This window comes from Manis javanica, chromosome 13 (genome assembly GCF_040802235.1).
Source record: "Manis javanica isolate MJ-LG chromosome 13, MJ_LKY, whole genome shotgun sequence".
Classification (NCBI taxonomy): Eukaryota; Metazoa; Chordata; class Mammalia; order Pholidota; family Manidae; genus Manis; species Manis javanica.
The window spans coordinates 89232476-89469454 of record NC_133168.1 but is presented as its reverse complement, the minus strand read 5'-3'; the positions used below and the strand labels follow the sequence as shown (position 1 = coordinate 89469454).

The following is a 236979-nucleotide window of genomic DNA, read 5'->3' as shown; positions in this document are numbered from 1 at the left end:
GTATAAAACCAAATACGTTTTATGTCTGATTTGGTTCAACATACATTTCTCAAGGGGCCTACTCTGTGCCTCCCGTTGTTTGGTGTTCCGGGAAAACCAGAAACATAAGAGTGAAGTTTCCTGTACTAAGGCTCCAGTTTCTCTGACACTTTTGTGCCCCCAGGTGGCAGCCCAGTCACCCAGTGCTTACAAGCAGGAACGCACCGGCCCAGACCTTGTGCACGGGGCCTGACTTCCTGTGCCGCTCCCGCCTGTACATACTGGGGTTTACTGTGCCGCACTTGGGTGGTGCTGTGAATGTTTGATTTGCCAGGTCAGGGAACAGGTGCCCAAGGAAGTGATGTGACGCGTGAGCTGGAACCTGAGCAATAGTTACAAATTAGCCATGCAGAAGAGGGGAGCCCATCGGCAGAGGGAACAGCCTTGTGAAAGGCATGGCAAAAGGGGTAGCAGGCACCTTCCAGGAGCTAAGCATTCCGTGTGGTTGGAGCATGAAGGTGGAGCAGTGACGATGGAAAGGTGGTCTGGGGCCAGAGCACAGGGCGCTGTTAAGCCAGTGGGAAAAGAGACGGGCATTCATTACTGGTTAAAAGCTGTCTCCTAAAGTTCACTCTGGTTGCTGGGCGGGAGTGGGTCAGTGAGGGGCAGAGAGCAGGGTGAGGAGCAGGAGGATGGGGCAGTGGTGGCTGCTGAGGCGACCCGTCTGAGGGGTGCTGGCCGCCGACCCTACCGGAAAGCGATTCTGCCATAGTGTTGAGCAGGGCTTGGTGATAAACTGTGTTCCTGACTAAGAAGAGTCAGGACTGGGGTTTCTAGTGAGGTAAGTGAGAGTGGTGATATCTTTCACGTGGGAGGGAGTCCGAGAGGAGCGGCGGCTGAGGAGCCAGATCTGGGGCATGGAGGGTGTGAATTGTCTGAGAGACACGGAAGCGTGTGTCCAGCCGACAGTAGTCTGTGAGTCTGAAGTTCACAGGAGGGACCTGAGCTGGACATGCAGGTGGAGGACAGGTGGCCTTGCGGGTGTGGGTAGGCTCGCCTGGGCTGTACAGCAAGAAGAGGCCCATAGCACAGAAGGTGGAGTAGGGTGGCAGGGCAGCAGTGGGCAGAGGAGTCAGTGAAGAGAAGTAGCAGGAAGGGGAGCCCTGGAGGAGCAGAGTGTCCCGGAAGCCAGGAGGAGAGAGGGGGAGGAAAGGGCGGGCAGCAGATGGCCATGGTGCCCAGGTGCTGGGCATAGGAGGATTGCTTATCCTCCCATTGCTTCCTGAGCCTCTGTTGGTGCAGGTGCTCTGGTACCGCCTCCGTTAGCAGAATTGGGCAGCTCCCCAGGTTGCTGTTGCGCATCCTCAAGGGACTGTACGTAGCCACTGCCAACCTGGCCACCTTTGTGCTGTGTCCTCCCCTCTGCTCGTGGCCTGCTGGACAGAGGCGAGCCGCCCCACAGTGTGGAGGATGTTCCCCTTCGTGCAGGTGGCCTCCCGCATTGTCAATGCCAACTGCTGCCTGGACACTGTCAGCCACCGAGCCGTAGCCACAGGGTTCCAGGAAGAGGTGGGGACCATCCTTACCAGGTCTGGCCTTTCCCGGATGGACACAGACATGGTGCACTCCTGAGCGGGACCACCATCCAGCAAAGGCATCCGAGGATGCAGGGGTGGCCGGCTGTCGCAGGGCCCCAGGACATGGTCCCAGCGGAGCCCCTGTGCAACTCCCTCCCCTCATCCCTGAGAAATAGCCTCCCCAGGCTCAGTGTGCTCTGGGTGTTGCCTCTGAGGTTTATGGTTCCTGAGGGTTGGGGTCATCCCTGTGCAGAATGTAATAAATGCTGAATGGATTGCCACCACACTGCTCTTTCTTCTCAAAGCTCTGCCCCTCCTGCGGACATCGTGTGCCCCAGCCCACCCCACCCCAGCCCTCAAACTCTCTGATGCAGGGGGGCCCTGACCTACGCCAGGTTCTCCTCCATCCTCTGTCCTCCCCCCACAAGGTGCTCAGGAAGAGCGGGGCGCTCTAAGCCCCAGGGTGGCACACCTCGGCAACACTGGGGAGGGCTGCTCAAACAGAAACTGGACCTTCCTTCCTGACGCTTATAGATTATGATCAGACACCAAAATCTATTTATTAGAATCCCTGGGGTGTCTCTTCAGGTCTTGAACACCACTGCACATGTAACCCAAGTAGGTCCCAGAGCTGCAGGGCGCCAGTCTAGCACTGTCCGATTTAATGACACACAGCTGCCCCACACATTCCAGGAAATTCCTTTTAAAAAATGTACTTGGTTGGTCTCTTAACGCACATCCAAGAGGTGCACGCCTTCCCTTGGGGGGCTTTCTCTGAGCCCAATTTCTCCACGCTTCACACCTCAGAGCACCCCCCAAAGCTCCCGGGTTCCCAGTCCTCCCCCCATGGTCCCCCTCAGCCTCCCATCCCCAGGCCAGGCTGGTGTGAGGCCCCTGGTGTCCCGCTCCTGGGTCCTGGCTGAGCGGCCTGACATCTGCGACAAAAGGCTGGGGAGGCTGAGCGGAGGCACTTGGCTCTGATTCTCCCCACACGCTCCCCCAGGACTCTCAGGATGTGTCCACCCTCCCAGGAAGGCAGGCCTGGCCTGGAGGGGAGCTGCAGGATCAGCACAAACACCCCCTTGGGGGAGCTCCAGGATGGAGAGAGTCTCCAGGCCTTATGCTGCAGGTGGAGCCCCAGACTGGGACTGGGGAAGCGGACAGCCTAGTCCAGATTAAATTCTGGCTCTGGAGCTCTGGTGGGAGGCAATAAGAGGCCAGGAAAGAGGGAGTCTGTGATGGATCCTGTCTCTGAAGACTGATGTAGCCTGTAACTGCTTATGCACTGAGTGTTGCTTTAAGTCGCTGTAGTCTCTGTCTTCCAGATCTCTGGATGCACATGCTCCCTGTTCTCCCAGGGCCCCCCATTCTTTCTCCCTCTTACAGAACAACAAAAGCATAGTATTCCCTCGACCCTCATGGAAGGTCTGTGCGTCTCCTGATCCTGAGGCTACCCCCAGTTGCCCCATAGGGAAAGGAAGCCTCTGAAGCTTTCTTGTGAGTCATAGCCCCTTCCAGGCCTCAGTTTCCCCTCTATGCTCTGATCCTAGTACTTGAGTAAACTGGTTGGAGAGTGGTGTCTGTGGCCCCCCTGAAGTGTCTTAGAAATGTGGGATGCTGAAAGTTTCTCTGGGGTTAAGTCAACCGTATTACCCAAAGATAGTTTATGATGTGGGAAACCGGTGCAGACCAGTCCTGTTGCCTGCTCAAGGCCTCGCTGCTGGGATCAGGACCTTTGTCCGTGTTGTCCTCTGGTGGCGGGAGGCACAAAGGGGAGGCTGGGCGGATCTGGGTGTCTCCCTGGTCCTGCCATTGTTCCCTGGGACTCCTTGCTTGGTGGGGTTCAAGCTGTCTCTACTCTAGTGGAGTAGACAGGCCTCTCTGTGTCCAAGTGTCAGGTTTGAGTCCTGCCTGCGGAAGCCTCAGCATCTCTCCCACCACGCCCGCTCCCCCTCCCCGTGTGCCTGAAGAATTATACATGACACATGTCTTCGAGCAGCCTCTGGCTTAAAGAACCCCTGGCTTCATTCCTAAATAATGTCATTGATATTTCCATTCCACTGATAATTCATCAGCATCACAATGATCAGATTTCACAGAAGGAGAATGACTGGTTGTCTGGATCATGAACTGGGTGCATTTCCTTTCAGGCTTTTAAAAGACAGAGATTTAAGGGATTTTTATAATTTTTTCCTCCCTCCCCCCCCCTTTACTTCCAAGTAATACATGTTCACTTAGAGAATTTGGAAACAATGGAAATGTAAAGAAGAAAATAAAATTCTGCTGTAACCTCACCCATGGATCATCTACCTCCAGCATTTCACCTTATTTCCCTCCTTTTTTTTCCCCACTTGTAGCTAAGAACATATGTCCCTTATCATTTGGGAAACAGGCATCCCTGTCCCTCTCCCTTGATGTCTGTACTCCACCCACTCTGGCTTTCCACACCCCAAACACGGCCTCACCTCAGGGCCTTTGCATATGCTGTGTCACCTAAAATGCTTCTCCTCCGCATCACCCTGCCCTGTAAAGGGGTCCATGACTTCCCACTCAGGGAGGCACTGGGGGAAGCTCTCAGGGATTCTTTGATTCATGTCCACCAATCCTCTCCACAATGTGATCCCCAGAGACTGGGGTCAGGTCCACTGGTCTATCCTCAATGTCCCCCAGAGATGAACATTGACAACTTCAAGTCCCTTAACCTCTATGAGCCCTTGTCATTTCATGGGAAAAGAGTTCTTTTTGAGGATCTCATAATTGCAACAGATAACTTTTGAGCAGAGCTTGTCTTGAGCCAGGTCCTGAGTGTTCAAAGTACAAATCAACTGTTTCCTACTTATCCCATTTCACAGATAAAGAAACAGAGGCCCACCGAGGCGGTGAGTGAAGTCACATGTTCCAGGTTCCCCATTTTCTCCTGCTTGTGGTCCTTCCCAAGGGGCACACTTCTTAACTTTGTGGCCCACCCTAGACCCAAAGAGGAGTGAGAGGAGGTCTTCAGGGCCTCTTGGAACTTTCATGAATTCCTTGTGATTCTCAGGGCCTCAGTTCGCCCTCTGTAAAGGAGAAAAAGTTGCCTGACCCATAGCTGGAGAGGGGCTGTCTCTTAAGCTTGTTTAGTGAGTTCTAACTAAGGGTCTTTGCATTTGCTGTTTCCTCTGTTTAGAACAGTGTTTCTTTACCTCCCCTTGTGGCCAGCTCCTTCTCCTCTTCCTTCAGCTTCCTACTCAAATGTCGCTTCTTTAGAGAGGTCTTCCCTAATTTCCCTGGCCAAAGTCCTCCCCCCACCCCCTCATTCATTCATTCATGTCACACCATCACAGAGCACCCACTGTGTCCACAGGTCTAGATGCTGGGGACACAAATTCCTGCCTGTCAGAGCTCACAGATGGCTAATGTATAAATAAGTCAACATGATTATTTCTGATGGGGCTGTGAAGAAGAAATATGGTGATAGGAAGTGACATGGCAAAATCAGAACCTCTGGGAAGAGGTGGGTTTTGATCAGAGGGTGGAAGAGGATGAGAGAACCGGAAACAGGGAGAGAGGTGTGGAGGGGATGACACTGTTCCAAGTACAGGGAACAGCAGGTGCAAAGGCCGCGAGGTAGGATTGCCCCTGGGACCAGAGGAGGGAGTGTCTGAACTGAGCAGAAGGAGATGTCAGGGAGCTCTGATGGCCTGTGCTGTGGGGAGCAGCCTGAACTGGGTGGAACTTGGGAGAGTTTGTCTCCACTGCCACGCAGAAGACCTCACAACCAATCCACAGCTCCCCCTACCCATTTGACCATCACTAATTCCAGAGCCAAATGCTGATTCGTAACACTAAAGACGTTGCATTATTTTCACTTTAAAATACAAATTCCTCTATGCAAAAAATCTGGTGCACATTGTGGGGATGTGCTTTCTTTCCCTTGGAGAAAAAACAGGAATCAAAAAAGAGATATTTCTGAGCGTCACCCACATACAAAGCCCAAAACATACATTTGGAAGCCAGCGGCCACATATCCACCTCCACTGGAGCCTGGACCAGCAGTGCCTGGGACCCCACCCAGAACCGGGACTTGACTGCAGGTCTCCCAGTGGGGAGAGACTGTGCATGGATTTTTTTTGTATTTACGTTTTCCTGAATTTTTCCAATTCCACACACTGGGTTCGTGATTTTTTTTTAGCCCGAGTCTGGGAGAGGGACAAAAACATTACTCTTAGAAAAGTAGATTTCTCCAATGCAAGCCGAGAGGGAGGGACATCCTGCGCCTTCAGGGCGCTGGGGGTGGGGAGCGGCTGGAGGCGCGAAGTTATTCTGGTTCCTTCGCGCCTTTGCAGCTGGCGAGCTTTCTATAATCAGGACGGGCCCGGCTCTTCCCCACCTCCTGGGGAGCAATCGGGCTATCAGGAGTCTCCTGGGGCCACACGCTCCTTTGTCGGGTCTGGGGACCCGAGTGGAGGGGCACGGACCAGACTGAGGGCCGGCATCTCGTTCTCCAGCTCCGCTCAAGATTTGGGAGAATAACCGATGGGGCATATCAACCTCCGAGAGTCTCCAGTCTCTTTGACTCTTTTTTCCCAAAGATGGAAGTGTGTGTGTAGGGTCTCTGTCCGTGTCTTCTGACTAGGAACCAGGGAAGGTAAAGTACCTCCCAGTCCTGCGTTTTTATTATATGGTCTTTGTCCCCAGCTCGGGCCTCCCTTTCCCCAGGTCTTTTACCGCAGGTTTTGGGGGTTTAGGGTACAGGCCCTTTCTCTGTCCTACGTCTGCCTTTTCTTCGAATTTTTCTCTGGAAAAGGGGGCGCAGGGAGGGGAATGATTCCCAGAGTATACGTCAGCCCCTCCTTTCCTTTCTAGAGTTGATGGGCAGGGGTGACTTTTTTTATTCCTATTTCTTTTTTTTCATCTCAGGAACAGGTGGAACAGCTACCAGCCCGGACTTTCTTAGAAGTCTTAAACCTGAGAAATTGGACGGTGTCTTCCTTGACCCCTATTTCCACTTTTACTTCATTTATACTTATTTTGAACTCCATAAATAGGGGGCATGGAGCATCCCTAAAACTACTGTTCCCCTTTTTCTGAAATTGGCAGCAAGTGGTAGTCAACGAGAGGTCACAGTAGCCAAGACTTAACTGAGGGGTATGCCAGATCTCTGGCCAGGTGGGCGGAGCCGGGAAGGGAACGCCCCCTGAAGACCCGGGCTAAGCCAAGGCCTCAACCTCAGCCTTTCAACCTCGGCAGCCACCATTGGATAGGAGGAAGTGATGATCTCTGATTGGCTACTAATCCCGTCACTCGCGTTCTTAAGCCAGTGAGAGGGCGCCACTAGTCCCACCTCCCGAACACAGACGAGGTAGAACCAGCGAGCAATCTCGCACCGCCCCCACCGGCTATTGGGTGCTCAGTTATCCCCGCCCCAATTGCGCGTCAATCTGGGAATGAGCCCCGCCCCTCCTGGTTTGGCATGCGTCAGCGAACTGCATCTCCATGCGCGGCTCCGCCCAGGATGGCTCCGCGGCCTCATCTGCATGTGAGGCCCCGCCCCACTCTTTGCAGGACGTCACAGCGGACTGCAGGGTCCTGAGCAGCCGCCGCTGTAGCTGCCGCGCAGCCCCACATCAGCTCACGGGGCCCGTCGCTGCCCCTGCCAAAAAAAGTCACCGCCGCTAGGATCTCTATTGCATCCGTGCAGGGCAAGGTGAGCTCCCGGGCGGCCTGGTTCGCTCCCGCTCGGAGCACCTCCATAACCTTGATTTGACTGATGGTCTGGCGGTCGTGGGGGACGAGGTTGGCGGGGCTAAAAAGCGGAGAAGGATGTGGCGGTTGCGATCCTGCGGGGGGGCAGGGCCCCGGCTCCCCTACCTGCCCGATCCTCACTCCCACCCGCCACCCTCACCCCTGGCTCTGCGGCGGAGGGGGAAGGGAGGCGAGTGCCTTGCGGGAAGCAGTGCGCGCAGGAGGCTCCGTGCGTGCGCGTGCGCTTGGTGTGCACACGTGTGTGCGCGCCCTTCTGTGAGGGAGGGTGTGTGTACCCCTGCTTGGGTACCAGGATATGCTCCTGTGACCCCGTGAGGGTCCCAACCCAAAAATGTGCATGCTGCATGCATGTGAAGGGAGACGCGTGGACTGTGAGTGTACATCTGTGTGCATAAGTGCACGAGGATTCGTGCCCGTATGGGTGTCATGTACACGCCTGCTTGGGTGGAGCGCGCTGTGCACACGGGTGGGTTTCCGCATTTGTGTATGCATGCCTGTGTGCAGGCAGGCGTCTGCGTCTCTGCCCTGTGCACTGTGTTCTACCCTCATGTGCACACTCGTGTACAAGTATGTGCCCTGCTATGTGTACGCCCTTCCCCGTCACGTGATGGAGCTGGCTCAGCCTGAGCTCGCGTCCCTGCTGGACTGTACAAGCGTGTGCACGTGCCTTGTACCAGTGCGGCTCCGTTCTAAGGAACATAAATGATTGATGGGGAGCGGGGCCGGTCATAGTCACCCCCGTGCGGCCATAGGGTTTAGGGTTACAGCCCCACCTCGGTCTCAGGCCATCTGGAGGGGGCTGTAGAGGTGTCCCCACCGTGGTTGCTGTGTGCTCCTCTGAAACCTAGGGCCTTTCAAGGTCACGTTCCAGCCTCTGCCGTGGACCCTCCCATTAGTACTGGGGATCCTGATGGGATAAGGGTAATCTCTGATCACTAGTCCCTCTGCGGAGATCTGCAGTCCTCCCATCCTGTTCCCGAGGCTCGGGCTGTTGCGGATGGAGGGAAGACCCCTCACGTTCCCTATGCCCTGCACCCCCAGATGGCATCTGCCACAGACTCGCGCTATGGACAGAAAGAATCCTCTGACCAGAACTTCGACTACATGTTCAAAATCCTCATCATTGGCAACAGCAGCGTGGGCAAGACGTCTTTTCTCTTCCGCTATGCAGACGACTCCTTCACACCGGCCTTTGTCAGCACTGTGGGCATCGACTTCAAGGTCAAGACCATCTACCGCAATGACAAGAGGATCAAGCTGCAGATCTGGGTGGGTCAAGCTGGGCTCCCAGTTCTATCACTCTCCCTCCCCAGAAAAGCACCCCAGCTTTGCCTGTCTTTCCTGTCTGGATTCACTCATTCACATACTGGGCATTTATTGGGTGCCTACTGTGTACTGGGGGCTACAGGTACAGAACAGGGTGTCCCTGTCTTTCCATGGGCGCCTGATCAGTGCTCTCGAAGGGTGAGGAAAGAACAAATGCTGGGTCCTCTCCTGTGCCTGCTATCCTCAGCACTTGGTTTGGTGCCTCAGTTTCCCCATCTTCAAGTTCTTCTATGTGAGCCTGTATGAAGTTTCAGTTGCATCTTGGCCTGCAACCTCACAACCTGGGACAGGAGCAGCCATCTTCCCTTGAGTCTACTGGCCGTCTCCCTCGATCCCATGGAGGCCTGAGGCACCTGTTAAATGCCAAGTCAGAGATGTACTCTAGCCTAGGAGACCTGGCCGGGCCCATCCCTGCTGATACCTCTGCCCTGGTCTGTCTCCCTCCATCTCCGCCTCAGCCTCCTCGCTGTTCCTCAGTGAGGCACCAGGCACAGTTCCACTTCATGGCCTTTGTTCGGGCAGTGCCCTCTCTCCAGATTGTCCTTCTGCTGGTCCCCATGTGGCTCCCTCCCTCACTTCCCTCAGCTTTATAAGCACACCCCAGCCCACACTGTCCATCCTTGTCCAGCTTAATTTTTCTCCTCAGTCCTTATCACCCTATGACATAAGATACATTTTCTTCCTTTTTATGTCTTCATTATCTGTTTCTTTCACTGGGCTGTCAGCTTCACAAGGGCAGTGATTTTTGTCCATTTTGTTAACTGCTGTATCCCCACTGCCCAGCCAGGGTGTGGGGACGATTTGTCAGGTATCAGACTCCAAAGGATGATTGGGCACCATGTTCTCCATGTAGGTCATCAGCTCTCTCTTCCTGACCCTCAGTGCTTCTGGGCCTCAAGGGGGCTGGACTGGACCATCTCAGAGCTCATTTCCACTCTGAGGAGCTTATGTGTGGGGCCTCTCTGATCCCTGGTCTCTTCTTCCTCAGGACACAGCAGGACAAGAGCGGTACCGGACCATTACCACAGCCTACTACCGGGGAGCCATGGGCTTCATCCTCATGTATGACATCACCAATGAGGAGTCCTTCAACGCCGTGCAGGACTGGTGAGCATACCCCTAACCCCTTTCAGACTGTCCACAGAGCCAGGCTTGAGGTGCAGGTGATGACAAAAGAGCCCTGGTCTCCCCAGCAGAAACATACATAACAATATTGGGTCCCAGGCCTGCTGCTAACCTATAGTCATTAATCTGTAATCACAGTGGCACTGTTTCAAAATAATGGGAAAAAGGGATTTCAGGTGGAAAATGAAACTGTAAATATAGAAAAAAAAGTCTTGAGGGATAAAAAAATATGACAATTTGCAAAGGTGAAAGGTTACAAAATTTACATTTGCTGCCCAGGAGTAAGAAAATTTCTGAATTGTTGAGGAGGGAGAAATTTTTTCTCTGGGGGTGGGAATCTGTGAAGGGTGGGAGGAGCTGCTTGAAAGAGGGATTTCCAAGATCAGGGAACTAACTGATGGAGCAGACACCCACAGAGGAGAGTGTGTTACTGGCAGGACAAAGGCCAGGAGGGACCAAGCCTGCCTGTTTCAAGGAATAACGGGGGAACGGAATGGGATAAGTGAAAGGGAGATGAGGGATCCTTCAACCCCTGTTGCCACCTCCTCCTCCAGGTCGACCCAGATCAAGACCTACTCGTGGGACAATGCCCAGGTGCTCCTGGTGGGGAACAAGTGTGACATGGAAGATGAGCGGGTTGTGTCATCGGAACGTGGTCGGCAGCTGGCCGACCACCTTGGTGAGTGCCCATCAGGGCTGTACACCTACAGGCTGGGAAAGAGACACTGAGGTCCTAAAGGGAGTGGACATACCCAAAGTCTCACAGCAAAGCCAGGGTGGAGCCTGGATTCAAATCCAGGCAATTCAGTTTCTACAAACTCGCCTTGATTTGGGAGCCATTTGAGGTGGATCTTGATGGATGCATAGAAGTTCACTATATAGGAATTTACTGATGCATTCTCACGCTCTAACTGCCCAGCCTTGTGCTGGGTACTGGTTCCCAAGAGGCCTTCAGTTTGAGGGGATAGGAGGGACATGGGCTGAGGAAGAGCACAGGGACAGCCTGGTGCAGGTAATCCTCGAAGTCTTTGGATATGGTGCTTGAAGAAAGGATGGTCTTTTGGGCAGAGGAAACAGCTTAGGCAAAAGAGAGAGGCAAGAGAGATCTACTGTGTTTTGGCAAATAATTTTACATGGCTCGAATGGGAGGGTCACTTGGAGAAATGTGGCCAATTGTGCAGGGCCAGCCTGAACCATATGCCAAGGAGTCAGGACTCTTCCTAGGGCAGAAATATAGGAATGACCCAAGCCACTGTGGCTTCCCCGCAGGACTTGTCAGTGCCTTTAAAGTGTGGTTGGCTGTTGGGAATCTCCTGGTGGTGCCTGCCTCAGAGAAGGATCTCTAGGAGCAGGGTGGGGATAGGGTGTACCAAGGTCCTCACCCTCCCTCCCCCAACCACAGGGTTTGAGTTCTTTGAGGCAAGCGCCAAGGACAATATTAATGTCAAGCAAACCTTTGAGCGCCTGGTGGATGTCATCTGCGAGAAGATGTCCGAGTCTTTGGACACAGCCGACCCCGCAGTCACGGGCGCCAAGCAGGGCCCACAGCTGACTGACCAGCAGGCACCCCCACACCAGGACTGTGCTTGCTGAGAGCTGCCGCCCATCCTGGCCCCACCCCCCTGCCCATCCCCTGGGCCTAACCCAGTCCCCACCCACGGTGGGCACAAGACTCCTGCCCCCACTTAGCCAGTCATCCTTATTTATTATCGTAGCTATTTTATTTATTTATTGGAGATGTCCCCCAGGGGCTTGGGCGCCCCCCACCACCCCATGCCCTGCCCTGCCCTATACATACAACTCTGTCCCTGCTCTGCTGTGGCGTGTGTTGTGGCCCTGTGAACTCACAGCTCACCTTCCTCTTGAGACCCCACCTTTTTTAAGATTCAGCAAGTTATCAGTTTTGAAGAGGGGGCCAGATGATACCCCAGGGCATGCTGATCAGCTGATAGGAGGTAGCCAGGCCTGCTATACACCATGGCTGTGGCATGGCAGGCAGAGGCTACTGAGGGGGTCTTAGCATGGACCAAGGGGTGGGTCAGAACCGGGCGACAGCCTGCCTGGCTCCTCACCCCCAACATTTTACTTTTTGGAGGTGGTGGGGGGCTATTGTAGGTATCACCCTGGGACACCCCCCTACACCAGACCTGAGTGTCAAACGTGCCCCCTGTCCCCCAGGAGATGTCATGACAACACTACACACACCCAATAAAGTGAATGGACAAGGCCATGTCCCTCTGAGCGCCTGCTGACCAGCATTGACTTCAGTGGTCCACAAGATTTTCAGCAACAGAATTTACTAGAATTTCCACCTAAGATGAGACCTGAGACCCTGTCTAAAGTGACAGATTCTGGGGAACTGACTCCAGGCTGGGCCTTGCTCTGAGGGGACAGGCAATGTTTCCCCACCCCTCCTTGGGCCCAGAGCCCAGTCCACAATAGCATCGAGGGGTTGGGATGTGTGGTTGGGGCCAGTTGCAGAGGATATGCCATCTCCCTCACCAGTCAATGAAGCCGCCAGTGAGAAGGGATGGGAGATGACTGTCCATCTTCATGGTTGTGTTGCAGATGGGGAAACTGAGGCCCAGTAGTGGGCTAAGAAGAGGCAGTCTACGCCCAGGTATCAGGACTAGGCAGGACTCTTCTCAGGAGCTGCAGGAGCTTGTTTCCCTTCCTGCCTAAGCTGGTGGTCAGCCGGTGGTCAGTCTTGTCCTGTCTGTCATCTGGTCGGCAGGTGGCACAGCTCAGTCTGCAGGTTGCCCAGGGTGCAGCTTGGGAGGGGTCAGGGAGCCTGGGATCTGTCCACACAAGAGGGCCTGGTCACATGCCGTTTATCTCTCTGGGTTCCTGTTCAGGGAGCACTCTTCTACTTACCTTTGGGCTGGGGTCAGACTCATTAGACTGATGCAGCAGGGACCTGGCCAAGGTCGCAGCAGGCAGCAGACAGAGGTGGACTTGGTGATCAGGTCCCTGCCCGCCCACCCTGGGGTTCAGGCTGTCATGGTCACAAGAGGCCCCAACCTGGAGGGCTGCTGTAGTGCCATTTGGGGCTCACACATGTGGCCCCTGAGGAGTCCCCTAGGTGCCCGGTCCGCCCACCATGCTCACCTGGTACTTCAGGTAGGAGAGGTACGTATCCCACCCGAGCGTCAGGCCGTTGATGTAGGTGACTCGGAACTGGGGAGGAACGAAGAGGAAGTTCACCAGCTGCGCAGCTGGCCACACGCACCAGTCGGCCTGCAGGGAGGGGCGGAAAGTGGTGAGGGGCGGGCATCGAGGGGGAGTGGCCTGAGGTGGAGCGGTAAAGACAAGGGGCAGGGAATAGCGGGTGGGCGGGCACGCCTACCTTGTAGAGTTCCCAGAACTTGTTCCTCAGCTCCTGGCAGCTCTCGCCCATGGTCTGGCCCTCCAGGCAGCCAAGACCTGGGAAGAAAACCGAGAAATGGGCGCGTCAGAGGCTGGGGAGTAGGGATGATGCAGTGGGTAGGGTGGGTTCCCTAAGGGACTGTTCCAGGCAGAGGAACCAGGACATGTAAAAGCCCTACTGTATGCCACAGTTGGATGGCTGGCGTGGTGTAACAATGAAGAACAAGTGAGAGTCCCAGGAGGGGGAGAGGTTATAAATAAACACGTGCCCTGAAGGATGTAGTCATACCCTTCCCAAGGGTGTGATTTATTTCCTTCACAGATGAAGATATTGAGCCTGGGGAGTAGGGAATGGGTGACCATTCACAGAGTCAAAGGCTGGGGTGACTGCACCCCATGAACCCTATCTTCATCAACTTTTCCTTCAGCCTCAGGACCTTTGCACGGGTGGTTCCTCCTGCCTGCTGGCTCCTCTTCAAGTCTCAGCTGAATGCCCTCTCCTTTGGGAATCCTCCCAACCACTGCCCCAGGCGTACCCAATCAGACACTATCCTCGTCCCTACTTAGAACTATTCATGTACCTGCCCCCACTGGGTCTGTCCTGTCACCACCGGGGCCCGGTCCCCAGTCCCAGTGGCACACATCAGAAATGTGCCTCGGCATCCTTCTTAACACAAAAGTGGCTCTGCCCCTCCCGACCTATGAGAGGCAAAACCCAAATTCAAGGGGCTCCTTACCTAAGAAGTACCAGACCCCCAGCATGGGAGAGGCGACCAGCTGGTCGATGAGGACCTTCCTGAGAACGTTTGGGAGACTACGGAGGCCAGATGTGGGGAGCAGGTGGTCCAGCCAGAGGTACCAGTAGTGCAGGAAGGGGCCCATGCTGCAGCCCACCGCAAACATGCTAGCTGAAGGCAGTCGGAGAGTCAGGAGGGCCACCTCAGGTCAGCAAGCAGCAAGCCCCCATCCACCCGCTTCCTGGTAAACCTGACAACCTCCCAGAGTCCACTCGTGCATTCTTCCATTACATCCTCCACCGTCAGGCGCCATTCCAGTGACTCCTTTCCTATTTTTTCGCCTCATCCTCCCACCACCCTGCTAGGGTATTCTACCATTACCCCACTTTCCAGAGGAAGAAACAGGCATAGTGAGTTGGAATGTGGGGCCAGGGCACAGTCCCGGGCGGGGACGAGACACCGTGGGTGGGCATGGCCAGAACCCCCTGGTATGTAAGGGGCTGTAGACCCAGAGTGAAGGGGACAGAGACCCAGGGGTAGGAGGGGGGCGGAGACCAGGGGTTATGGGGGTGGTAGGGGATAGACCCGGGGGTGGGCTGTCAGGGTCTAGAGTGCACGCCGAAGTCAAGAGAATTAAGGCCACGGGTCAGGGGTCTCCAAAATCGGAGGTCGGAGTCAAAGATCCCCGGGGTCAGGACCAGCAGCGCCGGCTTCCTCACCTGAGCGCCGCAGGTTGAACTTCTGGCCGGGCCGGGCGCGGATCTCCCAAGACTGGCGCGCGCCGTCTCCGGCCGCCATGAGAGCGCCGCAGCTCAGCGTGTTGGTGACAAGCAGCGCACGACCTTGGAACAGCGGTTGCCCGGCGGCCCATAGGCCGCGTAGCCGGCGCCAACAGCCGGAAGTCATCGCCCGCCCGGTTCCAGGAACCGGCGCCCGGGACGCCAGCCCCTCGCAGTCCTCGCCGATCGCATACTGTATTCACGAGCGACGGCAATCTTACTGGCCAATCACTGACCGCTCGACGCTCCACTTTCCCCGCCCCGAGAGTTATTAGCCAATAAAAGACCGTTATTTCATTCCAGGTCCAATTGCTGAACGAAGACACACTTTCTTCCGTGCCTTATGGACCAATCACAAATAAGTGTCGCGCCACTCCGCGCTTGCCAATTACTCACTTTCCTTGTTTCCCTGCCCCTTTCTGTGCCGGCCTATGGGTAACCGTCGCCATACTACAGGCCCAATATTGTATTGGCCAATTGCAGTCCAGCATTACGCTAGCAAATCACTGCCTGTCATCCCGCCTCTCATGTTGAGATGGCCAATCACAGACAGTTACTGCCTCTCCCGTCTAGCAGTCCTCCAAATTTCCAGGTTCTCCCAGAATTCCTAAGAAGGGATCTGACCTGCGGCCAGGAGCGCTACCGGGGGGGAAGTCTAATCCCGCAACGACTGTGTGGCGTGGGATATAGTTCTGTTGCGCGCGCAGCCCATTTTTTGAAGTCAGGTCCAGACATTGACCTTAGTCCTGACTTCAGCTGGGCATATGACCTCAATTCCAGGATAACAACAGTTAAAACGTTAGGCATTGTTCCGGACACATCACCTGCAACTTCGGCCGCCGAGTTGCTGCATAACTATATCCCCATTTAACCTCCTGTGTTCCTGTAGGGAAAAGGTGAGTTTCCATGGAAACCTATGCAAGCGGAAACCCACAGGAGCAAGGAGTCGCAAACTACTGCACGCGGGCCAAATTCTGTTACTGCCTGTTTTTGTGAGGCCCACAAGCTAAGAATGTGTCATATATTTTTTTAAATGATTAGGAAAAAAACAAAATAATATTCTGTGATGTAAAAATTATATGAAATTCAAATTTCTGAACCCATAAATCTATATTGGAACAGAGAGCTGCCCATCTGTTTCTGTATTGCCTGCTCTCTTAACTTAGATGAGTAGTTGGAAAAACGACTAAACTATTTACTATTATGGCCCTTTCCAAAAAATATTTTTGCTGTTTGTTAGAGGACAACCTTTAGGATATTCCGATTTTGAATCTATGGGTGATATTTTATAAACTGTAGTTATAACTGATAACAGCAAAAAATAATTCTTGCCTACAAGACATGCAGATGAACTCTTGTCAAGTGGAGAGACTCCTAATTTTTGGCCCCAGTTTTTATATTCATTGTCTTAATTTTCTGTTGTTTGAATTTCCTTTGAAATGGTTTTAACACCTGACCAGTTCTCCTCATTAATAATGAGTTAAAAGTGATTTTTCACATGTGCTCATTTTTATATCTGTACGAGTGTCATGATTTTACCTTTTGGAAAAATTATCCTTCAGCACTTCCTATTGCTGTCAGTACCACAGCTGGTATTCCAGACACCAGATTTTACTTAATCTTGGTGGGAAACCTCCAAAATGGCTAAAAGTCAAATTAGTCATGTTAGGCAGAAAAATAGGAGCGGGGTGGAGAGAGAATAAGGTCAGTAAAGTCCACTTAAAAGGACTCAAAACTAACCAGATAAAACTAGGGAGCCAGAAAGGGCTCACAGAGTTAATGAGTTAATCAGCTGAAGTTCCCAAGGCCAGGAGTAACTTGAAATGAATGTCTGCATACTCCCCAGATAAAGAAAAGTATCCGATGGCAGCCCATGTCTTCATTGTATCAATTAAATCATGCCAGTTGTAAAATCTATTTAGCCTGCAAAAAGACCCAGCTTATTCTTTAATTTAACCTATATGCTGTTTTTTCCTCTTCCTCCAGCCCCTAATCTAGTAACTTTGTAACCATGGCAGGAGACAGACCTCAGAAGTTTAAATAATCTATGTGGAGAAAAAATGCTGAAGTCCCCAACGAACATAATCACCCTATTCTTAAGAGAAAACTTCAACGGAATTATGAATAACCTGTATACATCATGCCTATGCTGACCCTCATCCAAAAAGGCCCTATAAAACCCCAGACCCCAAAACCCTTAAGCGTGCCTCCTTTCTGAGCTTGCCTGTTGATAAAGTGAAGGTTCCTTCACTGGCCCTAATCAGCTAGTTCACTACCCACGTGTGGGCAATGTGTTGTTATTGACTCTATATAAAGAGCTCCGCCCAGTGCTCTGGGCGACACCGTGGCACGGCTACAAGGCTGCAGGAGAGCAGAGGCTGGAGTGGTGGCAGGGCTGAGGACAGAGACTGAGACGGCTGCATAGGTAGACAGGCCCAGAGGCAGAGACCGGCTTGCTTCATGCGCTCTGAGTGGATGGGATTCTAGTGACTGACCTGCCACCGTGGAAATAAAGTTGGATATAAACCTTTCCCCTCAGGAACATTCTACTGTCATTTCTTCGGTCACACTGAATCCATAGCGAACTTGCCCGGGGCTGCAACCCTTTGGCAAGACATTGCCCATACCTGCGGGCGGGAGGTGGGTGGCTGGGGGGCGGTTGAAACGGAGCCGGCGAGGAGCTCCCCAGAACTTGTGGGAGGTCGGGGCTCGCGCAGAGGGCAGGAGCGGAGCGGCGGCGGCGGCGGGCCCCGAGGACCGCTCTGCGCGGCGGGACCAGCCCGAGAGCGCCGGGCGCAGGTGCCCGGCCCCGCGCCGCTGCCCTCAGGCGGCTGGAGACGCCGCCGCCCGCAGCGCGGCCGTTCGCTGTCCGCCTCGAGGGACAAACATCCCACACCCGCCTCCAGCCTCGACCCAGACCGGTCGCGCGTCGCCTTCGTCGGGAGCCGTCCGCGTACAGCGAGCGCCTGTCGGGCGAGAGGACCGAGCGAAAAACAGAGGCAAGGAGAAGGGCAGGAAGGGCCGGGGCTCCCGCTAGAGGCCCGCGCTCCCGGCGGGCGGCGAGAGCCCAGGCGAGGGCGCGGCGCGGCCGGGGCCCCGCCATTCTCCTCCGCGGCCGTCGCCTCTCCCTCGCCCGCTGCGCCCTGCGCTCCCGGAGCCGGCCCTGAGCCCCGGCTTCTGCCCTCCGAGGCGCCGGCCTCACCTGCGCGCCGAACTTCACGCGGGCGCCCGCAGCCTGCACGCAGGGGGAGCGGCCCCAGCCCGCGCCCTCTGGGGGTCCCGGTCGCGCGCCGCTCGCTGGCGCGGCCTTTTCCTAGCGCCTCGCCGCCGAGCCCAACCCGGGAGCCAGACCCGAGCGCGGGAGCGGCGGCCGGGCACGCGGCGGCCGGGCGCCTGGAGGGCTTTGCACGGGCCCCGTCTGCCCTCTAGCGAGGGAAGCGGGAAGCGGTCTCCCCTCCGCGCGCCCGGCGTGCAGAGCGGGTGGTCGAGCAGGAGGCCCCGCGAGCAGTTTGGTGCAGCGGTGTTTGGGGGCCGAGGGGACGCGGTGTGGGGTCGCGGTGTGCGCTTACGTTCACCCAGCTTCAGCCCTGCGACAGGGCAACTCACATCAGCCGAGAGGGATTCCAGGGGGTCAGCGAAGCGGACGAAAACTAGCCCAGTGCCAGGAATCAGGTCTGCTCCAAATAAGAGTTCTCAAACTTCCCGCTTAGCAGTTCTGTTTTTCAGAACCTCTTTGATAAATATGGTTAATTTAAGTTCCCTAGAGATGCCAGAAAGCAAAAAGTTTATCTGAATTTTTGAACCCACAGGCTTACTGGTTAATGCAATAGAATGATATGGCAATTGAGGGCTTTCTACAGAGAAATCTTGTCTTTGATTATCAGAACATGGGCATGAATGAAAATTTCACCTTAGATTTCCCTAAGAAGGGCTGTTGCTTTAGACATTGTCCTGGATAGAGGATGCAACCCAAATAAACAGTTGTTTGTGAGGAAGTTAGATGTCTTTTAAAAATAAAGGAAGGATGAGAGAAGATAGAAGAGCTTTTTTTTCCTGCCTCTGCAATTCCCAGTTAACATTGATCCAGATGCTCTGAGTCACTTAGAGCCTCCCCCCAACACATTCTATATGGCACTCCTGAGGAATGAATTCAATAGCACTTGGTAATAGTGTGGCCGAAGAAGATAAGCAGAAGCATTTGCCTGTTCCTCGCAAGAAGCAAACAAGATTTGCCTAGTTCTCTTATTGGCATCACTGATAGCATTTCAGAACCTGGCTTACTGGTAGACCTTAATCAGGTTTTGAGCAAAACAGAAATTGAACAGAGAGTAATTGTTTGGTCACTGACCATAGCTCAGCATGCTTTTCAAAGAAGATGTAACTGTAGCTGATTAGATTCACCTTAATTACTTTTCACTAGCCCTCATGAGGGTGTACAGCAGTTTTCCTTACTTTAGCCCTATGTTGTGGAGCTACCATACAACATTTTATTCAACAAGGTATGGAATGGGCAGCTGGGTTGGCAGCCTTCCTAGGTGACTTTCTCTACTGTCCTTTCCAAGGTCATCATGGCAAATTGAAAGGACCTTGGCCCTAACCCAAACTGTAAAGTTGTAGAGCTATTTGTGGGGTCCTTCAGGTGTTCTCCTGTACTGCCCAGCAAGGCTGTGCCTTCAGGAGTTTCTATGGTTCCCTATAGGTGCTCTGATGAATTTAGGAGCGGGCATTGGCTGGAAATTGCATCCCTTTTAGGTAACAGGTTTGCATTTTGTCAAGGGTTCGAAAGAGCAGTGCCTTAACACAGACATTTCAGATAAACTGGTAGCTGCGTGGGGGAAAATTTAAGAGCAAACAGGCATTTCTCTGTCTTGCAGATCTTACCTACTAGTTAGGCAGCTGTGTTGTGACTTTCTGATGTTTCCTCTTCGAGTTGGAGAGCTTCCTCCGTGGCCCTCAGCCTGCCTTCCAGTCCCATGGCTTTGTGATTCCCACTGTGTAAGACAGATTGGCATCTTTCAGTGATATTCTCTCTACCGTCCTCCCAGAAGAATGGGGAGACCTTGACCATAGGTTGGTTTTTAGCATATTTGTCTCTCTTTTCCATCAGGCCGTTGCCATCTTCAGGGAGGAACTTTTTACCCCCCTCCAGAGCATTTTGCACTTACTAAACTGTGTAAACCACGTAAGAATATCCTTCTTTTGATTCAAAAAGAAAGGCCAACTTGAAACAGGCTTTATAGAAAAGTGCAGGGCATTAAGGAGTACTGATTCGAAAGCAGGGATTCTCTCCTTGTCACTTTCCTTGTAATGGTAAGTGGGAGTGTGCAGTGAGCTTTTCCTTATCTTCAAGGGTAAATAACTGATGGCCTTAATGGCTTGTGGGAGAAGTGCAGAGCACTGTTTCAACCTTTTTCTTGGTCTTTAGTTCTCAGGCCTCCTCTGAGGAACCCTCTCTGGGTGCTGTAACTATAATGTTGCCATGCCAGCCCAAATTAGGATTTAGGGGTGCACCCATCTCTTAAATACCTCCCACATTAGTGCCCTTTCATCCAGGTTTCATGCCTTTCTTAAAACAGCCACTGAAACTGTACGTCCTAAATGATGCACATGCAAAAAAGCCCAGCCTCTCTATGGTTGTACAACATTACTTCATGACAGTCTGGGAAGATATAATCCTCAGATGACTCGGCCTCTCAGCCCCATTGTGTGCTGTATCATATGCAGAGGCATAAACACATCCGTTGGAGGGAAAACAGCTTCTTTAACTTTGGTGTGGCATGTGTGGCCGACATGTGATACATACGTGGCTATGTTTCATAGCATCTGCATTTTTATGCAATTAACTAACTGTTGAATAGCACACTGTTGGTGTTACAGATGTCCAACAGAATTGTCTCTTCTATAATGATGGCTCTAATAGGTCCCAAGCTCTTGGAATCATTGGTGCCTCTTCTTTGCTCAAAATAAGCAACCTCAGCATAATGCTGGGCTTTGTGACATGGATCCATGTACCAAGGGCCCTGTGACATCCCGGGCCTCCTAGATGCTGGTCCTCCCATATCCAGGCTCTTCACATTGATCCAGCTCACCAAACATTTTCTGTTGAATCCTCAGTTACAAAACCAGACCTTCTCTTTCTCTTGCAATGTAGTATTTGGCTCCAAGTTTCTTTCATGAATCTCTGTTTACTGATGTGTTTTTTCTTTTATTAAAACACTGCAAAGGATTCTTTCTTTCTTTTCCTTTGAAATAACCTGGAGCAAATTCATTATCAAGCTTAACCCAGTTCTAGAACTATTGGATCTCCCTTCACTCCTGGCTGAAGAGACATTTGTGAGTACAAGTGGTGGAAAATCCGAGAAACTTAGTATCCCGAATGTGTAGAAGTGGTCCCTCTGCTTCCCGGATGGCATCACCCACCTGTCCCATGAACTAAGTGGCTCCGCAGGCTGCAGTGCATGTAAACATTCTTGGATACGTAGTGCCCTGTCACTAACAGGGCGGCATGTGTTTACAGAACAGGAGGAACGTCCAGTGATCTGTTTCAACCTGGTTACTTGTGACCCCTTATCTTATGTAATTTTTAAAGATGTTAAATATTATTTATAGGATGAGATAAGATTTATTTTGAATAATTATTCTGAAGCAGAAAGAACAGAAGAAACTTGGGTTACTAACTCTCACATCTGCAATGATTCATTAATACTGTTGGAAGAATGAGAAGAGAAAATATATATAATGAGAAAATACTGAACCAGTAATGAAAACAGTGAATTCCTTGCTACATGCCAGGCACGATGCTAGACACTTATATTTACTAATAAGGGAGCTAATATTTTTATCAAGTATCTTACCATGTCTCAGGCACTCTAACAAATGCTTTGCTTGTTCTATCATTTGTCCTTTAGGGAGTATGAAAATGTTTCACCATTAAGCAGCTAGCAGCAAGGTGCCTCATTCTTAGTTCCACAGCCAGATTGCCTGGGTTTAAATCTTAGTTCTACTGCTCTTTAATTGTATAGTCATGGGAAAGTTGCTAATCTCTCTATGCCTAGATGTCTTTATTTATAAAACTGGGATAATAATAATGTTATTATAATCATGAAGTTGTTACGAGGCTTAAACGAGATCATTAATGGATGCATTCTGAGCATTGCTGTACATGTTAGCTGCCCAGTAAATGTTAGCTGTGTTTATAAAACTACGTAAGAAGCAAATTGTCTGTTTCCTTGCAAAGATTATCTGATGTAATTTTCAGAATTTACTTTTTATGGTAAAAAATAATCCAAAGCTGGCCTTAGAGTGAGTACAAATATTAATATCTACTACCTGTAAATGTAGAAAAAAATGGATATGTATGTCAAATACCATAACAATACATATATATTATGAAAACCGTCCTGAATTCAGTCTAAATATTGAAAGTAAAGGGAAGTGTCACATACTTTTTATCTCTGGCAGAAAAATGTTGAGGTTTCTAACTATGAGAAGATTTTGAAACATGACTCCTTTCTGACAACACTTAAAAGTTGATGCTCAAACTTCACTATTATATAAACTGCATAATTTTCTCTCTGGGGACTTGTACAAATTGCCACAATTGAAAAGGAAGTGTGTATTAACATGTTCTGTTATCTTTTTATCAAGCATAGCAGCATATTTCCAGTGAGGTCCACAGAACTGAGTGCAGGTGTTTCTAAATGTAAACAAAATAATGAACATATTTAATAATCCATATTTCTATTTTCTTTCCTCCCTCCTGGCTAAAATGGCTATATGCAGTGTTTAGAGTTCTAGCAGTGTGATTCTTACTAAATCAGTGGTTTCTTTAGCATTCTCAAAGTAGCAAGTTATTTTGACTTCAAAGTACTGATACTTTCTTTGGTCTGTTATGACAGAAAAAAGCACATCAAGTGTCCAGATTTTGGGTGAATGACTTTATTTGCTCAAAGAAGCAAATAAATGGACTTACATATTTCAGCTAACCTTAGAGAAACCTCTTGAGAAACAGAAAACACACACACAAAAATTTAGGTCAGATAGTATTAGCTTAAAAACTGATTTATTTTAACCAGAAGGAAAATAGTATCTGTTAAGTATACTATTAAGTACATAAAATGAACTTTTCCCAAAGGAACAAGTGGTGTTTGGGGTTCATTCTGGTCCAACACATGTCTGCATGTGTGTATGTGTGTGTCCTTTGCAGGAGTTTAAGAGATTAAAGAAAATGCCAGCCACCAAAATGCCAATAGCTGTCAGTGTTTGTTGCTTTGGAAAACATGAGGTGTTAGAAAATAAAAGAGATGGCTTAATTTATTATCAGTTTTAATAAACATAAAGCTGGATACTGTGAACAATTTGATAATAGTCCCCCGTATACCCTTGCTTACTTACATTTGTGAACAAAAATATCAATTTCCACATCCTTCTCTTCTAAACACTAAATGAGGCCTCTGCAATAAATTCCCCAAAGAATTCAGGATGGAGGCTGAAAATACACTAATCAGTGCATTTCTTTCTTTTTTTAATTAAGAAGCACTTATTTGAGAATGTTATTGCACCTTGCATTTATTTTTCATTTTCAAACTATACATTAATTATGCATGTTTCTTAGGTCACCTTGATTAAGGTTGAACAAGTACATTTTTGAGTCCAGCTGAAGTGATAACCTGCAGAGTTCAGCCTCTAGAAGGAAAGAGATTGATCAGAATTATCTGCTATGTCTTACCAGTGTCACCTTTCTCTGGCCTCCGGAGGGTGCTCCTGTCAATAGTGCTATTCCCTAAAGAATGCCTTCTTTTTTTCTCACCTTACCTCAGTATTGGGGCAATGTATGGGGAAGAATAGGGTTCTGATTTCATCACAGTTAGCTGCTTCACCTTACTATGCTGATGGACAGTGATTGCAGTGGGGCTGGATAATATGGGTGAATGTTGAAACCTCAATGTTGCTCATGTGAAGCCTTCATAAGATTGCATATTTAAAAAAATAAAAATAAAAAGGTGAAAAAAAAAAGTTCACTGCCTCAACAGGAGTTTGTTTTCCCGTGAGATCAAGCGCCCGAATTCACTAGTTCTGAGTTAGAGCATTCTGATGATGACGCAGCTGTCACCTTGTAAGGGGCTGTCTGTGAAATTAATTTTAACCAGGAGAGTTTACCCAAAGAACCTAGCATCTTATAAGCACCTTTCACTGGCCCCCAGCAGCAGTTCCTTTTGACTAAGTTCAGTACCCACCAAGAGATTTGGTCATATTTAAAGTTTCACTGCGACATTGGAAAATAATACGCAAAAGTATCAACATTGAACAAAAGCTCTTTCCTAACACATTTGCTTTCATTTCTTCACAGTTTCCTCAAATCCTGGCTAAAATGTTTAAAAACCCTACTTTGATTGAGTTACATTGTTTTGAAAATAGGTTTGAATGACTAGTTCTTTTGGATCATGGGCTGATATTGTGATACTGTCATGTCGTCCCTGTTATTTCCTTGTGTTTTATTCCCCCTGCCCTTGTCATCTCCATCCTGAGGTACTCCCATTATAGTCGTCCTTTCTTCTTAAAGTGCAATATTGTTCACATTGTCTCTTAGACAAGAAAGGTATTATTGTGGGAAATAGCTTTTGTCTCAACACAGGGTTGCAAACCTTTCATTCCATAGCTCCCTGTCAGGCAGGCAGCTGGCTCCCCTAGGCAGCTGTTGTTTTAGTTTCAATGATGTGAGAGTCCGGGAATGTTCTAGTAGGTGGAGCCATGTGAAATCGTCAATTTGGTAGGTCATACACGACTGACTGTTGTCAGTGTCATACAGTTTAGTGTAATATTTGAACTCTCTTTGGTAGTTTGACTTTATGTTTTCATGTTATTTTAAATAATGTAGCAATAGCAACTGAAAAAGTTCTGATAGATTGTGGTCATTAATGAGGTTGAAGTAACTTATAAAAGGAATCTGGGCCAGGATATCATTGAACAGTGGCATTTTCTCTAATAAATAGATCGGGTCATGTGATACCCATATAAAATGAACTCAGCATAAGGTGAGAATGCCAGGGCAACTAGAAATTTTCCCGTGGAGAATTAAGGAGTACATTTCTACCACAACATAGAACTTGAATTTTTACTTAACCAGTTGGCAACTGTTCTCATGTTTATCTTAGCCATCATATTCTACAGAGAATACAGAGTTGTGAGTAGGAAATATTGGTGAATGGTGAATAACTGTTTTTATTTTATGAAATGATATGAAAAAATATAAACTCAATTTCATAGCACTCTATCAACTCAATTTTTCTAGTAGTTTAAACAAGTGTTCTCTTTTATTGTGAAGTGCAAGTGTATCTTATTAGGAGTGGCGTGTATTACTTTACGATGAGGTTAAGTTTGGATAAGGCCAGTGTTTTTTATTTTATTTATTTTTTATTTTGGTATCATTAATCTATAATTATATGAACAACATTATAGTTACTAGACTCCCCCCATCATCAAGTCCCCACCACATACCCCATTACAGTCGCTGTCCATCAGCGTAGTAAGATGGTGTAGAATCACTACTTGTCTTCTCTGGTTGTACAGCCCTTCCCGTGCCCCCCCTACATTATGTGTGCTAATTGTAATGCCCCCTTTTTCCCCTTGTCCTTCCCTTCCCACCCACCTTGCCCAGTCCCTGTCCCTTTGGTAACTGTTAGTCTAATCTTGGGTTCTGTGAGTCTCCTGCTGTTTCAGTCCTTCAGTTTTTTTCTTTGTTCTTATATTCCACAGACGAGTGAAATTATTTGATATGTGTCTCTTTCTGCCTGGCTTATTTCACTGAGCATAATACCCTCTAGCCCCATCCATTTTGTTGCAAATGGTAGGATTTGTTTTCTTCTTATGGCTGAATAATATTCCATTGTGTATATTCTCCATTGTGTACACTGTTTTCCGAAATGGTTGAAGTAGTTTACATTCCCACCAGCAGTGTAGGAGGGGTCCCCTTTCACCACAACCTCGGCAACATTTGTTGTTGTGTGTGTTTTGGATGTTGGCCATCCTAACTGGTGTGAAGTGATATGTCTCTGTGGTTCTAATTTGCATTTCTCTGATGATTAGCCATGTGGAGCATGTTTTCATGTGCCTGTTGGCCATCTGAATTTATTCTTGAAGAAGTGTCTGTTCAGCTCCTCTGCCCATTTTTTAATTGGATGATTTGCTTTTTGTTTGTTAAGGTGAATGAGCTCTTTATATAATTTGGATGTCAACCCCTTATCGGATGTGTCATTTATGAATATATTCTCCCATACTGTAGCATGTCCTTTTGTTCTACTGATGGTGTCTTTTGCTATACACAAGCCTTTTCGCTTGGTGTAGCCCCATTTGTTCATTTTTGCTTTTGTTTCCCTTGCCCAAGGAGATGGGTTCATGATAAAGTTTCTCATACTTATATTCAAGAGATTTTTGCCTATATTTTCTTCTTAAAGTTTTATGGTTTCATGACATACATTCACATCTTTGATCCATTTTGAGTTTACTTTCGTGTGTGGGACTACACAGTAATCCAGTTTCATTCTCCTGTATGTAGCTCTCCAGTTTTGCCAACACCAGTTGTTGAAGAGAGTGTCTTTTCCCCACGGTATATCCATGGCCCCTTTATCGTATATTAATTGTCCATATATTCTTGGGTTTATATCTTGGCTCTCCAGTCTGTTCCATCCATCTGTGGGTCTGTTCTTGTGCCAGTACTGAATTGTCTTGATTACTGTGGCTTTGTAGTAGAGCTTGAAGTTGGGGAGCATAATCCCCCCAGCTTTACTTCTCAGGATTGCTTTGCCTATTCAGGGTCTTTTGTGGTTCCAAATGAGTTTTAGAACTATTTGCTCTTGTTTGTTGAAGAATGCTGTTGGTATTTGGATAGGGATTGCATTGAATCTGTAGTTTGCTTTAGACAGGATGGCCATTTTGACAATATTAATTCTTCCTATCCATAAGCACGGGATGTGTTACCATTTGTTGGTGGCCTTAGTTTCTCTAATGAGTGTCTTGTAGTTTCATGGTATGGGTCTTTCACTTCCTTGGTTAGGTTTATTCCTAGGTATTTTATTCTTTTGATGCAATTGTGAATGGAATTGATTTCCTGATTTCTTTCTCCTAGTTCATCATTAGTGTATATGAATGCAACAGATTTCTGTGTATTAATTTTGTATCCTGCGAGTTTGCTGAATTCAGATATTAGATCTAGTAGTTGTGGAGTGGGTCCTTTATGTTTTTTTATGTACAATATCATGTTATCTGCAAACAGTGTCCGTTTAACTTCTTCCTTACCAATCTGGATGCCTTTTATTTGTTTGTGTTGTTTGAGTGCTGTGGCTAGGAAGTCCAGAACTGTGTTGAATAAAAGTGGGGAGAGTGGGCATCCTTGTCTTATTCCCGATCTTAAAGGAAAAGCCTTCAGCTTCTCTCTGTTAAGTATGATGTTGGCTGTGGGTTTGTCATATATGGCCTTCATATGTTGAGGTACTTGCCCTCTATACCCAATTTGTTGAGAGTTTTTATCATAAATGGATGTTGAATTTTGTTTAATATTTTTTCAACATCTATGGTAATGATCATGTGGTTTTTGTACTTTTTCTTGATGTGGTGGATGATGCTGATGGATTTTCAAATGTTGTACCATCCTTGCAATTCTGGAATAAACCTATTTGATCATGATGGATGATCTTTCTGATGTATTTTGAATTTTGTTTGGAGTATTTTGTTGAGTATTTTTGCATTTGTGTTCATCAGGGATATTGGCTTGTAATTTTATTTTTTTGTGATGTTTTTGCCTGCTTTTGACATTGGAGTGATGCTGACCTCACAGAATGAGCATAAGTCCCTCCTCTTCTACTTTTTGGAAAACTTTAAGCAGGATGGGTGTTAGGTCTTCACTACATGTTTGATAAAATTCAGTGGTGAAGCCATGTAATCCAGGGGTTTTTTTCTTAGGTAGTTTGTTGATCACGAATTCAGTTTCGTTACTGGTAATTGGACTGTTCAGATTTTCTGTTTCTCCCTGGGTCAGCCTTGCTAGGTTGTATTTTTCAAGAAAGTTGTCCATTTCTTCTAGGATATGCAGTTTGTTAGCATATAATTTTTCATAGTATTCTCTAATAATTATTTTTTCTGTGGCATCTGTAGTGTTTTTCCACTTCTCATTTCTGATTTTGTTTATATGTGTAGACTCTCTTTTTTGTTGATAAGTCTGGCTAGGAGTTTATTTTATTTTCTTGAAGAACCAGCTCCTGCTTTCATTGATTTCTTTCTACTGTTTTATTTTTCTCAATTACATTTTTTTCTGCTCGAATCTTTATTATGTCCATCCTTCTGACTTTGGGCCTCAGTTTTTCTTCTTTTTTAGTTTCATTAATTGTGAGTTTGGACTGTTCATATGGCATTGTTCTTCTTTCCTGAGGTAGGCCTTTATTGTAATATACTTGCCTTCGCTGCATCCAACACAGCTTTTTGTGGTGTTAAATTATTGTTGTCATTTGTCTCCATATATTACTTGTTCTCTGTTTTTATTTGGTCATGGATCCATTGGTTGTTTAGGAGCATGTTTTTGAGCCTGCTTGTGTTTGTGGGCTTTTTCATTTTCTTTGCATGATTTACTTCTTCTGTCACACCTTTGTGGTCTGAGTAGCTGTTTGGTACAATTTCAGTCTTCTTGAATTTACTGAGGCTCTTTTTGTTGCCTAGGATATGATGTATTCTTGAAAATGTTCCATGTGCACTTGAGAAGAATGTGTATCCTGCAGTTTTGGGTGTAGAGTTCTGTAGATGTCTGTTAGATCCATCTGTTCTAGGGTGTCATTCAGTGTCTCTGTGTCCTACTTATTTTCTGTCTGGTTGATCTGTCCTTTGAGTGGTATGTTGACGTCTCCTAAAATGAATGCATTGCATTCTATTTCCCCCTTTAATTCTGTTAGTGTTTGTTTCACATATGTAGGTACTCTTGTGTTGGGTGCATAGGTATTTAAAATGGTTGTATCCTCTTGTTGGACTGACTCCTTTATCATTATAAAATGTCCTTCTTTGTCTCTTGTTGCTTTCTTTGTTTTGAAGTCTAGTTTGTGTGATACAGGTATTGCATCTCCTGCTTTTTTCTCCCTATTGTTTGCATGAAACATGTTTTTCCATCCCTTCACTTTTGGTCTTTGTATGTCTTTGGGTTTGAGGTAGTCTCTTGTAGGCAGCATATAGATGGGTATTGCTTTTTTATCCACTGTGTAACTCTGTCTCTTTTGGTTGGTCATTCAGTCCATCTACATTTAGGGTGATTATTGATATGTACCTACTGCCATTACAGGTTTGGATTTGTGGTTACCAAAGGGTCAAGGGCCGCAGTACCTCCCGGGCCTGCTGCACGTCCGTAGGGGGCGAGGCGGTGCAGGAAACCGCCTGGGCTGGCTGGTCGGTCCGAAATTGCTAGTGGGCGGGTCAGCGGCTTAGGAAACAGGCGAGGGGGTGGGGGCGGGGCGCGGGGCCGCGGGCCTCCTCCCCTCGGCCAATCAGCAGCTTCGGCAGCCCGTGGGAGGGCGCACTTTCTTCCCTGCACCCGGCGGGGAGGACGACGGCAGCGGCGTCCGCTCAACTGCAGGCGGACTCCTCAGGAGCCGCGGCGCGGCCCTGGCGCTGGCTGCGGGGCCGCCGAAGGCGTTCTGCCGGAAATTTCCCTGCTTACAACCTCGCCGCCGCCGCCGCCGCCGCGCTCCTGGAGGCCCGCCGCTGCCTGATAACGGGCCGCTCTGCTGCACCGTGGCGCCCGAGAGCCCGTCAAAGTTGAGCGCAGGCCGGCGGCGCGGGTGGTGGCCGCTCCGGACGCTCCAGCTGCACCTGCTCCAGGCGCTGGTTCAAGGTAGGACGGGGCGCTGGCGCGGGGTCCCCTGAGGAGCGGGCCAGTGGTGCGCGTGGCCCCCTGAGGAGGGGACCGGTGGGGGTCGGGGGGGGGTCTGTTGGGATGTGGCCGCCAGGCATGGGTGTTCTGTGGAGTCTGCTGCTGTTTTGTTCCTTCATTTTTTCTTTGTTGTTATACTTCACAAATGAGGGAAATCATTTGGTACTTGTCTGTGTCCGCCTGGCTTATTTCACTGAGCATAACACCCTCTAGCTCCATCCATGTTGTTGCAAATGATAGGATTTGTTTCTTTCTTACGGCTGAGTAGTATTCAATTCTGTGTATTTACCACCTCTTCTTTTATCCATTCATCTACTGATGAATACTTGTAAGTAGTGGTGCAGTAAACATAGAGGTGGCACATGTGTTTTTGAATCTGAGAAGTTGTTTTCTTTGGGCAAATTCCTAGCAGTGGAATTCCTGGGTCAAACGGTATTTCTATTTGTAGTTTTTTGAGGAGCCTCCATATTGCTTTCCACAATGGTTGAACTAGTTTACATTCCCACCAGCAGTGTAGCAGGGTTCCCTTTTCTCCAAATCCTCGCCAGCATTTGTTGTTCCTAGTCTTTTGGACACTGACCATCCTAAGTGGTGTGAGGTGGTACCTCATTGTGGTTTCAATTTGAATTTACCTTATAATTACCAAGGTGGAGCATCTTTACATGTGCCTGTTGACCATCTTAATTTATTCCTGAAGAAGTGTCTGTTCAGATACTCTAACCAATTTTTAATTGGATTATTTGCTTTTTGTTTGTTGAGGTGCATGAGCTCTTTATATATTTTGGATGTCAACCCCTTATCGGATATGTCATTTATGAATATATTCTCCCATACTGTAGCATGTCTTTTTGCTCTACTGATGGTGTCCTTTGCTGTACAGAAGCTTCCTAGTTTGATGTAGTGCCACTTGTTTATTTTTGCTTTTGTTTCCCTTGCCAGGGGAGATAATGTTCATGAAGAAATTCCTCATGTTTATGTCTAAGAGATTTTTGCCTGTGTTTTTTCCTAACAGTGCTATGGTTTCATGACTTAGATTCAGGTCTTTCTTTAATACATTTTGAGTTTACTTTTATATATGGGGTTAGACAATAATCCAGTTTCATTCTCTTACATGTAGCTGTCCAGTTTTGCCAACACCAAGCTGTCCAGTTTTGACAACACCAGGCTGTCATTTCTCCCACTGTATATCCATGGTTCCTTTATTGTATATTAATTGACCATATGTACTTGTGTTAATATCCGGACTCTTTATTCTGTACCTGTGGTCTATGGGTCTGTTCTTGTGTCAGCAACAAATTGTCTTGATTACTGTGGGTTTGTAGTAGAGCTTGAAGTTGGGAAGCACAATTCCCCCTGCTTTATTCTTACTTCTGAGGATTGCTTTGGCTAGTCTGGGTCTTTTGTGGTTCCATATGAATTTTTGAACTATTTGTTCCAGCTCGTTGAACAATGCTGTTGGTATTTTGATAGGGAATGCATTGAATCTGTAGATTGCTTTAGGCAGGATGGCTATTTTGACAATATTAATTCTTCCTACCCAAGAACATGGGATGAGTTTTTCCATTTATTAGTGTCCTCTTTAATTTCTGTTTAGAGTGTCTTGTAGTTTTCAGGGTACAGCCTTTCACTTCATATGTTAGGTTTATTCCTAGGTATTTTATTCTTTTTGATGCAATTGTGAATGGAATTGTTTTCCTGATTACTCTTTCTGCTAGTTCATTGTTAGTGTACAGGAATGCAACAGATTTCTGTGTATTAACTTTGTATCCTGCAACTTTGCTGAATTCAGAGATTAGTTCTAGTAGTTTTGGAGTGGATTCTTTATGGCTTTTTATGTACAATATCATGTGTTCTGCAAACAGGGACAGTTTGACTTCTTCTTTACCAATCTGGATGCCTTGTATTTCTCTGTTTTGTCTGATTGCTGTGGCGAGGACCTTCAGTAGTATGTTGAATAAAAGCAGATAGAGTGGGCATCCTTGTCTTGTTCCCGATCTTAGAGGAAATGCTTTCAGCTTCTCACTGTTAAGTATGATGTTGGCTGTGGAATTGTCATAAATGGCTTTTATTATGTTGAGGTACTTGCCCTCTGTACCCATTTTGTTGAGAGTTTTTATCACGAATGGATGTTGAATTTTGTTGAATGTGCTTTCAGCATCTGTGGAGATGATCATGTGGTTTTTGTCCTCCTTTTTGCTGATGTGGTGGATGATGTTGATGGATTTTCTAATACTGTACCACCCTTACATGCCTGGAATAAATCCTGCTTGATCATGATGGATGATCTTTCTGATGTATTTTTGAAGTCAGTTTATTAATATTTTGTTGAGTATTTTTGCATCTATGTTCGTCAGGGATATTGGTCTGTAATTTTCTTTTTTATTGTCTCCATATATTGCTTCATCTCTCTTTTTATTTGGTCATTTATCCATTGGTTATTTAAGAGCATGTTGTTAAGCCTCCATGTGATGGTGTGCTTTTTCGTTTTATTTGCGTCATTTATTTCTAGTTTCATACCCTTGTGGTGTGAGAAACTGCATTATTTTTGGGGGCTTGTCCGGGATAACATCGCAGGTGAATTATCAGCATCCAAGCCTGCCTTTTCTTTCACTGTCCTTATAGACGGAAGCTGTCTGTGGCACACAACATCGGGCGCTCATCAGCCACTTAAATGGGACTAGCCCGGCTGCCGATCTCAAAGTCTCGAGTGACAGGTTCCCCTGTGTCTCCCTCAGTGGATCGCCCGTCTTCCTTGGGAGCCGGGAAAGTCACCTGAGTGGAGGGCAGGATTCCCCTTCAGAGGCATCTCCCTGGATGCGAGGGACTGAGGAAGGCCGTGGGCACCTGCGAGAGTCTAGGCTGAGGCTGCGCTTCAACGGCTTCTCAAAGGCCTGCGTGTCTGGAATCAGACCCCGACAGCCCGACTGGGTATCCACGAGGAGTGTCCCTCTTTCTGTCTCTCTCTGACTTACAGCCTGCTTCTCCAGGCCGCCCTGGCCTCTGGGTGAGGCAAGGGGCATTCCTAACTCTCTTCTAACTTCATCAGCGTCATGGACCCTGATGCCAACCACCACAAGGTAGGAGATCTACACTTCACTTTTATTCCTGTCTAAATGGTATTCTTTTATTTTTATTTTTATTTTTTTTTGAGAGGGCATCTCTCATATTTATTGATCAAATGGTTGTTAACAACAATAAAATTCAGTATAGGGGGGTCAACGCTCAATGTACAATCATTAATCCATCTCAAGCCTAATTCTCGTCAGTCTCCAATTTTCTGAAGCATAACGAACAAGTTCTTACATGGTGAACGAATTCTTACATAGTGAATAAATTCTTACATGGTGAACAGTACAAGGGCAGTCATCACAGAAACTTTCGGTTTTGATCATGCAATATGACCTATAAACAATCAGGTCAAATATGAATATTCGTTTGATTTTTATACTTGATTTATATGTTGATCCCACATTTCTCCTATTATTATTATTATTTTTATTTTCAATAAAATGCTGAAGTGGTAGGTAGATGCTAGATAAAGGTAGAAAACATAGTTTAGTGCTGTAAGAGGGCAAATGTAGATGATCAGATGATCAGGTGTGTGCCTATGGACTAAGTATTAATCCAGGCTAGAGAAGGGCAGCAAGACATCCACGGATGCAGAAGATTTCTCTCAAAGCAGGGGGGGTGAGGTTCTGAGCCTCACCTCTGTTGATCCCCAATTTCTCACCTGATGGCCCCCCTGCCACTGTGCCTGTCTTGGGTTGTTCCTCCCTTGAGGAATCTTACCCGTCTCTGGCTAACCAGTCATCTTCCGGGGCCATACAGGGAAATGTAAAGTTGGTAAGTGAGAGAGAAGCCATATTGTTTGAAAAGGTTAGCTTTTTACTTCTTTGCAGATTTTTGCCCTGTGGCTTCTATGCCCAGCACTTGTCTCGAGGTATCTTTACCACCTGGAGGAATTATGATGCTCGGTAAATTTGATATGAGGCACGAATTCCATTTAAGGGTTGTAATTAGGAAGGAAGAAGAAAAGCTATAGAGGTAGCATATGGAAGAAAACATGTGAGGATTGATTATTTCTTTCACATATCTTCTTGTAGAGTACCATAAGCATGTATAGGTTTTAAACTACTAACTAATTTGTACACACATATTAATATAATAGGAATACGGTGACATAAACATAGCAAATCTATAATTACCATCCATCTCCAGTGAAGCCAAGAAAACCATTTAGGCACCCTAGGCATTTGTGAAAATTTGTCTGTGATATGATGGATATTGTCCAGCTGTACTTGAACAGTCTGAGAAAAATCAGACAGATTAAAGCAGCCCATTTCTGGGATCTGTTCACATCCCATATGTTCTTTTAACCGTAGATAGTCTATAGTCATAAGATTTTGGAGTGCTACAACTTGCACCCCTCCCAACTCCTGGTTGAGTTCCAACAGTACAGATCCGGTCAAATTCGTTGTCTCACTGTATGCACATGCCAGCCTAGACATCTCCCTCCTCATTCCAATGGCAAGTCCAGGAAACGGTGGGGTGGACGCAGCCACAACCGCAGCATCACCCAGATCCCTGTGGAGGCTTTTTGATGCTCATCCCCCTGCACGAGTCCTCCAGAGAGTGCTGATGCCGGAAGCTCCTCCTCATATCGTATCTTAGTTCATTTTCTGGGTATCCAAGCTAGGCCTTGATCTTCTGCATGGAAACAAACAGACCGTTTGCCCACACTCTGACATGCCCTCTATACCACTGTGCAGAACTCATTGGAGGTCAGCACACAGGGACTGCTTTTTTTTTTTCTTTTATTAAGAGAAAGGAATATTATCAGAAAAGAGTACCTCCATAGCTGATCATCTGACACCCTTTAGGTGATCAACATTAAGGATATTTAAAGCATGCGTTGATCTTTGATTTACCAATAGTTTTATCCTATCAAGGAGTAATCCCTCTTTTCTTTCTTTCTTTCTTTTTTTTTTTTAATCTTTAATCTATACTTACATGAAGAGTACTATGTTTACTATGCTCTCCCCTATATCAGGTCCCCCCTAACAACCACATTACGGTTACTGTCCATCAGCTTAGCAAAATGTTGTAGAATCCCTACTTGTCCTCTCTGTGTTGTGCAGCCCACCCTCCCCTTTCTCCCTCCCCCCCATGCATGCTAATCTTAATACCCCCCTTCTTATTCCCCCCCCCATATCCCTCCCTGCCCACCCATCCTCCCCAGTTCCTTTCCCTTTGGTACCTGTTAGTCCATTTTTGGGTTCTGTAATTCCGCTGCTGTTTTGTTCCTTCAGTTTTTCCTTTGTTCTTATACTCCTCAGATGAGTGAAATCATTTGGTATTTCTCTTTCTCCGCTTGGCTTATTTCACTGAGCATAATACTCTCCAGCTCCATCCATGTTGCTGCAAATGGTTGGATTTTTCCACTTCTTATGGCTGAGTAGTATTCCATTGTGTATATGTACCACATCTTCTTTATCCGTTCATCTACCGATGGACATTTAGGTTGCTTCCAATTCTTGGCTATTGTAAATAGCGCTGCGATAAACATAGGGGTGCATCTGTCTTTCTCAAACTTGATTGCTGCGTTCTTAGGGTAAATTCCTAGGAGTGGAATTCCTGGGTCAAATGGTAGGTCTGTTTTGAGCATTTTGATGAACCTCCAAACTGCTTTCCACAATGGTTGACCTAATTTACATTCCCACCAGCAGTGTAGGAGGGTTCCCCTTTCTCCACAGCCTCGGCAACATTTGTTGTTGTTTGTCTTTTGGATGGCAGCTATCCTTACTGGTGTGAGGTGATACCTCATTGTAGTTTTAATTTGCATTTCTCTGATAATTAGCGATGTGGAGCATCTTTTCATGTGTCTCTTGGCCATCTGTATTTCTTTTTTAGAGAACTGTCTGTTCAGTTCCTCTGCCCATTTTTTAATTGGGTTATTTGTTTTTTGTTTGTTGAGGCGTGTGAGCTCTTTATATATTCTGGACGTCAAGCCTTTATCGGATCTGTCATTTTCAAATATATTCTCCCATACTGTAGGGTTCCTTTTTGTTCTATTGATGGTGTCTTTTGCTGTACAGAAGCTTTTCAGCTTAATGTAGTCCCACTTGCTCATTTTTGCTGTTGTTTTCCTTGCCCGGGGAGATATGTTCAAGAAGAGGTCACTCATGTTTATGTCTAAGAGATTTTTGCCTATGTTTTTTTCCAAGAGTTTAATGGTTTCATGACTTACATTCAGGTCTTTGATCCATTTTTAAAATTGCGTTCTTTAAGGCACCCGTTTTTAAACTGCTAAATGTGTTTTTCTGAGTTCTGTGACCACTCTAGCAAATTAATCAAATCTAAGTGGGAGGACATCGGAACCTGCAATCTGTAGCCAGTTCTGTAGAAGCACAGGTCACTGACTGGGGCCTGCGACAGGCATCTGGAGGGGCAGGTGGGGAGTCTTGTAGGATGGAGCCCTTCACCTGGGGAATCTGGTGCCGTCTCCAGGCAGATGCCATTAGAACTGAGTTGAGTTCTCAGACACCCTGCCAGTGTTTAAGAATCACCTGGTGTCTGTGAGATCTCACATACACATACACACATGCACGCACGCGCGCATGCAGTGTTGGAATCATGTCCGCAAACTCAAAAGGAGTTGTACTATGATGTGTATGAGAAAACACATTTGGTGTCAGGGTGCTGGGATTTGCTAGAATTGCCCACGTGCTCTGAAATATGTGGTTTCTGAAGAGAAAGAATGGGAGGGCAGGGAATGAGGAACCTTTGATGCCTGGACGGCTGCCCACTCACCCTTGGTATGAAGGAGCAGCTGCCCTAAAATTGGTTACTAAAGGGAAAAGTTAGCAGTGGAATTTAGAAATAGCAGTGGACCCACCTCCTAAGGAGTTGGCTTGGTGGCTATGTAAGGAAGTGCAGATGAGTAAGAAGCAGGCTAAATAATCCTTTCCCTGGTTGTTGTTATCTGTAATAGTCAAAATGAAAATGAAAGTGCTGGGTCAGGGCTTGATGCGGAACCAAGCTGGGATTTGGGTCAACCTGAGCCTTGGCCGTGAGCCTCAAAGCTGCCTAGAAAGGGAAAATGGTGTCAAGCGACACAAAGTACCTCTAAGACCTCTAGTTGCCAAGAAAATAATGTAGGAGGAGACAAAAGCCAGGAAATGTGTGAAACCAGCGAACATAGTGTAAGGGAACTGGCTCCCTGTGCGGACCGGTGTCCCCAGCTCCCTGAAGAACCTTTCGTGAAGGGCATCGTGAGGGCACCAGCCTGGGGGCTGTGTCTGGTTTTGAATGCCTCCGAGTGACAGGGCATGTTTGGGCTGATGCGGGACCTGCTGTCCCTCTTGGGCAATCACAGGGGGCTGGGAGTGATCCAGACACACAGAAGGTTATTCCTGAGGAAACAGCCTGCCTGGCGGACTGTGTAAAAGCCACTGTGAGGTCTGTATGTCCTGAGAAGGGGGACTGCCCAACCGCCCCTCTGAATGCAGATGGAACACCCCAGATGATAGAGCTGCTAATGCTTCCTATGTGGGACTGGCTTTGCAGTGACCGAGGTAGGTGCCCACTGAATGTTCCTGGTACACAGGTCATGGTGAGCGCTGAGGTTTAGGGCCCCAGTACACGGGCAGCTCGTGTAACCTGACGGCTACAAAATCGAGCAGTTTGAGGAGGCTTCTCAGGTTTCTTAACTCAGCTTCCCCTCGGGGGTTTTACCATACCAAGAACATGAGCATAACTAGGAAGATGGGGAGGGACAAAGGAGAGAGTCAAGGGACTCGGCCCGAGTGAGTGGGAGTTTTCAGATGGTTACTGAAAAATTGTGTGAAAGAAGGAGACACTGCTGGGGTTGAAAAAAGGTATTAATGCAGCACTACCAGAAATTGGGTGAGCCGGTGGGAACCCCCGTGGTTGCTGCAACATTACAGCAGCTCAAAAACTCCACTCTGTGTACCCCAGTTCGGAGGAATTTAAAAAGCCTGCAGGCCATGATTACAATGAGAAACCTGACCCGAAATCCCCCGGAGTGGTGGTCAGGCAGGTTAATCAATTTAAAGATAGACAAAAGTGCCAGTCTCTTCTGGCCGTACCCCAGCCTGGGACCTGAGACCGTTCACATGTATGTGAGAAAAATGGCCAGGGGGAGGAGGAAAATGGCCCTGGGGCTCCTTGGTACCAGAGCCCAATGCACTATGATACCAAAACCTGTTGGTGAAGTCTTAGCAGGAGCTAAGGTTAGGTTGGGAGGATATGGAGATGCAGTGGCTGATGGTATTGAGGTGGAAGTTTGGATGAAAATTGAGTGTTTGAGCAGGTTTTGCTTGAGGTGGTTGCATCCCCTTTACCTGAAAGGATTATTGGGATGGATACTGTGTCTGACTGGGGTTGGCTTCCCCTGCCTAATACAGTAACACAGAAGGCATGTAAGCCCACCCTCAGGCCTGTTTAATCAGACATGCTAAATTGGGAATACCTGGAACTTGACAAACGTATCACCATTCTTAGGAGTGACATGCTGGAAGCTGGAGCACTGGTGTCCCCAGATTTGCTGTGCAGTAGTCCTGTGTGGCCTGTGCAGAGGTGGATGGCACATAGAGACTATTCAAGCTTAGATGAAGTGGGTACTGCCCATAGTCCCAGCAGTTCCAGGCACGGTGTCAGCCGTACGGAAAGTACAGCAGGTTGGAGGAGGCTGGTACCCCTGGATGGACCTTGCAAATGCTTTCTTCTCCATCTCAGTTCCTGAGAAAAGCCGAGCCCGGTTTGCCTTCCGGTGGGAAGGATCCCAGTTTTTCTCTGCTGTGCTAGGCGGGCATCTGAGTCCCCCGGCTTATTGTCACCACGTGGTCAGGAGGGAATTGGACTTGGCGCTACACTTGAGTGTAATAATACACGATGTTGGTGACATTATGGTAATACCAGAAACGGAGAGGTTGGCTAGGACTCCTTTGAATGCATCAAGGACATACGTGACCAACCAGGGCTGGTTAATAAATCCAGCGAAGGTCCAAGGTCCTGCTCAGTGAAATTCGTAGGAAGAACGCGGGCAGGAGCCACCCAGGATATTCCAGAAGTGTGACTATCAATAAACTGCTGTCACTCCCCCACCAGGTCCAAACAAGAAGCCCAGCACTTGTTTGGATTATTTAGATTTTGGAGGACTCGTATTCCACACCGGGAACTGTTTCTAGCTCCAGTGTGTAAGACTCCGTGAAAGAAAGCTGCATCTGAGTGGGGTCCTGGACAGAAGCAGGCCACGTCAGAACTACACGTGGCAGCTGTGTGCTTGACACCATCGGGCCCTTGTGACCCCCACTCAGACAGGATTTTGGAAATGTCTGCCCCCCACACCCATGCAAACTGCAGCTTGTGGCAAAAAAAAAGAAAATGAGCACCTCCCAGCTGTGACCCTTGGGATTTTGGACCAGAAAATTCCCACATGCTGCTGCCTGGTACACACCACTTGAGAGACAATTATTAACATGCTGTTGGGAATTAATCAAGACTGCTTAAGTGACCGAAGTACATAAAACAATTTTGAGACCTGAGGTACTCATACGTGTTGGGTGATGTCAGAGAAACACCCTAATCGGGAAGCAGAGCCCAGAGGAGTCCCATAATCAAACGGATATGGTTCCTGCAGGGGCAGGCTGCCGGGGGGGTGCAGGGAGACCCCTATGGACCCATGGGCAGGCAGCATCATCTCCTCTCGGACCGACACTGGAGCCCCTGGGGAGCTGCATGGACGGTGCCCTAGGAAAAGCTCTCAGCTGAACGACCGAGCTGCTTGGTTACAGATGGCAGTTCCAGGGGGCATGGACAGTATCCTGGTTGGAGAGCTGCTGCAGTATGGCCAGGGGATGGCAAGACTGGCTGGGAGGAAGGAGAACAAAATGATCTCAGTGGGCTGAATTTCATGCCCTTTTCTGGGCAGGGACGGGAGAATGGAGCAGTGAGGAAAGCCCCTCGTGCTGGGGTTCCTATGACCTGGGGCTGGGGCCACTGGCCTGGCTGTGTGGCCATGTAGACGGGAAACTGGACTATGAAAGGAATGCCCGTGTGGGCGACGGCCATATGGATATTGCCCTGGGAATTTGAGGGGCACGTTAAAGCGGGCCATGTTGGTTTGCATCAGAAAAGCCTTTCTAGGAGTGGGAGGTGACTGTATCCACCAGGTGGGCCTGGTGGTGCTGCCCTTGGAGGTGGCTGCCTGGGTCCATACAAAGAGTGGCCGTGGGGAGCTGCAGCAGTGCGCGCAGAGGCTGAGTCTACGCGTATTCCTCTTGCACCCTGTGAGGCACGGAATGCCGGCAAGACCTGTTCCGGCTGTCAGCTAAAGAGGCAGAGGCTGCATTTGGCTAAGGGGAAAGTTCTCCAGTGGGCACGCCCTGCACATAGCTGGCCAGTGGGTGACATTGGATCAACGCTGGTACCTCTCGGAGGCTGTAAGTGGGTCGTTAGCAGAGTAGACACTCATTCGGGACTACGCTTTGCATACCCAGTGGTAGGTGAAATGCTGAAGATACCGTTTAAGGTTTGGAACTGAAGATTCTATACCAGTTTGGACAGCCGAGTTACATCTCCGACCAGGGGACACGCTTTACCGACCATGGTGTTCCACGGTGGGCCGAGAAACATCCCATCAGACGATGTACAGTGTTGCATGTCACTCTCAGAGCAGTGGTTTAATAGAAAATTGGAATAGGCTGTGGGAACATTGGCTGTCTAAAATGGGAGATAAAGGCACGAGGGGCTCACTTACATGCCTTCAAGAGTGGGTGCTCACACTCAACGTGAGGCGGGTAAGGGAGGGTAGGTTCCTCTGCTTCTCCAGGGGTCTGGGGAAGGGGGTCTGGGGGAGGTTGCTGTGCACTGTTCTGTTCTTCCCCACACTACCACAACTTTTTTTCCTCACCCATTCAATGGTCCCAGGAACGCAGCTGCCTCTGAGGCGCCAGAGCAGTGAACTTTACTAATTAAGCAAGAAGATGTAGCCACACCCTTAAATCTTTCTGCCGTAATTCCTGAGCGCCTGCTGAGGTGAATGGTGCCTTGACCCCATATAGCCAGGTCAGAACTCATAGCAGAGGTGTGCTTCCTAGTGACCGGGAAAGCCCCCCAGCTCTGCTCCTGGGTAACCCTACCCAGGGTGGGAGGGGGCTGAGGGGAGGCACTTGTGAGACTGGTATTGCTGCCAGCCATCTGGACCAGCACAGTAGCCAGACCTAATGTCCACTCAACAGGCAGAAAAATCTGGGTAAAGATAAATGGCAAAGGAAGAGAGGAGGAAATTACAGCTTAGGGTACAGGGATGGATAAGTGGGTTATGCCTGGACAGAAATCCAGCATTTTATTCATACCTCAATAGATAGAGCCTCAGACCAAGAAAATAGTACCTGTCAGCCAAAGCACACCAGACGCAACGAAGGGTGAAGCTCTGTGTTTGCCAAGACCGCCACTGCGTTTGCAGCCTGGCAAGGTTGAATGGCAGCCTGCAAAACGGAGGTACATCACTCTGGGAGAAACTCTGGTCATAAGATAACGTTGACAAACTGAACCAATATAAAATGCTTGTAATGAGTTTATAGGTCAAGTGAGTTATCAGTGTAAATCTGCCCCCACCCCACACTGGCGTCTCCAAATGTCAGGCTTGTTTGCACTGGTACTATTGTTCTATCTGTTGTATGAATGCTATGCCACATGTAAGGGCTGCGACAGGCATGACGCTTTGCTGTGAGGAATCCGTGTTTGAGACCGAGGAGCGCGCTGCATGACAATGCACTCCTGTTGCTCTGCTCTCTTCCTCACATACTGCCTTCTGCCCTGAATTCTTGCTCCCTGGGACCCTCCTCACCACTGCAACACCAGTGCAGACTGTGTTTAGCTCCATCCTTCACCTGAGCTGAAAGGCAGGCGAGGAACTGGCACTGCTGTGGGGCTGGGTAGCTGAGGACTGGTCCAGGGAGGGGCTGGCTCATCCTCTGGGGCCTGAAGGTGGGTCGGATTGAAATGGAACGGCAGGGGCAGGGCCAGAGCCTGGAGGAGTCCCGTGTGACTGCTGCGGAGGGGGCTCGGGGAGTGACCAGCTTCCCCTGCACCTGCGGCTGCCAGCACACCTCTGGGCCCCGTCATGTGGCCTCTCTGACAAGATGTTTTCAGGGGCTTTAAAAGAAAGAGAGAAAATGCTATTGTAATTCTCTTCCTGCTTTACTAAATAACCTCCATGTAAACCATAGAGCGTAACAAAGCAAACCCACTTCTCCCTCTCCCTGAATTGGGTGGGGACTTGGCCCACCCCCACTGCTGTGTAGTCACTGCTTGCCTTATGGCTCCCCCCATGCTCGGTGGGATAGATGGACTTCAGTCTAGGCTGTTCTCTCTCTCCTGCTGGCTTCTTGGGGGCCTGTGTGGCTGCCCTTCTGATCACAGCTGGGATGGGCTGTGGCTCCTGGATACAGGGACAGGGATGTCTGTCCCCAGCCCTGGCCAGGACCCAGGCACGGCACTTTTAACCTCACCTTCCAGGACTGCACAGCCCTGAGGTGACCCAGCTTCCAGTTTCACTGACCAGCTTGAGGTTTCCATATCCCGTCTACTTGCCTGCCGGAAACACTCCACTTAAAACTTAAGGGTATCTGCAAATACAACATTTAATACATCCAGGTTATGGCAAAGGATCACTGGTATTTAATGATTGTGTGTGTGTGAGAGAGAGAGGGGTGGGGAGAGGAGAGAGGGCGAGGAGAGAGCATAAGCTAGCAGGAGAGCTCTTTAACGGGTTTATCCAGTTTTCCCAGCATAATTTGTCAAAGATTCCATCCTTTCCCCATTCATGTTTACACTTGGTTCCTTAATAGTTGATTGTACGTGTTTATTTCTGGGCTCTCTCTTCTATTCTGTTGAGTTACGTGTGCGTCATTATGCCAGGACCATACTGATTTAATTACTGTAACTTGTAATATAGTTTGCAGTCCGGAAGTGTGTTCCTCCCATTTTCTTCTTTCTCAAGATTGTTTAGCTCTACTGGGTCTTTTGTGGTTCCATCTGAATCTTAGTTTTTAAAAAAATATTTTTGAAAAAGAATCATTGTGATATTTATGGGGACAGTATTGAATCTGCTGATCACTTTAGGTCTGATGCTCCAAAGCACAAGTAACAAACAAAAACAAATGAGGGGCTACATAAAACTAAAAGGCTCTGTACTGCAAAAGAAATAATCAAATGGAAAAGCAACCTACAGATTGGGGAAAATACATGAAAATCGTGTATCTGGTAAGGGGTGAAAATCCAAAAATATGTAAGTAATTTGTATAACTCAGGAGGGAAAAGAATTGGAACATGAGCCAAGACCTTGTATAGATACTTCTTTAAAAACAGAGAAATGGGATTCACATGAAGAGACGTTCAACACTACTAATAATCAGAGAACTGTAAATCCAGACCAAAATATAATCATTCCTCATGTAGAATGGCTATTAGAAAAAGAAGTGTTGGCAGGGATGTAGAAAAATCGGAATCCTTGTGCATCCTTGGGCTGTGTCTGCATCTGTCTGTGTCTCCACAATTGATGTGGGAGATTCTTCCTCTGTCAGTAATTATTTGTAAATTCTGATTGCTGTGTGGGGTCCCAGGGGCTGCAGAGAGCGCTGTGTATATCCATTCCCTATTCATGAGCATTTGGTTAGTTTTTAGAACAGTGATTTTGAGTCTGGTTTTTGGGACCAAACAGGGCGCAATATTGCGGATGTTTGTGTGCAGGGACCACTGTAGGCGTGTACACAGCCTTAGTAGATGCCGGCTGTTTTCCAAAGAGGTTCTACCAATTTAAATTCTCACTAGTCCTACACGAATGATCTGATTGTTCCAGAACCTGGGGACCATGTGGTATTCCTGGTATTTTTTCATTCATCTAACCTGATTTCTGTCTTAAAACAGCTCATTGCAACTTTTAGTAGCATTTCCCTGAAATTAAAGAGTGTAGAAAGCTTTTTAAAAACACTTCCGTTATTTGCTTATCCTCTTTTATCTAATGTCTATTCTAGCTTTGGCCATATTTTTCTAGTGGGCTTTCAGTACTTTGTTTTATGGGATGGTATTATTTACCTAATTTGGCTTGATGTCCTTTACCAGATGCAGGTGATTTGAGTCTCTCCCACTCAGGCTTTCCACTGTTCTGTCTCACTGGTGAAGTTGGAGAAAAACCAGCTTATAATATATCTTATTGTGATCCAGGTTGTCATTTTCTCCTCTCTGTGTTTCTCTGTATGAGGAAGGAAATTTTTTTCTCCTCATTGTGAAAGAGCTCTGCTGTGTTCCAAATGAAGGCTGTATTTTGTGTTTATGTTAGAACTTAAATTAAGAAGTTAATTTAAGAAGTGATTGATCCCAGCATAGGCTGGATTCCTGAATGGCAAGACAGTTGAAGAACCAATATCTCAACAAAAGCGCTGTGTGAACAATACTGGAGATGTCAGGACAGAGTGGAAGGAGAAGTGGGATGTGACTGAAGGAGGAGCAGAGGGAATGCGGGGTAAGGAATTGATACCCCAGGGGGAAATACCCAGCATGCTCCCCGCTGATGAAGGACAGCAGTCCACACATGCAGTTAACATGCCCTAAGCACAATAGCTACACTGTAAACCATAAGGCGTTACAGTATGATAGAAAAACCAGAATTAACGTAACAGACTTCAGGGAAATCAGAGGCCAAATACGCAAGAAGAAGGCTGACAGGTGATGTCTAAACATATATGCATACAGTAGATATACCAGCAGAGCACTATTTTTAATATGCTCAATAAAATTTTCGTGTCAGACCAGAATTCTACACCCATCAGCAGTATTAACCACAAAAATGTTTTAAGAAAAAGTTGAAGTGAGACACGTCATAGTTGGCAGCCTTGAATTAGAAGAACTACTAGAGTGAGTTCTAAAGTCCAAAGGAAAGTAACTCCAAGTTGAAAACCGGCAATGCAGGGAGGAACGAAGAGGAAAGGAGAAGGCACTTTATGAAAAGAGATGAGTGTTAGTCCGTGAGTTCTAGAGTGAGCTCTCACGGAGATTAGACTGTGTAGAATTACAGTGCATGAGAACAGTAATAAATGTCAGAAGGGTAGGAGAATTGAAAGTGTTCTGAGGTATTAATCAGGATTTGGGAAAGTGGAAAGAGTAATTATTTTATTAGAATGTCGTTACTTTTTTTAAGTTTATATATTTTTTTATTTTGGTATAGTTAATGTACAATTACTTGAACAACATTGGGCTTACTAGACCCCCTTTTATCAAGTCCCCCCACATACCCCATTACAGTCATTGTCCATCAGCATATAAGATGCCATAGAATCATTACTTGTCTTCTCTGTGTTATACTGCCTTTCCCTTGTCCCCCCACCCCCCACTACATTGTGTGTGCTAATCATAATGCCCCCTTTTCCCCCTTATCCCTCCCTTTCCCCCCACCCTCCCCAGTCCCTTTCCCTTTGGTAACTGTTAGTTCATTCTTGGGTTCTGTGAGTCTGCTGCTGTTTTGGTCCTTCAGTTTTTGCTTTGTTCTTACTACTCCGCACATGAGTGAAATCATTTGATACTTGTCTTTCTCTGCCTGGCTTATTTCACTGAGCATAATACCATCGAGCTCCATCCATGTTGTTGCAAATGGTAGGATTTGTTTTCTTCTTATGGCTGCATAATATTCCATTGTGTATATGTCCCACCTCTTCTTTATCCATTCATCTACTGATGGACACTTAGGTTGCTTCCATTTCTTGGCTATTGTAAATGGTGCTGCGATAAACATAGAGGTGCATATCTTTTTCAAACTGGGCTGGTGCATTCTTATGGTAAATTCCTAGGAGTGCAGTTCCTGGGTCAAATGGTATTTCTATTTTTAGTTTTTTGAGGAACCTCCATATTGCTTTCCACAGTGGTTGAACTAATTTACATTTCCACCAGCAGTGTAGGAGGGTTCCCCTTTCTCCACATCCTCACCAACATTTGTTGTTGTTTATCTTTTGCGTGTTGGCCATCCTAACTGGTGTGAAGTGATACCTCATTGTGGTTTTAATTGACAAAATTACACTTCAAATTTCTTAGGAAAAAGAGACCTGCGTGCATCTTAATAAACCTCGCAGGGTTTCCTTACGTAACCGCGGTAGAGCACTGTTCCCTCAGTTACGTACCTGAGGAAGCAGCTGGTTTGATCATCTTTAAACACCAAAATCACCCTCAGCTGGAGCCGCACAAAGCATGAAAAAATGAGACTAATAACATAACCGCAGAATCACATTTCCCATCTCATGGATGCTCACTGCAGAACATATACTTGTCAGGAAACAATGCTTCATGAATATTCTTACATTTCTGTATGGTCAGGACTTTCTGAGCAAACAGCTTTGGTATCTGGGTTAAATATGACTGCATAAGGATCCAAAAGACAGAGCCCACCAGACAGAAAGTTTCTTCTCTCCCCAGAGCCTTATGTTTACACTCCAGGCTATTTAAGCAATAGAGGAGACCTTTCCTTCTCTTCCAGAGTGAGGATCTGTTTACATTCCAGAGCAAACATCTCTGTTTCCATCTCCAGAAATGCAAATGGACCAAAGTGCCAGCTATCAGTGTAAGCTCCAAGTTTCATGATTTCAGAATTCCTTCCTTGTGGTGCGAACCCCAGTGTGCACATAGGGTATTTTTGCCTCTCGCTGCATCACCCTGTGGAGAACTGAGGCGTAGGGAACCAACACCACTCACTCTCTGAGTAAATAAAAGGTATGATTTCAGATCCAAAACAAAAAGAAAGAAAGAAAAGCTAGGACAGCCGCTGTGGCCATTCAGGGAGGTCTCCCCCTTACCCCGCTATACTTTCTGGGAACGAAATGTGCTTGTCCTAGAGACAGACCACCAGGGGTTCAAATCCAAGCTCCTTCACCAGTTGCTGGAGCCCACACAGCACATCTGCTGGGCCTCACCTCTCCTCATCATCCAGGGGCTCCACCGCCTGGAAAAACGACATGAAGCACTCCTCAGGTTCCAGGTCACACAGCGCAGCCAAGTGCATTTGCATCCGGGTCTAGTGTAGGATGGAAGCCACAATCATGCACTGTCATCTCCAAGATTCATCTGTTTTCTCAGTGGGCCAAACGAGTGACTTGAATAAGGGTATGTGGAAATCACAACCCCTACATCTTTCAAATCCTTGGTGGCGACATCAGTCTGTAGTCTCTCCTGGAATATATACTTTAGAGGGAGTTCTAGAGGCTTGTACTTGACCTGCCACACAGCATGAGTTCCGTGCTTCCCTATTCCCAGTCTGGGGCCCCACCTGCAGCATAAGACCTGGAGACTTGTCTCCAGCCTGGAGCCCCCCCAAGGGGTGTTTGTGCTGATCCTGGAACTCCCCTCCAGGCCAGGCCTCCCCTCCTGGGAGGGTGAACACATCCCGAGAGCCCTGGGGGACTGTCATGGGGAGACTAGAGCCAAGTGCCTCTGCTCAGCCTCCGGAGCCTTTTGTCACAGACGTCAGGCTGCTCAGCAGCCTGGCCTGGGGACGGATGGCTGAGGGGCACCATGGGGGAGGACTTGGGACCTGGGAGCTTTGGGGGGTGCTCTGAGGTGTGAAGCGTGGAGAAATTGGGCTCACAGAAAGCCCCCCAATGGAAGGAGTGCACCTCTTGGAGGTGCTTTGAGAGACCAAGTTCAGCTATTTTTGAAAAGGAATTTTCTGGAATGTGTGGAGCAGCTGTGTCTCATTAAATGGGACAGTGCTAGACTGGTGCCCTGCAGCCGTGGGATCTACTTGGGTACGTCTGCAGTGGTGTTCAAGACGTGAGGAGACACCCTGGGGCTTCTAATCTACAAGTTTCTGTGTCTGATCATAATCAATAGGTGACAGGAAATAGGAAATAAGGTTCAGTTTCTGTTTGAACAGCCCTCCCCAGTGTTGCCGAGGTGTGCCAGCCTGGGGCTTAGAGTGCCCCGCTCTTCTTCAGCACCTTATGGGGGGAGGACAGAGGATGGAGGACAACCTGGCGGAGGTCAGGGACCCCTGCGTCATAGAGTTTGAGGGCTGGGGGTGGGGTGGGCTGGGGCACACGATGTCTGCAGGAGGGGCTGAGTTTTGAGAAGAAAGAGCAGTGTGGTGGCAATCCGTTCAGCATTTATTACATTCTGCACAGGGATGACCTGAACCCCCAGGAACCATAAACCTCAGACACAACACCCAGAGGACACTGCGCCTGGGGAGGCTATTTCTCAGGGATGAGGGGAGGGAGTTGCACAGGGGCTCCACTGGGAGCATGTCCCGGGACCCTGCGTCGGCCGGCCACCCCTGCAGCCTCGGATGCCTCCACTGGGCACCCAGGGGGCAGTGGTCCCATGCAGCACTGTGCCGTCTCTGTGTCCATCCTGGGAAAGGCTGGCCTTGGTGAGGATGGGCCCCAGCTCTTCCTGGACCATTGTGGCTACGAATGGGTGGCTGACAGCGCCCAGGCAGCACTTGGCGTCACAGCGGGAGACCACCTACTCGAAGGGGAAAACCCTCCACACGGTGGGGTGGCTCGCCTTTGTCCAGCGGGCCGAGCAGAGGGTAGGACACAGCACAAAGGCGGCCAGGTTGGCAGTGGCTACGTATAGGCCCTTGAGGATGCAGCGGCAGCCTGGGGAGATGCGGAAGTCGGCCGATGGAGGAGGTGCCAGAGCACCTGCCCCAGCAGAGGCTCAGGATGAGCAGCGGGAGGTGGAGGAGCAGCAAGCAGACTGGGGTCCTGGGGCGCCAGGTGCCGCCTGCCCGAAGGGGAAGAAGCTCTCCTCCACATGCAGCCAGGACAGCAGCAGGGCCGAGGGCCCGATGACAGCAGCTACAGGGCCACGTGGGTGAGCAGAAGAGGCAGGTTATCCCGGGTTCCCCCCATTATCCTGCTTCCACCCCGTCCCCACTGCCCTCTGGGCTCCGGGCCCTGTGCGGAGGGTCCTGTCAATCACCAGCACCTGGGGGGTCCCTGTCACAGGAAGGCTCCTGAGTGTCACCTACTTACAGAGGAGGAGGCTGGGTCCCAGAGGGGGAGGGGAACCACCCTTCAGTCTGACAGGACTGGTCAGCCGTGGAGCTGGGACCCCAGCCCCACCGGTCTTTAGGACGCCCCCACTCCCAGCATGGCCCGAAGCTTCCCTGAGGCTGAGGAGCAGCCCACTACCCCCTGCCGATCGCCCCAGCCCAGAAACTCACCTGGCCCTGGCCGGCTGGTAAATTTACATCTTGTGGGGCCTGAAGAACAGTCACTTTCTGCCGGCCCCCTGGCCTGGGGGCTCCAGCTGGCAGGACAGGCTGTAGCTGCAGGACAGAGGGACACCTGTGAGCCCCTGGAGCCACATGTCAGGGGGCCCTTCCCCCAGAGCCTGCCGGCAGCTGCAGCCCACGCCGACTCCGGCCGGCCTCACCTCTGCTCCTCGTCCAGGAGCTCCACGGCCTGGGCAAAGCACCGGAAGCGCTCATCGGGCTCCAGGTCATACACCTTGGCCAGCTTCCTCTGCATGGTGATCTCACTTTGGATGACACGGAACTGGGGCAGAGAAAGAACAGGGTACAGAGAAGGAGGTGTGTGAGGAGTGGGGCACTATGATGGTCCTGGATCTTTGCTCATGGGAACCCGCCTTCTCTCCAATGCCATCCAGCCCTGCCTGTTCTGACACTTGGGTCTCCAGCTCCTCCTCCAGGAAGGCGGCCTTGATGCCACACCCCATCCCCCACCTGACAAAGCCTTGAGTGTCCTGAGATCTGGGTGTCTTAACTTTCTCAAGACACATTAGGCCCAGGGGATGGGCTGGACAGGGTCCTGCTCAGGGGGTCTTGACGGCAGGAAGGAAACCAAAGTGCATCAGAAACAGCCCCCTGAGCCCAGAACAAGGCCGGAACGTCCCCACCCTTTCTCAAGTTGGAGGCCCGCCAGGGCCTCTAAGGCTGTCCTGCCCAGAAACAGCACCCGGACCTGGCCCGGGCTCGGGGCTACTGAGAAGTGGGGACTGCACCGGGGAGCTGAGGCCTCCGGTGGGAAGGCACTGCCAGCCCTCTGATGTGCTTCCTGCCCTGAAGGAGCAGCATCCCTACCCCTGGGCAGGGCCTGAGGGGGAGGCCAGTCCTGCCCAGATGCTGCCCCCTGGAGCCCTCAGCCCCACCTGCCCTGGGGCCAGGACCGGGGCTTAGGTGGGCCCTTCTGGCATTCCTCTCCAACAAGTCCAGGTCCTGGGGTGGAGGGGGGACTCAGGAGGGGGGGAGGCCTGGTGCTGAGAGGTCTGGGCTCACTGGGGGCTCTCTCCTCCCTAAAGCTCACCATCCCGCCCCCCTGTGCCCCTCTGGGCTCACTCACGTCCTCATATTCCAGGTGTTTGTCTACGGAATCGTCCAGGATCATTCCGAGGTAGGGAACCATGTCCTGTGCAACCCGGGTGGGGAGGTGATGAGTCCCCGCCTGCCTCAGGGGCACCCACAGAGCCTCCCCTGAACCCCCCACCCGCAGCCCCCAGCTCCCTTGGACCACCCTGTGCTGCCTCCCCCACTCCCTTCGCCCAGCCAATCCCAGGACCTGTGGTCCCTGCACCTTTCCTCCAACTTCCCCCTGTACCCAGCTGCTCTCGCCCTCCTCCTGGTCACCCCAGTGCTGGCAGCTCAGGGCTGGTGGCACCAGGGGCAGGTGCAGGGTTGCCCCCACAGTCCCGAACCTGGCCACGCCTCTCTCACCTTTGTCCTCCTCTCCTCCAGTCCCATGCGGCCCCGCTGCCTTGCCCTCAATATGGACTCCAGCTCCTGCAAGGTCCAGGACACTCAGGTGCTCAAGCTCCCCTCCCACGTGCCTCCCGCAACCAGACCGTGGTGGATGGGTGCCAGGCCCCCAATCAAGTGGAGCCAGGGAGGGAGACAGATGAGGCCCTCGGGGCCTTGGGGAACCCTACTTGCATCAGCTCCCCCCCTCCCCCCGCACACCTGGAGTCCTTCCCAAAGCTGTGCCACAGCGCGGCAGGGGACTTGCCCCGAGGACCCCTCCCTTCCAGACCTCCAGCCCCCATTTACCTTGAACAGCCGCTTCCTGTGCACCCAGTTGTCCTGCGTTTTCAGGTCTTCGTATACCATCAGGCAGACGCTAAGGGGAGAGGAGAGGAGGAGGTAGATACATGGCCAGCAGGTGGAGAGCCTCGGGGCAAACCCCATTTCCTGGAGATACTAGAAGGTCCACTAGCCTGCAGGAGGCTTTCCACCATGGCCCTGAGCCCTGGGGAATCCGTGGCCTGGGGAGGGGGCTGCGTGTTTCCACCCGGGGCCTCCATTCCCAGTTCTCCCCGGGGCGAATCTGCTTTGGGCCAGGTCGCTGTCCTTGGGGCAGAGACCTCCTGCTGCAGAGCACAAGCTCCAGATCTCCAATGGGCTTCAACCCACACCTGACATTGGAGGAAACTGATTCCTGCAGGGGTACCCCTGGCCTAACCCACAGAGGACCCCAAGAGCCTGCCATCCCTGTCCTTATGCTCCACCACCTCCCAGGAAGTCCCAGCCAACTGAGGGGACACTGCCAGATGTCGGTGTGCCCCTGTCCACTCGGGTGCCCTGGTTCCAGGGACAGGAGTACCCACCAGGAGACATGTCCCCAGGTGCTTTCCAGACGATGAATAGCAGGGCTCTGCAGGGCCGAGACAATGGCATGAAGGGCAGCATAGTTCCTGAGGTTCAGACTCCCCTGGGACGGAAGACAGAGCTGAGAGCGTGGCCTGCTTCTCTACTCTGTCCCCCCATGAACTCCTGTCCTTAAGGAGGCAGACACCCAGGGAGCCCAGCACACCTGATACCTGCTGAGCAGCCCTCCTGGGTGGAGGACTATAGCACAACCCAAGGAAGGGGCCAGGGATGGCTGTCCCCCCCTTGGGACCTGTGAGTGCAGGTCCACACACCCCTGGTAGGAGGGGCCCAGGGACTGTGCAGGGCAGACCACAGGCACCCATCCTGAGAGCTGGCCAAGGAGGGGACCCCGGGGGCATCCCATGACATACCATGGCCACCCAGATCCAGAACCTAACCACTTTGGCCCTGTCTGAGGCCATCATGCTCAGCGTCCCGAGGCAGGTGGTGGTGACCAACTTAACCAAGGCATCACATTCCCAGAGGACCCTATACATGGTGAGAGCCAGGCGCTCAATGTCTCCTATCTGTGGCTGGTTCTGTAAGTAACTGTTACATTCCACAAACTCCATCCTGTCGTACAGCCCCTGGGGATCACAAGGGAGGGTCATCCAGCTGTGCCCCTGGTGCCCCTGTTCCCAGGCAGGGTCACTGGTCAGAGCTGGAGCCCAGGCAGCTGAGGACGTGCTGTGAGCCTCGTGGCCGTCCAGGCTTCAGACCCTGTCCACTGAGGCACCCAGTGGTGGGGAACAGAGGGGCTTTGCTCACAGGCACCCTCACCCACCTCCTCCCTGCAACAAAAGGCAGCTCACGCCTGCCCAAACTGGGGCATCTGCCTCCCATTCTGCCACCCCATGGACCCCACTACCCACTCAGGTGCAGTTTCCCCCGAAACAACTCCACCCAGAGCCTTTGTTGGTGTCTGTGTCTCCCACACAGTCAGTCCATGGCAGGGGCCTCTGAAGTGCAGAGGCTGCGGAGGCCTGCTAGGCCAATGGCCCGAGGACCTAAGGCCCTGGCAGCACCTCCCTGAGCACCCCTCCCCTGCCCTGCCCCTCCCAGCCTGGCCAGGCCCTGCCCACCTTCCCTCCGCTCCTCCTCATTGGTCTGCAAGGATCCCTAAGGGCCGGCCCTACTGTCCCCGGGTGGTTAGGGAGGGCTTGGGGGTGAGGAGAGTCTCTCAGGGCACATGGTGAGTCCGTGGGGAAGCTGGGACATGGGCCCATATCACAGTAGTCCACACCAGGGGATAGCAGGTCTGGGGCAGCCCGTGACACAGGGCAGGCCCACCCCAGACCCCGAGAGCCCGCTCCGCTCACCGCACAGATCAGGGTCAGCTGCTCGGCCACCAGGCTATGGGGAAATGCCAGAATGGTCCACTCCTCCTTCCTCCACACGTCCCGGGTGATCGCGACACAGGTGCTGGTGGGCTCCGGGTCCGCCTCTGGCTCTGACAGGCCCAGTGCCATTCCTGCAGGTGCCACCGGACCCGGGCCCAAGGGCTCATGGGGCTCCAGCTCGGGGCCTGGCACCGGGGCTGTGACCACTCCTGGGATGTCCCAGGGGCTCATGGGGTCTGGACATGGCTCTGGCTCTGTAAGGCCTGGTACCATTATGGCAGTTGCTCTGCGCCCCAGGCCTGAGTGCTCCTGGGGCTCCAGCTTGGGGCCTTGCCTCGGAGCTGAGGCCTCTGCTTGGATGTCCTCCAGCTCTGCAGGGGCTGAAGCAGGTGAAACTGGCCGTAGCTCCTGCACAGGGGTCTGAAAGAGCTCCTGGACTCGCTGTAGCCACGAAGCCAGCCTTCCCTTTGTCTCTGGAGCCAGCTGCCTGTGCCGTGGGTCTGGAGCAGGACACAGAGAAAGGGTCACCCTGGAGCTGATTCCCCACGCCTTACAATGACAGAAGAGCCCACACTGCCTTGAAGGGAACCCCAGTCCGGGAAGCCCACCCTAGACGGTCCCCTGGCCGCAGCCCCTCACCTTCCAGCTCTGAAACCGTGGGCCCCAGGTGCTCGTCCTGCCAGGTAACGTGCCTAGCCCGTCCCTTCCTGCGGCTGGGGTAAGGCCTGGGGGTGGCAGAGTGAGAAGCCCGGTCTTACCCACCACACTGCCCTCCGGGTCCATCTTGTGTGGGCCTGGCCGCTGTGCACTCCCCTGCCTGTGCAGGCACCTGCCCCTCCCCGTTCCTGACCCTGCGTGTCTGTCCTGGGACCCCATCCTCCCCAAGAGGAAGTTCCCAGTCGTCAGCCCGCCCATGGGAATCCGAAGATGAGTGACCTGCTGGGCTCTGCTGGGCTCCCCCCGCCCCAAGCCCCAAACTCCTCCTCCCCCCATTCTGTGAGACGGGCAGCGCCCCCTCTGGACCCAGTGAATGCTCACATTTTCAGTTCCTCCTCTGGCCCCTCGTCATGCCCCCTGTTGCTTGAAGAGGCTGTGAGGGCATCACTTGTGACACTCCCTAACCGTGACCTGCAGATGATGCCTGAAGTGACTGCCCGAGTCCACCCGGGATGGGGTCCCAGTATTGTGTCTGCTTCCTTCACTCAGTTATGCTAAGTGACTCCAAAGGGTCTGCACAAAGTGGGTGCTGCGTACCTATTGTGGCTGAAGGAAGTCCTACCCGAACCTTCCCAGGTACCCCTGTGCTGCCCCCAGAGGTCCCTCATGTGGCCACAGTGAGGTTAAGGACCAGGCCCAGTCACAGGGAATCGCAAGTCTCGGTTCCAAAGGCTGCTTTCCATGTGCTTTTCCAAATGAGCCAGGCTCCAGGCCACTGACAGGTGAGGCCAAAGGCTTTCATCGGGTACAGAGAAGTAAGCCCCGAAGTGGCCCAGCTTGGCCGGCAGTCCTTTACAGTGCCGGGCGCCAGGGGAGCCCCTCTAAGGCTCCTCCTGTGTTCCCCATGGACACCCTAACAGGCTGATCGCCAGCCACCCTGCCTGTCAGTGGAGCACACTGCAGCTCAGACACGTGGGGACACACAAGACATACAGCAGGCTGTGGGCAGAGGCCTGACTGGCCAAGGAGTGGGTGGATGCTCACCGGGGGAGCCGCTGGCCCGTGGTCAGCTGGTCAGCGTCCTCGGAAGGGAGGGTGGCCTTGAGAGCGCTCCGCCTGGTGTTTGGAGCTGGTTCCACTCGTGCCGTGCGCTTTCTCCACTTCCTCCTCACACCTTTCCAGGGAGCCCTGCGCTTGGGGACCTCAGTCCCATGGACAGATGGCTCAGGTTCAGGCTGAGGGGATAAGCAGGGATATAGTCAGTGGGAAACCCAGGAACCACCAGGATGAGGGAGGTTTGTGGCTCACCTGAGAGCCCCCAGCCACCTGGGGTGCGAGCAAGGAGAGGCACGGGGTGCCCCCGGGATCAAGGTTCCAGGCCCTCTGGAGTGGTCCTCTCAGTCACTCTCGTAGGGCAGCCCTGGGAGGGCCCTGGCAGTTTGCCAGGTTTGGAAGGGATCCTGGGTGTAGACAGCCTGCCCCAGGTCCAGGGAGATGGAGTAGGTGAATCCATCCACCAGCTCCTCCACGATCCCCAGGATGGAGCTCTGCAAAGCCAGCACCTGGTAGCTGGGGAGGAGGCACCCGGGGATGCCTGGACCTCCCCGCAGGGGGCAATGTGGGCCCCAATCTTGACGGAGATCAGGCCCACAGGGACATCTGCGTAGACATCCAGTCCCTCAGGGAAGAAGAGGACACCCCTGGGCTCAGGACTAACATGTGGGTGGAAGTACTTGGTCCCAACACTCACCTCCATGTCCTGAATGATGAGACCAGAGCTGTGACACTGACTGCCCCCCTCCTCCCCAGCCTTCAGTCCCACCCATGCCCCATGCCCACCGCACACACACAAGGGGCCTGGGGAAAGGTCAGGCAGTATGGGTCACACTCGTGGCCTGGCCCTGGAGTGGCCCACTCTGGGCTGCCCTGTGTTACCTCGGGGCTCCTCGGGACACACGGATAGAGGCGTTGGAGGTGTTCTCTCAGCCAACGCCCACAGCGAGCAGGAAGACTCTCCCTCTCGGCTTCCCTGACTCCCACGCCTTCAGAAGGCTCCACACAACAAGACCGCATGTTGCTCTGTCGAGCGCCTCCGGTCAAGTGAGCAGGACCTGGTTCTGCGACCAGGAGCTGGGTTCCGTCCATCCGGGTCACAATTGAGGTTCTACTTGGCATGTCATCAGTGACATCACTTCTTCAAGGGCCCCTCCCTGCATTCAGACACACCCACATGCCCCTCTGGGCTGCTGACTGCCCACCCTCCTGGCCCTTGCCATGCCTGAGTACACACATCTCCACCAGAGCCCTCCCTACACTCTCTGACAATGTCAGCGGGGTCCAAGCTCTGAGGAGACAAGAGCTGAGCTCAGGCCGCTTTTTCTCACTAGTTCCCTGTCCTGCTGAGGCCACAGCACCTCCCAGGACCTGCCCAACATCCCGACCTGCACGGGGAGGGTCATGCCAGACATTCCTCCCTAGAGACATCCCCAGGGATATGTGGATAACACCTCCAGCTCCTGGGGGCTGGCGTCACGTGTGTCTGACACACAGACTCAGAGATGGAAGAATGCCAACCAGGCTTGGCATGGAGCATGGAACACCATGCAGGTCAGGCCAGGGTCTGGCCCTTGTGATCTTGGGCAAGTCCATCTCACACTAGGCCGTTTTCAGGTGTGCACCTGTAAGGGGTGGCAATGAGAGGAGATCCAGTTGTTGCTAGCTACTGCCTTCCACCTTCCAAAGGTCCAGGCTGCTCTCAAACTAGGTGCTTTTCGAACCAATCAGTGAATGGGGCAGAGTAGCCCACTGGAAATGAGGTTTATGCTGCCTCTGAAATCCGAAGTGGTCCACCAGGCTGCTGTGCTCGTGTGTGTGTGTGTGTGTGTGTGTGTGTGTGTGTGTGTGTGTATGTGTGTGTGTGTGTGTTGGGGTAGGGGGTACAGATACAGCATCTTATTCTTTACCTTAGAAGGGATAGCTTGGCATGCCCACGAGATAGATTTCTAGTAACTTCTCTAAGATGAAAGGTCCCGGAATTTTTGTTGGATTTATTTCCCACCTTCTGACACGTGACTGCGCTATCAATATGCCTAGACGAGCTGTACTTCCTGATCAGTGGGTCCAATCAGCCTAGTACCATCAATGGGATGGGCCAGTGTGACGGCTTCTGGAAGAAAAGGGAGATGAAGCTTCCTTCTGTCTAAATGACAACCCAAGTCTGGAGGTCTGATATGCCTCTGAGATAGTTTTCTCTCCTTGCCGGCTGAAAGCTAACTGCCCTGCTGGTCTTTACTCACAGGAAGAGAACAAAGAGCATTTTCCTGACCAATAGTTACACACTGGGTGCTTGCGGATCAAGTGATGAAGCCCCATGTGCAGCAGGAACTGCAGTTTGAGACACTCTGATTACACTGGCAATAATGCACTGTCATCTCCAAGATTCGTCCATTTTCTAAGTAGGCTAAATGAGTGACTTCAATAAGGGTATGAGGAAATCACCACCCCTACTTCTTTCAAATCCTTGGTGTCACCAGGCATTACTGCTTTCAATGTATACTTTAGAGGGAGTTCTAGAGGCTTATACTTGACCCGCCACACAGCACGAACTCCTGGCCGGCACAGTCCCCTGTGGCTAGCAAGGAGGAAGCCGGGAGCTCTGCGTCCCTGACAACTCAGCCCGGTGGCCTCTGACACTGAAGAAGCGGCACTGTGGGCACTTGGTCGGGGTGAGGGGGTGCTGCTCCTGATACCAAGACCCGGTCCTCGTCCCTGAGGTCAAACCACAAAACACAATGACAAGGGTTTGAAGAAAGGAAAGAATCGTTTATTGACTTGCTAGCAAACGAGGGAGTGGCAGGCTCCTGCCTTAGAGAACCACCGTCCTCCTGACACAAGTGGTCAGGGCTTTTCAAGGGGAAATGGTAGGAGAGGTACTGGGGTGCAGACACATGAAGTAGCAGCTTGCAAGGGTCCAGGCAGACATTCCTACACCGATTCACTAGCTTTGTGTTTTTCTTTTCTGCTTCTCCTCAGTCCCCAGGGACTGGAATCTCGGGGTTGAACAAAATCAGCTTTCAGCTTTAACTCTGACCCTCAGACTAAGAAAATCTGGAGAACAAGAAGAAATTGCCACCCCATCCACCTCTGCCCATTAGTGGACAAAGTTACTGGGGCAGTTTGAGTTCACTTTCCAGTAAATGTTAGTGTTTAGTTTTGAACAAAGATTTGATTCCCCTTTCCTTCTATTACAAATTCATTTCTTACTGTTACATTCCCTTAACAGCAGTCCCAAAACAGATCATGAAATGCCTTGAGGGAAAGTTTCTGACTATTACCTGAAGATAGGCACAAGTTGAAAAACACAACTCTAAGCATTTCTTGGAATATCAGTGCTGGCTGACAAGACAGGAACTGCCATCTGCAGTTCAGATTTCCAGTGGACTTGGCTTATGTGTTCAAATTCTGCAAATGTTGCTGTTAAGAATCAGCAAGGGAATGTCTCCTTGCAACTGCCTGGAGCTGACAGCCTTGCATTGAATACTCGCATGCAGAATTTTCTCAAGAGCCCCTCCCCCACTTCTAGCACATGAACAAGTTGGGGAAATGAGAAGAGGGGACCCACAGATGCCTTTATGTCCAGACCTGCTGCCCCACTCCCTCCACAGAGGCCTCAGGAGCCAAGGGGGCAGTGCTTGCAACCCTAGGGCCTCTGCTTTGCCTTCCAGGCTGCTCCCCCTGCTGCTGCTGCTGCTGCTGCTGTTGCTAAGCTTGTTAGCACTTTCAGAAACTTAGGAGAGAAACACAAGCACAACTTGGGCCTCACTGAGGTTTCGGTTCAGTGAACAGGTGAGCCTACAGCTCCCAGGAGTCAGCCTGTCCTGGCCCTGCCCCTGCCAGTCCTTCTTCATTCTGTGCTGTGAGTACCAGCGCTGGCCCTTCCTGCTGGGAACCTGTTAGCCGATGCTGTTGCCGAGTGCCTACTGCCTTGTGCAGCGGGCCGGGTACGCAGCTGGCTGTGTATGGATCCCACCATGCTGCCCCCTCTCCACGCAATACCCTGGGACTCTGATACTATGTTCATGTCTTCTCTCATTCAGGTTTTTAATTTTAGTCATTCTCATGTGCATTGTCTGTGTTTTCCACCTACATTTCACTTCCATGTCCCTCATGAGTCATGTTAAGAAAAAAAAAGTCAAGCCACACATGGACTTGGAGCAAATTCTTGCAAGTCATACCTCAACAAAGGACATGTATTTATAGTATATAAAGACCTGCTACAGCCCAATGGCAAGAAGACAAGTAACCGTTCCTTGTTCCCCAGGAAACAGGAGAAAAGGCAAGTGAGGTGTCCCAGGAGTCCCACCAGTTAGGTAAGGGAGATGGCCCCCATCACCAGCCATTGTCAAACTTGACCTCCATTGCTGCCCAGCCCTGGCCATCCTTCCCTGGACTCCCAAAGTGTCCCCAGCCCTGACCCCACATCCTGTCCCCAGCCTGCAGCACAAAAGGGTGGTGTCCGACTCGGATGTAAACCTTTGTGTGGCCTTACCACTCTCAGACTAAGGGCCAAAGCTGCCTCCCTCTGGGAACCGTGTGGTCCAACCCAGCCACTCTCTTGGCTGCAACAGAGGAGACTCCAGGAGCTCAGCCCCCTTAGGTTCTGGGTGGGCCTTCTTCACCGGTGTCCCGGTGCCCAGGGCAGTGTCTACAATGTGGTGGGTTTTGATAAACTTGATATGTCAAAACCATTAGCTCTCCTGCCTAAACCAGGATGGGGCACTGGGGGAAGTTCAAGAGACTCTGCCAAGTTCCACATAATGGACGGCTACCCCTCAGCTTGGCAACCTGCTATATAGCCCTATACCGTCCCTTAGCTGGAAGGGCCTGGGTCTCTGACACCAGTTCCCCGAAGGGATTACTTAGGAAAGTGACTCCAGGAGGCTGTTGCCTGGGGAAGATGCTCAAGGTGGCGCTGTGACGGGGTGAGGACCAGGGCAGGTGAGCCCACTGCCTCCATGTGTTGACTGACAGCCTGAGCCCAAAGGCCCCATCCTTCCTGGGCCTCTACATGAGAAGATTCCTGGCGAACAGCCACACACAACTTCCTAGAGCTGAACCTGGCCAGCTGAGCCTAGAGGGCGGTCACTTTTCACCAGTGCTGAGCACACATGGACAGGTGGAGAGAGAGCGTCTGGCCATCCACGTCCCTGTACCCTCTGGATTCTCTTCCCAGGCCCAGCATCCTCCTGGCGACCCAGGTGTGCCTGCTTCGGGGAGTGCCTTCCTTATGCACTGGAGGGCGGGACCAGGCCAGGTAGGGTGGGGCTCCATTCCCCACAGTTTCTGTGTTGGGAAGGGGACAGAGGTCGGGCCAGGGCCTCCTGTCCTCCTGTGGCCAGTGGGTGGGGACCCGCTTTCCGATGCACAGCTGTTCCGATCCGTGTATGGCTTGTTGGAGGTAAAACTTATTTTTTCTAGGTATTGGAAGAGCCTTTTGCCATATATATTATATACATACATCCTCCGTCGGAGCAGGAGATGGGGCTGAGGGAAGCGGGCAGTTAATGGGATTTTTTTTTTTCCTGTCAGAAAACATGTGACAGGACATACTTAAATATAGCTTTACCTGGAGACAAAATATCATCCTTCCCTCCGGATTTTACCTTTTTCGGTGAATGGATGTCAGCCAGAGGGGAGGAAGGGTCTCTGGTTTCGGGTTCCTGCCCAGCACCTGCAGGCATCCTCCCCTCCACGCACAGCCTCAAGGGCCCCCTGGGCTCCCGGACATTAAAGCGGCCCCGTCCCGTGGGGGCATCAGGCTTAGACCCTCTGTGCCTGCTGCTTTCAGGTCAAGGCGGAAGACTGGGGTGTGGAGTTCACGTGGCCACTTGGAGTTCGGCTACTCGGAAAACGCGTGTCTCTGCAGCCCAGGATCACCCCCGACAAAAGCTGATTGTGCCAAGGCCTTCCTCAAATGAAAAGGGAAATTAATGATTCCTTCTGTTAGAATCCCTTTCCATCCTAAAAACGGCATTTTTGCATATTTATTCCTACATTTCCTTAATAGCCCTCGCATAGAGATGTGTACGGGTGCGAGGAGAGCAGTGATTGTCCAACCCCTTCAAGAGCCCACCAGTGGCTCCTGCACTCAGACGCTTAGTTATCACTCCTCGCTGGTGCTGGGGTGACTGTGACAGTGGTGACGGTGTTGACACGAATAGCATGTTCAACAGCATGGGTCCTCTGAGACCTCTGGCAATTTTATGTTCACCTCACTTTGCCACCCGCCACATCTTGCCTTGTGTTGTAGTTATTTCATTATGAGCTTTGTTTTCCTAAACAGAAATGCTTGAGGAGGAGGATTGTGTTTTACTTATTTCCATCCACTCTGTGAGGGAGAGCACTAGGTTCATGTATATTCATTAGTAAGTGCTTTAGGGCATGTATGTAATTGAAAATTAATGTGTACACCTGAAAGTCATGTATCAACTATATCTCGGTTTTAAAACACGAAAGAAATTGGTGGTAATGGTTGTTCAGTAACTGCTTTTCCTAGAACCATATAGAAGTGCTAGAAGTGCTTGGCCGTGGCCAAGAATGCTTGACCACCTTGGTGCAAACTGCCCAGCTTATTGCAGTAATTTCCTAACTGGTTCCACTGAGTCTTTTCTTGCCACTCTTCAACAGAATTTCTTAAAGAACCAATATATTTTATTTGCCACTATTTTTTTCATCACTTTATTGAAAAATAATCCAAATGTCACATAATTCACCCATTTAAACTGTACAATTCAATGATTTGTAGTATATTCACAGAATTGTACAGCCATCACCATATTCAATTTTGGAAGATTTTCACCACCAAAAGAAGAAAACTCATATCCTGTACTTATACCCCTTAGTTATACCCCAGGCTCCCCCATTCTATCCCTCCCCAGCATTAGGCAACCACTAATCTACCTGTCTCTACAGATTTGCCTGTTCTGGACATGTAATATAAATGGATTCATGCGATATGTGCTCTTTTATGACTGCCTTCTTTCACTCAGCATGAATTTTCCTAGTAAAGAGTTGTGACAATACGTGTGAAATGTTGTTTGTGAGGGAATCTCATTGGAGCCTCAAGGCCCAGGGTTTTTATTGGGGGCTGGTCATGCAGACACCCTCTTCCTTGCACATACCAAAACCCAAACTCCCAGTAGAAAAGCTGAATACCACAAATCATATTGTATGCACAGTGAAGGCACAGTGAGCTACTCTTATCAGTTAGGGTGGTGGGAGCCCTCCCCCACTTCCCAGATCCTAGTCAAAGCCCCAACTTGCCAGCAGCATCTCAAAGAATAGCACTCTCAGGCCTGTTATGTTAACTCATTTCTACACAGATTTTGATAGGGATTGCATTGATTCCGTAGATCCATTTGTGGAGGATTGCCATCAACCATATTAAGTATTATATTCAGTGAACACGGGGATGTCTTTATAGTTATTTAGGTGTTTAATCTCTCTTGATGTCTTGTGGTTTTCAGCATAGAAGTCTTATACTTCTGCTAAATTTATTTCTAAGTATTTTACTTTGATGCCTTTGTAAGTGGAATTTTCTTAATTATTTTTCAGATTGTTCTTTGCACATGTATAGAAATACAGTTGAGTTTTGTATGTTGATCTTGTATCCTACAACCTTGAACTCATTCACTAGCTCTAATAGTGTTCTTATTTTTGTGGATTCTGTAGCCTGTTAATATGGTGAATTACGTGGATTGATTTTTTTCAACCAGTCTTGCATCCCCAGAATAAACTCCATTTGGTCATGGTGTATAGTACTTTTTATATATTGCTGCATTCTGTTTGCTAATATCTTGCTAAAGATTTTGCAGCTATTTTTATGAGAACTGTAGTGCTCTTTTTTTCTTACTGTCTTTGTATGGTTTTGGTATCTTCTTGAAAGCTTTCTCATATAACTTGGGAAGTTTTCCCTCCTCTTCTGTTTTCTGGGAGAGATGGTCTAGAATGGGTTTTAATTATTTTTTAAACACTTGATTTAATTATCCAGTGAAGTTATCTGAGCCTGGAGAGATTTTTTTTAATTGCAAATTGAATTTCCTTAAAAGTTTTGAGCTATGCAAATGATTTAGTGCAAACTGGGTGTATTGTGGTTGTTTGTGATTTCCAAGGAATTTGTCCGTTTCAATTAAGTTGTCAAATTTATGTGTGTATAGTTCCTAGTATTCCTTTATTACCCTTTTGATGTCAGTAGGGTCTGCAATGATATCCTTTGTTTCATTCTGATATTGCTAATTTGTGTCTTTCTTCTTTGTCGATCTTGTTAGAGGTTTGTCAGTTTTATTGATCTTATCAAAGAACCAGCTTTTTGTTTTATTGATTTTCACTATTGGTTTTTCTGTTTCTTTTTTTTTAAATCATAGGAGCTATTTCACTTGCATGGTAGGATCAGTTTTTATTGAAGTAGTTGACACAATATTATATTAGTTTTGGGTGTACAACAGTGATTCAACAGTAATATACATTACAAATGCTCACCACAATCAATGTAGTTACCATCTGTCACCACACAAAGTTATTACAGTATTATTTATTTATAACAATATATCAATAATATAATATGATCATTGACTATGTTCCCTATACTGTACTTTCCATCCCTGTGGCTTACTTGTTTTGTCATGGGAAGTTTGTACGTCTTTATCCCCTTCACCCGTTCTGTCCATCCCTCCATTCTTCCCTCCCTATGGCAACCACCAGCCTGTTCTCTGTGTTTATGAGTCTATTTCTGTTTCGTTTGTTTTTAGTTTCCATATATCATATTCCACAAATTTCAATACATTGTAGTTTCATTTTCATTCAGTTCAGTGTATTTTTTGATTTGCCCTAAGACTTGCTCTTTGATGGATGAGGTATGTTGTTTAGTTTCCAAGTGTTTGGGGATTTTCCTGTTATTTTTGTTATTGATTCCATTGTGGTCAGACAAACACACGCAGTTCTGATTTCAATTATCTGGTATTTGCTGAGGTTTGTTTCATGATGGCGGGTATGGTCTATTTGGTAAGTGTTCCACGGGAGCTTGGAAAGAGTGGGTATTCTGCGGTTATTGTATGGGGTGCTCTATAAACAAACGTCAGTTAGATTCTGTTGGTGGTGGTCTTGAGTTCTTCTATATCCTTGCTGATCTCTCCTTTCAGTTCTATCCGGTTTTGCTTCATATATTCTGCAGGCCTGTTGGTTGATGCAGGCACATTCAGGAATGCTGTGTCTTCTTGGTGGATTGGCCCTTTTATCATTATACAGTATTAGCCTCTGTCCCTGGTAATTTACTCTGCTCTGAAGTTTACATCTGGTATTAATATTGCTGCTACTGCTTTTTTTCTTTTTTAAAATTAATGTTTGTATGGGATATCTTTTTCCACTTTTCTGTTTTCAAACTACTCATATCATTATATTTGAAGGGGGTTTCTTGCTGACAACATACTGCTGGATCATGTTTTTTTGAAAATCCACGTTGCCAGTCCTCTTTTCATTCCTTAAAATGATTTACGTTTAATGTGATTATTGATCTTGTAGGGCTAGATTTCACCATTTTATTTTTTCTTTTCTGACTATTCCTTCTGTTTCTCATTTGTGTGTTTTCTTTGTCCCGACTTCCAGTCCATTACCAAGACGTTTAAGCTTTATTTTATTATTTTTTGTATATAACTCCTTCACGCACATGGCTTCAAGTGCTGTGTGTGATGCCACCTAAGGATCCAATGTAATTGTTTTCAACATGGACTCTCACCTCCCAGGTCCTTTTGTGGAATAGCTTCCCCTTCCCCGCTGCTGGGACACAGACCCTCTCCATCTTGGAGCCAATTCCTGACCTGCATAGGGTGTCTGTGGGCAGTTAATTCCCATTAGTTGGTCAACATGCCTCTCCCTGTGCCAATATTTCTGACTTAATTACAGGCTTTGTAATGGGCCCCAGGATCTGGTAGGACAGGTAACAAACACTGCCCTGTTCTACTGTAGAAGTGTCCTGGCTATTTCCAATCTTCTGACCTTCCAGATAAATTTTAGAGCTGTCATTTATTCCTCTTCCCACTATGAGGCTTTTTTTTGGATGAACCCACTTTCACACACACGGCTGGCGTCTTCCCCTTCCTGTTTGGGGATGAACGTCAAGTTCATTTTAAGCTCCTGGTTATCTGTCTGCCCTTCTGTTCCCACTCTGGGTAGAGGCCATGGTTCAGAGATGTTTTTTCCTGGTTGAATGCTGGGTCTCTCCAGAGCTGCTCATTTGGGTGGTAGCCCCGTTGCTCAGGGATATCAGTGATAAGGCCAGCCCCAGTGCTCGGGTCTTGGGGTCTCGGGCCAGCCCCAGTGCTCGGGTCTCCTCAAAACCCCCTCCCTTCCTGTGTCTGGGCTTCCCTGAGCATCACCGGGAAGTCAGCCCTGGGGAGGCAGATTGCTCTGTGCACTGCACAGGCCCACCCAGGAGTGAGGAGGGGGGCCACCAGCGGGGTACTCCAGCTTCGGGGGGCAGGTGTGGCGCGCGCCCGTGGTTCCGCCATGGCAGGAGGATGCTCAGAGCAGAATCTCCGGCTCCCGCCTTGAGGCAGCCTGCTGCCTCTGTGTCAGGCCTCGGGCATCCTTGGGTTTCCCCCAGCACCTCTGGCCTCGTCTCCAGGAGCTGCTGAGATGTCCCTGGATCCTGGACATCAGTCCTGAGATCAGCCCTCAGGAGCCCAGAGGTCATTTTTAAAACACTTTGTGTCAGGGAAAATCTCAAGAATGCGGTGACCCACGGGCTGTCCCCAGATTCACAGTAACCCAGGCGGTGCTGACCCCATTTCCACCCCCGCCTTCCCCCTCTATCTTACTAGGTCCCTGTGAATCCCAGGGTCACATTCCCCATCCAGGATGTGGGATTCTTCCTACAGAACAAGCCTGGCTCCAAAACCCACGGGGCAGCACAGGCCCTTCTGTTCCTCCTCCGCAGCCTTTGGGGCCCTCCCTGCACTCCATCCTCAGGGCCCACATGCAGGTTGGCTGCTCGGGGCCTCAGTTTCCCTATATGTATGTAGGACGGGCATCCACCGGGTTGGGGCCTGGGGAGGGGTCCAGGCTGGACCTGGGAGATGGGATTAAAGGCCCAGGAGCTCTCCCTGTGTGTCTCTCTCCCTCGTCTCTCTCTCCCCATCTCTCCACTATCTCTCTTTTTCCTTGTCTTTGTGTCTCTGTCCCTGCCTGTCTCTCTCTTCTCTCCATGTCTTTCTCTACCTGTACCTTGATCCAGGGCTTCCCAGCCTGCGGACCTGTGATAAATAAAATGTTTGTTGTTTAGGCCACTCATGCCGTGGGATTTTTGTCTTAACTGCCCAACTAAGACCCCTTAGTCCTGGAGTCGACCTCGAGCCCTCAGCTAGCGGCTTCACCTCGGGACTCTGTTTCCCTGTCTGTGAAGTAGGGATACTGTGGGACCATCCTGGGGACTATTAAATGATGCCTCTCCTGGCACTTGTAGCCCCTAGGCTATTATTATTACTGTGGTTGCTATTGTTGCCATCCCAGCCTTGGTTCTGTCCTGAGAGTTCCCAGCTGGCTGTCCCAAAGCTCTTCTGTCTGTCCTGACTCCACCCGACCCAGCATCCTGGGACCCTGTCCCAGTCCTCCTGTCCCACAGCCCATGACGCAGTTACAACAATGAGGGAGAGAAGGGTCCACCCACTAGGCAGGTGGCTTAGGAAATCCCAGGGCAGAGCAGTACTGGGCACTGTTCATCTGGCACCCACCTGCACCCAGGATGTGCTGGGTGGGCTTTTGTCTTTGCCCTTGTGAGCGGTTGAAGGAGCACATCCTGCACTTGCCAGGCAGCCCTGGCCATCCTAAGCTCAGCTGTGTCAACTGTCTGCTGGAACCTGCAGATTGTCCAGGCGGTTGGAGGTGACACAAAGACAGCTCCTCATATGGTGCTCACTCCCACTCCAGGCCCTTTGCACATGCTGTGCCCTCTGCCTAGGACCCTCTAACGCGTTTGTACCTACAAATCTCTTCTTCCTGGTCTCTGTCAGGTGTCACCTGCTCCAGGAACCCTTCCGAGAACCCGTGCAGGAGGGCCTACCCTGGTGTCTCCCTTTGGCAGATCTTGTCCAGGTTGTAATTTTGCATTCATGGTGATATTTGGATTAGTATTCATCTCCCTTGTTGATGAGGAGCCCTGGGCAGGCAGGGAGTGGGGTATCTGGCACACAGTAAATATTTAATAAAGAATGGTTGACTCAGTCTTCGAGTTTAGTAACTATTTATTAAGTCCCATCTTTCGTTCATGCAACAACTTTTACTGATCCCTGCAGCGCATCAGGCCGGGCCCTGGGTGCTGGGGACATGCTGTGAATGAAGAACCCTGGCACTCTTCCTGCAGGTCCCCTGCAGACTGGAGCTTCTTGCTGACATTCAGGTGCAACTCATTCTTGTCACCCAGGGCCTGTTTCCTAGAGACAGACAATGCACTTATGAGCCAGCTGTCAGACCTTACTTGGACCCATCCCCATGAGCTCCTGGCAGAGGCAAGGATAGTGTCACAACACAGTGGTCATGCTGTGTCCCAATAAAACTTTATTGATGGACACTGAAATTGGAATTTCATGTAGTTCATACAGTTTCACCGGTCAGGGAAGGTTCATCATCGGGGGACCAGCTTTAGAAAATAAACGTCTAGGCACGAAATTAATTATGAGTTTCAGGTAACAGCCAATACATTTTTTAGTGTTATTATATCCCAAGTATTGCATGCAATATACTTACACTAAAAAAAGAAAACCAAACACTGTTCATTGTTTATCTGCTGGCCTAGGCTAACTAGGTATCCTGTATTTTGTCTGGCACCCGTGATCCATCTCATGCCCATTTTGCAGATAAGGAAGTAGAGGCCCAGAGAGGGTTAGTGATGTGCTCAAGGTGGTACAGCCAGGGATGAGCAGAGGCCGAATACAAGCCAGACTACGGGACCCAATGCCTTCAGTGCTCATTTCCTGCCTCCCAGGAGCCCAGCCTGAGTATGGGGTCCTGAACGAGCAAAAGCCCCCCTTTGCCTGGGTTAGGAGCACTTTTCTCATTTTGAGGAGGGTGTCCCCAGGCCCAGGGCCCTCTGCTGGCATCCGCAGAGAAGACTGTCCCACCGGCCATCTGGACTCCAGCATCTGGAAATAGGGCAGCTGGTCCCCTGTAAACAGCCGGTGTCTAGAGGTGTTGTCAGAGGACCCAAATCTTGGTGTGATGGTGCTGTGACTTGATACCCTGCCACTGGTCCCTGTCACTCGATACTTGGTAGACAGTTTTCTGAGCAAGAGCAGCAGCGCCCCACCTGGTCAGTGTGGTGTGGGGAGCGGGGGGCTGGGTCTAACCGAAACCCAGCTCCTGACACCCCATTAGCCACCATGCCTGCTCTACCCTGATCCTTTGTCAACATCAAGCCCTAATACCTGTTATTTGTCAAGGATCAGACACTGTTAATCATCAACCCACCCTAGTATTTCTTAGCTGGAGACCTGGAAGCACTATAAACAGAGCTCGGATACTTTGTAAACAATGAATCCTGACATTTTGTTTCCCATCAGGAGCCTCATCCGGGGGCTGGCAAAGCACAGCCCTGGCCACCACGTAGAAATGGCTTTTACACTATTCAATGTTTGGAAACATACCAAAGGAAGGTTTGTGACACATGAAGACCAGATGAAATTCAAATTTCCGTGTCCACAAATAAGGTTTTCTTGGGACACAGCCATGCCCCCTCACTTATGTATTGTTTATGGCTGAGTTGAGCAGTTGGGACAGAGATTGTATGGCCTCTAGAGCCTCAACTATTTATTATCTGACTTTTTCTGGGAAAAGTTTGTCAATTCCTGATCTAAGCTCTTAGGAGGTCCCTGTTCCCGGTACTGCACCTCGTATTCTGTCAGTAGTCAGTGGCTCCTGGTGTTCACCTGCTCCGCGGCGAATGAGCACAGTGATCCATGATGTTCCCATACGAGGCATGTGAGTCCCCTCACTCTGTCAGAGTCACTTGCAGCCTCATGTGCTAACCTGCTCCGTGTGGCAAACATTTGGTCTCTGACAGCAGTTACTGTGTCCTGGGACTGTATCAGCAGTCAATACTGGGAAATGCAACCAAGACAAGACCCAAGAGTGACTGAGAATCAGGCGAAGATTGAAAAGAAAGGATCTTGCCACACGCGGGCAGGGCCTTGAATGCTGAGCCAGAGCTGGGCTTTCTCCTGCCGCGGTGCTGTGGAGCGGTGGCTGGTGTGTGAGCAGAGGAGGGGCATGCTGAGCCTGGCCGCATGAGCAGGACCTCTCCTGCCCTTGGATTCCCCATCTGTGCTGTGAGCTGGGGTGGCCAGAATGAGGAGCTTCCTAAGCTTAGAGTCTGGAAGGAGAGGGTGCTCAGGATCATGAGGGGAGAGTTTCCTGGGAGAGGCCAGTGCACAAAAAAACTGAGCAGGGCCTTCTGCACCCCCAGACACCATGCAGGGTCTGTGGGTGGAAGTCAGCAGGAAGCTGGAGGCCAGAGGCAAGGATAGGAGACTATCCCTTAAGGGGGCGCACCCTGGGTTCCTGCACTTGCAGGCTGCAGCCCTACCTTCACGGAGCTCCCATTACAGAAAGGAGGCGGAGGACGGCTATGGACTCACCGGTGTGTCATAATTCTGAATTATCAGAAGCACAGGGGAGGGGCTGAGAGCGAGAACTAGGCAGCTTCGGTTGGGGCAGGCCAAGGGCCATCTGTGGAGGGGACATTTGAACTTAGACCTGAAAGAGGAGCTTGTTTGGAGTGAGGGAAAGGCTATATGAGCAGAAGGAACAGCAAGAGCAAAGACCCTGAGGTGGGATTGAGCCTCATGACAGGGGCTATGGGGGCCAGGCCAAAAGGGGCTCTGTAGGTTTCAGGAGTGTGTGAGGGGCTGCGGCATTGAGACACGGGCAGGAAGCCCCCAGCACAGTACCTGGGCCTCGGAATGTCTCTGGTCCATTTCACAGATGAACCAGCCTGACACGAGCCAAGGCCACAGGGGCCACGGACCTGGGCAGGGCAGTTACCACAACACATGGCCTCAGGGGCAAGTGGGAATATCTTGCCTGCCCTTTGAAATCACAGAGTTCGGCAGGTCCTGAGGGTGAATGGCAACAAGGGGCACCTCCTGGGGGTCAGGCACGGCAAGGGCAGAGGACCAGCTCCAGAAACTCAGCATGTGGGCGCCATGGCCCCGTGGTCCTGGCTGGCTGATGCTAGGCTCCTGAAAGGCCTCAGCCCTGGCCTGACGGGACGGTACAGACACGGCCAGGCACAAATGCTCTCAGCCCATGGGGTCAGGAGTGAGTTGGAAAAAGCGGGTATTAGGGATTGGAGAAGTTTGCCAGCAAGAGGCAGGCGTCCCAGGAATGTGACATACCGGAGGCCCCAGTTTGGCCCCACCCGGCTCCTGTGACTGAGTGACCCCACACTATACTGTCCCTGACCCTTGGTGTTTCCCCCACTTGATATGAGCAAGGACAAAGCTTGAGATCAGGCCGGCCCAGGTTTGAATGCAGGCTTTTCTGCTCCCTGGGTGACTCTGGGCAAATGAGGCCACACCACGATTGGCCCCAGTTTACAGGAGAATAACCTGAGGCTTATAGAGGGAGCCACTCACCCTAGGACGCAGAGGAAAGTAGTAAAAGCTGGGGACTGGGGTCAGAACTGGGAGGAGGGCAAGAAGCAGGAAGGAGGAGGTGATTGCCCAAAGGCTGATGCCTGAGAGACGGAGAGGAGGGGAGGGAAGAGCAGCCTGGCCAGTGGGCATAACAGGTGCAAGGGCACTGAGGTAGGAATATATTTGGCAGCCTCCCAGAACAGCAGGGAGGCAGGTGGAAGGAAAGGTGGGCATGGTAGTCACAGGGTCCATGCAGGGCCTTGGGGACCAGGAAGAGCCATGGTGGGTTTGGAGCAGCAAAGAGAAAGAATCTGAGTGACCACTGGCAGCTGAATCGGGGCCAGCCTGGGGATTCGGAGGCCTTGGAGCTGTCACACGGGTTCCTATTAGCCAGCACACGTCAGCACGCACCAGTCCTTAATCAGCACTAGCCTGCACAGACTGGTATGCTCCCACACAAGCCAGCTCTTGGCAGCACACAGCAGTGCTCACTGCCGACACACTCCCATGCCCAACATTGAGACCCGACTTGCAAATGCACCAAGCAGCCCACATCTGCTCCCATGTTGCCTGAGATGTGGAAACCCTCAGTCAAGTAGATGCAGCACACATGCACATGCCTCTGGGCACCTCCACAGACAAGGCTGACTTGCAAACACAAGCAAACACTGCGGCTCCACCTATGTCCATACGTACACACCCACCAGCATGCGTCAAGAGGAGGCTCAGGAAGCACTGCTGGGGCTCCCGTGAGAACTGGTTTCCTGTTTTCAGAGAGATCAGGAACTGTTGATGGAATATTCTTTATGAGCCCGCCCCCTCTCCCACTGCCTCAGCACCCTGCCATCCAGTTCCATAGATCTTGCCCTTCTTCTGTGCCCAGAACTGACCCTGTCCTCAGCAAGGTCAAGTTCCAGCCAAGGAAACTGAAGCTCAGAGAGGTGTTGCAACTAGACCAGGGTCACACAGGAAGGAAGATGTGGTGTTGGGGGTCTAGATCCTGAGATCTAACTTGCCTCCCTCTGGAGTGCCAGGCGCAGGGCAGTGGTTCACCCACGCAAAGACACCAGGAGCAAATGAACAGATACATCTGCACCCACTGCTGCTAGGCTCCAGCCCACAGGGCCGCTGGGATGGCTGAGGACATGTGTGGCTCTCTCTTGCCAGCTGAGGCTGCATAGGATGTTTCCTTTGCCTGGAATGCCCTTCTCTAGCTCCCTGGTGAACTCCTCTTCATCCTTCAAAGCTCCAACTCTGTTGTCCTCTCCTCCCAGAAGCCCTCTCAGAATCCTCCAGCCCCCAACGTTCCCTCTAGCTCCACAGATGCCCCCTATCATCACCTCCACTATCATCCCTTCTGGAAAGACCTCAGACTCCCAGGGTGATTCGCCCAGTCAAGAGTCACCTCCCTATCCCTGAACTGTACTGGAGTTGGTGGACACAAGACGCTCTAACTGGCCAGAGCTGGTCATATGTCCACTTCTGGAGCCATGAGTTGGACCCGGCTTCTTTTGCCCACCAAAAGGCAGGCAGGGACTGTCAATGCGCCCAAGACCCTTTTACGAAGGACTTAGGACTTAGAGGTCCTCTGTCTGTACCATCCTGGCTGGGAGGCCCTGGGGAAGTCACCTATTCTCAGTACCTCAGTTTCCCCGCCTGTGAATAAGGCTCCACAGGGCTGACATGTTGGAGCACAGTGGGCCCACTGAGGCGTGCCCCTCCCTTTGGTTTGCTGTGTGGGCCATTTACTCTGCACCCCCGTACCTCTTATTGTTGCTCTCTATGAATCCTGCGTTGGGGCCGCTCAGCTTGGCAGGCGCTGATGGCTGCCAGCTGAGTCACTGCTCCCTCCTGGGCCTCTTGTCTGGCCTGATGCTTTCTGGGGACTTTCCTGGCCTTTCCTGAGCATCAAAAAAAGGATGGGGTATAAGTCCTAGGTGGGGGAAAAGAGGGCAGAGGCGCATGTAGACAAGGCTGTGCACACCCTGGCATGGGTTCAAACCCTATGTCCTGTCTCCACCTGTAACATGGAAGGCATGACCGTTTCCTTGAGGTGGGGGACTCCACACGTGAACACCCCACCAGCTCTCAGCTGGGCCGATGGGCACCAGGAACTGGTCATTACTATCGTTTTTGTTCTAATAGGGGTTAACATGCTTTATGCGCATATGTAGACACACATGCGCCTGGTCTGCGTTAGCTGAGGTCTCAGCCATGTGTGCCAGAGTCTGCTGGCCTGTTTCTGTGTCTGCACGCATGCTCATGTATTTCTGCTCATGTGTGTGTACATCATGGTTGTCCCTGTGTGTGGAGCCCAGTGGGCCTGAAAAGTAGTGAGGCCCAGCTCCTCGCAGAAAAGGTGTACCTGGAGGCAGGAACTCACTGGGCAAAGGGGGAAGGGCTGGGAGATTGCTGCTGTGTCAGGGTGCAAGGAACATCAGGGGGTGCAGGGAACAATGAGGGCAGCAGAGTCAGGAGGTAGGGCTGGGGTAGGTCAGGCAGGCTGAGAGGATGAGGAGCTGTGGGTGTGAGCCTGGGCGGCTCAAGCAGAGCTGAGCTTTGGGAGGAAATGATGTCAATCCTAACATATTCCCTGAGCACCTATTGTGTGTGCCCAGGGCTAAGGCTACAGTGGGGCCCTGGGATAACAGACACCATATCAACAAACAAGTAAATATATAATTCTGGGGAGATGGTGGAAAGATCAGGAAGGAAAATGCATCAGGGCAGAAGTTGGGGAATCAAGGGAGCATTCTGGCCTAAGGACAAGGAGTACATCTTGAGGTGGGTGTGATCTACGCCTGCAGAGAACTCCAGGTGGACAGCACAGCAGGTGCAAAGGCCCTGAGGTGAGGATGAGCTAACACAGAGGCCCCATTGAGGAAGACCTAAGCCCAAACCAGGGAGGGGAGGTGTGAGGGGGCAGTGCTGGTGGGAAGCAAGGCCACCAGGACAAGCTGTCCCGTAACTGGAGCCCAGCAGGAATGCCCTCACCGCCCTGTCCTCCGCCCGCCCCCAGTGCTTCCTGCTCAGGACAGAATGTGCTGGGAGGAGAGGCCGGTGGCTTCTGTGTCTGGTGACTGGAGCAGGGTGGCCGGAGAATTCCTGAACAGCAGCCCAGCTGGGCCCCTTGCCAGTGAGGGCAGGAAAACAAGTGGCAGGAGCCCTGCCTGCCTGTCACCCCACATCCCATCCCAGGCCCGGCCTGGCCAGGGTAGGAGACAGAGACTGAGAGAGACGGAGAAATAGTGATCAAGAAACAGACATGCAGAGACAGTGAGCCAGAGACAGGGGGAGACAAAGACAATGAGAGACAGACGGAGAAACAATAAGAGACAGCGAGAACACAACGCGGAGAAGCAGAGATGGGGGAGACAAAGAGGATGAGAGAGGGTAGTAAGAGAGAGAGAGAGAAGGCTGGTGTTTGACTCTCTGTATGGGTGACAGGTCTTATTCAGGGGGTTCCTGGGAACAAGTGTAAGACAGCAACACTCCCACCCTCATCAACATCTTCACCCCCTCTAGTCACTTAGTCAACAACCACCCTCATGCCAGCTATGTGCTGGGGCAAGAAACACAGCCCTGACCCAGCACTGCTCTGGGAAGTTCAGAGCAGTACCTTTCTCTGCCTGGCTTTTTTCCCTGAGCATAACACCCTCTAGCTCCATCCATGTTGATGTAAATGGTAGGATTTATTTTCTTCTTATGAATACTACTCCATTGTGTATATGTATCACCTCTTCGTTATCCTTTCATCTACTTATGGACACTTAGGTTGCTTCTATGTCTCATCTCTTGTAGATACTGCTGCAGTAAACATAGGGGTGCACATGTCTTTTTGAATCTGAGAATTTGTTTTCTTTGGGCAAATCCCTAGGAGCAACCTCCACACTACTTTCCACAATGGTTGAATGAACTAGTTAACATTCCCACCAGCAGTGTAGCAGGGTTCCCTTTTCTCCACATCCTCACCAGCATTTGTTGTTCCTAGTCTTTTGGATGTTGACCATCCTAACTGGTTGAAGTGATACCCCATTGTGGTTTTAATTTGCATTTCCCTGATAATTAGCGATGTGGAGCATCTTTTCATGTGCCAGTTGACCATCTGAATTTCTTTCTTTGGAGAAGTGTCTGTTCATATCCTCTGACCATTTCTAATATGTTATTTCTTTTTGGGTGTCGAGGCACCTGAGTTCTTTGTATATTTTTGATGTTAACCCCTTATCGGATGTGTCATTTAGAAATATATTCTCCTATAGTGTAGGATAACTTTTGTTCTGCTGATGGTGTCCTTTGCTGTACAGAAGCCTTTTCCCTCGATGTAGTCCCATTTGTTCATTTTTGCTTTTGTTTCCCTTGCCCAAGGAGATTTGTTCAGGATAAAGTTTCTCACATTTATATTCAAGAGATTTTTGCTATGTTTTCTTCTAATAAGAGTTTTATGGTTTCATGACATACATTCAGGTCTTTGATCCATTTTGAGTTTACTTTTGTATATGGGGTTAGACAATGATCTAGTTTCATTCTCTTACAGGTAGCTGTCCAGTTTTGCCAACACCAAGCTGTCCAGTTTTGACAACACCAGGCTGTCATTTCCCCACTGTATATCCATGGTTCCTTTATCGTATATTAATTGACCATATGTACTTGGCTTAATATCCGTACTCTTTATTCTGTACCCGTGGTATGTGGGTCTGTTCTTGTGTCAGCAACAAATTGTCTTGATTACTGTGGGTTTGTAGTAGAGCTTGAAGTTGGGAAGCGCGATTCCCCCTGCTTTATTCTTCCTTCTGAGGATTGCTTTGGCTAGTCTGGGTCTTTTGTGGTTCCATATGAATTTTTGAACTATTTGTTCCAGTTTGTAGAAGAATGCTGTTGGCATTTTGAAAGCAATTGCATTGAATCTATAAATTGCTTTAGGCAGGATGGCTATTTTGACAATATTAATTCTTCCTACACAAGAGCATGGGATGAATTTCCATTTATTAGTGTTCTTTTTAATTTCTCTTAAGAGTGTCTTGTAGTTTTCAGGGTATCAGTCTTTCACTTCCTAGATTAGGTTTATTCCTAGGTATTTTTTTCTTTTTGATGCAGGTGTGAATGGAAATGTTTTCCTGAATACTCTTTCTGCTGGTTCATCATTAGTGTACAGGAATGCAACAGATTTCTGTATATTCATTTTGTATCCGGCAACTTTGCTGAATTCAGATATTAGTTCTAGAAGTTTTGGAGTGGATTCTTCATGGTTTTTTATATATGACATCATGTCATCTGCAAAAAGTGACAGTTTGACTTCTTCCTTACCAATCTGGATGCCTTGTACTTCTTTGTGTTATCTGATTGCTGTGGCTAGGACCTTCAATCCTATGTTGAATAAAAGTGGGGAGAGTGGGCATCCTTGGCTTGTTCCCAACCTTAGGGTAAAAGCTTTCAGATTCTCGCTGTTAAGTATAATGTTGGCTGTGGGTTTGTCATATATGGCCTTTATTATGTTGAGGTACTTGCCCTCTATACCCATTCTGTTGAGAGTTTTTATCATGATGGCTGCTGAACTTTGTCGAATGCTTTTTCAGCATCTATGGAGATGATCACATGGTGTTTATCCTTCTTTTTGTTTATGTGGTGGATGGTGATGATGGATTTTCGAATGTTGTACCATCTTTGCATCCCTGAAATGAATCCCACTTGGTCATGGTGTATGATTCTTTTGATGTATTTTTGAATTTGGTTTGCAACTATTTTATTGAGTATTTTTGCATCTATGTTCATCAGGGATATTGGTCTGTAGTTTTCTCTTTTTGTAGCTTCTTTGCTTGATTTTAGTACTTGAGTGATGCTGGCTTCATAGAATGAGTTTGGGAGTGTTCCCTCCTTTTCTGTTTTTTGGAGAACTTTAAGGAGAAATGGGTATTATGTCCTCTCTAACTGTCTCACAGAATTCAGAAGTCAATTCATCTGGTCCAGGTGGATTTTGTATTTGGATAGTTTTTTGATTACTAATTCAATTTTGTTGCTGTTGATCGGTCTGTTTCGATTTTATGTTTCTTCCTTGGTCAGTCTTGGAAGATTGTATTTTTCTCAAAGTTGTCCATGTCTTCTCATTTACCCAGTTTCTTAGCATATTGATTTTCATAGTATTCTCTAATAAACCTTGTATTTCTGTTGTGTCCATAGTGATTTTTTTCCTTTCTCATTTCTGATTGTGTTGATGTGTATAGATTCTCTTTTCCTCTTAGTAAGTCTGGCTAGGGGTTTATCTATTTTGTCTGTTTTCTCAAAGAACCAGCTCTTGGTTTCATTAATTTTTTTTAAATTTTTTTCTATTTTATTCTTTCCAATTTTATTTATTTATTCTCTTATCTTTATTATTTCCCTCCTTCCGCTGACTTTGGGCCTCATTTGTTCTTCCTTTTCCAGTTTCAATGATTGTGAAATTAGACTATTCATTTGGGATTGTTCTTCCTTCTTTAAATAGGCCTGGAGTGCTATGTACTTTCCTCTTAGAACTGCTTCGCTGTGTCCCATAGAAGTTAGGTCGTTCTGCTGTTTTCATTTGTCTGCATATATTGCTTGATCTCTGTTTCAATTTGGTCATTGATCCACTGATTATTTAGGAGCATGTTGTTAAGCCTCCATGTGTTTGTGTGCCTTTTTGTTTTCTTTGTACAATTTATTTCTAGTTTTATACCTTTGTGTTCTGAGAAGTTGGTTGATAGAATTTCAATCTTTTTGAATTTACTGAGTTTCTTTTTGTGGCCTACTATGTGGTCTCTTCTGGAAAATGTTCCATGTGCACTTGAGAAAAATGTGTATCCTGCAGCTTTTGGGTGTAGAGTTCTGTAGATGTCTGTTAGATCCATCAGTTCTAGGATGTTGTTCAGTGCCCCTGTGTCCTTACTTATTTTCTGCCTGGTTGATCTGTCCTTTGGAGTGAGTGGTGTGTTGAAGTCTCCTAAAATGAATGCATTGCATTCTATTTCCCCGTTGTATTTGTTTCATGTATGTAGGTGCTCCTGTGTTGGGTGCATAGATAATTATAATGGTTATATCCTCTTGTTGGACTGACCCCTTTATCATTATGGAATGTCATTCTTTTCTCTCTTGTTATAACTTTCTTTGTTTTGAAGTCTATTTTGTCTGATACAAGTACTGCAACTCCTTTTTTTTCCTCCCTATTGTTTGCATGAAATATGTTTATCCATCCCTTCACTTTTAGTCTGTGTATGTATTTGGGTTTGAAGTGAGTCTCTTGTAATCAGCATATAGCTGGGGCTTGCTTTTTTATCCACTCTGTAACTCTGTGTCTTTTGGTTGGTGCATTCAGTCAGTTTACATTTAGAGTGATTATCCGTAGTTACGTACTTAACTGCCTTTGCAGGCTTTGGATTCGTGGTTACCAAAGGGTCAAGGGCAGCAGTGCCTGCATGGCGTGCCGCACGTCACTAGGGGGCGAAGCGGCGCAGAAAGCCGCCCCGGGCTCGCGGGCACTGCGCGAAATTCCAAGCGGGCGGCCTGGCGCGTTAGAAAACAGGCGAGGCGGTGGGGGCGGGGCGCTGGGCCGCGAGCCTCCTCCCCCCGGCCCATCAGCGGCTGCGGCGGGCGCCTGTGTGCAGCGCGCGCTCTGTGCGGGACACTTTCTCCTGTGCGCCGGGCGGAGAGGACGGCAGGAGCGGCGTCTCCTCTGCTCCAATCGGACTCCTCGGGAGGCGCGGCGCGGCCCGGGCGCCGTGGCTGCGGGGCTGCTGAAGGCGGTCTGACGGAATTTCCCTGCTGACAACTTCGCCGCCGCCTCCGCCTTGTCCATCGAGGCCTGCCGCCCGATATCGGGCCGCCCCGCGAGCGCGTGAGGGCCCGGGGCCGGAGTGAGGTCGCGGCCGCCCCTCAGTATGGCCCGCAGGGGTCCCTGCCTGGCCCCGAGCGGCGGCGGCGCGGCGGGCGGCCGACTCCAAAGTTGAGCGCAGGCCGGCGGCGCGGGTGGTGGCCGCTCATGACGCTCCAGCTGCACTTGCTCCAGGCGCTGGTTCAAGGTAGGACGGGGCGCTGGCGCGGGGACCCCTTTGGAGCGGGGCGGTTGGGGCGGTGGGTTTCTTGGGATGCGGCCGCCAGGCAGGGGTTTCTGTGAGTCCGCTGGTGTTTTTTTCTTCAGTTTTTCTTTGTTGTTATCCTCTACAAATGAGGGAAATCACTTGGTACTTGTCTTTCTCCGCCTGGCTTATTTCACTGAGCATAATACCCTCTAGCTCCATCCATGTTGTTGCAAGTGTTAGGATTTGTTCTCTTCTTATCACTGAATAATATTCCATTCTGCATAGGTACCACATCTTCTTTATCCATTCATCTAGTGATGGACACTTAGATTGCTTCCATTTGTTGGCTATTGTAAATAGTGCTGTGATAAACATAGGGGTGCATATGTCTTTTTGAGACTGGAAACTGCATTCTTAAGTAAATTCCTGCAGTGGAATTCCCGGGTGAAATGGTATTTCTATTTTGAGTTTTTTGAGGAACCTCCATACTGCTTTCCACAATGGTTGAACTAGTTTACATTCCCACCAGCAGTGTAGGAGGGGTCCCCTTTCTCCACAACCTTGCCAGCATTTGTTGTTGTGTGTGTTTTGGATGTTGGCCATCCTAACTGGTGTGAGGTGATATGTCTTTGTGGTCCGAATTTGCATTTCTCTGATGATTAGCGATGCGGAGCATGTTTTCATGTGCCTGTTGGCCATCTGAATTTCTTGTTTGGAGAAGTGTCTGTTCATGTCCTCGGCCCATTTTTTAATTGAATGATTTGCTTTTTGTTTGTTAAGGTGCATGAGCTCTTTATATAATCTGCATGTCAACCCCTTATCGGATATGTCATTTATGAATATATTCTCCCATACTGTAGCATGTCTTTTTGTTGTACTGATGTTGTCTTTTGCTTTACACAAGCCTGTTCGCTTGATGTAGTCCCATGTGTTCATGTTTGCTTTTCTTTCCCTTGCCCAAGGAGATGGGTTCATGATAAAGTCTGTCATATTTATATTCAAGAGATTTTTGCCTATGTTTTCTTCTTAAAGTTTTATGGTTTAATGGCATATATTCACGTCTTTGATCCATTTTGAGTTTACTTTTGTGTGTGGGACTACACAGTAATCCAGTTTCATTCTCCTGTATGTAGCTCTCCAGTTTTGCCAACACCAGTTGTTGAAGAGAGTGTCTTTTCCCCACGGTATATCCATGGCCCCTTTATCGTATATTAATTGTCCATATATTCTTGGATTTACATCCTGGCTCTCTAGTCTGTTCCATCCGTCTGTGAGTCTGTTCTTGTGCCAGTACTGAATTGTCTTGATTACTGTGGCTTTGTAGTAGAGCTTGAAGTTGGGGAGCATAATCCCCCCTGCTTTCCTTTTCCTTCTCAGGATGGCTTTGCCTATTCAGGGTCTGTTGTGGTTCCAAATGAGTTTTAGAACTATTTGCTCTTGTTTGTTGAAGAATACTGTTGGTATTTGGATAGGGATTACATTGAATCTGTAGATTGCTTTAGATAGGATGGCCATTTTGACAATATTAATTCTTCCTATCCATAAGCACGGGATGCGTTACCATTTATTGATGTCCTTAGTTTCTCTAATGAGTGTCTTGTAGTTTCATGGTATGGGTCTTTCACTTCCTTGGTTAGGTTTATTCCTAGGTATTTTATTCTTTTGATGCAATTGTGAATGGAATTGATTTCCTGATTTCTTTCTCCTAGTTCATCATTAGTGTATAAGAATGCAACAGATTTCTGTGTATTAATTTTGTATCCTGCAAGTTTGCTGAATTCAGATATTAGATCTAGTAGTTGTGGAGTGGGTCCTTTATGTTTTTTTATGTACAATATCATGTCATCTGCAAACAGTGTCCGTTTAACTTCTTCCTTACCAATCTGGATGCCTTTTATTTGTTTGTGTTGTTTGAGTGCTGTGGCTAGGAAGTCCAGAACTGTGTTGAATAAAAGTGGGGAGAGTGGGCATCCTTGTCTTATTCCCGATCTTAAAGGAAAAGCCTTCAGCTTCTCTCTGTTAAGTATGATGTTGGCTGTGGGTTTGTCATATATGGCCTTCATATGTTGAGGTACTTGCCCTCTATACCCAATTTGTTGAGAATTTTTATCATAAATAAATGTTGAATTTTGTTGAATATTTTTTCAACTTCTATGGTGATGATCATGTGGTTTTTGTACGTTTTGTTGATGTGATGGATAATGTTGATGGATTTTCTAATGTTGTACCATCCTTGTAATTCTGGAATAAACCTATTTGATCATGATGGATGATCTTTCTGATGTATTTTGAATTTTGTTTGGAGTATTTTGTTGAGTATTTTTGTATCTACGTTCATCAGGGATATTGGCTTGCAATTTTCTGTATTTGTAATGTCTTTGCCTGCTTTTGGCATTGGAGTGATGCTGGCCTCATAGAATGAGCATAAGTCCCTCCTCTTCTACTTTTTGGAAAACTTTAAGCAGGATGGGTGTTAGGTCTTCACTACATGTTTAATGAAATTCAGTGGTGAAGCAATGTAATCCAGGGGTTTTTTTCTTAGGTAGTTTGTTGATCACAAATTCAGTTTCATTACTGGTAATTGGACTGTTCAGATTTTCTGTTTCTCCCTGGGTCAACCGTGCTAGGTTGTATTTTTCTAGAAAGTTGTCCATTTCTTCTAGGATATGCAGTTTTTTTGCATATAATTTTTCATAGTATTCTCTAATGCTTTTTTTTTCTGTGGCATCTGTAGTGATTTTCCATTTCTCATTTCTGATTTTGTTTATGTGTGTAGACTCTTTTTTGTTGATATGTCTGGCTAGGAGTTTTTTTATTTTATTTTCTCGAGAAACCAGCTCCTACTTTCATTGATTTCTTTCTGTTGTTTTATTTTTCTCAATTAAATCTTTTTCTGCTCGAAGCTTTATTATGTCCCTCCTTCTAACTTTGGGCCTCAATTTTTCTTCTTTTTTAGTTTCATTCATTGTGAGTTTAAACTGTTCATATGGGATTGTTCTTCTTTCCTGAGGTAGGCCTTTATTTCAATATACTTCCCTCTTAGCATGGCCTTTGCTGCATCCCACAGATTTTGTGGTGTCAAATTATTGTTGTCATTTGTCTCCATATATTGCTTGTTCTCTGTCTTTATTTGGTCATGGATCCATTGGTTGTTTAGGAGCATGTTGTTAAGCCTCCATGTGTTTGTGGGCTTTTTCGTTTTCTTTGCATGATTTACTTCTTCTTTCATACCTTTGTGGTCTGAGTTGGTGTTTGGTACAATTCCAGTCTTTTTGAATTTATGGAGGCTCATTTTGTTCCCTAGGATATGATGTATTCTTGAAAATGTTTCATGTGCACTTTGAGTGGTGTGTTGACGTCTCCTGAAATGAATGCATTGCATTCTATTTCCCCCTTTAATTCTGTTAGTGTTTGTTTCACATATGTAGGTGGTCCTGTGTTGGGTGCATAGATATTTAAAATGGTTGTATCCTCTTGTTGGACTGACCCCTTTATCATTATGGAATGTCTCTTGTTGCTTTCTTTGTTTTGAAGTCTAGTTTGTGTGATACAGGCATTGCATCTCCTTCTTTTTTCTCCCTATTGTTTGCATGAAACATGTTTTTCCATCCCGTCACTTTTGGTCTTTGTATGTCTTTGGGTTTGAAGTAGTCTCTTGTAGGCAGCATATAGATGGGTATTGCTTTTTTATCCACTGTGTGACTCTGTGTCTTTTGGTTGGTCATTCAGTCCATTTACATTTAGGGTGATTATTGATATGTACCTACTGCCATTACAGGTTTGGATTTGTGGTTACCAAAGGGTCAAGGGCCGCAGTACCTCCCGGGCCTGCTGCACGTCCGTAGGGGGCGAGGCGGTGCAGGAAACCGCCTGGGCTGGCTGGTCGGTCCGAAATTGCTAGTGGGCGGGTCAGCGGGTTAGGAAACAGGCGAGGGGGTGGGGGCGGGGCGCGGGGCCGCGGGCCTCCTCCCCTCGGCCAATCAGCAGCTTCGGCAGCCCGTGGGAGGGCGCACTTTCTTCCCTGCACCCGGCGGGGAGGACGACGGCAGCGGCGTCCGCTCAACTGCCGGCTGACTCCCCAGGAGCCGCGGCGCGGCCCTGGCGCTGGCTGCGGGGCCGCCGAAGGCGTTCTGCCGGAAATTTCCCTGCTTACAACCTCGCCGCCGCCGCCGCCGCCGCGCTCCTGGAGGCCCGCCGCTGCCTGATAACGGGCCGCTCTGCTGCACCGTGGCGCCCGAGAGCCCGTCAAAGTTGAGCGCAGGCCGGCGGCGCGGGTGGTGGCCGCTCCGGACGCTCCAGCTGCACTTGCTCCAGGCGCTGGTTCAAGGTAGGACGGGACGCTGGCGCGGGGTCCCCTGAGGAGCGGGCCAGTGGTGCGCGTGGCCCCCTGAGGAGGGGACCGGTGGGGGTCGGGGGGGGTCTGTTGGGATGTGGCCGCCAGGCATGGGTGTTCTGTGGAGTCTGCTGCTGTTTTGTTCCTTCATTTTTTCTTTGTTGTTACACTTCACAAATGAGGGAAATCATTTGGTACTTGTCTGTGTCCGCCTGGCTTATTTCACTGAGCATAACACCCTCTAGCTCCATCCATGTTGTTGCAAATGATAGGATTTGTTTCTTTCTTACGGCTGAGTAGTATTCAATTCTGTGTATTTACCACCTCTTCTTTTATCCATTCATCTCCTGATGGACACTTAGGTTGCTTCCATATCTCGGCTCTTGTAAATAGTGCTGCAGTAAACATAGGGGTGGCACATGTCTTTTTGAATCTGAGAAGTTGTTTTCTTTGGGCAAATTCCTAGCCTTGGAATTCCTGGGTCAACTGGTATTTTTGTTTTTAGTTTTTTGAGGAACCTCCATATTGCTTTCCACAATGGTTGAACTAGTTTACATTCCCACCAGCAGTGTAGCAGGGTTCCCTTTTCTCCACATCCTCGCCAGCATTTGTTGTTCCTCCTCTTATGGATGGTGACCATCCTAACTGGTGTAAGGTGATACCTCATTGTGGCTTCAATTTGAATTTCCCTTATAATTAGCAAGGGAAATTCTTTTCCCTTGTGCATCTTTTCATGTGCGTGTTGACCATCTGAATTTATTCCTGAAGAAGTGTCTGTTCAGATACTCTGCCCAATTTTTAATTGGATTATTTGCTTTTTGTTTGTTGAGGTGCGTGAGCTCTTTATATATTTTGGATGTGAACCCCTTATCGGATATGTCATTTATGAATATATTCTCCCATACTGTAGCATGTCTTTTTGCTCTACTGATGGTGTCCTTTGCTGTACAGAAGCTTCCTAGTTTGATATAGTGCCACTTGTTTATTTTTGCTTTTGTTTCCCTTGCCCGGGGAGATATGTTCATGAAGAAATTCCTCATGTTTATGTCTAAGAGATTTTTGCCTGTGTTTTTTCCTAACAGTGCTATGGTTTCATGACTTAGATTCAGGTCTTTCTTTAATACATTTTGAGTTTACTTTTATATATGGGGTTAGACAATAATCCAGTTTCATTCTCTTACATGTAGCTGTCCAGTTTTGCCAACACCAAGCTGTCCAGTTTTGACAACACCAGGCTGTCATTTCTCCCACTGTATATCCATGGTTCCTTTATTGTATATTAATTGACCATATGTACTTGTGTTAATATCCGGGCTCTTTATTCTGTACCCCTGGTCTATGGGTCTTTTCATGTGTCAGCAACAAATTGTCTTGATTACTGTGGGTTTGTAGTAGAGCTTGAAGTTGGGAAGCGCAATTCCCCCTGCTTTATTCTTACTTCTGAGGATTGCTTTGGCTAGTCTGGGTCTTTTGTGGTTCCATATGAATTTTTGAACTATTTGTTCCAGCTCGTTGAACAATGCTGTTGGTATTTTGATAGGGAATGCATTGAATCTGTAGATTGCTTTAGGCAGGATGGCTATTTTGACAATATTAATTCTTCCTACCCAAGAAAATGGGATGAATTTTTCCATTTATTAGTGTCCTCTTTAATTTCTGTTTAGAGTGTCTTGTAGTTTTCAGGGTACAGCCTTTCACTTCATTTGTTAGGTTTATTCCTAGGTATTTTATTCTTTTTGATGCAATTGTGAATGGAATTGTTTTCCTGATTTCTCTTTCTGCTAGTTCACCATTAGTGTATAGGAAAGCCACAGATTTCTGTGTATTAATTTTGTATCCTGCAGCTCTGCTGAATTCAGATATTAGTTCTAATGGTATTGGAGTGGAGCCTTTAGGGTTTTTTTATGTACAATATCATGTCATCTGCAATAGTAAGAGTTTGATTTCTTCTTTACTAACCTGGGTGCCTTGTATTTCTTTGTTTTGTCTCATTGCGGTGGCTAGGACCTCCAGTACTATGTTGAATAACAGTGGGGAGAGTGGGCATCCCTGTCTTGTTTCCGATCTTAGAGCTTCTCGCTGTTAAGTATGATGTTAGCTGTGGGCTTGTCATATATGTCCTTCATTATGTTGAGGTACTTGCGTTCTATACCCATTTTTTTGAGAGTTTTTATCATGAATGGATGTTGAATTTTGTCGAATGCTTTTTCAGCGTGTATGGAGATGCTCCTATGGTTTTTGTCCTCCTTTTTGTTGATGTGGTGGATGATATTGATGGATTTTCGAATGTTGTACCATCCTTGCATCCCTGAGACGAATCCCACTTGATCATGTTGTGTGATCCTCTTGATGTATTTTTGAATTTGGTGTGCTAATATTTTGTTGAGTATTTTTGCATCTATGTTCATCAGGGATATTGGTCTGTAATTTTTTTTTTTGTGGGGCCTTTGCCTGGTTTTGGTATTAGGGTGATGCTGGCTTCATAAAATGAGTTTGGAACTATTTTGTCCTCTTGTATTTTTTGGAAAACTTTAAGGAGAATGGGTATTATGTCTTCTCTATATGTCTGATAGAATTCAGCGGTCAGTCCATCTGGCCCAGGAGTTTTGTTCGTGGGTAGGTTTTTGATTACCGATTCAGTTTCGTTTGCTGGTAATTGGTCTGCTTAGGTTTTCTATTTCTTCCTGGGTCAGTCTTGGAGATTCTATTTTTCTAGGAAGTTCTCCACTTTTCTTTGGTTATCCAGTTTGTTAGCATATAGATTTGCAGAGTGTTCTCTAATAATTCTTTGTATTTCTGTGGGGTCTATCATGATTTTTCTTTTCTCATTTCTGATTCTGTTTATGTGTGTAGATTCTCATTTTCTCTTAATAAGTCTGGCTAGGGGTTTACCTATTTTGTTTATTTTCTCAAAGAACCAGCTCTTGGTTTCATTGATTTTTTTTCTATTGTTTTATTCTTCTCAATTTTATTTATTTCTTCTCTGATCTTTATTATGTCCCTCCTTGTGCTGACTTTGGGCCTCATTTGTTGTTCTTTTTCCAGTTTCAATAATTGTGACATTAGACTATTCATTTGGGATTGTTCTTCCTTCTTTAAATAGGCCTGGATTGCTGTATACTTTCCCCTTGAACTGCTTTCGCCGCGTCCCACAGAAGTTGGGGCTTTGTGCTGTTGTTGTCTTTTGTTGGTCTCCATATGTTGCTTAATCTCTGTTTTAATTTGGTCATTGATCCATTGATTATTTAGCAGCATGTTGTTAAGTCTTCATGTATTTGTGAGCCTTTTTGTTTTCTTTGTAGAATTTATTTCTAGTTTTATAGCTTTGTGATCTGAGAAGTTGGTTGGTAGAATTTCCATGTTTTTGAATTTACTGAGGCTCCTTTTGTGGCCTAGTAATGTGGTCTATGCTGGAAAATGTTCCATGTGCACTTGAGAAGAATGTGTATCTTGTTGCTTTTGGGTGTAGAGTTCTATAGATGTCTGTTAGGTCCATCTGTTCTAGTGTGTTGTTCAGTGCCTCTGTGTCCTTACTTATTTTCTGTCTGGTGGATCTGTCCTTTGGAGTGAGTGGTGTGTTGAAGTCTCCTAGAATGAATGCATTGCATTCTATTTCCTCCTCTAATTCTGTTGGTATTTGTTTTGCATATGTTGGTGCTCCTGTATTGGGTGCATATATATTTATAATGATTATATCCTCTTGTTGGATTGACCCATTTGTCATTATGTAATGTCCTTCTTTATCTCTTGTGACTTTCTTTGTTTTGAAGTCTATTTTGTCTGATACTAGTACTGCAACACCTGCTTTTTTCTCCCTGTTGTTTGCATGAAATATCTTTTTCCATCCCTTCACTTTTAGTCTGTGTATGTCTTTGGGTTTGAGGTGAGTCTCTTGTAAGCAGCATGTAGATGGGTCTTGCTGTTTTATCCATTCTGTTACTTTGTGTCTTCTGGTTGATGCATTCAGTCCATTTACATTTAGGGTGATTATCAAAAGATACGTGCTTATTGCCGTTGTAGGCTTTGGATTCGTGGTTACCAAAGGTTCAAGGGTAGCTTCTTTACTATCTGACTGTCTAACTGAGCTCTTGTATTAGGTTATTATAAACACAGTCTGATGATTCTTTATTTCTCTCCCTTCTTATTCTTCCTCCATTCTTTATATATTAGGTGTTCTATTCTGTACTCCTTTGTGTTTCCTTTGACTGCTTTTATGGATAGTTGATTTTATTTTTTGCCTTTAGTTAGTATTTGGTTTGTCTGCTTTCTTTGCTGTGATTTTATTTTTTCTGGTGACATCTATTTGGCCTTAGGAGTGCTTCCATCAGTCCCTTTAAAATATCCTGTAGAGGTGGTTTGTGGGAGGGAAATTTCCTCACCTTTTGCTTGTCTGGGAATTGTTCAATCCCTCCTTCAAATTTAAATGATAGTCGTGCTGGATACAGTATTCTTAGGTCAAGGCCCTTCTTTCTGTTACATTACATTAAATATATCATGCCATTCTCTTCTGGCCTGTAAGGTTTCTGCTGAGAAGTCTAATGATAGCCTGATGGGTTTTCCCTTGTGTTTGCAGATATGTGCACCTCCATGGCCTGAGAGACTCTCTCCTTCCCCATATTGGTCAAGTGTGCAGCAATTACTTCCTCAAAGACACTTTCTATCCCTTTCTCTCTCCTACTTCTTCTTCTTACACGCCTGTAATACGAATATTGTTCCGTTTGGATTGGTCACACATTTCTCTCAGTATTCTTTCATTCCTAGAGATCCCTTTTCTCTCTCCCTGCCTCAGCTTCTTTGTGTTCCTCTTCCCTAGTTTCTATTTTCATTTATCGTCTCCTCCACTGAATCTAATCGGCTTTTAATGCCCTCCATTGTGCTCTTCAATGATTGAATCTCTGTCCTAAATTCTTTCCTAAGTTCTTGCATATTTTTCTTTACTGCCATTAGCATGTTTATGATTTGTATTTTGAAATCTCTTTCAGGAAGATTTATTAATTCAGTCTCAGTCCTTTCTCTGGTGGTGAGATTTTGCTTTGAACCAGGTTCCTTTGACGTTTCATATTTGTATGTGACGCCCTCTAGTGCCCAGAAGCTCTCCTCTCTGGAGCTGCTCAGGCCCTGGAGCCATGTCCAGGGTGGCAGGGGAGTGCTGCTGGTGCCCTGTATGAGGTCCGCTCTTTTCTCCAGGTGTATGCAGTCTGGTGCAGCCTTCTTCCCTTGTTCTCTTTCAGGACTAGTTGTGTTAATTATATTTCATATTATATGTGGTTTCGGAGGCAGTCTCTGTCTCACCTCTCAGGCCGCTGTCTTCAATCCAGTCTCAGTTGTTTTGATGCTCCGCCCACATTTGGAGTTCTGACTTGTCAAATCTGTATGGCTCTTTTGGTTGCACTTAATTTGCTGTCAGGAGAGGAGATACTGTGATATCTGGGATTTACCTTTCCGCTTCAGAGTGAAGAAGAAGTAAGATTCTTAACTTCTGCTTTAGCAGACAGACAATAACTCAGCCCACCTTGCAGACTGGGCGGGCAGCCTTGTCTGATATGCTCCCCGACGAAGATTCCGGTATCCCAGGGAGAAACCAGAGCAGTAAATTTCGTGTGTTAAGTTAATTTTAAATATTCAGGGACCACTTAACAAGTCCACACCGTTAAGCCTTTATCTGGTTCCCAAAAATCCTCAACTGCCTATAAAACCCCTAGACAATGCACAACTATGGGCTCTCTTGTCCCCTCCTGGCATGGGGAGCCAGAAGGTCTGTCCTCTCATTGTATATCTCACTAAAAGCCTCTCCTACCTTGGCTTGGGTACTTGCTAAGGTAATTCTTCACCTCCGCAGACAAGAAGAACCCCAGCATCATTTTGGGAGGCTCGTCCGGGATAACATTGCAGGTGAGTTATCAGCATCCAACATGCCTTTTCTTTCACTGTCCTTATAGAAGGAAGCCATCTATGGCCCACAACATCGGGCGCTCGTCAGCCACTTAAATGGGACTAGCCCGGCTGCCGATCTCAAAGTCTCGAGTGACAGGTTCCCCTGCGTCTCCCTCAGTGGATCCCCCGTCTCCCTTGGGAGCCGGGAAAGTCAGCTGAGTGGAGGCCAGGATTCCCCTTCAGAGGCATCTCCGTGGATGCGAGGGACTGAGGAAGGCCGTGGGCACCTGCGAGAGTCTCGGCTGAGGCTGCGCTTCAGCGGCTTCTCAAAGGCCCACGTGTCTGGAATCAGACCCCGACAGCCCGACTGGGTATCCACAAGGAGTGTCCCTCTTTCTGTCTCTCTCTGACATCCAGCCTGCTTCTCCAGGCCACCCTGGCCTCTGAGTGAGGCAGGGGGCGTTCCTAACTCTCTTCTAACTTCATCAGCATCACGGACCCCGATGCCAACCACCACAAGGTAGGAGATCTATGCTTCACTTTTATTCCTCTCTAGATGGTTTTCTTTTTATCTAATAAAAATGTGTCTGTGCATCCGTTAGCCACCTAAAAGACAATTATCGTCGGCTACCAGTCTTAAGTCTTGTTGAAAGTTTCCTGGTGTATGCCGTCCATGATCCCCTCCTCTCGATAGATGAGAATGTTGGAGAGTGGCTGCGCGGAGCTCCTGCTTTCCCCTTGTAAGCTGCGGGCTGGGACGGCAGACCGGACTAGTAGAAAGTGGTCCTTCGATCTCGGCTCCAGCTGTTGGATCCGATGGCGCTAAGTGAACCTCCGGCTAGGCTGCTGCCTATGGGAGAGTCACAGATGACCCCTGACCTCTTGTCTCACCGGTCAGATTTCTTACAGTGGGTGACTAGCACGGTGATTCCCAGGCAGTGGCAGAAACTGGTGTAAGTGCACAGGCCCTCCGTCATAAATGTCCGTGCCAGCCTCTGAATTTTATCTCTGGCTTTGGAAAAAGTTCCCTTGCTCCTCATTCAAAGCCGTCCTGTTAGGGCTGTGCCCCTTTCTCCTGTATAATGTAAATGAAGTCTTTGCAGTAGTCAGGCTGAAAGCTGAGTCCAACATGTAAATGGTTCTATGCTATTGACCTCCCTTCCTTAGAGGCAGCCATCCCGGGGCTGTGGCATTTCCCTACCTGTAGCTCCAGGGAAGGGAAACAGGCTTGGGAGTCTGACCAAAGCTCTGACAGGGAGATGTCAGACAGTCCCTGCACTTATCGGACAGGCAGGGGGCTCTCAAGGAATGATCCCAAGTGTACTATGCTAAAGCTTGTGCAGAGAAAACTAGGATCTAGATTACAACTCCCCAAAGGCGTAAAGTGGGAGCACACTGGTAAGGTCGCACTAAAATCCAGAGCTCTGAGGCGACTCTTGCTTAGTGGGAAGGCAAGAGGGAGATCAAGGCAAGGTGCAGGCCACGGTGGTAAGCAGTGGTGAAAGCCAGTAGGCCTGGCAGAGGAGGTGATTGACCACTGTCACCCAGGCTCCAAGGCGAGGGATGCCCTCACGGAGAGAGAGGCTGACCAGGTGCTGGGTGTGAGGCCCCACACAAGGAGCACCCTGGCTGGCCTGCAGGGGCCAAGGCAGGTGCAGACCCCGTAGGTCTTTGTGCCTGTGTGCTGATGTCACCCCCGTGGTCCTGCCTGGTGGCCCTTCTCCAGAGAGCATGGGTAGTCACAGGTAAAGGAGCCTCCTTTTGGGGACACCCACGGCTGGTGTTGGTTAGTGGCCCTTTGGTTGCTGAGGTGGCAGGCCAGCTAGATTGCTGGGAAACTGCTCCTCTCTCTGCTGTCAAGATGTGGACATGGCGTTTCACTGCATTTAGGCACTTAGATGTGAGTGAGGTCTATTTGGAATGGTATTGTAGGTTTTAGAGCTATGTTTCTTTCTGTTCGTATGAAAAAGGTGCTGAGCCTAAGGAGTTTGGTGAAAGTGGCAGGAATTCTAAGAATATTTATGTCCTTGCATTTCTGTTAAGGGAAGTGATTCTGAAGTAATTTTTTACTCATGTATGAAAGTGATGAGTAAAGTCACATTAAACATGTCGAGATGAAGTGATAATGTAGTAGAAACAAAGTCCCTACACCTTGGCCTGATACATAGGAGACACACCATTGGCGCTCTTTGCTCTCCTGTCCTGGTTCATTACCTTAACTAAAACTTCATGGTTCAGAGTGGTCCCATCCACATTTCAAGCAAAGTCTTCCTGAAACTGCATAGAAACACTTGGCAGGATATCCCCAGAGGCTAGTGGAAAAATTACTCTTTCTGATCACTGTTTGCTTGCTAGTTGTTCTCTCTGTCCCACATTCCTTTCCTATTTCTGCATTTCCTGTGATTGCAGACCGAGAGGGGCAGTGGTGCCCGTCTCTGCTAGACGAGCCTTTGGGGCTGTTCAGGGGCCGTGCCTCTGCGGTGTTGGCAGTGCTCTTACCTTAAACATAGCTTGTCCTGTGAAGTATTCACGCGGGGTTACTTCTCTTATGCAATCAAAATTGTAGAAAAACCATTAGCTTTTTCTGATCTCAGTTGTATGTCAGATCTAACCCTATATCTTAGGCACATTATATGTTCCTTTTGAATTGTAAGCATAAAGCAACAGATCACTTTTTATGTTCACCTACGTCATTAGCTATAAAGAATTAGATCAACGTGTAAGTTTTATCAAATTGTGGAGCATACCAGTGTTCTAGCTTTGAATAATTCTGTGTGATCGCTTAAGAATCATCTACGTCTTAGCACACAGTTTACCAGCACCTACCATCATTTGCAGGAAAGTCTGCCAGTTCTACTTTGATTTGCTCACTTTTGCTCACTTTTACCTGGGAACTGATGTTTAAATATGTTTTAAACATTTTCTGATTAGAATATATCGAGATGAAACATAGAACATAGAATCTCTTCATGGTCACACATTCTGTTCTCATTATTGTAATCTGAGTATTTGAGTTATACTTGATTTTGTTTCATTACTACTTAAATATAGAGATATTCTTGGAGTTTGTGAACTAGTCACACTGGACCATTTTATTTGATGTTCTTATAAGCAGTCTTTTGAATATGTTCAGCCATGAAGTGAAATACACACCCATAGTATCTGAATCTCTACATATAGTTATGACGACATTTTTTCAGAGGGACCCCCGGACACAGCCATACCAGTGAAACAATGACTTAAAAAATAACCTGCCAGATAAGATTATGAATAATAAGTAAATAACACACATGGTTTCTCCATTAAATGTGGAAACTGTAACACAGTTTGGGAATTATGTATCTTCTGGAGTTAATTATTTCTCTGTGACATAAATAGTATCTTTAAAAAACAAAACAGAATTATTTGACAATCAAAATTAATAGTAGTTTCTAGCAGATAGTTTAAAGATAGTAAGTTAAACTATCAAAAGTGTTTTAGGGTGTTTTTATTTTTAATTTAAGATAGTTTCAGATTTACAGAAAATTTGCAAAGATAGGGCAGGGTTTCGCAATTTGCTCAGATCACTTCCCCTCTTACTACCATTGTTACAGTTCGTTATTACAGTTACAGACAGTGATGCTACACTGTCACCATCCGCCATCGATTCTTTCCCTCAGATTTCCATAGTTGGACCCTTTCTCGCAGATCCAGTTCAGGACACCTCAGTACATCCAGTGACCTCGTCTCCTTCGGACACTCTTTGTTGTTGGCGTTTCTGAGACATTCTTTGTTTTGGATGATCTTTTCCATTTTCAAGATTCTTTGCCATTAATATTGTAGAATTTTTCCCCAGTCGCACTTAAAGTGACATTTCTCTTGTGATTACTTGGAGTTGTGTTTTATGGGGAAGAAAGTCACAGAGGGCAAGTACAGTTCACAGTACGTCATGTCAAGGTCAAGTGCTCTGAAGGAGACTTACATTGTCGATGTCCCAAAGGGCAGGGTTTTTTTTTCTTTAAGCTGAGTAACATGACGCTGTGTGTGCGTGTGTGTGTTTCACATGTTCATTGATGTACCAACGGACATTTAGGCTGCTTCCTTATCTTGTCTATTGTAAATATTGCTGCAGTGGACATAGAGATGCATATGTCTTCTTAAATTAGTATTTTCATTTGAGGTAAATACATAAAGCAAAATTGCTGGTATACATGGGAGTTTTATTTTGAATTGTTTGAGGAGCTTCCATACTGTTCTTCACATTGGATACACCAATTCCCATTCCCAAAAATCAACGGTTCCTTTTTCTCCACATTCTTGTATAGTTACTTTTTGTCTCCAATTCGAACTTCCATTCTAAAAGATTTGAATTGAGATCTCATTGTAGTTTTAATTTGCGTTTCCCTGACAGTTAGTGATACTGAGACTTTCCATGTGTCAGTTGGCCATCTACATGTCTTCCTTGGAAAAATGCCTATCTAGGTCCTCTGCGCATTTTTTTAATTGGATTACGGTTTCAGTAGTAGTTGTAGGAGTACTTTGTATGTTTTATATGTAATCACCAGGTTGAATATGTCATGTGCGAACATCTTCTACCATTGAGTACATTATTCTTCTGTATGGTTGATGATGTCCTTTGCAGTACAGAGCGTTTTAGTTGGATGTAGTCCCATTTGTTTATTTTAGCTTTTATTGTCGTCGACTCAGGAGAGAGATAAAAAAAAAACGTTGCTAAGACCAGAGTCGAAGTGCTTGCTGCCCATATTTTCTTCCAGGAATTTTGTGGTATCAGGTCTTACATTTAAGTCTTTAATTCATTTTGAGTTTCCTTTTGGATATGTTTTAGGAAAGTGGTCCTCCTTTTATGTAGCTGTCCAATGTAACTCATACCATTTATTGAAGAGTTTTTTTCCCATTATATATTCTTACCTCCTTTGTCATAAACTAACTGACCATGTAAGTGTGGATTTAATTCTGGCTCTTTAGTTTGTTCCATTGATATAAGGATCTGTTTTTGTGCCAAAACCGTAATGTTTTGATTACTACAGCTTTGTAGTATAGTTAGAAACTGGGGAGCATAATACTTCCAGCTTTGTTGTTTCTCAGTATTGGTTTGGCTGTTTGGGGTCTTTTGTGGTTCCACAGACATTTTGCGATTATTCTAGCTCTGTGAAGAATATGATAGGTATTTTTTTTCAGGATTCTAACCTTCTTTATATTCTCTTTTTATTGGTGAAGGGCATAACTTGGTCATTCTTCAAATTATAAAATAATTTAGTCACAGGAAGGGAAATATAGTGTAGGTAATGTAGCCCCTAGCATTGTAATATCTTCTTGTGCTATGAGTACTTTGACAGAGATTGCATTGAATCTGTAGTTTGCTTTCCATGGTGTGGACATTATCACAATACTAATTCTTCCAATCCATGAGTGGGGTTTATCTTTCCACTTATTTGTGTAGTTCAGCTTATTTCATCAGTATTTTGTGGTTTTGAGCATATAGTTATTTTACTTCTGTGGTTAAATTGATTCCTAGGTATTACTCTTTCTGCTGCATTTGTAAGTAGGATTGAGTTTATAATATCTTTTAGTTTGCAATCATCCTTAGTGTATAGAAACACAACACTTTTGAATATTTATTTTGTATCCTGCACCTTTTTTGAATTCATTTACTACTTCTAATACATTTTTGGTGAATGCTTTTGAGTTTTCTACATATAGCATGAAGCTATCTGCAGATAGTGACAGTTTTAGTACTTCCTTTCCAATTTGAACATCTTTGACTTTTCTTGGCTAATTGCTATGGCTAGGACTTTGAATATAATATTGAACAAAAATGGTAAGAGACGATATCCTTGACTTGTTCCTGTTCTCAGAGAAAAGCTCTCAACTTTGCACTGTCTAGTATGATGGCTGTGGGTTTGTCATATATGTCTGTTTTTATGTTTAGTTGTGTTCTCTTTATACCCACTTTGTTTCAAATTTTTATCATAAATGTATATTGAATTTTGTCAAAAGTTTTTCTGCATGTGTTGAGATGATCATATTTTTATCCTTCATTTTGTTGCTGTGATGTGTCAAATTGATTAATTGTGGGTATTAAACTATCCTTGCATCCCCAGAGTAAATCCCACTTGATCATGGTGTGTGACCCTTTTATTGTGTTGTTGAAATTCCCCTTTCCGTTCTCAGCCTATATGTGACCTCCTGGAAATGACTTCCTTTAGCCTGGTCCTCCTCCTTCCCGTCATGAACTGCTATCTCAGTGCCCTGTTTAGTGACTTAATGTAACTGGTTACAACTGGATCTTGTCTTGTTTATCTTTTTTCTCACTTTGTTGACTTTGGTCTTCCTTCCATGCAGAAGACTGGTCTTGCATGATTGTACTCCCCTGGCCTGGCACAGCAGTGAGCATAACACAAGTAATGAACATTATTTTGAATATTGTGATATAATCAGTTATACAACATACATACTTGGTCATTCAGTAACCCAAATATATAATTGCCAGGTATATTTCTTCTTCTTCCACACTTCCTGAAAACACTGCAGAGCCTTAAAGGTGAAGTCAGTGTCTTGTCATGTTAATGAGAGACTTTGAGACCCCACCTGCTGGTGGGGGCTGGAGGTTGAATCAGCCAGTGATAGAGTCAGTCATGACTATACAGTGAAGCCCTCAGCAACATCGATGAGATGGGCATCTCTCTTTCAGTATCCTGGTTCTCTGTCGGAGAGAGCTTCCACGCTTGGGGAACCAAAAGGATTCCATGTGTAACAGAGCTAGTCCCCAGGCCCCAAACTCCACAAGGATAGAACCTCCTTTATTTGGGAGCTTGTCCTATGTGTGTCTTCATTTGGCTGTTAAATTGCATTCTTTAGGGCACCCATTCTTAAAGTGCTAAATGTGTTTTTCTGAGTTCTGTGACCACTCTAGCAAATTAATCAAATCTAAGTGGGAGGACATTGGAACCTGCCATCTATAGCCAGTTCTGTAGAAGCACAGGGCACTGACTGGGGCCTGTGACAGGCATCTGGAGGGGCAGGTGGGGAATCTTGTACCATGGAGCCCTTCACCTGGGGAATCTGGTGCCGTCTCCAGGCAGATGCCATTAGAACTGAGTTGAGTTCTCAGACACCCTGCCAGTGTTTAAGAATCACCTGGTGTCTGTGAGATCTCACATACACACACACACACACACACACACACACACACACACACGTGCACACACGCGCACGCGCAATGTTGGAATCATGTCCGCAGACTCAAAGGAGTTGTACGATGATGTGTATGAGAAAACACATTTGGTGTCAGGGTGCTGGGATTTGCTAGAATTGCCCACGTGCTCTGAAATATGTGGTTTCTGAAGAGAAAGAATGGAAGGGCAGGGAATGAGGAACCTTTGATGCCTGGACAGCTGCCCACTCACCCTTGGTATGAAGGAGCAGCTGCCCTAAAATTGGTTACTAAAGGAAAAGTTAGCAGTAGAATTTAGAAATAGCAGTGGACCCACGTCCTAAGGAGTTGGCTTGGTGGCTATGTAAGGGAAGTGCAGATGAGTAAGAAGCAGGCTAAATAATCCTTTCCCTGGTTGTTGTTATCTGTAATAGTCAAAATGAAAATGAAAGAAAGTGCTGGGTCAGGGCTTGATGCGGAACCAAGCTGGGATTTGGGTCAACCTGAGCCTCGGCCATGAGCCTCAAAGCCACCTAGAAATGGAAAATGGTGTCAAGCAACACAAAGTACCTCTAAGACCTCTAGTCGCCAAGAAAATAATGTAGGTGGAGGCAAAAGCCGGGAAATGTGTGAAACCAGGGAACATAGTGTGAGGGAACTGGCTCCCTGTGCGGACCGGTGTCCCCAGCTTCCTGAAGAACCTTTCGTAAAGGGCATTGTGAGGGCACCAGCCTGGGGGCTGTGTCTGGTTTTGAATGCCTCCGAGTGGCAGGGCGTGTTTGGGCTGATGCGAGATGATTTTGGAAGTGTCTGCCCCCAACACCCATGCAGACTGCAGCTTGAGGCAATAAAAAGAAAATGAGCACCTCCCAACTGTGACCCTTGGGATTTTGAACCAGGAAATTCCCACATGCTGCTGCCTGGTACACACCACTTGAGAGACAATTATTAACATGTTGTTGGGAATTAATCAAGACTGCTTAAGTGTCCGAAGTAAATAAAATAATTTTGAAACCTGAGATACCCATACATGTTGGGTGATGTCAGAGAAACACCCTATTAGGGAAGGCAGAGCCGAGAAGAGTCCCATAATCAAACTGATATGGTTCCTGCAGGGGCAGGCTACCGGGGGGGATGCAGGGAGGACCCCACAGATCCAGGAGCAGGCAGCCTCATCTCCTCTGGGACCGACGCTGGAGCCCCCGGGGAACTGCATGGACGGTGCCCTAGGAACAGCTCCAGCTGAACAACAGAGCTGCTTGGTTACAGGTGGCAGTTCCAGAAGGCATGGACAGTATCCTGGTTGGAGAGCTGCTGCAGTAAGACCAGAGGATGGCAAGACTGGCTGGGAGGAAGAACAAAATGAACTCAGTGGGCTGAATTCCATGCCCTTCTCTGGGCAGTGATGGGAGAATGATGCAGTGAGGAAAGCCCCTCGTGCTGGGGTTCCTATGACCTGGGGCTGTGGCCACTGGCCTGGCTGTGTGGCAGGTAGACGGGAAACTGGACTATGAAAGGAATGCCCGTGTAGGCAATGGCCATATGGATATTGCCCTGGGAATTTGAGGGGCACGTTAAAGCGGGCCATGTTGATTTGTATCAGAAGAAGCCTTTCTAGGAGTGGGAGGTGATTGGAGCCACCAGGTGGGCCTGCTGGTGCTGCCCTTGGAGGCGGCTGCCTGCGTCCATACAAAGAGTGGCCGTGGGGAGCTGCAGCAGTGCGCGCAGAGGCTGAGTCTACGCGTATTCCTCTTGCACCCTGTGAGGCACGGAATGCCGGCAAGACCTGTTCCTACTGTCAGCTAAAGAGGCAGAGGCTGCATTTGGCTATGGGGAAAGTTCTCCAGTGGGCACGCCCTGCACATAGGTGGCCAGTGGGTGACATTGGATTAACGCTGGTACCTCTCGGAGACTGTAAGTGGGTCGTTAGCAGAGTAGACACTTATTTGGGACTACGCTTTGCATACCCAGTGGTAGGTGAAATGCTGAAGATACCGTTTAACGTTTGGAACTGAAGATTCTGTACCAGTTTGGACAGCCAAGTTACATCTCCAACCAGGGGACACGCTTTACCGACCATGCTGTTCCACGATGGGCCGAAAAACATCCCATCAGACGGATGTACAGTGTTGCATGTCACTCTCAGAGCAGTGGTTTAATAGAAAATTGGAAGGGGCGGTGGGAGCATTGGCTGTCTAAAATGGGAGATAAAGGCACGAGGGGCTGGCTTACCTGCCTTCAAGAGCGGGTGCTCACACTCAACGTGAGGCGGGTAAGGGAGGGTAGGTTCCTCTGCTTCTCCAGGGGTCTGGGGAAGGGGGTCTGGGAGAAGTTGCTAGTGCACTGTTCTGTTCTTCCCCACACCACCACAACTTTGTTTTTTCCTCACCCATTCAGTGGTCCCAGGAACGCAGCTGCTTCCGAGGCGCAAGAGCAGTGAACTTTACTAATTAAGCAAGAAGATGTAGCCACACCCTTAAATCTTTCTGCCGTAATTCCTGAGCGCCTGCTGAGGTGAATGGTGCCTTGACCCCAGGTAGCCAGGTCAGAACTCATAGCAGAGCTGTGCTTCCTAGTGGCCGGGAAAGCACCCTGGCTCTGCTCCTGGGTAACCCTACCCAGGGTGGAAGGGGGCTGAGGGGAGGCACTTGTGAGACTGGTATTGCTGCCAGCCATCTGGACCAGCACAGTAGCCAGACCTGATGTCCACTCCACAGGCAGAAAAATCTGGGTAAAGATAAATGGCAAAGGAAGAGAGGAGGAAATTACAGCTTGGGGTACAGGGATGGATAAGTGGGTTATGCCTGGACAGAAATCCAGCATTTTATTAATACCTCAATAGATAGAGCCTCAGACCAAGAAAATAGTACCTGTCAGCCAAAGCACACCAGACACAACGAAGGGTGAAGCTCTGTGTTTGCCAAGACCGCCACTGCGTTTGCAGCCTGGCAAGGTTGAATGGCAGCCTGCAAAATGGAGGTACATCACTCTGGGAGAAACTCTGGTCATAAGATAACGTTGACAAACTGAACCAATATAAAATGCTTGTAATGAGTTTATAGGTCAAGTGAGTTATCAGTGTAAATCTGCCCCCACCCCACACTGGCGTCTCCAAATGTCAGGCTTGTTTGCACTGGTACTATTGTTCTATCGGTTGTATGAGTGCTATGCCACATGTAAGGGCTGCGACAGGCATGATCGCTTTGCTGTGAGGAATCCGTGTTTGAGACCGAGGAGCGCGCTGCATGACAATGCACTCCTGTTGCTCTGCTCTCTTCCTCACATACTGCCTTCTGCCCTGAATTCTTGCTCCCTGGGACCCTCCTCACCACTGCAACACCAGTGCAGACTGTGTTTAGCTCCATCCTTCACCTGAGCTGAGAGGCAGGCAAGGAGGCCGAGGAACTGGCACTGCTGTGGGGCTGGGTAGCTGAGGACTGGTTCAGGGAGGGGCTGGCTTGTCCTCTGGGGCCTGAAGGTGGGTCGGATTGAAAAGGAACGGCAGGGGCAGGGCCAGAGCCTGGAGGAGTCCCATGTGACTGCTGTGGAGGGGGCTCGGGCAGTGACCAGCTTCACCTGCACCTGCGGCTGCCAGCACCCCTCTGGGCCCCATCATGTGGCCTCTCTGACAAGATATTTTCAGGGGCTTTAAAAGAAAGAAAGAAAATACTATTGTAATTCTCTTCCTGGTTTACTAAATAACCTGCATGTAAACCATAGAGCGGAACAAAGCAAACCCACTTCTCCCTCTCCCTGAATTGGGTGGGGACTTGGCCCACCCCCACTGCTGTGTAGTCACTGCTTGCCTTACGGCTCCCCCATGCTTGGCGGGATAGATGGACTTCAGTCTAGGCTGTTCTCTCTCTCCTGCTGGCTTCTTGGGGGCCTGTGTGGCTGCCCTTCTGATCACAGCTGGTTTGGGCTGGGGCTCCTGGATACAGGGACAGGGATGTCTGTCCCCAGCCCTGGCCAGGACCCAGGCACGGCTCTCTTAAGCTCACCTGCCAGGACTGCACAGCCCTGAGGTGACCCAGCTTCCACTTTCACTGACCAGCTTGAGGTTTCCATATCCCATCTTCTTTGGCCCTCTACTTGCCTGCTGGAAACACACCACTTAAAACTTCAGGGTATCTGCAAATACAGGATTTAATACATCCAGGTTATGGCAAAGGATCACTGGTATTTAATGAGTATGTGTGTGTGTGTGTTGGAGAGAGAGGAGAGAGAGAGAGAGAGACGGGGGCGGGGGTGGAGGGGAGAGGGCATAAGCCAGCAGGGGAGCTCTTCACAGTATTTATCCAGTTTTCCCAGCATAATTTGTCAAAGATTCTATCCTTTCCCCTGTCCTATTTACATTTGGTTCCTTACTGATTAATTGTATATGTTTATTTCTGGGCTCTTTCTCTTCTGTTCATTGAGTTACATGTGCATCATTCATTATGCCAGAACCATACTGATTTAGTTACTATTACTTGTAATATAGTTTGCAGTTAGGAAGTGTGATTCCTCCCATTTTCTTCTTTCTCAAGATTGTTTAGCTCTTCTGAGTCTTTTGTGGTTCCATCTGAATCTTAATTTTTTAAAAAATATTTTTGTAAAATAATCGTTGTGGTATTTATGGGAACAATATTGAATCTGCTGGTCACTTAAGGTCAGATGCTCCAAAGCAGAAGTAACAAACAAAACAATCAAGAGGGGCTGAATAATACTAAAAAGCTCTGTACTGCAAAAGAAATAATCAAATGGAAGGGCAACCTATAGATTGGGGAAAATACTTGAAAATCGTGTATCTGATAAGGGGTAATATCCAAAATATGTAAGTAATTTCTACATCTCAGGAGGGAAAAGAATTGGAAAATGAACCAAGAGTTTGGATACTTCTTTTAAGACAGAGAAATGGGAAAGATTCACATGAAGAGGCATTCAACATTACTAATAATCAGAGAACTGTAAATCCAGACCAAAATATAATCATTCCTCATGTAGAATGGCTATTATAAAAAGAAGTGTTGGCAGGGATGTAGAAAAATCGGAATCCTTGTGCATCCTTGGACTGTGTCTGCATCTGTCTGTGTCTCCACAATTGATGTGGGAGATTCTTCCTCTGTCAGTAATTGTAAATTCTGGTTGCTGTGTAGGGTTCCATGGGGTGCAGAGAGCGCTGTGTATATCCATTCCCTGTTTGTGAGCATTTGGTTAGTTTCTAGAACAGTGATTTTGACTCTGGTTGTTGGGACCAAACAGGTGCACAATATTGGGGATGTTTGTGTGCAGGGACCACAAAGACGTGTACACAGCCTTAGTAGATCCCGGCTGTTTTCCAAAGAGGTTCTACCAATTTAAATTCTTACTAGCCCTACATGAATGATCTGATTGTTCCAGAACCTGGGAGCATGTGGTATTCCTGGTATTTTTTCATTCATCTAACCTGATTTCTGTCTTAAAACAGCTCATTGCAACTTTTATTAGCATTTCCCTGAAATTAAACAGGGTAAAGCTTTTTAAAAACACTTCAGTTATTTGCTTATCCTCTTTTATCTAATGTCTATTCTATTTTTGGCCATATTTTTCTAGTGGTCTTTCAGTACTTTGTTTTATGGGATGAAATTATTTACCTAATTTGGCTTGATGTCCTTTACCAGATGCAGGTGATTTGAGTCTCTCCCACCCAGGCTTTCCACTGCTCTGTCTCACTGGTGAACTTGGATAAAAACCAGCTCATAATATATCTTAGTGTGATCCAGGTTGTCCTTTTCTCCTCATTGTGAAAGAGCTCTGCTGTGTTCCAAATGAAGGCTGTATTTTGTGTTTATGTTAGAACTTAAATGAAGAAGTTAATTTAAGAAGTGATTGATCCCAGCATAGGCTGGATTCCTGAATGGCAAGACAGTTGAAGAACCAATATCTCAACAAAAGCGCTGTGTGAACAATACTGGAGATGTCAGGACAGAGTGGAAGGAGAAGTGGGATGTGACTGAAGGAGGAGCAGAGGGAATGCGGGGTAAGGAATTGATACCCCAGGGGGAAATACCCAGCATGCTCCCCGCTGATGAAGGACAGCAGTCCACACATGCAGTTAACATGCCCTAAGCACAATAGCTACACTGTATAAGCCATAAGGGGTTACAGTATGATAGAAAACCAGAATTAACGTAACAGACTTCAGGGAAATCAGAGGCCAAATACGCAAGAAGAAGGCTGACAGGTGATGTCTAAACATATATGCATAAGGTAGATACATCAAAAGAGCACCATTTTTAAAATGCTCAAAGAAATTTTCATGTCAAACCAGAATTCTACACCCTTCAGGAGTATTAACCACAAAGATGTTTTAAGAAAAAGTTAAAGTGAGACACTTCATAGTTGGCAGCCTTGAATTAGAAGAACTACTAGAGTGAGTTCTAAAGTCCAAAGGAAAGTAACCCCAAGTTGAAAACCGGCAATGCAGGGAGGAACGAAGAGGAAAGGAGAAGGCAATTTATGAAAAGAGGTGAATGTTAGTCTGTGAGTTCTAGAGTGAGCTCTCACGGAGATTAGACTATGTAGAGTTAAAGTGCATGATAACAGTAATAAAAGTCAGGAAGGGTAGGAGAATTGAAAATGTTCTAAGGTATTAATTAGCATTTAGAAAGTGGTAAAAGAAATCTTATTAGACTACCTTACATGAAGAATTCATGATCTCATCATTACTGTCACTGCAGAAATATTTGTTTGTGATAGCAAGTACACAAGTTCATAGAGGAAATAATGGAATAGCAAATGAGGAAAACCAATGTCAGAAAGTAAAGTGAGATGAACTAGGTATGTCAAAGGGTAGGGACAGTGTAAGAAGATTGAAATAATGTCAAATGTACTAAGATTAGGTGAAATGTTAATGTATAAATCACGGGTTTATTTTAATGAACATATGATATGTTGTATAGTATTGTTAAATAATTTGGACACTCATATTCTCTAATGTTTCCTATTAGGACGTAAGTTGTTTGGAAGTCTCTGTACATAGAAATTTCCACTCCTGTTGAATATATCCAAAGGGAGGAAGAAACATGCACATGTTGAAGGGAAGGCACCACCTCCCCTTACACAGATGTATTACATTTATTTTCACCTACAGCACCACGTGAGAGTATCAGTAACCCCTATATTGCTGTGTTTCTGCACGAAGATTTAGAGGAGCTTTTCAAGTGTCATTGAAAGAAAACGTATGTCTTCTCTGGATTATCCAGTGTACCGGATGATCCATTCCTTTCCTCTGTAAAAGGGGAAGCAGATGGGGATGTCACTGTCACTGCATTTTCCAGTAAATCACAGACTTCTGCACCTCAGGAGTGGGGGTGTTAGGGCAGCCCTTGTAACATGGAGAATCCACTTGAACCCCTTCTGGTGAGTGGGGCCTGTTCTGGTGAGCAGGGAATCCAGATCGACAGCAAGTATCCACTTGTATACTTTTCCCTCTGTGAGACCTCTCCAAGTTGGCAGATAGTAGCTCTTCAAAGCACAAGATACCTCACTGAAAGTTATTTCCCAGGTATTAATGTTGGTTAATGTTCAAGGCATTGTACTGTTTTATATATGAAGTTCCTTGGGATAAAACAGAGAAGATGGAGGACAGGCAACGATGAGTACCCCACAGAGGCTCCATCTGGCCCTCAGCACGCCCTCCCACATGCCCTGGGAAGTCTCACCCAGGAGGGCAGAGCCCTTCCTGGTGTCATGCTGTTGGTTATTCATGGGCTGGGAACCGGAGGTCCTTTAGTTTTCAGAGTGTAGGTCTTTCACCTCCTTGGTTAGGTTTATTCTTAGGTATTTTCTTCTTTCTGATGCAATTGTAAATGGAGTTGCTTTCCTGATTTCTCTTTCTGCTAGTTCATTGTTAGTGTATAAGAATGCGACAGGTTTCTGTGTATTAATTTTCTGTCCTGCAACTTTGCTAAATTGAGTTAGTTCTAGTAGTTTTTTGGTGGATTCCTTAGGGTTTTCTATGGCTATCATGTCATCTGCAAGTAGTGAGTTTCACTTCTTCCTTACCAATTTGGATGCCTTTTATCTCTTTGTGTTGTCTGGACCTCCAGTACTATGTTGAATAAAGTAGTGAGAGTGGGCATCCCTGTCTTGTTCCCGATCTTAGAGGAAAGACCTTCAGCCTTTCAGTGTTAAGTATGATGTTGGTGGTAGGTTCGTCATATATGGCTTTTGTCATGTTGAGGTACATACCCTCTATACCCATTTTGTTGAGAGTGTTTATCATGAATGTATATTGAATTGTGGAAAATGCTTTTTCAGCATCTATTGAGATGATCATGTGGTTTTTATCCTTTCTTTTTTTAATGGGATGTATCACATTGTCTCATTTATAAACTCACATCCCTGAGATATATCCCACTTGGTCATGATGAATGATGCTTTTGATGTATTTTTTAATTCAGTTTGCTGATATTCTATTGAGGATTTTTATATCTATGTTCATCAGGGGTAGTGGTCTGTAATTTTCTATTTTTGTGTTTGTCTGGTTTTGTATTAGAGTGAAGCTGGCCTCATGGAATGAGTGTGGAAGTATTCCCTCCTCTTCTACTTTTTGGAATACATTAAGAAGGATGGGTATTAGCTCTTCTTTAAATGTGTAGTAGAATTCATCTGTGAAGCCATCTGAACCTGGAATTTTATTTGGGGGGACTTTTTTCCAATTTTATTGCATTGCTGGTAATCGGTCTGTTCAGATTTTCTGTTTCTTCCTGGGTCAATCTTGGAAGGTTGTATTTTTGTAGGAATTTTTTTATTCTAGGTTGTGCTATTTATTGACATAATTTTTCATAGTACCATAAGTCCAGGGAGGAGAAATCCTGGGGCAAAATACCTCTAAAAACCGAAATCAGTAAAAGGGAGAAATAAAGTTTAAAACCCGTTTATTGCTTACAAACTGCAGTCCAGGGCTGTCTCCTCCTCTGCTCTGGAAGAAGCCCGCCAAGGAAGCCAACCCCTCCCCTTAAGCTCTCAGGTTCAGACATGCCCTCTGTTGCCCAGGTAATTACCCACTAACCTGGAGATGAACTTCTCTCCACCCCTGAGGATATGCAAATGCCCTAAAGCGGGGGAGATACTCTGGAATTGTTACAATTTTACCCAGAGGCCACCCCTCCAGAAATCTCGCCTTACAATCTACTTGTTCCCCTTCTTCTACAATGGTCCCTGGGCAAGAAAACTGGAGCATAGTGACCAAACTAAATGACATACAGTAGCAACAGCAATAAAATCATGATAATCCTCAAGCCAGAGGATTCTGCCTATGCAGCACGAAATACATTTCTACACTTGTTGACTCATTCCTAACAACCATGTTGCCAAACATTAGACAAAGTCAAGCCTCTCTTTAAGCACTTTTTTCTTGACAACAGCAACACAATCATGATAATTCTCAAGCCAGAGGATTCAGCTGGGCTCAAAGTTCCATGCAGATTAAGTCCATAGTCCATCCATTCCATAGGCAGCAGTAGCTGAGGGTTCAGAGCAATCATCACACAGCAACCGCAGCCGGGGGGCACATTCAGGCTACAAGGACTAGAAGAAAATAACCTCACGGGTGATAAGATAGATGTTTTAATGATACCAGCATAGGTAAATCTTGTCCATCAGGTAGGATACATGCAAGAGGGTGGTCTTGTAACGAAACAGTGGCAGGAATGAGATCTCATCCTGGTCCAGTATATGAGACTTTCACACCCCTCCCTGTGGGAGTTACAGGGCTATGAGAGGTACATGCGCTGGCCATAAAGATAAAACAAAACTTCCTCACAAGATACTCTTATCTCCTGGATGCTTTGGGGCATACTACCATGACCTTTGGGGGCCATTCAGCTGTTACTCCAGGAACACACAGGAGGCCAGCTTCCAGGCCTTTCCCCCAAGGTGCCAGAAGGGCCAGCCATCGCTGGTCCATGTGTCAAAATGTCCAGGGCCAGGTCCATTCAACAGTGTCTCCAGGGCTTAATGCAGTAGGGGCTGGCAGCAGAATATTTCTCTGCTGGCAATATCCTGGTTTCAATAACTCTAATTTGGTTTGGACATACAATTGTATCGGAGAGGCAGCAAGGCGTATGAGCACATCCACAGGGCTCAAGGCTCCTTTATATGGCTACTCATTCAAATGCCGCAGACTGTCCACAGGCGAACTGACCAGCCCCATAGACTATTGGTGTCTGACTTCAGGCCAGATTTCAACAAACGACTGTACCTCTCTATCATGCCTGCCCTGGTAGGATTATATGATATGTGACATTTCCACTTTATTCCTAATTGCTGCACCCATTCTTGTAACGCATGTCCAGTAAAGTGGGTGCCTTCATTGCTCTCAATCACCTGCAGCTGGCCATAGGCTGCAAAGAGATGCTCCAGGCCCCTCTTGGTGGTTTGCTGATCTGCACGATATGAAGGAAAAGCAACCAATAGTCCAGTAACCGTGTCCACACAAGTTATGGCATACCCATGTCCTTCTGATATGGGCAGAGGCCCAATATAGTTTATTTGCCACCTGACAAGGGGTATTGGCCCCCTTACTATTGTCCCATGTTGCTGTGGGACTCGGAGTACCAAGTGCCTCTTAGAGAACACAAGGCACTCCTTCTGGGCTCTGCTGGCAAGATACTCTGGAAATGTTACAATTTTACCCACAGGCCACCCCTCCAGAAATCTCGCCTTACAATCTACTTGTTCCCCTTCTTCCACAACGGTCCCTGGGCGAGAAAACTGGAGCATAGTGACCATACTAATGACATACAGTAGCAACAGCAATAAAATCATGATAATCCTCAAGCCAGAGGATTCTGCCTATGCAGCACGAAATACATTTCTACACTTGTTGACTCATTCCTAACAGCTCACATTGTCTTTTGCCCCACGTGCAACAAACGCTGGTGTAGCCATTGGGCCGCATCAGAGGCAGGCTTTCCTTCTAGCCAGCGCACCTGGGCCAGTGTGTCTGCTTCATCGTTCTCTGGGGATGCCAAAGGCAAATGGCCAGTCACATGATATACAGTAACAGTCTTAGTCTGACCAGAGGCCCATAGGTCTTGCCACAACTCGTCCCCAAAGTGGCCAATGACCAACCAACCATCCAGTTGGCATGATACCATGTCAGTAGCCACAGGATCAAGCCCCAATAGACTGCCCAGCTGTCAGTGCAGACAACTATGGGGGAAGGCTCCTGGGTGATCATGAGCCATGCTGCCCACAGTTCAGCCCACTGGCTGCTCTTCCCCTCTCCATCCTCCATCCATATTGTCTCAGTCTTAGGATGGAAAGCTACAGCCCTCCACTTTGGGTCTGCCCATGACTGGAGCTGTCTGTGTACCAACCATCTTCAGGTATAGGGGCTTTTCTATTCTGATAAGGAGTCTCGGCTACCAAGGGCTGAAAAGCAAGTTCTTCCTGTTTTCCACTGGTATAGGTCACTGGCCCCAATAAGCGTTGGAGTTCTCCACTTAACGAGTAGTAGAGAGGGTGCTGTGCTGCTTTAAATATGCGACCCATTTGGCCAGTGTAGATGTCTGTGCCACACCACTCCACGGCCTTTGGGTCCAGTCTCACACCCACCCCATGATGAGATAGGTTGTTATTACCTTGGTTGGAGCTGTTCTAGCAATGGGCTCCGTAGCCAGCAAGGTAAGGTACACAGCAGCCAGTTGCTTCTCTATCAAAATGTACAAGACCTCTGCTCCTTTCCATAGCTGTGACCAGAATCCAATAGGTTGGCGTGTCCATTCAAGCCACTGCCAAAGACCCCATCCATAACCATCTTCAGTTACGTGAACATCTAGTTCACATGGCCTTGATGGTTCCATTATATTCAAGGCCTATACGGCCTTGACTGCCTGCTTGGCAGCAGTAAAAGCAGTAAAAACAGCTGTCTCATTCCAGTCCCACCTGATGCCCTTTTGTACCAACCGGTATAACGGCTTCAGAATTTGTGCCAAGTGTGGGATAAACACTCTCCAGTAGCCCCAAAGACCCCAAAACACTTGTAATACTGCCACAGTGGTAGGGGTGGGGAAAGCCTGGACCTTGTCTATAACTGCTTCAGAAACAGCTTTAGTTTTACCTGACCAGACAACCCCCCAAAATTTCATACACCAACAGGTCCCTGAACCTTGGTGCTGTTCACAGCCCATCCTTTCTCCTGCACATCTTGCAGCAGTCTAGGAACTGCCCCTTCTAAATCTGGAAGAGAATCAGGTGTGAGCATAATGTCATCAATATAATGATCCAGATGCACCATTGGCAGTTTCTCCCATGCTGCCACGTCCTGGGCTACAAGTCCGTGACACAGGGTGGGACTGTGGAGGTGTCCCTGTAGATGGACAGTCAACATCCTCTGCTGGCCTTCCCACGGGAAGGCAAAGTGTTTCTGACTTCCTGTGTTATGTCAATAGAGAAGAAAACATCAGCAAGGCCCTCAACATAATAGTATGTCACACTGGGGAATTTAAAGGACTTTGAGAGTGCTTTATGATGCCCACCTCGTCCAGCTCCTGTAGAGTTTCTCCAATTTCTTTGTGCTCCCCTGGCAATGTATACTGCTTAGTATTTGTTACCTGCTGAAGTACAGGCAGAGCTACAGGAGGGTGCTTAGCATGTCCCCTCTGAGCTGCCTTTACCACACGTCCTCAGTCTGAACTCACCTACAGTGGTCTGTAACCACAGGCCCTGCAGGATATCCACCCCCAAAATATATTCAGGGATTGGAGAAATATACACAGTGTACTGCTTTGGGGTAAATGCCCCATTCACCAGGGGATTTGGGATTTCTTCACTTTTAACTGCCTTACCCCCATAGCCACCTATCACAGTAGGGGAGTCTCAGGAAAACCCGCAGGGTTACCATAAATCAGAGAACATTCAGCTCCCGACTGCACTAGTGCCAGTACATGTTGTACATTCACTGGGGACCAGTTAATCGCTAATTGTACATGTGGCCTCCAGTCCTCACCATGTCCCCAAGGTGGGGGCCTTAACCCCTCCCCCCTCCTCAGTCAAACCACAATGCCCAATCACCCTCCTGTGGGAGCAAGGACCCAGGCAGGGTGTGGGTACTGTCCCCCAGGACGTCCTGCAGGAACATGGGCCAGACGTGGGGCTTCCGTGTATTGTACCTCAGCAGCTTGAACTGCTGCCTTGGCTTTAGTCAGTGCCACAGTTCTAGGAAGATTCTATTGGGCTCTCCTTGCGGTATTTCTTTCACTGCCCCTGCCTTTATCAAATCAACTCATAATCTGGTCTTTGAGGCCTCGACAGGGCCCTTTAAACCTCTTCTTTCAGTCACAGACCACATTTCCTTGTGTGCTCTTACTATTTCAGCCATCCCTAGATATGCTGCAGTAGGTTATCACTTACGGGTTTTCCTATGTGGAGGAGCAAGAATAGTCCCTAGGGAGCCAAAGAAGGACAGAGGAGCCTATGGCACAGTTTGTATAATACAGCGGGAATGGGGCTCTCCATCTGGAAGACTCCCAGCCCACCTTCCCCTCACTGGGTCAGCGAAGGACAAGTTTATTTTCCCTTTTTGCCTCTAGAATAATTTACAAACCAACTTTACAGTATGTACAAAGAAAAAACAAAACAAAAAATCAAGGCCCACTCCGGTGGCCGGCTGGGACAGGAACTACGTCTGCTACGAAAATGAACCCTGTACAGCGTCACGGGGGTGGGAGCAGGTGGGGCTCCCCCTGGAACGGACAGACAGATGGGAGGCTCAGGGGAGCAGGGAGCTACAGTACCGTGTGCTTGGGGAGGGAGTGGGAGAGAGAGGCCCTGCTCTGCCCGGCTGCAGACCCGGGCCACGGGGCATAGCAGAGGGGGAAGTGGGGATGTCTCCTTCCAAACAGTCCCCCATGGCTTGTCTGTCGTATTGCTCAGGGACTGGCTAGGCGCGGAGGGTGAGGCTTGGCCAGGTTGGGGCAAAGGAGCAATGACTTGGTACCAGGGTGGGGATGGGCTGCCCACAAAAGGGGGGTGTGGGGGTACACCATTATTGCTTCATCCTAGAGCAAAGTGTCAGGGAGGTGGGCAGGAGGATGCCGGGGGTGCCCAGGATGGGGGCTCTGGGCCTGGCCCCACCCTACCCAAGGTGCAGGTGGGAGCCACTGCAACCCCACTCCTGTGGCCTTGGAAAGCCTAAGGCAGAAACAAGAGGAGAAGCAGCTAGAAGGAGAGGGGCTGGGAGCCGTCCCCTGCAGACCAAGAAAACCCAAAGTAGAAGGAGAAGGGGGTGGCAAGCAGAGAGGGTATCGGTTCCCTCTTCAAACCTCAGACCCCGGGCTGGTGGTGTGAGTGTGCCCCCAACAGCCCCTCGCTGCCTCCTGCGGCACACAGGCCCCCGTGCCCATCCCCCTAGTATTGCCAGGTTTGTGCAAAATGAGTCGGAAGACTGGGGAGGCTGCGGCAAGCCAGGCTGGGGCTGGAGCTGGGGCCTCCCACAGTGGCACCCCCACCCCGCACCCCTGGTGCAGTCCAGAATGGCTGTTCCTGGCTGAGTTCCAGAGATGCTCCAAAATCCAGAAGAAAACCCTGGAGGGAGACGCTGTGCCTGCTGGGGCCCAGGTGAAGGGCCCCGGGAGGCCGGAAGACTGAGCCTCGAGCCCGGGCTGGAGACAGACGGGGGCAGCCAGGAACAGGAGCGTCTACAGTTGCTGTGTTTCATCCTGATGGTTTTTTTTTTTTTTTTCTTTTTCTAAAAATGTAACAATTAAAATTCAAAAAATAAAATCCCTTCCAGGACCTCTGCCCCTTGTTCCCCAGCCCCCACCTCCAAAAAGAGGCCCTGTGGGTGGGGATGGAGGGAAAGGGGCAAAAAAGAAAAGAGAAAAAACCCCACTTTTCTGTTTTCTTTTTTCTCAGGAGGCCCAAGAGTCTTTGAGGCAGTGGAGGAGGTGGCTGGGGGGTGAGGGTGATCAAGGAAGGCAGGGAGGGCAGCAGGGAGTAGGGGCTGGGGCTCAGGTGGGGCCTCTAGCCGACCCCCATCCACCAGGAGCTGGGAGCGTGGGTGGGTCCTTGCCGCATGTCCCTGGGCAGGCACAGCACACCCTTTGGCAGCCCGGTGCTCTTTTTGGGCCCCCGCCTCGGCCGCCATGGAGGGGAGGCCCAGGAGGCCTGGGGTCTCCTCTAGAGGGGCAGGGTCCTCAAGGCAGGCAGAGGGGGGTTCTCAGGAGACAGGGCCGGGGGGCTGCCGCAGCCTGCGGCACCAACAGGTGCATCTGGGGACATGGCCTTGTCCTGGCCCGTGGTCGTACGGTCTGCCGCGTCTGCTTGCTGCGTCAAACCCATTTCCTCTACCTCCACCCCCGTGGATGCATCCTGGGCTGTGGACAGTTCCTGCGCTCCCGATGCACCTGGGGTGGTAGACACCTCCTCCTCCTCTTCTTCCTCCAGGGTCAGCTTAAACTGGAACTTATCCGGTGGTGGGGGGTGGCCTGGGCCCCCAGGCTCTCCCTCAGGCGGTGGTGAAGGGCTCTGCCGAATGGCACTGTAGTACCAGTCCCGGTTCTCCTTCAGTGTGTCTAGGATCTCCTGGGCATCTGGGTGGACCAGGTCAGCCCACGTCTCCCACAGCGGGTGCACGATATAGTCGATGAAGCCCACCTGGGAGAGGGGAGGAAGGTACAAACTGGTGGCCTCATGGTGCTGATGGCACCGCCATGCTACGGAATCTAATACAATGTAGAAGATGCTGATAGCATTGGACCCAGCAATCTTACTTCTCCAGACCCAGCCTGGAAAAACTCTTGCATGCATAAGAAAAAAAAAAATCACACATGAGATGTAAATAAAAACTGGAAATACTTCCACTTATCCATCAACTGGGGATTCATTTTTAAAAATTATAGTACATCACAGCTATGTATTACGGCATTTTTTGCAGCAGAGAGAAACTAGAAATAACTTCATGGCAGACTACTGGTTAACACCTTGATATGTCTGCCTTCCTTCTTCCAGACAGAATCTGATTTTTCTTGGGCAATGCTTCTCATGAGGCAATGCTGCCCCCCATGTAGCTGAAAACTACATTGCCCACTTCTTTTGCAAATAGAGAACGGCCATGTGACTACCAGTAGCTAGAAGGTATCAGTGGCTGCCTTAGCCTGCAGAGGCCTTTCCTCCCTAGAATACAGCCCGCATGGCTGGAGCTACCATAGTATCTCTTACCATGAGAGGATAGAAACCCACTTTAGATGATAGAAGTGAAACACTGAAATTTCCTAGGTGCCTGACAACTTCCTGGAGCCAAAGGGAGCCGATTCTTTCTCCAGACTTTTCTTACATCAGAGAAAAACAAGAATAATTTATCATGTTTGAGTCATTGTGAATTCCTAACTCCTGAACACTTCAGTGTCCATCAGCAGGAGAAGAACTACACAAACCGTTTTCTTAGCTGCATCTGTGGGAATACTATACAGTAGTGAAAAACAATGTACTCATCTATGTGTAATAATTTGGACAGAGCTCCAAGTCATTGTTCAGAAGCACATACAGGCTGTATAAAAACAGGTATACACTGACAGATCATATTTTAAGAAACACTAACCACACGAACTATAGTTCATTATTTATTTGCCTATGAACCTAACTATAAAATAAAATGCAGGAAACTGTTTTTCCCAGGCTTTGCATGCCCAGGGGACATTTGGAAGTATCTGGAGACATTTTTGGTTGTTGCCACTGGAATGGGAGGGTGCTCTTGGCATTTAGTGGGTGGGGGTCAGGGACACTGCTCAACCCCCAGCAACGCATAGGGCAGCCCCTACCGTGGAGGAGGATCTGGCCCCAAATGTCAGCAGCACCAAGGCTGGGTAACCTGGGTCTGCAAGGGCATATACTCCAAACTGGGGAAACTAGGTCTCCCCAGGGTGGAGACTGGAAGGTGGGAGGGTGAAAAACTCTCATGTTGACACGTCAGTGTCTTTTGCCAGATTGTGTTTCTGTCCCTTTTGTTAAATTAGGTGGGGACTTGATGAAGACGGTTCATTTCACATCATTTCAAAATCCAATGAAAACCAAGGACAGTATCAGTGAGCAGATTACAGGGCAACTGAGAGGCTGAATCGAGATGAGGTCTGTAATTAAGAGCTGAGTAAATAGTATTACGGATACTGTACAGTTGCTACAAATGAGTTAGAGTTGTGAGCTCAGGTCTACAACTTGCAAGCCCAGAGGCTCAGGTGGCTTGCCCTTTGGAGGGGAAATGTCGCATATTGCGCATCAAGACAGAAAAGGAACAAAATGAACAAAGAGAAATTTGACTTTGTGGAGAGGCGGGTCAGGGCCTCCTGAGTCTCGGGGCTCCAGGCCAGAACAGGATGGAATGGGGAGGTCGGCCCTGCTCTCTTTCCTCTGTCTCCTGAAACTGTACCTGAGACTTCTCCACTGAGGCCGTGTGCTTGTCACACATGGGGCTGATCTCCATGCCCCGCTCCCGTTCCCTGTCGCCCTGCTGGAAGAACTCAGCCATGATGCGGTCCGTCCACTGGCGATAGAGCTCCAGAGGCTTGGTGGGGTTGCTGAGGTCTGCACAGTGCACCATGTTCCGCAGGACCTGCGTGGGAGTGGGGATCTTCAGAGGCCATGGCCCTGTCCCAGTTTGGGGGCTCAGGCTTCCTTCCCTCCTGCCTTGAGGGGAGAGTGGGGACTGGGGTAGGGGAAAGCTGGAGACAGGTGGGCATTGTGGGAGGGAGGGGAGTGAGGGACAGGGAAGGAAGGAGATTGTGGGACGGAGAGAAAAAGGCAGGAAGATAGGCAATGTGAGGGCTGACGGCCCAGGAACAGGAGCAGCCCAGACCTAACGGGGGGGAGGGACAGGGACCCCAGTCTCTATGAGGTGCATGAGGCAGGCACCTGGATGCGGTCAGAGTAGTTGTCCAGCAGGAGGACCCCCGAGCTGGTCACTTTTTTGGTCTCCACCATGGTCTTCAGGTCTGCCAGGAGGGTCATGTGCTTGGACATGTCCGTGGCCAGCACCTGCGGGCAAGGAGGCATCACAGGGGCCGCGGAAAACCTGCCATCCACAGTCCAACTCGACCTGGGCCACTTAAATTTTTCCAGAAGCACCCCCAGACACCTTTTCCCAGAGGGGCCTCCCTGTCAGACTCAGACCCGGCCCCTCCCCACACCCCCACCTCAAAGACAACCTTTCCCACTCTTCCCTGTCCCCGACCCCCCCGCCCACCATGTCGATGACCATCTTGCGCAGGCTCTGCCACTGGCGCTTGCTGAGGTTCTGGAAGATGTCACAGTTGTCCTCCTGCAGCAGCTTGAAGCCCACAGCCAGATGGTGGTTCTCCAGCACCGACTCGTCATTGTACATGAGTGCCAGCTCTGAATCTGCGGCCCAGGCCGTTGCAGTGGTCAGAGGATGTGAGGGGAGGGGCCACCTGGCAGCCCCACTTCCAGCCCAGCATTCCCGTCCCCGTGGAGGGCCACTCACTGGTGTTGATGAGAAATTGGTTGGAGACCCCGGGGTGGTCCACGTCATGGATGGCAGCCGCAAAGAGAGCAGCAAGAATCTCCAGGTCCGTGAACACCGCCTGGGGGCAGAGAGAGAGGGTCAGAAAGATGAGGATCAGACAAAGGAACCAGGTCCCAGAGAGATGGGGCTGGGGAGTTCGGGGGCCAGGTGGTGCTCACGTCCAGGGCAGGTGTGGCCAGCAGCACGTGGGTGGACTGGAGCACGTCAGCCGCGTGCAGGCTGTTGTGGTAGGCCACATCGGGGTGGTAGTGGTCCTCTAGGGTCTGCATATACCTCATGATTGTGTCCACCGGAATGTGGAACTTCTTCAGCAGGTCCCGCTCCTGAGGGCAGGTATGGGGGGGGGCGGTGACCCCTGCTGGCGCTCAGCTCCCTGCCCTGCCCCGCTCAGGCCACCCTACCTGGAAGATGGTGTACATGATGCAGCTGAGGGACCGATCTCCAGCGTAATCCGACACGCAGAAGATGTTCAGGCCCCACTTGTTCAAATTTTCCAGTTCCTGGGGGACATAGAGGCCAGAGGTCAGGAGCCCACAAGGCCCAGGTCCCTCTAGATTCTTCCCTAGGAGTTCAGAGCTCTGGTGTGAAAGTGGTACTGGGTGGTGTGCTCAGCAGCACCCAATTTACTGTCCATGCCTGCCGGGCTGCAAAGTAACAGCAACCATAGTAATTGTCTCATAAATGCTTACTCTCCCCTGAGCAGTGAGATAAGGGGCTTGATCTCATTCATGAGGGAATCAAAGCTCAGAGTAGTGACTTGACTTACCCTAGACCTTGCATCTCACAAACGGCAAAGCTGGGACGTGAACCGCGCTTGGCTGATCTGAAAGCACTGCTCAGCCTCAGAGCTAAACTGCTCATGAGCACCGGGATGAAAGGAACACTAATTTTCTACATCCCCCCAGCCTGTAGAACAATGCAGGCATACAGGAGGTACACAGAAATACTAGGTGGCCAAATGTAGCACCAGCTCCCTGAGGGTTACAGTAAGTGGCAGCTGAGTGAACACCATGCGTGCATCCCATCTGGTGCACAAATCAGAGTGGGAGCTGGACCCAGGTCTGGCCTGTAGTGGATGCTGTTGGGGTCCTGCCCAGAACCCCTTCCTTCGCTTGCCATTGCTCCCATCCTCCAGCTGCTGGGACTGTTGCTTACAAAGTCTCAGGGCTGTCCCATTCTCCAGAAAACTGCCACAGGAGATAAATGGAGGGGATGACACCCTCCACCTTGGGAGCTGCCTCTAGCCAATGACTGACGGGGTACAAAAGGCCAGCACGCATGTGACAAGATGGGCTCAACCTTATGGTGCTGTTCGCACTCTAGAGCAGCCTGTGGGGTCAGGCTGAGGCCAGAGTCCAGCTGAGACCTCCTTGTTGCTGAGCTCCTTCCTGTTCTGTTTGCTTCTCTCCCTTTCCACAGCCTCATAAAGCACCCCCAATCTGAATCCTCATCTCAGGCTGACCCAAGGCCCAGCCCTTCTTTAGGCCCCAGGAGATCCCCGTCCCTCTCCAGCCCAGCCCTCCGATGCCCCACCCACGTGGGCCAGGAGCTCCTCTTGGTCGGTCTTCACCTTGAAGTGGGGGATACTGGAATCGTTAGGGCTGCTCCTATGCATTAGCTTCTTCACCCCCGTGATCTGAGACATGGGCTGAAATTGTGGCCCAGGAGGTTGGGGCAGCTGGGAGGGTCTCTGCCGTGCTGCTTCCAGTTTTTCTCGATCCTTTACCGTGGGTGATGGGATCTCCACTTCATTCTGCTTGTCTGCAGAAGATGGAGGACAGGCAATGATGAGTACCCCACGGAGGCTCCGTCTGGCCCTCAGCACACCCTCCCACATGCCCTGGGAAGTCTCACCCAGGAGGGCAGAGCCCTTTGGGGTGTCATGCTGTTGGTTATTCATGGGCTGGGAACCGGAGGGGATGCAGGAATTTTTCTGGGCGGTGGTGGACTGGAGTGGGGACCTCAGGGCCAGCCCAGAACTGTGGGGTGGCTCTAGTCCGATTGCCAGGTTTGGCAAAAGGGTGTCATGAGAAGTCAGGAAGTGGGGTGGGAATGCTAAAGAGAGCCTCTGCCTGCCCCAGATGGGCAGGGAAGCTTCTTGGGCAGGGAGCACAACCCCATGGTGCCCGAGAGTGTTGGTGGGGGTGAACAGCACTTGGAGGGAGGGAAGGGTGATCTCTGGCTCCGTGGGCCAACCCCTCCACCCCCCTGACACCAACCTGCCTAGGGGCTAGCACCAGGAACCCTTTTCCTGAGCCTTCAAGAACTTCCAAAGCCCAGCCCTGGACACTCATTAAGACATGGGGTACATCAGTCAATGACAGGGCCTAATAGGGGTTATTTGCGTGCCTTGTTCCCAGCGGCAGGATCTCAGAACTCGGCTTGCCACAGCCGTACTGGCTGAAGCATTTGAAACTGAAGCTTCTCTATAACTTGTTGGGGGTGGTGCTGTGAAATTTAGGGACCTTCTGCTGATTAATTGAGTATGAAATTGTCCTGAGTTTGTGGGGTATGCTTCACCAGTCCTTGGGCTCTTGGCTTCAGAGGTTAGGATTCATTGGCAGTCCCCCAGTGAATGAGCTTGAGGGTTCCAATTAATTTGGGGCTCTATTGAGTTAGGAAATTCTCCTAAGTTTGGAAAATCTCTTATAGGTTCTTAAGCTTGAGAATTCTATTGTGTTTGGGTATTTAAAGTTAGGGGGATCTACTGAATTTGAGGGGGGTCAAACCAAGTTTGGCGGTTCTATTGAATTTGGGAAACTTTTCAGCTTGGAGTTTTTTTTAACATTTGGTGGTCTTTTATGGACTTTTAATGCCAGAGGCTCCCTTAAGTTTGAGAACCCCAGTGAGTTTTCAAATCTGGGGGAAATCCAGGTTTAGAGATTCTATTGAATTTTGGGAGGCTTTTCAGCCTTGAAGCATTTTAAAGTTCAGGGATTTTATTTGAGTTCAGGGGTTTCTTGCAGTCTTGAGTTAAAGAGTTCCATTGAGGTTCTACTGAGTTTGAAGGGGTCTCTCTGCATGTAGAGATTTTCAAATGTGGGGGGTTTCATAGAAGGTGCGATCCCACTGAGTTTGCGGGAGTCATGAGTATGGGAACTCCTGATCATGGTTGACTTGGACTTTCGGGGAGTTAAAAGACAGAGTTAGGGTTAGGGCTCCCTTGGGTTAATGTGGGCGATGGGATCTGGGGTGTGGCACGGCCCCCTCCAGTCCAGGTGTGCACCCCCTGACACATAAGTGCCGTACTTCACTCACCCAGGAATGTAGTGGAGATGTACTCAGAGACCTGGTTTCCTGACCTGCTCATCTCTGACAGGTGTGTGAGTTCCCGGTTTAACATCCTCTTGAACTAAGGAGCAGGAGGCAGGAAGGAAGGAATGATGGGGTCATGGCAGGGAAGGGGGAAGTCAGCCCCTCCCAAGAAACTTCCAGAGACCCCATGAGTCTCTCCTTTGCTCAGTCACCAGAACTCTCAGCAGGCTGCTAGAGGGGAGGGGTCAGCCCTTCCTTTCCTCTCAGATTTGGATGGGGGTCCCCAGCTCGGGGGCAGTCAGGACTCAGCATGCCCCTCCCTGCCTGAGGAAGAGGGGCTCCACCCAAAGGAGGAGCCAGAGGGGCACCTGTGGAAGGGAGGAGCACCTGCTTAACAGGGAACCAATAGGGTGTCAGGAGACTCTCATTGCCATGGCGATGGCAGTCTCCTTAGCAACTCTCCCTCCAACCAGCTGCTGAGCTGGGGAAAGGGGGCCAGGCCGCAGGCCTCTTAACCCTTGCCTTCCCAGAGCTACCCCGGCCCAGGTCTTCCCAGACACGGAGCCCCACACCCTTGGGGCTCTTGGCCCCCAGCTCTCAGCCCCGAGTCCGGTTTGGAAGGAAGGAATACAGACCTCAAGTTCTGGGTGAAGAGAAGGTTTGGCTGGGGTGGGGAAGATGAGTGAGCTGAGGAAACCCTAGTTTGGTCACCCAGGGAGGGGGATTTCCCATCACAGGCCCCTCTCCCCCAACCTCAGAGGGGTGGACAGATGCACAGATGACTGGACTATACCCAGAACTGGGCTTGGGGGCCCTTCCTGGTCCCCCCATGCCATTCACACAAGCATCTGTTGTGACATTGTGCATGGAGGAGGAAGGGCATCGACTCCCCGCCCCCAAGCTCTTTCAAAACACCCCCAAAACAGGAGCAGACTCAGTCCACAGAGACAGGAAGGGTGAGCCCACATGGCCCACACTAGGACAGGGTGCTCACTCCTCCCAGTGTGTGTGTGTCCCCAGGCACACGAAAGGACACACATACACACACAAGATGGACCCACAAAGTCACACAGATGCACAGACTCCCAGGTGACACAGTTCTACACAGCCCCGAGCACACAAATCAAGGGGTATACACAATAAGGCAGTAGTTGACACCCAGGAGCACATGCCCCAGAAAAAGCACACAACTCTGGGCTCACAAACATGGCCCAAGACACACCACCACAATCAGAGCCACATGATCTCAGAGAGGGCCACGCCATGGCCAGGCACACAAGCATATGGTCAGGCAGCCCCACACCACTGCAGACACACACACGTGTGCACTGATAGTCATATCCAGCAAGAGACCCATACCCCCAGCCACCCGCCATCCACACCCAGCCCTGGACACCACACACAGAGGCACAGTTACAAAGCATATCCAGGCCACACACGTGCACAGCTGCACACACAGGCCCAGACCGGGTGCTGGAGGGTCTGAGGTAGGTGGGCCAGGGCCAGGTCTCCTGCCCATCCTCCACCCTGATTTCCCTACCTGGTCCCACCAGCCCACCAGCCACGGCTTGGAACAGGTCTCACAGAAGAAATCCACCAAGGGCATCTTGGAGTCTTAGCCCCGCTCGGGGCTGCCGCACACAGAGGCTGGGCTTGGGGAATCCCGGGGTTAACAGCCACTGTTGTGGGGGTGGGGTGCTGGGCAGGTGGGCAGCGGAAGGGGGAGCCGCGGAGGGGCCTGGGCCGGCCCAGCAGGGCTGGGGGCTCCCTTCCCCTCCGCGCTCCCAGCAGCAGCCCTGGTTACATGGTCCGCTGGCCCCCGGCCTCCCCCACGGTGGAGGCTGGAGGCAGCTGGGGACCCCTGCCCATGGGAGGCAGGGCGAGGGTCCCAGGAGGAGGCTTCGGAGGCTCTGGGCTCCGTGTGTGCGTGTGCGTGCTCACTGCAGCACTGGCAGGCTGCATGCGACATCAGGTGGTGCTGGGGGTGGGGGGGGCGTTAAAGGGGCATCAGAGCCCACAGGCCTCAGCCGGGACCCAGGTGGGGCTGCTGGGGACAGGCAGGGAGACACACACACCCTTGAGAGGACATGCCACCTCTGTGGACACACCCAGAGACAAAGACATACACCCAGACACTCTACATACTCAGACACACAAACACTCTGAGACACAGCTTCCACACCAATACACACACAGTCACGACTCTGATGTCCAACACATTCATAGGTATGCTGTTGAGCTCACAGAGATAAAATACCGTCAGACACACCCCCTCCAAGAACACAGACCCACACCCAGGCAAGCGGACACACACCTAGGGACAAACACCCAGAGAGCGGACTCACCAACGCACACTCAACTTACCCACAGACGTACTTTCAAACAAACACAAAACCCATGTGGCCTTAGACACAAACATATCCTGACCAACCCTTAAGAGAGTGCTCACACTCACACCCACAGATATACACACACACAGACCATTGCAGAAACCCACCCGCAAATCTACAGGCAGAGACAGTCACATTCTCGTATGCTCATCACACCTTCAGAGACACAACTGCCCTCATACCCGCACGTTCTCCAACACCCACCCATAGGGGTATGCGCCCCCCTTCCCCTGTGCACAGACACGCCCACCTGCACACTCGCTTCTGGATAGACGTTCTCCCACAGGGGCTGCCACCATGCTGCACAACTCCAGGAAGCACCATTCACATTGCCTGCTCTCTGAACGGTGCCCCCTGGAGCTGGGCAGGACACAGTCTGCACAGCTGTACATGGAAGCCTTGCATCTGCCCCTGCGGTCCTGCAAGTGGGAATGCACAGTCGCAAACGCAGGACTACACATACTCAGATTCACACCTGGGCTAACTCTTACCTGTGGGTGCACACACTTATCCCACACAGCCCCGCATAAATCAGCTGTGCATACCCATACACCCTCCACAGAGTCACCTCTGCACGCCGGTCCCCATGGATCCTCTGGAGATGCACCCCACCCTGCGCTGCAAATGGGTAGCTGGCAAATTGACAGCCACACAGACCCACAGCCACATTTACATATCCATAGATCATGCAAGTATACGACGCCCCCTAATAGATGGTCACCTATAGACAGTACACACACACAGGGAAAAGCTGGAATCTATAGAAGCTACATCCTGAAGCTGCCTTCCACAGGTTGGCCCCGCCCCCACAATTAGCCCCGCCCTAAGACCTGCCACGCCCACATGTTCCGTCCAATTGGTCCTGGGCTTGCACACCTTGTGGGACGCCATCTCGCTGACCGAGCGGTAGGTCTGCATGGTCTCCAGCTGCTCCAGACACCAGTCCAATTCCTCCAACGTCTCCCGGGCCAACTGCTGACACGTCTCCTCTGGAGAACGGGGAGCGGGGTGGTGACTGACAGAGTCCACAGGGAGACCCCCAAAGGCCCCAGCCGATGGTGATTCGGGCCTGGCAGGTGAGTGGCATGCTGGGAAAAGGGGTGAGGGGCCCCTATTGGGCAGCAGAAGGGGCCCTTTTGCACCACCATGGGTTTAGTTACCTGACAGTGTGGCCTTGCAGACAGGGGTTGGACCGCCCAGGGGGGACCGCCTGCAAAGAAACGGAGCTCCAACATCGTCCTGTGCCCCTACCGCCACCTCTCTGTGCATAGTGCTGGTTTCCCTTTTTCTGAGGGCTCACTGTGTCCCAGGCCTCTCAGCAGCCCCACAATAACCCATTTCACAGATGAGGAAATTGAGGCTCAGGAAGTGAACTGGCTTCCTCAATACTACATGGCAGTCAGTCCTATGCCTCTAAACGCTTCCTTGACTATCCCTTCCCTCCACTCCAAGAGGGACCAGCAATCCTCAGCCACAGCCCTAACCCCAAATAATAACTACTCTTATTTAGTGAGCACTTATTATGTGCTGGGCAATGTTCTAGCACTTTTTATATATCATCTTCTGTAGTCCTCATGGCAGCCATCTAATGCAGGCACTACGGAATTCCCATTTTCTGTGGGGTGGGAAGGGGAAGAGCAGAGGCACCATAGGATGCTATTTGCCCAGGAAGTTGGCATCAGGGCCAGGAGTGGCCCCAGACTTGGGTGGTTGACTGCCCCACAACCTTGCCACCGTGCCTCTCGACCCCTCAGTCTCTATTGGTAAAAGTTTCCACTGCTTAGTCATTTGAATCACAATGGTTTACTGGCTCAGAGGGTGCTGTTGCCTGAATAGAGGCTCAGAGAGTTCACGTGCCTGCCTGAGGTCACACAGCAGAGCTGAGATGTGTTCATGTTATGATCATGGGCATTGGGGCCTAGCCTCACTTACTTGTTGCTGGGAATGGGCACATTGGTCAGGAGTGAAAAGTTGCTGCGCACACTCCGGAGACTGGCCAGCACCTGGAAGGGGGAGCATCAGTGAGACCTGAGGTGCCCCCAGAGGACCAACCTGTCCCCGAGGGTAGGGAAGGGCTGGAGTCCCTTTCCTCCTCAGGGGAAGAATCTTACCTGGGCAAACGGTGTCACAATGAGGTCCTCAGCATGCCTGCAGTCAAGGACAGGGGCTTGTCAGGGGTCCTCACAGTGGGATCCCCAAGGGCCTGGGTGGAGAGGGGCTGGGTGCCAGAGAAGTAACTCTCTAGGGGGGACCTTCTAGGGGGGACTGGTGGAGGAGGCCAGTGGGTAGGGAGGGGACTCTGTGGGGTCAGGGGAGAGGCATTTTATACCTCACAAGGGTGCACATGCTGCAGGGGCTGGTCCTAGAAGAAATGGGTCAGGGAGAGGAGCTTAGTGGGTGAGTAGGGAGGGAGCACACAAAGGGGAGGCTGTGACCACACTGCAGGGGCTGGGCTCAGTGACAGCAGTGGGTGGGAAGAGCGAGGGGAGGGGGCTACAGGTGGTCATGATAAGAGGGAGGGCTGGCTTAGGGAAGCCTGGAGGAGGGAACAAACAGGGGACTCAACCAAGGTGGGGGGAAGCAGTGGTAGGAAGAGGCTCAAGTGGATTTCTCCCTCCTGCTGGAGGGACAGGCTGAGGTCTTGGCAGCCAGTGGGTAGCAGCAGGCTTGGGCTGGGTCTGAGGGAGGGGCTCAGAGTGGGTGGGTGGGGGTTGGAGACAGGGTAGGTGCCTGTATCTCACTGGGTGGACATGCTCTTGATGGGGCACAGGGATCTTTTCCTTTTCACTGAGGACAGGTCCCAGTGGTGGGCTTGGCCAGTGCCCCTTTCCCTGTCTGGGAAGGGCAGCATTGCTGGGGCCAGGCCTGGGAATTGCCAGCTGGTGGGGGATAGGGTTACTCACGCCTCACTGGTGACCGAAGAGTTCCGTGACATGGTCTTGGGGGACATGTCATAGTCGCTGTCTGAGCGGTAGAGGAAGGACTCACGGCGCTGGCTGGTGGCCACCCCGGCGTGTAGCACGAGGCCCGGGCTCGCCTGCGAGTCCAGGGGGCTGCGGCCAGGAGATGATGTTGGTCCATTTTCTGCCTCGAAGCTGCAAGGTGATGGGCGGGACGAGGGGTCAGGGGGGCTGAGATGTCACTGGGGAGGTCAAGAGGAATAAAGAGACCAAGGAAATTCCTGGCAGAGGTGGGAAGGGGCAGATAGAGGACACTAAAGAGAGACCGACACACCAAAAGAGATGAAAGATGGGGAATTACAGAGATCAGTTACTGAGCCCTTTGTGTGCCAGGCTCTGTGTCAGGTGCTGGGTACACAGCAGTCACCAAGATGCACCATGATCCGGCCCTTACAGAGATGACATGGGCGGTGTGGACCATGAAGAAGCTAGCCTAGCAGCAGTGCACACCCCAAAAGCTGTGAGGTCCTCCTTAGCTTTGTTCCTCCTGACCACCCAAACCTATTCAGAATCTACCTGGTCCTCAGCCCATGCTAGGTCAGCCCCTATCATTGCTTGCCCAGACTAGAGCATTCGTCACTGCCCTGGTCCCCAGCTCCTGGCTTTGCTTCTCCGTGCAGTCCCCCAATGGTGACCAGAGGGCACCTGAGTCAGGTCACAGCCCTCCTCTGCTCAGAACCTTCGCTCCCTCAAAGCAAAAGCCACAGTCCTCACTATAGCCTGCAAGGTCCTGCCCTATGACTTCCCATTCCACCCCCTCACTTACTCTGCTCCAACCACAGTAGCCTCTTTGCTATTCCCTAAACATTCTGATACATTCCTGCCTCAGGGCCTTTGCACAGGCTGTTTCCCTGTGCCCAGATCTCCAATGGCTGTTCCCTCACCTCCTTCAGGTCACCAGCTAAATGTCACCTCCTCAGGGAGGCCTTCCCTGACCAACCCATTTCAAATTTCAACCCCTGCCCTAATATTTTGTATTTCCTTTCCTTAAAAAAAAAAAATTCTACTTACCTGACCCAATCTGTTTCACTTCTTTACTGTCTACCTTCCCTTCTAAAACTAAATTCTGCAACAGAGCAGAGAATTTTGTCTGCTTTGTTTGCTGCTGTGTCCCTTGGGCCAAGAACATGGCCTGGCACCCAGCAGATGCCCAATGAATGTTTATCAAATGAATCATAAAATGTACAAATGAATGAATGACTATACGGACTGGATTGTGCTGTGCCGAGAATTAAAACTAGGTGGATGTCTGCAAGTTATTGGAGGAGAGACTTTAGCTGCTGTGGTTGAGGCAGGCCTCTCTGAGGAGGTGACACCTGAGCAGGGCCTGAAAGATGAGAAGGAGCAGGCCACCAGTCAGAAGGTAGGAGAATGCCCACCAGGTGGAGGGAACACCAAGTGCAAAGCCTGGTAGCAGGATTCGGGTTTTGTCTGAAGCCCAGAAAAGAAGCTGGTGTGGCTGGAGTGGACATACAGTCTATGACAGAGACAGCTTCAGAGAGAGGGGAGACAGTGGCACCCCAGACCGGGGGCAATGGCAGAATGGAGACCATCAGGATGAGGATGGGAGACACTGACTGCCCCTTCCCAGCTGTGTGACTTGGGGAAAATGACTGTATTTCAATTCCCTCATCCAAAATATGGGGACAGCCACAACATCCCTTCAGTCATCTGGGTGATCAGAGTTAACACAGGTAAAATGTTTAGACTGGTGCCTGGCACAGAGGTCAAAAAACACTAGCAATTGTTAAGGCTCTGGGCCCCATATATTCCACTTGAGGAGTGGACACAGCAAGGCAGTGAATAGAACTGAGGACAAGAGTGGGAGCTGTGTGGCTTTTGGAAGTCCACTGCCCTCTCTGGTCCATTACTCCATTGTTAAAATGAGCAGATTAGACTTCAGCTATGGTCTGATGGGTGCAAGGGGGTGGAGGAGCAAACACAACCCTCCCCTTTCTGGTTCTACCTATTGAGAGCTAGCGTACAATTTTATTTGAATGGTCCCTCTGCTAAGAAATAAGTTTGAAATCTTCCAGACCAAGACAGCAATACCAGTTTCCATATATTCAGCCATTTCATATTTTCTGAGCCAGTCCTGTGGTGAGGTAACAGGGAGGAATTTCATTGACTCCATTTTACAGATGAAGAAACAGGTTCAGGGAGGCAAATGATTAGCTCTGGGTCAGAGAGCAAAGTCATGATGTTAGAATTCAAACCCAAGTCATGGGAGTCCTCAGACCAAAATGTTAACTGCTGCCCTCTGCCTACTCAACCCCCATTTGAGCACATTATTCCCAATAGAGCAAATGTTCCCAGGGGCCAGGCAGATGCCACCCAAAGCAGAATGGAGTGGGAGCTCTAAGAACCAGATCTCCCAATTTTAGGAAAGAAACTAGAAATTTTAAATAGCCAAAAATTCAAACTTCTTTTAAAAACAAACTTCCAAGAACACTGTGAAAACTTCTGCTCAGCAGAAGACACCCACAAAAGAACAAAAAGACAATCCGCAGGCTGGGAGGCAATATATGACAATGGACTTGTATCCAAAACATATAATGAAGTCTCAAAACTCAATAATAAGATGACAAACATCTCAATTAAATAATGAGCAAAAGTTTTTGGACAGGTCACCAAAGAGGATATGCAGATGGCCAATAAGCACAGGTGACATCCGTCTTCCTTTAGGAAATGCAAATTAAAGCCGGCAAGTATCACTTCACATCTACTAGCGTGGCAGAAACAAACAAGAAACAAACAAAAACTGACAGTACTATCAAGTGATGGAAAGGATGGGAGCAACTGGAATGCTCACTCATCGCCAAGTGGTATTGCCGCTCTGGAAGGCAGCCAGTCAGTTTCTGATGAAATTAAACTCACACTTAGCGTATAAGCCAACAAACCCACTCCTATGTATTTACCCAAGATAAATAAAACTACATGTCCACTCAAAAACCTGCAGACAATGGTGGGAATGTAAACTGGTTCAACCGTTGTGGAAAGCAGTATGGAGCTTCCTCAAAAAACTCAAAATAGAAATACCATTTGACCCAGGAACTGCACTCCTAGGAATTTACCGTAAGAATGCAGCAGCCCAGTTTGAAAAAGATATGCACCTCTATGTTTATTGCAGCACTATTTACAATAGCCAAGAAATGGAAGCAACCTAAGTGTCCATCAGTAGATGAATGGATAAAGAAGAGGTGGGACATATACACAATGGAATATTATTCAGCCATAAGAAGAAAACAAATCCTACCATTTGCAACAACATGGATGGAGCTAGAGGGTGTTATGCTCAGTGAAATAAGCCAGGTGGAGAAAGACAAGTACCAAATGATTTCACTTATATGTGGAGTATAAGAACAAAGAAAAAACTGAAGGAACAAAACAGCAGCAGAATCACAGAACCCAACAATGGACTAACAGTTGCCAAAGGGAAAGGGCCTGGGGCAGGAAGTGGGGGTGTGTGTGGAAAGGGAGGGATAAGGGGGGAAAAGGGGCATTATGATTAGCACATATAATGTCAGGTCGGGGGGGCGACACGGGGAAGGCAGTATAACACAGAGGAGACAAGTAGGGACTCTACAGCATCTTACTATGCTGATGGACAGTGATTGTAATGGGGTATGTTGGGGGGACTTGATAATGGGGGGAATCTAAAAACCACAATGTTGCTCATGTAATTGTATATTAATGATACCAAAAAAAAAAACCTGCAGACAAATGTTTACAGAAGTTCTGTTCATAATCACCAAATCCTAGAAACAGCCAAGCCAAATGTGCATCACGTAGTGAGTGGATTAAACTGTGGCAGATCCATACCCTGGGGTACTATTCAGCAATTTAAAGAAAAAGAACTACTGTGAAATAATAAGAAATGTGTGGTATATTTGGTCTCTGCCCTGGCTTCCTGGTACACAGTTCCTGAAACCCTGGTGATCTCCACGGTGAAAAGTGTCTCTCTGTGTATTAAGGAGATGCCAGCCTTCTGGGGACTCCCTGTGAGCCCCTGAATGGGGGCTCATTGCCAAGGAAGCCAATGGTGTGGTAGGTGGGATGGAACTTTCAGCTCCACTTCCACATCTCTGGGGAGGGATGATGGAATGGCGGTGGAGTTCATTACCAATGCAATGGCCAATGATTAATCAGTCATGCCTTCACAACCAATCATCCATCAAAATCCCAGAGAGCTTCCTGGTGGCTGCACATGTCAAGGTGCTGGGAGGGTTGTGCACCCGGAGGGGCCAGAAAGGCTCCATGTTCCTGCCCCCATACTTTGTTCTATGCCCTTTGCTCTTGCTTTTCCAAACATCTGGCTGTTCCTGAGTTATTTCTTTTATAAGAAATTGGTGATCCAGCAGTGACTGTAATGGGGTATGTGGTAGGGACTTGATAATAGGGGGGAATGTGGTGACCACCATACTGCTCATGTGAAACCTTCATAAGATTGTATATCAATGATACCTTAAAAAAAAAAAAGACAGCTCCCACCAAAAAAGAAAAAAGAAAGAAATTGGTGATCCAGTAAGTAAACTGTTTTCCTGAGTTCTGTGAACCGCTCTAGCAAATTAACTGAACCTGAGGAGAGGGTCATGGGAATCTGATTCATAGCCAGATGGTCAGAAGTACAGGTGACGACCTGGGCTTGCAGCTAGCATGGGAGAGAGAGTCTTGTGGACTGAGCCCTTAACCTGTGGGTTCCGCACTAACTCCAGGAAGTTAGTATCAGAACTGAATTAGACTGTAGTCCAGCCAGTTGGCTCCACGGAGAATTGGAGAATTGGTTGGTGTGGGAAAAACCCACACACATTTGGTGTTCTGCAAGAGTAGAAAAGAAACAGCGTTTTCCTTTTTAACTACTGATCCACAAAACAACTTGGATGAGTCTCAGATGAATTTTACTGAGAGAAGGAAGCCAGTGGTGGGGATTACATGTGTCAAAATTCATTAGAACTAATAAATGAAGTTAGTGAAGTTGCACAATACAAAATCAGCACACAAAAATCAGTCACTTTTCTATACACTAACAATGTACAATCTGAAAAGGATATCATGGAAACGATTCCACTTATATTAGCATCAAAATGAAAAAGATACTTAGGAATCCACTTAACCAGGGAGGCAAGAGTCTTGTACACTGAAGATGACAAAATGTTCCTGAAAGAAATTAAAGAAGACACAAATAAATGAAAAGATATCCTGTATTCATGGACTGGAATAATAAATTAAGACTTAATAATGCTAAAATGTCAATACTACTCAAAATGATCTACAGGTTCAGTGCCATCTCTATTGAAATCTCTGTAAGAATATAGTAATTTATCCTCCATTTGCCCCATGGTCCCAAGCACATAAGCTTGCCTGGGGCTTGCTGGGTTTATCCCGCCTTATCTCTAAACATCCTGACCCTCCCCCAAAGCAACAGGCCGAGCAGATACGCCACAATAAAAGGCACCACGCTGCTGCCCCCCACCCTCTCTCGGTCTGTGTCTGTCTCTCTTTGTCTCTGTCTCTCTGTCCCCCTGCTCTCCCTCCCCCTCTCTCTCTCTCCCCACCCCCCCTCTGGGGCAGCCACTCTCTCTTTCAGATAATAAAGTCTCTTGCTGTGGGCCCGTGTCTCCTGAGTCATTTTGGGTAAGGAGGGTCGCAGTGAGATACCCTTTCATTGGTGCCGTGACTTCAGATGAGGCTCTACCATTGACTCTGCTCTTCCTCTGGGAACCCGAGCTGCTCTGGGAACCCCCACTGCCCGATCCTCCTCCACGGGCTCACCGTCCATTTCCCTGGTCGCTTGTCTTCTCGCCCAACACCGGCCTTCGATTTGGTGAGTCTCCCCTTCATGGTCGACTTAAATGTCCCTTTGGAACCTGGGAAGTGACCATTGAGTATCCGGCACCCCCAGGGGCTCCTCTGGGACAGGGGCACCCCCAACCACGACTTTCAGAGTCATGGTTGATCCCCATAGTCGACCCTTCTCTGCCTCCCCATGGTGAGAATCCTCATCCACTGAGGCCCGGTCTCCCTTTATCTACGTTTCTACTCTACTCATAAACTCCTGGTACCAGGTACTGAGCCTCCTTGGCGTTTTTGCCTCGACCCCACAGTTAGAGGTGGTGACGACCCCCTAACTGTGCGTGGTCTTCTCCGCAACCTTCTCAATCGCTCAGGGACGCCTCAGCGACTTCTGAAAGGTCTCGTACTCACCATGGGATCTGGCCCCTCCATTCCCTCAGATTTACCACTAGGGTGCTTACTCAATAATCTAAAGCCCCTCCACCTCACTGGAGACCTCAAACCTGCTGGCTACTGTAATGAGATCTGGCCACAATATCCCTTGGACAATCAGTCTAAAAGGCCCCCAAATGGCTCTTTAGATCCTAAAATTCTCCACGACTTATACAACTTCTGTGAGTGTATGGGCAAATGGAAAGAGATCCCATATATCCAGGCTTTCTCCTACCCCCAAACCAAGCTCTCTCTCTGTCTCCCCTGCAATCCTAAACACCTACTACTTGCCTTGAAGTCCACACCCGTAAGCTTTTTTCATGTTCCCAAATATCCTCAACTGCCTATAAAACCCCTAGACAATGCACCACCACCGGCTCTCTTGTCCCCTCCTGGCTCATGCCAGGAGCTCTGTCCTCTCACTGTATCATTACATCTCAATCTGTATGTTTGTGTCTAAGTGTGTAAATGAAAAATATTTTTCTACCTCCGGATGGTATTAATAAAAATTGATTTAAAGACAAGCGCTTGTAAAAATTGGGCATTCTAAAACTTAGAAAATTCTAATAGAAGATATTAAACATTAATGCTAATTTAAGTTGAACTGAATAGACATGTCCTTATGGTTATCAGCTGCCTAAGTTTACCTAAAGTCATTTAAGTTGATGGTATCTGTTAAATCTTTCAAAGAAAAATGCTTAAGTGAAGTATAGCTTTGTCTAATGTGAGTAACTATTTAAGCAAGTGCCTTAAAAGTTTTAGCAGCTTCCCAAAATCAAATTCAAAAAAGTGCTTTTTACCTCTAGTTCACTCTGATATTTTCCAGAGAGCCCCTGGAACATGTCAGAGGAATTTTTTCTCATTGGGAAAATATTTGGCTAATTTGGCTTATTTACCTGTTTAATTACCTAGAAGGCACTGTCACAGGGAATGATGCTCAACTTTGTTACTGAATGTTTTGTGTTACAGAAATATCCAAATTTCCTTATGACAACTGTCTTACAGTAAGCTCTCATCAGATCTTTAACCATTGTCATTTGTAAGTCTTTTGTCATCTATACTCATTGTTTTATTACTCCTAAACTAGTAAAAAACTAGATTTCAGCAGAACAGGTATTAGTTACATAAGATTAAGTAAACAAGGAAGATGATTTGGTAGCTTTTTGTTTCAAATGTTGTTGATAAAGTATTTTAAGCTTTTTCTCTTAAGCTGACAACAGTTTAGTAAATGACTGCCTTTATAAGCAGAATTGAAACTTTATCTTTCTCTCTACCTGATCCCTCCAGAATTTAAAAACTCTCATGACTACTTTTATATTTCATGGCAGTATGTTTATTTGCACAAGTTCAATAAGAATCTGCTTTCCTTGTAAGAGGACCAATTAAAAACACTGGTTATATTACCAAGGCTTTGACTGGAACGTCATACCTGAGAGACACGTGTGTAAACTCAGATATGAACAGACAGCTTTAAGGAACTAAGATTGACTTTATAAAGCCAACAAAGCCCCTTGGAAGAACTGGCCTGGTACCTTGCTTACAGAGTTCCCAGCAGCCTTACCAGGTGAGTAAGGAAGGTCACTTCCTGGCAGGTGCAGGAACCTCAGGAATGTCTTGGGAACCGCAAGAAGAGAGAAATTCACCCAAATCTACAGGTACTGCAGGCACAACCTGATGGCAAGTCTGGCTTGGCTGTCTGGCCTCGAGAGGCCTTTAAAAGTTCAATCTAAAATTCCTTACAAAAAGTTCCAGCAGAGCACATTTAAAAGATCCCATGTAATCAATTACTCTTCTTGCTGCACTTATGCAAATAATCAAGCCAACTGTTAATTATTTTCTAATAAAAATTAGGGTGATTTTAAAGAAAAGTATTGTTTCAATAATGCAGTCTTATCTATACTGAATCCTAATACCAGTCATTGAGATGTAAACTCGATCCAGAATTCTAGCTTCCCCATGATACCTGGCTATGATTCTCAATTAGACTCTTCATATTTCTAGTTCTCATATTCAGCCATGCATTCTTAATCTGGTCAAGTTTGTCCTTCCAGAATGGAAAATCCAACTCCAGATGTTGCTACCTAACCTAATAACAATTTGTTCTATCTTGCCTAGAAGCCACAAAACTGCAAATAGTAATAGAAATGAAACCCAGAACAGAAGCGCCAACCTTCCGAGGCCCTCTCAACTGACCAGTGATGGAGACCTAGCTGCACCGCGTACTGCGCCCCCTCTCAGCATGAAGCAGCCAGAGCGGTCTTCGCCCCTTTTCCCTAGCAGCAGCTAGGGTGTCTATCTGTAGAGGGGGAATGAGACAGGGACCCTAGGCTTAGAATAAGGTGAGAGCCTCTGGAGAAAGCAAGGCAGGATTCTTTAGCAAATAGACAATACCTCAGCCCACCTTGGGGGCTGGGCAGGCAGCCTTTTGATATGCTCCCAGACCAAGACTCCGGTGTCCCAGAGAGAAATCAAGGCAGGAAATTCCTTATGTTAAATTAATTTTTAATATTCAGAGAACACTTAACAAGTCCTTCCCCAAGGCTTTAGGGATAGTCCCCACCTTTTTGGACAGGCTCTAGCACAAGACCTCAATCCCTTACTCTCTTGAGCTCCACCCTCCTTCAATACTTAGATGATCTTATGTGCAGTCCCTCCCTACAAACCTCACAACGGGGTACTATTCTCCTTTTAAACTTTCTCTCAGAACACGGCTATCGGGTCTTACCCTCCAAAGTTCAGCTGTCTGCCGCTCAGGTCACAAAGCTGGGAGTTCAGCTCTCCCTGCGCTACAATGCCATTGCCATAGACAGGAAAAAACTTCTCCAAACCATGCCCATTCCAAACACCAAGCAACACCATCCCTAACTCCCAAACGGCAAGGACCATACACAGTAATCCTTTCCATGCCAACTGCAGTTAAACTCCAGGGTCTTCCCCTCTAGATACTCAACTCCCACCATAAGCCATTTGTCTCCCCTTATTCCCCTCCCACCAAATCTCTCACAGGTTCCTACTCCTCCACCCTGACGGAACCTCTTACTCTCCACAGTTCGTGCCGCTCATCTCCACTTCCACTCATTACTGAAGAAGTTTCTGCCAGCACGGGGTCCTAAGACCTCCCTTACAACTGCCATGCATCATGCTTCAAGATTGTTAACCCTGGTCTCAACACTTACTCTCTCACCAGACCTATCTTCCCAACACCAGCCCTTCTCTTTCAGACTGTCCAAAAAATTGCACCATCAAGGATTCCCTTTGCCTGCGGGTTGCTTTGCTGCCTACACATAGGTCGCCATCAATGCTATAATTCAGCCACCCTATGTAAACATAGCAATCAGCCCAAATGCAAAAAGTTTCTAACCAAACCTTTACCCAGCTTATATTACAGGATTACCAACCCCTCTCCAAAGATGATGATCCTTATTGAACCTGGAACACGCCATCGCCACTGCAGACCAAGGGCTCATCTGAGGACCGCCCGCCATCAATACAAAAAAACTTCATCGCCCCTAGTCAGCAGGAAGCAGTTACTGGAGACTGACCTGCACCCCTTCCCGAATCCTCTACCACTGATAAAACAGAAAAGGGAGGAATGTAAGAATATAGTAACTTATCCCCCATTTGCCCCATGGTCCCAAGCACATAAGCTGGTGAGAATTATGCCTGGGACTTGCCTGGGGCTCACCCCGCCTTATCTCTAAACATCCCGACCCTCCCCCAAAGCAACAGGTGGAGCAGATCTGCCACAATAAAAGGCACCACACTGCTGCCCACTCCCTCTCTTTCTCTGTCTGTGTCTGTCTGTCTCTCTCTCTCTTTGTCTCTGTCTCTCTGTCCCCCTGCTCTCCCCTCTCTCTCTCTCTCTCTCTCTCTCCCCCCCACCCTCCTCTGGGGCAGCCACTCTCTCCTTCAGATAATAAAGTCTCTTGCATGGGCCCGTGTCTCCTGAGTTGTCCTGGGTAAGGAGGGTCGCAGTGAGATACCCTTTCAATCTCAACAGTGTAATTTGCAGAAAATGTTTAGAAAAGAAGAAAAACATCCTAGAATCTGTATGGAATCTCAAGGAACCCAGAATAGTCAAAACAATCTGGAAAAAGAACAAAATTGAAGACTCACACTTCCTGATTTCAGAATTCACTACAAAGCTACAGTAATCAAAACAGTGTGGTGCTGCATAAAGGCAGACAACAGACTGATGGATCCAATAAAGAGCCCAGACTTAAACCCATGCATATATGGTCAAATGATTTTCGACCAGGGTACCAAGACTATTCAACAGGAAAAGGAAAGTCTTTTCAACAAATGGTGTTAGGAAAACTAGATATCCATATGCAAAAGAACTAAGTTGGATTTTTACCTTACACCATATACAAAAATTAACTCAAACTGGATCAGAGACCTAAATGTAAGAGTTAAAACTATAAAACTCTTAGAAGCTTCAAGACAATGGATTTGGCAGTGATTTCTTAGATATGACACCAAAAGCACAGGCAACCAAAGAAAAATTAAATTGGATTTCATCAAAGTTAATAACTGCATTAGAAGACACAATTCAAGGAATGAAAAGACAATCCATAGAATGGGAGAACACTTTTGCAATGCATATATCTGATAAGGGATTAATATCTAGGATGTATAAAGAATTCCTAAAACTCAATCATGAAAACAAACAACCTAGTTAAAAAGTGGGCAAAAGACTTAAATATTTCTGCAAAGAAGATGGATGGACAATAAGCACAGAAGATGCTCAACACCACTAGTCATTAGGGAAACACAAATCAAAACCACAAGGGGACACCACTACACACACATTAGGATGGCTATTAAAAAAAAAAGAAAAAAGAAAATAACAAGTGTTGGTGAGGATGTGAGAAGTTGGAACACTTGAATATTGAATTACCATGTGACCCAAAAATTCCACTTCTAGGTATATATACCCCAAAGAATTGAAAGCAAGGACTCAAATAGATGCTTGTACACCCATGTTCACTACAGGATTCAGAACAGCCAAGAGGTGGGAGCAGCCCAAGTGTCCATTGACAGATGAGTGGATGAACAAAATAGGATCTATCCCTGCAATGGAACATGAGTCAGCCTTAAAAAGAAGAGATTCTGACACCTGCTACAACGTAGATGAACCTGGAGAACATGGTGCTCAGTGATATAAGTGAGACACAAAGGACAGACCCTGTCTGATCCCACTCCTAGGAGGTCCCTAGAAGAGCCCCATCCACAGAGACAGAAAGTGGGTGGTGGGCACCAGGGGCTGGAGGTTAGTGTTTAATGGGGACAGAGTTTCAGTTTCACGAAATGGAAAGTTCTGGGGATGGATAGTGAGGATGGCTGCATGACATGTGAATGTGCTTAATGCCATTGAAACAGATAGTCAAAATTGGTTAAAATGAGAAATTTTATGTTAGGTTTATTTCACCACAAAAATACCCTCATACGCTATATACTGAAAAAGATGAATTTTACTATGTTAATTTTTAAAAAGTAAATTTAAAAAAAGTAAAGTGGTGCTGGTACTCCTATACCCACTTACACCCACTCTGCACACAGGGGGTCTTCTGGAGCCCTGAGCAAGCCCATTAGCTGGTTAGGCTGTGGGCCTGGACCCAGAAGGCGGGGAGGGGTCAGAATGAAGTCCTTGTGCCACACCAAAACAAACACACAAAAACCACACTTAAGATGGAATATTCTTTGACCATGAGCTTGCTCCTTTGATGATAATGCCCATTTAACTGAGCATCTGCTCTGTACCAGGTCCAGGTACCAGGTTAGACACGTTTAGGTATACAGTGATGATAAGGCACTTATTAAGTACTTGCTGTGTGCCTGGCACTATCAAAGTGCTTTATACACATGAGCCCAGTTACGTCTCTCACCAACTCTTGAGTTGCGTTCTGTTAATGTTCCAGGTCAACAAAGGGACTGAGGCACAGAGGGACAGTGGGGTTGGTGGTTTCACTGCCTGAGAATCACATCCTGCTTCCCAAAGCCAGCCTGGATTTTTGGGGCTCTGCCAAGTGCCACCAGGGAGAGGAACATACCTACATAGTGAGCCCCCTCTCACCCTGGGACTGAAGGCGTAGTTTAGGGAAGGCGAGACCCAGCCCCAGAGGGCACCTGACTAACACTGCAAGCAGATACTGCAGCCCCTGAGGACTCAGCTCACGTAAGCAGGAGCCCAGGGACCGGCATGGGAAGAAGAGGCTCCCAGGGTCCTGCTGTTTGTGCTCCAGCAGGGGAGGTCCCCTGGGCCGCAAAAGGGCAGACAGGATGAGGATTAGGCATGTTGAACTGCAGCCTGAGAGTTGGGGGGGTCTCAGCTACCCCCAGAACTGGACAGAGGCTGTGGGGAGTCACCCCTCCCTGGTCTGCTATTGCTCAGTGTGGCCCAAAGTGAGGCTGGAGGCTGCTCCAGCAATGTCCCAATGAAAACCAAAGCCACAAACCAGAATGGAGGCAGCTGACAAGTGCTGACAGCATAGCCATACATCAGGACAGTTGATCGAAAGAGAAATGACTTAGCCGGGATCCCCTTTGGACAGGCTGACCACTTGGTCGTGTTCTCAGGTGAAACTGCTACCTGCCTGTGGCCACCCCTTGGGGCCCCTTGACCTGCCCACCTGGGCTCCCTGAGCATCACACTGGGCCTCTGAGGGACTGTGTGGCCCCGGGATAGATCCAGGCCTCAGAGAGTTCTGCTGTAGAGGCCTATAGGAAACAAACAAACTGGGAGGGTGGTCGGGAAAGGCGACATGTTCTAGCTGTTAAAAATCCTAATGACGATAAAAGTAGCCGACTGCTGTTGAGTACCACATGCTCAGCATTGTGTAATGCTTGGACCCGCACTAATGTCCCATTGTCAAGAGAATCTGAGGCAGAGAAAGGATGGAATAACCTGGCGACTTAGTAGTAGAAGGATTTGAACCCAAGCAGCTGGGCTACAAACCTGCACGCCGAATCACTGGGCATCTGTCTCTCCCCAGGCAGGCCTGGCATCTCCCCGGGCTCCCTGCCCCACTCCACCTGACTCCTTGTAGGAGGTGCCAGGCAGCCTTTATGGAGAGGCCTGGCATTTGCGTTGTGAAGGTCACATGGAGGTTGAGGGCGGGCACTGGCGTGTGTCTGCCAGGCAGGCGCGTGGTGCCAGGTGACACAGCTGTTGGTGGGGCTCGGTGTGCAAGGAGGGTCTGTATCTGTGTGTCTGCGAGTCTCTGTGCGAGTGACCATGTGCCACACACATGCTGTGACTGCCCTGACTCCCGAGTTGGTATGAGGAGTGTTCCTGCGTGTGGCCGAGTACAGCCAGACATCAGGCACCTGGGTGTGTGTTGCCATGAGGTGTGAGGCCAGGGCTTCTCTGTTCTGTCCCTGAGTCACTGTGACCATAGGTCAGCTGTGGGGTTCTGTGTATCCTCACGAGGAGCCCCATGCCTAGCATAGTAAACAGGTGACCCCAAATGCCTTGTGTGTGGGTATTCTGTACCCATGTGGGAAAGCACGTGTGTTTCTAAGGGGTGTGAAGAGACTGGTGGGTGGCAATAAGAACAAAGTTAGTGTACCCTGAGAATTCTGAGAACCTAAAGGCCACTACCCTGCCCCAGCACTGTCCAGCCAAGTCTAAATACCCCCCAGGAGTTCCTGCAGGAGCCTTCCTCCCCACCTCCACCCCAGACTGGTCTTCAGCCTGGCAGGCCCAGCATGGGAGTGGCGGGTGGGGAGTAAAGTTGGAGGCACCAAGCAGAGCAGAGCTAGAGGGACCTGGCTCAAGTCCAGTGGCCTGGGAGCAGAGCCCAGGTGAAGCAGGACACCCTTATTTACTGCCAGGGTGAGTGCCAGAAGCCCAAGTTTAGGGGCACAAAGAGGGTGAAGGGATTCCATCTTGGATAGGCAGAAAGGGGGCAGGACCCTGCATGCATTTTGGGGGCCACCACCTGCCGGAAGCCCTCAGCAGTACCCAAACGTTAAGGGTCAGGGAAGGGGGTAGGGTTCCAGGCAGACCCTGGAAGCCACTTTGGGGATTCCCCCCAAGGGAGCCTGGGGCTCCCCCCAGAGCAGCCAGAGCCCTCCCTTGGCAAAGGAGGGTACTGGCCACCAGCCACCCACCTGACAGGTCTGCCTGAAGGATGCCAACAGGTGTCCTCATCGCTGAAGGAGAAGTGGACCACCGACTCAGTGCCGACGGGGGGCAGTGCCAGGGCTGGGGGCCGGGGCCGGGCCCGGGGCCCTGTACCAGAGCGCATGGGTGCCAGGCGCCGTCGGGGGCCGCATGGGAAGGGACGTCCAGCGGTGTGGCGTGCACTGCTCGCCCAGCCGGCCCAAGGTGTCTGCCGCAGCTGCGGGCGCCGCCTCCACACCTGTCCTCCCAGTGACACCCCCAGGGACCGCCCCGGGCGCTCAGGCGTCCCCGTGCCCTCAGCGCTGGGGCCCTGAGGAACTCTGTGCACACTTTCCGCCTGCCCTCCTCCCCCAGCGCCTGGAGGGGGCCCCTGAGCTCCGGTTTCCCGGGCTCCAGGCCCGCCCCCCTTGCCTCTGGCACTGTCTCCTCTCTCCCGACCCTGACGTCGAGCTGGGACAGCTGGAGGTCTCTGAACAGTCTCTGCCCCAGAGGGAACCAGACTCGCCTGCCGACTGAGGGGTCCAGTGACAAAAACTCAGGGGAGGGACGACCGATGGGGGGAAGGTGGGGCAGGGGGCCTGTAGGGGATGCAGAAAAGGACAGACAGGACGAGAAACCCAGAGAGAGGCACGGATTCCCCCACCACACACACACCCGACCCCACGCGAGGCCCCCAGAGGCCGCCACCCCTCTTACCCTTCTCTCCCTGCCCCAGGCCTCCCTGAATCCCGACGCTGGGCCTGCGCCCTGTCACTGCAGTGCCCCCTCGCAGTCTGTCTCGCGACCCACGTTCTAGACAAGTGCGTGCGGACAGAGCAGCAAGAGAGGACGAAGCAGAGGACCCTCTCCTGGCTTCGGAGAAGCCCCCAGAGCCGGCCCGTGCCCACCTCCGGGCTGCCAACCTCCAATTCCAAGATAAACGCACACCGGGGAGCCAGACAGGATGTGGCCTCCAGGCTCCTCACCCCCAGGCTTCCCGCCCCCGCGGCCCTCCCCGGGGCTGGCCAGGAAAGGAACTGCCGTTCTCAGAGCCCGGCGCACGCGGTAACATCACCGGGCCGCTTGGAAGGCCACCCCCAGAGGGCAGCGCTGGCCCGTTTCACAGGCCGCTAGACTGAGGCTAACAACACACGTCCCCAGATCACTCTGGGTGGCAGGCAGATTGGCCTCACCCCCCACCCCCGCAGGGCCTGACCGCAGCCTCAAGTCTGCACAGGAAGTGGGAGGGATGGAGTGTTTATTGAGCGCTTACTGCATGCCCTGCCGGCTGTCTCCACGGCAACCTGCCGGGCAAGGATGATTTTTATCTCAGCCTGGTGACGGAAAAGGAAAAGTGAGGCTGGGGAGGGTCAGCTACAAACCCCAGACCTGGGGCGCCCGGCTGACCAGGGCAGACTCGAGACCACGGCCACTGGCGTGCACTTACCCGGCACACGCCTGGCGGCCAAAGTCCTGGAAGCTGCGGAGAAGCCGAAGGCGCCTGCGGAGAGTCGGGGACGGGCTGGCGAAGAAGACGGGCGAGGAGGGCGGCGACCGCGGGCGGCGGGGTGCGCGCGGGGCCGGGGGCTCGGGCAGGAATGCCTCGTCCTCGGCTGCCGCCGCCGCCGCCGGGAAGGCCGCCAGTTGCAGTTCGGGGATGCGGCCCAGGCCGTGCGGCCACGCCATGACCGCGAGGGGCGCGGGGCGGCCCCGCCTTGGCGGGCGTTGGGAAGCAGCGCTGCCCGTCCCGCGCGGCCCGCGCAGGCCGGCCGCCCAGTCCTGGGGCCCACGGGCCCCACCCCTTCAGGCCGCCTCGGCCCTTCCGGCTTCGCGCTGGGGCCGCCCCTGGGGCGGGGCGGGCCTGGGGCGCTCGCACCCCAAAGGGCCCCCGCAGCTCTCACAGCCACCAGAAGCGTCTTTACAAACACCTGAGGTGCCCCCGTGGTGTTGAGATGCCCCACAGACTTCAGGGGCGACCCCAAAGTTCCTCAGACGTCCCCCAAAATCCCACAGAGGGCCACTATACCTTCAATGTTCTTACAAAACCCAGAAGTACCCCCCAAATCCTTGGGTTCCCCACTAAAACCTAGAGGTGCTCTGAGAGGACCCCATAGACTCCAGGACACTCCCATAGCTCCCCAGATGTCCCCTTGTAGTATCTGTATTATTACTGAGACATCCCCCACAAACCCCAAGAATCCCCGGATGCACCCACAAATGCCAGGGATGCTCTGAGCCCATGAAATTCCTTCAGATCCCAGGACCACCACCATGCTTGCACAGATGTCCCCCAAATTCCCTAGAGGACCCTCCCAACACCCATAAGTCATGCGGAGACCCCCAGAGGCACCCCTAGAATTCCCCACACAGAGCATCCCCACAGACCACATGAGAGTCCCCTAAATCCTGGGGTCCCTTACAGACCCCAGGAATGCTCCCAGTTCCTCGGATGTCCCCAAATCCCTGAGGGGCTCCACACATCCCTGAGATGTCCACACAAATTGCGGGAACCCCAATATAACCTCAGGGGTGCCTTCAGACTCAGGGGGTTCCCCCATAACCATGGAGATGCCACCAAAATCCTGGAGTGCCCCACAGGCCCCACGGGCACAACCAGATTCCTCCACAACTCCAAAGATATATACAACTTTAGTCTCTCCAACATGCACCCATAATCCTTAGGGACACCCCCAGAAAGCCCCCACAGCTTGAGACATGCTTTATAACTGAGGTATCCCTAGAAGCTCCGAGTGCACTCACAACTCCTAGACACACCTAAGACTCCCCCAAGTCCTGTCACTCCTTAGAATCTCTGAGGCATCTCTTAGATTTGAGGCCCCCACAACTCACAAGGTGGCCCCAAGAACCCAGCCTCCCCTCAGCATAACAACATACACAGATGGAGACTTTGGATTCTCCAGGGATGGCTCTGTATGCCCACCCACTGTGACTCTGTCAGGGGGGACACATCCTTTTATAGATAAGAATCAGATGAACATTCTTGAACTGTCAGCCTGTGAATACCTTTCTCTCTCTACTGTTGGCCCCGATGTCCTGGGGTCCAGAGTTGAGTGGCCTAGGCTTGAGTCTGGCCTCTGTGACTTCTTAGTCATTTGACCTTGGACCAATCAGTACATTTCATTGAGCCTTGGCTTTCCCACCTGTAAAATGGGTATAATAATACCATGCACCTCATTGATGGACGTGTCAAAGGTTCGTAAAACTGGACGTAGAAAGCACTCTCTGAATGTTACCTACAATTGTTATTATTTGACAAAACATTTATGGAGCGCTCATAATGTGCAAGCCACTGACTGTACTAGCCAGAAGATGCGGATGATGATGGTGGTGGTTGTGGTGGTGGTGGTAGCTAAGCTCAGAATGCTTCCTGTGCATTCAGTGCCTCTAGCTATGATCTCATTTAATGCTCACAGAACACCTGCACTGTGATACTATTGTTGTCCCCATTTTACAGCTGGGAAACCCAAGTCTTGGAGAGAAACAACCTGTTCAAGATCACACAGCCAATGAGTGGCTGAACCAGGCCCTGGACCAATGCTTGCCACCCTCTACAGGCATACTTCAGAGATACTGTGGGCTTGGTTCCAGACCATCACAATTTAGTAAATATCACAGTAAAGCAAATCAAATGAATGTGCTAGTTTTCCAATGCATATAAAAATTGTTTATACTATACTGTAGTCTATTAAGTGTGTAATATCATTATGTCTAAAAAAGTGTATGTACCTTAATTTAAAACTACTTTGTTGCTAAAAACATGCTAACCATTATCTGAGATTTCAGCAAGTCATAAACTTTTTGCAGGTGGAGGGTCTTGCCTTGATGCTGACGGTTGCTGGACTGATCAGGGAGGTGGTGGCTGAAGGCTGGGGGTGGCTGTGGCAATTTCTTAAAGTAAGGCAGCAGTGAAATTTGCCACATTGATGGACCCGTCCTTTCATGAATTATTTCTCTGTAGCGTGTGATGCTGTTTGATAGCATTTTGCCCACAGTAGAATTTCTTTCAAAATTAGAGTCAATCCTCTGAAACCTTGCCACTGCTTTATCAACTAAGTTCATGTAATATTCTAAATCCATTGTCATAATTTCAACATGGCCCTACCTGAGCTTCTGGGTCACCTCCCTGCCTCATTTCCTCCTACTCACCCCCTTCCGCACTCTGCCCCAGCCACACTCTTCCTCCAACACATCAGACACAATTCTACCTCAGGACATTTGCACTGGCTAGTTCCTCTGCTTGTCATCTCTTCACAGAAACTTCAACAGAAGTAGATTCCATCTCAAGAAATCACTTTCTTTGCTCATCCATAAGAAGCAACCAGTGGAGCAGCCACAACATACACATTTATTAAGTTCACCATTGTATATGGGCCATTGTATATTCTGGCTCCCCAAAACAATTACAATAGTAACATCAAAGATCACTGATCACAGATCACCATGATGAATATAATGATAATGAAAAAGTCTGAAAAACTGTGAGAATTACCAAAATGTGACAGACACAAAGGGAGCAAATGCTGTTGGAAAAATAGCACCAATAGACTTGTTTGAGGCAAGATTGCCACACATCTTCAATTTTAGGAATACAGTATCTTTGAAGTGGAATAAAGTGAAGCACAATAAGGTGAGGTATGCTTGTATTTCATTACTGCCTTCCTAGAGAGTAGCCTGTTCCGACATTTCCCCCTCAATTGCCTCTTCCATGAAATGTTAATGCCACTGATAAGCTGTGTAACTACTTATGTACCATGTGTATACTTGGGCTTTACACATTAAAGGAAGATTTTCAAGAACCAATTTTTACTCCCTTGGAGGTGATATCAACTCATCAGGAATGCCAGGTTTCCCAACCTTGACACTATTGATATTTGGCACTGAATAATCCTTTATCTCAGAAGGTAATCCTATGCTGTTAGTAGCAGGAGAGAGAATCCCTGGCCTCTCCCCACTATTTGCCAGCAGCATCCACTTAGACATGACAACTGAAATGTCTCCAGCCATTGCTACATATCCCTTGGGGGGCACAACTGCTCCCAGGTGAGAACTCTTGCTTTAAGCCCACTGAGACCCATGCCCTGGTTACGAGGACCCCTTGTCCAGGTACAAACAGAAAGAATATGCATTCATAAAGTGACTTGCCCAGGGTCACCCAGCCTGGAAGGAACACAGTCGGATTATGGGTCCACTTGTCTAGCTGCAGAGACTGGGATTTTAAGTACTGGTTGACACAGGCCCTGCACAGTTCAGCTTCTTTCCAGCCTAGTGACCTGTGTCCTTCCTAGGAAGTCAGATGTAAACTGAAATCTACATTCAACCCTCACCACGACCCTGGAAGCCCTACCTGAGCTGGGGGTCACCTCCCTGCCTCATTTTCTCCTACTCACCCCTTTTGCACTCTGCCTCAGCCACACTCTTCCTCCAACACATCGGACACATTCCTACCTCAGGACCTTTGCACTGGCTATTCCCTCTGCTTGTTATCCTCTTCCCTTAGGCTCACTTAGTGTCTTCTCCCACTTCATTTAGGTCTCTGCTGAAATGTCACCTGTTCAAAGAGGCCTTTCCTGACCCCAGGGCCCCTCTTTTCTCCACGTCCCACATCACCATCTGGAATTATCATATTCCTTTACTTGCTATTTCTTCCTCACCCACTAGTCTGAGAACTCCAGAATGGCAGAGACTGGGTTTGTTTCATTCTTTATCAGAACCTGAAGATGCCCAGTGAGTGTTTGTGGAACAAATGGCCCTGTTACAGATGCAGAAACTGAGGCTCAGACAGGTGAAATCATTTCTCAAGGTCACACAGCAAGTCCAGGGCAAAGGCTCCGGACTTTGAGCTTTTACCAGTGGGTTTAGATATGCGCCCGCCACCTAAACTCCATCCTTACCCTGCCAATCTGCAGTTCCCCCATGTCGAAACCCTAATTTCCTGCAACCCTGCAATTGAAGAGATTGCAGTCAATCTGTTACTGGTGAGAGGGGGGGCACTCTGGCAGCCAGGACCCAAGTTTGTGGTTTGGGGGACGGATTGGAGAACACCCTCTTTCTCTCTACTGATGTCATTTTAAGGAAGCGCAGTTCTCAAAACACCAGCTCCTGGCTGCCTAGCCCAACGTCAGCCATCTCGGCCTTACCACAACTATGGGGGTGGGCAGATGGTATTCAGCCCTGGTTTACCGATGGGGAAAGGGAGGCGCAGGAGGCAGATCACTGACCCAGTTCACACAGCGAGTCAGCGGGCAGGGCTGCAATCTGAATCTCGCCCACTAGTCTGGAGTCCAGCAGACCTGGTTGTAATCCCAGTTCTGCTCTATGACGGTGGGCAAGTCACTTTGAGACAGGGACCGCGGGTGTAGTCAGAGTAGGGTGAGGGCCTCCGGGAAAAGCAAAGCAGGATATTTGCAGTCAGAGCAATGTAACTACATGTAAGGAAACCCCCCTACCAAAACTCTGTGTTAAACATTAAGCTCTAGTCATTCTTCAGTGAGATCAGTCGGTGTACCCCAGACAAAGAAGAGTAGCACATGTTTATTTTAAGCTAATTATTTATAATCATGTGTAAGATTCACTTTAGCCTGCTAAAAGGCCCAGACCTATGTGCTGTCTTTCCTCCTTCAGATCTAATGAGGTGACTTTGCAAATTGGGCAAACTAATTGAGCCGCAGGCCCAGCCATAACACAGTAAAAGGCAAGAAGGATTCCACCTTAAAGATAAGATTGCACTTAACTTACTCTTTAGCAAACAAGGCCTCAGCCTACCTTGGGGGCTGAGCAGGTGGCCTTGTTGCCTATGCCCCGGGACTAAGATGCTGGTATCTCAGGGAGAAATCAACAGAGCAGGAGTTACTTGTGTCAAGTTACTTGTAAATATACTAGGACCACTTAGTAAGTCCACACCCCTAAGCTTTTTTCATGTTCTGGAAAAATCCTCATCTGCCTATAAAACCCCTAGACAATGCACTCTTTTGTCCCCTCCTAGCGTGAGCCAGGTGCTCTGTCCTTTCACTTTATCTCTAAATAAAAGCCTGTTCCTTGCTCTCCTACCTTGACTGTTCGTGAAGCTCATTCTTCGGCTTCGTGAACAGGAACCCCGGCATCAACTTGGTCTCTTTCCTCGGCAGGAATGGAAAGCCAAAGATACTGGACATTGAAAACGCAAGTTGGTGTTGGGAGGCCCCGGCAAGGGTATCCGCCTGGGCAAGGGCGCGGAGGTGAGACGGGAACTCAGCGTCCGCAACTTTTCCGCCAAGTTCCTCTCCATCCGCCAGGCGGCCGCCTCCACCGCGCTCGGCTGGAGGCGGAGGATGGGGGTAGCGGCCTGGTTCCAACTCAGGCAGGGCGAGGGCCTCACCCGCAGCCTGCGGTCGGCCGGACTGGCGCCCGCTCTCCGAGACGTTCGATAAACATGAAATAATGATACGGGACGCCGCGATAGTGGCGACGGCAGCGACTTTGCTCTGCGTGGGGACCAGAGTCCCGGGGGCGTGTCCGGACTCGGAGCGCACACTCAGCCTGTTCCTTTGTCGTCGCCCAGCAGAGGGCGCGCGGAGGGCGGGGCACGAGCAGAGACCCGCTCCCAAAACACATCCAGGGATTGGGAGCGCCATGAACACGTGGAGGCGAGGACCCAAGCAGGAGACTGTGCCCAGAGGCCAGGGAGAGACCCCAGTCTGGCTGCCTCCACGCCCTCCTGGGGCCAGGCAGTGTCCCCCTCGGTGGGGAGAGTTTTGGGGGTCGGTACGTTGGCCCCGCCCCCAATTCAGGCAAGTACCCCCACCCCAACCATCACCACCAGTTCTTTTTCTCCATCTGCCTCTTGACAGATCGTGGTGGTGCCATGACTCACCCCAACAGGGCGCCAGGAGCGCGGGCTCATCCATCCCCAGGTCTGGAGGGGGTTGTGGATGCCATCTCAGATGGGGAACAGTACACTCTGAGAGGGGGAGAGTGTTTTCTGTGGTTCAAGTGTGGACCCTGTTTTTGGTTACCGCGCGGACTGCAAGGTGGGTAGTGGCAGAACCCCCTTTCTGGAGCAGCTTTCTGGCCGGCGGGATGCCCATGCAAAAGAGAGAAGTTCCCACTGGAGGCCCTCTCAGTTCCCCCTTTCTCTCTCTGCCCTGGGTTAAGGGGAGGATGCTGGCACCAATGCCCTCCCTCCCACCACAGCCACTGGAGTACGCTATACAGGCCCCACAGTGAAACAGAAACCTGACCTGCTGCCGGGATGTGGTGGAGGTTCCTGTTTTTATTCCCCACCCTGGAAAAGGAGGGTCGACCCAGGCCCCACCTTCTCTTCCCTGAGTCCTGGTCCCTGAGTGACTCTACTGCACATTCACTGTATGTAGTCCTGAACACATCCCCAATCTCACAGAACTCTCAAACTGACCCTTGCCAGGCAATGCCTGTAAGAACCCCACTTTTCAGATGGGGAAACTGAGGCTCAGAGAGGGCAGAACATTTTTGCATCCAACATTTGTGCTAGGACACACAGGCATCAGACAGACCTGTACTGGAATGGCAGCGCTGCCATATCCTGATTGTACAAGCTTGGGCAAGAAAGAGAAGGGGCTTTGTCCCTCTGGGCCTCAGTTTCCCTATCTATCTAATCTCCTGGGGCACCGGGAATGACGACTTGGGGTAAAGTTCCTGGCGTGGAGCCCAAGAGTGAGCCATTATGAGATGGATACCACTAAGCTAATGATGATTATCAGCACGCAGCCACTGTCCCCTGAGCATCAGCACTCTAGAGAACAGGGTAGGGGAATCCCTGGGGCATAAAAGGAAATAGGGCCCAGTTCCTACTGCGCCGCACCCCCGCCTCAGTCTCCCAGGACAGTGGCCTGCACCAGTTTGGCGCACTGCCCCCGTCTCGGCATTTCCTGTTGATTCCAGCTTGTTTTCCTTAAGCGTCTTTCCAGGTCTCTTGGGAAATAGCACGCCATGTGTGCTGGGCCCATGACACTCCCTCCCTGGCGGGGGAGGGATGCTGGACTGGATATGCCCTGAATGGAGGTGGGGGGGGGGGCGCCTGGGGGCCTGGGGGGCCTGCTGGTCGTCCCCAGAGAGAGCTAGAATGGTAGAGTCATTGCCTAGCAGGGCCTCCCCTGGGAACTCCAGGAGTGAGAAAGCCTTGGTGATGCTCCGAGCAGAGAGGCACCCATGGGGGCCAGCACAGCCCACAGTCAAAGCAGCCAGTCGCACATGTCACTGGAGCACACAAAATCAGATCCTGAGCACCACCAGAGCAGGTACATTTAGAAGGGGTTGGAGCACAGCACACCAAGCAGGCGAGAACACACCCCAAAAGTCAGAGCACTGACTCCGGACAGTGGGCACACACATAGCCTAGAGCCCTCACAGTGTCTCAGTCAGTGTCCCAGGGAACACAGACGGTCCCGCTGACACAGTCACACTGTCCTGGAGTGTACACATCACAGTACTGCCATCACTGCATGTGCTGGGAACACACAGTGTCCTAGGAGCACACACAGTCACTGTTACAATCACAGCCTCCCAGGGGCACACACAATGTCCTGAGAGCACATACAGCCATACTGCCAGTCAGTATTCCAGTGGCACACAGTCAACGCTGTCACAGTCACTGTTCCGGAGGCACACAGAGTCACCCTGCAAAATCACTGCATGCCAGGAGCACCCAAAGTCACTGTCACAATCCTGTCCCAGATGCACAGTCACATAACCACAATCCTGGGAGCACACACACTGTCACAATCACGGTGTCCCTGAAGCACAAAAGCCTCACTGTGCTGGGAGCACACAGTCACCATGTCACAACTATTTTCCTGGAAGTACACACAGTCATGCTGTCTCACTCCCTGCCTCAGATCACACACAGTCCCACTGCCATCGTGACAGGACCCGGAAGCCCAGGCAGAGCAAACAGCTAAGGCAGCCACAGCTGGACGGACCCCCCACAGCTGGACAGAGCCCAACAGCTGCGGCACACTCAGGCCAGTGCAGGCTGCTTTCAGAGCCGGCTGGACTTGCTCCTAACCATCACTATCCCCTCAGGAAGGCAGGGACTCCCACACCCAGCACTAGGGCTGTATACCCCCTGGGCACTGTTCCCTCCCTCTAGGCAGCTCTTGAACCCCAACACTCCTGCCTGGAGAGGGGACTCCAACCCAGCACACAGGCCGCCAACGCCGTGTGCCCCCAAGAGACCCCTCTGGATTTCTGACCCCAGGTGCTGCAGGGTGAGCGCACAAACGCCCCCCCCCCACCTCCATCCCAAACGGTCTGCCACTCCCTAAACCCTAACAACTCCTCAGCCTAGAAGAAACAAGGCTCTGGAGGAAACACCGTGGTCCTTGCAGGCCCCCCCTATAGAGTGCTCCTCGGACCTCCCCAAATACAGTGAATCCAGCTTTCAGTACAGCCCCTTGCAGGGAAGTACCCAGCCTAGCCACTGTCCTGCATTGTCACTCACTAAGGATATAGATCTCTAAAGCGGCAGCCCTCAGCCAAGACCCCCTTTATAACCACAAGGAGCATGGCGACCCCTAGATCGACTCCAGGACCGGCTTCAGTAGTAAGCCTCTTGGACAGTGCACCACCGGGGACCAGGCCCCGGACGCCCCCGCAGTAGAACTTCCCCCACCCCACCCCCGCCAGTCACACTGACCCCACCCGCATCACAGCGCCCCCTGCGGCCAGGGGGGCGATATTCGTCCTCTGCGCGCCTATCCGCTCCGCGCGCATCCGCCGCCCGGAGTCTTACCGCCTGCAGCTGCCTCCGCCCGCGCCGCCGCTGCCGGTGCCGTGGAAGGACGAGGGCCAGGACATGCGGGACGTACGCAGGCCGGGCCGGTCGCCGGTGTCCACGGCGTCGGCGCGCTCTATGGGTCGGTGTGGATGCCGCTCGGGCTCGGCGCGCTCCGCGCTGTCCGAGTAGCCGCGCTGCTGGATACGGATGGGGGTCCGCGGCTGCCGCCACAGGTGCTGTGGAGGCGGCTTTAGGGTGGCCTGGCCCTCCCGAGGTCCAGGGAGAGACAGAGACAGGCTCCTCTCCGAGGGGACGGCCGGGGGCTCCATGGCGCGGCCCCTACCTGCGCCTCAGGGAGCCCTGGTCTCTGAACTGCACCCTGCTCAGCTACGCGCGGGCCGACGCCGCGTCCAGGGCCCCTCGGGTGCGCCCGGCCTCTGTGGGGCCATGGCGCCCCGGGGACAGACCCGGGGGCGCTACGGGCCGATCGCCCCCGGGCCCGGCGCCGAGGCTTCCCGTCGGCACCTAGCGCTCTGCTCCGTGCTGGGCAGCGCTCTCCGCGCTCGGAGCCCCGCTCGGCGCCAGCCCCGGCTCCTCCGCCCCGTCCCGCCCCTCCCCGCCCCCTGCCCGGCGCGGCTGTCAGCGCCGCCCCCCTCCTCCTCCGTCCGGGCCAGTGGGGGGCAGCCACCCAAGGAGGGGGGCCCCCTCCCCGCCCACGCAGAACCCCGCTCCCGGAGGGGAGGGGGCGCCGGAACTCGGCTCTCTCTAGAGCGCCCACTCTGGCCGCGGAGTGCACGGGATCTAAGGAGTTAAACGGTTAATTCGAACGGGAAGACGACACCCGACTGGTTGCCGCTATGTCAGTCAGTCCGTCCATCATGGCGAGGGCGGAGTCGGGTGCTGGCTTGTCCTCGCCGCTACCCCTGGCCATGGGGAGCGCGTGGGGAGTGGTCCCTGCGCCACGGACGCTGTCCCTGCAGCGGGCAGCGGCTGTGTTCGGGGAATCTCGTTGGTGGGTCGGAAGATGGAGATGGTGTGTGCCCAGGGCGGGACGTGCGCGCACGTGGCCCCTTCCGAGGGTTGTCTGTGTTTTGGGTGTCGGCTGGAAGTGTGTTTGCGCACGTGGTTGGCTGCTGCGGTCTTCCTGATTCTCTGGATTTCGCTGATGTGTATCTGTGTGGGTCTGTGGGTGAAGGATGTGGGCGCACGCGTGCTGCCTGTTTGGAGGGTGTGCGCCTCTGTGGGGTCTGTTTGGGTGGCCTGGGGCTGTTTGTGTACCCACGCGTTTACGTGTGTATTGTGGCCGGTCCGTGCTTGTGGAGTTGTGCACGCGTTTCAGCCTCTGTTGTTTGTGGTGTCTAAGGGAGTCTGTGTGCGTTGGTGTGTGTGTACTGTCGGCCTGGGGCCGCTTTAGATTTTTTCTGGGGTGTGTTCTTTTGGTTCCGTGCAGATCCAGAACACCAGGTGTCTGATACCCTGGCTACCCTCCCACCGCTCTGTGTATCACCGCCTTTTGTAAAAAGATTCTGCAGAGGTAAACTGAGGCAGGTCGTCGGCAGCCGCGGGACGCATCCCCGTGCCCTTTTCAGGCGAGTAAACAGCCGCGCCTCCTCCCCGCAGCCCCAACCAGCAGAGCCCCCCTTCCGGCACCTAAATCGGGAGTCGCCGTGACTCACGCTCCCGCCTCCCCCAGCGCCGCGCCGAGCCACCGAGCAGAGAGCGAGCGGCATCCGAGCGCCCCCCTCATACCCGCCCCGGCCCCGGCCAAGCCCTGATGGTGGCCCCATAGGGAGAGCGCACTGGCCTTAAGGCCCCACCTCCAGGACTGCTGAGCTCTCGGACACTAACCCGCTCGGGAGCACGTTCGCAGAACGAGGCCCCTGCCCCCGTGCGCCCCCCTTACGGGCTCCCTGGGGCAGGCCCTGCAGCCTGCCACCACCCTCCCCCCAACCCCTGCACTGTTCTTTAAAAAAGAAAAACAGAAAGAAAAAAAAAACGAATTCCCCCCACCCCACAAAATTCTGGTATCCAACCCTCACCGCCGCTTTTCTTCCTGCCAGAGGGGGCTCAGCGTGTGGGTGAGCGTTGAGCAAGAATCGACAGCCCCCCACCAGCAGATGCCGGGTATCCCAAAGGCCAGGACTGTGTCCCCCCACTTCTCTCAGGGACCCTCCCCCCTGAGAACATTCCCCCAAGTAAACGGCTTTAAGGGGCAGGCAAGGGCTTGTGGGTCTTCCCCAGATCATTTGAGGAGCCTGGGCTGCGCCAAATTGTAGGGGCGTCAGGGCTGGAGCGTTGAGCAGCGCTCTGGGAGGGTAGTGTGTGGGATGCTGGGTGGGGGTCAGGCCACAGCAGGAATTGCAGCAGGAAGGTAGTAGGTAGTAGGAGCTATGGGATGGATCAGGCTGAACCTGAACCCGAAAAAAGCTAGTTTTGTTTTTTTCTTGGTGCGGGGTGTGTGTGTGTGGGGAGTAATTAGACCACTCGAGCAGGGATGACAGTCATCTCCAGCCCCCACCTGCAGATGAACCATGGTACCATGACCCAAGCAGAGAGACCAGCTGAGTAGATAAGGGGGTGGGGAGCTTGAGGATGCAAACAATAGTGGCTTGGGGAGGATGGTGTGTGTGTGGAGAGGGGGTGGCATTGGGGCGGGTAGGGGCCTGGCAGGCAGTTGGAACCAGCTCAGCTGACCAGCTTTCAAACTCATCTTTGGGCCAAGATGGGACTGAAGTGCCCCCAGAAGACCCCAGATGAGAAAGATCAAGAAAGTGCAGTGTGAAGCTGGGAGTCACAGATAGCTCTCACATATCCCTAGGAGAAAAAAAAATGCCCGTCCAGACCTCCTTCAGGATCCTACCATCCCCTTTAAGGCCTGGAAGAAACTGCCTCCTCTCAGGGGGAAATAGAGGCACACAGCAGCCTGGCGGGAGGCTCACTCCCTAGCCTGTGGGAGCTCTCTGAATGTGGGAGTATCACTGAGGACTTCAAGAGTTGCCACCCTTTCTGCATTCCCTCCCCTTACTGACTCAGGCAGCTGCATAATGGAAGAAGGGGTTTCTTGAGGCTGTAAGGGGTGCGGGAGGGATGTCTGACCCACCAGGCTCCAGTTTCAGCTAGTTTTGCAAATGCAGGGAGCCTAGAGCACAGAACGGTCTGGTGGCTGGACCCAGCCCAGCTGGCCCTGTCCCTCCGTCTCACCTCCCAGCCTGGCCCCCCTCTCTTGCCTACCTGTCAGCTCTGGTGATGGAAATCCGCGGAGGGATCAGCAGTGGCAGTGTGGTGGGACGCGACGGCCAAGGGACCCCAGGGTCGGAGGGCTCAGGCTCAGCCCAGCCCAAGCCGGGACCCGTGGAGAGGCGACGTCGAGGGCGTCGGAGGTCGGCCCCTAGCATGTTGGAACGGCCGGGTTCGGGGTTCTCCCGCGGCCCCTGAGGAGGGTCAAGGGCGGGATGGGGGCACACCATGGCCAGGGAGCTCTGGGCCTCTGCCCCCAGTAACATCCGTCTCTAACCACCTGAGAGTGGCTGCTGGGGGTGTAGGCTCCTTGTGTCCCCCACATGTCTTGGCCATTAGCTGATCCCTCGCACAGAGGGTGCCTTCTCACCCCTTATATTTAAGGGGTATCCCTTCTTAGATGTAATTTTTGTGGGGCTCCTTTTGCTGTCTTCATGCCTGTACACTGTCCCTCACTGTGAAATCGCTAACACAACACCACCCTCCTCTTGATCTTAATGTCTGCCCGCCCCACACCTGAGATCAAGACCTGACTTCCAGCGCCCTGCCTCCACCCCACAACCCTCTCCCCACTTAAGTATCCTTCTGCCTCTGGACTGAACGTCTCTTAATCCGGGCAGCAGGAGAATAAAGGAATCAAGGATGTAAATTGAGGCACGGGAGGGCAGGACTCCCCGAGGTGTCTTCGAAGTGAAACCGCTGGTGGTGAACAGCGGCGATCACTAGAGGGCGCCCGTCTCCCCCCACGGTCCAAGCCCCGCCCCCAGTCCGGGCCCCGCACCTCGCACCTCGTCCAGGATCCCGGCCACAGACAGGGCACTGAGACTCCTCTTCATCCCGCCAACCTAGCGCGCCGTGGGGGTCCCGGGGGCCATGTCGACCCTGGCCAGCGCCTCCTGCAGGACCAAGCCGAAGGCATCCGCCATTAGCGCCCTGGGGCTCCCCCTGCCGGCCGAGCCTGAATCCTCTTGCACCCGAGCCGATTGTCTCTCCTGGGGCATGACGTCAGCAAGTGGTTGACGCACTGCCTGTCGGTGACATCGCCCGCTAGTTGCCAGAGCGATAGCTGACGCACGGCGGGGCTCGGGACAGCGCCAATGCCCGGATCGGCCACTGGGAGGCTGGGTCGCTCCAACCCCCACCCGTACACACACAGGGGCTTCCCCGCCCCGGGGATCCCGCGGAGAAGACCGGGAGCTCCCAGCGCCGGCCGCGTACAGCGCGTGGTCCGAGCCGGGGGCCGGAGGAAGCGTCTCCGAGCTGTTGGGCTTTGATGCCTAAACCCGAAATAGCTCCAATGTGCGGGGGCCGGCCTCAGCGAGACGGCGTCTTGGGCACAGATGGGGGACGCGCAGGCAGAGGCGCGCGGAGACAGACAGGGACGCGTGGAAATAGAAACAGACAGGGACACAGACGCAGCTCCCAATGATAAGCGCGCTCTGCTGCCGGCGATCCTTGTCTAAGAGCTTGCAGAAGGCAGAGGCCGGCTCAAATTCACCTTGGCACTAGGAGCTGCAGATAATTGCTGTGTGGCCATGGATTAGTAACTTAAACACTCTGAGCTTCAGTTTCTCCTCTGTAAAATGGGAAGATAATTTCTACAGGGTCCATGTGAGAATGAAATGAGATCAGACCATATTGAGTTCTCACAGAACAGTGGCACTCAGTAAGTGTTCAATAAATGCTACTAGCATCTGAGTCTGTCTGTTAAACCCCAAGTCAGATCAGGTCCCTCCTCTGCTCAGAGCCCTCAGTCACTTACACCTGACTCAGAGGCAAAGTCAAAGTATTCAATAGGAGGCCCACACAGTGTGGCACGATGTGCCCAGTCATCTCCCTGTTTTCACCTTCTCCCACTTTCTCCTTGGCTGACTCTGCTCCATCCGCAATGGCCTCTTGGCTGTTTCTGGACACAGCAGTCAGGCTCCAACCTCAGGGCCTTTTGCACCTGCCGTTCTGTTTGCTTGGAACTCTCTTTATCTCAAATATCAATAGGTCCCTCTTATCATTTGGGTCTGTGCTCATATCTCACCTCTTCAGACGTTTCTCTTGGCATTTCTCTCCACCCAACCCATGTTTAAAGTTGCTAGCCCCTCAGGACTCCTGATACCCTCATCCTGCTCTATTTTTCCACAATGCTTATCACCTTATGGCATACTATGTAATTTACCTATTACATTTATTGTCTGTCTCTTCTCATACTAGGATATCAGCTTGCTTGAGGACAAGAATATTTTATTCAATACTGTGTCCCCAGTGTCTAGAACTGAATCTGGAACATAGTAAGCTCTTAAGTGTTTGTGCAATGTCTGGTTATTATTTTAAGGACTCAATAGCATATTTATAAAGTTCCTAGCAGGTCTACTATGTTGTAGCTACTTTCCCTTTCCTTTGGCTCTTATTTCTTTTCTTGCCTTACTGCACTAGCTAGCATTTCCATTCAATGTCAACTAGTAGAAATGAGTATAAACACCAAACTAGTGCTTAGCACCAGTCAAGTCCACAATAGGTAGTTCTGAATAAATGGTTGAATGTATACAGGTAGCTTAAAGGTCACTTCTTCTTCTCAGCCAGACTGATCCAGTCCATGTTCTAGGTGCCCACTGCTGCTTATTCTGTTCCCATTAAAGCACTTATTATTCTGGGTTGCAATTATCTGTATTCCTCAGTAGACAGAGCTCTGTGTGGGCAAGAAATGGTGCCCATTGATCATGGTCCCCCACACATAGTCTCAGGAACGCTGAATGAATGAATAAGGGAATAAATAAGACAGACACAGGCAGAGAGTGGCACAGATACACATGCTTGGGCAGGCAGAGAAAAAGCCATGTAGTAAGGGCCATGCTCAGGCTCCAGAATTACACTGACAGACCTGCATTCAAATCCTGGCTCTGCCACTTACTGTCTATATGCATTTGGGCAAGTCACCTAGCCTCTCTGAGCCTCAGTTTCCTTATCTGTAAAACGGGGATAACATTCATAACTACCTGAGAGGATTGTCGTGAGGATGAAGTGAAACAATACACATAAGGTTCTTAGTACAGTGCCTGGTTCATAGGAGGTGCTCGTAAAACAGCAGCTGCTATCATACTAATAAGTTATCATGATTGTTCACTCACATGGAGCTAGACAGAAATGGGAGACGGTACTCATTCTTAGAGACTTCACTTTCTCCCATCTTCCCCCTTGCCCCGGGCCTCCTTGCTGTTCCTCACACCCTTCGAGCATATTTGTACCTCAGGACCTTTGAGCTTACTCTTCCCTTCACCAGGAAAACCAGCCTCAGATATCCTGTGCTCCTCCTACCCCACCTTGATCTCCCTGACTTAGCTTTCATTTGGTTTGTTTCCTGTAGACTTAAAACATTCTACAAGATATAAAATTTACCTACTACTTTAATGAGCAATGGCCTGTCCTTTGATTAGGGCATGAGGTCAGGATGTTGGTCTTATTTGTCCCCTGCTAGATCTCTCAGACCTAGGACAATACTGTCATATAGTAGGTGCTCAACAAATCTCTTGAATGAATGAATAAACCCACTTGATTTCTTCACCTTCTTTGGTTCGCTGCTCAAAGGCATCTTCTTCCAGTGGGCTTTTCTGACACGGATGCCTCCCCAGCCCATCACTCTCTGTTTCTCACTCAGTCTTATTTTTCTTATTTATTTATGTCCCCTTATATATCATGTATTGGTTTTTGCTCTCCCCAACCTCTAATCCTGCCATTCCCCTCTTCTGGGAAGCAGGCTGGCTGAGGAGGGGTTCCAGATGGCACAGCAAGCCACTCTCAGCAGCTGGCACCAAGCTCAGGTTAAGAGAGGCCTCTCCCCTCAATCAGATTGTCAGCAAGATCAGCCAGCAGCCCAACCTGGGAGCTCCTGGCCTGAACTGAGAAAATACTGGCTTCACCCAGCTCCCCTCCCTCAGAAGAGTGACCAACAGGAGGGGAAGAAGGGAGGATAAAAGTCCTTGTCTTCACCTTGGCCCTGAGCACTCAGGTCTCAAGAAGGATGGTTACTACCCAAGCTCCATGCCTGGCACTGAAGCAGGGCTCAAAAGACCGTCAGGGGCCCCAGACATGCGTGCATGAGTGTGCATATGTGTTTTTTGCATGAGACTTTGTACACAGTTGTCCATGCGCAACTGGATAGGTGGAACTTTCTGCAAATCTGAGTGTTCCCCGGGCCTCCTTGCTGTTCCTCACACCCTTCGAGCATATTTGTACCTCAGGACCTTTGAGCTTACTCTTCCCTTCACCAGGAAAACCAGCCTCTGTTCTTGCAGAAGTGTGTGTATGTGACAAGGTGTTGCCATATCAGTCTATGTGGGCATGAGATTGGATGTACCAATTTGTGATAATAGTGTGTGTGTGTGTTTGTGTGTGGCAGGGAGGAGGGACTGTGTGCACGTGGCAAGCAGCATTTCATAGTGGTTAGAAATGCGGATTCTGGGTTTAAATCTCTCCTTAGTCACTCACTAGCTATATGGCCTCAGGTACATTATGTAGGCTCTTGGCTTGTGCCAGTATTTGATATTTGTTAGTATAATTACATTTGTCTGGATTTAAGTGTGTGTGTGTATGTTGAAAAGTAATTTGTCTTCTCTGGCAGATCTTCCCAGATAGCCAGCCTAAAGTGGACCCTTCCATTTTCCTCTTTTATCACAAGCCATCTATTTCCATCACAGCCTTAATAATTTGTTATATATTTATTTGTTTGTCTATGTTGTTTCTTTTTCTGTTTTCCCCACTAAATGTCAACTCCTCCATGTTGGTGTGGAGATATGTTCTGTTCACTACTGTGTCTCTAGCACCTGGCATATAGTATTCCTGAATACTTGTTCAATAGAGGAGAGGAGAGCTGTGTCTTTTTGGAATAGGTAGAGAGTTGGGTGCTGGCTAGGTGAGTTTCTGGAGGTCCTTATGATCAAACCTGGCCTCTACTCCCTTCCTTCCCCTGTTGTTCACAATTCCTTCAGCCATCCTCACTTTATGAGAATGATGATACCCCATCAACTCCCAGTATTGCCTTTGACATCTTTCCCCTTTTCTGGGTCTTAAGGACTCACTTGCCTCACCTGTAAAATGGGAAGAGGATGGGCTGCTTCTTGATAAGTCTCCTTACTGATCTAAAGTGCTATGAAAAGAGTTTTAACCTAATCCCTTCTTTAATTTATTCAACATTTATACATCTACTACTGTGTGCCAGGCGCTGTTCTAGACCTGGCCCTGCCCTTACGGAGCTAAAGCAAACAGGGAAGGTAAATGTGAACCAGAAATGCCTATCTCAAAGCACCTTCCCAGAGAGTCACTCCGTATGCCTGATGGAATTTTAGTCTTTACATCTGAAATCACCTCAGGTGGTTCTGTTTATATACTGATCTTGCTCCCTCACCAGCCATGAGGGGCACCAGAGCAGGTGCCCAGCTGTTTTTGGTTGCTGCAGCCCCACTGCCTGGTTACAGCCCATTGGAACATAGCAGGCACTTCAGAAACAGGAGGGAAATGACCTAAGAAATAAACGATGGAGGACAGGCAGGCTCACATGCACGACCTCACGGAATTCTCCCTTGAGGATTGGGTGTCATCACCCACTTTGCAGATGAGGAAATTGAGGCTCAGGAAGACAAAGCTGTTCTCTGGGTCCCACCGCAGCTAAGTTGTGTGTGGCTGTGGCATGCAGCAGAAGCAGCTTTGATGGCCCAGAGAAGCATTCCCAGCCCCCACCCCACCCCACTTCACAGGTACAAGTGACACAGCGGGGGATGCGCTGAAGGGGATGGAGTAAGAGACTGAGGGACAGTGTAAAGCAACTCAGCGATCTCTGTTTCAGTCCCCCAGGGCCAGAGATGCTGTGCTGGCACGCGGTTAAGAAATGCTTGGAGCTGATGCGGGAGCTACCGGCGCCCTATCCCCAGTTTAGGGAGGTGGGGCCCAAGGGACTCCATTTCCTTAAGGCTGGGCAGCTCCGATCTCCGAAGCCAGGAAGAGACCCCCTTGCCTTCCCGGGAATCCCTGGCGTTCGGGATCGTCCCCACGTACACCCAGCTTGGAGGCCTGCCGGAAGCCCTGGCTTTCTTGGGGTGCTGGGGAAGCCCCGATCGTCCTAGCCCCCTCCCTCCGGGATGCTGGGTCCCCTGCCCCACCAGAGCCCAAAGCTTACCTTGCAGAGGGGCTGGGGAGTGGAGGCCCCGCCCTCTCTGGCCTCGGGGTCAGGAGGGGACAGGGGGTGTCCGGACCCTTTGTTTGCTTGTGTATGTGTGGGTGCGCGATTGTTAGACCCGCTGGGATGTGGGTCCGTGCGCGCGCGTGCCCGGGCCGTGAAGGCCGCTGAGATACTGGACTGCCCAGGCTGGAGGAGGAGGGAGAGGAGATGGGGACTCCGCCGCCCCCGCCTGCCCACTCGCCTGAATGGAGTTCGAGGAGGAGGGGCTGCAGCGGGCGGGCGCTTTTGTGTGGATTGCACCTCCCTCTCCCCGGGCCAGGGAATACCCCCATCTAGAGCCCTTTACTCCAGTCCCTCCAGCCCCCTCCCTCTAAACACCCACTGTGGGGGAATCTGAGGAGAGGCGCCGCTCCGTGCTGGAGCTGGAGATCATCCCATCCCACCCGCCCCCCACAGAACACCCTTTAATCCGAGATAATCTTGACCCTAGACTGCAACACGGACTTTTATCTTGGTATCAAAGCGTGGATTGGGATGTTCCAAAGTGTGCGGTTGGGTTTGCCCAAGCTCAGAGTAACGGAGGCCTCAGAAGCACGGCCAAGGAAGGGGACCCCAGGGGAAAGGTGAGGGGCTACGAGCGGTCATAGAGAACCGCCAAAGGGAAAGCCCCCAACCGTTATTTCCGCATCTCCCCCGCCCCCAGAGCGCGGGGCCAGGAGCACTGGCCGCTGGCTAGACATTAGCGACATCCAGCGGCTGCACAGGGAGGCGTCGCGGACAGAAACCTTTCACTCATTAGAGGGGCCCAGGTGATTCCAGAGGGGGAGTGAGCGCAAATCCCCGCTCAGGAGTAGCTGAAAGTGGGAACACCATGGGGAGGCAGTGGTCCGAGCCGGGAAAACACCAGCCCCCAAGGCAGGGCCACATAGTCCCTACCTCCGACCTCCGAACAGCAGGGCCACATTCGTTCTCCACTTAGAGCTTCCCAGGGCAGGGCCCTGGACCCCTAGGATTGGGAAGGTCCCCTCAGAGCAGGCACCCCTTCCCAGGGTAGGGTTAGTTCCGCCTTCACGCGGGGCAGGGGGCGAGGTCTTCTTGCCGAGGCCCCGCCCCTGCAGTGGCTTCGGGCTTACGTCTCTGCAGCGTGGCTAGGGAGACAAATCTTCTGTCTCGCCATCTGCCCGCCCTCCGTGGCCGCCGTAAACGCCCACTGGAGGGCAGCGTGAGATGGACGCTCGAGGCTCGAGGACCAGCCCATTTGCCCTCAGGAAGTGCCTAGCGGAGACTCCACGCCCGATGAGGCGAGGTCTTGGCGGGAGCGCCCAGGGGCCAGAACACGTGCGCAGGGCCCTTTAAGACGAGCTCGGTCACCAGTGCCGCCGCTGCGGTTACTAAGGTTATGACGTCAGGGTAGGAGGGGCGGAGCGTCCGGGCGGAAGCGGAAGGGGCGGGCCCGGGGCCCCACGGCCGAGTCTGCACGTCTGCGGCCGCCGACACTGTCTTTAGAGCCCCAGTGAGCTGGGCCTCCGAGGCAAGATGGTGGACTACAGCGTGTGGGACCACATCGAGGTATCTGACGATGAGGACGAGACGCACCCCAACATCGACACCGCCAGCCTCTTCCGCTGGCGGCACCAGGTAGAGCGCGCGCGCCCAGCCCCTTCCCCCGCCCGGGACTCCGCTCCAAAGTTCTGACCCCTACCCCTGCCAGGGACCCCTCCATTGACACCTAGGATCCCCTTCCCACAGTCTGGACTTAAGCATCGCCCGGACTTCCTTGATTGAACTCCGGGCCCCCGAACTGCCGGGACTCTGGGGCCCTGCCCGCGATCCCGGGTCCCCGATTCCAGTTTCTACAGGAACTTCCCAGTTGACCCCCAGGGCACCTTCCTCAGAGTCTAGACTCCCAAGATAAGCCTTGAGGGTGCCCCCATCCCATCTGGTATCTTCCGTTTACTCCTAGAAGTCTGCCTGAGAGTCTCGACTCTGATCCTACTCGGGTATCCACTTCTGATTTTGGATGTGCACATCGGCCCCTTCCCAATCCCTAGAAACCCCAATACTTTGAATCTATCCTAGGATCCGCCTCCCTGCGGCTTGAGGGGGATTCCCATTAAGATCCAGAGATCCCACTCCTTCTCCAAACAGCAAGGAACTCTAATCTGTGAGATATCTTGTTCCTGGCCTGGGATTTCAACCCACACCCAGTGTCTCTTCACTAGAACATACACCAGGGCTCTCAGTCCCAACTAGAACTGGAGTTTGGGAACCCAGTTCCCCTGCAGACTGAATGACCAGCTCCACCACCCAGATGGAGCCTCTGATTCCAGCCATTCTCCATTAGCTTTACCTACTGTAGAACCCATTTTCCATTACACCAGGAAACCCTACCCCTGTGGCTTCCGGCCTAGCCACAGCCACTGCTCCTACTTGGTGTTGCAGACCCAGGCACCGCCCACCCCCTAAGATGGGCTTCCCGTAGGAAACTGCCAGCGTTGGAATGTCTCATCAGAGGCCAAGTTCAGAACCCAAGCCCCTCTGGCGTCAAGCCCTCCTCCTGACCCCAGCTTGGTCTGCTGCTCTCAAACACCCAGGTTGGCCCTGTTCTCGCCAGGGACCCTCCTGGTCTGATTCCAAATTCACTGCTCCTTCCTTGATTTGTCCACAAATCCAGACCCCAGATTCTCTAGTCTGGGTGTCCTTCCACCCTTATCCCTTTCTAGCAGTGCTCACAGGCCAACAGGGTGGCTCCCCTAAGATCTAATGTTCTAACTTCTTGCTCCCACAAATCAGAGCTCCTACACCCACATACCGTGCCTGTTCTACTCAAACTGAGGGTGTACACCTCTCAGAACCTCTTTGTTAGGAATTCCTCACCCCACCCTCCCATATGGCAACTCCCAGTCACTTATCTAGAACCTCCTAGAAGGACCCTTCTCTATCCTGCCAAGAACTACATCTGGTCCCCAGTCTCATCCCCAACCCATTTCTTAAAGCAGCAGTGTCTTGGGTAGCATACCTACCAGGCAAACTGGAGTGTAAGAAGAAAGTTCTAGCACTTCTATATCTTGCCATGTGTACCATTTTATTATGAAGTATTTAAGGCTTCTGCAAAGCCCTAAGGACTATGCTTGGGAACACCTATTACTGTCACATAAAGGATTTGGTGTACACTGCTGTGGGGGAATGGTTTGGTTCTGCTAGGTGGGAGACCCATGGCCCCCTCTCCTGAAGCATCCTCCCACCACGCCTTCCTCCCTCCTGACACAGAACCTTTTCTTGTCCTGCTGCTCAGGGCCCAAGGCTGAGGACCGGTTGGGGGGCCTTAGCATCTCCAGCAGGTGACAGGCAAGCTTGGGTTCTCACCTCAGTGCTCACACTTCTTTACTCTGGGTTGCGGGGGAGACCTATCCCTTCACTGACCACTGTAGGAACAAAATGAGATTAGGTTTGAAAGGGACTTGGCTTGGGGCCTATATGGAATAAGCATATGGGTGAGTGGGTAGTAAAAAGGTAGCCTGGTGTGCTTCTGAGCACAGGCCTGCCCACCCAAGTTCAAATCCTGGCTCCCGAATCACTGACTTGCCTCACAGCCTCTAGGGAGTTGTTTGACTGCTCTGTGCCTCAGTTTCCCAAGCTGGGAACATTAATAGTGTTCACCCCACAGGGTGGTTGTAGGGGTTACCTTATTTATTTAATGTGTATAATGTCCGTGGGACAGTACCTGGCATGTTATAATAAGCTCTCTATAAACTTCAGCCAAGGTTGTCATCATTGTTATTTAGGTAATTTGTGCTCATGGTAAAAAAAAAAAAAAAAAAAAATTCCAGAGGTTGCAGAATGGGACAAGTGAGACTTCCCAGCCCCAGCTCCCCCAATTCCCTTGTCCAGAGACAGCCGCCATTACTGGTTTCATCCATGAGCCTTGGTTTCCCTAACTGTAAGGCAGGAAGGCAGTAACACACGTGGGCCCTTCTTGCAGCCGTGGCCTCTGCCCTGCCAGCCTGCTACATCCCCTCCCGGAGACGTAAAGCCCAGGCCAGGCACGCTGCTGCCCCCGTCAGTTCCAGGAGGCCTTTATTTAGCTTCGGCCTCCCTGGCGGCTGCTCAGAGGACACTGAGGAGAGCTTGGTGGCTGCTCAGTGGAAACCAGCAGGGTGGTAGGTTCCTGATGCCAGCCCCCAAGAGCCCCTCGCAGGACAGCAAGAAGGCTCCACGGTGACACAGGCCCATCATGGAGAAAGGGAGGCAGCAGAGGCCAGGACTGCCTTCTCTTTCCTCTCCATGAGCCTTATCCACTTGGGGAAAAATGAGGCTCAAGATGAGCCCCGTCAGGCCCGTGGGGCCCTGGGAACAGCCCAGGTCTCCTGAGTCTCGCCTGCCATGTGTCCGGCCTTGTGCTGGAACCTGGGGCTAGGGCCTCGGATAAGTTAGTAGACCCTTGTGGCATGGCCACGACAGTGGTGATCGCAGTGGGACCCATTTTCCAAGTACTGTGTTGCAACCAGTTTCCGTGGAGTGACTCACTTAGTCCTCACAGCCTATCAAGCTGGTTTTCGCAGAGGGGAACACCAAGACAGGGAGAAGTTTTAACAGCCTGGTCAGGGTCGCATCACCGGTGGTGTGCAGTGGCAGTGCAGTGACCCCCCACTCCCCGTTACCAGGCATTTCCTCCAGGCTGGAAAGTGAGGGAAGCACTTGAGGCGTGTTTCATTGCCTGAGCCCCAGAAAGATCCACAGGGAGAGATTGTCCCCTCGGACAGACTATAATGACAGCTGGCCTGGCAGTAGCTCTGGACTGTCCCTTGAAATGATAACCTCCTTTGCTTCTCTGCAGCTCTGTGCAGTGGGTGAGGTAGCCACTGTTGTCTGCATTTGAGAGATGAGGAAACAGGTTCAGAGGGGTTAGGGAATCAGCCCAGGGACACCCAGCCATTATTCAGTGACCGTGGGACACAACCCCAGGTCTTGGGACCCCAGGGCCATCCTCCAGCATTTCATCATGTCATCTGATGATCATGAGGGGCCTTTGGGGTTCAGTGACGTGGGGTGGGGTCACCTGGGGAGGGCTGTGTGGAAACTGAGACCTAGGGCAGAGCAAGTAGAGAAAGAGAGAATGAGTTCTAGGTAAAAGGGCAGCATGTGCAGGGCCGAGAGGCAGGAGAGCTGATGCATTCGGGGGGCTGCAAGGGCCAGCATCCCCTGCGACCCAGCACCCCACAAGGCCTTGGGGTCATCTTGGCAGCTTGGGGCAAGGGCCAGGGGCCGCATCTGATCACAGGCACTCCAGGTTGGGGCGGGAGAGAGACCACAGTCAGATGTGTGTGTGTTTCAAGGCTTCTGCGGCAGCTTCTGAGCCTGGGTTGGGGACAGCGATTGAAAGCAGTGTCACCTTTCAGGGTTCAGTCAGTGGCTCAGTATTGAACAGGTACTGCTGGAGTTCAGGGGAGATGATGACAGAGCCCAGCCAGTGAGGGAGGCAGACAGGGCAGCAAGAACGGAGGAGGGAGGAAACGGGTGCCATCACTCGGCTTGGGCCACAGCAGAAGGGGAGGTCTGAGGAGTGACCTCCAGGGACAGGTGGCAGATAAACACTGACCTGGGGCACAGGGGGGCGTGCCGGCCTCCAGACAGAACTGGGTCCAGGGCCAACACCCAAGGTGGAACAAATTGGAGGGCCATTTTCAAATGAAAACTGTCAGAACTTTGTGGTGGAGCAGCGGGGTGGGGCGGGGCCAGTGAGCAAGCATGAGGTGGGGGGCTTCCCTGAGGGGGAACACTCCAGAAGCCTGGGTTTTGGGGGCTAACATAGTTCAGTTTGGGATGCAGAGGTGGAGATGCCTGCATGACACCCAGGCAGAGGTGTCCACGGGGCACCCAAGTGTGGCTGAGGGCCACTCCAGGAAGGAGGGGGAGCTCAGACCACAGTGGGGTGAGGCCCCCATCCAAGGTCTCCGTCTCCTTATTTTATTCACCCAACGAGCATTTTCTAAGCTCCTGCTGGGTGCCAGTGTGTAGAGACAGGGCAGTAAACCTCTGTGGAGCCAGTGTCCTTTGAAGGGGACAATGCCCAAAACATAATTCAGCAATGGTCACTGGAGGTTAGCAGGTAACAAGTGCTGAGGAAGAAGATAAAGCAGGGCACAAGCCAGGGGAGCTCGCGGTCTTCAGTGGGCTGGTCGGGGAAGCCCTGAACTGTAAGGCAACATTTTGCAACCAAAAGGGTAAGGAGTCAGGTGGGGAACTTGGGAGAGAACAGAAAGAACAACCAGTGCAAAGGCCCTGAGGTTTGAAGTCGGTTGGAGAAAAGTGTGACTGGAGGAAGAGGGTTCAAGTGGGCGGAAGTGAGGGCAGGGAGGTGGCCGACAGAGCGTGCAGGACCTTGTGGCCATGGAAATGACTTGGGCTTTCGCTCTGAGTGAGGTGGGAGCCATAGGGGGTTCTTAGCAGAGGAGGGACTCTGACCAAGTGTGCACAGGTACAGGGAGGGTGAGGGTGACAGCTGGGGCATCCAGGACGTGGACACTGGTGCAGATGTTCCTGGGGCCATCCCAGGTGCAGCCAGCGGGAGCCCCAGGCCAGGGTAGCGCCTTGAGAGGGGCAGGCCTTTCCCCAGAGTGAAGGGCCTGCCCACCTGCAGGCCCGGGTGGAGCGCATGGAGCAATTCCAGAAGGAAAAGGAGGAGCTGGACAGGGGCTGCCGCGAGTGCAGGCGCAAGGTGGCTGAGTGCCAGCGGAAGCTGAGGGCGCTGGAGGCGGCTGAGGGTGACGGCAGCAAGGCGGAGCTGGAGCGGCTGCAGGCCGAGGCCCAGCAGCTACGCAGGGAGGAGCGGAGCTGGGAGCAGAAACTGGAGGAGGTGCGCAGGAAGGAGAAGAACATGCCCTGGAATGTGGACACGCTCAGCAGAGACGGCTTCAGCAAGGTGTGCGGGCGCCGGGTGGGCTCAGTGGCTGGCGGCAGGTGGGAAGCAGGGGGAGGGCCAGGCTGGGGGCACAAGCTTGGGGAGCAGGTGTGCGGGTGGGGTGGATGAAGCGCCCCCTCTGATCTGCCCGAAGGCCATAGTCCGAGGCCACACCTGCCACGCTCACGCTCCTGCCACACTGATGTTCATGGCACCGTCACCGCCTGCACCGTGGATGGGATGGGCACTGCGGCCGCGGCCCACCCGGCCAGGCGCGAGGCTCTCCTCGGCCTCGCCCCAGCCCACTCCTCCTCTCACCCCACCACAGAGCATGGTCAATACGAAGCCTGAGCAGGCGGAGGAGGAACCAGAGGAGGTGAGGGAGCAGAAACACAAGACCTTCGTAGACAAGCACGAGAGACAGATCAAGCACTTTGGTGAGTTGGGGAGGGCCTTGGGGGTGTCTGCTGGGGGGAATGGGGACGCGCATGGGGCAGGAGTCGGCCCCCTGCCTCCAGGGCCCTCCTTCCAGTACCTCACCGACCCCTTCTCACAGGCATGCTCCGTCGCTGGGACGACAGCCAGAAGTACCTGTCAGACAATGTCCACCTGGTGTGCGAGGAGACAGCCAACTACCTGGTCATCTGGTGCATCGACCTGGAGGTGGAGGAGGTGAGCAGGGCCCACTCCAGGCAGCAGAAGGGCTGCGACCTGAGGCTGCCACGTGGTGACGCCATACCTGTGCTCCCTTGGCAGAAACGCGCGCTCATGGAGCAGGTGGCCCACCAGACCATCGTCATGCAGTTCATCCTGGAGCTGGCCAAGAGCCTCAAGGTGGACCCCCGCGCCTGTTTCCGGCAGTTCTTCACTAAGATCAAGGTGGGCGCCTGGAGCAGCTGGGGGTGGGTGTGGCCGGGGGCATGTGGGCAGAAGTCTAGTCAGACTGAAGCCCCGCGGTCGCACCTCATCCATTAGTCGCTGGCAGGGCTGTGGAGTGGCTGGCTCCTGGACACATTTGAAAGTGGGTAGCTGACAGGATGTGCTTAAAACCCTGAGGCAGGGTGAGGGACAGAGTCAAGGACATCTTGGGAACCCCTTATCTGAGCACCCAGAAGAGGAACAGAGCTACCCGTGCTGCGGTGCGGGCAGCTGGGGGCAGCGCAGTCCCAGAGCCTGATCCAGAGCTCGGACATGGCACTGTCGAGTTTGAGGTCCCGCAAAACTCCCTGAGGAGGATGTGGAGGAGGTGGTGGCACGGGTCAGCGCTTCAGGGGGACATGCAGGCAGGTGGCCGTTAGCATAGAGGAGGTAAAAGCAGGCTTAGAGGTGGAGGGGGCCCGAGCCCCAGGGTCCACCTGTGAACGCCAACCCCCGACCCCACAGACAGCTGACCACCAGTACATGGAGGGCTTCAACGATGAGCTGGAGGCCTTCAAGGAGCGTGTGCGGGGCCGGGCCAAGCTGCGTATTGAGAAGGCTGTGAAGGAATACGAGGAGGAGGAGCGCCAGAAGCGGCTTGGCCCTGGCGGCCTGGACCCCGTCGAGGTCTACGAGTCCCTCCCTGAGGTGGGCTCCCCAACCCTGGCGGGCAGGCGGCAGGTGGGCCCCTCCAGGGTCCCCGGGGTCCAGGCCCTGACTACAGTGCATCTGCTCCCACAGAAACTCCAGAAGTGCTTTGACGTAAAGGACGTGCAGATGCTCCAAGAAACCATCAGCAAGATGGACCCCACCGTGAGTAACCGGGCCCCGGGCACACCTGCCAGCCGCACTGAGCGCCCGGGCAAGCAATGGGCCCCCACCCCTCCAGCCCACTGGCGCAGGACGCAACCAGGCTATCATGCCACATGCACAAATTTATTGAGCACCCACTGTGTGTCTGGCATTCAGTAGTGAACTGGAAGCTTTCATTGACAGGTCACCCCTGCCATTGGGTGTCACTGTCTCTGGGCCATTTATGCAGACAGCCAGCACCCTGGGCTGGCTGCTTTGCCCAAGAGGGTGGCTCCTCCCCAGCCTCAGTTTACCCATCAAACCACAATATTAACTAGGAAGAGCCTGGGGGTGGGAGTTGACCACATGATAGGTGTGGGTAAACATCAGTTGCTATTGCTAGAAGCAGTAACAGTGCTGGTAGGTGGGGACTTTGAGCCTTGATAGACCTTGGTTTGACCCCATTCCTGGCCCAGTGGTTGGCCGCACTGGTTCCTTCACCTGTAAAATGGGTCAAGTCACAGGACCTGTCCCTAGGCTTTTCGAAGCTTCCATAGGAATGAGCATCTAGACCAAGGGTCTTCAAACTACAGCTTGCAGGCTCTCTGCCTGTCTTTACAAATAAAGTTTTATTGACACACAGCAGCCATACTCATTTATATTTCCATTTTGTCTGACTGATTGTGTGCTCCAAGCACACAGTCAAGGATTGTGGGTTGAGTGATTACAGCAGAGACCCTGTGGCCCACAAGCTAAAAACACCTGCTCTCTGGCCCTTTGCCAGATAAAGTTTGCAGACCCTTCCTCTCAGCATGCACCATTTAAGCTCCAGTTAAGTAAAACTCAAAGTCCTGTCTCGTCTGCACCAGCCACATTCACAGGCCACTGGCTCAGAAATAGCAGCCAGCAAGCTTGAGGACGAGCAGGGCACAGGCGGGCCGCCAGCAGGGGGCAGCGCAGCCTCACCCGCCGCCTTCTCCCTGCAGGACGCGAAGTACCACATGCAGCGCTGCATCGACTCGGGCCTCTGGGTCCCCAACTCCAAGTCCAGCGAGGCCAAGGAGGGGGAGGAGGCGGGCCCTGGGGACCCCTTGTTGGGAGCCAGCCCCAAGCCGGGAGACAAGAAGGGTATCAGCGGATGATCTGCCCAAGCCGCCTGCCTGCCTACAGGCCCCTGTGCACCCCTTTTCAGAAAACAAAAATAGATGCCACTTCCCCAGCTCCTGGTTTCCTCCACTTTTGCTGCTCCCGCCCAACCTGAGATAGGGGTCAGGGGGCCTGTCCCCCTCCACTGCCCTCACCCCCCCAGCACTCATCCGAGTCTCTGCTTTGAGTCAAGGGGCTTCACTGCCTGCGGCCCCCTCGTCAGCATTATGCCAAAAGCCCCAAGGGTCCGGGGAGGGTAGAGGTTGCCAGGCTAGTCCACAGGGTGTGGGTGGGGGGTCCCCAGCTGAGGGGCCTGCCCTGGTCGCTGGTGCTCTGTCTTCACTGTCGGTCTGCTGTGGAGCCTTGAATATGGTAAATAACAATCATCTTCCAATAAAGGATTTCAGATGCTCAGCAGGGTGTCACGAGGGCTGTTGGCACAGCTCTTCTCTTTGGGCTGGGAGGGAAGCTCCGGGACTGTTGGCAGCCTGGCCTGTGACACCCCAGCTTTGCCCTCAGCTACCTAGGCAGCTTCCTCTGTACTCCAGGCTCTTGTATATGCTGTTCCACCTGAGGGTCCCTACCACCGTCCATTCAGGAGCTTCATTGCCCACCAGGTCTCCCTTCCCACATGGCCAGCTCTGCCTCCCGAGCAGATCCTGAGCCTGAGCCCCTGCGCTGCACACCTGCCCCAGCCTCCTGGTGCTCTCCCTCTTCCGTACTGGGTGGACCCCAACAGGGGCCAGAACGTGGGGTCCAGGTATATCCCTTCTTCAGCTGAAGCCACAAGTTCTTGAAGCTCACCAGGCCCTGCTCCCTATACCCAGTCACCTCCCTGCCCCCGTCTTGGGTTCCCCCCACATCCCCATTCTTCCTTACCCATCCTTGAGCACTTTATCAGTGTGACCTTGGGCAACTTAGCCTCAGTGCCCCCCTCGGTATGATGAGAGTATTGTCAGTGCCTTCCTCCCCACAGGAACCATGAGACGCCACAGGCAGGCTCGGTGCCTGGCCCTCAGATGCTCTAAATGCAGGCCTTGGCGTGTGTCTGTTCCTTTGCCTGAACACCTTTCCCTGCAGCCTGCTAGGAGGGCTCCTCTAAAAAGCAGTGAAATATTTGGGCCACAGAAAGGGCTTCAAAAATAGTACAATGAACAAGGACACATCAGCTTAAGATGGAAGAATCCACAAACCAGTGAGGCCCTCTGCCTTCCCCTCCCAGGAGACACCCCTGGCGGCTGCTTGTCACCTGGACCGGAGCTCGGTGTTCCTCCTGGAGGCCTTCAACCCACCTGAGGCGGCCCTGATGCCCAGCCAAGCAGCTTGCCTTGTGTCCAGCCTCGCCGACCTGTGTATTGTCTCCCTTACGCTGTGAGCACCACCAGGGCACAGAGCACATCTTCCCCGGTCCTGAGGTATTCGCAGCACCCCGAAGGGGTCCTGTCACAGAGTGGGCCCTCAGTAAATGTTTGCCAAAGCAGAGGGCCCCAGAATGCCGTTGTGCCCAAGATGGTCGCCACCAGGGGGTAATAGTGAGCTGCAGACCCTGGTGACATCCGTTAAATTTAGTAGCATTCATGTGGACAAGGAAGGCAGGCGGGGGGGCCTTGGAGGGCTTGAGGAGAGCCAGGCATCCTAATGCCCTGGATAAACCATCCATCCAGGATTGTCACTTAGTTCTTTACTGTGAAGACTGGTCAAAGATGGAACTCGAATTACTGATTTTTCCTTTCGCCTCAGGCTCCGATAGAACGCAGCACTGTTAATGATTCTTAAAATTTTGGTATTTTGTTCATCATGCGTTTTTTTTTTCTACGTTAATTGTGCTTTTTGAAAATATCACATTAAAGTTTTATCTTGGTTACTGAGTTTCCCGGCACCCTCTTTGCTTTCATCCCTCACCGGCCGCACCGCCCCAGCTCTGGCCCTGGAAGGACACAGCATTTAAAACGTCAAGTGATACTAAGAGATCACGGTGAGGCAGCAGCGTCTCTACTCCCTCCTCTTGTGTGGTTCCCTGCCTCCAACCACAGGAATCCACTGTCTATGCTTTCTTGTGACTCCTTACAGGCTTTTGGTAAAATCAAATATATTCCTCCCCTTCATTATCCCTGCCCCTCCATTTCACATAGAACATAGCACATCCTACAATCTGAAATGCACCTTGCTTTTTTCACTGAACAATGTGGCCTGCAGACTTTATCATGATACTGACACTTCTGTTGCCAGGCAGTCCGACCTGGGAAGATCTCCCTGCGCGCTTGGTGAGACCTCAGCCCAGGAGAGGGTCCTCGACTCTGATGGAGAAAGAATTCATGAACAGGTTAGATAAGTGTAGGGAACAGACGAATCCATTAGGGTGAGTGTAGTAGTAAAGGGCAGCAGCTGTAGAGGGCAAGGAAGAGATGGAAAGGGGAAGTTAACTGCAAATCCCTTGCCAACTCCAGCAGCCAGGGTCACCTGTCATTCAGTGTTAGCTTGAATCTGCACCATGTGGGAACTAAGCCCCTACCACCCCAAGACTGGGGGAGGCCACAGAGCACTGGATGGAGTGAGATCATATTCTGGGAACTTCCCAAAGATTTTCCAGCAGGCTACAAAAGAGCATGATCACACAGCTGCAGTCCTGTGCAGGTCGCCCAGGCAGTGGGAACTTGCAAGCCCAAATCAGGGATCTCAGTAGCCCTTCCCTACTTTCCTAGAATAGAACAGAGACAGATTGAAGATTTGTGCTTAAATCTAGAAAACAGAATGAAATAGCAAAGTAACAAAGACACCACTGGAAGAGCACAGAGACAAATGCAGTAAGTTGAGCAGCGAGAAGGCTTTAAAGGCAAAAAGTACACACTCAAAAGGGGAGCAAGGGGCAACCTCAGAGAGCATGTGCGCCTTAAGGGCTTAGGATTCTGTCTTTTAAGGCTTTCAAGAAGGGAAAGGTTGGAGTGGTACGTAGACATGTGGTCTCATGATGTCTGTCTCTGGTGAGAGACATGTCACCATCCATAGTCCTCTAGATATTCTGTAAGATAAACTTCATACAAGGAATTTCGTGATACCTGTTCTTCTCAAGATAGTGGTTACCCTTAAGCAGTGGGGACATATCATTTAGAACTGCTTGTTCTGCCTTAAGATAGGCTTGGTTATTGGGTGATTACCATAAAATATGTTAGGAATCTCACCTCTTAACTCCCTGGTTTTTAAAATGGAATCTTAAGATGAAGTCCCTTCTGTTCTGACTAAACTATTTATACATATCGACATTTTTCATCACAGGCAGGAAAAATTAATCATGATGCTTGTCCCATGTCCCTGCCCTACCTTGCTTCCTCTTTCTTTCTATCCTGCTAGAAAGTTCTAGTACGTGTATATTCAATGTTCACTTCACCTGCCCTCTTGACTAACAGTTGGGCTCTTTCCAGTCTCTACTTTTGCAAACAGTGCTTCCAGAAATACCCTTGTGCACCACTTCCCATGAGTACAGACGCCCTGCCTGTAGGAAACATTCCCACAAGTAGGTTGGCTGGGTCTTAGTAGGAAACAGAATTGCACTCAAAAAGTTGTAACTGAACAGCCATCATGAATTCAGTCACTGATGCCAGTGATGCGAGCTCAGGTTGGAGAACCAAACAAATGTATCCATTTCTTCAGGCTGCTGTAACAAACAGCCACAGACTTAGCAGGTTCAGCACAAATATATTATCTTACGGTTCTACAGGTCAGAATGCCTAAAATCAAGGCATGGATTGGTAGGACCTCCATTCTGGAGGTTCTGGGTAGGATCCATTTCTCCATTTCCTTGCCTCTTCTGGGTTCTAGAAGCTGTCTGCATTTGTCGGCTCATGGCCCCCCTTCTCCAGGCTTCAAAGATGGCAAAGATACAGCAGCATGAAGCTCCTAACACATCCAGAGGCAGAACTTGCTGAAATCTGGAGCCTTAGCAGAACTTGCTGAAATCTGGAGCCTTAGCAGAACTTGCTGAAATCTGGAGCTGCAAACAAGGAGCTCCTCCTCCCTACGGGATATGTGGCTCCAGAGAAACGCAGCCACTGCCTGAACTATGGCCAGGCGCGGAGGGAGTAGCGCCTGTCCTTGTTGGTCTCCCACCGCCAGCCCCTGCCAGGCTTCCGCACTGGCAGAACCCACCAGAAGCCAGGGATGTGGAAGCTGAGTGACACAATTTGTTTATTCTGTGGCCACAGGAAGAAGCCCTCAATACACAGCTGCTCATAAGCAACAAGTCCCCTGCTGGGTGCTGGGCACAGATCCTAGAACAAGTTACTCCATCACCGATCCCCTTTCCCTGCTTACCTTCTCTCCCTGCGTGCCACGAAACCCACTTATTAGTATTTATCTGGTTTATATCAGCTCCTTGAAGTCAGGGATTCCTGTGTTTTGTTCATGGCTAAATCCCCAGATCCTACAACACAAGGTGTCCATAAGCGTTTTTTTTTTTAATTGCAGTAAAATGTATGTACCGTAAAATCTACCACTTGAGACATTTTCAGGTGTATGATTCAGTGGCATTAAGTACAAGAAACTCGGTTCCAATTAAACGTAACTCCCCACTCATAGAATATCTGTAATTTTGTGACTTACAATGCTTATTATATTTCACACAATGTTTTCAAGGTTCATCCACTGTGTAGCATGTATCAGAAATTCATTCCTTTCTAAGGCTGAATAATATTCCTCTGTAGGACACAATTTTGTTTATCCATCCATCTGTCAGTGTACACGTGGGTTGCTTCCCCTGCTTGGCTGCTGTGAATTATGCTGCTATGAACATAGATGTACAGACATCTCTTTGAGTCCTGCTTTCTTTTTTTAATTAAAGTATCATTAATATACAATGTATATTTGAAACAATCTTGCATTTGTTTCAAACATACATCACAGTGGTTCATCAGTTCCCGTGATCAACTTACATTGTGATTGACAATTATTGTGCCCTCTTATCCTTCCCCCACTCCCCACCCCCTGCACCTACCCCTCCCCTTTGGTGACCACTAGTCCCGTCTCAGTGTCTGTGAGTCCTGCTTTCTTTTGCCTGCCGGAAGTGGAATTGCTGGATTCCACCCTAAAGTGGAATTGCTCACCTCTGAGGAATGACTAACCCATAAATGTATTTTGAATTTAGTAATTCAACATTGGGGCCCCAGACACAAAGTGGGGACTTCTTCTCAAAACCTTTGTGTGTCGTTTGGAACCACGTGAGTGAATTACAAATTTAAAAATAAGGAAATAGTTTTTTTTAATGTTAAAACAAAAAGAATGGTGGTACAAGGATATTTTTTGGAGCCACTGAAAGCACAATATTGGTAACCACAGGATTGTCCATGTATAGGAAAAGGGACAAATTCTAGCCCATTCATGTGTAAAATACTACATGATACAGCAGTGAAATGCCATGAAATACAGTGACTCACATCAGTGTGGATGAAATTCATGAACAGAAATGTGGGCATAATGTGATTCAAAGAAATAGATGGGTTCCCCCATGCTTTCTTGTATGACTTCAATTTTCACACTTACGCATATGAAAAATTTCTCATAGCATGAGAAAATGCTAAATGTCAACTACATAGGACACGACACAAAACTGTGTTCAGGAAGATGTCACATATTGAGAGAGATGTGGACACAGCCAACAAGTTACAGAGTCCAGTGGAGGCGTAGGATTACGTAACGTTCAGGCACAGGCTCTCCCTTGCCTCAGCTGTAACCCCTGCTGGGGACACCCTTCCCCTGACATCCATGTGCCTGGGAAAATGATCCCAGGCCACTTAATCACAAATGGCATCTCAGCTGCCTGCTTTGCACTGTCCCTATCACGTCATTGTCGACCACACTATATTTTTCTTATTTATTCTTTTCCTCGGCTGTCTTCCTGTCCAGAGCATCTATGCCACAGGGGCAGATTTACCCACTCTCTTCTCTGCTGTGTTCCTAGAACCTAGAGCAGGGCTGGCTACACCGTAGGTGTTCAAGAAATGTGTATCCACTAAATGGCAGGTAGCCTTCTTCATTCTTCATTGCTTAGGTGGTAGGAATGGACAACACCAGCTTCCAGACAGCCGCTCCCTCGGAGGATGGAAATGTGGAGTGAAAAGCAGAAATTCACTATGGTATTTTGTGTCTTATTTTTCTACCAAAGTGGATAGCACAGGTGATTTTTTTTCTTTCTTTTCTTTATTTTAGTAAAATATACATCATGTAAAACCTTCCATTTTAACCATTCCTGGGTGCACGGCTAAGTGGCATTACGCGCATTCCCACGGCCGTGCAACTGCCCCCACCACCCATCTCCAGAACCTTCTCATCCTCCTAAGTGAAACCTGTCCCTGTGGGACACTCCCCACCCCCTCCCCCAGTCCCCGGCCCCTCCAACCCGCTTTCTGCCTCCCTGAATCTGAGTCCTCTGGGGATCTCCTAGGAGTGGGATCAGACAGGATCTGTCCTTGTCTGGCTTCTTGCTCTTAACATAATTCTTTCAAGGTTCATTCACATTATAGCAGGTGTCAGAGCTTCACTTCATTTTTTTTCCCCCAGATTTTTTTTTATTATCAAATGTGGTTCAACTAACTATTCCATTCCCCCTCCCCTGCCCCCACCCACTACCCTCCCCCTTGGTAACCTCTAGATGCTGCTCTGCGTCTATGAGTCTAATGCTGTTCTGTTCCTCCTGTTTTGCTTTGTTTTTATGCTCCACGGGTAAGTGAAATCATATGGTATTTGTCTTTCTCCACCTGGCTTATTTCACTAAACCTAATACCCTCTAGATGCATCCATGTGGCTGCAAATGACAGGATTTCTTTCCCCTTGTTTAGCTGAATAATATTGCATTGTGTATATGTGCCACATCTTCTTTATACATTCATCTATTGATGGACAAGAACTTCATTTCTTACAACAGCTGAATACTATTCTGCAAGGCCAGACCACATTTTGTTTACGCCTTCATCTGTGGATGGACACTTAGTTTGTTTCCACCTTTTGCCTAGGCAGGTGATGTTTTTATTTATCTCTCTGCCTTTTTCAAGGCCTGAAATATTCCCTAATAAAACAATTCTGCCAAAGAGACCTGTACATAGTAGAAAGGAAAGGTCACCAAGAAATATCATTAAATGAAAAAGATAACACTCACTCTCTGGGGTGGGTGGGTGGGGAGGGGGCGAGGGGGATAAAGGGGCACAAAAACCTCAATCATAATATAAGTTGGTCAGGGGGGATGGACGTACAGCATGGAGAATATAGCCAGTGGTTCTGTGACACCATCCTGTGTTGACAGATAATAACTGCCCCAGTTGGGGTGAGAATTTAATAATGTGTATAACTACTGAACCACTATATTTGTATACTTGAAACTAATAGAATATTGTGCATCAACTATACTTCAATAAGAAAAAAATAGCACTCACTCTGCACCTGGCTGTATATGTGTCACACCTCTGAGTATGGATCCTCAATTAGCCCCCATTTTGCAGAAGGAGAAACTGGGGTCCAGTAGTTAGGGGACTTTCCAGGATCACACAGTGGCCAGCCTGGGATTTGAACTCAGACTTTCCAGCTCCAACCTTTGTATGTATGACTCCTGTGTTTCTACCCAGGGCCAGCATGGCAGGTCCTGTCTGTGGCTGCTCTTGGAAGCTTCTAGAGGCCAGGTATTCACAAACATACTTGGCGGGGTATAGGACTTCCTTCATGGCTGTTTCAGGGAGGGGGACTGACTATTCCCTGACCCCTCCCATTCTAAAGGAGACAAAAGAATTTTGTTCTTAAGTCACCAGCTTTTGGCTTTTCCCTGTCTAGTGGGAGCTTTGGAAAGCCCCCCAACCCCAGCCCTGCAGAGTCTGGGGAGTCCCCGAATTTATCTTCCTCCTGCAAACCCACGAAGAAAGCGTGACCAGTTGTTCCAATTTGCCCAGTGCCCTCTCTGGGAAACCCCCTCAGTCCTGGGCAAACCCCAACAGCGGGCGGGGTGACCTAGAGCCTTCCTCCTGGGCCTGGTGCCATCTGTCTGTGACGGAGTACTTCAGGAAGGAGGCCTGGGCCCTGTGGACAGGCCTCGGTGGCCTCTGGCTTCTTCAACTGTCAAGTGCAGGCTCTGGTCCCACTTTAAAGGAAGCAGCAAAGGCTCAGAGAATTCTCAGCACCCAGCCCAGGGCCCAGCATCTGGGCTGGCACAGTGCGAGCTGTTATAATAGTTTATTATTATCAGATTTATTGCCATCGTTATTGTTAGTCACCCCATCTGATATTTTTCTGTTGGTTCCTGCTGGGTGGTGGGCACTGGGCCCACCAGGCTCTTTGTGGCCCAGTGGCGGTCACCCCCCCACCTCACCCGGGCTCGGCTATTGAGGAATCTGGCACCCTCAGCTTGCTGCAGCTGCACCCCCAGTGGCAGAGAGGAAGCTGAGGCCGGAAGGCCATGGCCAGCCCTTCCGCAGTGGCTCGGGGCCCAGCTGGCTCCTGAGGCCGTTCACTCCACCAGCTTTTCAGGCACTGCCTGGAGGCCAGGCAAATTCCAGGTGCTGAGGACACCGCGGTGAATCGCAGACCCCTCCCTTGTGGAGCTGACATTTTGGAAAGGAAGACAGATATTAACACTGGTGCTCAAAGAGACCCCCAGTAAAGTGTCAGGTTGTCACAAAGTCCCCAAATAAAATCACAGCAGGTGAAGAGACAGAGAGATGGGGTTTGCTGGTTTAGAATAAGGAGTGATGAGGCTTTATTTCTTGGCCTGGGTAGTTGTTCGTTTTATTTTTGTTCTTTAAAACTGGGCTTGCAGGTGAAGCCCATAAAAGCTTTCTCTTTTAATGCATGGTTTAGGAAACACTTCTGACACCCAACATGTGGGTTTTCCACACCATGCAATTCCCCAGTTTTCTGTGGGCACTAACTGGGTGTTCTGTAATTCAACTCAGTCCTGATGCTACCTACCCAGAGTTATTGCAGATCACCTAGGATAAGGGCTCAGTCCCACGAGCACCCCCCCACACCACCCCAACAAACTACAGATACCAGTCACAAGTCCCCAGTTGTCACCTGTAGGTCTGACCCACCAGCTATAAATTGGGGGTTCCCAGAACCTTTCTCAGATTCAATAATTTGCTCTAAAGATTCACACAGCTTAGAGAAACGTCTACTTAAGTGTACCAATTTATTGTAAAGGATATAAAAGATGCAGAGGAAAAGGTTGCATGGATCTGGACAAGGTCTGGAAGGGTCCTGAGTGCAGAGCTTCTGTCCCTGAGGATTAGGGGATGCCATCCTCCCAGTTAGTGGCTGTGTTCACAGACCTGAAACTCACTAAATCCTGTTGTTTGGGGCTTCTATGGAGGCTTCATTACATAGACATGATTGATTGATAAATCACTGGCTGTTGGTAATTGAACTCCATCTCCAGCCCCTCTCCCCTCCCTGGTTGGATAGGAAAGGTCTGATCCTCTAATCACATGGCTGGTTCCCCTAGCAACCAGCCCCTTCCTCTAAGAGTTATTTCGAAGCATAAACTCAGTAAGGTTAAATGATAAAAGGTAACATAGAAGGAGGCTTATTATGAATAACAAAAGATGCTGCTATCACCTCTCTCCCCCTGGAGGTTACCAGTGTTTTAGAAGCTCTGCACCAGGATTCAGGATGAAGAGCAAATATATATTTCTTTTACAGTACAGTATCTGGAAGGGCCAATTCCTTCAGACAAGGGCATCTATAAGTTGAAAGTTCTTGGGCTCAATCATTTGTGTCTGCATAATATTGCCATTCCAAACTTCAGGAGTGCATTCCTTCCCGATCAGTGCCAATTTCTTACCTTAGCATTAAGAGACCTTTGGGACTGTGTATTTAAGTGGCTTTACAATTCTGTAATCTGTACAATCAGGCCTCAGGCAGATCACCTGCATCTCTAAAAGATAAGTGATTCTGTGGCTTTACACCAAAAACAAAACAGAGCAACCCGAACCCTTTCATTCTCTCACACCCAAAAATTGGAAAATCCCATGGGAGCCATCAACAGGAGACTGAACTCTTAAGTTTTGAGCAATTGAATTGCATAGGTGGAACAGGATACTGTGTAGAAAAGGAGTGTTCTAGGGCCACCTGTGCCAGCATGAATGAATCTCAAGAATGTATTACTGAATAAACACAGCCAAGTGGCAGAAGGACATGTATAGCATATTTTTATAAAGTCAAAAAGTGCCCAAGACAGCATTTAGTATTTGAAGATCTAAGTAAAGAAAGGGGAGAAGCCATATGAAAATCTGAAGAAGTGTACGCCAGGAAGTAGAAGCAGGCAGTGCAAAGGTCCTGTGGCCAGACTGTGGCTGGTATGTTGCAGGAACAGTGAGGAGGCTACAGTGGCTGAGGCAGAGTGAGCAAGGGGGAGAGAAGGAGATGAGGGCAGAGGGGGGGGGGAGATGAGGCACTTTGTGCAGGGCCTGGCGGCCAGATAGAGGACTTCAGCTTTTCCTTTGAGTTAGGGGGGAATCAAGGAGGGTTCTGAGCAGATAAGGGACAGGGCTCGACTCAAGTGCTCACAGGCTCTCTCTGGCTGCTTCAGAGAGGATAGACACGGGGACCAAGGACAGGAGACCCCCACGAGGACAGAGGCACTGTATCAGTCTAGGGGTTTAATGAAGAGGCTAGACCAGGAGGGGTGAGAAGCAGGCAGATCTTGCCAATGTAAGAAATGGGGAGGTAAGGAAGAGCCTAAGATTTCTCCCTCTGAACTAGTGAATATTTCCATTTTTCTCATGAGTCCTTCCACAGATGGGCTGAGTGGGCACAATAAAATACATGGCATTCTTTTTAATTCCTCTTCTTTATTAAAAAATACATAGGTACTTTGGAGGCGCCTCCCTATTAGCAACAGACCCTCATTCTCTTTCCCAGGTGCATGTACCCCCTTTTCAAGATGAATCACCCAGCCCCCGCCAGGATCCTAGCATCCACTGCTGTCCAGGTACTGGGTTAGGTTCAACTTCAAATTGAATCTCCATAGCTGTCTTGTGAAGAAGCCTCTGTCTTTCTCCCTATTTTTTCAGGCTCAGGGAGGAGCAGCCACATGCCCTTGGCGACTCCAGAAATAAACCTGGCCCTGCCCTTTTGTGCTATGTGAATTTGGAAAGGTACTCAACTTCTATTGAAGAAAAAATTGTTCTGACACTTGTTAAAACGGTAAGGAAGACTTTATTCAGGGCTGCTGCAATAGGGAGATTGCAAAAAGGGAGAGAGATTGTGCTCAACTCTGAGTACAGCAAAGACAGCTGGGGATTGCTAGCGAAAGAGGGTGCATGACAGAAAATTATTAAGGAGAGACATCAGAGGTAAGGGGATTCTCGCCAAGCTGACCTACCAGTATTCTTGCTTAAGAGTGGCCACCCACTCATACATCAAAGGTGGGCGAGGAGAAACTTGATAAGATAGCAAAGATAAAGGGGTTGACTTAGAAGGTGTCTTTGCTGGGAGTGTACTGATGAGGCCACAGACAGGACCCAGGCCAAGATCGAGGGACAGTCAAGAAGAGGGCTCAGATAAACTTGGTCAAGGAGACAGTCTCTGTCACCTGTTTGTGCCTCAGTTTCTTTCTCTGAGATATGGGGCTAATAGGCACCCCCAGAAGACTGCTGCCAAGATCAAATGAGATAATGTTTGCAAAACGCTCAGTGCCTAGTCTTCCCAGTAAACTACAACCATTTGTGGGGGGGGATTTGAACTCAGATCTGTGAGGACTTCCAAGCTGCTAACTTGATAGCAAGGGAGTCTCCCAGGACAGTGCCGCAGGTGATCAGGACAGGGATGCGAGCAGGTGAGCCAGAAATGCCTCCAGTAGAAAAGTCGGGGGCCGGGAGGTCTCAGCCAGCGAGGCGGAGATGGCCAGGCAGAGACAAGGGCAGAGAGGCAGGATGTAATCGGGAGACACATGGCAGGGGGTTGGAGGCGTGAATGGCGGCCGACTGCAGCCTTGATAGCCAGGTGAGGACAAGGGGCTTGCACCCAGGTCAGGGCCGAAGTGTCACTTGGACCCACCTTCCCGGTGGGCAAGAGTTATCGCAGCCCCGCGGATGGATCCTCTCTCGCGTGCTAGTCTGCCACTTCCGCGTCTCCGCCCACGCCAAGCCAGCCAATCGCTGACGCTGATGTGCATCCGGACTACCTAGCCAATCGTAGTTGAGCAAAACTGCGAAACCGGAGACCAATAGGAGCGTCTCCGTTCCAGCGAAACACCAATAGCTACGGGGGGGGGGCGGAATTCAGCCAGTGAGTGTGACCGTTTCAGGCTGCCAATGGGAGGCGGTGTCTCGGTGGCGATCAGATGGCTGCTGCCGGTGGCAGCGGGGCGGGGTCCCGGGTTCGAGCCTGAGTCCCCGGGCAAGGGTGAGTCTGGAGTGGGACGAGGAGGGGGCGCCCCTGGGAGGTCAGCAGGAAGGATGCGATCGGCCATAGGCGCGGGGACTAGCTGTGCTTGGCAGGTGGATAGAAGCACCCGGTGCCTCGGGACTGGTTGATGCCCTGTGGGCGCATATCGCTGCGCCTGCCCCTGCCCGCGGAGTTTGGAGCCTTGCAGACCTCACCCCGACCCCATCTTCAAAGCTGGGTCTGAGCCCAGTGGGATCGAGGAGGGAGTAGATGGACACCCCAAAGGCCGAATCCCCACGATCTTTTCTCAGACAGTAATAGGTAATCACAGCGACCATTCACCAGGCGCTGACTGCATGCCAGGCCCTGTGCAGCCCCCTTTCCCAGTCTCATGTTGTTGAGTCCTCCCAGCATCTCTTTAAGGGAGAGGTTGTTGCGTGCCCATTCTCCAGATGAGGAAACAGGCCCAGAGAGGAGCTGATTCCTAAGAGATCCGACATTGTGCTGTTAGAACATTTTCTGCTTCACATCACTGTTTGTCTTAAAGCAGCAACATGTGTGGAGGAATGCCTGACGGCCTTTCCCAGGAGACACTGGGCCTGGCTCTGGAAAAATCTCGGAGCTAGATTGGGCAGAGAGAGCTCAATACAGCCTTTCTAGGCTGGGTGGAGGGCAGTAATCAGGGCTTGGGGTCGCTCATGAGCGTGGATGTGGGAGGGAGGAATCAGCCCCAAAGAGAAAAACAATCAGGATGATGTAACCAGCAATAATGATTTTATTCTTGTTTTTGTCGTATTGGTTATTTTTTCATGCCTTGTATCAAGGTCTGTGCTGAGCGTGTAACATGCAGGACTGCATTGAAATGTCACACCCATTTCACGGCAATGCTCTGAGCATCTCCATTTTCCACATGGGGAAACTGAGGCTGGGTGTGGCCAAGTGATTTTCCTGAACTGACACAGGGAGAGCCAGGATTTGCCCCCAGGCCCACACCTGCCTGCCTGATTATTTTGGGAAGGTGGGTTCAGAACAGATTGTTATATTGGTGCAAATTTGTTCAACAAAGGGGTTCAGTGTCATTATTGTCCATAACAGTCTAATAGGTGGGGATGCATCCCCCAACTTCCATCAAACATGTGGAAACAGGCTCAGGGAGGGGAATTGGGTGTGCAAGTTTGCACGATGAGGAGGGTCCAGAATATTCCCCTCACGCCTGAGCCTGGACAGGTGGAAGGTTGAACTGATGAAAGGGCCCTCCAGGCCAAGGCCCTGGGGCTGATGGACTGTCCCTTCTCAGCCAAGCCAGCTGTCAAGAGCATGCCACTGTGGCACCGGAGGCCCGCCACCAGGGCCAGCAAGCCCGATGAAGATGAAACTCAGCCCCTGGCCACCAGAGGTGGTCTGAAGGTCCTTCTGCACTGGGCTGGCCCTGGTGGTGGGGAGCCCTGGGTCACCTTCAGTGAGGCCACACTGACTGCAGAGGAGGTCTGCATCCACATTGCACACAAAGTCGGTGAGTCTGGGGCATGGGCCCCATGGGGTGGGGGGTGGAGGTGCGGGCAGCAGCTGGGCCCTGTCCATCCCACCATCCATCTGTCCATTCATTCAGCAGAATTGAGTGAGCAACCACCATGTGCCAGTCTCAAGTCAATGCCTTTGTAGAGGTGGGATTCCAATGAGAAAATCAGCAGGAAACACAATAAATAAGAAAACTGTGTAGGAGGGCAGGATAAATGATGGAGAGAAATTTAAAATTTCAGGTAATAAGAGAGAGAGTTGCAGAAATATCTCAGGGAAGATGGCACTGGGCAGAGGGAATAGCACATGCAAAGGCCCTGAGGTGGAGCTTGCTAGGAAGAGTGAGGACAGGAGGCTGAAGCAGAATGAGGCAACAGGAAACAGGAGGAGGGGAGGGCAGGAAGGTGACTGGGCAGGTTGAGCAAAGTCCTCAGGGAAGACTTTGGATTTTACTGCAAGTGAGGTGGGAGCCACAGAGGACTGTGAGCTGAGGAGGGGAGTGACTGGACTCGACTTAGGGGTCACAGGTACAGGTGCTCTCTGGCTGCTGTGGGGGAACAGACTGTAGTGGGTGAGGGCAGGGGCAGGAAGATGAGGCTGGAGGAGACCATCAGGTAGGAGATGACAGGGGAGAGGGTATCCAGGGCCAGATCTGTAATGCCTTCAGTGCCAGAGGGAAGAGTTTAGACTTTGTCCTGAGAGCAGTAGGGAACCATGCAGTGGCTGAGAGCCTGCAAGGGAGGTGCTCAGAAGTGTAATTTCTTCTGCCAGAGGAGGTCTGTCCAAGGGGACCTGGCTTACATGCCCCTTCCTCCGGGAAGTACTCTTAAATCCTCTTCCCTGCAACTGGATGGGGTCTTAACAGTGGATTTCTTCAACACCTGGTTCTTTCCCATCGATGGCTGATTCTTAAAGAACTCACACAGGTGTGCTGGGTGATGTAAAAACATGTCTGGCAGGGGGAACGGCGTGTGCAGAGGGCTCAGACAGCTTGATCCTTTATAGGAAGTGAAGACTTTTAGAGTAACTGGAGTGTCAGTTTCAAGAATTTAGAAGGGGAAGTAGGAATTGAAACCAGTGGGTAATTGTCAGGGTCCAAGTCATGGTTATTCCATGCTGAGGGGGTTGGGCTTCTCAAAGGCAATGGGGAGCCATGGAAAGTTTAAGCCAGAGAGTGAAACAGATTGGTTCTTTAAGAAGCTGTCCCTCAGGGAGGCATTCTCCTTCTGTGGGAGGCAGTATACTTGGATATAGTGACTTTGGAGATTGGCATCATCTAACAACATTGAAATATACATTGCTTGGGGCCACACAGTTCCTACTCCTAGATATGACTCTACAAACACTCAGTTCATGTGTTCCTTATGAGAATGTTCAGAACTGCCTCATTTATCTTAGTGAAAAATGGGGGACCATCTCAGAGTCCCTCTACAGGGATTTTTTAGTAGGGTTGAGCACTGGAATACTGTACAGCCAGGGAAAAGGGAACTTAACTGATGTTACACACAACACATGTGAAGCTTTAAAAGCTATCATAGAATGAAAAAGCAAATTGCAGAAGGACACCTATAGTATAATATAATACTGCATTTAGAGTATAATATTCAAGACTAGCTCATAGAGAATATTATAAACTCTAGTTCAGGAATGTGGTTACCTCTGTATGAGAGGGGAAAGGAGGTGGATGTAGGCAGGGGCTTCAATTATACTTGCCAAATTTTATTTCCTTATTTCTGGTGGCTCGTACTTAAATGTTTATAAGTTATCCTGAATGGACTATTTTAGATAGAATTTTTAAGTGACATGTATAAAAGCTGTCTTGGGCAGCTGGGAATGACAGTGCGTCTGGGGGCTGGACTAGGGCCGGGCTTTGGATTGGAAGGGAGTGGGTGGACCCCAGAGAGCAGGACTCATGACTGATCTGATGTGGGGGAGAGCAGGAAAGAGGAGTTGAGGATGAGAACCAAGTCCTGGCTGAAAGAACTGGGTAGAGAAGGGGCAGGTTTGGGGACCTCAGATGAGATCTGTTTGGAACAAGTCATGTCTAAGGGGGCTTGTGATGTCCAGTGGGAGACAGCTGGGAGGTAGTTGGATATTTCTTGGGCTGGAGTTCAGGGGAGACCAGCCAAAGAGCCAGCTGTTTGTAGAGTTGTATTAGTCAGTTTAGGATAGCTTTAGTTGGAGTAACATTCATCCCCCCAGATTTTCCTGGGTCAAGACAATGAAGGTTTACCTCAAATCTAACATAGGTCAGATGGTTCATCTCTATCTTGTAGCTTCACCGCCAACACAAGGGTCTGCAACATACCTGGGCCAGGGAAGATGGCAGGGCGGTTTATTTCCAGGCCTGCAAACCTGTGCATCTCTTCTGCCCACATCCTGTTGGCCAGAAGCTAGCGCAATGGCCCCATCCCAGCTGCAAAGGAGTCTTGGAGATGTAGTCCCCTGTGAGGCCACAGCATGGTCAACATATTGCATTGTCCTCTTGTCAACAGGGGAGGAGGCTCAGGGAGGGGAGACAGTGGGTCTGGGGGTCCATAGGGGAGATGGCAGCAGACACTGACTCCTGACCGCCTTTCTCCCCATTCCAGGCATCACTCCTCCCTGCTTCAATCTCTTTGCCCTCTTTGATGCTCAGGCCCAGGTCTGGCTGCCCCCAAACCATGTCCTGGAGGTCTCCAGAGACATAAGCCTGACGTTGTACTTCCGTATGAGGTAAGTGAAGGCCTCCTGAAAGGCTTGTCCCCTTTTGTTCTGTCCTATCCCTTCCCATCACTCCACCTTCCTAGAGGTCATCTGGGTCCATGATAAGCCCCAGTTATGCCCTCTGCCTTCCTGCAGGTTTTATTTCCGGAACTGGCACGGCATGAATCCTCAGGAGCCGGCTGTGTATCGCTGTGCACCCCCAGGGACTGAGGCTTCCTCAGAACAGGCAGAGCAGGGGGTGCAACTCCTGGACCCAGCCTCCTTTGAGTACCTCTTTGAGCAGGTGTGAGCAGAGCTAGGAAGGCTGGATGATTTGTGGGGGGCTTAGGGACAGTTGAAGAGCCCCCCCCTTTCCTCCCAATTCACTATAGCTAATAGGTTTCAATTCATGCCATCTGAGATCCTTTGGCTGCCTGAACCAAAGGGTTCTGAGACTCTTAGGACTGCATTGGAAAGAAGGCTGTGATTGATTAGTGATGTCTGCCACAGGCCTGGGTTTAGACAGATGAGGCATGCTTGCTGAATATTGGCCTTTCCAGAAAATGCAGGGTCCCTTCCCTCCCCAAAGTGGCCAGAAGCTGGGTAGTGAATAGGCTCTCATGCCTCCCTTTCTGCCCGGTTCCCCCATCTCCAGGGCAAGCATGAGTTTGTAAATGATGTGGCATCACTGTGGGAGCTGTCAAATGAAGAAGAGATCCACCACTTTAAGAACGAGAGTCTGGGCATGGCCTTTCTTCACCTCTGCCACTTTGCTGTCTGCCACGGTGTTCCCCTGGAGAAGGTGGCCAAGAAAATCAGGTGTCTGGGATATGGGTGGGGACGCTTTGTAAGTGGATGGGAATGCCTGGACATTTGGGAGTCAGGGTAGACGTTCCAGACTGCCATGCCTTCATTTATTCAACAAACATTTATTGAGCATCTGCTGTATGCTGGCACTAGTTCTGGGTGTTGAGGACACAACAGTAAGCAAGTCACAAAAACCCCTGCCTTCCTGGAGCTCACATCTGGTGGAGGAGACAGGCAATAAACAATACAAATATAAAAGGTGCAGTGTTTCAGATGGTAATAAATGCAACAAGGAAAACTTAAGCAGAAAGAGGAAGAAGGGGAGTGTCAGGGAGGGAGGAGTGTGTAATTTAAAATTGGGTAGTCTGGGAATTCCTCACTGAGAAGGTGACATTCAAATTCAAATATTGAAGGAATATTGGGGAGTACCTGGAAGAGCATTCTATACAGAAGGAACAGCCATTGCAAAGGCCCTGAGGCCTCCCTGATATGTTGGCAGAAGTGTGGTTTGGAATCGAGTGAGTTTGGTGAACTGCATAGAATTCAAGGGAGGGCTAGAAGGAGGCAGGAGGCTGGGGAGTGGATCTGGGGGCCAGCTATGCTCACCTCTATTGCAGTGAGGGTTGGGGCAATCTGGGCACACTGCTGGGAGGATGCAGCAGGAGAAATGGGTCTTTTAGGACCAGTGGTTCTTCTTAAAGCACATATTTTTTTTGGTCCCTATGATGTTATCTCTCTGGAGGACTAGGGCTGGGACAGTGAAGCCCAGGGCGCTGGGAAGCTGAATAGCTTGGAGATCAGGTCAAGTGACATTTCTGCTAGTGCCTGAAGGTTGAATTGGCTTTTTTCAGCTTTGAAGTGTGTTGGCAAAGCATTCTAGACAAAGGAAATAACATATACAAAGGCCCAGAGGCAGTAGGAGGCAAGGCCTGTTTCTGGGGGAAGTGAACTTGGAGTACGATTGCCTGAGAGCGGGAGTCAGCCAGCACTAGTCAGGGGGCCTTTTTCCTGAGGACGCTAGGGAGCCCTGGAAAGCTTGGAAGTAGGAGCAGAAGGCGGCTACAACCTCAGGCATTAGGATCTCTCTGCTCAAGGGGTGGGAGACAAGGCTTAGGATATGGAGACTGAAGCTCAGAAATCTGTGGGCTGTACTGGGGGTCAAGTGAGGGGCAGGCAGCAGAAGAAGGGATGGGCTTTGTAAGAAACAGAGGGGCCTCCCAGAGCTGTGCCTTTTATTGCTATTCATAATATTAATGATATAAGCAATAGTGATTTCAATAATAGTAACACCTGACAGGTAGTCCTTATCACATGCCAGTCACTAGTCCCGATTCTCTCATCAGCCTGAGAGGTGGCCACTGTGTGATCCCCTTTTATGGATGAGAAGACAGAGCCCTTTGGAGCTTCAGGAAGTTGCCCAAGAGCTGGGATTTCAGCCTCTTCTGGTGTTCTGTGCCCTTGACCCCAAAACCATCGGGTTCCCTGTGCCAGCCCCTTACCATGTTCCACCTTTCCACCTTCACGACAGCCTGCCTGTTTTCTGGACAAGGCGGCTGAGGTTCAGAGAGGTTAAGCCACTCGCCCCATGTAACCCAGCGGAGTCTGCACCCCAAGCTTCTGACCAGCCCCCCTCCCGCCCTCTCCCCCCTGCCCACTGGCTGTCCCCACAGCTTCAAGGACTGCATCCCACGCTCCTTCCGCCTGCAGATCCAGCAGCACAATGCGCTGACCCGGTTGCGCCTACGGAGCATCTTCCGCAGGTTCCTGCAGGCCTTCCAGCCAGGCCGCCTCTCCCAGCAGGTCATCATGGTCAAGTACCTGGCCACACTCGAGCAGCTGGCGCCCCGCTTCGGCACAGAGCGCGTGCCCGTGTGCCACCTGGAGCCGCTGGCCCGGGCGGAGGGAGAGCCCTGCTACATCCGGGACAGCAGCCGGGCCCCTCCGGAGCCCCAGCCCGAGTCCGCCGCCAGAGCCCCCACCCATGAGGTGCTGGTGACGGGCACTGGTGGTATCCAGTGGCGGCAGATGGAGGCAGAGGTGAGCAAGATGCCTCTTCTGTCTACGGGTCTGGGGAGAGCCGGGCGGGAGCTCATGTTCAGCCTTGGCCACGGTCTCTGAGGGTGGCTGCAGTGAGCTCTTTCCCCACGTGGCTCTAGAAGGTGTCCGTCTGTCTCCTGGGGTCTGTTTCCTGGGAGGTGTCCTCTGTTTGTCCCCCAGGGACCTTATTTCTGGGGTCTTCACCTCTTGTGGTGAGAAGGGTAGAGACTTTCCTCCTCGAGGTTCTGACTTCTGGCCTGTGTCTCTTGAGGGCGGATCCTCTGTCCTTCCTGTGACCCCCGGCTCCAGGAGGGATGCCTAAGAAGCATCCCTGGTGCTTCCAGCTCCTGCCTTTCCCTGGGGGGAATGTGTGGGGACAATGTAGGCATGGCATTGCTCCTTCCACCCACCCCACCTGCTGGTTTCCAGGGTCCCCGTGGTGATGGCGGGGGCAGCAGCCGGAATTGCCATGCTGGCCCATTTGGGAAGAAAGCTAAGGCCCAAGAGGTGGGCAGCCAGCCAGCAGACAGGCCTCAGGAGGCACCGTGGACTGACTTCTGTGACTTCCGGGACATCACCCACGTGGTGCTGAAAGAACGCCACGTCAGCGTGCACTGTCAGGACAAGTGCCTGGTGGGGCTGGGGGCTGGGGCATTGTGGGGTGGGGGGGGGCGCCCCTGGCCTGCGGTGCCTGCCTGACGTCCCCTGGCCTGCAGGAGCTGACCCTGCCTTCCCGGGCTGCAGCCCTGTCCTTGGTGTCGCTGGTGGATGGCTATTTCCGCCTGACAGCTGACTCAAGTCACTACCTGTGCCACGAGGTGGCCCCTCCACGGCTGGTGATGAGCATCCAGGACGGCATCCACGGGCCCCTGATGTGAGTGCTGGGCAGGGCAGGTGCTGCCAAGGGCCAAGGTGGGGGCTGCTGGCAAGACCATGAGCCACAGGGTCTGCGGGGCTTGAATGAGGTGTGTGTGCGTGTTTATGTGCATTTGTGTCTCTGTGTGTGAGTGTGTGTGTTCACTCATGTGAGAGGGCACATGCAGGTACAGGTGGCACTGTCTTAATGTGTTTGCACATGTGAGCACATGTGTACAAGCATTTAGTGTATACATGTAACTGCCCGTGTGCCAGTATCCACTCATACCACAGTGTGTGTGTGTGTGCATGTCATTGCGTGTGTGGGTGTGCACACCAGGAGTAATGGGAGATGCACTTGCAGTGGTGCAGGCGTGTCTAAGGAGCACCTGCATTTGGGACTGTCACCCTGCACATCTGGGTGTTTAACGGCTATTTAGGGAGCGGTTGCACCACTGCTCCAGTAACTGTGTATAAAATCATCAGCGCCTGTTTTCTCATGTGGCGGGACAGCTGATTTCTGTGAGGCTGCATGTTGCACGGCCATTCCACTATATCTGTGGGAATTTCCACCCTGCAGGTGTGTGCCCCAATAATTGTGAGTCACTGTCTAAGCAATTCTGTTGGGACATGTGGGGTGGAGAATGTGAGGTGGTTATCAGACGTTTGTGTGGCCATCCTGCATGCCACCAGGTTGGGGTTGGTGACTGTCAGCTTGTCTGGTCATCATCCCTGTGCCTGGATGTCTCCTATCCTGTCTGTGACCGCCTGGGACTGGTTCCTGGGGGTGTCTCCGAGGTCTGATCCTCTGAGCCTCTTCTCTACACCAGGGGAGGGCAAGCTGTTCCATCTCTCGAGGGCCATGGCCGTGCCACATCACAGCTAAGTGTGTGCCACCCATACAGGGGTCTGTGGGCCACGTCAGTGTGTGTCTTAGTCCATCCGTATGGGCTGGGACAGAATACCACTGACTAGGGGGCTTTGAAACAACAGACATTTATTGTTCACAGTTCTGGAGGCTGGAAGTCTAAGGTCAAAGTGCTGGTAGGTCTGGTGTCTGGTGAGAGCCTGCTTCCTGATTCATGCATGGTATCTTCTCACCGTGTCCATACCCGGTGGATGGATTGAGGGAGCTCTCTGGGGTTTCTGCTATAAGGACACTGATCCCGTTCATGACAGCTGCACCCTCAGAACCTAACCACCTCCCAAAGGCCCCACCTCCAAACACCTTTCCCTTGGGGGTTAGGATTTCAACATGTGAATTTGGGGGGACAGACGTTGAGTCCATAGCACCATGTGAGCCACATGCGTGTAGGTGTCTGGGCCTGTTGGCTTTGTTATCTTGTCCCAGTGGGGAGTGTTCCCCTCTGGGCAGGTTTTGTGGTTCCTTGTGGCCTTGCATAGGTCCAGCCATGACCCCAGGTGCCCTGACAGTGCCCCCTTGTCCCCTGCAGGGAGCCATTCGTGCTGGCCAAGCTGCAGCCTGAGGATGGCCTCTACCTCATCCACTGGAGCACCAGCCACCTCAGCCGCCTCATCCTCACGGTGGCGCAGCGCGACCAGGTGGGCCTGGGGCAGGGGTCCTGGACTGGGGCTGGGCACGCTCCCTGCCTGGACCTCTGCTCACCGCCCCTGCCGCCCTCTCCAGGCACCTGGCGCCGGGTGCTTGCGTCTGCGCAGGTTCCCCATCAAGCTGCAGGCTGGGGTCTTCAGGCTAGAGGGCTGGGACCGGTCCTTCCCCAGCGCGCGGGAGCTGCGGGCTGCCCTGCAAGGCTGCTCGCTGCGGACCGGCAACGACTGCTTCTCCTTGCGCCGCTGCTGCCTGCCACGGCCAGGAGGTATGATGCGGGGGCCGTGGGGTGGGGATGGCATCGCCCCGCGCCCTCCATGCCAGCCCTCCTGACTTGACTTCTGCTCGCAGAAATCTCCAATCTCATCATCATGCGGGGACCTCGGGCCAAAACCAGGCCACTCAACCTCAGCCAGCTCAGCTTCCACCGGATCTGCCAGGACGACATCACCCAGGTGTGCGCAGCTGGCCGCCCTTGCCCCTCTGACCACCCCACTCCCTCGCTGGGCCCTGGGGAGGGCAGCCTGGTGCTGTCATCGTGGAGATGTTCCATGCATGTTCCCCCAGCTGTCCCACCTGGGCCAGGGCACCAGGACCAACGTGTATGAAGGCCTCTTGCGAGTGGGGGGCCAAGGCCCCAAGGAGGGCAGGGCAGATGGTGGGGACTCTCCCTTGCCCAGTGGGGGCCGCGGGCAAGAACTGCGAGTGGTACTCAAGGTGCTGGACCCCAGCCATCACGACATCGCCCTGGTAAGTGAGCTCAGCCAGGGGACGGGGCAAGAGGAGGGGCACAGGGTCTGTGGTCACCTGCCCTGCCCTGTCCCCACAGGCCTTCTATGAGACAGCCAGCCTCATGAGCCAGGTCTCCCACGTGCACCTGGCCTTCATGCATGGCGTCTGCGTGCATGGCTCCGAGAGTGAGTGGGCCCCACTCAACCACCCCTGTTTACAGGCTGACTCCCACTTACACCCACTCCGGGTACCCCCCAAGCAGCTGCATCCTTACCCCAACTACATGCTGACCCTTGACCTGCATTCTGATCCCTCACTACATCCCAGTCTGACTACTCAGCTCAACTGTACCCTAACACCTGGCTATACCTTGACCCTCATCCTATACCCCAACCCCTGGCTACACCTTGACCATTATCTGTACCCTGATCCCTGGCTACACCCCAACCCTCAACCTACACCCTGACTCCCCACTGCTTTCCACATTCCAGATATCATCTAAACCCCTCTACAGCCCAGCCCCTGTCTCCCCTCTAACCCATTGGCACTGTGACCCCTGCAGACCCCAGCCCTGCTGGATGCCCCAGTCCTCCAGATCTCAGCCCCTGTTCTACCCCCACCTCTACCCCTACCCTGTGTATACCCCAAAACTCCTTGTGTGGGTAACCCCTGCCAGCCCATGTGTCCATCTCCTGCCTTCCCCCCAACCATGGCTTAACCCTTACTTTGCTTACCTCCCACCCCATGAGCACCCCTGCTCAGGGGACCCTAACAGCACTTATGCCCAGCCTCAGGCTCCACACCTCCTCTCGTCTGCACCCACGCCCCATTGCCCCGTGTCCATCCTCATCATGGCCACTTAAACATCAGCCTCCCATGTGCCCCAGCCCCCCCTGCACCCAGATGCCCGCACTCACCTCTGTCTTACCCTGCATACACCTCGGCCTGTGCTCCATCCTGCATTTCTCCTCTCCCCAGAGTCCCTCCCAAATGCCCCCTCACCTTCCCTACCCACAGCCCCTGCCCTGGCCCTGGCACTCTGGAGGGTGGGGGCAGGCGGGTGGCCCCTGCAGCGGCTGGGCCTTTGCAGACATCATGGTGACGGAGTTCGTGGAGCGTGGGCCCCTGGATGTGTGGCTGCGGCGGGAGAGGGGCCATGTACCTGTGGCCTGGAAGGTGGTGGTGGCCCAGCAGCTGGCCAGCGCCCTCAGCTACCTGGTGCGTGGCCTGTGGGAGGGGCCGGGTGGGTGGGGAGGCCAGGGTGGCCTCAGCTTTGGCTGTGGAGGTCTGACCCGTTCCTCAATCCACATGCTGGCCCTGGGAGATCTTTCCACGGACCTCCTCTGCTCACACACTCCTGGGGCTCCCATCTCCCCTAGGGAAGAATAGCAAACTCTGCCCCCTGGCATCTGAAGCCCTGGGGGCCCATTCACCCCTAGCCCCTCCTGGTCCAGTCACCCCACTTTTCAGAGCATCCCCTATGTGGCCAAGGCTCTAAGGACACACCTGAGGATAAAACAGAAGTCTATTCTCCAGGATCTGGCATTTTAGTTGGGAAGAATGAATGAGAGAAATATTAAGTACATTGTTTAATAAGTTAGAAGGTAGTAAGAACCATGAAAAACAAAGCCAGGGGGCAGATAAGGAGTTGCTGCAGTTGGGAAAGAGGTGAGCTTTTAAATACATGGGTGGGGGAAGGCCTCACTAAGGTGGTCTGGAAGGGAGAGGGGGAGTCGAGAGGGTGTCCGGGGGAAGCACATTCCAGGTGTAGAGAACAGCTAGTGCAAAGGCCCTGGGGCAGCAGCATGCCTGGCATGGATTTGAGGACAACAGTCAGGTCCTCTGGCCTTTTGTCCCTGGACGAGCGCCTTGGCCGCCAGCTCTGAGAGAACAGAAAATACTCACTGGGCACCCAGAGCTGCCTGCTCATGATGACAATGTATCGGGGTCCCAGGAATGACTATGCGTGTCTTTTTCACATGGGCTGTCCCTGTGAGAACCAGGGTTGGGTCGGGGTTTACAATCCCCTAGTGGCCACGGCCCCTTTCCACTCCTCCCCAGGAAGACAAGAGCCTGGTTCATGGAAATGTGTGTGGCCGGAACATCCTGCTGGCACTGCTGGGGCTGGCGGAAGGCACCAGCCCATTCATCAAGCTGAGTGACCCCGGAGTGGGTCTGAGTGTCCTCTCCAGGGAGGGTAAAGACCAGGACGGGGCTGGGCATGGGGCCGGGCTTTCCCCACTCCTTTTACCCTTGGTGACATCTGACCCTGGCCCCCAGAGCGGGTAGAGCGGATCCCCTGGACAGCGCCCGAGTGCCTGTCTGGTGGGGCCAATAGCCTAAGCACTGCGGCTGACAAGTGGGGCTTTGGCGCCACTCTGCTGGAGATCTGCTTCGACGGGGAGGCCCCCCTGCAGGGCCGTGGCCCCTCTGAGGTATGTCCAGGGGCCCCCGAGGTCTTTCCCACAGAGGGGCTTGGCAGCTTCAAGAAGTCCAGAGGCACATTCTGGGCCAAAGCTGCCTTCCCTCTGGCAGCCTCCCATTGCACCATCTCTTTGGGGCTCTGTCAGGTCATCTGTCACTTGGGATTAACTATAGTACCTACTTCATTCATAAGGTTGTTGTGGCACACAGCATATAATCAGCGTGCTTCAGTTTTAAGCAGAGTGACCAGGGCAATGATGGGGAAAAGCACAGGCTGGGGTGGAAAGAGGGTCCCAGAGGATGTCCCTGAACCAGTTGAGGGATCAGGCAAGCCTTCCCTTGAGCAGGTTTTAATCTTAAGTACAGAAATATTGCAGGGACCCAGGCTAGGAAGGGCCTAAGCAAAGAGCACAGCATGTGCAAAGGCCCAGAGGCTTTGATGCCTTCTGGGAGGTACAGTCTGCAAAAGCTTGCTGGAGACAGAGAGATGAGCTGGGGGCAGAGGTGGGTGGAAGCCAGGGCAGGAAGGGCCACGTGTGCGATGCGTCTGCACAGCAGAATCAGCAGGTCTTGCTCAAAGTCAGCACTGACTACAGTGGTGGCTGGCTAAGTCTGCTTCGCTTTGCAACCCTCAGTGGCCTTATCTGTAAAGTGGGAATCACAAGAGCAAGGACCTAGCTAGTCCAGTCCTTCCCTCTGGAAGCCTGACTCTGCCTTTGGGAGGAAAGGACTTGGGGGAAGGGACACTGACTCCCCTGGCTCCCCTTCCCCACAGAAAGAGCGCTTCTACCAGAAGCAGCACCAGCTGCCGGAGCCCTCTTGCCCAGACCTGGCAACGCTCACCAGTCAATGCCTGACCTACGAGCCGGCACAGCGGCCGTCTTTCCGTACCATCCTGCGGGACCTCACTAGGCTGCAGCCCCAGAGTGAGCCCCACCCAATGCTGGGACTCTGGGGGACCGGGAGGGGGCTCGGGTCCCCGCTGACACAGGCATGGCGCTCCCAGTCTCTGCATCGACCCCGTGTGTGCGGATGTCTAATGTACTTAAGAGCGTGTAGAAGAAGCCAAGCACTTTAGTACTTGGTTTGGAGGGAGTTACAGCTCTTAAGGTGAATTAGACCCTAGTTATTTTTGTTTCTCCGTTGATGGAAAGTTTGCCCTTTACCCAATCTCAGAACATCCCAGGTATCGCTTTTGATGCAGCCAACTCTGCATGTTGGGTAAGAAGTGGAATTTTCCAGGTGTTGCAAAAGTTTCCTTATCTCTGGGATCATATGGTGGGGGAGCAGGCACCCGCTTTCTGTGCCCCCAAGTGTGGGCCTGCTGGGGAAAGCAGCAGGGGATCCGGGCTCATCCACTGTGGCTCTTCCAGATCTCGTTGACGTCTTGGCGGTGAACCCGGACTCGTCAGCGTCAGACCCCACGGTTTTTCATAAGCGCTATTTGAAGAAGATCCGGGATCTGGGCGAGGTGAGGGTGGGGCTCGGAGGACGGGGCGGGGCCTCGGTGCTTCCACCTGGTAGGAGAGTTTGGGTCGTAAGACCTGCCTAATTCGGGAGATGTGGGTGGAACTTGGCCTACAAGACCCTCATATTCAAGGGAGGCCCAGGGAAATTGAAAGGAGAGCCTAGGGTCCAGGGAGACCCTCCAGCGCGGAGTTGGTGGGGCCTGGGTGGGATCTTCCAAACCCACCTGCCCGGAGGCGCGGCCTAGGGAGCCGCGGGTGGATCCGACCCTCCCGCGTGCTCCGGCCAGGGCCACTTTGGCAAGGTCAGCCTGTACTGCTACGACCCGACCAACGACGGCACTGGCGAGATGGTGGCCGTCAAGGCCCTCAAGGCTGGCTGCGGGCCCCAGCTTCGCAGGGGCTGGAGGCGGGAGATCGACATCCTGCGCACGCTGTATCACGAGCACATCGTCAAGTACAAGGGCTGCTGCGGGGATCAAGGTGGGCGGGGCCGGAAGGCCCGGGCCACTCAGGGCCTCTCAGTCCCAGGCGGGGGGTGCGCAGTTTGTAGCCGGCCTCCGTCCACCCGCGGGCGCTGAGATGGGCGGCAGCCACCTTCAGAACTTCGCCAGGGTCTGTCCCACCTGAGAGCTGGGCCTAGTGTGGGCGAGTCTTGGTGCCCCCTGCCCACCTTGGGGTGGGGAGCCGCAGGGCTCAGAGCCCACCCCTGCCTCTGTCGTCCGCACGGGTCGCCCCTGTACCGCGCCAGGCGAGAAATCCGTGCAGCTCGTCATGGAGTACGTGCCTCTGGGCAGCCTCCGAGACTACCTGCCCCGGCACAGCGTCGGGCTGGCCCAGCTTCTGCTCTTCGCCCAGCAGATCTGCGAGGTGGGCCGCCCCGCCCATGCTCCCAGAGCCTGTCCCCTCCTCCTAGGCCAGGCCTGAAGGTCCCACCCCGCCTGCTCGCCGGCTTGGCCCGCCCCTGAGCTGGCTTCCCTGCATCCGCGCCTATTCAGCTTTGCATTGGGCCCCACCCACGCCGTTCCCTCCGGATTCGCCCGGCCTCTAGGACGGAGAGCATCGCCCCGCCCCGCTGTCCCGCTCTGCTTCCTTGTCCTCTGCCCCACCTGCCATCCTTCCCGCTCTCCTGCCTGGTCCGCGCAGGCCTGACCTGACTGTCCCGCAGCCAAACTGATCACAGCTCCTCAGGCCTGCCCCTGACCCCTGATCCTGACCCGCTCCGCCTCCAGGGCATGGCCTACCTACACGCACAGCACTACATCCATCGCGACCTGGCTGCCCGCAACGTGTTGTTGGACAACGACAGGCTGGTCAAGATCGGGGACTTTGGCCTAGCCAAGGCTGTGCCTGAAGGCCATGAGTACTACTGCGTGCGAGAGGATGGGGACAGCCCCGTGTTCTGGTGACCAGGCGGGACCCACCCGGAGGGGGGTGCCAGGGTTAGCTGGAGCAGACAGGGTGGAGGACACAGATGCTGGGCTCTCAGATGACAGGTCCTGGTCCCAGTGAGACTGCCCCTCCCTTCAGGGTTGGGGCTCTCATTGGACCAGAGAGCTCCGAAGCCCCAGGGAAGGCTTTTAGCCTGGTCTGGCCCAGCACCTGAGTGCCCCGTCTCTGCAGGTACGCCCCAGAGTGCCTAAAGGAATGTAAGTTCTACTATTCATCTGACGTCTGGTCTTTTGGAGTCACCATGTATGAGCTCCTGACCTACTGTGACTCCAGTCAGAGCCCTCCTTCGGTAAGAGCCAAGCCCGCGCCCACAACGTGCACTCGAGGAGTTAGAAAGGCATGCGTTCAGTTCCCAGTGCTCCACCTTAGCAGGTGCTTAGTCCACTTGGGTCTTACATCACGACCTGCACATTGGGCCTCTTGCAGTGCAGGAGGCTCTGATTTGTAACACAAACCCAACTCAAATAGGGATAGTTTATTCTGCCGTTTGCAAACTCCAGGAGAGACAGTGGGCATGGCTTGATCTAGACCCTCAGGTGTTATCAGGTATTCCATTTTCTCCATCTCTCGCTGTTCTCTGTGGTAGCATGTCTCAGACAGGCCCTCCCTCCCTTTGTTGGGGCAACAGTGGCCCCTCCCAGCCAGCCCTCCAAGCACGCATCCCCCTCAGCTGAGGGGACCCAGGGTCCTCTTTGCAGCATAATTCAAGCCTTTCTCTAATTGGCCCAGCTTGGTTCACATGTCCAACCCTGTATTTCTTGTGGTATTCCAAACTTTCTCATTATTATGTTTGTGATGGCGGTCTGTGGTGGGTGGTTATGATTTGCTGAAAGCTCAGTCGTTGATTAGCATTTTTTTTAGCAAGAAAGTATTTTTTAATTGAGGTATATATATTGTTCTTTAAGACAATGCTATTGTGTTCCTAATAGACTACAGTATAATGTGAACATAACCTTTATAGGCACTGGGGAACAAAAAAAATTCATCTGATTTGCTTTAATGTGATATTTGCTTTTTGCAGCCATCTGGAACAGAACTTGTGATACCTCCAAGATATGCCTGTCTTAGTTTATGTAATTTTCATAATAGTCCCAATGGTAGTATTGTTACCACGTCATTTTAGTGATGAGAAAACTGAGGTCCAGAGAGGTGACGTCCTAAGTCCAAAGTTATGCTGCTGACAAGTGATAGTGGGTTCAGAACTCCTGCAAAAAAGCTTGTCCTGTTTCTTCTGTAGAAATTCATCGAACTCATCGGCCTCACGCAGGGACAGATGACGGTGCTGAGGCTCACCGAGGTGCTGGAACGAGGGGAGAGGCTGCCTCGGCCGGAGAAATGTCCCTGTGAGGTGAGGACCCCCCTGCCTCCCCCCTGCTGCCACCAGCGGACCACAGAGAGAGCAGCAACTGCAGCGCTGGTTTTTTGCTCCCCAGATCTACGTCCTGATGAAGAACTGCTGGGAGGCCGACGCCTCATTCCGCCCCACCTTCCAGAACCTCATACCCATCCTCAAGATGGCCCACGAGAAGTACCAAGGCCAGCCCCCCTCAGTGTTCAGCGTGTGCTGAAGCCCACCCACCAGCAGCTCTGCCCCGGGGACTGGAGCAGATGGTCACTAAGAGGGCCTCCCGCTCCCTCATCTAAGAGGGACCCGAGGGAGAGGGCAGCCTCATCACCTGTGTGCCTTACTCCTGTCTGGAGATGCCACCTCTGTGAACTGACTTTTCTTCTGTCTCAGTCCATTTGGGCTGCTGTGACAGTAGTGCAGATTGGGTGGCTTATAAACAACAGACATTTATTTCTCATGGCTCTGGAGGCTGGAAGTCCACGATCAGGGTCTTGTTTTGGTGAAGGCCCTCTTCCTGGTTCATAGTCTGTCCTTCTCGCTGTGTCTTCACGTGGTGGAAGGGGGTCTGGGAGCTCTCTGGGGTCTCTTATGAGGGCACTAATCCCATTCGGGACCCGAGCACTTCCCAAAGGCCCACCTCCATATACCATCACGTTGGGCATTAGGATTTCAGCATAGGAATTTTGAAGGGACACAAACATTCAAACCATAGCATTGTCCATGGTCATGAGCTGGACACAGGCCCCTGAGGGACAAGCAAGGAGCTAATCAGGCCCTTGAATCTTTTCACCTTGCCCAACTTCCACCCTTGGGTCCTGTCATTTCCACCAGCTGGGAATAAACTCATATGTCCAATGCTGGAAACAGTGGTCCTTGGGTCCCTCTTCTGCAAGAGTCTGTTCTCCCGGGGGCTGTAGCTAGAATAAGATGCATGCTGCAGAAGCCAGATTCAATTATTCAACCTCTGCTCACATCTAAACCACCAGCTAGCAGTTAGACCAGTGCTTGGAACACAGGATCCTCAAACACTGCTCGTTAAGTATACTAACAAAGGATTTATTGCGGGGAGGCACATGGCATGTAGGTAAGACTCCATGCCAGTTTCTCCCTTTCCTCCCTGTGTGACTTCAGGCAAATGGCTCCCCCTCTGTGCACCTCAGTTCTCAACGCCAAGCTGAGGATGGTCATGCTTGCTACCTCACATGACTAATATAAAGAGCTCATGAGGTTGTGGATGTCAAACGCTTCACAGGGAAATGTGCGAACAAGTGCTTAATAAATATTTGATATTATTCTTAATCCGTTGTTTGCCAACGTGTTTCTACTTAACACATGTACTTGAGCCAGGTTCTGCATCAGCCACATTGTGAAAGACATTGAAATAATTATCTTACCCATAGGACTTAGGACTGCGTGCATTGCAGCCCTCCTGCCCAGAGAGTGCTACACTTTTGTAGTTACATTTGCTTTTTATAACAGTTCTCAAAATTAAATACTCATTATAATTTATAATTATAAATCTTTTTTATTTTATTTTTTGGTTAGGTAATATTGACATAAGCACCACTGTCCTTCTCTGTCCATAAGCACCACTGTTATCTCCCTTGAGGCCATAAATATCATTTGGTTTCCTGTTTTTGCTTCCAGAGACACTTCTTATCCACATACAGAGAGATCTGGGCACATACGCTTTCCCATCTTTTGCAAAAATAGTAGCGTGTGCTCACTACTCTGTGGAGCTCTAATCTGTAGCTTTTCCTTTTTTTTTCCTTTTTTGCCACCTAATAGGTCTTGGAGATGGCCCCGTAAATCCAGGCATACAGCATTTTCTTGTTCTGTTTTATGGCTGTGTTGTAGCCCATCACTGACATATCCCCAACATCTGCACCCGACTGGGGTTCATGTAGTCATTCCCAACCCTTTGCCATACCCATGCTGCTGCTAAAGTGAGTAACTGTCTTATGCGTGTCATTTCACCCATGTTCAAGGGTATCTGTAGGACAGATTCCGAAGGGTAGCAGCTGCTTGCAGGATCTAGCCTGGTAATAGACCACCTGCTTGCTAAAGGATGTTGCCATGAGTATATTTACAGGGCAGGTCTCTCTTATTTTTTATTTTATCTTTTCAAAATTATCTTGGCTCAGTCTTGTGCAGCTACTATTTAAGAAACTTTTATTCTGGACAATTTAAAGCATATGCAAAATAAGGGAAAATAATGTAATGAACTTGTAGTTAACCAACAGCCAACATCAATAATTTCCAACACCCGTGACCAGACTCATTTCAGTTCTAGCCCCACCCCTACTCCTGCCACTGGATAATTTGGAAGCAAATCCCAGATACTGTATCATCTGACCTGTAAAAACTTCCGTATGTATTCTGAAAAGACATAACCACAAACCCTAACTATAACATCACTATCACACCTAAAAGGCTTAGTAATTGCTCAATATTACTGCGTCGCTGTTGAGTGTCTAGATTCCCCCAATTGTCTCTTAAGTATTTGGTGTGTGTTTGTTTACAGTTTGTTCAAATAAAAACACCAAACTGCTTTTGGTTGGTGACAGATTCTTTTAAGTTCCGGGTTCCTCTTCCTCTTTTTTTAAACCACTTGCAACATATTTGTTGAAGAAACTAGGTTATTCCTCATGTAGAGCTTATTAGCCTGATGTCAACCTTATGGTACAATTGAATTCATCCCTCTGTCCTCACTTGACCAACCCATGATGAGGTTTCTGATTTTTTTTGGGATTGTGCCTTTTCAGCAGGAGGTACTGAGGATCGGCCTGCCCCTCTGGTGACACCATGAGCAGTCACCCAGATCCATCAGGGAAGCAGTTTCAATTTTTCAACATTTTATTTTGAAAAATTGCAAACATTTCAGGGAAGCACTGGAAGAATAGTACAGAGACCCCCTAGATTCTACAATTACCAGGTTGCTGAATTTATTCCGTCTTTCCTCTAACAGTTAGCTGTAAAACCACCCAGATGGTACTTTCACCCCCCGCCCCCACCGGCTTTGTTTCTGTTAGAGAAAACAGGTCCTCCTGTAGGTCTTTTGCAAATGTGAAGTGGTTCAATGTGAACATTCTCCAAAAAGTGGGGAAGGCCTGTATTGTTTACAAATAAACTTGATTCAGGTTTTGGTTTCTCTCTCAGGACTGTGTGCTGTAAGGAGTGGCAGGGGCTGGGCAGCAGGGCAGCAGGGCAGAGGCCTGATTGGAGGGAGGGGGTGCGCCAGGTGAAGGGGAGCACATGGCCTGGGGTTGAGGAGAGTGGAGGGATGCCAGCTGAAATCACAGCCCTCAACAAAGTCCCTCTCTGCAGCTGAGGTCAGACGCACAGGGAACAGGCCAGAAGCCTGAGAGAGGGAGCCGATGAAGGTGGAGAGTGCCCACCTGACCCACCCAGTTCAAGAGAAGCTTTGGGGTGTAAACCTTCCTGGAGGAAGGGGCAGGGGCATGAGAATGGGAAAGGGCCAGTTACAAGTAGCATCTGTGACAGACAACAGATGGTGGATGAAGATCCGGCTCTCCCCAGACAGGGTGTGGGGGATCCCCAAGATCTTCAAAGGTAAAGGGCCCTAAAGAAGCCACTCAGGAGATCAACCCAGATCCAGGCCCATAAGTGCCCAACAAATGTGGGCTCTGTTCCCTGTCATGTCTTCCCTCAGCTTAACCGTCCCTCGTGATCAAGCCCAAACCTCTTATTTACCCCAGGAACATTGAGATCTCCTACTAACTCCTTGAGACCTTGCCTAGAAGTCCCTGCCTTGTCCCCTCAAAATGTTGCCTTGAAATGTCACTTTATCACCTTGCGGAAGCACAGCGCCTGGAGGTCCCCCATTAACTTCCTCTCTGGGAAGAGAACACCCCCCTTCACTTCAGTGCAACAGGAAGGAGGTGTCTCATCCCCCTGCACTGCACCCGCAGGCTTCCCAGTGCTGAGAACAAAGGAAGCCGATTGTGTTAGTATTTCCTGTGGGTTCATTTGGGGGCCAGCGCTGGGTAACAGTTCTGGCCTGGTGGAGACTCACAGGTGCTCTCCACCTCATTGGACCCCCGCTCTGGATCCCCGTGGCCACAGAGTATCCATCTCCCCCCTGCCCCTCCCCACGTCTAGGCAAGGTGCAGCCTCTGGACTTCTGCAATCTTAGCTGCTGTGACTGCGCTTCCGTTCCCCGGGTGGCCCTGCCTGCTCCCTACTGCGTGGCACCTCGTTAAAGCAGCTTCCTCCTGCAGGCTGGCCACCATGGTGCCCTCGGGGCTGCTGCCTGGGGCCTGCCAGACTTCACTCATCTCCCTGCTTCTGGTCTGCTGTCTGCTGCTCCCAGGTGAGCTGGGGAGGGCTGGAGTTGGGGAACTGGTAGAGGATGGGGACCTGGAGAAAGCAAAGCTCCCCAGGCCCTGCTGTCCTGGCTGCCGCAACATTTCCTTAAACTCATTTGATGGGGGGAGGTAGTGGGGGCTCACCAATGTCCTTGAGAGAAAGTTGTGACTCTTTAACTCAGCCTTCAGGGCTCTTTGAGGCCCAGTACTGCCTGTGACTTGCTTCCCACCAAAATTCGTGCACGCGAGCACACACACACACTTCCTGCTCTATCTGGACCCTTGACCTCTGCCTATGTTCTTTCCTCTGCCAGGATCACTGTTTCTTCTCACTTGGCTGACTCCTGCTTACCCTTCAAAACTGGCCATAGCTGTCCCCTCCTCCAGGAAGCCTTCCCTGACTTCCTTCCTTCTACAGGCTGGATCAGGGCATCCCCTGGCCTCCCACTGACCTCTCCCCAGTTCTTGATCCATCATCTGTCTTCCCCACAAGACTGAAGCAACATGAAGGCAAGGGACCATTTTATCTCAGCAGGAGCTGCTGAATGCTGGGGCTTGCAGCCTGGGGTGGGGGGACACCAGAACTACCAGTGGAGCATCCTTCTGTTCCCACAGGTGCCCAAGGGCAGCAATTCCCTCTGCGGGTGGAGCCCCAGGACCCGGTGGTGCCTACTGGAGGGTCCCTTTTGGTCAACTGCACTACAAATTGTCCCCATGCTGAACTTCTCACCCTGGAGACATCCCTAATCAAGAAACCGGTGGGCAATGGCATGGGCTGGACAGCCTTCCAGCTCAGCGGCGTGACTGGTGACAGCCAGGTCCTCTGCTCTGGCTACTGCAACGGCTCCCAAGTTACAGGCTCATCAAGCATCACAGTGTACGGTGAGTAGATGTGCCTGGAGGTGGGGCTAGCCTCTGGCAGTGGAGAGGGTAGGTGACCAGTGGCATGGGGCAGCAGGTAGCCCTGAGTCTGCAGGAATGGACCAGGGCTCTGTCCCAGAGGTTGGCCCTGGATGTGTGTGTGCACACGTGCAGGTGGACAGAGTCACAGAGACAGGGAGATGCATCTCAACCGTATGCCAGAGCAGCAGCTGTGCAATCAACCTATTTGGGTCCCTAGAAGCATTTTTTAAATGACATTTAATGTTTTTTATTTGTTCCTTTTCTTTTTATGCTAGGGAACTCCCATGGTTCCAAAATCAAAAAGTATAAACACATGTAAATGTCAAATCTCCATTTACTTAGCACTGGCTTCAGTGGTCGCTGGTTTGCATGTTGACACTAGGTGCCCATTCAATGCTTACCAAAGCCCCAGGGTGGGGAGGTGTACTTGTGAGCCTCATTTCAGACAGGAAAACCAGAGCTCACTGGGATAAAGCTTCTTGTCAAGGTTCACAGCCCATCAGCAGAGGAGCTGTGACCCCTAAGTCCTTGCCACCTAACAGGAGAGGTCTTCCTCCAAAGACCCTGTACCCTGTCACCAGTTTCCTACGGATCTTTTCAGACTTTCTCCGCATTTAAAAGACCACAGAAAACTAGAATATACATCTTGTGAAGTCTTCACAGATAAGTGTAGTGTACATGTACCTGTGTCCATGAGCATATGTATTTGTGTTATTACCCGTGTGCCTGTGTATGTTTGTATGTCTGTGTGTGAATACTTGTGAACATATGCACATGTGTGTGTCAGTATCCATAGCTGTGTATCTGTGTCTGTCTGGGTATCTGTGTAGCTGTGTATGTGTATGTCTGTGTCAGTATGTGTTTGTTTCTGTATTTCTGTATAATGGGTACATCTGCAGGTGTGTCCCTGTCTCTGTGTCTGAGATGCCTCTGTCCACTGCTCTTCAGGAGCCTGTTGATTCTGGCTCACAAGAACCGACTGAGCCCATCTCTACGTAATTCTGTGTCACGCTGGGTGGCTTGAAATCAGCCATTGTGGAAGTATTTACACCACAGAAATTGGCAAATGCTCCCTGTCAGTACGACCCCCACCAAGTCCCCCCAGCCCAAGCACTACCAGCATTTTCCAGCATACCATGATCCCCGACTAGTGGTACCCAAGGTTGCAGTGGAGGCCTCCTTGTTAAAGTTTCTAAAATTGTAAATTACAGGTTTCCATCTCACTCTGCAAGTACAGTGTTCCTACCAAACCTTTCAAAGCCAAAATGATGCAAAGCCAAAGAGGCAATTGCCAATAATTTATATGGAAAAATGTTTTAGTATTCCAAGACCTAAAAAATGACATCTCTTAGGCTTTTCTCACACCTTAGGACACAGCTTGTCAACAGATGCACAACATAAATCGAGAGAAAACCCAGATGACACAGCTCAGGGCTCTGGCAGCTTGGTGCTGAGGTGCTGACTATAGTTCCTGAAGTTTGGTGGCACCATCCCACTGCTGGGGCGCCTGCCACCTCTATGAGGGCTCCCTGCAACACCAAGGCAGAAGGCTTTTTTGCTTTCTTTTGTAAAAGTGAAAATTCTCTTCCGGGTTTTTTTTGCGTAGCGAAAACAGGTTCTAATGTAGGTCTTTCATAAAAGCCAAGTGGCGTAACTTGAACTTTCGAAAAGTGGGCAAATACCTGTAGTAAGATGTTAAATATTTTTCATGGCAACAAGTCTGTGGGCCTCCGTGTGACAGACAGATACACGTTCGATTTGTCCAGGGTGAGTAAGATGCCTCCCAAGGAGGCCCAGGGTTTGGTACTGTGCCTGCAGACGGCACTATGGAGTAACCCAGAGATGACCTGGCCTGGGGGTACAGGTTCCCCTGCCTGCCACGACTTCCCCAGGCAGGTGGCAGTGACAGCCTTGAGTGCCTAGGGCTGATTGGGAGGAGCCAGACCAAGCTCTGGGAGGGGCCAAGGCCCGAATCCAGTCCAGAAGCTGGGAGGAGAGGCCAAGGGAGTCCCTAAACCTTGGAGGCAGGTAGACAGAGACGCGTCTGGAGTTTGAGAGACTCACCTTCTAAGCTGGGTTCTGCCCCTTCCTGGCTATGTGTCCTTGGGCAGATCACCTCACTACTCTGGCTCTCAGTTCCTCCATCTGTAAAAGGGAAAAGTAAGAGATTTCACTTGGTTGCTGTGTGAATGAAGGGTAACATCTGGAAAGTCACTCAACAGGAACTTTTATGAGCACTGTTAATTAGCAATCATAATCATAAACGTTTGTTCCCTTTATTTTTTTTCCTAAAAAAAAAAAGACAAGTTCTTGGAAACAGAGGAGGTTCTGTGAGTCCTTGAGAACAGAAAATCTGACTTTTATTTCAGTGGCTGGCAAGGTGTCTGACAAAACAGGAAATAATAACCATGATACTGTTAACAGCAAACACTTGGCACTGACGTTCTTCTAAGTCTTCTAGATTTAACAACTCAAAAAGTTCACAGTTCTTCCTTGGGCCTCCTCTCCTCTCCCTGACGTGGGGGTTGCAGGGCTGGCTGATAAGTGCTATTCTCCTCTCTCTATCCCCACCGCAGGGGTCCCGGAGCGCGTGGAGCTGGCCCCCCTGCCCGAGTGGCTGCCGGTGGGTGAGAACTTCACCCTGCGCTGCCGGGTGGAGGGCGGGGCGCCCCGGACGAACCTCACGGTGGTGCTGCTCCGTGGGGAGGAGGAGCTGAGCCGACAGCCGGCGGTGGGGGAGCCCGCCGAGGTCACGGCCACGGTGCGGGCGGGCAGAGACGACCACGGCGCCAGTTTCTCGTGCCGCACGGAACTGGACCTGCGACCCCGAGGGTTGGGGCTGTTCTTGAACAGTTCGGCCCCCAGGCAGCTCCAAACCTTCGGTGAGGGGAGGGACTGCAGACGGTGGCTGATGAGCTGAGCCAAAATAGTTGTGCCCTTTGGTCAAGAGGCTCCTGAGAATGGGGTGGCCGGGTTCCAAGGGCTTCTGGGAAGGCATGCCCTTGGCCATTGGGCGAGGCGGCCTCAGACCTCAGGCTCGGGGCTGAGGGAACTTTTGAAAAGGCTGTGTGGGTGTGTCCTGGTAAAGAGTGACCCAAGTCGCAAGACATTCTGGGAAAGAAGGACCCTGGGTCGGAGGTGTGTGTGTGTGTGTGTGTGTGTGTCTTGGGGAAAAGGGCGTCTACGGCTGTGTGAGACCACCTCCTACTCACGCCCACCGTTCTCTCCAGCCCTGACCATGCCGCTCCTCGATGTCTCCCCGTTGTTGGAGGTGGAAACCTCGTGGTCCGTAGACTGCATTCTCACCGGGCTGTTCCCGGCCTCTGAGGCCCAGGTCCAGGTGGCGCTGGGAGACCAAATGTTGAATGCCACAGTCGAGAGCCATGGGGACAATCTCACGGCCACAGCCACAGCCACAGCGAGTGCGGAGCAAGAGGGCACCCGGCAGATTGTCTGCAACGTGACCCTGGGAGGCGACAGCCGGGAAACCCGGAAGAACGTTACCATCTATAGTAAGAGGGGCGGGGCCAAACGGGCCCCGGGGGGCTTGATGAAGGGGCAGGGACTGGATCGCCAGAGTGGGAGGACTTTGACATGGGCGGGGGCTAAGTAACCTGAACTGTACAGCTTGAGTGACCCGGGTTGGGCGAGAACGCAGAGAGAGGCGTGGCCTGGATACCCCGAAGAGAAAGAGATGGGCGAAGGGCAGGGCTTGACCACATGAGGGACGTGGTCAGCAAGCTCCCGGACAATGCCCTGCATTCAGGCTTCCTAGGGCCCATCCTGAACCTGAGCGAGCCCACCGCCCCCGAGGGGACCACAGTGACTGTGACTTGCGCGGCTGGAGCTCAAGTCCAGGTCACACTAGACGGAATTTCGTCCGCGGGCCCGGGGCAGCTCGCCCAGCTTCAGCTAAATGCCACCGAGGAGGACGACAGGCGCAGCTTCTTCTGCAATGCCACTCTTCGAGTGGATGGGGGGATCTTTCACAGGAACAGGAGCGTCCAATTGCGTGTCCTTTGTGAGTAGTTCATTCTGACCTTTAATCTCTTGATCCTCTGGTTTAAGAAGACTTGACTCTTCTACCATTATGCCTTGGGTGTGTCTGATTATTTTGGCGGTCCCACAGACGGTCCCAAGATTGACCGAACCAAATGTCCCCAGAGTGTGACATGGCAAGAGAAGACTACTCATGTCCTGCAGTGCCAGGCCCGGGGCAACCCGGACCCTCAGCTGCAGTGTATGAAGGAAGGCTCCACGGTCAAGGTGCCCGTTGGGACCCCATTCTTTGTCAAGTTAAAACATAATGGTACCTACAGTTGCCGGGCGAACAGCTCACTGGGCGAGTACAGTCTGACCGTGGTGATGAACGTTCAGGGTGAGCCGAGGCAGGGCCACAGGTCTAGACCGGTAAGCCTAGGGAGGGGCCAGGGCACGTGTACTTACTCCTTGTTTTTCTGAACAGATCGGAATCCCATCGCCGTGAGCATAGGCATGGGGGTGTTAGTGATCCTGGGCCTGGTGATGATCTTTGCGGCCTTAGCGTACGTCTTCGGGATGAAGAAGCGGAGTGACAGCTACCACGTGAATCAGGGGAGCACCTGGTTGCCCCTCACGTCGAAACAGCCAAACGAGGATGTGGGGGAGGAGCCATCCTGAGCCTAAGGCCGCCAGGACACTAGGCTAACAAGGACAGGGGTTTCGCTGTATGTCCGAGTTACGCATCAATAAAGCCGTCAAAATCCGGAGTCTGACTTAATTCCTCCGGTGCGACGGTCAAGTGACATCTCAGTGGCGGAATCTGTGGCGCCCAGACTCTGCTCGAACTCTGAGAGGCGGGCTGCGCCTTAGCCAATAGGCTGAGGGTGTCTTGAGGAGGAGGAGGGGCTTCTCCCGGCGAATCGGCGAACGAGCCCTTGTTGCCGCTCTATGCCGCTCCGCCCCGGCTCGCTGGTCCCAGAAGGCGCCGGGTTTCCCAAGATGGCGGCCGATGTGTCCGTTCCTCACCGGCCCCCGCTGAGTCCGGAGGCTGGGGCCGAAGTTGAAGCTGACGATGCCACCGAGCGCCGGGCGCCCGAGGAAGAGCTGCCGCTGCTAGACCCAGAGGAGATCCGGAAGCGACTGGGACACACCGAGCGTCAGTTCCGTAACCGCCGCAAGATTCTGATCCGGGGCCTCCCGGGGGACGTGACCAACCAGGTATGGGGGGGGGTCGGTGAGGGAGCGTGGCGGGAAATACCACCGCGCGCGTGCGCGGGGGAAGCGGGCGACACCAAGGTTGGCGTGCGCGGGGGGTGGTCGGCGGGACAGTCCAACCGAGGGATCCACGCAGGGTCGGGAGAGACCAAGAGCGAAATGTGGGGGCCTGGTAATGGAGGAAGAAACCAACTTTGGACTGAGGGAAGACGTTGCAAGGGATGACCACAGGCTTGGATAAGGCCAAGTGATTGAAAGGGGGCGGGGTATGGAAGGGGGTGGGCAGCTTTGGCTACGTTGAGGGATTGTGACTGGGCAGCTAGATTGGGACTGTGGAAATAGGGACTCCAGTGGCTCCCTGCTTTGTTTTTCCTCACCCCCTCTACCATGGGATGGTGGGACCTCATATCCAGAAGTTGTGAGGGTTGGCTAGAGTATACCTTTCCATAGCACGCGTTTAATATTACTAACTCTTCTGCGAGGTAGATGGGGAAGTTGTAGCAGCTCTTGGAGGTCTTTCTTCCCTCAAAGCTCCAGGATTAATTTGGAAAAATGGCTTCTCCTGCCCACAGACCTTCCAGAAAAGGGACCATTGTTCTGTGGACAAACCCACCCCCCTGCCTGATCTTCTGGCAAGGGGTGCCCTTCTCTTGAGGCCTACATAGGGTAGGGCTTCCCAGTGCTCTTTGGACCGGGGAGGTTGCATCTAGCTTGCCCTGCCCTTCCACAGGGAGGCAGGGTGGAATAGTTTCTTTCTTCATGCTGCTGAGAATCCCTGCTCCCTAGCTCACCAGCCCATCTGCCACTGAGCCTCTTCGGTTGTAGGTGGGCATGTGACTGGTGGGGTCCCAGGAGTGTTGGGAGGGGCATATCTTGGGGACAGACCTGGGGCAGACTCCACTAAGTGTTGTGGTTTGTTTCTAGAGCTACCCCTCCTCCTAGTCCCTCCATTTCTCAGCTGGGAGCACGTTGTCTCTCCTGCTTGGTTGCACAGTGTGTGTGGCACAAATGGGCGCCAGAGTCTCACCCCGAAGCTGGCTTGCAAGAAGGCCAACCCTGTCAGTAGCAGGGAATCGGGAGGCACATAGTGTGGGCCTTTTAAGTCCACAGGATCCCCAGTCAGGTACCCCTGGGTGCCATTCCCACCGCTGCCCTGACCAACCACATGACAGGTTCTCTCACCTCTCTGAGCTTCAACTTCCTTATCTACAAAATAGTTTTGTTAATACCTAATTTGTTGGGTTGTTGGTAGGTGTCAGTCTTGCCAACTGAGGCTCAGACAGGTTAAATGACTTCCCTAAGGGCGCACAGCAGAGCTGAGCCTCGAACTCAGACCCACTTGACTTGATAAGCATTGTATTGGTTGAAAGCATGAGGCCTGAGCTTCAGTTTCCTCAGTTGTAAAATGGGGATGGTGATTGACCTGCCTGATAGCTGGTCCACATGAAGGTGGCACCTGGTTGCTCCCTTCAGCCGCTGGTGACTCCCTGTCTTTTGGCTTCTGTCTCCACAGGAAGTGCACGATCTGCTCAGCGACTATGAGCTCAAGTACTGTTTTGTGGACAAATACAAAGGGACAGGTTTGTGGGGCTGTGGCGTGAGCTAGCAGCAGGAGGTGACAGTCCCTGAAGCTGGGAGGGCTTTAGTTCAGCATTTCCTCTCCTGAACTTTGGGCCTAACATTGTCCTCTAGGCCACTGTAGGACAGACTGTTGCCCACATCTGTCCCTCATCCTGGGTGCCCATCTTCCTCTGGGCTGCCTAGCCAGATACCTGGACATTGGGCTCCCCACCCCCGCACACACCACACTCCCTAGCCAGCCAATCACCCAGGCCTGTCTGGTCTTCACCTTCAAGCTGTCCAGAACAATTGGTGCCCCACCACTCTCTTGGCCTCCATCTGGTCCATGCCCTCTCTGTCTCTGCTGAAATGGCAGCCTCCCTCTGACCTCTCTGCCTCCATGATTTTATGACCCTGCTTGCCCTCCCCCAGGCAGCCAGCTCCAATCTGATTGCAAATCTGATCAAACCTGGTTCTAACCCTACTCATTCTTCTCAAAACCTGTGATGTTCCTCCTGGCACTACCTTGCGAGGATGTGCCCTAGCCTTGCCATCTCCAGGTTTTGAGCTGTTCCCTCTTCCACCAGGTGCCATCAGAGCTCTGAGCACTTCCCCCACCCTGGGCTGTTGTTGCTGACTCACCCACTTGCTTCCTGCCTGAGTGGTCAGCTCCATGAGAATAGGGACGGGCCTTATTAGCCTTGTTCCCCCAACCCCCATGTGTGGGAAGCTTTGAGTGGGAGTCTTTGCCTGCTAGGCATTATGCCAGCCTTAAACCCTCCAGGGCCTTTGCTTACAATCAGTAACATGGGTGAGAAGGAGCTGAGATCAGGCGACCCCTTGAGACTTACATGACAGGCTAAGTAAGGGTGGTGGTTAGGATCTTGGGCCCTGGAGGCAAAGGACCTGGGTTCAAGTTCTGGGCCATCCTCACTGTGTGGCCCTAGGCAAGTTTGCCTTCCCGAGCTTCTATTTCTCACCAGCAAGGTAGGCATGACCTGCTTGGGTTGGCCATGAAGTGAAATACATTAAAATACCTAAAAAGGTGTGGGTGCCTAGCACCTAGTAGGTGCTTAGGAAACAATGATAGGGGCAACAGGCCAAAACTACTTGCTGAGCTCCTAGTGTGTGTACGTGCCAGGCATTGAGGATCCAGAGGTTAAATGACACTTTCTTTCATATGGTCTTCCAGCAAATGTTTAGTGAGCACTTACTTTGTGCTAAGTGCTGGCAACACAGCTGTGAAGCAAACAGAGATAGTCTAGTCTGGGGAGGAGGATGTTATTCAAACAACTGCACACATGAAGGTGAAATGTTCATGGGATCAGAAGCTCGAGGATACTAGGCGTACAGAGCTGGGGTCTGACACAGGAACGGTCAGAGGCTTCTTCTTGGGGGACATGATGTTTATGGGCACATTAAATGGGGGTCAGTGTTAACCAGGTGAAAAGGTGTAGGTCAGTGTTCCACGGCTCAGGGAAAAGCAGGTGCAGAGGCCTGAGGCCGAGCACACCTGGCGGGGTCCAGAAAGTAGTGGCAAGAGACGGGAAGGTGGTCTGCCAGGCCGTGCAGGCTCCACTGGTCCCTGCAGGGGGAAGCCCCTGGGCAAGGGTGTGGCACAATCTGATGGTTGTTTAGAAAAGCTCCCTGTGGCTGCTGGGTGGAGAGCAAACCAGGCGGGGCCAGGCAGGGCCTCAGATATGAGAGGGGCTGGTTGTCTGGACAGGTGGTGAGGAAGGGGTGCAGAGTACAGAGTGGGGCGCTAGGGCAGGTTCAAGTCCAGGCTCCTCCATTTGGGCAGGGGGCCACGGCTGTGGTCCCATTTCCTTGTGGCAAAATGGTGGTTGTCAGGAGTAAGTTATTTCCATTTGACATATGAGGACAGTGAAATCCCAAAGCCTCTCAGAGGCTGGAGCTGAAACCCAGCTCCAGGGACCACATGCTTAACCATTACCCTCTGTGTCACGAGGGTTCCCCACGCAGTTCTCAGGGCCAAGCCGGGTGCACAGAGGGTGAACGGGGTGAGGGTGGCAAGCAGGTGGCATCTGCTGCTGGAGTTGCTCAAAGCTGGCAGGTGTTTCAGTCGGCTAGTGGATGAGCTTTCCTGGTTGTTTGGTATGCCAGAGTCACACGAGGTTTAAGGCGTTGGGGGGCAGCCCCCCCTGACCCCACGCCCTGTCTTGCCGCAGCCTTTGTGACCCTGTTGAATGGGGAGCAGGCCGAGGCAGCCATTAGCACCTTCCACCAGAGCCGCCTGCGGGACCGCGAGCTGTCGGTGCAGCTGCAGCCCACAGACGCCCTGCTGTGTGTGGCCAACCTGCCCCCGAGCCTGACACAACAGCAGTTCGAGGAGCTGGTGCGGCCCTTTGGCAGCTTGGAGCGCTGCTTCCTGGTCTACAGTGAGCGCACTGGCCACTCCAAGGGCTACGGCTTTGCCGAGTACATGAAGAAGGACTCGGCTGCCCGCGCCAAGTCGGACCTGCTGGGCAAGCCGCTGGGCCCACGCACCCTCTACGTTCATTGGACAGACGCCGGGCAGCTGACGCCTGCCCTGCTCCACTCCCACTGCCTCTGTGTCGACCGCCTGCCAGCTGGCTTCAATGATGTGGATGCCCTGCACCAGGCGCTCTCAGCTGTCCACACACCCACCTTCTGCCAGGTGAGCCCTGTGCCTGGGGCAGGGGCCTGGGGGTGCAGATGCCAGGCCAAAGCACCCCAGAGGGGCCCTTTGGAGCCACCTGGCCTCCCTAGTCTCTTAGTCCCTTTGCAGTAAAACTGCGGCGGCGCCTTTTTGAATGGGGTTCTTGTTGGAGAGGCCATGTGGAACAGTGGGTGACGGCCCAGCTAGGAGCCAGATGGCTGGGGCTTAGAGTCCTGCACACCCTCCAGTGACTCGCTTAACACCCCTGGCCTCTGTCTCCCCGTAAAGTGCAAGCGAGGCTGCCTCTGGAGTTGGTGGCAAGACTTGCCCACCCCTCACCCCTGCACACATCGTATTTTGATGAGCACGTACTGGACCTCAAGTGTCGAGGAAGCTACTCCAGTGGAGCCCACGCTCCATACCATATAAGCCTTGAGGTCAAGAAGTTGGGTGTGGCCGGATCTCGGCCCTGCTTTATGGCCCCAAGCAAGTCACTGGCTCCCTGAACTTTGGTTTCCCCCTCCGTAAGAAGGGATTCCGAAGGCATGCACTGGGTTGACAAAATAGTCCCTTGTTCAGTTAAGTCATTTGTCAGGCACTTCTGTGTGTGCCTGTCCCCATAACAGGCTCAGGGGGTGATAATAGGCCAGTCCCAGTTCTCAGAGATCCCCCAGATCTCCGGTCTTGCCTGCAAGCCCCCAAGGCAGCAGATGTTCTTGGAGCATTCACTGGGTTCCGAGCATGTTACCTGCCATCTTTCATCCTCAGACAGGCCAGAGAGGCCAGTGGTATCACCAGTTTTAGGCGGGAACACTGAGGCAGAAAAGGCAAGTGACATGTCCAGGGTCATAGAGCCAGGGTCAGAGGCCATAGCCTGGCTCAAGAGCCCCAGGTCAGCCTGGAGGAGGAGGCCCATGTGGGGTCAGACCCCATGCTGGGGCCTTGAGTGGGTACCACTCCCCTCATGTGGTTGGGGTGCTGGGGCCTGGGGAACCCCTCTCCTGATCACTTCACATGCATTCATGCTGCTGCCTGCGGGGGCCAGGCCTTGATAGGGCATAGCACACAGATGCCTTAGTCTGGTGGTCACATCATCTTGTGTGGAGACTGAGCACAGCAGGGCCATGACCCGCTCCAGGTTGTCTCTTGGCCTCCACCTCCCCATCGTGACGTGAGCTGGCAGTGCTTTGTGGTTGGGTTACTGTGACCACTTAACACTGGGCATCCTGGAGAACTGTCTCGAGTCAGGCAGGTTGAGGTTTGATCCTCAGTCTCCCAGCTGAGTAGCTGTGCAGCCTTGGTTGCCTTTTGCCCTGTCTAGGCATCTGTGAGGGGCGTGTTGGGAGGTGTGCCTGCAGGCCTTGCCCGCAGGCCTTCCATTAGTGAAAGTGACGTGCTCACTGGAGGTGGGCCGAGAGCCAGAGCTCACCCTGCCTGGGCACCCAGTGGGCGCCCGGGCCAGGAACCTCCCCTGCTGCTGTGCCTGGAGTGCACCCCTACTGAGCATCTTACTGAATCCCTACAGCCTTGCAGGTGGGTCCAGTCCGGCACTCTTACAGCTGAGGGCGCTGAGGCCCAGGGATTGGCCTGTTGGTCAGAGGAGGGCTGGGAGTCAAGGTCAGGCCGCCGACCCCAGGGCCCACCTTCCCAGAAGGCCGGATGACAAGCATGGCATTTGTTGTCCTGTGGGGAGCATTTATTTTCAACACAGGACGAGAACGTCATGGAAATCTCATAGCGACCCCTCTGGCATGCTTTGCCGATTATTTGCAAGCAGTTTATATAGCTGATTTGTTTTATTTTATTATAGAGTTGTTAGAAATATTTGAACGCTATAGATGGATACAAAGCTGCCACAGGACCTCAGGTGTTATAAAAACCTTTTTTGTTCACTTTTGCTTTATTTACTTCTGTGAATGGGCAGCCCTGCCCTGTTCTGAAATGGGGCATGTCCAGCAGGGTCAGCCGTGAGGGCTCTCTCTGGCCCCCCGGCACCTTTGCCTGCACCTTTGTCATCTCCTTCCCACAGGTTTTGTTACACATTTCAGACGCGTGTATGTGTCCCTGTGTCCTCCCTCTCCTCACCTGATACGGCCCGGGCCGCTTTGGTCTGGTTTTTCCATTTAGTTCATTTGGGCATCTTTCCATGTTCAGACACGAGAGCTTTCTCACTTCTTTTGTGGCTGTGCCAGATTCCATCAAATGGACCCTGTGCTGTCTGTCCCCTACCAACAGATGTCAGGTTGGTCCCAAACCATGCAGTGTGTCATTCGGGACCAAGAAGATGCCACTGGCTCTTGCAACACATATTGCCATGCCAGGGTGGCCACTGTCCTTAAGGGCATCAGCCTGGCCTTGTCTGATCCCAGCTTCAGCTCTGTGGCCTGGACAAGGGTCTGCCCTCTCTGAGCCTGTTACCTCGTTTGCAGAGCGGCCGTGCTGACAGCACCTGGCCCTGGGATGCAGTGAAAACCACATTTGTGGCACTCGGCCTGTGGCACACAGGGCCCAGCTTGCCTGGGACAGCATGTGCCCACAATGCCAGCAATTATCCGCTGTGCTGGCACCCACAATGCCCTGAACACCAAGAGGTTTGTTCCCTGAATTGGGCAGGCTCACATGGCCACGGAGCCTGACCTGAACTGGACTATGGACTGCTCAAGAGCTCCACCCTCCCACCAGCTGTGTGACCTTCAGTGTGCTAACCTCTCTGAGCCACAATTGCCCCCTCTGTAAAGTGGGTAGGAAGGAACCTCCCAGGGCCACGGGGAAGATTCCAGAAGCTAACATCTGAATGGGGCTCAGGACTTACCAGGCTTGGTATCCACCTTCTTGGGTGGCACTGTCATGATCAGGACCCAAGTCTGGTCGCTGTTGTCACTTCATGTGAGGGCGGTCATGCCCCACTGGGTGCTCATGTCTGCCTCTTCCCCCCACCACAGCTGGCGTATGGCCAGGATGGGCAACTGAAAGGCTTCGCCGTGCTAGAGTACGAGACAGCGGCCATGGCAGAAGAGGCGCAGCAGCAGGCAGATGGCCTGGCCCTGGGGGGCAGCAACCTGCGTGTCTCCTTCTGCGCCCCAGGGCCCCCTGGCCGCAGCATGCTAGCGGCACTCATCGCCGCCCAGGCCACCGTGAGTGTGCACCCCGAAGAATGCCCTGGGGGGTGGGGGAGCCAGGGACCAGACTCTCATCCCTCCAAACATCAGGGCCCCTGGTGGGCATCCGTGGGCAGGAGGGACGAGGCCCCATCCCTGCTGGGTGGTGGTGGGGAAGCTCTGAGCTGCCCCAGTCCACTTCTCAGGCCCCGAACTGAGGCAGAGGTCTCCTGCTGGGGGTGAGTGGGAGGGGTGAGGCCCCATCACTAGGGCCGGGCGGGGCTCTGAGCCACCCCGTTCCTTTCCCCAGGCACTCAATCGAGGCAAAGGACTCCTGCCTGAGCCTAACATCCTGCAGCTGCTCAACAACCTGGGGCCTTCTGCCTCTCTCCAGCTGCTGCTCAACCCCCTGCTCCACAGCAACGCAGGGGGCAAGCAAGGTAAGACCGGGCACCTCCCCGAGACTGTTTTCCCATCTAAACTCCAAGTAATGTGCCCACGGACAGGGGCCGGGATGAGAGTGGCAGTAGCCAGAGGGAGCTGGTGCCTTGAGTCCCTCGCACTGGAGCAGAGCAGCCTGCAGTGAAGGCGGGGTAGAAGGAGGGGTCATTCCTCGCTGGGGCAGACTCCCCTGCCCAGCCCTTCCTTCAGGCATGTCACTTGCCTTCTGGGAGCTGCAGGCCAGGGCTGTGCTTACTGGGGAAGAGGCTTCCATCCAGGGTGTACCGCCCATTTGCTGGGTCTTCCCCCAGGCCTGCTGGGCGCCCCCCCAGCCATGCCGCTACTCAGTGGGCCCGCCTTGTCCACGGCGCTGCTGCAGCTCGCCCTGCAGACCCAGAGTCAGAAGGTAAGGCTGCCCGCGGGCCCCCAGGCTCCCTCATCACCCACCTCCACACCCCCTTGAATGTCCATCCTAAGCCCCAGTCACGCCTGCCAGGGGCTCGCCACCAGCTGGGTTATCTGGCCATGTCCCTGGGACTCAGTCCTGAGCCTGTCTTGTCCCAGGTGCTTAGGACTCAGGAAGTCACTCAGTCTGGGGGTGAAAGTCCAGGCCTCATGGGGGAGTAGAGTGGCCTCTCACCACCCTGCCAACACATACGGACAACTGAAGCACACGCACAGTGTAAACATGCGACACAAAGACACACGCTTTGCCCTGGCTAGTGTGGTTCACTGGGGCAAGTCAGTGGCCTGGCTGTGTCTGATGGAGACTGACAGAATTGTGGGCTTGGGTCTTTGTGTGGCCACAAGTGACTGAATCTATGCGTGGCTGTCACACACTGTGTCTACCATCAGTGCTGCAGTGTGTGTGGGGGACAGTGCAATGTGCCTAAGAACGACTGTCACCATGTGTCTGTCTCACAGTGACTGGCAGCATGGCGATGACAGGCCCTGACACGCGGAGTGTATGGCCTGTGTTCCCCTGGTCTCCTTAGGGCCTTCCTGGCACACAGGAGGCCCTTGGTCATGTCTGCTTGGGACTGGCTGTGCTGGGCACTGGGACCACCGTGACTGGGTGACACCTGTCTGCTGCCCAGGCTACACCGCCCCCATCTCCAGCTGACTGTGCTCTGTCTCCAGAAGCCTGGGATCCTGGGAGACTCTCCTCTGGGCACCCTCCAGCCTGGGGCCCAGCCCGCCAACCCCCTCCTTGGGGAGCTGTGTGCAGGTAACAGATACAGACCGCGGCCATCCCCACATCTCTGGGCCTCCTCCTCTAACCCTGCCCAAGCCCCTTTCCTCACTGAGCCTGGGAGACTCCTAGCTGCATGGCCTTGGGCAAATGACCTCATTTCTGGGTCTCAGTGTCCTTGTCTGTCAGTTGGCACCGCCTCCAAGCAGAAGCTCTAGGGTCTCAGGAGGAGGATCCTATGGCCAGGCTGCTGAAGCCCACATTCTCTCTGTAGGCGGGGGTCTGCCCCCGGAGCTGCCCCCCCCGCGAGGGAAGCCACCACCCCTGCTGCCGCCATTGCTTGGCCCCTCCGGTGGTGACCGGGAAGCAATGGGCCTGGGTCCCCCAGCCGCCCGGCTCACTCCACCCCCTGCCCCTGTGGGGCTCCGAGGCCCCAGCCTCAGAGGCCTCCAGAAGGACAGTGGGCCTCTGCCAACACCCAGTGGGGTAAGGCCCCGCCCAGTACCCAGCACCATTCCAGCCTCCTGCCCTGCGTAGTCTCCCTTAGCAGGGGCCCTCTCAAATCTGGCCCTTCTGCCACAGGTATCGCTGCTAGGGGAGCCCCCCAAGGACTTCCGGATACCCCTGAATCCCTACCTGAACCTGCACAGCCTGCTCCCAGCCAGCAACCTGGCGGGTAAGGAGGTCCGGGGCTGGGGAGGCTCCGGGAGAAGCCGCCGCCCAGCTGAGGGCCCCCTGCCTGACCCCCCAGCCCCTGGAGGTGGTGGTGGCAGCAGAGCCTTCCAGCTCAAGTCCCGCCTGCTCAGCCCCCTTGCCAGCGCCCGTCTGCCCCCCGAACCAGGGCTACCCGACAGCTATGGCTTCGATTTCCCCTCGGTGAGTACATGGCTGCCCTGTGGTCAGGCCTACTGAGGGCCACCTGCTGTCGCCCTTGTCCCAGAGAGCAAATAATTTCCAAACCATACTTCTCTAGTACTGTCAGGCTGAGCTCTAGGGACATGGGAACATGCCGGACACGGTCCTTGCCCTTAGGTCTCATGTCTCTGCACAGCAGACCCTGCCTCCTGTCTGTCCATCCCCCAGTCCTGGACTTTCTCACCCTGCTTCTGTCTGTTCTCTCCCCTCTGTGATTCCTGTCTCAGTCTCTATCCCAATCATGTTGTAGACCAGTTGCCAGCAGGCCGCCTGTGTTGTGTTTGGCCCACACTGGGATTAAAAAAAGAAGAAAAAACATGTATGAAAACTGCCAGAGCTCACACAGTCCACATGCCCAGCCGACCCTGAAAACTCCAAACACCTGGCCCTGCTGGGGCCACCCTCCTTCATAGCAGGCGTCTCCGGGGGCTGGGCACACATGCTGATGCTGTCTCATGCTGGCTGCCCCGCTCACAGGCCAAGTTGGCCCTCTACTAGAGCCCCCGGCTTCCCTGATGACGGCTGTGCTGTGGGGTTCAGCTAGGTTGGTGCAGACCCCAATGCAGTGTGCTTCTCCCCTTTCCTTCAGGACATGGGACCTCAGCGGCTCCTCTCCCAGTCACGGGAGCCAGCCCTTGGGCCTCACGGACCCAGCCGGCACAGAGTAAGGGCCTTCTGGCTGCCTCACTGCCTGGGTGCATCGCTAGCTTTTGCTATATAACAAGCAGTCCTACCACTTTGTGGATTAGAACAGCACACGTTTTACTATTTCTCCCCATTCTTCGGAGTGGTGGGTGGGCAGTTCTCTGCAGTTACCTGGCTGCACAGCTGGGGCTCAGTGGTCCCCAACAGCCTAACTCATAAGTCTGGTGGTCAGTAGGCTGGTGAGGGGGCCTCTCCTGGGATGGCAGGCACCCCTGTTGGCATCGTCATGCTGTGCTGTCCTGTTGACCAAAGCTGGTCACACAACAAACCTCGGAGTCATTTGGGGAGGTCTACAAAAGGGGTGGGTGCCACAGTCGTCGGCCTCGCTCAGCCAGCTCCCTCTCTGCAGATGTCACCCCCACCCAGTGGCTTTGGCGAACGGAGTGGTGGGGGCAGCGGTGGGTCCCTCTCCCACTTCTATTCAGGCTCACCCACTTCCTACTTCACCAGCGGCCTGCAGGCTGGCCTCAAGCAGAGCCACCTTAAGGTGAGGAGCTCCCACAGGCCAAGGATGGGTGCCCAGGGAGAGCCTCTGCGACCCTGCGTGCCTAGGCCAAGTCTGGGGTGCTGGCAGGGATCGGCTTTGCTCAGGGCTGAGCTGAAACACCATCCTCTCCACACTGGGGTGTCACACCTAGTACTTACCACACCGCCTTCCCACCTCTTCTCTCCCCCTCCCAGCAACCCAGGGTGTGGGTGGTATTAGCCCCAGTTGACAGATGAAGAAACCGAGGCTTAGAGAAAGGAAGTAATCTTCCACGAGTAATCTGGAGTGGCAGAGGCAGGGTTTGAACCTGAAACCCCTCACCTTTGCTCGGGCTGCTTCCTCTCGCATCCTATCTTCCTTTCCTTTCCCCCAGGTGGTTGGCTCCTCTCCACTGGGCTCCGGAGAAGGGCTCCTGGGCCTCAGCCCTGGACCCAACGGCCACAGCCACCTGCTGAAGGTATGGGCAGGGGGCGGGGACATGCTGGGCTGGGAGCAGTGGCCCCTGGGTGGCCCCTGACCTGCTGCCCCCGCCCCTCTGTCTCCAGACCCCACTGGGTGGCCAGAAACGCAGCTTTGCCCACCTGCTGCCCTCACCCGAACCCAGCCCAGAAGGCAGCTACGTGGGCCAGCACTCCCAGGGCCTTGGTGGCCACTACGCAGATTCCTACCTAAAGCGCAAGAGGATTTTCTAAGGGGCCAGTGCCAGAGATGCTCAAGGGCCTGCACCAAATTGCTTTTGGGTGTTCTGGTGTTTTGTGTTTTTGTGTTTTTTCCCCTTTTGGTAATAGAAAAATCTGAAAGACTTTGCTGACCAACCAGCCGGAGCCCCAGGAGCCCAAGGAGTGTGGGGCATTGGGGGGCCACTCTGCTCCTCTGGCCTGCTCCCGGCAGCATGGAAACCCTGCAGCCTTAAGAGAAGGGCCCGGCCTGCTCTCTCTCCCCTCACCTGTGTCCGTCTGTAGGAGCCCTCTCCTGCCTCCTCACTCCTGTATCCTGGCCTTTGGAGTGCCTTCGAGGTTTCCTTGACCTCCCGTGAAGATCAGAGACTGTCCCCCTTTTTTAACTTTGACAATTGACTTGTTCCCTTTTCTAATTTTTATTATTTTTTAAATGATCCAGGATGACCCCCAGCTCTGATTCCAAGGTCCAGTATATCTGGGCCTCCATTCCACACTTTTTGGGTTGAAATGGCTCAAGTCCTGTCTTCCCATGTCTGCTGCAGGCATGGCTGTCCCTTCCCACCCTGGCCTGTACTCCAGCTCCGGGTCCCTGGCTCCCTGCCATAATCCCCTCACTTCCTGATGCCTTAAAGCCAGGCCCCAGGCCCCACTGGCCAGAGCCTCTCAGATGCCGAGCTCTGGAAGCTTGACTCAGGACCAAATGGCTCTGGCTTGGGGATTAATGGGCCCTTCACCCAGGGTCCCCACCCTGGTGACAGCAGAAGGCCAAAGCTTGGTCTTGGCAAACCAACTCCACCATCACCCTGCCCAGGTCTAGGTGCAGAGATAGGCTTTCTCTGCTGGCTTAGACCAGTCCCCCTGCTGTCCCACTGTTCTGGGAGTTGGGTATTGTGCATCTCACTCAGCCTCTGCTCTCTCCCCACAGTGTTGAATATAAGCACCAGTTCTCCATCCCCCCAGCCATGTCTTCTGGAGCTGGCCTCCTGGCCTCCCTTTGTTCCAGCGCCAGAATCCATCAACTCCATGCAGGAAGTTCTGCCCCTGTGCACCAGCAGGACCTGTCAGCCTGAGCTGACCCTAGGCCCTGCCCCTGGCCAGCTGAGCCACCAGCTTCCCTTCCCTGATTCTGGGGGGTTCCATATTCACTCCAGGGGGGTGTCCTCTCCCCAACCTTCTCACACAGACCTTTGCTGAATTAAAGTTTGTTAAGTAAATGGTTTTAAAAAAAGCAGAGCTGCCTGGTTCTTGGGACAGATGGCCTGGGTGGGAGGTTGGGATGGCCCCGTAGGTCTTGCTGCGCTCCCCCCTCGGCTGCTCTGCAAATACCCGCACTTTTATTTGGGTAATTACGGGCCCTTCGCCTTCCTGTCCTCCACTGAGCATGTCTAGCTCGCGGGTCACGTGACGTCTGTCATGGCCGCTTCCGTGTCGCGGGGCGGCGTGAATGCGGGGTTCCTCCTGCGGGCAGCCAGGGGTGCCTGGTGGAGCCGCCCTGGGGCCTTTTGGGGGACGGGGGAGGTGGCAGCGCCGGCGACAGTCAGGAAATTCCGGGTGACAGGTACCTGGGGCGCCTTAAGGGGGGTCGGTGTTAACCTGTCGGACTTAGGGCGGGGAGCGACCGCTCACCCAACCGTTTTCTAGGCTCGAGCCCAGCGCGGGAGGAGGAAGCCGGTGGTCCCGAGCGGCCCGGGGACGTGTGAGTGTGGGGGCCCAAGTACCCCGCCCCTCATCCCACGAGTCTCCTGCATTCCCCGTCCCAGGTTCCCCGTTCTGCGTTGCCCTACTCCCCTATCCATCAAGCCTCAACCCCACCTTCCTAACCCTAGATTCCACCAGGGCCCCGGGCCCATCGTCCATTTCGGCATCCGCACCCCCATCTGTCCTCAGGGTGAACGTGGTGTTTGTAGACCGGTCAGGCCAGCGGATTCCGGTGAGCGGCAGAGTTGGGGACAATGTTCTACACCTGGCCCAGCGCCATGGGGTGGACCTGGAAGGTGGGAGCCGGGCACAGGGAATTGGGGAGGTCCTCTTGATTCGTTAAAACAAAACCCACACATCAGATAAGTCTCTACACTACTTAACCCTAACATGGCTGCCCACCAGACATGGTTAAAATCCAGACTCCTCACCACTGATCTCATCCCCTGGCCAGCTCTTAACCTTCATTCTTTCAGCAATTATAGATCATTTACTAGAGGTTCTAGAACTGCCCTCTGGGAGTTTGCATTCTTTCCCTCCTTCCTTTAGAGCCCAGTCACACTGGCTATCTTGCTGTTCCTCAAACTGCCAAGTTTATCCCTGCCTCAGGGCCTTTGCACTTGCTGTTCCCATCTGAATGGCTTTCCCACCCCATCTTCTAGCTTCTTTGCATCCTTCCAGTCTCAACATAAACATCATCTTTCTCAGCCCAGCTTAAGTCCCTGTGCCCAGGCACTCCACCATATCAGGGCGTTCTATTGTCTTCCTGGTACGTCTTACAGTTTTCTTTCCTTTTTGTCATCTCTCCCCAGGATGAGATGAGACACCCTGTTTACCTTATTCATACTTATCAGTTACGTGTGTGGCTATTTAGATGTAACAGGTGTTATTATCAGTATTTGTTGAAGGAAAGAAACAGTGGTCTTTACTTGAAGTGTGTTAAATACACATTAACAGGTTGAGTCTTCAATGACAACTTTATGCCATAGAGGATATTGTTATCTCATTTTATAGATGAGGAGACTGAGTCCCAGGTTAAGTAGACCAGGCCCAAGTTCAAGTAAATGTCAAAACTAGATTCAAACCCAGCGTGTTTTAGCCACTAACCTTAGTGCTGCTCTTCTGTGAATACTGCATACCTACTGTTTGCCAGGTAGTGATACACAAAACAGATTAGGTCCCTGTCATTTAGCACTAATTTCAATATATTAGGGACAATATTCCCACATAGACATGTAATCATATAGTGAACAAGTGGGCAGGGTGGTCTGAAAAAAATATACAGGGTTATTTGTTGGTTGAATGTAACAGGGGACCCGATTTAATCATTCGAGGAGGTGGGGATGATAAGAAACAAGAAGTGGGGGATCTGGGGCACAGTTGAGTCATGGAAGACAAAAAGGATCTAGCCATGGAGAAAGTGGAGGGAAGAGTATTCCAGACCAAGAGTACAGCAAGTGTAAAGGTCCTGTGGTGGGGATGAACTTAGTGTGTTGGAGTTGAGCAAGGGAGCCAGTGTGACTGAAGTGGAATGAGTTGGGGAGAGGTGGGAGACTCTCAAGGACTGAGTGACAGAATTTGGATTTTATGCTGCCGTGAAAACCCTTTGGAGGGTTTTAGGCTGGGGGGTGGGGGGGACATTATTCCCAAGCACAGTAATTGGGGATCAATCCAAAAGTCGAGAATATATGCAGGGGCAAGCATAAAACCCCACCTTCTGCATCTGTCAACTCTTATTCCTTGACCCTTTTTCTGCCACACCAGATGAGCCTGTACTTCCTTCAGGAGCAACAGGGAAAAGGGAACACATCTGCCCAGCACAGTGACAGGGTTTCAGCAAAGCCCCCCAGACTCCAGGGATCCTGCCGGGTCTTTCACCTCTGAGCTACACCAAAGTCAAATCTACACTCAGTGGTTCCAAGCACCTAGCCTGGTCCTCAGCCTACTGGGGAGTCTTGGGAAACAGGACATCCTGAACATCCCCTTGCAAAACCCAGACACAGCTCAGGAACAGGTAGCTGAGTAAATGACAGGGAGGGTGTGCAGGCCAGGGAGGGAAAGGTGGGGGCAGCAGGGAGAAACAAAGGGCTTCTCCTTAACGTCTTTCACCAAATGGCACCTGCCTGACTGTGCCCCTCACCGGCATTCCCTCACTTGTTGCCCCCAGGGGCCTGTGAAGCCTCCCTGGCCTGCTCCACCTGCCACGTCTACGTAAGTGAGGACCACCTGGACCTTCTGCCTCCTCCTGATGAAAGGTGAGCAGAGCGGCCCCTCCCAGCTCTAGGTTGCAGAGTTTGGCCGCTGAGCCTCTGCATTTTCGTTGTCCCCTGGGCAACCCCAGCTCTTCTCCCCCCTCCAGCTGCTGGCAGGGCTACTGCTCTTCTGATTGCTCCCCCAGACTCAGCCTGCTGCCACCCCTTCCCAAACCAACAGCCTGAGAGGTGCCTCCTTCCTGCCCTCTGTGCCCTTAACAGCTGGACCAGTGTGCCCACTGCTAACTGCTGCCCTCCTTGCCCCAGGGAGGACGACATGCTGGACATGGCCCCCCTCCTCCAGGAGAACTCCAGGCTGGGCTGCCAGATTGTGCTCACGCCTGAGCTGGAAGGAGCTGAATTCACCCTCCCCAAGATCACCAGGAACTTCTACGTGGACGGCCATGTGCCCAAGCCCCACTGACACGGGCAGTTGGACCCCCATGGTCCCAGATACCCATGGCCCCAGCACCAGGACTGGAGGAAGAGCTAAGTTGCCAGCCCAGCCCAGAGCTTGGACAGGCCGGAGAGACATGTCAGAAGCATCCAGAAGACCAAACAAAGCCCTTGCTTCAGAGAGACCCCATGGCCAGGCTCTGGTGGCGGACAGGGCCCCTGCTGGGGTGACTGCCCCCAAACTCCTGAGGGTGGGAGTGTAGATGGGTGGAATTGAGTTGGAGTGACAATAAAACTGTTTCACAGACTTCCAGGACTTTTGTGTTCTTGTGGGGGCGGGGGAGGCCCGACCACAGGGTCTACACTGTATCTACTAGACTCCCAGCTCTCCCCTTCCACGGCAGTGATGGGGCCCGTGGGGAACTGTGGCGGAGGCCTGTAAACCCGTGCCTGAAGAAGGCCTACGAGTCTGAGAGCCCACGTGGGTTAGCGTGCAACGCCCCGCCCCAGAAGCCGCGGAGGGATTCGGAGGGGCCTAGGCCGCCCTTGGCGGCGAGAGGTGTGCAAGCCACCTGAGAAGAGGGGTGTGCAGGCCCGAGGGTGGGCGTGTGGAAGTGGGCACCTGGCATCGCCTGCCCGGGGTGTGGGGCCCTGCAGGCCCCGCCTCACCTGCTCAGGTGGGGTACGTTGCGCCCTCTGCCTGGAGCGCCTGACCGGCGGGTACCGCCCCCTACAGGTGCGGCTGTTTGGGTGGCCCCCGGGGCAGGAACAAGGACGGGCTTGATTTGGGAAGTGGGGGCGAGCTGGAGTTCGATGGAGGCCGATCCTGCCCCGGACTTCTTGAAGCTGCGAGGGCTGCTGGCACAGCCCCGTCTGGACCCCAAGCTGCCCCCAGACTCCCCTGTCCAGCAGGCACCAAGGACCCCAGGATGCGGCAGACCAAGTGGCAGGTGCGTTAATGAGAAGCCCCTTCCCGGAACCTGACCCATCCAGTGGTCAAAGCACCAAGACCTCGGGCTCCTGGGGTTACCCAGGGGTCACAATGTTAGTTACTGGTATTTACAAAAGAGAGGTTCTAGTCCCCAAGGATACTTTGGGTCACATGGGGGTCAGAGGCCACAATCTCCCTCAGCCCACGTCTTTGAGGCTTATATAGGTACTACTGAGGGAAGGTGAGGTCATACGACCCCTTGTCCCCAGGTCCTTCTGGTCTGCATGCCAGGACTCAGTCACTGGCCTGAGCTTCCTCCAAGAGACGGCAGAGGGCCCCCCCAACTGGAGGGACACCCAGGCCCTGGGGCCCTGCTGGGAGCTGAAGGCCCTGGGGACTCTGCGACCCCTACCCCTGGCCCAGGATGCCAGAAACATGCTGATCCCAATCAGCCAGCAACGCCACAGCCTGGGGTCCTGGGAGGCTCCCCCAGCCCAGAGGAGGCCCCGGAAGCAGTCGAACCCCCAGCAGGGTGCTGAGAAAGTGGATCCCCAGTTCGAGGGGGTGACTCTGAAGTTTCAGATAAATCCGGATTCCAGCCTACAGATCATACACAGCTACAGGTAGGGGGCGGCCCAGGACTGGGCCCTTCGTGCGAGTATTTATGATAATGGTGGGGGCAGGGGCTTCCACGCATCTGCTCCTGGACTCCTGCACCAGCCCTGCTTTACAAATGACCCAGTCTCTGGGCAAGACATCAGACTGGTGCCAGTCCCAGCCCCGCAGCTGTAAGCCACTCATGTCCAGGTCTAAACCCAAGTCCTTTTTATAAGAAGGGCCTGACCATCCTGAGGGCTGCTGCTGTTCAGTTTTTCCAATAATGATAATGGCTACGGTTTATCAGGAACAACAACAATAAGAGGTAACAGGTAGCACTTGGTGTATGTGGGCTCACTGGAGCTCTGTGAAGCCCATGTTACAGATGTGGAAACTGAGGCCTAGAGGACAGATTCACTTGTTCAGGGTCACACAGAGAGGACATAGGAGAAATGGGATTTGAAGCTGTTAGGCTGGCCCCAGGCTTCTCACCTCTCCAAATGATAATCCTTGTTCTTTTGAGCAGTGAGGGGCAAAGCCAGGCCTTTCAGACATCAGATATTTCCCCAGGGAATGCCTGTTACCTTAATAGTAAATCTCATTTTGGGGAGCTGCCCGGCATGGGACACATGCTGACGACTTGTCTACTTCCCAGCCTGGCCTGCAGCAGCAGCTCTCCAGGGCCCCCTGCAGTCCCTGCCGGGGGCCCTGAGGCCAGCTCCAGAGGCAGTGAGGCTCTGGGTGAGTCCCGGATGCCTGAGAGCAGTAAGTGTTGGGGGTGGGGGCAATTTCCTGTCTTCCCTGTCTTTCTCCCATCCTCCTTCCCCATTTAGACCCATCCAGGAGTCACAGCTCCCCGCTCCAGTCGGGCTGAGTCACCCCACCTCCAGATTCCTCCTCTGCCGAGCTGTACCATCTGTCTCCCTTCCTGGCTTCCCCTCTGTCTTAGATCTGGCAACACCCAGAGCTGGCCCAGAGCCCAGGGGTGGGGAACTTCACAGAGACCCCCACAAAATGCCCTACTCCAGACAGGCCCCCTAAGCTCGGACTCTTGGTCTCTGACCTCTACCCTTTGACCTCTGCCTCTTCAGGGCCCCGGCGCTGTGCTTCCTGTAAGACCCAGAGGACCCCACTTTGGAGAGATGCGGAAGATGGGACTCCTCTCTGCAATGCCTGTGGTATCAGGTCCTCAGAATGGAGGATGGAGTGGGGTTTGGAGAGGGGGGCCCAAATCATCCCAACTTGGGATTCTGGGAAGTGGTTCCTTTGTGGCGGTTTCTGGGCCCCTCCTGCATCCTGATGTTGGTTTCTTGTACCCCTATTCCAGGTATAAGAAATATGGCACCCGGTGCTCCAGCTGCTGGCTGGTGCCCAGGAAAAATATCCAGCCCAAGAGGCTATGTGGCAGATGCGGGGTATCCCTGGGCCCCCACCAAGGCACAGCTCAGGATGGGTAAGCCCTTCCTCACCCAGCCAAGCCTCTGCTGCCTCAGTTTCTCCAGGGGGGAGAATGGGCAGAAGCCCTCCTAGGAGGAATGGGGAAGAACGCTAGGTTCTTGAGGGGTCTAACTTGCTTCCTCTCCGCCCCTTCCCCATTCAGGGATCCCAGGTGGAAGACCCAGGCCTCAGGCCCCAGGGCCCCTGTCTCAGGGGGTCAACTGGCCTCCATTGCCTCTGCTCCAGCCAGGCTTGGCTGAGCGTCTGCTCAGGAAATGCTCTCAGCTGTGACACTCAGTTTTGTTAACATGAATACCAATAAAGAGCAGAACTACTCAGAGAAGGAGCTCTGTGACTCCGGGGTTCCCACCTGCACACCCTCCCTGCCTCTCCCTGATCCAGAGAATGTGAGGGCAGGTGTTTTCTCACTGGGGTTCTGAAGGCCACAACACACACACAGAGTCATATATTCGGATACCAGCCCTCCACAGGGAATTAGCTACATTCACCACGGAGTATCATACAGGGAAACAGCCATCACACACAGAGATGGACAGACATGGTCACACACACACACACACACACACACACACACACACACTCTCTCTTCTCTCTCTCTCTCTCAACAGATCCTCCCGTGAGACACAGAGACCAAGGCATGGACACACACACACACACACACACACACACACACACACACACACACACTCTCTCTCAACAGATCCTCCCGTGAGACACAGAGACCAAGACAGAAAGACACATGCATTGATGACACACATCTGCTGATAGACATACACATCTGCACACAGGAACCCCACACATGACACAGTGACACACAGTGGGCCCTTCATCTGCCAGCTCCACTCCTGCTTGCAGCTTGTCACCTGCCTGTGTCCTCATACATACCAGTCTCTGCTGTGTCCTCCTCCGATCTGTCTCCCCAAAGGAGAATCTGAATCTCTGGGATTCTGATGGGGTGTCCCCAACCTGAGTTGGGCCCTGGGCAGAGCTCAGCCCTACCATTATCTTCCAGGACACACAGGCCACCAGTGGTCATGGACAGGGAGGTAGGAGATGGGAATCAAGGGTGGGAGCAGTGGAAGCCAGGACAGCTGTGGTCCCTCCGGCGGGGGAGAGACCTGCCTGGCCACACGCCCCAGGAAGGTGAGACCCCCTTTGTCTCTGCTGGGTGGGCCTGGGAGGAAGGCCTGGCCCCAGATCCCTCCCCTTTCAGATCCCTGACCCCTGCCATCCCACCCTTCCTCAACCCTGAACACCCGCCCCTGACAGCTTACAGAGCTGCCACCTTCTCATCATTTGAGAGGCGGGGGTGGGGGAGGGCGGTGATCAGCCCCAAACACTGTGCCTTTCTTGACCACCTAGTCAAAAATAGACACCCGACTCCCATGCCACATCAGGTGGTCATTCAGCCCCTCACTAGTTTCCCTCTTAGAACTTCCCAGAATTTTCAGTTTTCTACTGAATCAGGACTATTTCGCATTCATCTGCGCTCCTTGGGCACGACTTCTGAGGTTCAAAGCCACTGCCACATCAGCGCCCCTGACCATGACAGGCCACCCCACTGCCTGGTGTGGAGAAGCTCTGTGGGGATATACATTGAACACATGAAGTTCTCAGACTATGCAAACTCATGGCTTTTATCCATTTATTCAGCATTTACTGAGCAACTACTATGCACCAGGCCCCAGTGGGAACACTGATAACGATCCATGCCCTAGCGAAGCCAATATTAGAAAGCAACAGTAGACAGAGATTCAATTAACTAACAGAATATCAAGTAGTGATTGCTGCTACAGAAAAACTAAAGTATGGAAGGCAGAGCTGGGAGCTACCCTAGCCATGGTTCTTGCAGAAGGCCTCTCTGAGGAGGTGCTATTTTCAGTGAGACACAGGATAAAGAACTAGCTATGGTACTGTTTGAGGTGAGGACACTGCAGGCAGAGGAATGACAAGAGCAAAGGTCCTGTGGCAGGCAGGACTTCATGGGGCTCAAGAAACCACCAGGTGGCCAGTGGAAGCAGAGAGGTAAGGTGGGGGATGGGACAGCAGGGCTGCCCCACCCTCGCACCTTGTTGTCTCCTGTCCCTGGCACTGGCGTGGCCTTTAGTGCCCCTTTTACCGGCTCTCTTCTTTGCTCATGAAATATTTCCAGTGGGCAGCTGATGGTGCTGGAGCTTCCAGGGCTGCTTCCTTCCCTCAGGCTCTGTTCCTGCTTTTCGGGGAGGAGGAGACTTGTGGTGGGGGGAGGCCTAGCTGCTTTCTCCTTATGCAGGGAGTAGGGAGGTGGGGGAGGGTGGTGCACATTGCAGGTTGCAGCTGATTTCCTGTTCCATTTTTCTGAACCCCAATGAGACCAGTTGAAAGGCAGGTTGGGAGTACACGGAGGCACAGTGGGCAGACGCACGATGGAGGAAGGTTGAGGGTGGGGCAGGGGTGCACCTTTTAATAGGACGGGCACCCATAGCTGCAGCCCCTGTCTGGCCAGGCCTGAGAGCAGGGACCCAATGGCCAGACCTCTGGGAAGGGGCCCCACCCATCCTGGGAAGGCAGCCTGAGCTGTGCCCAGAACCAGGCCTGGGGGAAGCACCAGCTCCCACGCCCAGAAGGTAGCCGGATTAGAGGGCAGTGCTGCACGGAAGAGATAAGCTGTGGAGAAAGGGAGGAAGGAGCAGGAATCCCCACCCCGGCCCAAGGGTCTGGTCAGAGCAGGAAACAGGGGCAAGGAGAACACGAGCTCCAGGTCACACCATGACAAGGCAGCCTGGATTGGGCCGGACACACAGTAGGCCCTCAAAAACAAAAGCAGAGCTTTGTATGAATAACCCGCGGGCTTGGGATACAAACCCTGGACTGCTCCCACATCTCAGAGAATTAAGCAGACCGACAGGATGTCCCTTATAAAAATTTTATTGGGGTGGAGAAGAAAAGGGGAGTGATGCCCTTCGAAGTGAATAATAAATAAATAAAATAAATAAGCCCCAGTGTGAGTCTATGGGGCATCCCCCGGCCCGCGGGGAAAGGGAAGCGGGCTCACGCTGAGGTCAGCTGGATAGCAAAGACCTCTCCCCCTGCAGGCGCCTCCGCGGCGCCCGCAGCCTCTGTTCCACCTTCTACGCCAGTGCCCCCGCCCGAGCCACCTGCGCCGTTGAGGCACACGGCTTCGCCCGAGCTCTCGGCCTCCTGTACATTATACTCGCCCTTCTTGCAGGCCGTAGATTGCACGTAGAAGGCCAGGCCGGCCCCCGCAGCCAGCAGCGCTGCGCCCCCTGCCGCACCGCCTACGGCGACCCACAGCCACGGACCTACGGGATGGAAACTCTGAGAGGGTGGAGCAGCTCAGGATTCCCCACCACCACCACACCACGGGACGCCACGCCCTGGTCACCTCTGTCCCCTCTCCACAGGCACACGGTCAGCTCTTATAGACCTTGCAGGGAACCCCAGAGGAGAGGTGACTCCAGTAAGGCCACTCCCAGCGCCAGTGCTACCCCAGACTCATTTTACATGGTACTTCAGCAGCCCATAGGGCTCTGAGCCTCCAGCCCCAGGGATACCCACATGCCAACTAACTCTCCTCACCCTCAAAAGAATGAGGGTAGGGATGGGCGCGGGGTCATTCCTTTACCCCAGAAAGACCCCAGCCCCAGAGATACACGAAGTAGGGGAGGGGATCCAGTTGGGACCCCCACCCCATCCTCTGTCCCTGATTCCTCTCCAAAATCCCTTCACAGTGACACAGTGGAGGAGGGTGAACTGGATTAGGTCTCCACCACGAAGAACCCAGCTCAAATTAACAGTCACACCCCTCCACCTCCCACCCTCAACCTGCCGTTAAATCCCCACCCGCTCGGGGTCCCCTGTCTTCTACCTGATTTATTTCAGTCTTATCTGGTGGGGACTGATAGGGAGGCAGGGCCCGGGTCAGGAAGTCCGAGGGCGCAGGCCACGCCTCCTGCAAATCGCTCACCCCGTCCGCCAGCTGCCACTCACCAGCCACGCGCACGGTGATGCGCCGCGCGTGGCGCCCATGGGCGTTGGTGGCCGCGCACTCGTATTCGCCGCCGTGGCTGCCCATGGCGCTCGCCACACTCAGCGTGCTGTTGTTGCTCGACAGGCCGATGTTGAGCGCCCCCGGGGGCGCGCGCCAGCTGATCTGGGCGGGAGGCCAGGCCTCGGCACGGCAGGTCAACGTGAAGTTCCCGCCTGGCCGCACGCCTCCTGAAGGCGAGGCGGCCAGCTCCGTCACTATCGGCCGGTCTGCAAGGGCAGGAGGTTGGACAGGGAGTGCTCAGCGCCCGCGCAGCCTCCGACCACGTGCTCTCCTTCCACCCCCCTGCAACCTGAGACCATCCCTCCCCAGACAGGCAGGCAAGAATCCTGCTCCCATCAGAGCTACCAGACGCTACAATCGGGCTGTTGTCTGGACTAAAATCCCGCTCTTTGCTTCACGGAATGGGAGAAGGTGGGGACCCGCACCAACGCCCTTCTGACCCAGAACTTGAGAGGGGCCGGGCTCCTGTTCCCTAGTTTTCATTACCCTCAGGTTTAGGTTGGGATTCCTTGTACTAAAAAATGGGACTGAGTGAAGTGCCCTTTAACTCCCCTGGGCAATCCCAGCGCTGCAAGTCACTGTTCTGGGGACCGCGGGCCTTCTCTCTAGTGCTGCTGTCACTCACATTCCACTCCCACGGTGACAGTCCTGGCCTCGGTGCCGTGCACGTTGGTGGCCAAGCAGCGGTAGGTGCCTGCATCCTCTCGCGACACGCGCAGCCTTTGAGGCTGGGGTACGCCCTCTCGGGAGCAGCGCACTTGCGGGAAGGGGCGACCACGGGCGGCGCAAGCCAGGGAGGTAGCCTCGGCCCCTTCTAGCCACGTCTGGTGACTTGGACAGGTGGACTCATTCATCTGCGGCGGCGCTGCAAAGCAGCCACGGGGTCGTCAGGGAGGGGCCCGGACCCCGGGGCACCCGCTACTCCCCAACCGCCTGGGCCCTGCTCACACTCCGCGCTCACGGAGACTGTCTTGACCATGGAGCCGTGCCGGTTGGTGGCGTTGCAGATGTAGACTCCGGGAGGCAGTTCACTTGGGATGCTGGGCACTCTGGGACTGGGCTCTGGGAGGGCCAGTGGCAGAGGCACCCCCTCACTGGTGCCCCCGGAGCCGATACACTGCACGCTTGGCTCCGGCCTCCCATCGACCTCACAAGAAAACAGCCGCCCAGATCCTTCCACCCAAGTCCAATTGCTGGGGCAGCTCAGCTCCTCAAAACGGGGACCATCTAGAAAGCAGAGGGTCACACAGGAATAGAATTCATGCCTGGGTCATCCGAAAATATCCTACCTTGCCCTGGGCTTCTCCGCTCACATTCCACTGTGACAACCACATTTTTGGCTGCAGAGCCTCGAGCATTGGTGGCCTCACAGCGGTAGGTGCCTGCGTGCTCCCTGGCCACAAGCAGCAGGCCCTCCATGATGTTCTCCTCTCCAGAGCGCACACAGCTCACGGTGGGCGGCGGGACCCCGTGCGCCACACAGCTCAGAGAGGTCTCTGTTCCTTCCAGCCATGTAAGGCGTTCCGGGCAGCCCACACTGTCCAGTGCTGGGGCGTCTGCAGGGGGGAGTGTTGTTGGATTTGAGGTCTCAAGACCAGCCTAATATCCCTAGAGCCTCTTTCCCATCCTAGGATGGCCATGAAGGGCTGGACAGGCTATACCTGCACAGGGACTCCCGAACAAACCGTGTATTTGGGGGCTTCGTGAGCCCTGAGGGGCGCTTCTTGCAAAGTGTCCACAGAACCCTTCCCCAGTCTTTGGCCTAAAAACTGTTAGATGGCTTGGAGCGCCCACCTTTCCAAGACTCCGCCCAAAAGCTACTTCCCAAACCCCTATGGACAGTCCTACCGCTTCCCCTCAGTTCTTCTCCAAGATCTTCCCCTAATGCCGCTCACCAGCCTCCTTCCCTTTCCCCAAATCCCAACCAAAGGCACACCGCAGATCCTGTTCCCACTCTTCTCTGTAGACTGGCCACCCCTTCACCCCGAGACCCAGACAGACATGTGCCTTGCGCACCCCCACTCACACTCCACCGTCAGCGTCACGTCCTTGACCGCCTCGCCCTGGATGTTGGCGGCGGTGCAGCGGTAAGTGCCGGCGAGCGCGCGAGTGACCGGACCCAGCAGGCCCAGCGCCAGCACGGCCCCGCCGTCGGGCCGCGCGCAGTGTACTGAGGGCGATGGGTTTCCGCGGGCCTCGCAGTGCAGCGTCTGCTCTGGGCCCTCTGACCACGTCCAGCTCCCAGGACAGTCTGAATCATCCATCCGGGGGGCGTCTGCGGGCAGGAGTGGGACACAGAGAAGCTAGACATGGTCTTGAGGAAAAGCCCCACTTCCACGACACCCAGGGCCCAGGCAGGGCCTTGGAGACCACGAGGAGGGAGGCGAGAAGTTAGAGGCCAACTCACACAGGACGCGCAGCTCCGCACTCTGATTCTTGCTCAGGGTCTCTCCGTCCACTTCCAGGGTGGCGTCGCAGAAGAAGCCGCGCCTGTCGTCGTTCTCGGTGGCGTTTAGCTGGAGCTGGGCGGGCTGCCCCGGGCCCGCGGCTGGAATTCCGTCCAGTGCGACCACCGCTCGGGCCCCACCTTCGCAGATTACTGTCACCGTCTTCCCCGCTGGGGCGTTGGGCTCGCTCAGGGTCAGAAGGGGTGCCGGGAAGCCTGGGGGCGGGGCATTGGCCGGGAGCCCACTGACCACGCCCCTTCTGCGGGTCAAGGCTGCCCCTTACCTGCCTGAACCCTCCCGGCGCAGCTTCCAAACTGTGGGTACCGCGCCCTGCCTCCTGAGCCGCTTAGACTCCGCCCCCTGCTCGCCCTGCCCCCTGGAGGTGGTCAGGCGCAGCTCTAGAGTTCTTGGCTGGGCTTGAGACCTTGTCTAAGTATTCCATCTGCCCCGCCCCTTTGGGGGATTCTGGGCCCCGCCCACTCATTCGCCCCGCCTTCGCGTTCCTCAGGCTCCACCCCCGAGCCGCAGAGTTCCCCTACACTCCCTCTTACTGTACACAGTCACGTTCTCCCGGGTCTCGCGGCTCTCGCCCCCCAGGGTCACGGTGCAGACCAGCTGCCTGGTGCCCTCCTGCTCTGCGCTCGCTGTGGCTGTGGCGGTGGCCATGAGCGCGTCCCCCTTGAGGGTGATATCTGGACTCAATCTCTGATCCTCCAGCGCCAGGTAGACCCCAGCCTCCGAGGCTGGAAACAGCCCGTCCAAGGCGCAGCTCACGGGTCTTTCTGAACCCACTTCCAAGAGCCGAGGGGCAGCGAGGCGCGGGGGGTCTGGAGACAGCGCTGGGGGTGGAAAAACAGAGCTTGAACTTACATATTGAACACTTAATATGTACTAAGCACATTACCTGCACTATAGGATAAATATTATCCTCAAGGCACCGAGAGGAAGACAACTTTTGGAGTAAGAGTAGAATTTGGATTTTTCTGCCTCCAAATTTCTTAAACACCGACCGATCCCTCTTGGTTTCCTTCTCCTCACACCCACTCACCGAAGGTTCGGAGCTCTCTGGGGGCCGAGGTGTTTTCAAACAGCCCCAGGCCCTGCGGCCGCAGGTCTAGCTCCGCGAGGCACGAGAAATTAGCCCTATGGTCCTCCCTCCGCGCCAGGACCGTGGCGGTGAGCACCGCACCGCGCGCTCGGGGTGGCTCCCCGGCAAAGCTGCGGCGAATCAGTTCCTGGGCGCCCCGCAGCAAGGTCAATGTGAGGCTCCCCCGAGGCCCAGCGCCAGGGACCCTACAGCTCAGGGTGAAGTTCTCGCCCACAGGTTGCCAGGCAGGAAGCGGCACCAACTCTACGCGATCCGGCCGCTCTGCAAGGGGGAACCACGGCTCTTGAAAACGTCAGGGCTCAGCAATAACTAGTGTGGAACTCAGGGGCCAAGAAGGGGAGGGCGTGGGGATTCAGAAGGTGGGGCCTGGGCGTGGACCCTGCGACCCAGGGGGCGGGGCTTGGAAGGGAGGGAAAGCAGTCGAATCCCAGCTTGGCAGCAGAGAACTTACGAAAAGTGCGAATGAGCCCACGCGCCTGTAGTGTGCGTCGCGCACAGCGGAAGAAGCAGACCGGCTGGGTCTCCGGCTCGCGGATGTCCACCAGCTGCCGCGCCAGCCAGCGCAAACCCCTCTGTGTCCCATTCCGCCGCAGCGAGGTCTCCAGGCCCCCGCGCTCAGGCCGTGGGCAATTGGTGCTGCAATTCAGCCACAACGAGCCCCCGCGCTCCACGAGCGCCACGCGAGGCTGCAAGTCCGCCCAGAAAGGCTCCTGCGCGACCGCTGCCCGGGAAAACGCAGGCTCAGCCTGGGGAGCCACCTCCCTGGAATCTTAGTACCCCTATGTCTAATCAGGGATTCCCGGGGAATGAGTAGAGGCCACAGCCACGAAATAACTCAGGAGTACCGCGTCCCGCCCAGGCCTCAGGTCTGGAGGCGTGCTCCCAGGGTCGAAACCACGAGGATGTCCCTGGGACTTGGCAGTAGAGAGTCCTGGTCTTCAAGGTGCCAATGGAGTGGTGAGAAAGCACGAGGGGAGGGTAAGATGAGAGGAAAGATGGGGTTTCTCGATGCACACAGCAATGCTGGGAGGAAGGGGCCCTCGGTGAGGGTAGGGAAACGAACTGGTTCTCACGGTTCTAGCTTGAGGGAGACTGAGGTTGAGGCAAAGGCCACGGAGAGATGAGACTGAGTCAAGAATAAGTGAGGACTCCAAAACCGGGGGAAAAGCACGGAAAAGGGACGCAGGGCTGGGCTTATGGAAGGAACAGCGGGAACAGCCGAGGAACTCGGTTGTCAGGGCTCCGGGTGGAGCGGGAACAGCGCTTCTGAGTCACGGCAGTTCAGAGATCGGGTCTTCACGCACCACAAGTAGGGAAGATAGAAATCCGTGGACTGTGATGCATAGCAGACGTGAGGCGGTGCCCCGGGAGGGGACAAGGGAGACACGGGGTCTCCAGGGTGAGAGGTTGGATGCAGAGCACCCAAGGTCTCGAAGAAGGTAGAGACCTGGGCGATCAAGGTCTCCACGGTGTGTTGGTGGGAAGAGATAGAGGAGAAGGCCAGGGTTTAAGGTGGGGCAGGAGCTCGGGAGAGAGGCGAAGGAGGGAGCTGGGAGGGGCTTTTGGCCGCTTCTCAAGTCCGGGAACTCCACCCCCGCCCTGTCCACCCTGAGCCGGGACCCGGCTCTTACCTGAGAGGCGGAGGAGCCCCAGGCCCAGGGCAGCCCAGAGGCCGAGCAGCCCCCGGCGCAGCCCTGGCGAGGGCCCGGGCATCGCCGCCGCCGGGGAAGCGCAGGAGGCGAGGGGACGCGAGCGCTGAGCTGGGCTAGAAGACCGCGCGGCACGGCGCGGCGGGTGGGGTGTGGAGGAGGCACAGTTGCGCCCGGGGATTGGTTTAACGTTGGTAACTTGGTTTCCAAGGAGGGGGCGGCGGCAGAGGCGGCGGGGGGGCGAAGGGCGAGCGTGCGCAAGGCTCCTGGCCTTGGCGAAGGAGTGTTGGCAGGAGCGAGCGACCCCCGGGGTCTCCGTGGAGGTCGGCCCCATCTCCCGGAGCCTTCTGGGGGCGGCCGCGCGCTCCCGCGTCATCTCAAGCGGCGGCGACGCGGAGGTGGAGGGATGCTGGGTTGCCCTTCTCAAACCCCCACCCCATCCCTGGCTTAGATGCTATGATAATAAACTGGACTTAGAGCTCCGCCCCATATTTTGTTCCTCCCACCAGCGCCCCTTGGGCAAATCTGGGAAGCGCGGGATGGGGAATGCACGGTTCTAGGGGGGTATTCGGGATGCCTCCCTCACTGTTCCTTCTCCTTTTGACTCCGAAGAGCTGATGATTACAGCCACGGCTCAAGTCCCCCTCCGGCTCCGCCCCCGCACGCGACACTGGGGGCGGGGACGAAAGTGCCAGCGAGTCGGGAACACGTGTGCATGCGCGCAGCGTTCAGGGGCGTCTAAATTAGGGTCGGCTCAGCTCTGGGTCTGTATTTACCCAGCGTGCAGCGGGCACGTGTCTACGCGGCGTGTGTGAGCGCGAGCCTCTGAATTCGTTTTCTGCGCGGCGGGCGGAGCCCTGCACCGTGAGGGCCCTGTCAGGCATCCAGTGGGGGCCCGGAATTGATTTGCTGTCCACGCGAAACCAAGAGACCAACTGTGACACTTTTGACACCGCATCCTGGCCCCAAACTTTGACACCCCCCTACCCTCATGTGCCCACCAGGCTCGTTGACTGTCGAGACGTTGCCAGGACGCAAATATGTTAACACCCCCACGCGGATCATCTCATTGCGCCTTCCCCGTAGTCTCCAAATGGGTACCTTTTCTTTGCATCCACGTCCCTCAGTGTGTCTGTGTGACCCCGCTCACTTGTGCTTTCACACACAAGCCCTCCCCTAATGTGCTGATGCGAACTTGGGGGTCTGTTCTCACGCCATTCCTCTGCTCCCCAAAAGTGCAGAGTCTAAGGTTGGGGGGTGGAAATGGAGAGGAAACTTAACATCCAATCAGAGCTGCTGCGTGGTAGCGGTGAAGCCAATCAGGAAAAGACACACCCCGAAAAAGCCCGCCCACAACCCAAAGCCTTCAGGGGCCCAGGCTTTGCCCTTCTGCACCGCACTGATAATCCCTGCAGGAGACATTTTTACTACACAGGCTGGGAATGCAGAAGGTTTGGGGCTCTAGGGAACCCCAGGTGGAACAGAGTGAGGAAACCTGAGGTGTCCTGAGAGAGACAAAGAACTTGGAGAAAGCTAGTCTAAGGCATGGACAAAACTTAGAATGGAGAAGAACACTTCCTCGGAGGAAGGGCATTAATGGAAGACATTTAGGCCCGGGACAGAGGCTGAGAGAGGCTTTATTGATTCAGGCAGAGTTCCCCAGATTGTCCCGGATTCCATCTTCCTCTGGTTCAGCCAGCATGGACCACCCCCTCTATCCCCTGGACTGCATCAATAGGCGTTTTCGCAGGTAAATGGCCCCCACGACAAGAAGGATCCCCACAAAGGCTGTGATGGAGGTGGAGGCCAAGGTTTTGGACGTGGGGCTCCAAGCTGGGGACAAGAGGTGAGAATTAGGAACGAGGCATATGGAAGTGTGACAACCGGCGTGGGGCTCATGGTTGGCCTGTGCAACCTCCTAGGGTAATAACCTTCCCAAACCCTCCCCAAATCCCCAGGATCATAAAAGCACCTCACCGAAGACTGTCAGCATGATGGGTGCCGAGCTGTTGCGAACCACCTGGCCATTGAGAGTGAGGCGCGCGTGGCAGGTCACGGGTTGCCAGAAGTCGCGGGGCCTGGGGCGCAACGTGTAAGTCAGTGTCACGTTGGCCAGATCCTGGCTAGTGAAGCGCTCTAGGCTCTCGGAGTAGATGACCCGGCCGCCGATCCTCAGAGTCACCACTAGGAAGCCCACGGGGAACACGTGCGTCACGTGGCAGCGTAGAGTGTACAGACCGTCCTCTGGGATCGGAGGCTCCAGGATCACGCTGCGTGGCCGTTCTAAAGCAGAGGGGGCAGCTGAGTCAGGTCCACGAGCGCCCCCTAGCGCGACTGTCAACTTCCCCTCCCCACCCGTCCCCTC

General features: G+C 51.5%; 13 protein-coding genes and 2 long non-coding RNA genes across 44 annotated transcripts in view; 9 read left to right on the top strand and 6 right to left on the bottom strand.

Moving 5' to 3' along the window:
• The first annotated feature begins 7084 nt into the window (after window positions 1-7084).
• RAB3A (RAB3A, member RAS oncogene family) lies at window positions 7085-11994 on the top strand. The gene is made up of 5 exons (XM_037009492.2): window positions 7085-7242; window positions 8343-8570; window positions 9616-9734; window positions 10307-10431; window positions 11155-11994. Exons 2-5 carry the CDS (start codon window positions 8343-8345, stop codon window positions 11343-11345), a joined length of 663 nt encoding a protein of 220 aa, XP_036865387.1. The 5' UTR covers window positions 7085-7242; the 3' UTR covers window positions 11346-11994.
• Window positions 11995-12032: 38 nt separating this feature from the next.
• Window positions 12033-17721, bottom strand: MPV17L2 (MPV17 mitochondrial inner membrane protein like 2). 3 transcript variants are annotated; one of them, XM_037009494.2, is made up of 6 exons: window positions 17262-17721; window positions 14575-14827; window positions 13856-14026; window positions 13099-13175; window positions 12861-12989; window positions 12033-12599 (listed from the first exon to the last, which is right to left on the bottom strand). In XM_037009494.2, the coding sequence occupies exons 2-6, from the start codon at window positions 14759-14761 to the stop codon at window positions 12573-12575; spliced, it is 591 nt and encodes a 196-aa protein (XP_036865389.1). In that variant the 5' UTR covers window positions 14762-14827; window positions 17262-17721; the 3' UTR covers window positions 12033-12572. The 3 variants fall into 3 exon arrangements, with proteins under 3 accessions (XP_036865389.1, XP_036865388.1, XP_036865390.1); XM_037009493.2 differs by having other exon boundaries at window positions 12033-12550; window positions 17262-17561; XM_037009495.2 differs by lacking the exon at window positions 17262-17721 and having other exon boundaries at window positions 12033-12550; window positions 13856-14022; window positions 14575-15551.
• Window positions 17722-29169: 11448 nt separating this feature from the next.
• Window positions 29170-137857, top strand: LOC118970612 (uncharacterized). Of its 14 annotated transcripts, none has more exons than XM_073220195.1 (6): window positions 29175-29500; window positions 32162-32616; window positions 88091-88143; window positions 88615-88645; window positions 131993-132210; window positions 137460-137857. In XM_073220195.1, exons 2-6 carry the CDS (start codon window positions 32600-32602, stop codon window positions 137855-137857), a joined length of 717 nt encoding a protein of 238 aa, XP_073076296.1. In that variant the 5' UTR covers window positions 29175-29500; window positions 32162-32599. The 14 variants fall into 14 exon arrangements, 5 of the variants coding, with proteins under 5 accessions (XP_073076296.1, XP_073076297.1, XP_073076300.1 ...); XR_012124449.1 differs by lacking the exons at window positions 29175-29500; window positions 32162-32616; window positions 137460-137857 and adding exons at window positions 76140-77918; window positions 80875-80928; window positions 81697-82245 and having other exon boundaries at window positions 130732-132551; XR_012124447.1 differs by lacking the exons at window positions 29175-29500; window positions 32162-32616; window positions 137460-137857 and adding exons at window positions 76140-77918; window positions 80875-80928; window positions 81697-82245 and having other exon boundaries at window positions 127979-132551.
• LOC140845601 (ral guanine nucleotide dissociation stimulator-like) lies at window positions 47722-54388 on the bottom strand. Of its 3 annotated transcripts, XR_012124443.1 has the most exons (12): window positions 54257-54388; window positions 53594-53683; window positions 53195-53280; window positions 52535-53055; window positions 51587-51802; window positions 51173-51276; window positions 50616-50685; window positions 50286-50351; window positions 49915-49980; window positions 48989-49110; window positions 48777-48881; window positions 47722-48408 (listed from the first exon to the last, which is right to left on the bottom strand). XR_012124443.1 is itself a non-coding variant. In XM_073220194.1 (11 exons), coding segments are annotated over exons 2-11 (1308 nt in total). In that variant the 5' UTR covers window positions 53596-53683; window positions 54257-54388; the 3' UTR covers window positions 48766-48826. The 3 variants fall into 3 exon arrangements, 2 of the variants coding, with proteins under 2 accessions (XP_073076295.1, XP_073076294.1); XM_073220194.1 differs by lacking the exon at window positions 47722-48408 and having other exon boundaries at window positions 48766-48881; XM_073220193.1 differs by lacking the exons at window positions 47722-48408; window positions 48777-48881; window positions 48989-49110 and having other exon boundaries at window positions 49509-49980.
• LOC140845603 (uncharacterized) lies at window positions 49850-66264 on the top strand. The gene is made up of 4 exons (XR_012124453.1): window positions 49850-49965; window positions 50307-50373; window positions 52925-59469; window positions 60060-66264. It is a non-coding gene; the product is annotated as an uncharacterized lncRNA (long non-coding RNA).
• PDE4A (phosphodiesterase 4A) lies at window positions 108802-148004 on the bottom strand. The gene is given in 17 exon segments (XM_073220192.1): window positions 108802-110354; window positions 110357-110431; window positions 110434-110905; window positions 112674-112856; window positions 113156-113278; window positions 113487-113641; window positions 113745-113844; window positions 113945-114109; window positions 114188-114286; window positions 115324-115547; window positions 117045-117138; window positions 120308-120420; window positions 120592-120641; window positions 121364-121434; window positions 121543-121579; window positions 122335-122526; window positions 147489-148004. Coding segments are annotated over 17 exon segments (2562 nt in total). The 5' UTR covers window positions 147803-148004; the 3' UTR covers window positions 108802-110259.
• Window positions 148005-158298: 10294 nt separating this feature from the next.
• CDC37 (cell division cycle 37, HSP90 cochaperone) lies at window positions 158299-168499 on the top strand. The gene is made up of 8 exons (XM_017660360.3): window positions 158299-158511; window positions 163514-163795; window positions 164103-164211; window positions 164331-164446; window positions 164531-164653; window positions 165158-165340; window positions 165434-165505; window positions 166471-168499. The coding sequence occupies exons 1-8, from the start codon at window positions 158410-158412 to the stop codon at window positions 166624-166626; spliced, it is 1143 nt and encodes a 380-aa protein (XP_017515849.1). The 5' UTR covers window positions 158299-158409; the 3' UTR covers window positions 166627-168499.
• A 10382-nt stretch (window positions 168500-178881) lies between these two features.
• On the top strand, window positions 178882-197180 carry TYK2 (tyrosine kinase 2). Of its 8 annotated transcripts, none has more exons than XM_017660362.3 (25): window positions 178911-179005; window positions 179812-180005; window positions 180285-180500; window positions 183097-183220; window positions 183347-183494; window positions 183846-184009; window positions 185668-186034; window positions 186464-186667; window positions 186751-186908; window positions 188344-188452; window positions 188538-188727; window positions 188811-188914; window positions 189027-189209; window positions 189289-189376; window positions 190282-190409; window positions 191253-191388; window positions 191472-191626; window positions 192391-192541; window positions 192989-193086; window positions 193372-193564; window positions 193833-193951; window positions 194314-194486; window positions 194705-194822; window positions 195771-195881; window positions 195967-197180. In XM_017660362.3, the coding sequence occupies exons 3-25, from the start codon at window positions 180305-180307 to the stop codon at window positions 196099-196101; spliced, it is 3552 nt and encodes a 1183-aa protein (XP_017515851.3). In that variant the 5' UTR covers window positions 178911-179005; window positions 179812-180005; window positions 180285-180304; the 3' UTR covers window positions 196102-197180. The 8 variants fall into 8 exon arrangements, 6 of the variants coding, with proteins under 6 accessions (XP_017515850.3, XP_073076289.1, XP_017515854.3 ...); XM_017660363.3 differs by lacking the exon at window positions 178911-179005 and adding an exon at window positions 179020-179308; XM_017660361.3 differs by lacking the exon at window positions 179812-180005 and having other exon boundaries at window positions 178882-179005.
• Window positions 197181-199660: 2480 nt separating this feature from the next.
• ICAM3 (intercellular adhesion molecule 3) lies at window positions 199661-205860 on the top strand. 2 transcript variants are annotated; one of them, XM_017660369.3, is made up of 7 exons: window positions 199671-200214; window positions 200825-201091; window positions 203689-203994; window positions 204343-204624; window positions 204879-205133; window positions 205242-205490; window positions 205578-205860. In XM_017660369.3, exons 1-7 carry the CDS (start codon window positions 200133-200135, stop codon window positions 205769-205771), a joined length of 1635 nt encoding a protein of 544 aa, XP_017515858.1. In that variant the 5' UTR covers window positions 199671-200132; the 3' UTR covers window positions 205772-205860. The 2 variants fall into 2 exon arrangements, with proteins under 2 accessions (XP_017515859.1, XP_017515858.1); XM_017660370.3 differs by lacking the exon at window positions 205242-205490 and having other exon boundaries at window positions 199661-200214.
• On the bottom strand, window positions 201098-203930 carry LOC140845600 (uncharacterized). Its single transcript, XR_012124442.1, has 3 exons — window positions 203793-203930; window positions 203177-203257; window positions 201098-202641 (listed from the first exon to the last, which is right to left on the bottom strand). It is a non-coding gene; the product is annotated as an uncharacterized lncRNA (long non-coding RNA).
• A 222-nt stretch (window positions 205861-206082) lies between the features above and the next one.
• On the top strand, window positions 206083-219255 carry RAVER1 (ribonucleoprotein, PTB binding 1). 2 transcript variants are annotated; one of them, XM_017660368.3, is made up of 14 exons: window positions 206083-206311; window positions 207822-207888; window positions 210058-210527; window positions 213452-213643; window positions 213918-214047; window positions 214360-214454; window positions 215189-215276; window positions 215515-215726; window positions 215823-215916; window positions 215992-216116; window positions 216745-216819; window positions 217210-217347; window positions 217721-217804; window positions 217893-219255. In XM_017660368.3, exons 1-14 carry the CDS (start codon window positions 206093-206095, stop codon window positions 218037-218039), a joined length of 2136 nt encoding a protein of 711 aa, XP_017515857.2. In that variant the 5' UTR covers window positions 206083-206092; the 3' UTR covers window positions 218040-219255. The 2 variants fall into 2 exon arrangements, with proteins under 2 accessions (XP_017515857.2, XP_017515856.2); XM_017660367.3 differs by having other exon boundaries at window positions 215823-216116.
• Window positions 219256-219403: 148 nt separating this feature from the next.
• Window positions 219404-222680, top strand: FDX2 (ferredoxin 2). Of its 4 annotated transcripts, none has more exons than XM_037008404.2 (5): window positions 219404-219585; window positions 219669-219723; window positions 219915-220021; window positions 221893-221980; window positions 222200-222680. In XM_037008404.2, exons 1-5 carry the CDS (start codon window positions 219441-219443, stop codon window positions 222399-222401), a joined length of 597 nt encoding a protein of 198 aa, XP_036864299.2. In that variant the 5' UTR covers window positions 219404-219440; the 3' UTR covers window positions 222402-222680. The 4 variants fall into 4 exon arrangements, with proteins under 4 accessions (XP_036864299.2, XP_073076291.1, XP_073076290.1 ...); XM_073220190.1 differs by having other exon boundaries at window positions 219854-219957; window positions 222245-222680; XM_073220189.1 differs by having other exon boundaries at window positions 219854-219957.
• A 273-nt stretch (window positions 222681-222953) lies between these two features.
• On the top strand, window positions 222954-225660 carry ZGLP1 (zinc finger GATA like protein 1). Its single transcript, XM_073219491.1, has 6 exons — window positions 222954-223323; window positions 223574-223927; window positions 224557-224666; window positions 224930-225086; window positions 225229-225354; window positions 225502-225660. Exons 1-6 carry the CDS (start codon window positions 223187-223189, stop codon window positions 225596-225598), a joined length of 981 nt encoding a protein of 326 aa, XP_073075592.1. The 5' UTR covers window positions 222954-223186; the 3' UTR covers window positions 225599-225660.
• Window positions 225661-228250: 2590 nt separating this feature from the next.
• Window positions 228251-235125, bottom strand: ICAM5 (intercellular adhesion molecule 5). Its single transcript, XM_017660374.3, has 11 exons — window positions 234597-235125; window positions 233417-233686; window positions 232906-233226; window positions 232409-232696; window positions 231818-232072; window positions 231437-231685; window positions 230724-230966; window positions 230359-230637; window positions 230036-230275; window positions 229350-229616; window positions 228251-228661 (listed from the first exon to the last, which is right to left on the bottom strand). Exons 1-11 carry the CDS (start codon window positions 234988-234990, stop codon window positions 228390-228392), a joined length of 3078 nt encoding a protein of 1025 aa, XP_017515863.2. The 5' UTR covers window positions 234991-235125; the 3' UTR covers window positions 228251-228389.
• Window positions 235126-236233: 1108 nt separating this feature from the next.
• LOC108397119 (intercellular adhesion molecule 1-like) overlaps window positions 236234-236979 on the bottom strand; it is a 9965-nt gene continuing 9219 nt past the window's right edge. Inside the window, exons 8-9 of the mRNA XM_017660376.3 lie at window positions 236592-236897; window positions 236234-236447 (exon numbers count right to left, since the gene is read on the bottom strand). Coding sequence (XP_017515865.1) covers window positions 236329-236447; window positions 236592-236897 — 425 coding nt within the window. The 3' untranslated portion in view covers window positions 236234-236328. The remainder of the gene's footprint in view (window positions 236448-236591; window positions 236898-236979) is intronic.

Coding starts and splice junctions, on each gene's coding strand:
- ZGLP1 (XM_073219491.1), top strand. CDS start 223,187: ATGGAGGCCGATCCTGCCCCGGACTTCTTGAAGCTGCGAGGGCTGCTG. Junction 224,667..224,929: donor GTCCCGGATGCCTGAGAGCA/GTAAGTGTTGGG, acceptor GCCCTACTCCAG/ACAGGCCCCCTAAGCTCGGA. Junction 225,087..225,228: donor TGCAATGCCTGTGGTATCAG/GTCCTCAGAATG, acceptor CCCCTATTCCAG/GTATAAGAAATATGGCACCC.
- ICAM3 (XM_017660369.3), top strand. CDS start 200,133: ATGGTGCCCTCGGGGCTGCTGCCTGGGGCCTGCCAGACTTCACTCATC. Junction 201,092..203,688: donor ATCAAGCATCACAGTGTACG/GTGAGTAGATGT, acceptor TCCCCACCGCAG/GGGTCCCGGAGCGCGTGGAG. Junction 205,134..205,241: donor CGTCCAATTGCGTGTCCTTT/GTGAGTAGTTCA, acceptor GCGGTCCCACAG/ACGGTCCCAAGATTGACCGA.
- RAB3A (XM_037009492.2), top strand. CDS start 8,343: ATGGCATCTGCCACAGACTCGCGCTATGGACAGAAAGAATCCTCTGAC. Junction 9,735..10,306: donor TTCAACGCCGTGCAGGACTG/GTGAGCATACCC, acceptor CTCCTCCTCCAG/GTCGACCCAGATCAAGACCT. Junction 10,432..11,154: donor GCAGCTGGCCGACCACCTTG/GTGAGTGCCCAT, acceptor CCCCAACCACAG/GGTTTGAGTTCTTTGAGGCA.
- LOC118970612 (XM_073220195.1), top strand. Junction 88,144..88,614: donor CGTCCGGGATAACATTGCAG/GTGAGTTATCAG, acceptor TAACTTCATCAG/CATCACGGACCCCGATGCCA. Junction 88,646..131,992: donor CCGATGCCAACCACCACAAG/GTAGGAGATCTA, acceptor ACCTTTACCCAG/CTTATATTACAGGATTACCA.
- LOC140845601 (XM_073220193.1), bottom strand. Junction 53,056..53,194: donor CACGGTTTCAGAGCTGGAAG/GTGAGGGGCTGC, acceptor GTCCTGCTCCAG/ACCCACGGCACAGGCAGCTG. Junction 51,277..51,586: donor TCTGGATCTGGGTGGCCATG/GTATGTCATGGG, acceptor CTTCCGTCCCAG/GGGAGTCTGAACCTCAGGAA.
- ICAM5 (XM_017660374.3), bottom strand. CDS start 234,990: ATGACGCGGGAGCGCGCGGCCGCCCCCAGAAGGCTCCGGGAGATGGGG. Junction 232,073..232,408: donor GGAGAACGTGACTGTGTACA/GTAAGAGGGAGT, acceptor CCCCGCCCCCAG/GCTTCCCGGCACCCCTTCTG. Junction 231,686..231,817: donor TGCGGAGCTGCGCGTCCTGT/GTGAGTTGGCCT, acceptor TCCTGCCCGCAG/ACGCCCCCCGGATGGATGAT.
- MPV17L2 (XM_037009493.2), bottom strand. CDS start 14,761: ATGACTTCCGGCTGTTGGCGCCGGCTACGCGGCCTATGGGCCGCCGGG. Junction 13,176..13,855: donor GGGGGTCTGGTACTTCTTAG/GTAAGGAGCCCC, acceptor TTTTCTTCCCAG/GTCTTGGCTGCCTGGAGGGC. Junction 12,551..12,860: donor TCTCCTACCTGAAGTACCAG/GTGAGCATGGTG, acceptor TTGTGTGGACAG/ATCCCAGGCTCCCTGACCCC.
- TYK2 (XM_017660361.3), top strand. CDS start 178,915: ATGGGAGGCGGTGTCTCGGTGGCGATCAGATGGCTGCTGCCGGTGGCA. Junction 188,915..189,026: donor GCCAGGACGACATCACCCAG/GTGTGCGCAGCT, acceptor ATGTTCCCCCAG/CTGTCCCACCTGGGCCAGGG. Junction 193,087..193,371: donor AGATCCGGGATCTGGGCGAG/GTGAGGGTGGGG, acceptor TGCTCCGGCCAG/GGCCACTTTGGCAAGGTCAG.
- CDC37 (XM_017660360.3), top strand. CDS start 158,410: ATGGTGGACTACAGCGTGTGGGACCACATCGAGGTATCTGACGATGAG. Junction 158,512..163,513: donor TCTTCCGCTGGCGGCACCAG/GTAGAGCGCGCG, acceptor GCCCACCTGCAG/GCCCGGGTGGAGCGCATGGA. Junction 165,341..165,433: donor TCTACGAGTCCCTCCCTGAG/GTGGGCTCCCCA, acceptor CTGCTCCCACAG/AAACTCCAGAAGTGCTTTGA.
- RAVER1 (XM_017660367.3), top strand. CDS start 206,093: ATGGCGGCCGATGTGTCCGTTCCTCACCGGCCCCCGCTGAGTCCGGAG. Junction 214,048..214,359: donor CAACGCAGGGGGCAAGCAAG/GTAAGACCGGGC, acceptor GTCTTCCCCCAG/GCCTGCTGGGCGCCCCCCCA. Junction 216,117..216,744: donor ATGGCTTCGATTTCCCCTCG/GTGAGTACATGG, acceptor CCTTTCCTTCAG/GACATGGGACCTCAGCGGCT.
- FDX2 (XM_037008404.2), top strand. CDS start 219,441: ATGGCCGCTTCCGTGTCGCGGGGCGGCGTGAATGCGGGGTTCCTCCTG. Junction 219,724..219,914: donor CCCGAGCGGCCCGGGGACGT/GTGAGTGTGGGG, acceptor ATCTGTCCTCAG/GGTGAACGTGGTGTTTGTAG. Junction 220,022..221,892: donor CCATGGGGTGGACCTGGAAG/GTGGGAGCCGGG, acceptor TGTTGCCCCCAG/GGGCCTGTGAAGCCTCCCTG.